Source organism: Pan paniscus, chromosome 1 (genome assembly GCF_029289425.2).
Source record: "Pan paniscus chromosome 1, NHGRI_mPanPan1-v2.0_pri, whole genome shotgun sequence".
NCBI classification, from domain to species: domain Eukaryota; kingdom Metazoa; phylum Chordata; class Mammalia; order Primates; family Hominidae; genus Pan; species Pan paniscus.
The window spans coordinates 66,756,698-67,043,362 of NC_073249.2; the positions used below are offsets into that span (position 1 = coordinate 66,756,698).

General features: G+C 40.1%; 5 protein-coding genes, 2 long non-coding RNA genes and 1 pseudogene across 25 annotated transcripts; 6 read left to right on the plus strand and 2 right to left on the minus strand.

Moving 5' to 3' along the window:
• Positions 1–14,114: 14,114 nt before the first annotated feature.
• Positions 14,115–15,940, plus strand: LOC106633981 (keratin, type I cytoskeletal 18-like). The gene is given in 2 exon segments (XM_034952453.3): positions 14,115–15,009; positions 15,012–15,940. Coding segments are annotated over 2 exon segments (1,287 nt in total). The 5' UTR covers positions 14,115–14,651.
• Positions 15,941–18,874: 2,934 nt separating this feature from the next.
• LOC112441386 (natural cytotoxicity triggering receptor 1-like) lies at positions 18,875–19,663 on the plus strand (annotated as a pseudogene).
• Positions 19,664–21,162: 1,499 nt separating this feature from the next.
• Positions 21,163–74,900, plus strand: SHCBP1L (SHC binding and spindle associated 1 like). Its single transcript, XM_014341688.5, has 10 exons — positions 21,163–22,018; positions 23,215–23,364; positions 34,172–34,386; positions 35,167–35,253; positions 35,326–35,544; positions 44,923–45,028; positions 69,125–69,278; positions 70,319–70,569; positions 71,588–71,710; positions 74,527–74,900. The coding sequence occupies exons 1-10, from the start codon at positions 21,614–21,616 to the stop codon at positions 74,776–74,778; spliced, it is 1,962 nt and encodes a 653-aa protein (XP_014197174.4). The 5' UTR covers positions 21,163–21,613; the 3' UTR covers positions 74,779–74,900.
• On the plus strand, positions 29,068–33,864 carry LOC100973056 (non-histone chromosomal protein HMG-14). Its single transcript, XM_034950818.2, has 2 exons — positions 29,068–29,158; positions 32,175–33,864. Exons 1-2 carry the CDS (start codon positions 29,068–29,070, stop codon positions 32,588–32,590), a joined length of 507 nt encoding a protein of 168 aa, XP_034806709.1. The 3' UTR covers positions 32,591–33,864.
• Positions 74,901–87,117: 12,217 nt separating the features above from the next.
• Positions 87,118–135,846, minus strand: DHX9 (DExH-box helicase 9). 3 transcript variants are annotated; one of them, XM_003824743.5, is made up of 28 exons: positions 135,678–135,846; positions 132,448–132,580; positions 131,684–131,824; positions 122,782–122,893; positions 121,272–121,384; positions 120,510–120,658; positions 118,111–118,157; positions 116,438–116,574; positions 116,038–116,127; positions 115,787–115,948; positions 115,564–115,641; positions 114,497–114,688; positions 108,281–108,422; positions 107,821–107,903; positions 102,358–102,514; positions 99,895–99,995; positions 98,586–98,799; positions 98,308–98,402; positions 97,949–98,022; positions 96,678–96,830; positions 95,435–95,595; positions 94,242–94,353; positions 93,426–93,587; positions 93,204–93,331; positions 91,487–91,716; positions 91,220–91,335; positions 90,047–90,247; positions 87,118–87,784 (listed from the first exon to the last, which is right to left on the minus strand). In XM_003824743.5, exons 2-28 carry the CDS (start codon positions 132,556–132,558, stop codon positions 87,433–87,435), a joined length of 3,813 nt encoding a protein of 1,270 aa, XP_003824791.1. In that variant the 5' UTR covers positions 132,559–132,580; positions 135,678–135,846; the 3' UTR covers positions 87,118–87,432. The 3 variants fall into 3 exon arrangements, with proteins under 3 accessions (XP_003824791.1, XP_054966694.1, XP_054966696.1); XM_055110719.2 differs by lacking the exon at positions 135,678–135,846 and adding an exon at positions 135,194–135,589; XM_055110721.2 differs by lacking the exons at positions 120,510–120,658; positions 121,272–121,384; positions 122,782–122,893; ... (1 more) ...; positions 132,448–132,580; positions 135,678–135,846 and adding an exon at positions 118,976–119,216.
• Positions 135,847–135,869: 23 nt separating this feature from the next.
• LOC129397483 (uncharacterized) lies at positions 135,870–141,472 on the plus strand. Of its 2 annotated transcripts, XR_008624955.2 has the most exons (3): positions 135,880–136,754; positions 137,201–137,918; positions 139,973–141,472. It is a non-coding gene; the product is annotated as an uncharacterized LOC129397483 (long non-coding RNA). The 2 variants fall into 2 exon arrangements; XR_008624953.3 differs by having other exon boundaries at positions 135,870–136,754; positions 137,201–141,472.
• Positions 141,473–144,760: 3,288 nt separating this feature from the next.
• NPL (N-acetylneuraminate pyruvate lyase) lies at positions 144,761–188,007 on the minus strand. Of its 16 annotated transcripts, none has more exons than XM_055110739.2 (14): positions 185,387–188,007; positions 183,854–183,958; positions 182,913–182,967; positions 180,759–180,842; positions 171,438–171,511; positions 168,983–169,070; positions 162,999–163,056; positions 160,342–160,417; positions 158,392–158,484; positions 156,529–156,677; positions 156,359–156,405; positions 153,024–153,108; positions 149,333–149,372; positions 144,761–145,545 (listed from the first exon to the last, which is right to left on the minus strand). In XM_055110739.2, exons 4-14 carry the CDS (start codon positions 180,824–180,826, stop codon positions 145,433–145,435), a joined length of 891 nt encoding a protein of 296 aa, XP_054966714.1. In that variant the 5' UTR covers positions 180,827–180,842; positions 182,913–182,967; positions 183,854–183,958; positions 185,387–188,007; the 3' UTR covers positions 144,761–145,432. The 16 variants fall into 16 exon arrangements, with proteins under 16 accessions (XP_054966714.1, XP_008976641.1, XP_008976643.1 ...); XM_008978393.4 differs by having other exon boundaries at positions 144,761–146,431; XM_008978395.4 differs by having other exon boundaries at positions 185,289–188,007.
• An 8,104-nt stretch (positions 188,008–196,111) lies between these two features.
• Positions 196,112–220,280, plus strand: LOC117976507 (uncharacterized). Its single transcript, XR_010109555.1, has 4 exons — positions 196,112–196,307; positions 197,166–197,227; positions 216,360–216,444; positions 219,714–220,280. It is a non-coding gene; the product is annotated as an uncharacterized LOC117976507 (long non-coding RNA).
• The last annotated feature ends 66,385 nt before the right edge of the window (positions 220,281–286,665 follow it).

Below are 286,665 nucleotides of genomic sequence, written 5' to 3' on the forward strand. Positions count from 1 at the left end.
AGCTCTCTTAATCCTCTCTATCCTACCTCTTAAAATCAGAGCTCCTTGAAAGTACTTAGTGAGTGCTTTCTTTTCCCAACTTTATCCACACTTTCTCTAGGAGAACGCATCATTACCACGACTTCAAATACCATTTGTTTGTTTCAGACCCTAATTCTATTGACCCTCAGCTTTCTTCTCTGAACTCTATTTGTGTAATTAACTGCTCAGATGACTCAGAGTCATCTCAAACTTAACATGTTTAAAATGGAATTTTAAATTTTTCACCATACATCCAGTGCCAACTCTAGTCTCCTAATAAACAGCACTATCATACTCTCAGCTACTGAAGCCAGTAGCCTGGCACTAACTCTTAATGCCTTCCTTTCCTTCACCACTACCCAGTCAATTCCTCACTGTGTCCTGTTGGCTTTACCTCTAAAATATATCCTGAATCTGAATGTCTCTCCACTTCGATTGCCACCAACATAGCTGGAGCTATTGTCTTTCACCTGAGCTTTGGCAATGATACCGTAACAGATCCTTCCACTTTTATTTTTGTTATCCTTAAATCCAATCTTTCTATAGTGACTAAAATGAAGTTTCCATTTATCAATCAAGCTCTCCCTTCCTTAAAGATTTCTGGCTGGGCGCAGTGGCTCACGCCTGTAATCCTAGCACTTTGGGAGGCCAAGGCAGGTAGATCACCTGAGGTGAGGAGTTCGAGACCAGCGTGGCCAACATGGAGAAACCCTGCCTCTACTAAAAACAAAAAAATTAGCCAGGCATGGTGGCGGGCACCTGTAATCCAGCTACTGGGAAGGCTGAGGCAGTAGAATTGCCTGAACCCGGGGGATGGAGGTTGCATTGAGCCGAGATCGCACCACTTCACTCCAGCCTCAGCGAAAGAAGGAGACTCCGTCTCAAAATAAATAAATAAATAAAAATTTAAAAAAATAAAAATAAAAATAAAAAAAGACTTCCAAAAGTTTCCCAGACTCTTATCGATGCTTTTGCAAAAGTCCATTCATTGGTGAAGAAATGAATTTAGTGGATATTGATTAGTATTTTAAAATGAATAGAAAATATCATAGGCATTACATATTGTAAGGGTAGGTTTTTCTATGTAAACATTTTGTTTTATTTGAGTAGTGGGTGAGACATAAAATATATTTCCTACTATGAGTCATGGTCAAACATGTTTGAGAAAAGCTGCTCTACGTGATCTGTCCCCATCTGCCTCTCTAACCTCACTTTGTGCCACCTTTCCCAGGGTCTGACGCCGTGGCTGTACAGGGCTACTGTCAGTCCTTCCATAATATGGCAAGCCCTTTGCCTTGCAGGGCCTTTGTACTTGCACTGCCTCTGCCTACAATGCTCCTCCTGCCAGGGTTCCCATGGATGGCCTCTTTTCATCTTTCAGGTCTTAATTAAAAGTCCCCAACCCAGAGAGAACTTCTCGGACCACCCTATTTATTTAGTTCCCCTGAGTTATTTTCTGTCTCAGCAACTTTTGTATTCCCTTCAAAACAGTAATCACATTTGTAAAAATATATTTGAAAAAGTTGTTTACAGTCTGCCTCCTCCATTAGAACATAAACCCCATTGGAGCAGAAGCCTTGTCAGTCTTTTCGCTACATTTACCCAGCATTTTGAAAACTTAATCCCATTTTGGTTACTAAAACGTCACACTTGTAAGTAAGACCCACATCACATTCAGAGATGTGCCAGAGTCAATAATTGATTATTATCTGTGAAATATTCATTGGACTTGGCAGGAGATGTGTTTTGTGGTAATAGAGGTGAATTTCCTTAATAAATTCCTGTCTGGTTCAATTTACCTTGTTACGTTGCTTCCTTAATTGGAGGATGTTTGATGGTGGCTTCCGAAATGCCATTAATGCCTTGTTTAAAATTCCATCTAAGTTCTTAGCCTGACCGCACAGCGTTGATCAAAAGTTTAGTCTTGAGGAAATGAAGCAATTCCTTTTTCTTGGCTTAGAGTCCACCTGAACAGCCACCAAGGGTCTCTTTGTTCGGTTGGGTGGGTCCAGCTTTATGAATGAATAGCCCCTTCACTAACAAACAATAGCAGAGATCTGGGCCACTAACTAGTTGAGCAATGTTAATCTCCTTTCAGGTAATTATTTCCAGAAGTGTAGCAACTATTAGAATGTTTAGATTCCTACTGTTTGATAGAAATTTAACAAACAAATTTAAAATGTTTTATAAACCTTTTAAAGGTTATACTTTCTGATGCAAACTTTTTAATGTCAAAAAAGCATGGTTTCATACTGAAATTCTGAAAGTTATAAACATTTTAATGAAATTATTATGAATTTATAGTTTAGAATCTAAGAGCCTGATTTTATTCATAAGTTTAATTCACTTTCAAGCCTTAAATCAAACATGGGAGACTGGTTCATTGATCAAATGTGTAGTTAACTGTTTTAATGCCTTTACCTCTCCAACTGAAGTAATGCATAAAACTTACAAGGAGGGACTGCTGTGACCTCAAATGTTTACTTCAAGAAGTTAAACATCAGACTTTGAGCAGTGGTTGATTAACAGTCTATTTCTAATAGCGTTCTGACAAAGGCAACCCTATTCCATGTCTTCTTAAAAACCACCAGCTAGTTACTGTAATTGTAAGCTATCCTGTAACTTCATGGCAAAAAATAAAAAATAAAAAAATAAGCATGCCTTGCCCCAATGTCCTTAGAAACCACGGAGTCCTTAAAAACCAAAAATAAACTTTAGAATGAGAAAAATCACTTTTAAACTTTATCTTTTTTCCAAAACTACAGTTGCGAGTTAAGTAAACTGAGACTCCTCCTCACACCTTCTTGTGAACTGAAACATTTCATACTGAGTAAGAGCGGACTGGAAATGAACCATGATGAATTTAGCCTATATCTGAAAAATACCACAGCCCTTCTCCACTGTTTGACCATATTTACTTTCTTGTTAGAAGGAACTTCCAAGGGGCATTGATCCTCCCTATTTGTCTTAGACTCTGCACCTTTGTTTATAGGGTACTGCTGTGTATGGGAGGACTTCGGTTGAATTCTGAATGCTGAAAAGATAAGTGATAGGTTTATCTAAAATATGCCATTTGAAGATACTGTTCATGTCTTATAGTGTCTTGAATTCATCCCAGCCCATTTTACGGCAAGATTTATAAGCAGACTGATTTAATGTTTAAAACCCCTAAGACCTCAGATTAAAAAAAGAAGAAGAACAAACCCCCCCAACAGCTTGTCATTTTTAACTTAATCTTGCTATCATTTAGATACCAAACTCTTGTATGGGATGGGACTCTTCATTCCTCTGCTGTAACTGTCAGTTTTCAATTAAAGGCCTGAACTGCTTTGGGTTCCTCAGTTCATCTTCAGTTTCTCTGGTGATAAGCAAAACATATTTGTTGAGCTAACCTGGCTTTCAACACTGACGTAGGACAGCCTTCACTCTCTCATGAGTTATGCAGTGTTTCATATTATATCACAGTGACATTAGGCAGAAGTAGCCTCCAAGAATAGATTTCCTAATTGGTAATATTTCAGTTTGACATTTCCATTTGCATTATCTAATTACAAAATTTAATTTTTAAAATTATATAAGCAAATAAAATATAAGTGAAAAGAAAGAAAAGTGTTTCTATGAGAACTAAGTTGAATGCCTTGGAACCACTTGATTGATTAAATCACTTAAACTTTTTTAGTTTTCAAATTAGATGTGGGTGACACAATATTAAAAATAACTGATATAAAAAAGTCTCAGAACAAATGCCTCAAGCATAATGGAGTAGCCACCTCCTGGCTACAAGAGTTAGTGCTATAGGCATCAGGTAGCTCAGATAGGTGGATGTTGTTAAGAAAGTACATTTTAGTGTTGACTTAAGCCGTTTTTATGATATTCCTATTGAAAAGTATATCATAGGCCGGGTGCAGTGTCTCATGCCTGTAATCTCAGCACTTTGGGAGGCCCAGGAGGGCGGATCACCTGAAGTCAGGAGTTCGAGACCAGCCTGGCCAACTTGGTGAAACCCCGTCTCTACTAAAAATACAAGAATTAGCCAGGTATGGTGGCACGCACCTGTAGTTCCAGCTACTCAGGAGGCTGAGGCACAAGAATCGCTTGAGCCTGAGAGGTGGAGGTTGCAGTGAGCCGATATTGTGCCACTGCACTCCATCCAGTGCGACAGAGCGAGACTCCGTCTCAAACAAAAAAAAAGTATAAAGTGTATCATGAATGTGAAAAAGTGTGCCAAAGAAATGCAGTTGAACAATGAAGAGAGATTGATAAATAACTTAACAATAATAATAAAAGCAGCAACAAAACATTCCAAAGAAAATGCCTTTTCATTTATGATTATAAACAACTCAATTTGCATTTTTAGTTACAAGCAAGAGAAACTGACTCTGGATATTTAAGCAGTTTATTAACCTAAGTTTATTTAAAAGATATTGGGTTAAAGCAGGTGAATTTTAGGGTATGTAAACTACTTCTCAATAAAGCTGTTAAAGAAAAAAAGGATACTGGGTAGCTAACAGAAGAGTGGGAGGACTGGCTTAAGGCTACGTTTCCAGGAATAACACTGAAGACCATGGTACAGAACTGGCTGATGAGGAACCTGCTGCTGCTGCTTCTGTCCTTCCCACTACTGAGGGGCACACCATTGGCCCTGCTGCCTAGGACTGACTTTACAATGCCCCGTACTGCGGCCCAGCACCAAAGCTATCTCCTGGGTGAGAACTTTTCTGAAATAAAATTTCACATGCTTATGTTCTAGCTACAAAGGACCCCAGGGAACTGAGTTTTCTGGGTTTGTATCTTGGGAAGCAGAATTCCTAAGGCCAGAGATTTCCTAAAAATAGCAAGAATGATCAAAAGATGCTGGACAGACTAAAAACATAAGAAATATCTATATCAACAGCTTACAATTTTCAGTGGATGTATGTATGTTCAGTCAAATTCTCCTAATCCAGGACTTATGATACCAGAGCTCTAGAATTCCACATCCAGTGTGTGGCTTATCAAATCTCTGATTTCTCCAAAAGAATACAAGAAAATCTGTGGTGACTGTATATACAGTCAGCCCTCTGTATCTGCAAAGGATTCAACCAACCAGATGGAAACCTGCCAATAGAGTATGGAGTATGCCAGGACTGTACTACACAATTTTATATAAGGGGCTTGAGCATCCACAGTTTTTGGTACCTGCAGGAGTCCTAGAACAAATCCCCCCACAGATATGGAGGGCCGACTGTGTTTCTCCTAGTGGTTAAGGGCATGATCTCTGGAAGCAGATCTTCCGGATTCAAATCCCAGTTTTGCTCCTTATTATCTGTGTAACCTTGGGCATATTTACGTAATCTGTTTCTTGAACTGTAAACTGGGGATAATAATGGTAACCTGCATTGCATGTTTTAAATGAGTCAATGTATGCAGAGCTTTTAAAACAGCGCTTGACTGAATCAGAGTGAGCTATTATAATGGGTAATGAATAAGTACTACAACCAAATGGGAACATACTGAACCTATGAACTATAGAATATGTGCAAAGCACATAGATGGAGGCTCAGAGATGAACGAGATGTGACCCTTGCACTCAATGCATTGGAAAGAAAATGTGGAAGATAAACACATAAACTGTGATACAGGACAGATAGTGATGGTGATAAGTGTACAATATTGGTACACACAAAATATTATGTAACTGTTAAGGATGGTGAGAGTCTTTTCTGCAAGAACCTTGTGAGACATTTTGGAGTCTGTCAGGTTTTAACTATGTCTTAAATAAATAGTGCAAATTTGATGGGCAGATATTGCAGGGGGGAAGGGAAAGACAGCATTCCAAACAGGAATAGAGCAGTTTGAAAAAAGCCCAGAGGTAAGAAATGATATGAAAGGAATCAGGTGTTTGCATGAGATAAGGAAAGGTTAGTAGGATACAAGGCTAGAAAAGGCAGCATGGACCAGATTGTGGAGTGCTTTAAATGCTACTTGGGGGAGAGGCACCTGATGATGAATGTAATGAAATCTTAATTGTTTTGTGCCTGGGGAGCTTCAACCCATCCCAAATCATTCTATCCCAGACTGTTCCATTTTTTTCTAGTCCATAGTTACCCTCCATTTCTAAGCTCTTTGGAAAAATATCTTTTCAAGTTGGCAAGATGAAATACATTACATTTATAAGACAAATTGGAACCTACTTTGAACTGACCTTGACTGGAGTTTTAAAATTCCCCATAACTATATTCTTCCCTGAGCTGCCTAAAGGTGATTGTTATTATCTCAACAGGCAAAAGCCAGTTAAAACTATTCAGTGATTCAAGTTTTTCAGCATTTATGAGGCAAAGATATGACCACTTTTCTCACTCACCTCTCTACAAGCACATTTTTTCCCTCTTACTCACCCTAAGATCAAAGAGAATGGTATGGAGAAATAAAGTTTAAGTCGTGCAGTTCCTTATCTAAAATGAAGATAGTTTCCCCTTTCCTTCGTGTTTGGTATGTTCCTAGCAGGAACGAATCCACAGAAAAAGATGGGTGAGTGGCTCCCTTGAACAGCACTTGTTCACTTATGTTCCCTTGGGTCTTAAGTCCCTGGGCCAGCCTAGGTCTGGCCAGAGTCCCTGGTCAGTCCAAAGCTCCAGCATCTCTCATCCAGCAGTAATTCCTTCATGTGGCGAGCCTTCCAAACCTGCAACCAATGAATTGACCTATGAAACATGTTACCAGCAAAACACATTTATGGCTTAGACTTTTAAAACATAAAATGAATCTAAGTTAAAGAGTACTCCAAAAGAAACAGGATTTGGAATTCTTAGTGATAGAGAACATACTCTTGTTAAAAACTCAGTGTGACTGTGCATGAAAGTCCATGCTCTGTAAATTTGGGTCTATGACTCAAAAGCAAATAGGGGTCAGGCACCATGGCTCACACCTGTAATCCCAGAACTTTGGGAGGCTGAGGTGGGCAGATCGCTTAAGGCCAAGAGTTCGAGACCAGTCTGGCCAACATGGTGAAACCCCATCTCTACTAAAAATACAAAAATTAGCCAGGTGTTGTGGCGTGAGCCTGTAATCCCAGCTACTTGGGAGTCTGAGGCATTAGAATTGCTTGAACCCGGAAGGTGGAGGTTGCAGTGAGCCGAGATTGCACCACTGCCCTCCAGCCTAGACAACAGTGAGACTCTTTCTCAAAAAAACAAAACAAAACAAAAAAACCCACCAAAATGGGAAGCTCACTTGTTCTACCAAATACCTGATTGCTTTACTAGTACATACAACACAAACTATTAGTTTTTGTTTGTTTGTTTGTTTGTTTGAGATGGAGTCTTGGTCTGTCTCCCAAGCTGGATTGTAGTAGTGCAATCTCGGCTCACTGCAACATCTGCGTCCTGAGTTCAAGTGATTCTCCTGCCTCAGCCACCTGAGTAGCTGGGATTATGGGAGCTGGCCACCATGCCCAGCTAATTTTTTATAGATAATTTTATAATATTTTTAAAATAAATATAATAATTTTTATAGATAATTTTTTGTATTTTTAATAGAGATGGGGTTTGAACATGTTGGCCAAACTGGTCTCAAACTCCTGACCTCAAGTGATCCACCTGCCTTGTCCTCCCAAAGTGCTGGGATTACAGACGTGAGCCACCATGCCTGGCCAAAAACTTTTTAAAAAATAACTGGCCAGGCGTGGTGTCTCATGCCTGTAATCCCAACTACGTGGGAGTCTGAGGCATGAGAATTGCTTGAACCCAGAAGGCGGAGGTTGCAGTGAGCTGAGACTGCACCACTGCCCTCCAGCCTGGACAACAGAGTGAGACTCTTTCTTAAACAAAAGAACAAAACAACAAAAACACCAAAATGGGAAACTCACTTGTTCTACCAAATACCTGATTGCTTCATTACAACATAAACTATTAGTTTTTGTTTTGTTTTGTTTTTTGGGTCAGAATCTTTCTCTGTCACCCAGGCTGGAGGGCAGTGGCGCAATCTTGGCTCACTGTAACATCTGCCTCTCAGGTTCAAGCGATTCTCCTGCCTCAGCCTCCTGAGTAGCTGGGATTGCAGGCGTGCACCACCACGCCTGGCTAATTTTTGTATTTTTTAACTAAAAAAAAAATAACTGTCTGGGCACAGTGGCTCAGACCTGTAATCCCAGCACTTTAGAAGGACAAGATGGGCGGATCACTTGAGGTCAGGAGTTCGAGGCCAGCCTGGCCAACATGGTCAAACCCCGTCTCTACTAAAAATACAAAAATTAGCCGGGCATGGTTGCCAGTGCCTGTAATCTCAGCTACTCAGAAGACTGAGGCAGGAGAATCACTTGAACCCCACAAGTGGATGTTGCAGTGAGCCGAGATTGGGCCACTGCACTCCAGCCTGGGTGACAGAGTGAGACTTTGTCTCAAAAAAAAAAAAAAAAAAAAAAGCTTGGGTATTTATTGGCCCACATAACTGAGGAGTCCAGAGGTTGTTCCAAGCTTCAGGCATAGTTGGATCAGAAGTATGGCTTTTCTTCTTTCTGCCATTATTTATGCCATCTGCTGTCTTTGTACCCAGGCTGGCTTCCATCATGGTTACAAGAGGGCTGTCAGCAATAGGGCTACCTCTTGGAAAATAATCTTATTATTTCATTGTAGGTTTAATAAATTGTTTTACTTTCCTTCAAAATCTAGTACACACTGCATTACACAAAAGCAGGGTCTTTGACAATGGTTCTTCAAAGTATCAAAGTGCTGACGCATCAACCCTCTGATAATGGGCAAGGGGTAAGGGTTAAGGTATCATGGGTGCTGTGGATGTCCTCATTGTCCAATCCTATAAGGTCTCTTCAAGCTGGATAGCTCTGCTTGTCATATGTCAGGGCAGCGCCTAGACCTTAGCTTAATTGGGAGCTCTGGCACACAGGGCTAAGCCTTCTTTTGTTGCCAGAGTTCCTCCATTATTAGTTACTTTTAAGGGATTTGGAAAATAAAGCAAAGGATATAATAAAATATTGAGACTGATTTCTGTGGACATTGAGGAAGCCCAAAACACATTGTGAAAAGAAAAACATTTCAGTGTATCATTTTCTATTTATTATATTTTAATATGCAGGATTGTTCTATTTTTAGTCCAATTGTTAGGTAGATGAGTTAATTTGTGTAATTGCTGAAACAGTACTGAAGACATTTTCTCTAAGGTATAGCCTATATTTCTTTGGTGTGTGGGTGCATATGAATGTGCAGACTGTATGTGTGGTGGGGAGGTGGGTAGTCAGGGAAGTGAGAATTTGATTCCGCTTCTGAGCTAAGTGGCAGGTAACATAAACTAAACACAATTATGTGCCAACCACAGTTTTAAGCTCTTTATATACATTATCTCACTTAATTCTCCTAACTACCAAATGATGTATGTTCCATTTTTATTCCCATTCACAGATGGAGAAACCGAAGTTCAAAAAGGCAAACAAATTTCTTGAGGTTGCATAGCTAGAAAGGGGTTGAGCTGGGATCTGCGTCCATACAGTCTGTCTCCAAAGCCTGAAGACTAAACCACTAGCCTGGACTGGCTTCCATAGCTCTTTCCCCCAAAGTGTACTGTCTGATGTTCCTTAGCAATATGACAAAAGATGTCTCACAGCTCCAGAAGTGCCCTCTGAAAAGCCTTTTCCCTGGGAATTCCATAGACTTATGGTTCAGCAACAAGAACAGAAGAGCTTGTCTAAGCCTTTCCTTTTCAGGGAACCATTTGCTTTCTCCTGGTATAATGACCCTTTTCTCTTTCCATATAGTTCAACAGGTTTCAAAACTTACACAAAGAGCTACTGTTTGATTCTTTAAAATATATTTTTCTCATTATGAAGGAAATACATGCCAGTTGAAAACTTCCTAAAGAAAGAAAACATAGAAATACATAAAGAACCACATAAAAATCTCCTAAAACTCCAGAGATAACTGTTAACATTTTTGTGCATTTTCATTTAGGACGTACAGCTTCATAATGTGTTTTTTCCTATGTGGTTAGGTGGTGAACATTTTCCCATAATTCTTGAGGGCGACAACTGTGTATATCTTGAGCAATGTTATATTTCCAGGGCCTAGAACAGTACCTGGCATATAACAATTAGCACCTAATTAGTAATATCTAATTATTTTATTTAATAAATATTTGTTGAATGAATGAGTGACATATGTTCCTCCAAAACGTTTTAAAAGGCCACATAACTATGAATCTATGAAATAAAATGTAACTGTCAAATCACATTAAGATAGTGCATAACTCACTTTTAGAGGTTTCTCCAGGTGAAAGCAAAGTAGTAACACAAAAAGAGCTCTGGGGCAGGAGTCAGGCAGGCAGCCTCTAGCTTAGAGCAGCCATTATAGGTGTAACAATACAGGCTCCATTTTACTTCCTAACACTGCGGTTTCTTCACTAGTACTATGAAGGAGTTGACTGAACTCTTTGCTAAGATTCCCTTCGATGTTTACACTATGTCTTTATTTTATTTTATTTTATTTTGAGACAGAGTCTCACTCTGTTGCCCAGGCTGGAGTGCAGTGGTGCAGTCATGGCTCACTGCTGCCTTGACCTCCAGGGCTCAAACTATCCTCCGGCTTTAGCCTTCCGAGCAGCTGGGACTACAAGCACTCGCTGCCACACCTGGCTAATTTCTTTTGCATTTGTAGAGATGGAGTTTCACCATGTTGCCCAGGCTGGTCTCAAACTCTTGGCTCACCCACCTCGGCCTCCCAAAGTGCTGGGACTATGGGTGTGAGCCACTGTACCCAGCCCAAGTGTGTCCTTTTTTAGTCTTTGAAAGAGTGTTCCGGTTTTTTAAAAGATGCAGAAGTAGTATGTAAGTATATTTTATTTTAAAACTTTCAAGTAATACAGAATTACATAGGGTAAAACATGAAATTGAAATTCCTCTTTTACAACCACCCCCTTCCCAATACCACTCTCCTCAAAGACTACAACAGGTACAGTTTGGTGTCTGTATGTTCTTCCATCCTTTTTCTATGCTTGAATATATGTCCAAATACAAACATGTAATTGAAAAGAAACACAAATGGAATCATATGATATGTATTATTCTGAGAATTGCTTCTCTCGCTCCCCTTCTCTACAGTATACCTTTGGGGCCTTTTCTGAGTCAGGGCACCTAGATTGACTTCATTTTGACAATATGAATACATCATTGGTTATTTAACGATTCCACTAGTGCTAGACATGGGCTGTTTCCAGTTTTACACCACTATAAACAATGCTACAACAAATATCCTCGTATTGCATAGCATAGCATAGTGGTTAAGAGCAGGGGCGTTGGGATCAGACTCCATGCATTCAAATCCTGGCTCCACCTCTTCACAGCTGTTACTTAACCTGTCCCTGCCTCAGCTTCCTCATCAATAAAATGGGGATCGCCAGGCTGTTTTTAGAGATAAATTAGTCAACGTATGTAAAGTTCTTGAACTGCACCTACCACAGTAGGTGCTAAATGCTATTATCATTATTATTACAACTACTATAAATAAATTTTTTGTGTGCATGTGCAGCATTTCGGGGGAACTTATATCTAGAGATGGAATTGCTGGGTTGAAATTATGCACACTTAAAATTTTGAAAGTTTTTTTTTTTTTAACAAGATGCCTTCCAATAAGATTTTAACTATTTCTATTTCCATCCACAGTGGTTGAGAGTGTCTGTTGTCTTCTGCCGTTGATACCCCAGTTATTATACATTTTAAGTGTCTGCTCCATTATTAGATATTTATACACTGTTCAAATTGTAGGATAATTAGCTGATGTTATTCTTAGTGTCTTTTCCTAACAAAATTGAAACCTAAGACTTCTGATAGTTAAGACAAGTTTGGGCCATTGGCTTTTCACCAGGGTAGCTTTAGTCGGAAGTTTTAGGTTGTGTCTTGTCCATACCCAGTACTGCCTCTCCTTAGTGGAGTTCATGTGCCCTTAAACATGTATGGTGATTCTTTCTTTTTTGTGTGGTTTATGTAAAATGAAATTAAAATCATTGTTTACCTCCCAAAGAGCTGAAAACAAAAGCAGAACACAAAACAAGTATCAAGGGGTTAGTACACATTATGAAATGTTGAAGATTTAGCAGAACATCACGTCTGAGGTGAAAGAAGTGTTATATGTTACGGAAATGTGTCCGAGCTTGCCCTTTAGCAAAGTGCTGTGCTGTTGTCTTCTGAGTCAGGACTTAAAGCTACGCCTGGCTGAAGGAATGCTTCAGGCTCCACCCAGCCCTTTGGGACTGGGGGGGCCCTTCAATAGCCCGAAAGCTCTCTAGTGCTCTCCTCTGGTCAAAATAAAGAGGTACAGGCTTCAAAGAACTGTTGTGTTTCTTATTGCCATTGAGTATTTGTCTACAAAGTGTTTTGTTTGTTTGTTTAGTTTTTTTGTGGTTTACAAAGTTAATGTCAAAGAGTTGAGGAGGAAAAAAATTAGTGTTCTAAGAGAGAAAAATTATTTGTGAATAAATGGCCGAATGAAGTGTTCATTAATACTTATTTTTTCAATTGAGGAAAACAAAAGGAAAAAGAAATACAATTACATTTCACAGCATCCTGGTGTGCACCTCCAAAATAATATAAACCAAATCTCCACCATACAAAACTTCCAAAATACCTAAATCCCCAGTGTACTTATTTAGTGTTTTCTGACTGATGTGAGCCTTATTTATTCTTACATAGGGAAATATGAAAATAATGTGTTAGTATTAAAGACTTCCTAAAACTGTGTTACTACTAATTTATCTATGTTCTTTATAACTGAACTGTACCCTGGGAATGACTTGGTGATGGAAAAAACTTTCCTTATTTTGCAGCTGTCAAAGTCCAAGATTTTCCTTTTGACCTCCTTCAGATCTTTACTCAAACATCATCTTACGGGTGAGACCTTCCCTCTGTGCTCTGTACAAAAATTATATCCCGGGCCTACTCTCCAAAATGTCCTCATCCCTGCTCTGCCCTATCCATCTCCATATTTTTATCATTCTCCATAGCACCTAACTGTCACATAATGTGCCATAAATTTTACTTCTAAAAATTGAGATATAATTCACATACCATACGGTTCACCCATTTAAGCATACAATTCAATGGTTTCAGTTCTCAGAGTTGGGCAGTCATAATCACAATCAATTATAGTACATTCTCATCACCCCAGAAAGAAATCCTGGGCCCATTAGCAGTCAGCTCCCATTCCTTTTCAAACTCTGCCCCTCTTCCCTGGCACCCCCCCACCCCCAGCCCTAGGCAACCACTAAGGTACTTTCTGTCTCTAATAGATACAACACATTTAGAAAAATGCCTAGCAAACAGGTATGCTATTATGATGATTTGCCTATTCTGGACATTTTATATAAATGAGATCATATGTTATATGGGTTTCTGTGACCTCATTTTCTGTCATTTAACATGTTTTCAAGGTTCATCCATGTTGTAGTATGTATCAGCAGTACTTTATTCCTTTTTAAATAGCCAAATAGTATTCTACTGTATGGCTATACCACATTTTATTTATCTGTTTATCAGTTGATTGACATTTAAGTTCTTTCCACTTTATAGCTATTATAAATAATTCTGCTATGGACGTGAATGTACAAGTTTTGGGGTAGATATGTGTTTTTATTTTCTTGACAATTTTACATAAAAAATCATGTTTATTGTCTGTCTTCAGCAGCAGCACCAAATACCATGCCAGCACAGAATAGGTGCTCAATACATATCTGTAAAATAAATGAGCTATTCTCTCTCCTCTGCAGAATCTCAAGCGTGTTGCCAACGAGATTCTTCAGTTCGTTTTAATTTTGGTCCTAACTTTTTACCTAAAGCCAGTTTAGGTGACTCTTTGTAACATGTCTTATGCATATCTCTACAGCCTGAGTTTTTGTCCCAAATTGTCCTCTACTCCTGTTATATTCAGCTACCTAGACCAAGTTCTTCTACCCCTGGATAAAGCCACTAACTACTCTCTCTGCTTAGAATATTTACCTTACTCCATCCCCGCATTCTGTCCCTGCTTTAGGTGCCTATAGTTTCCTTCTCTTTCATAACTCAGCCAACCTGGGAATTTTATCTGCTAACAGAAGTAGAAATTAATTACATTCTTTTTGGGAAACGGCTTGGCAATACTGAGAGCGTTAAAATGTTTCTACATCTTGACTCAGTAATCCCACCTTCCCCTAGAGGAATATCTGAAATATAAGCAAAAGCTTATGCATAAAGATATTCAAAATGGCATAGTTGATGCTATAGAAATTAGTGTAGCCCAAATGCTTGAAAATATAAGGTTATACAAATTATATTTATACCAAGAAATTACATGCCACTCTTGAAAATTATGTGTTTAAGTAATTTTTAATGATATGAAAATGCTTATCTAAATAGAAAAACAAACTATAAAATTTAATATGATCTAAACTTTGTAATAGTGTGATAGAAAAAAAAAATACTAAAAGAAAATATACCAAAATCTAGTAGTAGTTATTGCTGAGCATTGGAATTACAGTTCATTTAAGTTTTCTTCTTTCTTATGCTTTTCTGTATTGTCCAAATTGGCTCAGGGTAGAGGCATTGCTTTCATAATTAGTAAAAAGTAGGTCGTCGGCAAAGCCGGAGTCCTGTCTTCTTACTCTCCTCTGCAGACAGCATGAACTTCACCACTCGCTCCACCTCCACCAACTACCAGTCCCTGGGCTCTGTCCAGGCGCCCAGCTATGGCCCTCCGCCAGTCAGCAGCACAGCCAGCGTCTATGCAGGCGTTGGGGGCTCTGGTTCCCAAATCTCCATGTCCCGCTCCACCAGCTTCCAGGGCGGCATGGGGTCTGGGGGCCTGGCCGTGGGGATGGCTGGGGGTCTGGCAGAAATGGGAGGCATCCAGAATGAAAAGGAGCCCATGCAAAGCCTGAACCACCACCTGGCCTTCTACCTGGACAGAGTGCGGAGCCTGGAGACCGAGAACCGGAAGCTGGAGAGCAAAATCCGGGAGCACCTGGAGAAGAAGGGACCCAGGTCAGAGACTGGAGCCATTACTTCAAGACCATCAAGGATTTGAGGGCTCAGATCTTCGCAAATACTGTGGACAATGCCTGCACTGTTCTGCAGATCAACAATGCCCATCTTGCTGCTGATGACTTTAGAGTCAAGTATGAGACAGAGCTGGCCATGCGCCAGTCTGTGGAGAGTGACATCCAGGGGCTCCGCAAGGCCATTGATGACACTAGTGTCACTCGGCTGCAGCTGGAGACAGAGATAGAGGCTCTCAAGGAGGAGCTGCTCTTCATGAAGAAGAACCACGAAGAGGAAGTAAAAGGCCGACAAGCCCAGATTGTCAGCTCTGGGTTGACCTTGGAGGTAGATGCCCTCAAATCTCAGGACCTTGCCAAGATCATGGCAGACATCTGGGCCCAATATGACGAGCTGGCTTGGAAGAACCAAGAAGAGCTGGGCAAGTACTGGTCTCAGCAGATTAAGGAGAGGACCACAGTGGTCACCATGCAGTCCACTGAGGTTGGAGTTGCTGAGATGACGCTCACGGAGCTGAGACATACAGTCCAGTCCTTGGAGATCAACCTGGACTTCATAAGAAATCTGAAGCCTAGCTTGGAGAACAGCCTGAGGGAGGCGGAGGCCCACTGCACCCTGCAGATGGAGCAGCTCAATGGGATCCTGCTGCACCTGGAGTCAGAGCTAGCACAGACCTGGGCAGAGGGACAGCACCAGGCCCAGGAGTATGAGGCCCTGCTGAACATCAAAGTCAAGCTGGAGGCTGAGATCACCACCTACTGCGGCCTGCTGGAAGATGGCAAGGACTTCAATCTTGGTGATACCCTGGACAGGAGCAAGTCCGTGCAAACCATCCAAAAGACCACCACCCGCTGGATAGCGGATGGCAAAGTGGTGTCTGAGACCAATGACACCAAAGTTCTGAGACATTAAACCGGCAGAAGCAGGATACTCTTTGGGGAGCAGGAGGCTAATAAAAAGATCAGAGGTTTAAAAAAAAGCAATAAAAGTTATTTTAGCTCTCTTGCTTCTGCTCCAGCCATGTAAGATGTGCCTGCTTCCTCTTTTCCTTCCGCCATGATTGAAAGTTTCCTGAGGCTTCCCCAGAAGCTGAGCAGGTGCCAGCATTGTGCCTCCTGTACAGCCTGTAAAACCGATGGCTCTAGGCAAGATGTTATAGACAAATGAGAATGATGCCATCCCTCGAAATGTTATAAGGACATTTGGGTAGGGACTATCTAGACAAGTAGAATGGACGGATACTGGCTAGATGGAGGAATGACATTCTGGAATTTGGGGCTAAGAGTTGAAGGCACTGAAAAAAGAGACTTGGTATTTGAACCCTCGTCCTGCCTGGCATCTTATCCTGCAATCTTCAAGAAGTTGACTACACCATGAGAGTCAAGCCAAATTTGGGAAGTGAGAAAGAGACAAGGCTTTTCTGTCAAGAAGAGGGACAGTGGCTGTGCATGCTTCACTTTTCAGGACCACTTGGAACAGTGCGAAAAACTCTTCCACCCCTTTCTTCTCATACAGCACAGAGTAGTTTGATGGTGAAGAAAGAGAGGGATCAGGCTGAGCACAGTGGCTCACTCCTGTAATCTCAGCACTTTGGGAGGCCGAGGCGGGCAGATCACTTGAGCTCAGGAGTTGGAGACCTGCCTGGGCAACATGGTGAAACCCTGTATCTACTAAAAATACAATAATTACCCAGACATGGTGGTGCATGCCTATCGTCCCAGTTACTCGGGAGGCTGAGGCACGAGAATCGCTTGAACCAGGGAGGTGGAGGTTGCAGTGAGCCGAGATTGCGCCCCTGTACTCCAGCCTGGGTGACACAGCAAGATTCTGTCTTGGAAAAAAAAAAGAGAGAGAGAGAGGAATCCCTTTCTGCTGTTGCGCTTTTATCACTCTAATCATTGCTATTGTTATTCATCTCCCAAGAGTAAATAGGAAATCTACTTCTCACTCAGTCCATCCTCTTGTACCTGCAGGGAGATTCTCCAATGTTGCTCACTGTTTTGAATTAGCACATTTCTTTGCAGTCCCCCATATCCACCAGGATACATTCCAAGGCCCCAGTGGATGCCGGAAACCGTGCATGGTACCATACCCTACATATGCACCAATTACTTTTTTCTCCTTCACAATTTCACAGATAGAACATTTGTTCTTACCGTAGATCTTCGCAACTTCAGTAGAGAGTTTTTTCTTTTTTCTTTTTTTTATTAAGTGGAGAGTCAGTTACTTACTTAGAAATGTTTCTTTTCTTATTAGGTTTTTTTTGTTTTGTTTTGTTTGTTTGTTTGTTTGTTTTGAGACAGAGTCTCGTTCTGTCTCCCAGGCTGGAGTACAGTGGTGTGATCTCGGCTCACTGCAACCTCTGTCTCCTGGGTTCAAGCGATTCTCCTGCCTTAGCCTCCTGAGTAGCTGGGACTACAGGTGCCTGCCACCACGCCTGGCTAATTTTTGTATTTTTAGTAGAGACGGCGTTTTACATATTGGCCAGGCTGGTCTTGAACTCCTGACCTTGTGATCAGCCCACCTCGGCCTCCCAAAGTGTTGGGATGACAGGTGAGAGCCACTGTGCCCAGCCCTTATTAAGTCTTTAAGTGGGAAGCTTTTCTTTTCACTTTTATTTTATTTTATTGAAATATTATAACAAATCATTGAAGAAGATAGTGTTATCATTCCATTCTGATAAAACCAATTAACTTATCCAAGCATGTGCATGCTGTACACAGAAGAACCACCATTAAAAGTCCCTATTTTTACTTACTTTTCTTAGATTCAGCGGATACATGTGCAGGTTTTTTATATGAGTATATTATGTAATGCTGAGGCTTGCACTTTTAATGATCCAGTCACCCAACTAGTGAGCATAGTACCAAATACACAGTTTTTCAAGTCTTGCCCCCTCCTTCTCTCCTCCTTTTTGGAGTCCCCAGTGACTGTTGTTCCCTTCTTTGTGTTCACATGTACCCAGTGTTTAGCTCCCACTTATAAGTGAGAATATGTGGTAATTGGTTTTCTGCTTCTGTGTTAATTTGCTTAGGATAAAGGCTTCCACCTGCATCCATGTTACTGCAAAAAACTTGTGCCTTTTCACAGCTGTATAGTATTCCATGGTGTATATGTACTACATTTTCTTAATCCAATCCACTACTGTTGGGCACCTGGGTTGATTCCATATCTTTGCTATTGTGAAGTGCTCCAATGGACATACAAGTGCATGTGTCTTTTTGGTAGAATTATTTATTTTCCTTTGGATATATACCCAGGAATGGGATTGCCGGGCTGAATGGTAATTCTATTTGTAGTTCTTTGAAAAATCTCCAAACTGCTTTCCACAGTGGCTGAACTAATTTACACTCCCACCAACAGTGTGTAAACCTTCCTCTTTGCTCCACAATCTCACCAGCGTCTGTGAATTTCTGACTTTTTAGTAATAGCCATTCTGACTGGTGTGAGATGGTAATGGTATCTCATTGTGAAATTCCCTATATTTTTATATGATTCTCAGGGGGTATCATGGGTCTGAATACTGACTCATGCCCTGGGCGTGACTTCCACATTGCAGAATTGAGAAGTTGACCCAGAAATGCATTTCAGGCTGAGCAGACAATTATCAGAGGAGCTGGCTAGACCACAGCTGTGGTCAGATGTGTCATAGGGACCATGGCCTTTCTGTAGACTCATGGTCAGAGGTGGAGAGGAGCTGTGAACCTTCCTGTGAAAAAAGTCAAGGTGAAAGTTGCCCCATGGTGATGGGCGCTGGGCCTCACCTACCACATACTGTGCATCTCCTGGCCTGCTGGGCTCAGTCCCCACCCCACTGCTTGGCACTCGCCTGGCAGAATCTGAGTGATGCCTTCTGCACTCCCTGCCCTGCTCTGCCACTGGCTGTGTCTGAGCCAGAGGATCAGTGCTCAGCAGCAGACTCTCCCAAAACCCATCATCTGGGCTGAACCCAGTTCATGATTCCAAATGAAAAGCCGGTGACCATCTGTCACTGGGGAGATTCTGAGGCTGTTGAATACCAGCTGTACTTTGAAGGAAGCCTTTCTGCCATGGAGAGACCAAAACCCCCTGAATGGATTAACAAAGTTGAATTCCACATCCTACTCATGACCTCCCACACAGCAGGGCTATACAGCTGCTTCTATCTGGCTGGGGAGCTCTGGTCGGAGCCCAGTGACTCTGGATCTGGTGGTAACAGGAGGGAAGATCCAGCCGCATACAGTGCAGATATGGGAATGTCCAGGCGGAGTTCCCCATTGGCCCTGTGACCACAACCCACAGAGGGACATACCGATGTTTTGGCTCCTATAACAACCATGTGTGGTCTTTCCCCAGTGAACCGGCAAAGCTCCTGATCATAGGTGACATTGAGAACACCAGCAGACCCCACCTCTTCTGGCTCTTGGGACACCTACCTTTTAACCAGAGATGGGACTCCAGAAAGACTGTGCCCTCTGAGACCACACTGCCCAGAATCTCCTTCAGATGGGCCTAGCTTTCCTTGTCCTGGTGACTCTGGTGTGATTCCTAGTTGAAGACTGGCTCAGCAGGAAGAGGACTAGAGGGCGAGCCAACAGAGCTTCCACTTGGGAATGCGGCAGAAGGTTGAGAACACAAAGACCCCTTGAAGAATGACCAAGAAACGCAGTGGCCATGGGTGGAACTGAAAGCCGATCTTGAGCCTGGGCGTTGGGAGCTCTGTGTTGGGAGAAGGGAGTCATTGTAGGAAAAAGGGACAGTGGTATTCCATTTGTCAAAGCATCCTGGAGGAGACAGGAGGTGGGAGAAACAAGCTAAATTTCTTTGGGAGGCAAAAAAAAGAAAAAAGGTGTTTTAAAAACTCAGCTTAAGTATCCCTTCTTTGGAGAAGAAAGGTCCTTTTCTCCTACAATGTGGAATATATGTGTATATATACACACACACACACACACACACGCATATATATACACACATAAATAAATACAAATTATTTGTGTGTATATAAATATATATATGTATGTATTTATGTGTATATACATAAATAAAAGCATGGTCCTTACCAAACACAATCATCTACTGACCCATCTGTATCTTTCACTAGGATTACGAGGGCAGGGATTTGGTCTTTTACCTCTATAACTGTGGCATCTACGCATTGTGTGGCATGTAACAGATTTCTAACAAGTATTTGCCTTTTGGAGGAAAAGGGAGCTGTTGCTGTTTTTAAACTTTGGCCCAGGACAGGTGGTCTTTATTATTCAGAACCTAAGAATTAAAAAACCCATAATTTATCAAAAACAAACTTTTGAAGAAACACTAGAGTAAAACATTTGTGTGTGTGTGTGTGTGAGTGAAATATGCAGTTAGTATTGTTATAAACAAAGTCCAGGACTCAACGAAAGGAATAAAGTAAGAATAGAATTGAAACATGATGCATGTTGTAATTATTCCCTAAACTACAGTAACATGATGTTAATATTTTCCTCAAAATAAACTCAGAATTTAACATAGTGTTCTTCCAGACGAGTGTGAAGGAAGGCAGGTGTTTTCCCAATGCTGTTCTCCTTGGGAGCTGTCAGCTTCAGTGCAGTATTTCACAGCTAGACTGTAAACAAACGTTAATTCCAATTGGCTCAATATACATTCAACAGTAAAATACCAGAAGTGAGTGGTCTCTGTTGTTCTCCAAGATGTATGATCTGGAACAGACTTTTATCGTGAAAGTGTTCATAGTTTGCACACATCACTCCCAGCTGGAAGTTGTTGTCCAGTTTAACAGTTATATAATATAATCTTTTATGTGAGAATTTTGAATAGCACAACAGAGACAAGAAAACAGACTAACTTCTCCTTGGTATGACCACATCTTGGCAAAAAGTGAAAGTCCTATTTAAAATGTAAAGGAAATCCTATTTGGTGAACCCTGTAATAGGTGGGGGCTAAAAGGGAAATCTAGGTTGCTGGATTTGTCACTAGGGTTTCCTCTAGTAATAGCCAGAGGGTTCCAGTTAGTGTCACCTCCCAGTATGAAAATAAATTTTCTTTCAGGCTTTGTTTGTGGAGTGGTAGGTGGAGCATTTTTTTAGGTCCTGATGACCTGGAAGGTGACTCATAATCACCCTGAAACGTATGAGGACCCTAAGGAAACCTCTCCTGGGGGAGACAGAGGGCTGGGGTTAGAGCCAGTGCGTTGGGCTCGTCCGGCACCTTCTGGTGTGTGCGGCACCTGGTGGGGGTTCGGCACGGAGCCGCACCCAACACTGCCCCGGGCCCCCCCACCCCTGTCCTGAGCCCAGGCGCTTCGCCCTGTCCCACCTAGCTCTGAGCAGCGCCCCCCAGCACCCTGAATGCGTCCGCAGGACCCCGCGCTCTACCCGCAGGCCCCCGCGCTCTACCCGCAGGCCCCCGCGCTCTACCCGCAGGCCCCGCACCCCCTAGCTCTGGGCCGCGCCTCACATCCCTCCCAGAGCCGCAACACCCCACCCGGCGGGACGCCCTCGAGCAGCCGCTCGTTGCGGGCCTGAAGCGCAGCGCGCCTATTGGCCAGAGCGGCCGAGGGCGGGAAAAGCGGCCAACGGCTGCCTGGGCCCTCGGGCTGCTGAGGAGATGGCGTCAGGCTCCAAGGCCTCGGTGCCCGCGGACTCATTCCGCACCATCAGCCCGGACAGGCGAGGCGAGAAGGCTGCCTCCGCTGTCTCCGGGGACACGGCGGCCGCGACCACCCTGAAGGGCACCGCGATCCCAGTGCGGTCGGTGGTGGCCTCCCCTCGCCCGGTGAAGGGGAAAGCGGGCCGGGAGACGGCCAGGCTGCGGCTCCAGCGCCTGCCCGCGGCTCAGGCCGAGGACCCGGGAGAGGCGGCGGCGGCGGAGGAGGAGGAGCCCCTGCTGCCAGTGCCTGAGGATGAAGAGGAGGCGCAGCCCCTGCCCCCAGTCTGCGTGTCCCGTATGAGGGGGATGTGGCGGGACGAGAAGGTGTCGCTATATTGCGACGAAGTGCTGCAGGACTGTAAGGTGAGCGGATCCGGGACAGGAAGACGACGGTCGGAAGCTCGCCGGAACCTGGGGACAGGCATCTGGGGCTTCCCTCTTAGGCGGATGGGGGTCCACAGGGCACAACGAAAACTTGCGTTTCAAAAAAGTAAATGGAGTCAACATGTATAGAGCGTTCACCTTGTTAGAGGTGCCCGCGTCCTGCCCTAGAGGAGTTAAGGTTCGAGTTTCCGACAAAATTCGTCAGTTAACGGGACAGCCCTGAGAGAGAATTTTCTGAGAGCTCCTACAAAATGAAGATATATTGGCCTTATCATTGCACAGGCATGAATCTTGGTACCTTTATTTAACAGTTTATGTCCAAACATGAGTAAGATCACTTAGCCTTGACTTTTACACTAGAATGCTAGAAATTACTTTAAGGGTACTTCCCACTCAGCAGTCCACAATGCGGCATGATATATATGTGTGTGTATATATATACATATAAATGTGTGTGTGTGTATATATATATATATATATATATTTTTTTTTTGGAGACGGAGTTTCATTCTTGTTGCCCATGCCGGAATGCAGTGGGGCAATCTCGGCTCACACAACCTCCGCCTCCCGGTGCAAGCAATTCTCCTGCCTCAGCCTCCCGAGTAGCTGGGATTACAGGCATGAGCCACCACGCCTGGCTAATTTTGTATTTTTTTTTAGTACAGACGGGGTTTCTCCAGTTGGTCAGGCTGGACTCGAACTCCCGACCTCAGGTGATCTGCCCGCCTCGGCCTCCCAAAGTGTTGGGATTACAGGCATGAGCCACCGTGCCTGGTGGCATGACTTTCTTTTATAGAAAATACATATCTGATAAAACGGAATAGAGCAAATATTTCATGTTTCTAACCTATTTTTTTTAAGTTGTAGCAGAAGAATTTGTGTACCTGCATATTCACTGCAGTGATATTTATAAAAAGTTGAAAATTAAGACATAAACAATAACTAGCTGTCTTATCTATGAATTATTCGAGTGAATAGTAAGTTTAATTTTTTGTTGGTGATGTTTTCCACTAGATGCGGTTTCAGTTAAAATCTTTAATTTTCCAGGTCATTCATTATTTAAGGCTATATTGGTTCCATTTTAAAATAGAAATCAGTAAAAAAAAAAAAAACCACTTAGTTTAAAATCTATAATTTCATATATTTATATGTAGATCCATTTTTTCTCTTGTTAGGCAGAAGATGCTGATGAAGTTATGGGTAAATACCTATCAGAAAAATTAAAGTTGAAAGACAAATGGCTTGGAGTCTGGAAGACTAATCCCAGTGTATTCTTTGTGAAATATGAAGAAGCTTCTATCCCTTTTGTTGGTATATTGGTTGAGGTAAATAAATTTTATTTGATCTTTGTTCTTTTTGAATCAGTTCTTTTAAAGACTAAAATATGACTTTATTATTTGGAGATTGATACACAAGAGTTGACACATTTTACTTCTGTTTTAAGTTTCCGAGAAAATTAATAGTGTAAAAAGAAGGTTAGGGGAATATTAGTGCCTGTAAACCATTATCATTAAATGGAATCTAGTAGTATCAGACAATATTTATTAGCCTAATTTTTGCTCAACTAATGTAAAAATAACAAAAATGCATTTCTTATAAAATTAGTGATTCAGTCTTTAACAAACTTGGGCCTTCTTTTTCTGTCTTTTCCCTTTAATCTTCATTTATCTGAATTATGAAGTTTAGTTCAGATGAGGAAAAAAAAAGAAATGGATCAGAAAACTACTGGCAAAATTTGAAATTTTTTTCCTTTGAAAAGTACCCTTTTTAGGGAGGCTGAGGCGGGAGAATGGTGTGAACCCAGGAGGCGGAGCTTGCAGTGAGCTGAGATCATGCCACTGCACTCCAGCCTGGGCAACAGAGTGAGACTCCGTCTCAAAAAAAAAAAAAGTACCCTTCTAGTATAATATCTTCCAAGCCTTTATCTGATAAGATTTTTCTTTTTTTTTTCTTTTGAAACAGAGTTTCGTCCTGTCGCCCAGGCTGGAGTGCAGTGGTGTGATCTCGGCTACTGCAACCTCTGCCTCCCCGGTTCAAGCGATTCTCCTGCCCCAGCCTCCCGAGTAGCTGGGATTACAGGCGCATGCCACCATGCCCAGCTAATTTTTTGTATCTTTGGTAGAGACGGGGTTTCACCCTGTTGGCCAGGCTGGTCTTGAACTCCTAACCTTGTGATCTTTAGCAGAGAAGGGGTTTCACCATGTTGGCCAGACTGGTCTCGAACTCCTGGCCTCGTGATCTGCCTGACTCAGCCTCCCAAAGTGCTGGGATTACAGGCATGAGTCACTGCACCTGGCCCTAATAAGATTTTTCTTTGTTAGGCCTGTAGGCTAAACATTGTGGCATGTTTGATTCTGTTAAAGGTCAATTATCCTTATATAGAAATTAATATTTATAACCACAAATGATACCCTTACCCCAGATAGTTAGTTTAAATCTGTATTTTTGGATACAAGAAAAACTTATGTATGTAACTTGTTGTATTATATACTACTTGAAAACAATTTAAAAATATGTGTTCTGTGGAAAAGTCAGTGTCAGTTTTACAGATAAAGAATGGCGGCTGGGCGTGGTGGCTCACGCCTGTAGTCCCAACACTTTGGGAGGCCAAGGTAGGTGAATCACTTGAGCTCAGGAGTTAGAGACCAGCCTGAGCACCATGGTGAAACCCCATCTCTACCAGAAAAACAGGCACACACCTGTGGTCCCAGCTACTCAGGAGGCTGAGGTGGGAGGATCGCTTGAGCCTGGGAGGCAGAGGTTGCAGTGAGCCTGGGTGACATAGTGAGGCCCCATCTCAAAAAAAAAAAAAAAAAAAAAAGAATACCATAGTTTCAGTTGTAGAGATTACAAAGGAATGTAAAAGATTATTGGGATTAGTTAATTTTTCAATAAGACTCTATTAGTTAATATTTCAGTAATACTGTTTCTTTTCCTTTTTCTTTTTTTTTCAAGATAAGGTCTAACTCTGTTGCCCAGGCTGGAGTGCAGTGGTGCAATCTCAGCTCACTGCAACCTCTTCCTCTTGGTTTCAAGCAGTCCTCCCACCTCAGCCTCCTGAGTAGCTGTGACTGCAGGCGTGTACCACCACACCTGGCTAATTTTTGTGTTTTTAGTAAAAACGGGATTTCACTATGTTGGCCAGGCTGGTCTCGAACCCCCGACCTCAAGTGATCCACCCACCTCAGTCTCCCAAAGTGCTGGGATTACAGGCGGAGCCACCATGCCCAGCCAGTAGTACTCTGTTTTGTAGAGGTTTGCTCATCTTCAGACTTTGAGTAGCTTTGCCGAGATCTTTCACAACTTCTCTGAATTTTTTTCATCTGGATAAAAATGGTTTTCATCTGGCTTTATGACTTTTTTTTTTTTAGTATAAGTTTGTGGGTTTTTTTTCAATCAGGTTTTATGTGGAAGCTTAACATTAAAGCAGAACATTTCTGATTGAAATGGATGATGGTGTCTTAGCATCTCTCTCAATACCTCATGATAGCCCCTATACTCCATAAAACTTTTCAAGATCTCTAAAGTTCCATGGAAACTCAGTGGATTAGGTAACCTTAAAGTTCTATCAATTTCTAAGGTTTTACCTGCAATACATTGATTATTTAATCTGTCCCTGCCTTGCTTTAGAATTTGTGAGGGTCTAGTAATGTCCTCTAAATGTTAGAAAGACAGGATGAAACATAAGAACAGAGGAAAAAGCAGAGCAGTATATTGGCAGATTCTAATTCTTTTGTGGCAGAAAAACAAGTGAGAATGGCTCTTGGGACCTCTTAAGATAGTGCTGCACAATTCATATTGTTGTTTTATCTGACTCTGCTTCTTTAGTCTTACTTCAGTTGAAGTATTAATAATGCTATATAATACTCTTTGTTCTGATGTCACAATAATTTATTCCTATGGGCCCCTGATCGCTTTTTCTTTAGATGCTGTATTAGTTTTCTATTGCTGCCACAACAAATTACCACACTCAGTGGCTCAAAGAATACAAATTTATTATCTTACAACTCTGTAGGTCAGAAGTCTGACATGGGCCTAACTAAGCTAAAATCAAGGTGTATGCAAGGCTGCATACCTTTATGGAGGCTGTGTGGGAGAATCTGTTTCCTGGCCTTTTTTAACCTCTAGAAGCAGCCTGCATTCTGTGGCTTGTGGCCCTCTTCCTTCATCTTCAATGTGCTTCTCACACTGCATCTTTCTGGTTCACTGCAGGCTAAAAAGGCAGTCCCCTTTTAATAGACTCGTGATTAGAATGGGCCCAACTGGGTAATCCAAGATGACCTTCACATCTCAATGTCTTTAGTTGTAATCACATCTGTGAAGTCCATTTTGCCATGTAAGGTAACATATTCACAGATTAGGATTAGGGAATGGACGTCTTTGGGGGCCATTATTATGCCTATCATGAATTCATACAATAACCAACCAACAAACAAAAAACTTAGAAACATAGTGTTGACTCCTGAACAGTGCAGGGCCCTGCACAGTCAAAAATCCGTGTATAACTTTTGACTTCCCAAATACTTAACTAATAGCCTACTGTTGACTGGAAGCCTTGCTGATATCGTATACAGTTGATTAACATATTTTGTATGTCATAAATATGATAAACACTATATTCTTACAATAAAGTAAGCTAGAGAAAAGAAAATGTTATTAAGAAAATTGTAAAGGCAGGGCACAGAGGTCTGTGCTTGTAGTCCTAGCATTTTGGGAGCCCAAGGCAGGAGGATCGCTTAAAGTCAGAACTTTGAGACTAACCTGGGCAACATAGCAAGACCTCATCTCTACTGAAAATTTTAAAATGAACTGGGTGGTGGTGCACACCTATAGTCCTCTCTACATGGGAGGCTGAGGTGAGAGGATCACTTGAGCCCAGAAATTTGAGAGCAAGACCCTGTCTCATAAAAGAAAAATCATAAGGAAGAGAAAAATATATTTACCATTCATTATATAGAAATAGATCATCATAAAGATCTTCATTTCTGTTGTCTTCATGCTGAATAGGCTGAGGAGAAGGAGGAAGAGGAAGAAGAGGAGTTGGTCCTGCTGTCGCTAGGGTAGCAGAGGCAGAAGAAAATACGCATATAAGTGGACCCATCCAGTTGGAACATGTGTTGTTCAAGGGTCAACTGTATTTGATGGGAAGGAAATCTAGCATATCCTTAATTTTGGTTATAAAATGGTCCAGAAATTAAGAAAACTTTTTTATAACTTCTGTACAAAGCAGTTTAGCAAAATATATCAAGAACTTTAAACTAGCACTTTATTTCTGGAAATGTCTTCTATGAAAATCGGAAATGTGGAAAAACATTGCTTCTTGGCCTTTTGCCTAAGATCCAAGTGTAGAAATGCAGAAAAAGATTTAGGTGTTAAGGTGATCATGGTGATTTTTTTTTTTTTTTTTTTTTGAGACAGAGTCTCACTCTGTCACCCAGGCTGGAGTACCGTGGCGCGATCTCGGCTCACTGCAATCTCCAGCTCCCAGGTTCAAGTGATTTTCCTGCCTCAGCCTCCTGAGTAGCTGGGATTATAGGCGCGAGCCACCATGCCCGGCTAATTTTTGTATTTTTAGTAGAGATGAGGTTTCACCATGTTGCCTAGGCTGGTCTCGAACTCTTGACCTCAGGTGATCCACCCGCCTCAGCCTCCCAAAGTGCTGAGATTACAGGCGTGAGCCACCGTGCCCAGCCACCTGGGCTTTTCTTTGCACCATATATTCTAGATGGGGTACTAGAAGAGCTAACAACCTGGAAACATCAACGTGTAAAACAGCAACAACAAAAAGCAGAATGAAGACAGGACAATTATTGTGCTTGAAGATAGAAAAATAGAAATTATCAAATCCTAACACCATAAAGAAAATAGACTTAAAAGGACAGAACCTCAGGAACATGTTGGACTATAACAAAAGACCTAGCATTCATGTCTTCAGAGTTCCAGAAGGAGAGAAGAAAGAGGGAGGGCTAAAAAATATTCAAAGAATGGCAGAAAATTTACCAAATTTGGCAAAAGATATAAACCTACAAATTTAAGAAGCCAAATTGAGGAGCATGGTTAAGGGTGGGAGTACTCCCATTGGGAAGAAGGGAATTACATGAAAATTTGCTGGTACTGAATGTTGGGATCCTCTATCTTCTACCCTCCAACTCTGCTTCTAGAACACAGGCAGCTAAGGCATATCACTCCAGGAATGAGATTTGAAATATTTTTGTATGATCATATGCTAAAAAAAAAAAAAGACTTAATGATACTGATTTACCACAGAAAGAGCCTGGGTGGATCAACCAGTGAAGAGGAGATGAGGAGGAGAAGAAAGGAAGAGAGAAGAGAGTTGGGGGAAGAGGTTGGTGGCAAGAACAGAAGAAAGCCAATTGTCAAATTGTAAAGGTTTCTCAGAACCAAAGGTCATAAATTTCTAGACTGAAAGGGCCCACTTAGTGTCCAGCACATAATGAAATTTGGGAATACTGGGACCAAAGAGAAGGTCCAATAAGATTCCAGAGAGGAAAAAGATAGGTTTATATAAAGAATCAAGACATAGAATGGCATCAGACATCAGACCTTTCCTTTTTTTTTTTTTTTTAAGACGGAGTCTTGCTCTGTTGCCCAGACTGGAGTGCAGTGGTGCAGTCTTGGCTCACTGCAACCTCCACTTCCCAGGCTCAAGCAATTCTCATGCCTCAGCCTCCCGAGTAGCTGAGACTGCAGGCATGCGCCACCATACCCAGCTAATTTTTGTATTTTTAGTAGAGATGGGGTTTCACTATGTTTACCAGGCTGGTCTGGAACTCCCGGCCTCAAGACATCCTCCCACCTCGGCCTCCCAAAGTGCTGGGATTACAGATGTAAGCCACCACACCCAGTCCAGACTTTTCAAAAGTAATTCTTAGTTTTAAAAAGCTATGAAAATATATTTTCAAAAATTTTAGGGAAAGTGATATCCCACTGTATAATTTTATACCTAGGCACACTATAAGTCAAGTGTAGAAAAAATACATTTTCAAATATGTGAGGTCTCAAAAGTTATGTCCAATGCACCCTTTCTTAGGAAGTTAATGGATGTCATCTACAGTCAAGGGAGTAAATCAAGAAATATGAAGACATCAGATTCAAAATGTAGAGAAGCCACAACCTAAGAGAAAAACAAAGGGAATTCCTGGGATGATGGCAAAGTTATAACAGCTATGTACATAGCAGGCCTAGAGAGCCACTTCAGAATAGAACTGGTCAGAGAACTCTGGAAGAGTGCTTTAAATAAAATGAAACCAGTATTTTATTTCAAACACAATCTATTGGCTTTGAACATATTGAAAGGAGATTTTTACAACTTAAGGAATTTGGGGCTAAATTAATGAAAGCCACGTAGAAAATGAGCAAATGGCTGGGCGCAGTGGCTCACGCCTGTAATACCAGCACTTTGGGAGGCCAAGACGGACGGATTGCCTGAGGTCAGGAGTTCAAGACCAGCCTGGCTAACATGGTGAAACCCCATCTCTACTAAAAATACAAAAAATAGCCGGATGTGGTGGTGCACGCCTGTAGTCCCAGATACGTGGGAGGCTGAGGCAGGAGAATTGCTTGAACCCGGGAGGCAGAGGAGTTGCAGTGAGCCCGAGATCACACCACTGCACTCTAGCCTGGGTGACAAAGAAAGGCTCCGTCTCAAAAAAAAAAAAAAGAAAGAAAAAAGAAAATGAGCAAATGAAAAGCAATACAATTATTGACTGCTGGGAAAACAACATTTTTTGCAGGAATGAAAAATCAGCTCACACCATATGGCTCACCTGTGAATCACATTTTTCAAACATATTAAGATAAATGCTGAATACTTAAGATATAACCATATTGGTGAATGAAAGGCCAGGAAAGAGTGGTTGTATATTAAGGAAATGAGGCAAAATGAAAGAGATAACTAAATTCTTATCTTTCAGAGTTGGAAGTCAATATCCAATGCCAAAACTGGAAACAAAACTTTAAGTAGCAATATAAGCATATTATTTAAAGATGAAGATATAAATGTCAAAAAATAATCAGCTAAAAGAGTTAAAAATTGTTGCCTCTGAGGAGCAAGAATTAGAGGGTGATAGAAGACCATCAAGGAATTCTATTTTTCTTTCTTTTTTTTTTTTGAGACTGAGTATCATCTACGGCCATACCACTCTGAACACGCCCCATCTCATCTGATCTCGGAAGCTAAGCAGGGTCGGGCCTGGTTAGTGCTTGGATGGGAGATGGAGTCTCGCTCTGTCACTCAGGCTGGAGTGCAGTAGCATGATCTTGGCTCACTGCAACCTCTGCCTCCTGGGTTCCAGCGATTCTCCTGCCCTAGCCTTCCACGTAGCTGGGACTATGCACGCCACCATGCCTGGCTAATTTTGTATTTTTAGTAGAGACAGGGTTTCACCACGTTGGCCAGGCTGGTCTCAAACTCCTGACCTCAGGTGATCCGCCTGCCTCGGCCTCCCGGCCTCTTTTATTTATTTATTTATTTATTTATTTATTTATTTATTTATTTATTTTGAGAAGTAGTCTTGCTCTGTTGCCCAGGCTGGAGTGCAGTGGTGCGATCTCGGCTCACTGCAACCTCCACCTCCCAGGTTCAAGCTATTCTCCTGCCTCAGCCTCCTGAGTAGCTGGCATTACAGGCACGCACCACCATTCCAGGCTAATTTTTGTATTTTTTAGTAGAGATGGGGTTTCACCACGTTGGCCAGGCTTGTCTTGAACTCCTGACATCAGGTGATCCACCCGCCTCGGCTTCCCCAAGTGCTGGGATTACAGGCGTGAGCCACCGCACCCAGCCTGAACTCTATTTTTCATAACAAACCTGGTACAGCTATTTGATTCTAAACTATATGCATGTATAATACTGAAAAAAATCAAAACTAGGCCAGGCCAGGTGCAGTGGCTCACGCCTGTAATCCCAGTACTTTGGGAGGCTGAGGCGGGTGGATCATCTGAGGTCGAGAGTTTGAGACCAGCCTGGCCAATATGGTGAAACCCTATCTCTACTAAAAATACAATAATTAGCCAGGCTGTGGTGGTGCATGCCTGTAATCCCAGCTACTTGGGAGGCTGAGGCTGGAGAATCGCTTGAACCTGGGAGGCAGAGGTTGCAGTGAGCTGAGATTGCACCGCTGCACTCCAGCTGGGGCAACAGAGTGAGACCCTGTCTCAAAAAAAAAAACAGAAACAAACACAAACAAACAAAAAAAACTAGGCCAGGCATGGTGGCTCATTCCTGTAATCCCAGCACTTTGAGAGGCTGAGGCAGCAGGATCACTGGAGGCCAGGAGTTCAAGACCAGCCTAGGCAACATAGTGAGACCCTGTCTGTACCAAAAAAAAAAAAAAAAAAAAAAAAAAAAAAAAATCAAGCATGGTGGCACAGGTAGTCCTAGCTAATTGGGAGGCTGAGCAGGGAGGATTGTTTGAGCCCAGGAGTTCGAGGCTGCAGTGAGCTATGATCGTGCCACTGCACTTTAGCCTGGGCAACAGAGTGAAACCCTGTTTCTTAAAAAAAAGAGAGAGAACTAAAATATTAAAATATAAAGCTCAGTATCATATTTCGTAATGACTCTTTGGAAATATATTTTTGTCCTGTCACAAATATGGATTGCAGATCATTTATTATCTTCAAACACCCAGTTTTAAGTTGTTATTCTATTTTCTAAGTTTTCTTCTGTCCCATAACTGCTTTGAAGAACATAATTTATATTAAATTAGTTATAAACTTTGTATTTCAAAGTTTGGTTAGTGATTTGAAGATATTTCCTGTATTTAAGTGATTATTGTTTTATCACTTACTGATGATATAACACTTACTGATATTTAAAATATTTTTTGTGACATAACTCTACTGAAAAATAAAGAATTTCATTGGCTGTACTTGAAAATTTTTAGAACAGATTTTGGAAGTGTTTGTGTTAATACTAATTTTGTGCCAACATTTTAAAATTTGTATTAATATGTAATTTATTAAATTTTTAAAAAACTATCAACTTTGGTTCTGAAGCACTGATTTTCAGACAAGTGCAGGGAAGTATCACTATACTATGGTGAAATAAGATGAATAAACAATATAGCATGTTGTTCATGAAGCTAAATCAACTTAAGAATTTTACTCTTGGTAGGTCTCAGTAGCTCGGGCGGCGGGAGGGGTGGCAGCGGCCAGGCAGCCCAGTTTCGCGGAGGCTCTCGGCGCGCCACGGCCCGCAGGCACCCGGCACGCGCCCTGCCTGCCGCCAGGATACCCAAGAGGAAGGTCAGCTCCGCCGAAGGGGCCGCCAAGGAAGAGCCCAACAGGAGATCGGGGCGGTTGTCAGCTAAGCCTCCTGCAACAGTGGAAGCGAAGCCGAAAAAGGCAGCAGCGAAGGATAAATCTTCAGACAAAAAAGTGCAAACAAAAGGGAAAAGGGGAGCAAAGGGAAAACAGGCTGAAGTGGCTAACCAAGAAACTAAAGATTTACCTGCAGAAAATGGGGAAACGAAAACTGAGGAGAGTCCAGCTTCTGATGAAGCAGGAGAGAAAGAAGCCAAGTCTGATTAATACCATATACCACGTCTTATCAGTGGTCCCTGTCTCCCTTCTTGTACAATCCAGAGGAATATTTTTATCAACTATTTTGTAAATGCAAGTTTTTTAGTAGCTCTAGAAACATTTTTAAGAAGGAGGGAATCCCACCTCATCCCATTTTTTAAGTGTAAATGCTTTTTTTAAAGAGGTGAAATCATTTGCTGGTTGTTTATTTTTTGGTACAACCAGAAAATAGTGTGGGATATTGAATTACGGGAGGCTTTGACTGTCTCAGGTATCAGCTTAACATTCCATAGGTGGGGGGTTAGTTTTTATATCCTATAATACAAAGCATATTAAATGGCAGTATGGAGTCAGTACTGCATTTAATGTCTTGAACATTTTAAATTACTTCCATTCCCATGTTTTTTAGAAGAATTGTTTCCTAAAGAAAACCACTCTTTGATCACGGCTCTCCCTGTCAGAATTGTGTGCACTCTGTAACATCTTTGGTTGTGGTAGTCCTGTTTTCCTAATAACTTTGTTATTGTGCTGTGAAAGGTTACAAATTTGAATATGTAGTGTAGGTGCTATTCAGTTGTGAACTGGTGGGCTGTATGTAACAGCTGACTAACATGTGAAGGTACTGGTACTTGATAGCCTCTTAAAGAAAATTTGCTTCCAAATTTTAAGCTGGAAAGTCACTGGAATAACTTTAAAAAAGAATTACAGTAAATGGCTTTTTAGATTTTCGTTACATATGTCAAGAATTGTGTACAAATTGAAATGTCTGAACTGATCCTTAACCAATAAAATCTCAATTTTGAAAAAAAAAAGAATTTTACTCTTTATGTCCTTTCTCCTTTTTTTTTTTTTTTTGGTGTTTGAATAGCCATTCTTCTACCAATGGTGTAATACAGATAGCAGGGCTTTTTTTTTTTTTAACATGCTTTTGTTTGTTTTTGTTTTTTTGTTATTATCATTGTCATTTTTATTATTTTGCTACTTTATTCAGTGCTTACTGTGTGCTAGATGCCCACTGGAAGCTTATAATTATGATTTATTATATTTAACATGCTTTTATGGCAAAATTTGTTCAAAAATTTTTCGATAATATTAGCTGGGCACAGTGGCATGTTCCTGTAGTCCCAGGTCCTGAGGAGGCTGAGGTAAGAGGATGGCTTGAGCCCAGGAATTCAAGGATTAGTGTGCAATGATTACACCTGTGAATAGCCACTGCACACTAGCCTGAGCAACCACAGTAAGACCCTGCCATATGTGTGTGTGTATATACACACACACACACACACACACACACACACACACACTGTTTTATGAAATCTCAAAGTCTGGCAACTCAATCTTAGAAACAAATAATGTAGGAGATACAGAATTCCTTTCATGAAACTGAAAAAAAATGTATTTAAGAAGTAGGGTTTGTAAAACTATTGGTAGTATATTTAATATTGATCCATAATTATTCTGTATGTTGATTGTTGAAGAAGTCATAAATTTAAAAGAAGAAACTTTATAATGAGCTCATATATGAGAAAGAAATCCTGCGGTTTACTGATATTTGTAACTATCTCTTATCTCTTATGATATTTATCTTAGGTAACTTGTGAACCATACCAAGACTCATCATCTCGTTTCAAAGTTACTGTTTCTGTTGCTGAGCCCTTTTCTTCCAACATTGCAAATATTCCAAGAGATTTGGTTGATGAGATTTTGGAGGAACTGGAACACAGTGTGCCTCTTTTGGAAGTGTATCCTGTTGAGGGACAAGATACTGATATACATGTTATTGCTTTGGCCTTGGAAGTTGTCAGGTATTAGGGCCTTTACTTTTGAAAATTAAATTTATTATATCCAAAAGTTAATGTGAAGGTTTTGCTCATATAATCGCTTTACAAGCACTTACTGATTTAATTTTCACTCACTACTGCTGGATTAAATTTGTCCATTTTAAATTAACATATTGTATTTGTAACTTTTAGTAAAAACATTTCCTTGCAGAAACATTATATATGGGTAATGAAAAGTTTGCAATTTTTTGATCTTGCATTTTATAAAAATAAAATTTAAAGGAATTCTTGAAATAAGTAACATTAACTTCTATTCATATTTAAGCATCTTAAATTTATTAGCATTCATTTCTCAAATTTAAAGGCATTACAAATACTAGATATCATCATTCACATTATGATTGCTTCTTATAAGTTGATGCAATTTGAGGGAAGCTATCCACAAACAAAATACAGAATATTTTTTGGCATGTTTTTGTTTTTCTAATGTTTTCCTCCCATACAAATTTGGTAGTATCTTACATATTATTTATTTTTTGAGCAAATAATAGCCAAAATCTATAAAATTTAGAAACAATTTTACAGTCCCACTCATTATCTCATTTACTGTAACCTAAAATAGAATGCAAATCATCTAATTTTTGAAGTTTTACCTTTTATTTTAGTTCACTCAAAGGTCATTTTAAAATATTTTGCTTAAGAATTAAGATTGAGGTAGAGAATTCTGACATCAGAATATCTGTTTAGCTCTAAATCAGTAGTGGCTGTTTTTGATTACTGTCATCTTAATTTGGTTTATCGTAGGTTTTTTTATGACTTTCTTTGGAGAGACTGGGATGATGAAGAAAGTTGTGAGAATTATACTGCACTTATTGAAGAAAGAATTAATTTGTAAGTATAGTTTATAAACTTATACCGCACATTAGAAAAAATAAACATTGTAATTATGTTGATAATTTTCAGGTGGTGTGATATACAGGATGGAACAATACCTGGTCCTATCGCACAACGTTTTAAAAAAACTTTGGAGAAATATAAAAACAAACGTGTCGAGCTCATTGAGTATCAGAGCAATATTAAAGAAGATCCATCTGCAGCAGAGGCTGTTGAATGCTGGAAAAAATACTATGAGATAGTCATGCTCTGTGGATTACTGAAAATGTGGGAAGATTTACGCCTCCGGTAATAATTTGCTCTATTTCAAATAGAAGCAAAAGTTTACATGGTTATTATTTTATCATAGCACTTAATTTGTGGTATATGTTCTGATTAAAGTGAAGTATAAAATTAGATGTCTAATTTATGAGGTAAGCACAAGGTACAACTATCAGTATTAGAAAATTGTATTAGCTGAATTCACTGAAATCATTGTTTTTTTTTTTGACCAAAAGAACTCATTAATCCATTTCTTTCCTTATCTTTCATTTTAACTCTTTTGATTTTGGCCAAAGCATAAGAAAGGAAGAGGTGGACCTCCTCTATATATAATATGTGAAGCAAATAAGATAACTGGATTATAGCTAAAAGAGTAGCAAGACATAGACAGAGTCTGTCTACATAACAGTTTTTAAAAGAAGCACAAAGACAGGCTGGACATGGTGGCCCACACCTGTAATCCCAATACTTTGGGAGGACAAGGTAGGAGGATCACTTGAGGCCAAGAGTTTGAGACCAGCCTTGGGCAGCATATTGAGGCCCCATCTCTACAATAAACAAACAGATTTTTAAAATTTAGCTAGGAATGTAGTGGGGTATGTCTGTAGTCTCAGCTACTTGGGAGGCTGAGGCAGGAGGATCACTTGAGCTGAAGAGTTTGATGCTGCAGTGAGCTGAAGAGTTTGATGCTGCAGTAAGCATCGATCATGCTACTGCACTCCAGCCTGGGCAACAGAGCAAGACCCTGTCCCTTTGTTGTTGTTGTTGTTTGTTTGTTTGTTTTTTTGACCCTGTCTTTTAAAAGAAAAAAATAAAAGAAGAAGCACAAGCTGGGCGCAGTGGCTCACGCCTGTCATCCCAGCACTTTGGGAGGCCGAGGTGGGCGGATCACCTGAGGTCAGGAGTTTTGAGACCAGCCTCAACATGGAGAAACCCCATCTCTACTAAAAACACAAAATTAGCCGGGCGTGGTGGTGCATGCCTGTAATCCCAGCTACTCGGGAGGCTGAGGCAGGAGAATTGCTTGAACCTGGGAGGCGGAGGTTGCGGTGAGCCGAGATCACGCCATTGCACTCCAGCCTGGGCAACAAGAGCGAAACTCCGTCTCAGAAAGAAAAAATAAGAAGCACAAAGACAAGACGGGGGACAAAAACAAGGAAACTAGAGGAATTTGAAGCTTCTGACACCTACAGCTATAGTACCCATTAAAGACAACCTGGCCAGATTAATATAAAACCTCACACTAAAGGCCTTTTAACCTGTTCTGTTACCTGATTTGTAATGTTGGGCTTTGAACAATAAATTATAAGGCATGCTAAAAGGCAAGAAAAAAAAAAACACTTCAGAGAAACAAAGCAAATATCACAGAGACTCAGGTATGATTTTGGAATTCATCAGTCAGAGAATTTAAAATTCATCAATAGCTGGGATACATGATCTATTGTGGGAAGAAAGAATTAATAATGAGTTTAAAGATTTGTCAATAGAAACTTCCCAAACAGAAATGCAAAGAGAAAGGAATGAAAGAAACTGAAGAGAACATTCAAGAACTGTGGGACAGTTTCAAAAGGTGTTAACATATGTGTAATTGTAATACCAGAAGAAGAAGGAAGAGCAAATGGATCAGAAGAAATACTTGAATTAATAATGATGAGAATTTTCCAAAATTAAATACAGACACAAAACCACAGATCCATAAAGCTCAGAGAACACCAAACAGGATAAATATCAAAGAATCAACACCTAGGCATATCATATTTAAACTGCATAAAACGACAAATAAAGAAAAAATATCCTGAAGGAAGCCAAAGGAAAAAACCCACATTACCTACTATAGTGAACAAGAATTTCTCAGAAGGAACTATGAAAATAAGATGAGAGTGGAGAGAAATATTCAAAATGTTGAAAGAACCACCAAACTAGAATTCTGTATCTAGTGAAATTATTCTTCAAATGTGAGCAAGAAATACTTGCTCAGACAAAACAAAACAAACAAACAAAACTGAGAGTTTATCATTAGTAGGCCTGTTCTGCAAGAAAGGTTAAAGGAAGTTCTTCAGGGAAAAGAAAAATGAGAAAAACTCATGTCTACATATAGTAAGGAACAATGTGGGAGAAGGAATAAAGGTAAAATAAATTATTTTATTATCATTATTATCTTGCCCTGTCACCCAGGCTGGAGTGCAGTGACGTGATCATGGCTCACTGCAGCCTCGACTTCCCAGGCTCAAGTGATCCTCTCACTTCAGTCTTCTGAGTAGCTGGGACCACAGGTGTGTGCCAGCATGCCTGGCTAATTTTTTTATTTTTATTTTTGTGGAGGCAGGATCTCACTATATTGCCCTTGCTGATCTCAAACTCCTGGGCTCAAGTGATCCTCCCACCTCGACCTCCAAAGTGCTGAGATTACAGGTGTGACCCACTGTGTCCAGCCTCTATTTTTCTTATTGTTGATTGATCTAAAAGATAGCTATTTAACATAATAGTGGTAATGATTCATTAGGTAATTAAAGCTCATGGATTACTGAAATAAATGAAACAATATCATAAAAGATGGGAGGATAGAATTGGAATACTCTGTTATATGGTATCTGCATGACATGTGAAGTAGTATAGTGTTATTTGAAAGTGGACTTAAATTAGTTAAAAATATATGTTGCAATCTCTAGGGCAAATATTAATTTTTTAAAAAAAGAAGTATAATTGATTTAAGAGAGTAGATACAATGGAACAAAATAAAATGCTAAATTAAAACTAGAAGAGGCAGGTCTGGGTGTGGTGGCTCATACCTGTAATCCCAGCATTTTGGGAGGCCAAGGTGGGTGGATCACCTGAGGTCAGGAGTCCAGACCAGCCTGGCCAACATGGTGAAACCCCATCTCTACTAAAAATAAAAAAATTAGCCAGTTGTGGCAGTGCATGCCTGTAATCCCAGCTACTCAGGAGGCTGAGACACGAGAATCACTTGAACCTGTGAGGTGGAGGTTGCAGTAAGCTGAGATCATGCCACTGCACTCCAGCCTGGGTGACAGAATAAGACTCTGTCTCAAAAAAAAAAAAAAAAAAACAACAAAAAACAAAAAAGCAACCAAAACACTAGAAGAGGCAGAAAAGAAAGGGAAAAAGGAAACAAAGGACAAGTGCAACCTCTGTATTAATAGAAACCAGCTACAATATGGTAAATGTTAATTATGTCAAAATAACTGTAAATGTAAATGGTCTAAATAAAAAAGCAGAGATTATGAAAATGGATTTAAGAAAACAATATCCAACTATATGTGATCTGTAAGAAACCCACTTTATAAAGGTTCAGATATGTTCAAAGTAAAGGGATGGAGAAAGATATTTCATGCTCATGCTAATTAATAAAAATCTGGTGTGGCTATATTAATTTCAGATGAAGCAGCCTTTAAGAACTAGGACAATTATCAGGGACAAAAAGGGACATTTCATGATGATAAAGGGTTTGGTTCTCCAGGAAGATGTAACAATTCCTTACCATTCCTATTCACCTTCATACTAGAAGTTCTAAATAATGCAATAAGACAAGAAAAAGAAACAAAAGGCCTACAAACTGGAAAAGAAGAAATAAAACTATCTTTATTTGCAGATGACATAATTGTCTATGTGGAAAATCCCAAAGAATCAAAAAGGAACAAAACTCCTGAAACCGATAAATGAGTATAGCAAGTTTACAGGAAGCAAGGTTAATATTCAAAAATCAACTGCTTTTTTATATACCAGCAGTGAGCAATTTATTTTAAATTTTAAAAATTATTGACAATAGAACCAAAAATGTGAAATACTTAGGTATATACCTAACAAAATATAGGACCTATAATGCAGAAAACTACAATACACTGATGACAATAAATGGAGAGATATCTTATGTTCTTGGATTGGAAGACCCAATATTTTAAAAATGTCAGTTCTTCCCAACTTGATCTGTAGATCCAGTGCAATCCCAGTGAAATTCATAGCAAAATATTTTGTAGAGATTGGCAAACTGTTTCTAAAACTCATGTGGAAAGGCAGGAAACCTAGAATAGCCAAAAAGTAGAAGGACTCATACTACTCGATTTTAAGACTTACTATGAAGCTGTAGTAATCAAGACAGTATGGTATAAGTGAAAGAATAGATTAATGGAAGAGACAGATAGATCAGTGGAAGGAAATAGAGTCCATAAATAGAGTCCTTATATAGTCCAGATTAGAGAGTCCATAAGATCCACACATAGAGTAGACTGACTTGACAAAGGGCGAAAGAAATGTAATAGAAAAAGGATATTCTCTTCAACAAATGGTGCTGGAATAATTGAATATCTATATCCAAAAACGTGAACCTAGATACAGACCTTTCACAAAAATTAACTCAAAGTGGTCCATAAACCTAAACATAAAACTCAAAACTATAAGACTCATAGGAAATTATAGATAATCTTGTGTTTGGCAGTGGGTTTTTAGGTACCACAACAATACTGTATGTTATGTGAGAGAAAAAAGTCATAAGTTGGACTTTGTTAAAATTGAAAACTGCTCTGAAAAATACACTATTAAGAGAATGAAGAAACTAGCCACAGATTAGGAGAAAATATTTGCATAATGCATATCTGATAGACTTGTATCTAAAATATACAAAGAGCTCATAAAACTCAAACATAACAAACAACCCAATTAAAAATGGGCAAAGATCTGAATAGACACCTTACCGAAGAAGACACACAGACAGAAAAAAGCATATAAAGAGATGCTCAACCTCATTTGTCATTAGTAAGTTGCAAATTAAAACAGCAGTGAGATGCCATTACATACCTATTAGAAATGGCTAAAATCCAAAAAGCTGATAATATTAATTGCTACTGAGAATGTTGAGCAAAGGAACTCTCATTCTTTGTTGGTTAGAATGCAAAATGGTACTGCCTCTTTAGAGCACTGTTCGGCAGTTTCTTACAAAGTGAAACATAGTTTAACCATAGGACTCAGCAGTTGCAATCCTACTTGGTATTTACCCAATTAATTTGAAAACTTAGGTCCACATTAAAAACCTACACTGAAATAAAAAGGATTACAAAGGAATAGTATAAATAAGCCAACAAATTAGATAACCAAGAATAAATGAACAGATGCCTAGTAAGACACAATCTACCAAAAATGATTCAAGCAGAAACATAAATTCTGACTGGCTCTATAACAAGTTAAGTAGATTGAATTAGCAAATGAAAAACTACTCACAAAGGAAAGTCAAGGACTAGATGTCTTCACTGGTGAATTGTGACACACGTTTAAAGAAGAATCAACACTAATTCTTCAAAAACTCTTCCAGAAAATAAAAGGTAACAATTTCCCAACTCATTCTGTGAGACCAATATACTACTCTGAATCCAAAAGCAAAGACATCACAAGAAAAGAAAACCTACACGAATATCACTAATGAATATAGATACAAAATCCTCAACAAAATACTAACAAATGGAGTCCAGCAACATATAAAAAGATCAGTCCCTATGACTAAGGTGAGATTTATCCCAGGAATCCAATGTTGTTTTAAAATACGAAAATCAATCAGTATAATATATAATATTAATAGAATAAAAAAACAAGACACACAGTCATCTCAATAGACACAGAAAAATCATATGACAAATTAACACCCTTTCATGATAAACACTCTAAAAAAAACTTGGAATAGAAGGCATTTTCCTCAACCTGTTTAAGGCTATCTATGAAAAACTCACAGCTAGAGTCATCATTTTTTGTGGTGAAAGAAGAGATGTTTTTCCCCCTACAATCAGGAGCATGATAAGGATATTTACTCTTGCCACTTTTATTCAAATTGTACTGGAGGTTCTAGCCAGAGCAATTAGACAAGAAAAAGAAATAAAAAGCATACAGATTTGAAAGGAAGAAGTAAAGTTATCTCTATTCACAGATGACATGGTCTTGTATATAGAAAATCCTATAATGAAATACTGCTCAGCAATATAAAGAAGTAAATTGCTGGCCAGGTGAGGTGGCTCATGCCTGTAATCCCAGCACTTTGGGAGGCTGAGGCAGGCAGATCACAAGGTCAGGAGTTTGAGACCAGCCTGACCAACATGGTGAAACCCCGTCTCTACTAAAAATACAGAAATTAGCCAGGTGTGGTGGTGTGTGCCTGCAATCCCAACTACTCAGGAGGCTGAGGCAGGAGAATTGCTCGAACCTGGGAGGCAGAGGTTGCAGTGAGCTGAGATCGCACCACTGCACTCCAGCCTGGGTGACAGAGTGAGACTCTTTCCAAAAAAAAAAAAAAAAAAAAGAAGTAAATTGCTAACACACACAATAACAATAACCTGGATGGATCTCAAAAATAGGCTGAGTGAAAAAAGCAGACACAAAAGAATGCATAGTATATTATTCCACTTTAAAATTCCATTGAGAGACTGAGCAGGATGGCTCACGCCTGTAATCCCAGCACTTTGGGAGGCTGAAGTGGGCAGATCACCTGAGGTCAAGAGTTCCAGACAAGCCTGGCCAATATGGCAAAACCCCATCTCTAATAAAAGTACAAAAATTAGCAAGGCAAGGTGGTGCAGGCCAGTTGTCCCAGATACTTGGGAGGCTGAGGCAGGAGAATCGCTTGAACCCGGGAGGCAGAGGTTGCAGTGAGCTGAGATCGTGCTGCTGAGATTGTGCCACTGCATTCCAGCCTTGGCAACAGAGCGAGACTCTGACTCAAATAAATAAATAAATAAATAATAAAATTCCATAAAAAATTCCTAGAAAGGTGTGGAACAACAGGAATTCTCACTTATTGCTGGTAGGAAAAACAGTATAGTCACTTTGGAAGACAGTTTAGAAGTTCCTTACAAAACTAAAGATGCTCTTATCATATGATCCAGCAATCATGTTCCTTGATAATTACCCACATGAGTTGGAAACTTATGTTCACACAAAAACCTGCACATGGTTGTTTATAGCAGTTTTATTCATAATTGCTGAAACTTGGAAGCAACCAAAATGTCCTTCAGCAGGTGAATATATAAATTGTGGGACACCCAGACAAGGAATGTTATTCAGCACGAAAAAGAAAAAGACCTGTCAAGCCATGACAAGACATGGAAGAAACTTAAATGCATATTACTAAGTGAAAGAAGCCAATCTGAAAAGGCTACATACTGTATGACTCCAACTATATGACATTCTGGAAAGATAAAATTGTGGAGGCGGTAAAAAAAAAAAAAAAAAAAATCAGTGGTTCCCAAGTATTAAGGGAGAGGCAGAGCATAGAGAATTCTTAGGGCAGTGAAACTCTTCTGTATTATACTATGATGGTGGCTACATGTCATTATACATTTGTCCAAACTCCTATAATGGACAACACCAAGAGTCAACTCTGATGTAAACTATGGACTTTGGGTGATAATGATGTATCAATATAGGTTCATCGGTTGTAACGAGTGTACCACTCTGGTGCCAGATATTGATAGTGGGGCAGGTTGTGTGTGCGGGGGGAACAAGGGATACACAGGAACTCTCTTCTTTTTGATCAACTTTGCTGAAAATCTGAAACTGCTCTGAAAAATAAAGCCTATTAAGAAAAATTTGAAGGAAGGGAAATACGTAACGACAGAAAGCAGACCAATGTTTGTTCAGGACTGCAAAGATGCATGAGGAAACTTATCAGTATGATGGAAATTTTTTATATCTTTATTATTGTGATTGAGTTAAAAACATATATACATTTGTGAAATCTCATGGAATAGTTCACTTAAAATGAATACCTTGTATGTAAATTATACCTTAATAAACCTGATTAAAAAACACCTATATATACCTTTGATTTTAAAACTAGGATAGCATGATAAACTACTGTGGTTTCCTGAATGTTTAGGATGTCTTACTTTTGGAGCAGCTAATTAACTGGTATATAGCAAAAAAAAAAATGTATGAATGGTTCCCTGTTTCTCAAGATCAAGACCACTTGCTTAAATAGATATAAAAATGCTGAGTGGGTTTGATTTTGAAATGTTTAATGAAACTTTTGGAGGATACTGCTATATGTTTAAATTCAGTTTTTAATAACTTGCATAGAAAATTATTAGAAAGTTTCCTGAAATCATAAGTTTTACAAAAATATATAATAATTGAGATACAGCTCAAAAATATTGGTACTGGCCAGGCTCATGCCTGTAATCCTAGCACTTGGGGAGGCCAAGGTGGAAGGACTGCTTGAGGCCAGGAGTTCAAGACCAGCTTGGGCAATGTAATGAGACCCTGCCTCTTAAAAAAAAAAAAAAAGCCAGGCAAGGTGGCACATGCCTGTAGTCCTAGCTACTGGGGAGGCTGAGGTGGGAGGATTGCTTGAGCCCAGGAGGTCAAGGCTGCAGTAAGCCATAATTGTACCACTGCACTCCAGGGTAAGACCCTGTCTTTAATTAAAAAAAAAAAAAAAATATATATATATATATATATATATATACACACACATATATACTCCAGGGCAAGACCCTGTCTTTAATTATATATATATATATATATATATATATATATATATATATATATACACACACACATATATACTCCAGGGCAAGACCCTGTCTTTAATAAAAAAAAATATATATATATACACACACTAAAGCCACATCCTCTTAGCATAAAGCAATAATCAAAGTGCAGCAGAGAATGCAAAAGATTATACTAAAGAGATTACTGGTAAATCCATATCTATTGGAAAAAGAGTGTCCCTTTTGGCTGACAGTAATGATAAAAGCCAACAGCTATACTGAAACTTTTTATCTGACTTTCTGTTGGAGACACTTAAATGATAGAGATACGAACAGGAAACATAAAGAAAAGCAGGAAGAAGAGAAAGAACTAATTAGAAGTGCTGAGTAGCAAACAATATAAAAACAACTAAGAGAGAAGCTGAAACAGTTCTGCTGGGAGACCAACAGCCAACTATTTTATGGAGATAATATCCTTTGAAACAAAACGATATATTAATTGAGCATAGTATCTAAAATTACGTATATTCGAAAATATTCTGATGCCTCCGTGTCACAGGCATAACCCATCTTTGTGTGAGTCTACAACTCAATGGATTATGAAAGTACACCCCGGAAATTTTTCTACTGTATTGGAAGGTTGAGGTAGCTGAGGCAATGGTTGCAGAGGGTTGCATGCAGATTTCCAGGTACTATCAATTAAAATGAAAATATTTTAGAGTTTAAGGATTTAAATATGCAGTGATCTAAAAGATCTGAATCATTACATTGCTCTCAAGTTGCTCATTGCTCTCAAGGAACTTATAATTGATGAAAACATTTCTCAAAGATGCTTAGTACCAAGTTTTTATTTACAAGTAAGGACAAGGTCAGTCTTTTTCATGTTAATTTAATTATAACTAAATATTTTCAACTATAGAGTTCATGGACCTTTCTTTCCAAGAATTCTGAGGCGTAGGAAAGGAAAAAGAGAATTTGGAAAGACTATAACACATATTGTAGCAAAAATGATGACTACTGAAATGGTAAGAAATAAACTATTCTTATTTGTTATTTAAGTATTAGCTGTGTATAATTGGAAAAGAAGCTCCCTGAGGGTGGAGTCCTTGTCTAATCATTAATGCCTTATTTTCTCAACTACCTCCAGCTCAGTTATTGCCATATAATAGATACTAAATAAATAAATGGTGACAACTATTTACTGAGTACTAACCTTGTAGCCAGGTACTATGTTAGTTGCTTGGTGAAGATGAGACATAAACGTGAGAAAGACTGCATTTAGGGGAGACAAAATGTTGATCCAGACCCACAGTCTTCCTTCTTCACACATTTGAAAATTTCAAGCATGGTGGAAATATGGACACAAGTATATAGGCAGTTACAATTATGACACAGAATGATAAATGCTATGATAATGATATGTACAGGGTACATGTAGGATGGGTACATAAGACAGAATTAGGAGTCTGGAAATGCTGAATAGAAGAAATAACTCAGCTGAATCCTGAAGGATGAATATAAATTTATCCAGCTCAAGAACAAACAAATGTTCTGAGCCAAAGAGCAAATATTTTCATTTCACTTGACCTCTCAGTAGCATTTCAAATCTCTCTCATTGAAATAATCTCTTTCCTTGTTTTATGTTAGTATACTTTCCTGGTTTTCATTCTTTCTAGTTACTTTTTTTCTCATGTCCTCTAAATGCTTGGTACTTGTCTTTTTTATGCACTATATTATCCCGAAGTGATTTAGCTGATCTTCTCCCATAACTTCACTTATATATACAGGTACTTTTCCAGAGTGTATTTGCATAGCCCAAACTTTTGCTCTAAGCCCTAAACCTATGTGTCCAACTGCCTATTGCTTATGACCACTTAATTGTCTCACCAGTACATCAATTAATTGTCTGCAATTAATTTCATAATCTTATCCCATTGACTTGCTTTCATTCTGGAGTTCTCTGTTTCAATAAATGGTACCATCATCTACTTGGTTGCTAATAACAATTTTCTGGGAGTTATCTTGTTCATATTTCTCATCACTTTCATACACACTCACTTTTTTCCTTCACTCACCCCACATCCTGGGATAAGCTGTGTTGTTTCCTCTGCCTGCTGAGCCACTGTTCATCCTTTAGGTCTTGATTTAAATATTTCCACAGGAAAAGGCCTTCTCAACCTTTCATAATACATTAGACTGCTGTATACAATTATAGTACCTTGTACTTTTCCCTATTGGCACTTTCCTTTATCATGACTACATTTAACACTTTTGTGGCTATTTAATGTCTGTCTCTTTCACTAGTATGTGAGCTTCTTGAGAGCAAAGAGTATTTACCACTCATCCAGTCACCTAGCATGATGCTTGGTACATGGTAGGTGCCCAGCAATTTTTGGTGAATGAATAAATTAGTGTATGTAACAAGAGAGGTTAGTATATATGAGGAACTGAAAGAAGGCCACCAAGGCTGGTGGTTAACATCTAAGAGAGTGATGAAAGATAAAGCTGGCATATTAGACAGTCTTGTCTGCTATTCTACCAATTTTTATTCTTTTCAACAAAATTTAATTTTCCTTTTAATTACTTATTGGAGCATATTATTCAATCATGTTGATTATTCCGCTAACATCTTTATAAATACCTTTTAAAACATCTTTTTAAAAAGGTATAAATCTTGCTTTTATCCTCAGCTTTATTTTGTCATTTTTATTTTTACTTCTCCTTTTCACTTTTAAATAGGTCCTGTCTTTATTCACTTTCTTATATGAGAGAAATTTCTATGATTTTTTTTGTTCAGTGCTTTGCAATTCTGTTTTCATTTGTGTAATTATACCTGAACTTTGGAGGCCAGAATAATTAGAGGGAGACTACTGTGAAGAGAAAGTATCATCAGCTTCCACTTTACTTAGACCTTGGATTTTAGATTTACTTTTGAGGTTCATGAAATATAGTTTGATAGTAGTATAGCTGTGCATATAAGCTTTTTTTTTTTTTTTTTTTTTTTTTTTTTTGAGACGGAGTCTTGCTCTGTCGCCCAGGCTGGAGTGCAGTGGCGTGATCTCGCCTCACTGCAAGCTCCGCCTCCCGGGTTCACGCCATTCTCCTGCCTCAGCCTCCCGAGTAGCTGGGACTACAGGCGCCCGCCACTACGCCCGGCTAATTTTTTGTATTTTTAGTAGAGACGGGGTTTCACCCCGTTAGCCAGGATGGTCTCGATCTGACCTCGTGATCCGCCCTCCTCAGCCTCCCAAAGTGCTGGGATTACAGGCGTGAGCCACCGCGCCCGGCTGCTGTGCATGTTAGCTTTAACAATTTCCTCATCTTTGAAGATTCTTGACTGAGAATTCTTGCTCTATACCCACCCCTTGGACGCAGTTTATTCATGCCCATCATCTTATGTTGGTGATCTTTACAAGCAGTGCAGTGGAAAGGCATGGACTTTGTAGTTAGTTACCCAATGTTCAAATACCCTGAGACCACTTAATAAACAATCTTAGGCAAAGCGCATAACCTCTAAGCCTCAATTTCCTTACTTGCAGAATGCTTTAAAAGGAGAGAGAGAATATATATATATGTATATATATATGTATATATGTATATATATGTGTATATATATGTATATATATATGTATATATATGTATATATATGTATATATATATATATACACATATATATATAGTGCTAGTTAAGAGCATGGGCTCTAAAGACAAATTGCCTGGATTCTTGGTTTTGCTACTTACTAGTTAGGTGATTTTCAACCAATTATTTAACCCATCTGTAGTTTAGTTTCTCATATGTAAAATTGGGATAATAATCCTATGTTTCATATTTATAGAGTTGCTGTAAAGATTAAATGAGTTTATATTTGTAATATGCTTAGAATAATGCCCAGCACATAGTAAATGCTCAATAAATGTTTACCACTTGTTTCAGTTTCTGAACTAAAGTTAAACATTAGTCATTCTCCCAGATCTAGGAGAAACAGTGGTATTCCCATTGTGTATCATAGGCCTTTATCCTCTTGCTGATCACAGGCTTTTCCTTCTTTCAATCTGGAGACGGTATAGTGTGATGTTGGAGAACATAGACTTTAAGATCATAAAAACCTGGATTTGATTCACAGTTTTGCTTCTTAATATTTCTATGAGATTAAACAAATTACATGGTTTCTCTTATTTCCTCATCTGTAAAAGAGAATAATGAAGTCTGTTCCATAGAGTGTTAGGCTTAAGTGAAATAATTTATATAAATCTTTTAGCAAAATGCCTAGCACATAAATAAATGTCAACTGATATTATTATTACTATTTTGCAGTTTATATCCCAATAATATAGCCATCATTTTTGCCAGATTTTTCCTGAAGTGCTACAGAAGGTGATAACCATGTCTGAAAATATACGAAGTACAAAAAAGAATTTAATCAGTTTTCTTCCATCTGTACTACTGATTCTGTTGCCATCTGCCTCCTCAGAGACAGTGTGCTCTCAGTTATTCCTTCTTTTTTTTGGTATCTTTTTTCCTTTCTTAAAAAACTTGAGGTGAAATTTACATAGCAAAATTAACTGTTTTAAAGTGATATTCAGTGACATTTAGTAGGGTCACAATGCTGTGTACATCTGTCTGGTTCCTAACCATTTTCATTACCCAAAACCAGAACCCCATACCTCCATTTCCCCTTTCCCCCACCTCCTGACAACCAACAATCTGCTATCTCTGTAGATTTATGATTCTGGATATTTCATGTAAATGGAATCATAAAATATCTGACCTTTATGTCTGGCTTCTTTCATCTAGCATGATGTTTATAAGGTTCATCCACATTGTAGCATTTATCAGTACTTCATTCATTTTTCTGGCTGAATAATATCCTTTTGTATGTATATACAATGATCTGCTTATACATTCATCAGTTGGTGGATATCTGAGTTGTTTCTGCCTTTTGACTATTGGGGAAAGTGGGGCTGTGAACATCTGTGTGCAAGAGTTTGTCTGACTACTTGTTTTCGATTCTTTGGGGTATATACCAAAGACTAGAATTACTGGGTCATATGTGCCACTTTATGAGGAATTGCCAAACTGTTTTTCACCGGGGCTGAAACATTTCACATTGTCATCTGCAAAGTATTAGAGTTCCAATTTCTCCAGTCCTCACCAAAACTTTTATCTTTTTTTATTATTTATTTTTTCTCTTTCTTTTATTTTTAAAATTACTGTGATCCTAGCGAGTGTGAAGTGGTATTTCATTGTAGTTTTGATTTTCATTTAACTAATGACTAATGATGTTGAAGATGTTGAACATCTTTCCATGGACTTGTTGGCCATTTGTGTATCTTCCTTGGAGTAACGTCTATTAAATTCATATCCCATTTTGTAATTGGGTTGTTTGTCTTCTTGTTATTGACTATAAGAGTTATTTATATATTCTGAATACTAGACCCTTATTAGATATATGCTCTGCAAATTTTTACCCCCCATTCCTTAGGCTTTTTCACTTCCTTTTGTGCTCTTTATTGCCACTTAGGGGATGCTAGGAGCATCGCCTGTCCGTGATCACTGTCATTGCTGTTAACCTTATTCACTATTTCATACGTGATCCCTCTTCCTCCCCCTCCTTCTTTCTTTCTTCACTTCTTTCCTTCCTTTCCTTCCCTTCCTTCCCTTCCTCCCCTTCCTCCCCTTCCTTCCTTTCTTCCTTCCTTTCCTTCTTCCTTTCTTTTTCTTTCTTTCTTTCTTTTTTCTTTCTTTCTTTCTTCCTTCCTTCCTTCCTTCCTTTCCTTTCTTTCTCTCTCTCTCTTTGTCTTTCCCTTCCTTCCTTCTTTCCTTCCTTCCTTCCTCCCTCCCTTCCTCCCTCCTTCCCCCACCCCCCTCTTCCCTCCTTCCTTCCTTCCTTTCTTTCTCTTTCTTTCTTTCTTTCTTTCTTTCTTTCTTTCTTTCTTTCTTTCTTTCTTTCTTTTCTTTCCTTTATTTTGTAGTTGGATCAGAATAGCACTGCATCTGTACATTGCTTTGGGCAGCATGGTCATTTTAACAACCTTGATTCTTTTGGCGGGGCGCGGTGGCTCACACCTGTAATCCCAGCACTTTGGAAGGCCAAGGCGGGAGGATCACGAGGTCAGGAGATCAAGACCATCCTGGCTAACACGGTGAAACCCCGTCTCTACTAAAAATACAAAAAATTAGCCGGGCATTGTAGTGGGCGCCTGTAGTCCCAGCTACTCAGGAGGCTGAGGCAGGAGAATGGCATGAACCCAGGAGGCAGAGCTTGCAGTGAGCTGAGATCAGCCACTGCACTCCAGCCTGGGTGGCAGAGTGAGACTCCGTCTCAAAAAAAAAAAAAAAAAAAAATTGATTCTTCTTATTCTTGAGCATGGAATGTTTTTCCATTTGTTTGTGTTGTCTCTTATTTCTTTCAACAGCATTTTGTAGTTTTGCAATTCTTGTTGTAGAGCTTTTTCACTTCCCTCGTTAGCTGTATTCCTAGGTATTTTATTTTCTGTGTGTGGCTATTGTGAATGGGATTGTGTTCTTGATTTAGTTCTTCAGCTTGGACATTGTTGGTGTATAGAAATGCTATGGATTTTTGTACATTGATTTTTGTATCCTGAAACTTTGCTAAAGTTGTTTATCAGATCTAGAAGCTTTTGGGTAGAGGCTATGAGGTTTTCTAGGTATAAAATCATATAGTCTCTAAAGAGATAATTTGACTTCCCCTCTTCCTATTTGGATGCCTTTTATTTCTGTCTTTTGCCTGATTGCTCTGGCTAGGACTTCCAGTACTGTGTTGAATCGAAGTGGTAAGAGTGGGTATCGTTGTCTTGTTGTTTTTCAAGGGGAACGCTTCCAGCTTTTGCCCATTCAGTATGATGTTGGCTGTGGGTTTGTCATAGATGGCTCTTGTTATCTTGAGGTATATTCCTTAAGTGCCTAGCTTGTTGAGAGTTTTTAAGATGAATAGATGTTGAATTTATAGAAAACCTTTTCAGCATCTGTTGAGATGATCATGTGGTTTTTGTTTTTAGTTCTGTTTGTGTGCTGAATCACATTTATTGATTTTTGTATGTTGAACCAACCTTGCATCCCAGGAATAAAGCTAATGTTATCATGGTGGATTAGCTTTTTGACTAATGGCCACTTAGGTCATTGATGTGCTACTAGATTCAGTTTGTTAATATTTTGTTGAGGATGTTTGCATCTGTGTTCATTAGGAATATTGGCTTGAAGTTTACTTTTTTTGATGCTTCTGCCAGGTTTTGGTATCAGAATCATGCTGGCCTCAAAGAATGAGTTAGGGAGGAATGTTTTGGAATAGTTTCAGTAGGATTGGTAGCAACTCTTATACGTCTGGTAGAATTCAGCTGTAAATTTGTCTCGTTCAGGGCTTTTTCTGATTGGTAGGTAGGCTCTTTATTACTGATTCAGTTTTGGAACTCATTATTAGTCTGTTTAGGGTTTCAGTTTCTTCGTGGTTCAATCTTGGGAGATTGTGTGTTTGCAGGAATTCATCCAGTTCCTTTAGATTTTCTAGTTTTTGTGCATAGAGGTGTTTGTAATAGCCTCTGAGGGTTTTTTTGTATTTCTGTGGTGTCAGTAGTAATGTCCTTTTTGTTGTTTCTGGTTATGTTTATTTGGATATTCTCTCTTAGTCTAGCTAGCAGTCTATGTTATTTATTCTTTCAAAAAACAAAGGTTTTGTTGATCTTTTGTGTGTTTTTTCACATCTCAGATTCATTCAGTTCCACTCTAATTTTGGTTATTTTTCTTCTTCTAGCTTTGGGATTGGTTTACTCTTATTTTTCTAGTTCCTCCAGGTGTGATGTCAGGTTGTCAATTTGAGATCTTTCTAACCTTTTGATGTGAGCGATTAGCAGAATAAACTTTCCTCTTAACACTAATTTAGCTGTGTCTCAGAGTTTCTGGTATGTTATATCCTTGTTCTCATTAGTTTCAAATAATTTTTTGATTTTTTTGATTTCTGTGTTAATTTCAGTGTTTACCCAAAAGTCATTCAGGAGCAGATTGCTTAATTTCCAAGTAATTGTATGATTTTGAAAGGTCTTCTTAGTATTGATTTCTTTTTTTTTTTTTTTTTTAGATGGAATCTCGCTCTGTCACCCAGGCTGGAGTGCAGTGGCATGATCTTGGCTCACTGCAACCTCCACCTTCCAGATTCAAGTGATTCTCCCGCCTTGGCCTCCCAAGTAGCTAGGATTACAGGCATGCACCACCATGCCTGGCTAATTTTTTGTATTTTTGGTAGAGATGGGGTTTCACCATGTTGGCCAGGCTGGTCTCAAACTCCTGACCTCAAGTGATCTGACCTCAGGCGATCTGTAGATGTCTGTTAGGTCCATTTGGTCGTGTAGAGTTCAGGTCTCAAACATCTTTCTTAATTTTCTGCCTCAATTATCTGTCTAATACTGTCAGTGGGGTGTTGAAGTCTTGCACCACTATTGTGTGGTTATCTAAGTCTCCTGATAGGTTTCTAAGAACTTATTTTATGAATGTGAGTGCTCCAGTGTTGGGATTATATATATTTAAGATAGTTAATTCTTCTTGTTGAATCAAACCCTTTATCATTATGTAATGCCATTCTTTGTCTTTTTAAAATCATTCTTGGTTTAGAGTCTATTTTGTCTGAAATTAAAATAGTAACCCCTGCTTTTTTTGGTTTTCCATTTGCTTGGTAGATTTTTCTCCATCTTTTTGCTTTGAGCCTATGGGTGTCATTGTATGTGAAATGGATTTCTTTTTTTTGGAACTGAGTCTTGCTCTGTCGCCTAGGCTGGAGTGCAGTGGCGTGATCTCAGCTCACTGCAATCTCTGCCTCTTGCCTCAGCCTCCCAAGTAGCTGGGATCACAGGCACATTGCCACCGCGCCTGGTTAATTATTGTATTTTTAGTAGAGATGGGGTTTTGCCATGTTGGCCAAGCTGGTCTCGAATTCCTGACCTCAGGTGATCCACCTTCCTTGGCCTCTCAAAGTGCTGGGATTATAGGTGTGAGCCACCACGCCCTGCCTGAGATGGATTTCTTGAAGACAGCATAGAGTTGAGTCTTCCTTCTTTATCTAACTTGCCACTTTGTGCCTTTTAAGTATGGCATATAACCCATTTACTTTCAAGGTTAATATTAATATGTGCAGATTTGATCCTGTCAAAACAAACCTAACAAACCTATTAGCTCGTTGTTATGCAGACTTGATAGTGCAGTTACTTTATAGTGTGAATGGTCTATGTCCTTAAGTGTGTTTTTGTGGTGGTAAATAACAGTCTGTCATTTCCACGTTTAGCACTCCCTTAAGGACCTCTTGTAAGGTCTGGTGGCAATGAATTTTCTTAGCATTTTCTTACCTTCACTTATGAAGCTTAGTTTGGGTGGATATGAAATTCTTGGTTGGAGTTTCTTTTCTTTAAGATTGCTGAATGTAGGCCCCCAATCTCTTCTGACTTACAGGATTTCTGCTGAAAGGTCCACTGTTAGCTTGATAGGGTTCCCTTTGTAGGTGACCTGCCTCTCCTCTCTAGCTGCCTTTAATATTTTTTCTTTCACGTTGACCTTGAAGAATCTGATGACTATGTCTTGGGGATGGTCATTTTGTATAGTATCTCATAGGGGTACTCTGCTTTTTCTGGATTTGAATGTCAACCTCTCTGGAGAGGTTGGGAAATTTTTAGTGTACAGTATCCTGAAATATGCTTGCTTGCTTTCTCTCCCTCTGTTTTAGGGATGCCAATGAGTCGTAGGTTTGGTCTCTTTACATAATCCCATATTTGTCAGAGGTTTTGTTCATTCTTTTTTATTCTTTTTTTTTATTTTTGTTGGACTAGTCTTCAAGCTCTGAGATTCTTTCCTCGGCCTGGTCTATTCTGCTATTAATACTTCCAATTCTTGGAGTGAGTTTTTCAGCTCCATCAGTTCAGTTTGATTCTTTCATAAAGTGACTGTTTCATCTTCCAGCTCTTGTATTGTTTATTGGATTCATTAGATTCTTTGGATTGGGTTTCAACTTTCTCCTAAATCTTGATGATCTTAGTTCATATCCAGATTCCGTATTCTGTCTGTCATTTTAGCCTGGTTAAGAACCATTGATGGGGAATTAGTGTGGTTGTTTGGTGGTAAGAAGACACTCTGGCTTTTTAAGTTGCCAGAGTTCTTGCACTGCTTTTTTCGCATCTGCTTGGGCCGATGTTCCTTTGAAGTTGATGTCCTTTGGATGGGGTTTTTTTGCTTTTATATTCTTTGATGCGTGTGAGGGTTTTACTGTGGTATAAGGTGGGTTCAGTCAACTGGCTTCATTTCTGGAAGACGTCAGGGGTCCAATTCTTACCTCAGTACTACTGGGCTGCATGCGCAACCCTGGGGGGCTGGTACCAGGCCCACAGCACAGGTTTGTTCTCTGGCCTCTCAAGGTTAATCACCTCCTGCACTGGAGGGGCTGAGGTGTTCACAGTCTGCTGGTAACAACACTTCGATGGTGAGTGCTGACCAAAGCCCTTTGTTGGGGCAGTGGCAGCAGGTCTGCACTCCTGCATATGTGCCAACAGTGGCAGCGGTGCAGCAGGGTGTGCATGTATCAGCAGGGGCAGGGTGCCAGCGAGGGTGGGACAGTGGTGTTTGTATGTATGCATTAGTGCTAGTGGTGGCAGGACAACAAAGTGTGCATGCATGTGTGCTGGTAGGGGAGGGGTGGTGACATCTGCCTGTATGTGTGCACTTCCAAAGCAGTGGGGGATGATGTGGTAGGGGGAGGCTGTGTGGATCCCTCTTTCTTGATTTAATATGTTACAACAAGCAAGTCATGGCCTCCAACTTTCAGATCTTTATCAAGTTTGGTAACAATAAGAAACAGGGATCCATAGTTAGAAAATTCAACAAATGTTAAAACAAACACCCAGTTTGATCTTCCTCAGTGAATGACCATTCCAGTCTTATGCTTATAATTGAAATTAGCTTTGACCCATTGACCTGCCCAAAATTACCTTATCCCTCACCCAGTGGTCTATGCATGGTGCCTAGGCTTTTTTACATTCTTGATAATGTCCCTTGATGCCTTACAGTTTTTAACTTTGAGGAAATTCAGCTGCTTTGGTTTGGATGTTTTTGCCCCACTCCAAAACTCAAGTTTTGGAAACTTAATCCTCAACACAACAGAGTTGGGAGATGAAGCCTAATGGGAGGTATTTCAAGAGGATAGGGCCCTCACAAATGGATCAATGCCCCTATAAAAAGGAATTATGGGAGCTGGTTCTGCCTCTGTTGTTCTTCTGCCATGTGAAGACAGAGTTCCTCTCCAGAGTTCTTGCCTTTTGCCATGTGAGGATCCAAGTGGCAGGCAAGGTGCCATCTTGGAAGAGAATGGCCTCACCAGGCACCAAACCTGCCAGTGCCTTGACCTTAGACTCCCTAGCCTCCAGAACTGTGAGCTAATAAATTTATTTTATAAATTACACAGTCTGTAGCATTCTGTTATACAGCAGCACAGATAGACTAAGGCAGAAATTTATTTTTTCTTTTGTTACTCATGCTTTTGTGTCATACCTTAGAATCCGCTGCCAAGTTCAAGATCATGAAGATTTACCCTTATGGTTTTTCCTAAGAGTTTTATGGTTTTAGCTCTTATATATAGGTTGTTAATCAATTTTGAGTTAATTTTTGTATATGGTGTTGGGTTTGGGTTCAGCTTTATCCTTTTGCATGTAGATACTTATTTGTCCCAACACCATATGTTGAAGAGACTATTCTTTCCCCATTGAATGATCTTGTAACCCTTGTTGAAAATCACTTGCCCATAATTGGGTTTATTTCTGGATTTTCAGTTCTATCCCACTGGTCTATATGCCTATCTTTATGCCAGTACCACACTATTTTATTACTGTGGCTTTGTAGTAAGTTTTGGAATCAGAAGAGTGAGTCCTCCACTTTGTTCTTTTTCAGTATTGTTTGGCTGTTCAGAGTCCCTTGCAATTCATTATTAATTTGAAGATGAGCATGTTCATTTCTTCAAAAAAAAGGCTATTGAAATTCTGATAGGGATTACATTGAATCTGTAGATCAATGTAAGTAGTATTGCTATTTTAGCAATATTAAAATCTTCCAATCCATGAACATGGGATGGCTTTTCATCTATTTGACCTTCTTTAATTTCTTTGAGCAGTGGTTTGTAGTTTCAGTATACAAGTCCTTCACCTCCTTGGTTTACATTATTTCTAGGCATTTTATTATTTTGTGTGCTATTGTAAATGGAATTTTCTTAATTTTCTTTTCAGATTGTTCATTAGTGATATATAAAAACAAAACTGATTTTGTGTTCTGATTTTGCATCCTTCAACTTTGCTGAATTTGTTTATTAGCTATCATATGTTTTTGGTGCATTCCTTGGAGATATATATGTGTGTATATATATGTATATATATGTGTATATATAGTGTATATATATGTATATATATGTGTGTATATATGTATATATGTGTGTATATATGTATATATGTGTATATATGTATATATATGTGTATATATATACACACACATATATACGTGTGTGTATATATATGTGTATATATATACACACACATATATACGTGTGTGTATATATATACACACACGTATATATGTGTGTGTATATATACATATATGTGTATATATACATATATATAGAGAGAGAGAGAGGAGACTATATATAGGGTCATGTCATCTGCAAACAGTAAGTTTTACTTCCTCCTTTACAATTTGGATACATTTTATTTCTTTTTGCATAGTTGCTCTGGCTAGGACGTCTGGTTCAATGTTGAACAGCAGTGGCAAAAGTGGGCATCATTGTCTTTTCTGATACTTTGGGGTGTTATTGGCAGAATTGTGTCCCTCCAAAATTCATATATTGAAGTCCTTACCCCAGTACCCTAAAATGTAAGCATATTTGGAGAGCAAGTGTTTAAAGAGATGATTAAATTAAAATGAAGCCATTAGGGTTGGCCCTCCTCCAGTCTGACTGATATCCTTAAAAGAAAGGAAATTTGGACACAGAAAAAGACATCAGGGGTGCATGTGCACAGAAGGATGACCATGTGAAGAGGGAGCAAAACCACAACCACCTGCAAGCTGAGAGAGGCTCAGAAGAAACCAAATCTGTTGACACATTGATCTTGGGCTTCCATCCTCCAGAACTGTAAGAAAATAAATTTCTGGCCGGGTGCAGTGACTCACGCCTGTAATCCCAGCACTCTGGGAGGCCGAGATGGGTGGATCACTTGAAGTCAGCAGTTCAAGATCAGCCTGGCCAACATGATGAAACCCCACCTCTACTAAAAATACAGAAATTAGCTGGGCATAGCTTTTTCTGCATCAATTGAGATTATTGTGTAATTTATTTTTCCCCTTCATTCTATTAATGTGGTGTGTTATGATTGATTTTTGTATATTAAATCACTCTTGCATTCTTGGAATAAATCTCACTTCATCATCATGTATAACCTTTTAAATATGTTGTTGAGTTCAGTTTGCTAGGATTTATTGAGGATTTTTGCATTTATATTCAAAAGGAATATTGCTGTATAGTTTTCTTTTCTTCTGGTATTTTTGTCTAGCTTTGTTATCAGATAATGCTTGCCTGAGAATTAGGAAGTGTTCTCACAGATTTTGGAGGAATTTGGGAAAGATTGGTGTTAATTCTTTTTTTTTAACTTTTATTTTAGGTTTGGGGGTACACGTGAAGATTTGTTACATAGGTAAACTCATGTCATGGGGGTTTGTTATACATATTATTTCATCACCCAGGTATTAAGACCAGTACCCAATAGTTATCTTTTCTGCTCCTGTCTTTCCTCCCACCCTCTACCTTCAAGTAGACACCAGTGTCTGTTGTTTTCCTCTTTGCATTCATAAGTTATTATTTAGTGTTCATGGTGTTAATTTTTGAAATGTTTGGTAGATTTATCAATGAAGCTATCTGATCTTGGACTTTTCTTTGTTGGGAGATTTTTGCTTACTGATTTTTTAATCTCTTTACTGTTATAGGTCTGTTCAGATTTTATATTTCTTCTAGAGCCAGTTTTGGTAAACTGTGTGTTTCTAGGAATTTGTATACTTAATTTTTGTTGGTATGAAATCAGTGCATTTGTTGGTGTACAATTGTTCATAGGTGTACATATAATGATAGTATAATCATAGAATATCATTATAAATAATTTTTATTTCTTTAAGGTCAGTAGTAATGTATCTACCTTCATATCTGATTTTAGTTGTTTGTGCCTCCTCTTTCTCTTAGTCTAGCTAAACTTTTGTCAATTTTGTTGATCTTTTCAAATAATTAATTTTTGATTTTGTTTTTATTTTTCCTATTCTCTATTTCATTGAACTCTAATCTGTATCGTTTCCTTTTACTGTTGGCTGTGGGTTTAATTTGCTTTTTCTAGTTTCTTAAGTTGTAAAATTAGATTGCTGATTTGAGATCTTTCTTTTTTAATGTAGGCATTTACTGCTATAAATTTCTCTCTGAGCTCTGCTTTTCCTGCATCCTATAAATTTTGGTATGTTGTGTTTTCATTTTCATTTATCTCAAAGTATCTTCAGATTTTCCTTTTGTTTCATTTTTGAGCCATTTGTTATTTAAGAATATGTTGTCAGGCCGGGCGCAGTGGCTCACGCCTGTAATCCCAGCACTTTGGGAGGCCGAGAGGGGCGGATCACAAGGTCAGGAGATAGAGACCATCCTGGCTAACACGGTGAAACCCCGTCTCTACTAAAAATACAAAAAATTAGCCGGGCGTGATGGCGGGCGCCTGTGGTCCCAGCTACTCGAGAGGCTGAGGCAGGAGAATGGCGTGAACCCGGGGGGTGGAGCTTGCAGTGAGCCGAGATCGCGCCACTGCACTCCAGCCTGGGCGACAGAGTGAGACTCCGTCTCAAAAAAAAAAAAAAAAAAAAAAAAAAAAAAAAAAAAAAAAAAAGAATACGTTGTTTAATTTTCACATATGTCTAAAATTTTCAGTTTTCTTTCCATAATTGACTTCTACTTTAATTCCATTGTGGTCAGAGAAGATGTATTTATTGAGACTTGTTTTGTGGCCTAATAGATGGTATATCTTGGAGAATGTTCCATATGCATTCCAGAAGAATGCATATCCTTTTGTGTTGGACTTGGGGGGCAGTGTATATATGTATGTTAGGTCTAGTTGGATTATACTGTTGTTCAAGTCCTCTATTTCCTTATTGTTCTTCTGTCTAGATGTTCTAGTTATTTTTGAAAGTGGTATAGAAATCTTCAACTATTATTATAAAACGATTTCTTCCTTCAATTCTGTGAATGTTTTACTTCATACATTTTGAGACCTTGTTTGGTTTGCATATGCTTATTGGTACATCTTCTTGATGAATTAACTCTTTTGTTAATATATAATACCTTTCTTTGTCTCTAGCAACAATTGTGTTATTAAAGTCTATTTTATCTAATGTTAGTATAGCCACCCCAGCTCTTTTTCAATTACTGTTTGTACAGAATATCTTTTTATTCTTTCACTGTTAACCTACTTGTGTCTTTGAATCTAAAGTGAGATTCTTTTTTTTTTTTTTTTTTTTTTTGAGACAGAGTCTGCCTCTGTTGCCCAGAATGGAGTGCAACGGTGCAATCTCAGCTCACTGCAACTTCCGCCTCCCAGGTTCAAGTGATTCTCCTGCCTCAGCCTCCTGAGTAGCTGGGATTATGCACCACCATGCCTGGCTAATTTTTGTATTTTTAGTAAAGATGGGGTTTCACCATGTTGGCCAGGCTGGTCTCAAATTCCTGACCTCATGATCCACCCACCTCGCCCTCCCAAAGGGTTGGGATTACAGGCATGAGCCACCACACCTGGCCTGAAATGAGATTCTTGTAACATTATATAGTTGGATTATTTTTCTTTATCCTTTCTACCTGTCTTTTTTAATTGGTGATCTTAATCCATTTACATTTAAAATGATTACTGATAAGGAAGGACTTACTTCTGTCATTGGCTACTGTTTTTCCTACAAGTAATATCTTTTTTTTGTTATGCAGTGCTTTCAGTACCATCTTCTTTTGTGTTTTATGATTTTTTTTTTTAGTGTACCATTTTGATTTACTCCACATTTCCTTTTGTATGTATTTTTTAGTTGTATTCTTGGTGATTATCAAGGGAATTGTAATTCACATCCTACATTTATAACGATTGAGTTTGAATTGATACCAACTTTGCTTTAATAGCATACAGCTCCATCGTCCCTTTATGTTGTTATTGTTACAAATTACATCTTTATACATTGTTTCCCCATTAGCATGGATTTACGAGGATTATTTTAGGCATCGGTATCTTAAATTATATAGGAAACAAAAAAAGGAGTCACAAACCAAAAATACAGTAATACTGCCTTTATATTTACCCTTGATTTTACCTTTACTGGAATTTTTTTATTTCTTTATATGGCTTTGAGTTACTTCTGTTGTCTATTTCATTTCAGTCTGAAGGACTCCTTTAGCATTTTTTTTAGGATAAGCCTAACTTTTTTTATCTAGAAATGTCAATTTCTTCTTCATTTTGAAAAGGTATTTTTTCTAGATATAGAATTTTTGGTTGTTTATCTTTCAGCACTTTTAAATCCCACTGCTTTCTGGCTTCCATGGTTTCTGATGAGAAAGCAGCCTTAATCTTATTAAAGATCTCTTATACTTAATGCATTGCTTCTCTCATGCTGCTTGTAAGATTCTCTCTTTATCTTTGGATTGTTTTTTATCATTATTATTTTTTGAGATGGAGTTTTGCTCTTGTTGCCCAGGCTGGAGTGCAATGGCATGATCTTGGCTCACTGCAACCTCTGCATCCCGGGTTCAAGCAATTCTCCTACCTCAGCCTCCCCAGTAGCTGGTATCACAGGCATGTGGCACCACATCTGGTTAATTTTTGTATTTTTAGTAGAGATGGGGTTTCACCATGTTGGCCAAGCTGGTCTGGAACTCCTGACCTCAGGTGGTCAGCTGCCTTGGCCTCACAAAGTGCTGGTATTACAGGTGTGAGCCACTGTGCCCTGCCTATCTTTGGATTTTAATTGTTTGATTATAATATATGTTAATGTGTGTTTCTTTGTGTTTATCTTACTTAAAGTCCATTACACTTCTTGGATATGTAGATTCATGTCTTTAATGAAATTTGGGATGTTTTCGGCCATTACGTTTTCAAGTATTTTTTCTGCCTTTGTTAGGAAAACACTCAAACCATATTTTCCCTCTGTTTTCACAACAAAACAAGAATTATCAACACAGAAAACTTCTGTGACCCCAAAATATGTGGGGCTTTCTCCCCGCCAGCAAGTAATCAATCAGTTCTCCAGCAGACCCCAACTGGGTGTCCTACAATTCTATTTCAGCATACAGTAGATAGTGTCACATTCTACAGTTTGGAGACTCAGCCTCCAAAACTGCTCCTCTCCCTCAGACACCAGTCACAAGTCTAGGCCTCCAGAACTTCTGACTGACTGGCTTCAAGTTGGGGTTCTCACAACTCCTTTTTTGGGTTTAATTAATTTACTAGAGCAGCTCACAGGACTCAGAGAAACATTTATGTTTACCAGTTAATTTAATTAATTAATTAATTTTTTGAGATGGAGTCTTGCTATGTCACCCAGGCTGAAGTGCAGTGGTGCGATCTCGGCTCACTGTAACCTCCACCTCCTGGGTTCAAGCGATTCTCCTGCCTCAGCCTCCTGAGTAGCTGGGATTACAGGCGCACACCACCACACCCAGCTAATTTTTGTATTTTTAGTAGAGAAGGGGTTTCACCATATTGGTCAGTCTGGTCTTGAACTCCTGACCTTGTGATCCACCCACCTCAGCCTCCCAAAGTGCTGGGATTACAGGCATGAGCCACAGTGCCTGGCCTATGTTTACCAGTTTATTATAAAGGATATTACAGTCAAGCACAGTGGCTCATGCCTGTAATCCCAGCACTTTGGGAGGCCGAGGCAGGTGGATCACTTGAGATCAGGAGTTTGAGACCAGCCTGGCCAACATGGCAAAAACCCGTCTCTACTAAAAATACAAAAATTTGCTGGGTGTGGTGGTGCACACCTGTAATCTCAGCTACTTGGGAGGCTGAGGCAGGAGAATCACTTGAACCCAGGAGGCAGAGGTTGCAATGAACCGAGATTGCGCCACTGCACTGCAGTCTGGGTGACAGAGTGAGACTGTGTCTCAAAAAAAAAAAAAATCGATATTACAAAGGATACAGATGAAAAGATGTGTAGGGGAAGGTATCAGGGAAAGTACACAGAGCTCCCATGCCCTCCTCCAGGTATATCATCCTCCAGGAAATGTTATGAGGTCAGCTTTCTGAAGGCTCTCTGAACCTAGTCCTCTTAGGTTTCTTTGGACAACTGTGTTAAAACATGATTGGCCTCAAGTTATGGGGTGGAACCCAGTTTATTTATTTATGTTTTGTCTCTTTTTTTCTTTTTTGTGGATAACAGGGTCTTGCTATATTGCCCAGGCAGGTCTCAAACTCCTGGGCTCAAGCTATGCTCCCACCTCTGCCTCCCTAAGAGCTGGGAGTACAGGCATGAGCCACCGTGCCTGGCGGAATCTGGTTTGGAATGAGGGTCTTATGACCCACAATCAGAAAAGCACAGGAATATTAGGGTCCTGCCCTGGGGCAGGTGAAAGGAGAGCAAGAGAAGGTTAGGGAGATTCTGTTTCATGAGGCCTAAAGCACCCAACATTATAACAAAAAGCTGTAATAAGGACTGTGGAAGTTATGAGTCAGGAGGTGTGAATGAAAACCCATATATACATACAAAGTAACAACACACCCTTTTCTCTCTTTCCTCTTCTTCTGACACTTCCTAATAAGTATATTTATATGCTTCATAATATCCCACTGGTCCCTTTGATGCTGTTCATTTTTTTCTATAGTTCTTTTCTTTCTGATCTCAGGCTGGATAATTTCTATTGTGCTTTCATCAAGATTGCTGATTATTTTTTCTGCTTGCTCAAATCTGCTGTTGAACCCTTCTAGTGAATTTTTCACTTCAGCTATCACACTTTTCAACTACAGAATTTCTATTTTGTTTATATTTTTATTGATATTCTTTATTTGTTCAGACATTGTTCTCCTGGTTGCTTCTAGTTCTCTATTGTTTCCTTTAGCTCTTTGTGCACATTTAAAACAGTAGAGTTAAAGTCTTTGTCTGGTAAGTCCAAAGTCTTATCTGGGCTTCCTCAGGGATAGTTTCTGTCAATTTATTTTTCCTGTGAATGGGTCATGGTATCTTATTTTTTTTGTATGCCTTGCAATTTTTTTGTTGAAAGCTGGACATTTTAGATATTATAATATGGTAACTCTGGAAATTGGATTCTACTCCTCCCCAGGGTTTGTTTCGGTTGTTTATGACTGCAGCTATATGTTTGTTTAATGACTTTTCTAAACTAATTTGCAAAGGCTGTATTCCTTTTCTTTGTGGCACTTGAAGTCTTTGTTGTGTTATCTCAGTAGATAGTGAGTGATCTAACAGAGATTTCCTTAAATGGCTCAGCTAAAAAGAAAAAACAAGGCCAGGTGCAGTGGCTTACACCTGTAATCCCAGCACTTCGGGAGGCTGAGGCAGGCAGATCACTTGAGGCCAAGAGTTTGAGACCAGCCTGGCCAACATGGTGAAACCCCACCTCTACTAAAAATACAGAAATTAGCTGGGCATAGTGGTGCACACCTGTAATCCCAGCTAGTTGGGAGGCTGAGGCAGGATAATCACTTGAACCCAGGAGGAAGAGGCTGCAGTGAGCCAAGATTGTCCCACTGCACTTCAGCCTGGGCGACAGAGCCTGGATCCATCTCAAAAAAAAAACACAACAACAAAAAAATAGATAAATAACTAGAGAAAAACAAAAACAAAAACTCTCCCAGTGTTTGCAGATTGTCTCTGAGCTGAGGCACTCCTTCAAAGCTAAGCCAGGCTGCCTAAAACTTTGTATTAGCTTTTGCTTCCTGTTTGCACAAGGCCCAAAGAGCAGCCAAAGGTGCAAGCCTAGGTTCTTCTTGGGTATCTTCTGAGCATACGTCTAACCCTGCAGTGCATGTGCATTTCACTATTGATTTCCTGGTATATGGGAAGCCCTGATTCCTTTCAAGCCCTTATTCCTCCAAAAATCTTTCTCCTCAGCCCCTCGTCTAAGGAATCTTGCTTGTCTCTTTCTGTGTTCTTTGCGCTAGGCATCTATGGGGCAAAGGGAAAGCCACTCCAACCTGAGGGGTGAAAAAAAAATCATCTTTCTTTGCCAGTCTGTCAGAGAACTACCAGATAGGTCAGAATTTACAACCATAGTATTTTGAGAACAAAGCCTATATTGCACCCTACCACCTGGTGGCCTGCTGGCACCAGCAAGCTACACCAGGAATGTGGGCTGCCATTTCCATTGCTGCTGCAGAGCAGGGGATTGGGGGATGGTAGGTGGGTAAGCAAAAAAATGCCACACTTGTTTACTGAATTTTAGCAGCCACTTCATTAAGCATTTCCTTTGTTGCTGTGTTTGATTTAGGTTCTAGAGCTCCCAAAAGTTGATTCCATAGTTTTTGCCAACTTAATGTTTGCTTCAGTGGAAGAGCCATTACTTCACCATTTCTGTGCTGTCATCTCTTCCTTGTGTCTTTAACCTCTCCTCTCTACTCTCTCCTTCCTGAATGCAGTGAGATATGTTCAATTCTGTTCTATTTTAAATAGCAAAACAATATCTACCCTAAACACCACATCTCTTTTCTTACCTTGCAGAGAAAAACTACTTGAAATATTTATCTGCATTTATTTCCACTTCTTCGTATTTATTCCTCTACTCACTGTGATCCGGCTTCTGTCTCCAGAATATCACTGAAAATGCTGTTGTGGTCATGTAGAATCTCCCTCTGGCCAATTGCAGTAGGTACAACTCAGAGATTACCATCTTGTTAATCTTTGAGCAGCATTTGACACTACCAACTACATTTGTCCCTCAGTATACACAGAGATTAGTCCAAAGACACTTGGCATGTATCCAAATCCGTGTGTACTCAAGTCCTGCTGTCAACCCTGCAGAACCCATATATACAAAATTCAAAGTCTGCTCTCCATATACTCAGATTTTCATCCTGCAAATACTGTATTTTGATCTGTGTTTGGTTGAAAAAAATCTGTGTATAAGTGGGTCTATGCAGTTCAAACCCATGTTGTTCAAGGGTCAACTGTACTTCCTCCTTCCATGACATCCTAGTCTCCTGATTTTTTTCTACCCCCTCTTTGCCTACTTTTCAATATTCTTTGTGAGATCTTGTGTTTCTGCCAGTTTGTTAAATATTCCTCAGTGTTCTGTTCTAGGTTGCTATCTTTCCCTCTTTACGCATTCTTGTAGCCAATTTCATCCATTCCTGTGCTCAAATTATCATATAAGTAAATAATTCTATGACCTTATGTCTAGTCAGGTCCTATATTCTACACCCTTATATCCATAGTCTGCTGGATACCTCTATCTAGTGACTCCACTGGCACTTCAAATTTATTGGCACCAAAATTAAACTCATCGTCTTCCTCTATCACACTTTTTTCTCTCTCCTGTGTTTCTTATTTCAGTGAATAAAAAAAATATAAGTGAGGAGGGTTTCAGAGTTCTTACAAATTATTTATTTACAGAAGTAGTCTTGTGCTATCTGCTTCCAATGTATGTAATACCTGCACAAATGAGTTTGTAGGTTGCTGATTTAGTAAGGTTTATAGGAATTTTACATATATCTGGAAAAAGTGTTCACTCTCACTTATCAAATAAATGGAAATGAAAATGAGGTGAGGAGGACTTTTGTCCGTTAAAATGGCAAATATTGTACAAATTTTTTAAAAATCCCATGTTGTTTTGTTTATGACAAAACGAGCATTCTTAACCCAAGTTTTAATTGATTAAGCTTTTCTGGAGAGGAATTTGGCAAAGTATATCCAAGAGTCTTAAAATGTTTATACCTTTTGATTCAGCAATTTCCTGTCTAGTAATGTTTCCTAAAGAAATAACTAGAGATATACATAAGGATCTGTTATAGTATTTTCATAATGTTGAAAACTCATAAACCATCCAAATAAGAGTGAGAAATTCATAACATGAGTTGTAATATATCTGTTTGATACATTAGTATGTAATTGTTAAAAGTTAGGCTTTGATGTGCTATTCATAATAGCAAAGACAGAGAATCAACCGAGGTGCCCATTGATGGTGGATTGAATAATGTAAATGTGGTACATGTACACCATGGAATACTATGCAGCCATAAAAAGAATGAAATCATGTCCTTTGCCATGGCGTGGATGCACCTGAAGGCCGTTATCCTAAGTGAATTAATGCAGGAACAGAAAACCAAATACTGCATGTTCTCACTTACAAGCAGGAGCTAAACACTAAGCACACATGGACACAAACATGAGAACAATAGACACTGCTAACTACTGGTGCAGGAGGAAGAAGGGAGGGGATGTTTGTTGAAAAACTACCTATCGGGTACTATGCTCAATACCTGGATGCAATAAACGAACATAGTAAACCCTGCACATGCACCCCCGTATCTAAAATAAGTTGAAACTTTAATCATTAAAAAAATAGGCTTTGAAAAATTATTTAAAGACATGGGGAAGGTGATATAATGACAAAATCACAATTCAAAAGTATATACAATATATGGTATGATTGATTGGCATATGAATAAATGAATATATGCATGGGAAATATACTAGAAGGAAATATCTATATAAATGAAGGTTTTCTTTAAGAATTTACATGTTAATTTTTCAATTTTTGTTATGCTTTCTTTTCCATGTTTTTATAACAAGTATCACTTTTATAATAAAAAAAGGCTGGGTGCAGTGGCTCACGCCTGTAATCCCAGCACTTTGGGAGACCAAGGCGGGTGGATCACTTGAGGTCAGGAGTTCGAGACCAGCCTGGCCAACATGGTGAAACCCCGTCTCCACTAAAAATACAAAAATTAGCCGGGTGCAGTGGCACACACCTATAGTCCCAGCTACTTGGGAGGCTGAGGCAGGAGAATCACTTGAACCCGGGAGGTTGCAGTGAGCCAAGACTGTGCCACTGCACTCCAGCCTGGGCGACAGAGCAAGACTCCATCTCAAAATAGTAATAATAATAATAATAATAAGAAGAAGAAGAAGAAGAAGAAGAAGAAAGATATATGCATGATAATGCCATTCTCATTGGGATCAAAGAATGATAGGCATTTTTTCAGAATATATTTCCAAATTTTATATTTGGATTTATTATTTATTTACTTTTTTTTTTTTTTGAGACAGTTTCGCTCTTGTTGCCCAGGCTGGAGTGCAATGGCACCATCTCCGCTTACTGCAAACTCTGCCTCCCGGGTTCAAGCGATTCTCCTGCCTCCACCTCCCTAGTAGCTGGGATTACAGGCATGTACCACCATGCCTGGCTAATTTTTATATTTTTAGTAGAGACGGGGTTTCACCATGTTGGTCAGGCTGGTCTCGAACTCCTGACCTCAAGTGATCCACCCACCTTGGCCTCCCAAAGTGCTGGGATTACAGGTGTGAGTCACTGTGCCCGGCCAGGATTTATATTTTATATTAAAAGTCCTTCACACTGCTGGGCATGATGGCTCCTACCTGTAATCCCAGCACTCTGGGAGGCTGAGGTGGGTGATCACTTGAGCTGAGGAGTTTGAGACCAGCCTGGGCAATATAGAGAAACCCCACCTCTACAAAAAATACAAAAATTACCCAGGCATGGCAATGTGTGCCTCTAGTCCCAGCTACTCAGGAGGCTGAGGTGGGAGGATCACTTGAGCCTGGGAGGTTTAGGCTGCAGTGAGCCATGATCGTGCCACTGCACTCCAGCCTGGGCGAGAGAATGAGACCCTGTCTCAAAATAAATAAATAAAGCCCTCCAGTCTTTACGACACTAATAACAAATTTATCTCCTCTTTTCTACTCCCAATGCATATTTTAGAATCTTTGATAAGTATAATTTTGTTTATTTGGGGGCCGGGCATGGTGGCTCATGCACTTTGGGAGGCCGAGGCAGGTGGATCACCTGAGGTCAGGAGTTCGAGACCAACCTGGCTAACATGGCGAAACCCTGTCTCTACTAAAAATACAAAAGTTAGTTGGGTGTGGTGGCAGACGCCTGTAATCCCAACTACTCGGGAGGCTGAGGTGGGAGAATTGGTTGAACCTGGGAGGCAGAGGTTGCAGTGAGCTGAGATCGTGCCATTGCACACCAACCTGGGTGACAAGCGTGAAATTCGATCTCGGAAAAAAAAAAAAGGAATTTTGTTCATTTACTAAAACTGGAGGGTCATTTTGAGTTAAAGAAAACAAAATGATACATAGGGAAGAGCATGAGATCTGGTGTCATATTGAACTGTATCTAAAGCTTGGCTTCACTACTAATTTTGACAATTCATTTAATCTTGCCAAGGTTCAATTTCCTTAACCTTATAGCGGGGGTAATAATACTTACGTTGCCGGGCGCGGTGGCTTATGCCTGTAATCCCAGCAGTTTGGGAGGTCGAGGTGGGCGGATTACCTGAGGTCAGGAGTTTAAGAGCAGCCTGGCCAACATGGAGAAACCCCGTCTCTACTAAAAATACAAAAAATTAGCCAGACGTGGTGGTGTGCGCCTGTAATCCCAGCTACTCAGGAGGCTGAGGCAGGAGAATCGCTTGAATCCGGGAGGCAGGGGTTGCAGTGAGCCGAGATCGCAGCATTGCCCTCCAGCCTGTGCGACAGAGCTGAGATCGCAGCATTGCCCTCCAGCCTGGGCGACAGAGCGAAACTCCGTCTCAAAATAATAATAATAATACGTCAAGGAACTGTTGCAAGGCTTAAGGAGGTAATATGTAAAGTTCAAAATATGGCACATAGCTAATACCCAGTATTTAATAGTTATAAAATGATGAACGATTGTAAAGAAAAATTTTATTTCAACATTAATCGATGAACTGATACTTTGAGCATTTAATAAATGCTAGTCTTTAATAAATGATAAGTCTTTTGGGAAAAGTACTTGTCCAGTAAGTAACTGATTAAAATGACATGTTTCAGTTTAACCTATTATTGAAAGCGCAAGTGTTTTATTTCTTTTTAGATAAAAGATTTATCTTCAGACACACTTCTCCAACAGCATGATGATTTGGATTTGGCTTTGGATAATTGTTATAGTGGAGATACAGTAATAATTTTTCCAGGAGAATATCAAGCTGCAAATCTTGCTTTGTTGACAGATGACATCATTATAAAGGGTTAGCAGGGCATCCTTTGTAGTTTTTTTTACAGCAATGTATACTGGACAAATTGTGTATTCTAAACATGCTTAATGGAATTATTGGAAATTACAATAGAATTTATGTTTTACAAAAATCCTTTATGTTCATTTTATAATTAAGACATGTTCTTCATATTTTCTATAGCTCCATTTATATTTTTTACCCAAAGCACTTTTTTCTTATCTATCTTTACTGCTTTTCACATCACTTTACTAAGGAAAACCCAGATGTAAAGCTATGTTAAAATATGCTCATCATTTTCTCAAAAAAGCTAATATCACATGCTAACTCACCAAAACAGAAGTAGAAAAGCAGAATTTACTAAATTTATTTTAGGTCCTGAACATATTTAGAAACTTTCTCTCTTTTTGACGTTGAAGTAAGAGTATTCTCATTGTCTAACCAACAACAACAACAACAACAAAAGCTGGATATGGTGCCTCACGCCTGTAATCCCAGCACTTTGGAAGGCTGAGGCAGGTGGATTGCTAGAGTCCTGGAGTTTGAGAGCAGTCTGGGCAACATAGTGAAACCCCATCTCTACAAAAAATTCAAAAGTTAGCTGGATGTGGTGGCACACACCTGTAGTCCCAGTTACTTGGGAGCCTGAGGTGGGAAAATCACTTGAGCCCAGGTTGCAGTGAGCCATAATCAAGCCACTGCACTCCAGCCTGGGTGAAAGAGCAAGACTGTCTCAAAAAAAAGAAAAAGATTACACTATAGTTATGTATGTACTATATATTATTGGTGTTAAAAATATGTGAAGCTGGGCACTGTGCTATGCACCTGTAGTCCCAACTTACTCAGGAGGTGAGGCAGGAGGATCACTTGAGCCCAGGAGTTCGAGACTAGCCTGGGCAACATAGCGAGAACCAGCTCTAAAAATGCGCACGCGCACACACACACACACACGCACACAGGGAAAAACTTTAGTAACAGCAGTATTGTTGAATGACAATAAAGGGCCTTAAAATGGGAGATTACTGATTTAATGTATTTTTATCCCTATGAATCAGGAGTTGGAAAGAGAGAGGAAATTATGATTACTTCTGAACCTTCTCGTGACAGTTTTGTGGTGTCCAAAGCTGACAATGTGAAACTAATGCATCTATCTTTGATACAACAAGGGACGGTTGATGGTATCGTGGTGGTGGAGTCTGGTCACATGACTCTAGAAAACTGCATATTAAAATGTGAAGGAACAGGAGTGTGTGTTCTTACAGGGGCTGCTTTGACAATTACAGACAGTGAAATAACTGGCGCCCAGGTATTTCATTCTTTAAAAAGTATGGCCTTATATGACTATAGATAACAGCTTTGAGTGATCTTAATATACAAATAAAGGGTAGCAATTTCTTCATCTTTTAGTGGAATTCTAATTAAACTTAGTAACTGGTAGACATCAACAAAATGAGTACTGGAGTGTCATAGTACATTTAGGAAAAATGAAATGCTAGGTCCAAAGTAAAGAATATTTAGCTTTGTTTTATAAGGGTGACTTTTTAAAATCTGGAAAAGAGTGGCTATAACATAAATCATGAGTCAGTCATTTGATAGTTTAAAGAAATAAGACATGTAAGTTATCAGATGTTGCTGTTAGGTGTTGTGATTAGTTCTAACAGCTTCTGAATAATCGGGACATAAAAAACTTGAGGCCAAGCACAGTGGTTCACTCCTGTAATCCCAGCACTTTAGGAGCTGAGACGGGAGGATCACTTGAGCTGAAGTTTGAGACCAGCCTGGGCAACACAGAAAGACCTTGTCTTTAACAATAAATAAATAAATAATTAAACATTAAGAGCTTGAGTCTTTAGATAACAATCACAAAGATCATTGAAGGACTGGAGAATTGAATGGGAAAAAGGATTAAAGGAAGTAGAAAAATAAGAGCATCTTTTTAAAGAATTTTTAAAATTTCCACTAAAATGAGGAAATATACTTTAGTGGCATTAAGTGGGATTTACAGTAGATATAAATTTTTATAACTATTGAAACAATTGCTTAAAGAGTGGACTCCTTTCTAGAGAATCATTTGGGTAGAAGAGTAAGATAATGGATTATATGACCTCAACCTTCTAAGTCTAATGATTCTCTAACAGATATTTAAATTTTCAATATTTTTAAATATTATCTTTACAATTAACAGTTGCATGCATGATCACGTATTTGCACGTAACTCAATGTTTATAGTGGTAATACAGAATTACGATTTTCAAGTCTAAAGATTTTGGAGAGAGGTTTGTGTATATATTTTGTAGATAGTTTTATTTGCTTTTAATTTACAGGGTGCTGGTGTTGAACTGTATCCTGGAAGCATAGCTATTTTGGAAAGAAATGAAATTCATCACTGTAATAACCTCAGAACAAGTGACAGTTCAAAAAGCACCTTAGGTGGAGTTAATATGAAGGTATTCTCTTATTTCTTGATGTAGCATTGTTATAAGAATTGTAAGTAATTATAAGTACTAAAATATTAGTTTTAGTCTTAAAAGGCAGTCTAAATATTATCATTGATTTGGAAAAGAATAGTACAAGTAATAAAATATGGTTAAATGATGGCTGCTGGGAAATAAGTTTAGCCTTATAATTTAATAATTTGTACTTAAACTCTTTGCAAATAACCTTGAATATGAGAAATGGGATAGATTTTTCTCTTAAAGACATTTTAGAGTTTTCTTTGATCAGATCTGTAATACATTTTGGTATTTCAAATTACAAAGTAAAGCAAATTAAGAATAATAATATATTAAGAAGCATTTGAAGTCTTACTTTCAAAGTTGTGTTAAATGATTTAAGCTAACCAATTAAAACATTAATAGCAATAATTTCTAGGTGAAATGTCTTCCATCCTTTCTGCTTCTATAAATCTTGTCTTTCTAAGTCCCTCTCTAGGCTTGTGTAGTTAATGAACTTTTATGTTAGTGAAGTTTTTTCTAGAACATTCTAACTCTTTGTTTTATGAATGTACATTTTGTCTCCTCAAATAGATTACAAATTATCTAAGGGAAGGAATTGTATTATATATTACTAGTAGCCTCCCACTCTCTGTATGATTCTGGACACTAAGTCAGATAATTGGTTGAAAATAAGGTACAAGGCCAGGCACAGTGGCTCACACCTGTAATCCCAGCACTTTGGGAGGCCGAGGTGAGCAGATCACGAGGTCAAGAGATTGAGACCATCCTGGCTAACATGGTGAAACCCCATCTCTACTAAAAATACAAAAAAAATTAGCCAACCGTGGTGGCACATGCCTGTAGTCCCAGCTATTCAGTAGGCTGAGGCAGGAGAATCACTTGAACTCGAGAGGTGGACGTTGCAGTGCACCACTGCACTCCAGCCTGGGTGACAGATTGAGACTCTGTCTCAAAAAAAAAAAAAAAAAAAAAAAGAAAGAAAAAAGAAAAGAAAAGAAAAGAAGGTACAAATGGTAAATAGGAGCAGTTTTAAAATCTTTGATTTATCTTAAAACGTTTTTTCTGTTCTTAAATATTTTTCAATTTTTCAGTGGTCCTTGAATGTTAGCATGCATCAGAATCATTCTTGCAGAGGCCCACTCTGCTTTCTGATTCAGTAGGCCTAGCGTAAATCCTGAGAATTTGTTTTAGTAATTTCCTAGGTGATGCTGATACTGCTGGTTTAACTCACACTTTAAGAATCATATTCCTGATACTCAAAGTGTGAGCCATGGACCAGCAGCACTGGCATCACCTGGTAGTTTGTTAGAAGTGGAGAATTTTGAGCCTCACGCCAGACCTATTAAACAAAATGTGGTCTTTAACAAGCTCCCCAGATGATATATACATACGTTAAAATTTGATAAACATGGTTTATAAAATCTGACAAGATCTGGCCCCTGCTTTCTCCAACGTAATCTCCTTCCAATCTTCTTCTTATACATTATATTCGAGCCACACTGGCTTTGTTTGTGTTCCCAGAAATTATTAACCTTGTTCTGGCTGTTACCTTCACCTGAAGCACTCTTTTTTTTCTTTTTTGAGATGGAGTTTTGCTCTTGTTGCCCAGGCTGGAGTGTAATGGCACGATCTCAGCTCACCGCAATGTCTGCCTCCCAGGTTCAAGCGATTTTCCTGCCTCAGCCTTCTAGGTAGCTGGGATTACAGGCATGCGCCACCACGCCCAGCTAATTTTGTATTTTTAGTAGAGACGGGGTTTCTCCATGTTGGTCAGGCTGGTCTCGAACTACTGACCTCAGGTGATCCGCCCGCCTCTGCCTCCCAAAGTGCTGGGATTACAGGTGTGAGCCACCATGCCTGACCTGAAACACTCTTTCTATAGATCTTATTACTATCTGAATGTGGTTGTCCCTCTTCAAAGAAGCCTTTAATGTAAAGAACACTCAAGTGGTAACCTCTCCCCACCCAGTCATGCTATCACATTACCTTATTTTCTCCAAATCACATATTATTTGAAATTACTTATTTTCATGTTTATTATGTTATAAGAGATCGGCTTCATGGGTTGTATTGCCATACAGAATTAGTTGTTTTTATCAATAACTGATAAAAGTAAATTGAAAACTTCATTAAATATTTTCTTACACTTATTTTTTTTTCTTTTTCTTTTTGTGGAGAATAGGGTCTTGCTATATTGCCCAGGCAGGTCTCGAACTCCTGGGCTCAAGCTATCCTTCTGCCTCTGCCTTCTTAAGAGCTGGGATTACAGGGCATGAGCCACCGCACCTGGCTCATTTAATATTTTGTTATTGGCTGGGCACGGTGGCTCACGCGTGTAATTCCAGCGCTTTGGGAAGCCAAGGCGGGTGGATCACGAGGTCAGGAGCTCGAGACCAGCCTGGCCAAATTATTGAAACCCCGTCTCTACTAAAAATACAAAAATTAGCCGGGTGTGGTGGCACGCGCCTTGTAGTCCCAGCGACTTGAGTGGCTGAGGCAGGAGAATCACTTGAACCGGGAGGCGGACATTGCAGTGAGCCAAGACTGTGTCATTGCACTCCAGCCTGGGCAACAAAGCAAGACTCCATCTCAAAAAAAAAAATTCTTATTAAATATTTTTTGTAGTTAATATTATGTTAGTTGGTGTCATGAAAACAGTACTTAACACTTGTTCAAAATTGAGAGTCTTGGTTGTTTTAAAAAATCTGTTAATCCAAGAATAAAGTCTAAGCTAATTTTTATATGTTCATTACTTCATTTTTTAAATAAAATCATTGAAAAACTAATTTCCTCAAATAATTTAATAGGTTCTTCCAGCACCCAAATTGAAGATGACTAATAATCATATTTATAGCAACAAAGGCTATGGAGTAAGCATTCTTCAACCAACGGAACAGTTTTTTATCATAGCAGAAGAAGCTCTCAACAAAAGGGCTTCTTCAGGAGATAAAAAAGATGATAAAATGCTCTTCAAAGTAATGCAAAATCTGAATCTGGAAATGAATAATAATAAGATAGAAGCAAACGTCAAGGGGGATATCAGAATAGTCACAAGTTAAAGCGTCTGAATTGATGTTAAAGTTTTATATTTCACAAATTTGTTTAATACATGATTCTCATATCCCACTGAAATGGTAGTTTCAATTCAAAGCTTAATTAAAAAATATTTAAATATCATGCTTTCACTGAATGATTCATTTTACATATTTTTAAAATAACAGCTTTATTAAGATATAATTCACATGCCATAAAATTCACACATTACAAAGTGTACAATTCAATGATATTAGTATATTTTTAGTATATAGTACAGTCATCACTATTTAATCCAGAAACAAATATGGTTTTAAATATTGTTTTCTAATACTCCTCCAATAAAAAGCATTAGGTGTTCCATATAGACGAGACAAAATTTAATTTATCACTAATTCACAGTAACCAGGATAAGATAATATGTCATATATTAAGATAGGTTCTTTAAGCTCATTCTTGTAGGTATACATTTTAGAAGAGAAAAGTGAAAAAAAGAAAAAAATAGGATAGATTCAACAGCAAGAAACAAGGAAATCCAAAATAAGAGAGGTAAACAATACAGAAATGTATTTCTCCCTCATAGTCAAGACTTGCAGAGAATAGGGCTAATAGATGTTCCTTGTGGGAACTCAGCGTAGGGCTGGTAGGTAGGTATGTAGGTAGGTAGGTGTTTTGCGTTGTCAGAAATTCAGGTTTCTTCTATATTGTTTCACGATTGTAAGATTTCCATGAAAAATCACCATACGATCCAAGACAGCAATTGGTAATCAAGCTTTCATGCCTGGTTTTCAGCCAAGCAGAAGGGAAAGAACCTTTCTTCAAAGTTGCACACATTATTTTGACTTTCATGCTTCTACCTAGAATGTTATTATGTGGCTACGCTTAGCTGCAAATGAGAAATATAATCTTTACATTGGATGGTCATGTGGCCTCTAAAATAGAGAGTTGATTTTCTAAGAAACAACGAATGGTCTTTTCCCAAAGCAGAGCTTATGTTGACTTAAGAATATAAAAAGAAATTTAAGCATTCAGGCTTAAATACTTAAACTTTTGACTTTTACTTCATATTATCTGTAACCTAACAAAGGTTACGCTGAATTGCCATAAACAATCTCTTGAGGCTGAGAGTTGATTTTTTTTTTTTTTTTTTTTTTTTTTTTTGTGAGATGGAGTCTGGCTCTATCGCTCAGCCTGGAGTGCAGTGGCGCGACCTCAGCTCACTGCAAGCTCCGCCTCCCGGGTTCACGCCATTCTCCTGCCTCAGCCTCCCGAGTAGTTGGGACTACAGGCGCCTGCCACCACGCCCGGCTAATTGTTTTGTTTTTTTTGTTTGTTTGTTTGTTTTTTTTTTGTATTTTTAGTAGAGACTGGGTTTCACCGTGTTAGCCAGGATGGTCTCGGTCTCCTGACCTCGTGATCCGCCAGTCTCGGCCTCCCAAAGTGCTGGGATTACAGGTGTGAGCCACAGCGCCCGGCCCAACAGCACTTTTTTAAAAGAAGAAAACCTATAGGCAGTTCCATAGATTTTGATTATACATAGTCTGTGTACACAAAGACTTGTTAAAATAATTCCAGGATTGTCCTTGGGGGCCTTAACAAGAAACATCTTTCTATAATGAACGTAGTGAGTGTTAAGGGTGGGGATTTTCCTTTTCCATCCTCTTCCCCTACCTTTCTCAGTTTTTGGCTTCAGAAAGAATAGGTAATGGGCAAAGTAATATCTTTGAAGGTATACAATAAAAGCAGTAGCCTTGTGTAAACAAACTTCTTACTCTGGCCATCTACCTCCCTTCTGTTGCTGCCACTGGTTTCTAACCTATTTGTCTTTTCCCAGGCCAACTACAGAATATAGTGATGCTGTTTTTTCGTTTCATGATTCTAAAACGTGCATAAAGCATTTTTAAGATTTTCTAAGAATTTTGATATTTCATAAAATTAATTTTTTTCCTCTTCTACCTTTCCACCCCTACTTTTCCCCCTATACCTTATAAATGAAAGACTGAATTTATATATTGTATATATTGTGTTAGTTTTCCATTGCAGTCATAATAAGTCACCACAAACTTAGTGGCTTAACACAGATTTATAATCTTACAGTTCTGTAGGTCAAAAATCTGACATGGGTCTCACTGGGCCAAAATCAAAGTGTTGACAGGCCTGCATTCCTTTTTGGATGCTCTAGGGAAGGATCTGTTTCCTTGTTCATTTGGATGTTGACAGAATTCAGTTCCTTGTAGTTGTAGGATTCAGTTCCCTGTTTCCTTGACGGTTGACAGCTGAGTTTCTGGTGGCTGATTGCATTCCTTGGCTCATGGCCTCCATCCATTTTCAAAGCCAGCAACAGTGGATCAAGTGTCTCTCCTCTGAGTCTCTTGTCTATTCTTTTGTCTCATCTCCCTGACTCCTTCTACCTCCCTCTTCCACTTTTAAGGACTCATATGATTAGATTGACCCTGCCTGGATGATCCAGGGTAATCTCACATCTCAAGATTCTTAACTTTATATATATAATTATATATATATGATTCTTAACTTTTAAAATATATATTTTACATGTTAAAAGTTAATAATCATATATAAGAACTATGTATGATTATATACTAGATAATATAATCTATAAACTATATAGTTAAATATATAAATAATATATAGTGTAATATATATACTTATTCTTAAATATTTAAATATGTACATATTCTTAAATATTTAAATATGTATATATTCTTATATATTATATATATTTAAATACATATATTTAAAAAAATAAGATTCTTGGCCTGGCGCGGTGGCTCACGCCTGTAATCCCAGCACTTTTGGAGGCTGAGGTGGGCAGATCACCAGGTCAAGAGATCGAGACCATCCTGGCCAACATGGTGAAACCCCGTCTCTATTAAAAATACAAAAATTAGCTGGGTATGGTGGCGTGTGCCTACAATCCCAGCTACTTGGGAGGCTGAGGCAGGAGAATTGCTTGAACCTGGGAGAGATGGAGATTGCAGTGAGCCGAGATGGCGCCATTGCACTCCAGCCTGGTGACAGAGTGAGACTCTATCTCAAAAAAAAACAAAAACAAAACTTGAGATGTGAGATTATTTATTATATAATAGATATATATTATAATGTACATATAATGTATTATATTAACACAAAAATGTAAAACTAAAATAATGTATTTATTGGTTATTTTTTACATGTTAGCATGAAAAATGTTTTACAGTTATGCCTGTTAAGATGAGAAACATTTAACATTTGATTATATAGCCAACTGCTTTGTTACCTTTATCTTAAATTTATTTCTAGGTATGAAAGAAATATGGAATTTCAAAGTTTGAAAATTCCTAAAAGTGCTTCCATTTAAGATAAATCCTAGGATGACCAATTCATCCCAGTTTGCCCAGGTCTTTCCCAGTTTTAGCACTTCTTCTGTCTTAGGAAAACAGATAGTCCTGGGCCAATTGAGGCATTTGGCAACTCTAGTCAGTTCCCAGGAAGTAAAGATTCTTTTTACATCTTTTTTCTATGTCTTAAAATTTATTTTTTTAATCTTTAATTTTGTGTATACATAGTGGTGTATATAGTTATGAGGTACATGAGATAATTTGATACAGGCATGCAATGAGTAATAACCACACACAATAAATGGGGCACCCATCACCTCAAGCATTTATTCTTTCTTTTTGTTACAAACAATACAATTATACACTTTTAGTTATCTTTTTTAAAAATTTTATTTCAATCGTTTTTGGGGAGCAGGTGGTGTTTGGTTACATGAATAAGTTCTTTAGTTGTGGTTTCTGAGATTTTGGTGCACCCAACACCTGAGCAGTGTACATTGTATCCAATGTGTAGTCTTTTATCCCTCACTCCCTCTTACCCTTTTCCCAAGTCCCCAAAGTCCACTATATCACTCTTATGCCTTTGCGTCCTCATAGCTTAGCTCCCACTTATAAGTGAGAACATACAATATTTGGTTTTTCCATCCCTGAGTTACTTTACATAGAATAATGTTCTCCAATTCCACCCAGGTTGCTGCAAATGCAATTATTTCATTCCTTTTTATGGCTGAGTAGTATTCCATAGTATGTATATACTACATTTTCTTTATCCACTTGGTTGATGGGCATTTAGGCTGGTCCTGTATTTCTGTAGTTGTGAATTGTGCTGCAATAAACATACGTGTGCAAGTGTCTTTTACATATAATGATTTATTTTCCTCTGGGGAACTACCCAGTAGTGGGATTGCTAGATCAAATGGTAGATCTACTTTTAGTTAAGGAATCTCTATACTGTTTTCCATAGTAGTTGTACTAGTTTACATTCCCACCAGCAGTGTAAAAGTGTTCCCTTTTCACCACATCCATACAAATATCCATTGTTCTTTTGATTTTTAAATTATGGCCATTTATGTAGGAGTAAGGTGGTGTCTCACTGTGGTCTTAATTTGCATTTCCCTGATAATTAGTGATGTTGAGCATTTTTCATATGTTTCTTGGCCATTTGTATATCTTTTTAATTTTAAATTTTTTATTATTTTATTATTTTTTATTTTTGAGATGGAGTCTCACTCTATTGCCCAGGCTGGAGTGCAGTGGTGCGATCTCGGCTCACTGCAACCTCCGCCTCCCATGTTCAAGCCATTCTCCTGCCTCAGTCCCCCGAGTAGCTGGGATAATAGGTGTGCAACAACCACACCTAGCTAGTTTTTGTATTTTTAGTAGAGATGGGGTTTCACCATGTTGGCCAGGCTGGTCTTGAACTCCTGACCTCAGGCGATCCACCCACCTCACCCTCCCAAAGTGCTGGGATTACAGGCATGAGCCACTGTACCCGGCCTGTATAACTTCTTTTGAGAATTGTCTATTCATGTCCTTAGCCCACTTTTTGATTTTTTTTCTTGCTGATTTGAGTTCTGGATATTAGACCTTTGTTGGATGCATAGTTTGCAAATATTTTCTCCCACTCTGTGGACTGTCTGTTTACTAAGCTGATTATTTCTTCTGCTGTGCAGAAGTTTTTAATTAGGTCCCATCTATTTTTGTTTTTGTTGCATTTGTTTTTGGGTTCTTGGTCATGAACTCTGCCTAAGCCAATATCTAGAAGAGTTTTTCCGATGTTATCTTTTATAATTTTTATGGTCTCAGGTCTTAGATTTAAGTCTTTGATCCATCTTGAGTTGATTTTTATATAAGGTGAGAGATGAGGATCCAGTTTCATTCTTCTACGTGTGGCTTGCCAATTATCTCAGCACCATTTGTTGAATGCAGTATCCTTTCCCCACTTTATGTTTTTGTTTGCTTTGTCAAAGATCAGTTGGCTGTAAATATTTGGCCTTATTTCTGGGTATTCTGTTCCATTGGTCTACATGCCTTTTTTTAATACCAGTACCATGCTGTTTTGGTAACTATAGCCTTGTAGTATAGTTTGAGTCAGGTAATATGATGCCTCTAGATTTGTTCTTTCCACTTAGTCTTGCTTTGGCTGTGCCGGCCTTTTTTGGGTCCATACGAATTTTAGGATTGTTTTTTCTAGTTCTGTGAAGAATGATGATAGTATTTTGATGGGAATTGCACTAAATCTATAGATTGCTTTTGGCAGTATGGTCATTTTCACAATATTAATTCTACCCATCCATGAGCATGGGATATGTTTCCATTTGTTTCTGTCATCGATGATTTCTTTCAGCAGTGTTTGGTAGTCTTCCTTGAAGAGATCTTTCACCTCCTTGGTTGGGTATATTCCTAAGTATTTTATTTTTGCAGCTGTTGCAAAAGTGATTGAGTTCTTGATTTGAGTCTCAGCTGAGTTGTTGTTGGTTTATAGCAGTGCTACTGATTTGCGTACATTGATTTTCTATCTTGAAACTTTACTGAGTTCATTTTTCAGATCTAGGAGCTTTTAGGATGAGTCTTACTGCATACCTAGGGTTTTCTAGGTATGCAATCACATCACTGACAGTGACAGTTTGACTTCCTCTCTACCAACTCTGATGCCCTTTCTCTTGTCTGATGCTCTGGCTAGGAAACTTTTAGTTTTCTTTAAATGTAGAGTAAATTATTGTTGCCTGTAGTTGCCCTGTTGTGCTACCAAATTCTAAATCTTATTCATTCAATCTAACAATATTTGTGTACCCATTAACCATCCCCACTTTTCTACCACCACCACTACCCTTGCCAGCCTTTGGTAACCATTACTTTATCTCCATGAGTTCAACTGTTTTAATTTCTCTATTCTGTTCCATGAGTCTATGTGCCTGTTTTCATGCAAGTAATGTTACAGTGGGTAGCTAGTTGGGTATGAGTGGGGCAGAAGAGAGCTCCGCCCCTCCCCCCATCCCCCACAATACACCAGGAGTGTCAGGCAACCATCAGGTGATGGTCAGGTGGTCAACTGTCTCTCTAAACTAATAACTGGTCACAGCCAGTGCCAAGGAAAGGCAGTCTCTCCTAATAAATAGAAAACACCTGAAACTGGTGATCAGCAGCTTCCTGATAAGAGCTCAGGAGTTTGGCAACTGAGGAGAAGTAACATAAAACCCCAGAAGTATGCCAGTGTATAAAACCCCAAGTCAAAAGGTCAAGCCGCACACTTGCGTCTTGAGTCACCTATTTGGCCCTCTTCCAAGTGTACTTTCCTTCCTTTTATTCCTGTTATAAAACTTTTATTTATTTATTTATTTATTTATTTTTTGGGAGATGGAGTCTCACTCTGTCACCCAGGCTGGAGTGCAATGGCATGATCTTGGCTGTCTGCAACCTCTGCCTCCTGGGTTCAAGCAATTCTCCTGCCTCAGCCTCCTGAGTAGCTGGGACTACAAGTGACCTCCACCACGTCTGGCTAATTTTTGTATTTTTTTTTTGAGACGGAGTTTTGCTCATTGCCCAGGCTGGAGTGCAATGACGCGATCTCAGCTCACTGCAACCTCTGCCTCCCGGGTTCAAGCGATTCTCCTGCCTTAGCTTTTCTGAGTAGCTGCGATTATGGGCGTGCACCACCACGCCCGGCTAATTTTGTATTTTTAGTAGAGACGGAGTTTCTCCACGCTGGTCAGGCTGGTCTCGAACTCCCGACCTCAGGTGATCTGCCCACCTCGGCCTCTTAGTGTTGGGATTACAGGCATGAGCCACCACACCTGGCCTTAATTGTTGTATTTTTAGTAGAGATGGGGTTTCATCATGTTGGCCAGGCTGGTCTCAAATTCCTGACCTCAGGTGATCCACCTGCCTGAGCCTCCTAAAGTGTTGGGATTACAGGCGTGAGCCACTGGGCCTGGCCCTTGTTATAAGACTTCTTAAGAAAACTTTCACTCTTGCTCTAAAATTTGCCTCAGTCTCTCCTTCTGCCTTATGCCCCTCAAATTCTTTCCTCTGAGGAGGCAAGAAATGAGGTCGTTGCAGACTCATATGAATTCACCGCCAGTAACATACTTTGGTGCTGTGTGACTCAGGTATGTTCTGCTGCTAACAGTACCATGTTGTTTTGGTTCCTATAGTTCTACAGTATAATCTGAAGTCAGGTAATGTGATTTCTCCAGTTTTGTTCTTTATGCTCAGGATGACTTTGGCTATTCTGGGTCTTTTGTGGTTCCATTTAAATTTTAGAATTATCTTTGCTATTTCTGTGAAGAATGTCATTGGTATTTTGATAGAGAATGCATTGAATCTGTAGATTGCTTTGGGTAGTATGACCATTTTAACAATATCGATTCTTGCAGTCAAAGAACAGGAATATTTTTCCATTTTTTGGTGTCCTCTTCAATTTCTTGCATCAGTGTTTTATAGTTTTTATTGTAGACATCATTCATGTCTTCAGTGAAGTTTATTCTTAGATATTTTATTTTATTTGTAGCTATTGTAAATTGACTTACTTTCTTGATTTCTTTTTCAGATTGTTTGTTGCTGGCATAGAAATGCTATTGATTTTTGTATGTCTGTTTGTATCCTACAACTTTACCAAATTTATCAGTTCCAGTAGTTTTTTTGCTGGAGTCTTGAGGTTTTTCCAAATATAAGATTATATCATCTGCAAACAAGGATAATTTGACTTTTTCCTTTCCAATTTGGTTGCCCTTTATTTCTTTCTCTTGTCTCATTGCTCTAGCTAGGACTTCCAGTTATGTTGAATAACAATGGTGAAAGTGGCATCCTTGTCTTGTTCTAGATCTTAGAGGAAAGTCCTTTCCCATTCAGTATGATACTAGCTGTGGGTCTGTCATATATGGATTTTATTGTATTGAGGTATGTCCTTCTATACCCAGTTTTTTTGAGGGTTTTATTTAAATCATGAAGGGATGGTTGTTTTTTTTTTAATTATACTTTAAGTTCTAGGGTACATTTGCACAACGTGCAGGTTTGTTACATATGTATACATGTGCCATGTTGGTGTGCTGAACCCACTAACTAGTCATTTACATTAGGTATATCTCCTAATGCTATCCCTCCCCCCTCCCCCCACCCCACGGGATGGTTGAATTTTAACAAATGCTTTTTCGGCATTAATGGAAATTATCATGTTTTTTGTCCTTCATCCCGTTGATATGATTTATCACATTGGTTGATTTGCGTATGTTGAACCATTCTTCAGCTGAAGGAAGGAGTCTTTCTAGAAGCCACAAGCTGTGCTTTCTGTTTTGGGGGAGGGGTGACGTAAACACTCCATTGGCTGCCCCAGCTGGTGTCTCACTAGGTTGTGTGTACCTGAAGTGAACTGGCTCAGAGCCCAGCACAGCACCAGGACTTGTCCAGGAATTGCAGTCCTTGTGGCCTAGACTGCCTTTCATTTAGGACCTCAGAGCACTTTGGTCTGCAGTGGCAGGGCTTGCCAGAAGTGAGGTTCCAACCACTGGGAAGGACAATTCATCTCTGGCTATAAATATCTAGGTGTCTAGGTATCAATATACCTAGCTATCTCTGGCTAGGTATAAATGTTTCCTCCATGGGCATGGGCTAAATTCTTCTTTGCACTGTGATAGAGTAGCACTGAGTTCCAACGCAGTCTCGCAATCTGTTCCCCCACTGCCAGGCACACAGATTCTATCTGCGCCATGTGGCCGCTGCCAGGGCATAGAGAAGGGGTGATGTAGGCCAGTCAAGACTGTCTTTCCTACCTTCTTCCATGCCTCTTTCCTCAATATACCTCTTTCCAGGTACTGTGATCGCTCACCTGATTTTTGGTTCTTACAAAGGTTTTTGTGTGCATAGTTTTCAGTTTGGTGTTCTTGCGGGGAGATGATCACTGGAGGCTTTTATTCAGCCATCTTGCTCCACCTCTCCTCAACATCTTTTCTTAGAAGCTAAATTATCACTAAAATAGTCTCAGAAATTCAGGTAACCTCAGTTAACTTTGAGATTCAATATTAAATTTTCCCCACATGGTCCAGAAATATTTTATACTACATGTAATAGAACAGTCTGCAAATATGAAAGTTACACAAATACAACTTTAAAAAACTTCCCTTTTTGTCTTCTGGACAGTAATTCAAGTCTAAGTCTTTCTGGTAAATACAGTAGAATTCAGGAGCCGTTTTCACAGTCAAAACCAAAATTCACATCAGTTCCAAATTAGAAATTCCATTTTTGGTTTTCTTTACTATCCTCCTGTCCCAATTCTGTTTCCAGATTCAGAAAGAGGGAAATTGGTATTCAAATACATGCTTGGCTAAAGTTAATGTCTTCTTTCTTGTTGTCTGGGCTGATCCCTAAGTTGGCACAACTATTCATATTCTGATCTGTTCCTGTGGCATCGGTGACATTCAGAGGGTCTGGAGTGTAGCTTCACAGCACAGAAGATCCCACCAAATTGTAGCTGCTTACTTGAGGACACTGTACCTACACATTCTGTTAACACAGGGAGGTCTGCAGCATGGCTTCCAGAAATTGGCACATCAGCTTTTTCTTCCAGTTAACTTTCAAACTGTCAACCACGGACCAAACACGTGCACATCAGGCCACTCTTTCCTGTCTGAACTTCTAGAAGGGCTGACTCAATTGTCACTGCCAACTCTTATTACCCCCAAACCCCGGCAGATATGTGCTGTGAGAGAAGGGGTGGTAAGCAGAAACCTTCCTACATTATTTTTTCCTCGAATTCTCTCCCATTTCCTGAATGGGAACGGTGTGTATTCAAGCTCTCATTTTGGAAGAACTTTCAGTCATTGCACACTTGCTGTGACATTAACTATTGTCTTTGTTCTAAGCAAAATGTAGAGATGGCTAAGAAAGGAAATGAAGGCGGGCTGTGGTGGCTCATGCCTGTAATCCCAGCACTTTGGGAGGCCGAGGCAGGTGAATTGCCTGAGGTCAAGAGTTCAAGATCAGCCTGGGCAGGTGAAAACCCATTTCTACAAAAAATACAAAAATTAGCTGGGTGTGGTGGTGGCAGGGGCCTGTGGTCCCAGCTATCCACTGCTTAGGAGACTGTGGGAAGATTGTTTGAGCCTGGGAGGTAGAGGTTGCAAGTGAGCTGAGATTGTGCCACTACACTCCAGCCTGGGTGACCCTGCCTCAAAAAAGAAATTAAACAGTGGTTGATGTCTCAAGGTATTAATGTCACAAAATACTCTATGTATGTAGCCTTCTGCTCTTTTAAGTCTCATCTAAGAAAAGGAATGATTTCTGGACCTTATAATGGATACTTTGGTAACTGGATTCCCACTTACAGCTATGACAAGTACAAATGGCACTGAACTTTTCCTCCCATGTAAGCAACTAGTGAAACAGCTGCTTTCAGACATTAGGTAACAGGCAATGCAGAACTGTGATCCCCAATAAGGAAAACAAATGAGACAAGTCCATGGCTATGTGGAAGCACTTTCTGGGTCATGGCAGAGGGAGAAAGTACCAAGCAGAGCACTGCAGTTAAGAGACAAATGAGTTTAGGGAGGACAGCTGGAATATGTGGGGCACAAGACAGGGGGGAGCTACATGTGGAGCTCCTCAGGTCTTTAGCTGAACATGGTAACGTTAGAACTGTGCCTTAGTGCTTCTTTCAACCTTCAGAGAATGCACTTTGACAACTTTTGGCCATTTATCAATTTACATTTCTAATTGAATTTGTTGGAGGGATGAGTACCATTCAAATGAACCATTACTGATTTTATACCTTTTATGGGAGTTTTCACAACTTGCAAAGGGAGAGAAAGCTCATGATCCATCGATGGTGCTAGTTCAGTTTGGCTAGCTACAGCTGTACAGCAATGAAGGTAGAGCCGGAGTGAGTGGCTAAGGGAGTTCAGCCTCTACCCTGACGGCAGTTAAGAACCATTAGTTTAAGTCAGGAGAGGGGGTATGAAACTAGATTTGTTTGGGAATGTTTACTGTAGCTGTAGTGGAGATCAGATTGAGGCAGGCCTGTAGGCAGGATCAGTTAAGTTGCTGTGGCACAGTATGTCCAAACTAAGACTGAATAGAACAGAGGCAACAGAACTATAAAAGTATATTGAAAGATATTTTGAGCTGACTAGAGATGGTGGCTTAAGCAATTAAGCAGCTGAAACTCCAAAGAGCAGAGCAGAGAACATAGTACTGTCAGGACATAGGGTAGGTGGGGAGGGGAAGGTCAGTTTGGAAGGCACTGAGATTTTTTTCTGTGGGATATTTAAGCAGAGACGCATGTTCAGTGTGCAGTTGTTTACATGGCTCAGAAAGGAAATTTCGGTTGGAGACAGACTTGAGTCTGCAGATAGGTGCCATCAGCTTAACAATAATTGCTGAAGGTGATCTAAAACATGTATGCAGGATAAAGGACTTTGAAAAGGAAACCAAAACAAAAATATGCCCAAGATCATCCACATGGTTGAGAACAGAATTAAGACAAACCCAGTTCTGTGTAATCCAGTACCTTTGCCCTCTCCACTGTATCTTGCTCAAATGAGAAATGTGAAAATTCACTGGAAACTGTAATGTGCTATAAATGTATGAATATCTCTATTACAACAAAAGTAGCTTACCAAAAACCTTTTGCAACACAGTAAGGTAGGTAAATGTGTCACATCAGTGAAGCTTCATTTACCTTTTATTCAAGAGTTCTATGGATTGATTTTATTGCTTTTAATTGTCATCGTGGAAACTAACTTAGAAAAGAAAATGCTGGCCTTGGTCTTATTCAAAGACAGAATATGGGAGGAAGCCAAATGTTCAACCCTAGGTCAAAAGTTTTATTCAGGTTTATGTGGCTTGTGCACTTGCCAGTATTTACTTCAAAAGGTAACAATTCAATTCCAAGATGATTTATTCTATTACAAGTAGTATCACTTAGTATACTTTTGAAACAGGGTACAACTTCTCTGACATTTAAAATGAACACATGTAACTGGCATTGTAAAATTTTCTAACATATGAGGTCACAACAAACAAACTACACGACAAGTATTCGGTGTAATACTTTATTTTCTATTGTATTAAACGAAAGCCAGGAAAATACCAAGTTATTTAAAGGCAAATCTTTACTCCTTAAAGAAAAAATACAAACTGTGGTATTTTTAAGAGATCGTTATATTTTACATAATATAAACAAAATCACTAATGCATCTATTTGCTTGGTTTCCTTAAACTACAATGAACCACAGAATGGGTGAAAATGCATTTACTTTTTGGTGGCAAATAAACATACTGGAAAAAACACGTAACACATAGCATGCCTTTTTTTCCTTACTGTCTACACACAGGAACTGACATAACCAAGTTTTAATAGCCGCCACCTCCTCTTCCCTGTCCAAAGTAGCCAGTTCCATAGGCCCCCCTACCACCTCCTCGCTGGAATCCCCCAGATCCTCTGTAGCCTCCACTAGGCCCTCTGTAGTCTCCTCCAGAGTTGCCTCTAAAGCCACCTCGGGAAACTCCTCTATAGCCTCCACCAACACCTGCACCATATCCTGCCCGAAAGGAGTTGGCGCTGCCACCATAGCCTCCGCTACCATAGCCTCCACTGCTATAGCCACCGCCATAGCCTCCACCACTGTAACTAGAACCTCCCCTTCTATATCCACTTCCATTGTCGTATCGGGCCATCTTGGGAGGACGTGGACCATCTCCATACCTAGGAAAAGCACAAAACCATCACTTTAGCAAAACATTCTTATTATTTCCCAACGACTCACCAAATGTACACATTTAGTTATATTTGAAAATTTAATACATAAAGGGAATGAAGCCAAATGCACAAATAGAAATTGAAATAAAATTGATCTGCTATTCTAAAACAGTCATCAATTGTATCCATCTGTTTTTCTGAAGTTCTTTCTGGTTCAATCTCAAAGGTTTTGAATTTTGGCAGTATGTCATTAGAACTTTAAGACAGCCCTCTTACTCAGTTCAATAACATAAGTGTTCCAAGAAGGCAAGCATTAGGAGAGGGTTCCTGGAGCTGCCAATAAACTATTTGGTTTTTATCACCAGATGTTTTCCTGCAATAATTCTGAAATATGATTTTGAAAAATGTCCTTGGTAATAATGCCTAAATCTGTTTCATGTGGCAAATAAGGAAAATAAAGCGAATAAAAAATTGCAGAAATCAAGATGGACTGTCAACAACTTCAATTGAACATATCCCCAATCTGCTTATTACTCCTGTGCAGCTTTTCTTCGAGAATAACACCACCAATTCAGCAGCTAAGTCAGAAATATGGCTGTGTGGCTGGGTGCAGTGGTTCAGGTTTGTAATCCCAGCACTTTGGGAGGCTGAGGTGGGTGGATCACCTGACGTCAGGAGTTAGAGACTAGCCTGGGCAACATGGCAAAACCCTGTTTCTACTAAAAATACAAAAATTAGCTGGGCGTGGCAGTGTGTGCCTGTAATCCCAGCTGCTCGGGGGGTTGAGGCAGGAGGATCGCTTGAACCCAGAAGGCAGAGGTTGCAGTGAGCCAAGATGGCACCACTGCACTCCAGCCTGGGCAACAGAGCAAAACTGCCTCAAAAAAATAAATAAATAAATAAATAAAATAAAATAAAAAATAAATGACTGTAATCTGTCTTCCTTCTTTCATTGCACTATTCCATTTTAGTCAATCACCAATTCCTATTGATTCTACCACAAATCTGTCTAATCCAGTCACATCTCCCCATTGCAATTCTACTACTGTAATTTAAGCCACCACATATTCATACATCCTAAACTCTCTTGCATATATCCCTTTCTTTCTAGTGTCCGGACTGTTATCCTTCATAGAAACAGATTATATACACAGAGGCTCCTTGCTTACCAGCCCTCCTGCCAAAAATAATCTCTCTTCTCCTAAACACCCATGAATACTTCATTTGTTATCTGCCTATGACGGTTATTGAATTATTCTATGCATTTAACCACCTAGGAGGGCCACAGAATAGCATAGTAAGAGCACTGTTTCAGGAGCCATGTTGCCTGGGTTTGAACCTGGTTCTATCAGTTATTAGCTGTATGACCTTGGGTCTTATCTGTGCCTGGTTTCCTTGTTTACATTAAAGAGGACGAGGATAACAATCTACCCATCTTACAGACAGATCAAATGCCAATACATCATTTTTGATGAGGAATTAGAGGTCATTTTTGGATAACTGGAAGAATTTTAGTACATTAGTATATTATAGTATTACTAAAACACTTAAGGTTTTGGGGTGTGATTGTGGTATTGTGGCCATGTTCTTAAAAGACATGAAGTGTATTGATGTAAAATGTGGTAATGCCTGCTACTTCATCACAAATATTAAGCAAATACAAAATGCTGAAAATTAGTGAACCTAAATAAAGACTATATGGCTATACATCGTATCACTCTTCTGCCTTTTTGGTAATATCAAGTATATGTAAATAAAAATTAGTGGGCAAAGAAAAAATTTTAAAACCTGAAGCAAATAAAAATTTTAAGAATTAAGATAAATTTCTCATTTCTTTAAGATATCCATGCTCTAGTTGTTTAAGATAAACAAAAACACATATACATTTGATAAAGAAGCAATTTAACATCTCATCAATATTTTTCTTTAGAGATGCCAAAACAGTACCATGGAAAAAGGGCTATCTGGGCTGTGTCACTTCCCTGTCATGTGACCCACTCTGAACTATGTATGTGTATTTGTAAGATCCTTCTAACACTACCAACATGCACTGATGCAGCAGACCAATTACTAACAAAAAAGTAAATGACATTCTTTGTTCTGAGTATGTTAGAACTCAGAACATCAAACTCTCTATCTATATAGCTCTATCTGTATCTAGAATTTTACTTAAGTAATAGGGCTTCTATCACTAACTTTAGGAATTCTAGGCCTACATAAGATCTCTCCCCTCTACTTGGTTCAGTAGGAAGTTAATATGGTACTCACCGTGTACTGCCAATCATAAGGTTGATACCAGCAGCTGAGGGTCTAGAGATCTGACGGATCATGTTCAGCATACGTTCATTTACGGGGTCCAACTGGCTGATGATAGCAGGTTGTTTGGTTACTTCAACAACCAAAGCCTCCATGGCTGCCCGGAGACCAGTGATACAGGCAGCAGCTTCATGAGATATTTGCAGTTTAATCCTAAAGTGGCGAAATACATTAAAAATAAGAGAGGGAGTATATGTAGAAAAAGACCATTATCTCTCAACTTCACACATGGCACATTATAGAATAAATTTAACTTCTTAAGCATTAATATTAAAAAAAAAAAACTACTTATAATGGCCCCAAACTTAGGCAAACACAGATATGAAGAGTAGTTATAATCAGCACTAGCTTCTTAAAATTCACTGCTAGCTATGAGCAGGAGTCTTAAGCCAAAAAGTCTATCAAGCCAAATAAAATATAATAAAAATATATGCAATATATAATAAACAAAAAACAAAGTCCAGCAATATGGATCATTCAGACTTTTTTTTTTGAGATAGAGTCTTGCTCTGTTGCCCTGGCTGGAGTGCAGTGGTGTGATAGCTCATTGCACCTCCAACTCCCAGGTTCAAGTGATTCTCCTGCCTCAGCCTCCAGAATAGCTGGGACTACAGGTGTGCGCTACCACACGGGGCTAATTTTTTTGGATTTTTCGTAGAGACAGGTTTCACCATGTTGTCCAGGCTGATCTTGAACTTCCTGAACCCAAGTGATGTGCCACACCCAGCCAGATCATTCAGACTTTAAAATAATGAATTTAAGAGACCCAGAATACTGGCATTTTCTAGGTTTTCAAGAATATGATGGCTGAGCCTACTGGCTGTCCATTAAGCTCTATTCCATTTTTGCCCAGTGCTTACCACTAGTTTTGAATCAATATACAGAGTATGTGAAAGGGTACTCAAGCTTCACTTAATCTGATTCCATAGTGGTGGTGTGCCTAGTGGTAGACATGGCTCAAATTCCTAATGCATTTGCTTCTACTGGTATCAATTTAAGATTAAGTATATAGTATATAATTAAGTTAGATATAATTAGTATATAATTAAGTTAGATTAGCAGCTGAATTCCATCATATTGTAATTCTAAGAATTCAGTTTGGAGTTCACATCTGAAAATCCATACCAGTCATCTACAAGCACAATCTGCCCATCAGATTGGACTTTCTTGGAGGCAAAGAGAAGCAACTGCAGGGGGGTGACTAAAGTCATGCCTTTAGCAGAGATGGCTCGAGTTCGAATCTGCAAATGGAGAAAGAGACAATACAAAATGGTTGACATTCCAACTTCCAAATACCGCTACATACTGTGCTTTGAAAATCAAAATTCATGTTCCTAATGATTGTAAAGACAATTTCAACTTTCAATGTAAACTTTTCTAGTCTTTTCTTACCTTTTCACCAAATACAAAGAAGGGAGATGGGTACTTCATGTCTTGGCTACTAAAAGGACAATTAACAGATGATTTGTGGATAAGTGCATTACGCCCTTCAGTGGTGAGAATCTTCCTCTTTTCCTTATGATAGCATACATTGGGGTACACACCAAAGGCCAGGAGGGAGATAACAACATCCAAATTATTATCTGGTCCAGTGTTAGTAAACACTTGTGTCAACAAACAATCTGTTAAGAGGAGCACAGTGAAAACAAAAATCAGATAACTGGCTGATCTTCACATTACATGCAAACTATTTAAGATAATTAAGAGAACTGACTCTTCCTCACTCTTTTCACATAACCTGTCTGTAAAACTTTCTCTTCTCAGAATCCTTACACCCAGATTAAGTTCAAGGAGTAATGTTACTGAGTTTCCACAATAAGAAAACGAAAACGTCTCTATTCTCTTATAGACTCAACCATAAATAAGCTTGGGGTGATTACTTTTTTTTTTTTTTGAGACGAGTCTCGCTCTGTCGCCCAGGCTGGAGTGCAGTGGCGCCATCTCTGCTCACTGCAAGCTCTGCCTCCTGGGTTCATGCCATTCTCCTGCCTCAGCCTCCCGAGTAGCTGGGACTACAGGCACCCGCCACCACGCCCGGCTAATTTTTTGTAGTTTTAGTAGAGATGGGTTTCACCGTGTTAGCCAGGATGGTCTCGATCTCCTGACCTTGTGATCCACCTGACTCAGCCTCCCAAAGCGCTGGGATTACAGGTGTGAGCCACTGCGCCCGGCCGGGGTGATTACTTTTTAAAGTCCCCCAATCAACCATCTACTCTGAGAATAAGGGCTTGACTGATAGGACCACAAAGTATTTATCTGCTACTCTTAAATAGCTGTTAGTTGTAGAGAAGATGGAGATAATCTAAGAGGACACCTACTGGAATGAAGGCTGACATTTTTACCCAGTCTACACTTTGAGTACTTAGCTACTGACTGGAAAGCATGACAGTCAACCGCTGAAAGCACAGACATATTTTGTTCTAGACAAACGAGTTCTAGTCTTTAGCCTCCTAATTGGATGAATTAAAGACAATTTATACCTTGGTGCCTGTTTCATTACCTGTAAAATTCATCTCAAGATTCTAGCACATGAAGTTTTCCCTTTCTTATAATTTTGAGGAAAAACTAAAATTTCGGCTGGCTTATGACAGAAGAGAACCACTCACTACTTTGTTTAGTTACTCCAATCACAGCCTTTAAAAATTTACCATCTTGCCCAACTACCTTCTGTCTCTCAACAGTCTTATTTCTGGTTATGCATTCCAGTTCTCAATGTTTTAGGAAGTAATTCTATATTTTAACCTAGTTGGAAAAGAAAAGTACTACGGCTCATCAAGAAACATGGGTTGGTTTTTTTCTATGTTAGATGTCATAAAGTCCTTTAATCATCTGTACACCGAAAGTATAAATTAAAGTCATTTAAAATTTAATGTGGTAGAATTTACTTCAAGTCTAAATGCTAATAAATTACTTTGCAAACCACTATAAGGTTATCAGCAAAGTACTCATTCTGGGAACTAGACCAGTGTTCACGAGAACTAAGAAATAGTCGGGAATATATAAAAATCATAGGGTCTAAAATTTGAAACTAAAATACACTTTGCTGTCAATTTGCATGTACTATATAAATGTCACTTTAAAGATATCTTAAGAATGGAAGAAGTCTTACCTTCTGGAAACCCAGAATTAATCAAAATCTCTTTGAGCTGAACTTTGGCTTCCCAGGTCATTCTTAGTGTAGCCATATTAAGTCTTTTGTGCTCACAAAAACGTATCTCTGCTTCTTCTCCACCCATTCTAAAATAAATTGGCATGAGAAATCATTCTCTAAGACCAGAGAACTAAGTACAAATGAGAAACTACAGACAGCTCACCCAAATCTTACTCATACCTAGCATCATCCCAGGCTTGGAATACTGACAAAAGGGCTACGTGATCAGAAAATCTGTTTCCAGCAAAATTTCGATGGATATAGCCCAGCCGCTTTCCTTCATTGATGAAAGGCTCTGGAAAGCAGGTAGCAGCAGCAATGGTACAGATAGCATCTCCCACGCTGAAATACACAAAGACAGTTAAATCCAGACTAGATCACAATGTTGTTGCCAGCAGCTCAGGTAGGACTGTCGACTGTGGGTTGCAGTCTTTATGGCTATGATTCTACTTTTATTTGCAATGAAACTGGCTTAACAAAGAACTTTATAGCTGCTCTCTTCAGAATCAGAAAGAAAAAAATGCTCTGATGCTCTAATGGCCACATATTTATCATAAATTATGACCAAGTATATTTTTCCTTTTATATTCTCTCTTCCCCATCATACCAAATCTCTTAATCTTCAACATTTTCTGATAAAATAAACCTCTTTTCCTGACACTGCTCTTTCAAGACCAACTATTAATAACAAGGGACCCTCCCACCCTGGCCTCCCAAAGTGCTAGGATTCAAGGTGTGAGCCACATTGCCTGGCCTGCTTGCTTTTAACTTTTGAGAAATCAGTGCCCTTTTCCCCATATTGGGCCCAGATATCCATCTACTGGAATTGTTCATTTTTTTAGTGTTACACTGCTCTCAATATCTAGGTATGTTACTTCCCTGAAGAACATTTAGGATTTTTTTTCGTCTATCTGAGCCAATACTGCTTTTACAGGGAGGAGAAGATTCTGAAATTATTCTGCCACTTAACGAAGAGAAATAAAACAAAGTACTTACTAGAAAATACACCCCATTATCATCATTTTGCCAAAACGAGGCTCAATGGGGAGTTTAGCCAGGATTCGTCCCAAAGGAGTCAACTCATCATTGGCATCTAATGCATCAAGCTCTGTGGGGAGATAGTTCTTTGTGAGCAGAAACAAATGAACACTAATTTTAAGCAGACAAAACATTACTCTAAATTAAGGTTAAGACAGTTTAGAGTTCCTCTTTTGTCAAGCCAATCGCTAATACCATGTCTACGGCCAACAATTCTCTGTACTCAAAAATAGAACAAAATCAAAATCTGGAGCACCCAACATAAAGGTACTACAACTAAATCCTGTAGGTTATAAAAACAAATACAATTCATATGAAGTCTATAAATACAGTATTAACTATAATAGCAGCGTAAGTTTCTACATGCCATAAGAAGTCTGACACCCAGCTGTTAATGTTTTTAAAAAAATAAAATCTAGAGAAAATTCTGAAGTTACATAGTAGATAAATGCTAGATTCAAAATTCAAATTCAGATCTAGCTCCAATGCCCTTAATTTTCACTGTACCTCTAACAAGTTTAGCAAGAAAAAATAAATGTTCCAGGCTGGACACAGTGGCTCCTGCCTGTAATCCCAGCACTTTGGGAGGCTGAGGTGAGTGGATCACTTGAGGTTGGGAGTTTCAGAAGAGCCTGGCCAACATGGTGAAACCCTGTCTTAGTAAAATATAAAAATTAGCCGGGTGTGGTGGTGTATGCCTGTAGTCTCAGCTACTCAGGAGGCTGAGGCAGAAGAATGGCTTGAACCTGGGAGGTGGAGGTTGCAGTGAGCTGAGATCACGCCACTGCACTCCAGCCTGGGCAATGGAGCGAGATTCCGTCTCAAAAAAACAAAAAAGTTCTAAGAGATTCATATGAAATACTGTGGGTATCATGAGTAAGTTATGTTCTGATCTTTAGTACATAGTTAAGAGATGCCTTTTAAAGTTTTCTTTTCTTTTTTAAAGACTCACATTGTCCCTTTCTTCCTTCTCATTGCTCATTAGAACAGTGACTATACTAACTAAGGTAAGACTGGAGGCCTTACTATTATTATCACAGCCCTGTTGACTACATCTTCATCATCTTGATTCATTTGTAAGTGTTATCTGCCAGAACAAGACAGATGGTACGATTAATATCTGCGTCAAGTAGGTTTGTATTTGTAAGTACCTCTAAGAGTGTGTTCTGCTTCAATCACAGCATCCAAAGGGGGAGGTTCAATTGCTTTGGCCAGAAATTGGCCAATTCCTCCTAGACGCAGAAGTTTTATGCTAAGAGCAATTTCGTGCAATGGTGTTCGGAACATCTCTGGTGTCATGTGGGTTTCAAGTCTAAGAGAAAATAAGCATAAAATAACCATCCTCCTTGTGTATACACAGATGTTAATAAACTTTTTGCAGCAAGGTAATCAGGGATACAGAGCTGCCTTTTCCTCATCCTTTTATTTTACAATTACCATCGGACCTTTTATCATTCACTATACACACTGTTGACAAAATTTAATCTGGTTGCATGGTGGTTTCTGACTTATCCTCACAGCTCGATAGCCTTTTAGGCTGAGAAGAAAAATGAAAAAATTATCCAAAATCACAAATGTTATTAGCTCCACCCATGGTCTCTTCAGGCCTTGCCTGTTGACAAACATGGGTTAAAAACGACAACAAGACTTTTTGTAGGATGATAACTCATACTAACATTTCTCTACAACCTCCCCACCTTCCTAGTTCATGTAATTTTAGTGCCACTAGAAAGGCTCTTATAGATGTAACTTTAAAATCCAAAACTTTTTGACTTCTGACATGACACTTAAAGGAAATGCTCATAAGAGCGTTTTGGATTTCATATTTTCAGATTAGGGATGCCCAACTGGTAAATACAATGCAAATATTACCAAGAAAAAAAATCCAAAACCACTTCTGGTCCCAAGCATTTCAGTTTTAAAAGAGATATCTGACCTGTATAAATTAACAGCAGCAAACACTTATTGGGAGATCATGATGTGCCATACACTGTTCAAAGTATTTTACATTATTAAATCATTTAATACTTATACCAACCCTATGGGTTAGGCATTATTTATCATATTCTTTTTACAACTGAGGAAACAAGAGAGGTTAAGTAACTTAATATTTTATAGAATGAGGGAAATGCAGGCCTAAGGAGTAACCTCTTAGTGTTATACAATGTATTAGGCACAAATAATATAAAAATCTAGGTCTCTATATTTCTAAATCTGGCTTATTCTCTGTAAATGATTTGTGATGAAGATTCTTATGAAACATTTACACCTGATTCCAACATGGCTGGCAAGACTTAGATCAGCTTATATTGGCAGGTTTACATAACTGCACACATCTGTCCCTACAGAGAACAGAACAAAAATCCCTTACTAAAGGTCAAGAATGGGTCTTACCTCTCAAAACGAGCTCGGCTGCACAGGTGAAAGCAGAATCCAGGCCGTACTCGGCCAGCTCGCCCTTTCCGTTGCTCAAGGTTTGTTTTTGATGCCCATACGGTAGCATAATTGGTCATATTGTTGTGAGCAGTGAAGAGTTTCACTTTCTGCCTACATAGGAAAAAGTGGTTAATTCTAAGACTCATGTGTATTATCAATAACTATTATATATCCACTAAGTAGTGAATGCTTTCCACTATGTAGTTAAAGCCATACCTACTTGTGATGTCTATTCATGAATGGCACAAGTAAGAATCAGCAATCTGACTGCAATCTCCTAGTTGTCAACCTACTAAAAGGCAATGTAACATCCACCTGCCACTTATCAGCTGAACTGCCTTGGCCAAACTTTGCATGCCATTATCTACCTTATAGTTTTTTTGGTAAACATTAAATAAATTAACAAATGCAAAGCATTTAAATGGAATATGGCACATACACAAAAGAAAGTAATTATTTAAGTCATCTCTATTCCAAAGTTTAGTGTAACTTTTAGGATATCTGTATCTAGTGATGCCTGTGTGGTCCATTTGAACCCCCAAGTAACCTCAGATTCCTTCAATGTTACATACAGAGACAGCTGCCACTAAATGACTGGGATTGGCACAGAATGCTATTCATCATTTCCTAAAATGGATGTTGGCAGCAAATTGTTTTCATTGTCAGGACAGACTAAGGAATTATAAAGAGAAGTCATGGGGTACAAGTTGGCCAGATATAACCAAGTTTCAACTTTTTTGTCCTTTCAATTTATCAATTACCATGTAATTCCTGTATCTACACAGAATGTCTCCTGGTATATTTTTCCAGGCTCATCTCATACCAAAATGAAGACCTTTAATCCTTAAAGGAGTGTCCTTCAAGGTAGGATATTTGTCATGTGCTAAACACTGGTCATCTTTATTCATCAAACAGCATGCTATAGTATGGCAGTGATCAATGGAAACACCCAATGGGAAATAAGTGAGACACCAGCAGCCAAGAGCAATGAGAAGTAATCATCAGTTACAGTTTCAAGCTTTGTCACTTTCTACCGTAACTGATTTGCAGTAATCAACAAATAATTGCTCTTAATTATCAATTACCTATAATGCTATATAGATGCACAATAATTTTGGAGATTTAAGAACCCAGGAGTTTAAAAATAAGGTGTTTTTGATTCTGTTAACTGGTAAGAAGTTTCCAGTTAGTAACACTGGAGCAGACAAATAGGTTTCCCAGTAACTTACTTGCAGGAGTCAATGACATAAACAACATCGTTTATGGTAATGCTTGTTTCAGCAATATTTGTGGACAAAATAACCTGTGAAGAAAGAAAAATTACACTCCAGAAAATATTCTTATTAGTTACTTAAAAGGACTGATTTGCTTATGTATGTAACAAATGACAAGAAAATTACAGAAGTCCTAAAAAGATCACCCAATAACTGATTAATGAACAATCTACTAAGCTCAGAAAGAGAAGACTCCTTTTTTCTTCCTCAATTTAGATGGGTTACAATTTTTTGGGTAGCTCTTTGAAAGCCTGTAACATTTGTTTAGTATCTACGTCACTTCCAATCCCATCACTCTAATGTTTAATATTTACCTTGGTTACTCCAACTGGTACTGGATCAAACACTTTGCGCTGTTCCTCTCGAGGAATCTGAGAATGCAGGGGTAGAATCTGATACCGATGGCTTCCTATATGACAATAAAGAACAATCAGGGACTAAAAACAGGAGCTGGTTTCAAACAGCTCTCCATTATACATATTTTTATTCTAAAGTAGAAACAACACAAAATTTTGTTTTCACATACTGGCTAAGGCACTAGCAAAAACATTCATTTTCACTCTCAAATATGTGAGAATTCAAAGACTCATACCAAAATGTGGATTCATTTCCAAATGCTTCTGCATAGTATAAATCAGATTCCAGCCAGGCAAAAAAACCAACACAGCTCCAGGAACATTAAGGGTTTCAATGTACTTAAGTAGAGCCTCGATGAGTTCAAAAGGAGTTTCCTTTTCGTTCAATTGAGACATGCTCAACCTTGTTTCTGGACCATATTCATCACCACAGATCAAGTTGCAATTTGCCTGTAAAAAACAGGGAGACATATTTTTGGATTGTCTCAGTTACTCATGAGGTAAGTCTTCTAGATTTCTTCTAGTGACTCTAATTACTTGTAATGTCATTATTTATTCTAGTTGACTAGTCACACACTATAGAATACAGAAGAAATTTAACTTCCAAAAATGTAGAGCTTACATCAATATACTGAACTTTTCCACTAATTAGTATTTCTCACAGGATAGGACTAAAATTCAAACACAAACTTAAATTTGACTCAAAACTCTCATGGAGGCTTCTGAGTATATTTCTTTGTATTATTGAAATAATGTATTTTCCAAAAAGTTTACATTTGAATCAATGATAAAGCAAGTTGAGAAACAGTTGTTGCAATTGGTCTTTTTCTAAATTTTCTAATCTGCTGTTCATTTACATCTTCAGATCTTTTGATTAAAAAGATATAATCTTAGGTTTTCTAGCAAATTCTGCATTGCTGGCTGTCTCAGTCTGTATTTCCAGATAATCCATTTCTATACTATCGTCGTCCAACTCTCAAGCACTACAAAGTCTTTTCTTTCTTGTTTCTCCTAGGAAATCCCTCATTGCTCCCTGATTTAATACTCTGTCCACCTGATAATGTCATCGCCAGTCTCCTGTAGCTAAAGCTATAGCTGCTGTTTCTTAAACTTTATTGTATATACAGATCACCTGAGGATCTTGTTAAACTGTAGATTCTGACTCAGTAGATCTAGGGTGGGGCACAGCATTCTGCCTTTCTACCAGTTTCCCAGATGCTGCAGCCTACTGAAAAACTTTGAGTAGCAAAACCTTATACAACAGCATTGTCCCTAACCATGCCTGGCCTTTAAACATCGCATTCTTTCTCCTTTTTCCTTTGATCTTTACGCCAGAGATAATTTAACTTGTGATAGAAAACAGCTTGTCACTGAACCTGGAATTTTTTTGCAGTAAAATACATCAATTAATCCAAAGGCAGACATTACAGTCAGTTTTTAAGAAAGTTTGCTGTAATGCTAATACATTGCATGTTACATTAACTCAGTTTTTTCTCTGCATTGACAATTTGCCCATAATGGAAATTCTTCATGAAATTCACTTACATCATCATCCTCACCACCATCATCATCCTTATCCTTCTTCTTCTTGTCTTTTGGTGGAGGAACAAAGTGGGTCATCTGAATGCAGTCTTCCAGAAAATATTCTGCCGGGGACAATCCAGTCAGGTTAAGTACTATCAACTTTCACAATGGAGCAGACCCAAATTCATTTGCTAATTCATAGTTCAAAACTACTTTAATACCCCTCTAGTCTGATTCTTCACAAATGCCAAAAAGTTCCAGTAGCAATAACCTTATTTTCCTAATCAAACTCAGTGTTTCCCTCTCTTAGACCTTGAAGGAGGGTGAGGTGTCTTTTATACATGTTCCCAGAGCCAGTTGGGGTATCCTCTGTGTATAACATTCAATCAAACATTTATCTATACACTTCCATTGTGTGGGAGTTATACATGGAAAGAAGTAACGTCAATACAATATACCACAGTCCATCCTTCCTCTATCAGTATGCACACACAAAATGGCTTCTGGTTAATCTGAAGAAGGATCTCAATGCAAGGACTGGAAGATCTGTTGATCAATTATGCCCGAGATTCTCAGATGGCCCCAGAATGTCTTTATAATCAAAACACCCTCTATATCCAAAAACTCCCAAAGTGCCAGTCTCATCACATCATATTAAGGGCATATCCTATCAATATGACTTACTCCTCATGATGTTAAAACTTGATCACCTGTGGTAGTGCCTGCCAAATTTCTCCACTGTAAAGTTACTCATTTTCCCTTCTTCCCACACTGTAGTCTTCAGAAGTTATTAAACACAGCCCACTCAGGGGTTAGGTAGTGTAGGCCCACTTGTTTGAAAAATGGGGAGACCATTTACATAAATTATTTGAAATTCTTTTGTAAGAGGCACTTGTCACTATTCTTTTTATTAAACCACTTATTTACATATCAGTATAGACACACAAATATTTTATATTTTGGTAATCTAATACCATGTTATTTTTTTTCCTCAAACTGTTCCAGCTTTGGCCATTGGGAACTCTTTCAGGTTGGCTCCTGTGTCCCTTTATCCCCATCGTTATGGGCTTCTTTTAGGCACCTCCTTACTTTAAGGGACAAGATGTTCCAGGCTCATTTTTGTATATTGTTTCATCCTAGAAGCAGCCATTTCTCCAGGAATATCTGGCTCCTTTAGTTGGAGAATGGCATTAAAAACAAAATCTGAATGTGGGGCATATCCCTATCTACTGGGTGTCACTGCTTCTACTCCCACTCAGCACAGAGCTAGAAAAAAATGTGTATGTATACTAACACATGTATCCACACCTATCTATAATTATTTCTATACCTATCCATTTGTACCTCCATTTAGCTAAACACAAGTTCGTACTGATCTCTTTGAGTATAATCCAGTACCATATGGTTTGTTCTAGCAATCCCACTTATCCTTAACTTCTCTTTCTAGTAGTAAGAAACTGAGCTCCCACCACTTGCCATCCATTTACTTGTATGGCATTTCCAGTACACATGTACAGCAGTTTCAGAATTAACCTGTACCCCAGTGAATTATACTGGCTTAGCATGCTGGCATAGCCATAACATCACTTCGTATCTATCTACACTGTTTCTCTCTTATTTTCATGCCCTCAATTAGAATGTGCCATAATTCTTTTTTTTCCCCCACAGCTACCAGATGACTATCCTAGAAAACTGTGGTAACAACTCCTAAAGACAGTAAAGAAGGCTGGGCGCAGTGGCTCTAGACTGTAATCCCAGCACTTTGGGAGGCTGAGGCAGGCTGACTGCTTGAGTCCATGAGTTTGAGAGCAGCTTGGGCAACAGGGTGAGACCTTGTCTCTACAAAATATACAAAAATTAGCCAGGCGCGGTGTTGTGCGCCTGTAGTCCCAGGTACTCAGGAAGCTGAGATGGGAGGATTGGTTGAGCCTGGGAGCCAGAGGTTGCAGTGAGCCAAGACTGCACCACTACACTCCAGTCTGGGTGACAGAGTGAGACCTTGTCTTAGAAAAACAAAAAGATACTAAAGAACTCTCACTTATCAGAAATACATAACCTTGATACACTTCCTTTAATCTTAATTCAAAATCTAGTTGCTCAGGCTCTAAAAAGGATTCTTAATTTGATCCTGGCTGCTTAAACTTTTAATAGTAATTCCCATAATTACCTATACACCACAGTGATTTCCCTTTGACTATACTTTATAATTTTTAAAAGTTTGGCTTTATAAGTAAAGGCCTGGAAACTTACTGGATATGCAAACTACTCAAGTAGTAAATGAAACCTGGTCTCACTTCTCAGACTGTACTCACTACTGTATAAAATAACAGACAAGAAACTCCTCAAAAATGCTATGATACATTTGATACTATAATTTGTCCTGTATTTTAAGTATTCTTTAAATTGTAACTCCAATCTCCAGGATTAAGAAAATACAAACCCTATTGCACAAAAGATGTTCCTATACCACCCCCACAATATTACCTTGAACTGGGTAAGTCCTCCCATAAACTTCAATGATGGGGCAATTGAAGAAATATTCACAAAACATGCTGGTATCAATAGTAGCAGACATAAGAACAATGCGAACTTCAGGATAAGCCTGAACAACATCACGCAGTACTACCAAAAGGAAGTCAGTCTATTAAAAAACAAACACAAAATTTTTGAAATTACATTAAGTTTATATAACAAGCTATGCCTAAAAGAGTTATACAGCCACAAGACATCAATTAAATTCAGTTTCTTAGATGACTCACAGAAGTGCCAAGATAAAGGACCACAATGGATCTTTTATCAATTTTTAAGATAACAATAACAATTTTTAAGAACAGTTGTAGCCTAATAGTTGTGATTAGAAATGAGTGCTATTGGCCAGGCCCAGTGGCCCACACCTGTAATCCCAGTATTTTTGGAGGTCAAGGCGGGCAGATAATCTGAGGTCGGGAGTTCGAGACCAGCCTGACCAAAACATGGAGCAATCCTGTCTCTACTAAAAATACAAAATTAGCCCAGTGTGGTGGCACATGCCTGTAATCCCAGGTACTCAGGAGACTGAGGCAGGATAATCACTTGAACCCAGGAGGGAGAGGCTGCAGTGAGCCGAGCCATGTTGGCCAGGCTGGTCTCAAACTCCTGGCCTCAAGTGATCCACCCGCCTCGGCCGACTATATCTTTAAATTTTACTTACTTTATGGGAATGCATATTTTATGTTGTCTTGGGATTTCCTTTTTTATATACAATAGCATTGCTAAGATTCATCCACACATTACTATACTCATCCTTTCTGATGACAGTTTACTGTCCCAGTGTATGAATATATCAGTTAATTCACTTACTCTTACACATATCTGGCTTCTTTTCAAGATTTACTAATGTGAACATTTGCTACTATGAGCATTCTTGTTCAAGTCTAAACAGGAGTGCTAAACATATCCAAGTTTCTTTAAGCGTGGGTATGGAATTGCCAAGCTATAGGGTATGTAACTGCTGAACTTCGGGAGATAATGCTTAACTATTTTTCTAAGTGGTACCATTATTTATATATCCCCATAAGCAGTGGATAAGCGATCCTGCTGATCCACATACTCTCCAACATTTTTAGTGTCACTTTTTATTAAATAAACGGATATAAAGCAGTGTCTTGTGATCTAGATCTATACTTTCCTATTAGTCCCAATGAGATTGAGTATCTCCATGTTTATTAGCCAAATGTTTCCTCTTCTATAAAATGCCTGTATTTTTGATCATTTTTCTACTAAGTTGTTTACTTATCTTACTGATTTGTAGAAGTTGCTTATATATTCCTATACTAACATATTGGTATCTTCGAGCTTGTGGTTTTCCTTAAGTAAGGAAATAACCTTTTGATTAAACAAATAACCTTAATTTTAATATAGAATAATATATTGATCTTTTATTTCAAGGTTAGTGCATTTCATGTTTTCAGCAATCCTTTCAGAAGGTCTAAGACTATGCTGCCCAATACAGTAGCATTAATCTGAATTGAGATGTACTCTGTATGTAAAACACACACCAAATTTTGAACACACCATAAGAAAAATAATGCAAAATATCTCAAATGTAACTTAAAATTAACTGCGTGTTGTAAATATTTTAGATATTCTGGGTTAAATATGTTTAATTTCACCTTTTCACCTTTTTAAATGTGTTATTAGAAAAATTTAAATTATCTATGTGGCTTACATATTTCTTTTGGACAGCACTGTCTAGAAGATGCTTATTTATATTTTTATATTTTCTACTTCAGTGTTTGAAAAACTCTTTCATGTGTCAACACATTTAAAGTTCTCAATCTATATGGAATTGATTTTTGTACTTAGTTATGAGGTAGGGAACCGATTTCAACTACTTTGAAATAACCATTAGTTTCCAGTTCCATTTACTTAATTGCTCATTCCCTTTCTCACCAATCTGACATGCCACCACTGTCTCCTAACAATGGTGCATGTAACATATAACATACAATGTGCTTTTGTGCCCTGTCTTATCCCATCTGTCAACTCATGTACCTCACTGTCTCGATTATTTTAGCTTCAAAGCAAGTCTTGTTATCTGTAAACCAAGATTCTCTATTCTGCTCTTCTTTAGAAATACTGGCTATTTGGGGCCATAAATCTATCTTTTTAAGTATTTATAATCACCTCATCAAGTTATATGGAAAACCTTGCTGGGATTTTAATTAGAATTGCATTCAAAATGTGGACCAACTTGAAAATAATTGATATGCTATTAAATCCTTCTATATATAAACGTGGTCTTTTTTCAGTGTTTTGTGATAAAACTTATTTTTCTTGGAGAGATCTTGCATGTTTTTGTTTATTCTTAGGTACTGAATACTTTGACTACTGCAATGGTATCTTTTTTTGTTTTTCTAGTTATTTGTGTAAGTATAAAAAATGCAACTGCCTTCGGTATATTACCTTTTATCCAGCCATACTGTTAAATTCTATTATTTGTAGTAATTGGTCTGTAAGTGCACTTGGGTTTTCTATGTAAGGTGACAGAACTAGGTAAGATTTACCTTGAAAGAGAACAAGAAAAGTTTCTGCAGGCTGGGCACAGTGGCTCATGCCTGTAAATCCCAGCACTTTGGGAGGCTGAGGCAGGCAGATCACCTGAGGTCAGGAGTTTGAGACCAGTTTGGCCAACATGGTGAAACCCTGTCTCTACTAAAAATACAAAAATTACCCAGGTGTGGTGGCAGGCGCCTACAATCCCAGCTACTCGTAGGAGAATCGCCTGAACTCGGGGGCAGAGGTTGCAGTGAGCTGAGATGCAGAAACTTCACTCTAGCCTGGGCGGAAGAGTGAAACTCCAAGACAAGACAAGACTGGACTGGACAAGACCAAACCAAACTGCACCAGACCAAACTAGACAACACTGGTCAGGACCAGATAAGACCGGTCAGGACTGGGCAAGACTGGACCAAACCAGACAAGACCTGTCAGGACCAGACAAGACCAGACCAAACCGCAGCAAACTGGGTAAGACTGGTAAGCATCAGATAAGACAGGACCAGACCAGGCCAAACCGGATAAGACTGGTCAGGACTGGCCCAAACCAGATAGGACAAGACCTATCTGGACTAGATTAGGCCAGACAGGACTGGTCAAGACCGGGCTGAACCAGGTAAGACTGGTCAGGACCGGACCAGACTGGGCCGAACCGGATAAGACCGGTCAGGACTGGAGAAGACTGGACCAAACAATACCGGACAAGGTTTCACTGTGAATAGAACACAGACCTCAAGAGACCCATCCACCTCAGCCTCCCGAAGTGCTAGGATTACAGGCGTGAGCCACTGTGCCTGGCCCAGACTTACATCTTAAGTTGCTTAAGCTGACCAATTACTGTTTTAGAAAAATACCAACGATAATCCATGACATTATTCCAGTGTTTGGAATAATTTAAACCCTAAGAACATTGCTATATTAACAAGCAAAGATAATATCAAAACATTTGTCAATTAAGTTAATTAGGAAAAACCTATAAAGTTTCCAAGAGATTATAAAGGACAAAAGAGCAAAAATTTTGCCCTACTGAAAAGTTACGATTTATAGTCATCATAAACCATCCAAACCAGTCTTATTTGTTTTAGCTTAGTTTTGACAAAACTGAAGATGTTTAACAAAAACAGATATAAAAGTAAGAGGAGAAAATCTTTAAGAAATGCTTTGAGGCCAGGAAGGTGGATCACCTGAAGTTAGGAGTTTGAGACCAGCCTGGCCAACACGGTGAAATCCTATCTCTACTAAAAATACAAAAAATTAGCCAGGACTGGTGGCAGGCACCTGTAATCCCAGCTACTTGGGAGGCTGAGGCAAGGAGAATGGCTTAAACCCGGGAGGCAGAAGTTGCAGTGAGCCGAGATCGCGCCATTGCACGCTAGCCTAGGTAACAAGGGCAAGACTCCTCAAAAAAAAAAAAAAAAAAAAAAAAAAGAAGGAATTAAAATAAGTGTTAGATTATCATGAGATCTAAAATCCAAATTCTTTTATTAACCTTATTTTAAATTTTATTAAATAGCAAGTACATCAAATAATGTCACATTTCAAGCGTAGCAGTTAAATTTTTTTTGACTGTTATGCTTGAAATTTGGAAATTCCCAATCCCTGGACACTACTGATTTTTGTCACCACAGATCAGATTTGCTTTTTTCTAAAATTTCATATGCATAAAATTATATGGTAGGTATGTCTCCTCTAGCTTATTTCTTTTAGAATAATGTTTTAAAGTTTATCCATACTGATGGATGAATCAGTACTTTCTTTTTGTTGCTGAGTACTATTCAATTTTATGACTTATGATATTATGAAATATATATTTTGGTCTTTGACCCCCTTTCCTAGCATACAACTCCTAAAATACTTAGAAACTCTGAAGTGATGTCTTGTGTTTGCTAATGATTGACTGAACTTATGGCTGGTAACCCCTGGGTAACTTCAGGATGAGGGATGGGAGAAGAAAAAAGAAAAAGAAATAAAAAATAGAAATGCTTTGAGTTATGGTTGACAGTTTAAATAAGCATGCTGCCCATGCACTGAAACCTTTGAAAGTCACTATACTACTTAGCTTGGATATCATTTCGTATCATTTAATTGCATAGCAAGTTGATTTTACACAGTTTTTTTGTCAAGGACCAAAAGAGGGAGGGGTTGGAAATAAATTCTAGTTTCTTCCTAATTTTTGGCATGATTCTCATTAACATCTGAAAAGATCAGAGCTGAAAACATCTAAAAGGACTCTTAATTATAAACATTATAGGTTGGGCACAATGGCTCATGCCTGTAATCCCAGCATTTTGGGAGGCTAAGGCAGGTGGATCACCTGAGGTCAGGAGTTCGACACCAGCCTGACCATCATGATGAAACCCCGTCTTTACTGAAAATACAAAAATCAGTTGGGCATGGTGGTGGGCACCTGCAGTCCCAGCTACTCAGGAGGCTGAGGCAGGAGAATTGCTCGAACGCGGGAGGTGGAGGTTGCTGTGAGCTGAGATCACGCCACTGCACTCCAGCCTGGGTGACAGAGCAAGACTCTGTCTCAAAAAAACAAAACAAAAAACGATTATAAAATCTATCATAAACTTCCAAATCAAAGAAAAACGAATCATAAAAATTCCATCAGCTATTTAGTCATAAACCATTAGTTCAATTGCTGAATTATGCCAGCTAATACTGATTACTGCAGTTATACTTTACAACATAGGTCTTCACCTCCAAAAGGCTTTCTGTAAAGTTTAACAATAAAGAAAAAAAAAGATTGAATAATCTCACTAAAAAAAGATTTTCAACATCTTAGTGACTGAAGTTCATGGTTTTGATAATGATAAAAACGGGGGAAAGGGAAAACAAAGACATTCTACTGATTTCTCTTAGAAATAGCAGAATTAAGTACCTTACTGTACCTCTCAAGTTACTTACATTAATATCTCTTTCATGTATTTCATCTACAATTACATGACTGATTCCTCGAATGCCTGCTTCTAATTTTCTTAGGAGCACACCTTGAAAAGAAAAACAATCAATAAACTATAGAAAAGTTCAAAGTAGTAAATCTATGGACAATTATCTATATTTCAACTAAGAGACCCCAGCATCATTTTAGAAAATAATCGCATGTACATTTAAACTATTAAAAAGTGATAGTGTACTATGAAATATAGTTTTTTTTCACTGATTTTATGATTTCATTTTCTCTAAGCTACAAGATCTAATGGGTATATCATACTTTCCATGAAGGAAAAAACTGCCAAAAGTTTTATTTAAACAAGAAATCTGAGACTGGCTCATTATTTCTTTCCAGTCATTCTGTTCTGCTATCAAGTTTTCTTCACAACCACAATATAAAACCCCAAATGAAAAATCAAAATACATTACTGACCTACAGTACAAAACATTATACTGGCATGAGGACGAGGAAGTATAGACTCAAATCGAACGCTGTAGCCACAGCTTTTTCCAGGCTCTTCTCCTCTTTCAAATGCAACTCGCTCTGCCACAGAAACTGCACTGATTCTTCTGGGCTGAGACAGAAAAAAAGAAAAGTGACTTAACAACTACAAAGTTAGATACACTTGTTTATTAGCATTTTTGGATTATTGTAGTAAATCTGTCCTACTGCTAGTTGAATAATTAACAGAAACAATAAATGTACAAAAAATACTATTTGGTTCTACGGCAGACACTTAAAAAGTGTTTTTCATTTTGCATATAAAATGATTCTATAATTTGTCATTGCCGCCAACTCTTAAAATAGTATTCAAAGTGATTTTCCAGTAGGAAACAGGGCACAGCATACGTAGGGGGGTTTGTTTTTGTAACCAATCACCACACTAAAAACAGTTTTAGAAAATTATTTAACTGAGACCTATGGGAATCAGGAAGGTGAACAACTGCCTTCTTTGCCATATGTACTGTGACCACCTTCTGCTCACTTATTAATTCAGTAATCAAACATTCAATGCACTTTTGCATCAGGTGCCAGAGAAAGGAAACTGAAATCACTGTTTTTGATGAGCTCACATAGCAGGAAAAACTGTGTGTATTGCTATTTCCAACAATCAATCTGCAAAACTCTAAGGGGAATGCTATAGATTAATGTTTAAGTGTTGGATCTTTTTATGAAAACTCTTCTGAAGTGTTCCATGTCTTCTAAGTACAAAAACGATCTTTACTTGGTGGATACTATGAGGACATGCCTAATGTATAGCTACAGAGGTACACGAAGATTTATATACTGCATGCTTTTAAGGTGCCTTGGATTTGATTCTGTCTATAAGTTCCTGATGACGGGCTAGATTTCAGTTCCTTCCTTGTGTATACTATCACCTGGCTCATATTTATCCTGCCCATAAAGATAAAAGATTGAAAGCTACTTTGTTAAACACACTGTGTAGAATTTTGGTAGCTCTTACTGATCACTATCTTCTTTTTACTAAACAATCCTTTTAACAATCTTATTTAGCAATGGATAAGGATTTTTCCACCTATGTCACCATTTTCTTGAATTTCTCTGTATTTCATAGAAATTACCAAAGTTCTGAAGGTTCAACTCCTGTAAGTCAGATCAGCTGTTTAAATATCAACACATTATATATACACGCACTTTCATCCAGAGATTTAATTAGTGAGAATAAAATGAGATACAGACACAGTGCTCTGCACCTCAGTTACCCTGAAAAATAGCGTTACATGAAAGTATGAGCTCTGTATCTGTCCATCAAAAGAGTTCTACATACTTGAGTCAAGGAATGTGAAAATGTTATTTCACTAAAGGTACAAAATGTAACCACCAAGTTTTCTGCGTCCTTTCCAAAAGTTGCTTGTATTCTACAACCTATCGTCCCCCTTTTCTACTACTGTCTTCCCTATAGTTTTTCTTTTTTTGTTTTCTAACACTTCTACTAACAGCTGGCTTCTAGAAAGACTTAAAATATTAGGATATTTGACTCTTCTGAGGTGTGTTCACATGCTACTGGTACTCAGAGATTGCTTTGTCACCTGGGGGTTATTTTCAAGTCTACGATCCTTGTGGTTTCCAGATTACTCCTAAACTGAATATGCGCAGGAGATGGTCAGTTTCCCAAGCAGTTATCTATTTTAGTTCTTAACTACCCATAAAACACAAACGTCTTAAATCCCAAGGAAGACATGATAGAGGTTTTAAATACTAACACAGGAGGTGCTAAGAAACCATGATCAGAAGCACTTTTTTGCTGAATTTCTCTAAGTACGACTAGAACATTAATATCATGACAACTATTTCAACAGCAAAGAAATAAATGACCCCGCAATCTCTTTCCCATATTTTATATGCTTCTCTGATTTACCAACTTCCAGTTTCCTCAATAGCCCTTGACTTAAACAAAAAACATTTAAAATACAAGTGTTTTTCATCCCTAGTTGATTTGACTAGAAATCTGTCATTTTTCTTGAGGGGAGTGTGGCAAAATGCATGAAAGTTAAAATATGCATACCCTCTGACCCAACAATTCTATGTCTAGGAATTTAATCCAATTAATCAAAGGCGTATACAAGTATGTTCATCCCAGCACACATATCAAAATATCAGAAAAAATCTTTAAGCCCGGCGTGGTAGCTAGTCAGTGAATTCCAACATTTTGGGAGGCCAAGGCAGGAGGAATGCTGGAGGCAACGAGTTCAAGACCAGCCTGGGCAACACAGTGAGACACCATCTCTACAAAAATAAACATCAGTTAGGTCAGGTGATAGAGGCCTCTAGTCCCAGCTACTCAGGAGTCTGAGGCTGGCGGGTTGCTCGGCCCAGGAGTTTGAGGTTGCAGTGAGCAATGATGGTGTGTCCCTGTAATCCCAACAGAGTAAGACCCTGTCTCTCAAGAAACAAGAAATTCCTCTCAGGTTCAAGCGATCCTCCCACCTCAGCCTCCAAAGTACCTGGGACTACCCTGGGGTGCCATCACGCCTAATTAATTTTTGTAGAGATGGAGTTTCGCCATGTTGCCCAGGCTGGTCTTTAACTCCTGCACTCAAATAATCCACCTGTCTTGAACTCTCAAAGTGCTGTAATTACAGGCGTGAGCCACCAAGCCTGGCCTGGGTTTTGGATTTTTAAAAAATTATTCTATTCTTAAAATTTCCCCAAGGTGTATGTATTACTCTTGTAGTACACCAAAAGCAGTAAAAAAAAAAAAATCTTCTAATTCTTAATTCTTAGCTCATTAGAAATATTCACAGGACAGGCATTTTGTGTGGGAAAACAATGCCTAACGTGAGCGTTATCAATGACTATTTAAACCTTTCTCAGACTGCACGCCACTGTACAGCGTATGAAGATGCTCTACTTATCCCTTAAATAATCTATCACTTTTCCCTTGATCTTCTGTGCTTCAATAATTATTTTATATATTCTGCCACAGTGAATAAATACAAGGCAAGGCTCATAGGTAAAACAAGTTCTATCTATACCTGCACGGCCACTTCTATTATAAGGAATATATACATATTCTATATTCCTCAAATATAAATAAGAATCAAGAACACAGAGACATCTAGAAATCGTATTTGTGTAATATAACAGTAAAAACCATGGCAGCAAATATGCCTTATTTATGCTTCAGAATACTAGTAAAATCTTTTCCTGCTGCATTCTAGTAGATTAAAAACACAAGTTCAAAAAGGTTATTTTGCCTAAGGACACATAAATGACTTAAGACTTCAAATTTCCTTTACTCCCAATATAATCCTTTCTCCAATTATTTTACTTTTTATTATTTTAACTATGTTACACTTGGATTACTAAATATGTTAAAAATAAAACAATAACCAACAAAAGTGAGACTAGTTAGAAAGTACCAGTGATGAAAGCAAAGGATAATATTTTTCCAACAGAAAGCTGGAAGAATAGTTCCAACTGTCCTCCAGATATGTGCTTTTAATTTTCATTGCATACATCTGCTTATCTCATTTTCTCTTTAGAATTTTACTACTCTTGCCTGGAGTCCAGCCATAGTAGTAGGTAATTTCAAGTGCTAACCTCTTCCCCACACTTCTGTCTGCTTTAACTGACGTAGCTCTAATAATATGTACTAAGCAGTCACTGAAATTACTACGTACCAGGTACTGGGTAACTAACACTTTCTATACCATAAGAGGTTGGAGATCTCTCCCAAACTGTTATTTTGTAGTATTCTAGAATCCATACCTTTAATGTACACCTCTTGCCATTTACTCAGAACTACAGCAATTTCTTCCATCTTTCAAAACTGAAGTTCTAAAAGGTCCCAACTTTGCTTTTTCACATCTGAGCGTTATATACACAGTAACATGACTAAGCTGCCACAAAATGTCAAGATTCCTAATGCACTAGATACTCCAAAATGTATCAGGCTCCACTATCTCTATCTTCTAAGGTTCTGAATTTATTTTATATAAAGAACCGTTCTTACCCTGAAATGATGGTACTATGGGGTAAGTACAGGATTGATAAAATTACATTAATATGCTTGATTTACATCCTACAATTACAATTCATCTCTTTCAAATAACTTGTGCTCTGTGAACTGAGATAATACACTTAAAATCAGGAACATAAAAAAACTTTCTAATACTTAACTGATGACTTCATGTGGTTTCCTATAGATGGCTACAAGTGCAAGATAATGGAAAAATGATTCAACAGTGGTAGTACTACAAAAATAACTAATGCTATCTCAGACTGTGCCAAAAGAAGTACAGTATATTAAAAACAAAAATAATAAAAAACTGTATTCTATAATAACCAATCAGCATGCTCAGGCCTACTTTTCATATTACAGGTAGGTGCTGATGAATTTGAGGGTGTTTAAATCTTAGACTTACTGTACCTTCATGGCTGAACTATAAATGTTTAGTTGAGACTTTCAAACTAAGTACATACTAGGACACAATATAGGTTTTTAAAATTTTGAAGACTTGTTACAGGTAAGAGGTATGAGACTGATTTGGGGACAAACGCTAGGACAAAAACATGCAAGCCACAGAATGTAGATGCAATATGAGTTATAAGTAATTCACCCCAAATCAGAAGACACAGGTTTGCTAATACATTTCCATGCCACTGAACATTTTAAAAGACAGTGAGACAAAGCACTTCTCACTTGGGCAGGAATTTTTACTCTATTTATGACATGCAGACAACTTGAGACTCCTGTCTTCACAGCTCGCTTGTTAAATTCTGCTTCTTTCTGCTACATGCCACAACTGCTTTTGAGATTAGAAATGGATAGTGGTAGAAGGGAGAGGAAGGGAAGAGAAGAGCAGAGCAGAGCTGAGCTCAAGGCTTCTCTTCTGTAAAATTGCACTCTTGAACAATGTTCTTCCTGAAAGATGAGGTAAGAATTAAGAGTAAGAATATTTTATTGGAGTATGATGACATCTGGGGCTGCAGCCTTCACTGTAAGTCAAAAAATCCATAGCCAGTTTTAGGGGTGAGTTGGAAAATCAAAGAAAATTTTGTGAACAAGCTAGGAATCCTTTCCCAGAAAAATGTCAATTTATCATATTTTTTCAAGCCTAAGGTATCATCAGCCTTAGGATGCAACATGATTCCTTCACAGCAATTTTTTTTTTTCAGGAGAAAACCCAATTCTCACATAAAATATACAATTATACTAATTATACAATTATACAAATATACTAATTATAAAAATGTATCTCAATTTCAGAAATGTTAAAAAGTTTCAGATATATGCTTTATACATGCAAATGTAAATGAACATGCACACATTTCAAAGTTTGTAACTCTCCTCTGAAAACTGATTATGTTTCCCAGGTTAAGCAACATTAACCCATCGGGGAAAAAAATAATTTCTAAGTAAAGATGTAAGCCTACCTCAGAGGTAGTACCTGGCTATTTGCAATGCTCTCCCACAAAGTGCCAGAAGTACAGGGTAGAGCCAACGGAACTGTTTTAACTTGAGAGCACTTAGAAGAGCTAATCAGTTCTTCCCTAAGTACTGGGACAAACATGCAGGCGCTGCTCATTGCTGGTAAGGTAATACAGTGTTAGTTAAAAGGAAGAATCCTAAAAGGCAGATTGCTTGGTTTTTTAATCCTAGTTCTACCACTTTCTGTGTTAACCTTGGGCATTTTACCTTCTTTGTGCCTTAATTTACTGAAAGAGAAATACTATGTGAAATAGTACTTACATCTTAGGGTCATTATGAACTTCGATTGAGTTTTTTCTAAAAAGCTACTGCTTAGAATAGAACATGGCATACAGTGAAAGTTAACCATTACCTGTCTGACTGGTTTTTACTCAATATCAAGGTGGTTAGATAGAGATGACCAAGATTTGGATGAACTTTAGGACAAAGAATTCTTAATCTCGACAGTCTGATTCTAGGCCCAGAGACTCTTTAGCCCAGATAAAAAGAATCCCTCACATAGTCCAGTTTAGCTTATTAGTGTAGCATACTAGAGATTAGAAAAAGACTACGTTCTTTTTATGTTTTTTTAAAATTTAATTTCAAGGGCACAATGCTCTCTCAATCTTAAATAATTACAAAAATTAGTTAATCAAAGAAAGAATCAGAAATAGTCTGCTCTCTAGGTATTTCATGGTTGGTTTACCACTTACCTGAGTTACTACGATGTTACACTCTGCTGCTCGGTCATTCTGGATAAAGTCATCTAGAATGAACTGGGGAACCTGTGTGGTTTTCCCACATCCAGTAGCCCCTCTAATAATGACAACTGAATTTTGGCTGATTGCTTCCAGAATCTCACTTTCAAATTTCTTCACAGGCAGTAACTCTCTCTCCTGCAAGATCTGCATTAGAAAAGTCACACTTCAGTCAAATGTCTACCAACACATTAGAAGCAACTGTCCTGATCCTTTAAAAAACTTCCATCTCTATAGACTGGGCACGGTGGCTCACGCCTGTAATCCCAGCACTTTGGGAGGCTGAGGATCATGAGGTCAGGAGTTCGAGACCAGCCTAGCCAACATGGTGAAACCCCGTCTCTACTAAAAATACAAAAATTAGCCAGGTGTGGTGGGGTGTGCCTGTAATCCCACCTACTCGGGACGCTGAGGCAGGAGAATTGCTTGAACCAAGGAGGCGGAGGGTGCAGTGAGCCGAGACTGAGCCACTGTACTCCAGCCTGGGCAACTAAGCGAGACTTTGTCTCGAGAAAAAAACAAACAAAAAAACCAAACTTCCATCTCTATAAAAACTTACTCATTTCCATTGGCTTAGTGATGAAAATGTTTTTTTCAAAAAAGAATGTGTATATTTATATCTCTAATAGAACTACTTCTTTTCACTACACTTCTGAAGAATGTATCTTTTGATGTTGTCCAAAAACTAAATTCTCATTGTCCCTGAACGTCGCACATGCATTCTTTTTAACATTTTAATTTTTTATTTGGAAAACACTAAAACAAACAAAAAAACCAACAACAAAAGGAGTCACTGCCTTAAATCTCTCCACTTTTATTAAATTACATTAAGAAGTGAAATTCTCTCACAGGCCCTCAACTCATAGCAACTAACTTCAGGGGTAACTAGGATTAGCAGTTTGGTACATATCTTTTGATATGCCCTCCTTAAAAGGGCAAAATGTACTGCTCATTGACTTTTTACCCATACCTAGAACATTCTGAAGCTCTGAGCACTACTTGTCTAAATAATTCAGACTTACTGCTTGCAAATCATGATCCTGTTCCAACTGGTACATCAATTCATTCTTGAGGTCCATGCTTATTTGCTCTGGAGTAGCCTGTAAAACAAAAAGCCAACATAGTCAAACAAAAGCACATAATTCAGCTTCAAAATAAATCCATTTTTTACCTAGACATACTAATCAAATATAGTCTCAAGAGTAAAACACAAGACTCTGATCTCAAAAACAATATTGCACTCACAAAAGCCAGAGGCCCCTCATCAATGTTGCTACTAGTCCAAGGATTCCAGTTGGATTGTGGAGGTGACCAAGGAACCACACCCACTTGGTTTTGTCGCTGAGATGGTTCAAACTGAGCCAATTTGCCAATGTTGAGTGCAACTGGCACAGAAGGATCTTCAGGCTATTAAAAAATAAGAAAAACAAAAAAATATGATTTGCTTGTCTACGGAGAGTTCTACGTAAATGTGAACTAAACAGCTTTATGCTTACCGGGGGCAAAATCTCAAGATTTAGCTCTTGAATGATGTTTTGCAGCTGATGCTCTAAATCTTGAGAGAGGTTTACTTTGTAAGGCTCCACCTATGGAAAAAGGATCACACATTAACAACACTACTCAAATCTACTATAATGGGGCTAAGACTATACAGTCAACACTAGGTCTACAATATTCTTAAACCAATAGTCAGTTCCCTTTTGTGAGAGAATTACTTCAATGATTATTTACTCACTGCCTATTATGAACATCATGCCAGACACAGAGATGATTAGCAGGGCCATTTTCATTTCCTGAGGTAAGATTCTTAAAATTAAACTTCTTCAGCCAAACACTAAACAAGAGCTAAATTGAATCTCACACTATCTCACAAGTCTATTAAATCTAAAGACTCACTGTCTCTCCTTCCTTCTTCTTTGTAAGTCCGGAGTAAGCTTCAACCACTCCAAGATGGTACAGTTGTCTGACAAGTGACAGGGCACAGGACTGTGCTGCCAATTTCTTATTTGATCCATGTTCTCGTGCAAAAATCCCTATAATGTAAGGTCAGGATTATCAGACAGAAAGAAATCATCTGAGTAAAGAAACATCTTATCACAAGAAACTATGGGCTTACGTACACAAGAAGCCCTAAAATACAGGGTATGCCATGGCTTCTAGTTCCTTTTTATTCTATTAATATCTGCTCAACAAAAGAAATTGCCAAACAGCTTATCAACTAAATAACCAACAGTTTTGATTACTGGCTGATACTAGGACTCATACAAATCAATATTATGAAAGCAAATAACCTATTTCAACAAAGTTGTCACTGTTAATATCAGACATTAAAATGGGGAAGAAAACATAGTTTGAAAAGACAAAGAGTAAAAAATAAACCAGTAAAAGTAATTGGGTCCAGAGTGGTTACCTAGACCAGGATTTGGGAAACTTTTTCTATAAACGGTCAATTAATAAATATTTTAGGCTTTGCAGGCCATATAGTATCTTGTCACAACTACTCAACTCTGCCTTTAATGTGTGAAAGCAGTCACTGACAACAGAGTTTGATAAACCACAGGACTGGGAATGGCTTTACGTTTTTCAAGAGTTGTAAAAATAAAATGAGAATAACAATGCGTGACCTGTAAAGTCTAAAATATGAGTGTAGCTATGTTACAATAAAACAGTTCTTATAAAAACAGGCAGTATGCTGGATCTGGCCAGAGGGCTGTAGTTTGCTGACCTTAGCATTAAACTAAAGCTAAGTTACTCATATCCTTATAGAAAATATTAACAGAAAGTTTCCTCTCCTCCCGTATCATTCATCTTTAGGAGAGATGAATATAAAGCAAAGGGGTACAAAGGTATCTTTCTGCCTAACTAGCTAATCAAATTAACCTCGATAAGGTAAGTGAGCTGACAGAAGTTAGCCTGCCTTTATCCTCTCTCCCTTAGTATTATCCGTCCACTCAAAATAACTCATTGTATATATAAAAATGAAAAAATGTTTAAGACCAGGCACAGTGGCTCACGCCTGTAATCCCAGCACTTTGGGAGGCTGAGCCAGGCAGATCACTAGGTCAGGAGATAGAGACCATCTGGCTAACATGGTGAAACCCCGTCTCCACTAAAAACAAAAAATAATCAGCCGGGCGTGGTGGCAGGCACCTGTAGTCCCAGCTACGCTACTGGGGAGGCTGAGGCAGGAGAATGGCGTGAACCTGGGAGGCGGAGCTTGCAGTGAGCCGAGATCACGCTACTGCACTCCAGCCTGGGTGACAGAGCAAGACTCCGTCTCAAAAAACAAAAAAGGTTTAAAATTATTTGACACTGGCAGACTCCTAATCATCCCACTGTGTCTTACCTTTGAAAGATTACACTAACATGGTCTGTTTTCACATGCAAACTGGGAGACTTTGCCTCTAATTTATATAATTACTAATATTCTAAAATATACCCTAGATGCTATCTTACATTATGTGCTCTTTCAAATAATACAGCTTCTGTATACGTGACTCAAGACTTAAAATGTGAAGATTCCTTCTCTATACAAAGACTTGGAATACTGGGGAAACAGTAACACTTACTTCTGCCCAGCTGCTTGATATAAATGGTCATTTCTGCAATAAAGCTCCTGTAACAACATATACAAGCAAGGTTAGAAATTTCACTGTTAGAAACCAGCAAATCCAGGTCTCCCAAGTCAGGCAGGCTTTCCAACTGCTTAGGCAAATCACAGAAAAAAAAAATTACCAACATTTATTTCTGCCCAACCCTAGAACAAATGAAGTATATAAACTTCAAATAATATACAACATGGCATAAGACAACTATAATCAAAGTTGATCAGCCAATTGTTCATGAAAGGAAAACGTTAGGGTATTAGATTTTATATTTACTTACTCTTATTCCAAAGGCTGGAGTCTCAAGAGCTAGAACACATTCAATGAAAAGGAATTTTCCACTTAGCTTGGAGCCAAGAAATAAAGTAGGCCCCAAATGTTTTACATTATGGTTATAATTATTTTAAGATTCCTTTGCATAGGCCACCCATTAATGACTGCGATCTATTAAGCTAATATACGCAAACTCACACATGCACATACACTTTGTGCATATCAATGGCTCCTGAGGCAGAGTTCTCACATCTGCCTGCAGTTGGAAGCAGCCCTGGATGACAAAAAACTTAGCCTATTTTTATCACATTTATTTAAATCAGGTCCTGGAGAACAAAACACATGTTGTAACATTATATCTAAAACTGCTAGCAGAGTCTAAAAAATGAATTTAGGTTTTAGCAAGGGAAAAACTGCCCTTTGATAACTATGCATTCTGGTCCTTTCACTGCTCAGATACATTCTAACCTAGACTTGGTGGTGTGAATAAAATGCTAGGTGAGGCTTAAGAAAAAAATAAATGTTAGACTCCTTCCTATACCTCGTGTGAACTGACCTTCAGGCACAGCGGCTTCAGGGGTCAAAGGCCACTGGCTTTCAGGGGAACAACATCCACCCTTTCATTAATGACATCGATGCCAGTATGTTTCTCAGCCAGGCTTAAAGTCAGCACTCAATCTCATTCTCCTCCACCTAGGGGGAACAGCGACACCAGAAATCAGTTTACAATAGTTTCCCATGTGATTGCTTAGTTCAGCCTAAGCAGCAGCACATGTGTGTATGAACACAGACCTCTGGTGTTGCTGTCTGTTATGCCTTTAAATAAAAGGACATACAAAGAGCAATGCTGTCCTGGCTCCCCCAACTGTCTGTGCCTCCCACATTGTCTTTTCCTGAATTCTTCACTGCTTTGTATCAGAAATCTATGATAAGATACTGATAACAAAAAATGTCTGCAACGATGAGCTTCAGGCACACTTCGGTATCTCATTGTTCTTAAAGTCACCAAGTGCTACCAAGCCCAATGCGTTCAGAAAGACAAAATATGAAAGAAAACAAATCATCAACAAATGTATCACTCCTTTGCAACCTGACGGTTTTAAAAAGGCTGACACCAGAAATATCTGAGAATTCAGGATTGAACAAAACAGTGGGAGGAAGGGGGAACCATGCTCTAAATATCATTTTGATCAGTGACAAAATTTTGTATTAATATTAATTATTTCAGGGTCGCTAGATGCAGCCAATGGAGAACACTTTGATTTTCGAGAAAAATATTTTTAATGTATTTGGATAATTTATTTCATAAGTACGGACAGCAAACGGAATCATTCAAAAAGGTTTCCATTACAACCTCCCCTCCGTTCTAATAAAAATACATCGCTCCCCAGAAAAGTCTAATCCATATGAGCCTTCCTGGGAGTAATAATTACTACACCCTGGAATGCTCTCAGGAAGAACAGCAAGCAGGCTGAGAAACATACTGTTAAAATGACCTCCCTTTATATTGTTTTATACATTTAACAGGAAAAAAGTACACCCCACATACAAAGACCAAGGCTGTTCCTTTTCGACCTTACGATAAGCCCTTAAATTTCACTAGGACTCCTAGGAAAGCTGGCAGTTTTCAAGGCTTAAGTGAAATGTGGATGTAGATGCAATACAATCTAATTCTGGGACTCAAAACTTAAGTATCTAACCTGACCCATTAAAGAAATAGTAACTGCCTCTAACAATACCAAGGTGAAAAAAAAAATCACCACCTTTGGCTGGCTTTTAAATAAACTAGGGACAAACCAGCAATTGTGGTCATGACTTTTGCCTTTCAGATTCAAATGAGCATCTTAAATGTCTAGCATGTCAAAAAGATTTACACTGAACTTCTTACACAGCTAAAATTCACTCATGTGAAAACCATGGAAACTGCACAAATCAATAATTATTCTTGTGCAAATTAACGTTATCTTTTAACAATTCACTTCTAATCCACACAATTAACCAGACAACGTACAAAAATAGATTATATTCAACAGTGAATATCCAAAACCACCTTAACTTACTACAGAAGGAAAAGAATGAAACAAGCAAACCTGTTGTGATCAGGACCCACTTGGGTGTACTTATATTCTCCTTGGATCTTTTCTTTCTGAAAATATTGGTTTAGACGAGCTTTAGCATTTTCCAAGGTCCAGTTTCCATGAAGCCCAGCATTTAAATCCACTTCTTCTGATTCTAGAGTCTGTAGAATCAATGATAATTAAATTTGGCTGTGTTAAGTTTAGGTATACAAACTTAAGGCACAGAAATTTTTAATACTGTCTTTGTACTATCCTTTATAATGCAAAAGCTGTTTTTGATAGTTTATAATCCTAGTCAAAAACTGAACCAGAATTACTTTTTATTGCATCTAAAGGCCCTATTATATAAACACGCTATTAGTTAATACATTGCATTTAAATTCTTCCAAAAAAAAAATGACAACTTCTTTGTGCTTGTTTTAACACTCTGAATACATGAAGTGGAAAAATAAGCTATACTAAAGACATTTTTTTACTCTAAGTGCTCATAAAATAAGGTTCCCTGAGATAATTACATTTCCTATAAAGCTGAAGAGGAGATCTTTTTATTACTACCAAGAAAAAAATACTGTTTTTTTCCTCCATAGGCAATGTGAACAACAAGAGTAAATGGGTAGTTTAGCTTTACGATGACTTGTGCTAATAAGTAGTCTCAAATAACCTCTTAAAAGATGCACCCAATTATTAACTTGTGAATATCCTAATCCTAAGCTTTGCTGTTAACTAAGTCCCAAATCACATTCTCAGAGATGTAACCTACGGTGCTGGCCTTACCGCTTGCACTTCTTGTTCTTCCTTTCTTGAGTAGTAATCCTTCAAGTTGGCTCCTCGGTCCCAGGTGGGCCCAGGAACACCATAGCCAGAGGCCCCTACCTCAGAATTATTTTCTGTTAAAAGAAAAAAAATTCTCTTAATGAGTCATAACTGTAGAAAAATCCTAAATACATTAAAGAATTATCCGAATTTATGGCCGGGCATGGAGGCTCACATCTGTAATCCCAGCACTTCCGGACGCTGAAGTGGGTATCACGTGTGGTCAGGAGTTTGAGACCAGCCTGGTCAACATAGTGAAACCCCGTCTCTACTAAAAATACAAAAATTAGCCGGGCATGGTGGCGTATGCCTGTAATCCCAGCCACTAGAGAGGCTGAGGTGAGAGAATCACTTGAACCTGGGAGGTGGAGGTTGCAGTGAGCCAAGATTGCACCACTGCACTCCAGTCTGGGTGACAGAGCAAGACTCTGCCTCAAAAAAAAAAAAAAAAAAAAGAACTAAATATTTTGGCCCTCCATGTTTAGAAATTCATGGTTTCAATCTGGAAAGAAGCCTGAAAAGTCCATGGCTTACTTGAAAAGTGTTACATCACTGAAGTATAGGTTCCAACTACAAATTCTGAGGCTAATATGCAGGGGGGAAGCTATCTTAGTGTTGAATTACAGGAAGTGGCTGATAATTTAGCCTATATTATCAATATAGCTTTGTTTTAAACTTGTTACATATGTAACAACAGATTAAATGATAAAACCATTTCTTTGATAAATATGACTCTGAAGAGATAGCTACCTGCTAGGACTAGTGATGGAAATAAGGTAACTATTGATGAAAACGCCAAATAAGTAAAAATAGCAGCTAGCACTGACTATTAACTCTAAGTTTATTACATGCATTTAAAAAAGTTTATCCCTCAAAGCAATCATATGAAGTAGATACTACTGCTATTCAATAAACAGTAGATATGAGACTTAAGCAATATGACCCAAATCCTAATCTACCATATGGTAGACATCCCAATAAAAGCTGTGACTATACAGTAAGTCCTCAATTAATGTCGCTGCTAGGTTCTTGGAAACGAAGACTATAAGCAGTGTTGTAAGATAATAACATTGAAGGAAACAAAGTTATTCAAGGACCTACTGTAAGTCATTCTGCAATGGCCTGGATCCACAGGGTAAACAAACAAGTCAACAATATATTTAGTAAGAATAAGGAACAAGAAAAGGCAATTCATAAGATTCTTTCACCAAATATTCTAGCCTGTGGAAAACCTATTTATTCAGAGAAAAATTTAGTAAAAGCCAATGACAGCAAAGAACTATGCTGTACCACATGTTCTAAGAAAAAAATAAATGATCTGGTAATATGTGCAAATTTATGAAGGCCTTGGGTTGTCTCTTAACATCAAGAGTTTACTGCAGTTCTTTCTACCCAAAACGAGAAACAGAGATGGTGATCAAGATTGTGTATATCTTATTCTCCACCACGTGCATGGATTCAAGTCCCTTACCTGCTTTGAGAGCCAGATGTGGAGGAAGAGGTCCTCCCATGGTTGTTGGTAAATCTCCTTCAGCATTTGCTGTAGTGTCAGGAGTATCAGTAAGTGGGGGTGGAGATGCTACCTGCAACAGAAAAAGTCAAGGCAGCTGTCAGTTCTTTTGCCTTCACGGGGACTAGTAAATTCTTTTAATACTTAAAAGGACCCATGTGTCATACCTCCTTTCTTTGTAATATTACCATCTTTGTTTAGAGGTTAAGTCTCTAGAGCAGTGCATCTCAAAATGTCTGCAATGAAGAACTGGTTGTTTCCCCTAATCCACTGGGAACAACCTGTCACAATACTGTATTTCTAAATGTTTACTCATTTCTGTACTTACCTCCTCACAAACTGTAACATTTTGAGTAACACTGCTCTGGGGCTCATTTTTAGTAGTGTTTACTACCTTAACACCTTTTAAAGCAGTCAAGAAAGTATCTTTCTACTCCATTTCTTAAGTATTTTATTGGTCATTAGTGTTTAATTTTATCAAATACCTTTTCAAAAGCCTTTATTAAGATGATCACAGAGTAGATATTTTTCTCTTATAAGATCATTAATACTACGTATTAAGAAAGTTTAATTACAGGGTTTTGCCTCAGATGTGCTGTTACATAAAATATATTGGTTTTCTAAACTAAGGAAAATTCTGAATTCTTAAACCCATCTAACCACATGGGTTTTAGGATGAAGAACTGAGATCTATACAACCTTTTCCTTAACTAGATGGGATGAACTATTTCTGTTTGCAAAGAACATTTAAAAATTTGACTTATTTTTACTTTCTAATTCAGCAATTTCTGATTTTATCGCTATTAATTTCTCCTGTTTCATTCTGAGATGAAAGCTAATTCATTCAAAAAGCTGTTTTTTGTGCAACAGTATAACTAATATTATTTTGAATAAATGATTGTTCCTCTGACCACTCCAGAGTTTTGCCAGACACTGTTATCTAAATAGTCTATGATCATAATTTAAAATTTTCACTTAGATCTAAATTCAAATTTCCAATTGTCTCTTAGGGTTTTTTGGGCGCTTTGTTACTTTTTCACATTACCACTTTGCTTCTGCCAATATATATAGCAACATGTCTAATGTTGTGTTATTAGTACATTGTGAATTTTTTTCTTTTCTGCTTTCTTCTAGAGAGCTTATACCTTGAAGGATAGTGTTCCTCCAAGGTTGGGGTTATGGAGACAAAGTAGAACCTATTCAAGGGTCAGCCCTAATAACCAAGGCACAGGAAAAATTCATTGGGCAGTCCTGGCACCACAATGCTAACTTGTCCTCCTCCTTCTACCACCTTGCCACTCCAGGACCTCAAATTCCTCTCCACCTCACTCTCTATCTACACCAACCTAAAAGAAAATTCCTAACCTATGAGAATTGAGGTGTCTGATGTAACTTCTATTTTCCAGTGATGGGGAGGATTTCCTTTTTTAACATTTCAAAATCAATTAAAATAGGTGAGGTATAAGAGTACTGAAAGTGTCACAGTGCATAATCTTGGCTCTGCCTAAGGAAGAGTCAGCAATATGAGAAAATACTTTTTCAAGTAGGTTATAAAATAGTATACACAATATATATTTTATCACATTAAAATACACATGTAACTATCTAAACAAAAATACACAGATTTTAGCAATATTGGCAATGCTATAGTCCATTTATTTCTTTTTCTATTCTCACAATCTGTTCCCATTTAAAGACTTTTTTTTTTTTTTGAGACAGGGTCTCACTGCATCACCCAGGCTGGAGTGCAATGGTGCAATGACAGATCACTGCAGCCCCAACCTGTTGGGCTCAAGTGATCCTCCCACTTCAGCCTCTCGAGTAGATGGGACTACGGGCAGCCACCACCATTCCCACCTAATATTTCTATTTTATTTTTGTAGAGATGGGGTCTATGTTGCTGAGGCTGGTCTTGAACTTCTGGACTCAAGAGATCCTCCTGCCTCTATCTCCCGAAGTGTTGGTATTACAGGTGTGAGCCACCACGCCATTTTTCTTTTTTTTGAGACAGGGTCTGGCTCTGTCACCAAGGCTGGATGATTTAGCCTAGGTAATAGTCAAGTACTGATGCATTCATTACAAAAAGACACAAGTATCTGACAGAATACCCAAGCTTGGAGTAGTATTATGTATGAATACTTAATACTTAAGGATATGGTTCCACACTCTACCAAGAGGAAGATTAAAAAAAATTAAGGAGCAGTCAGAGACAGAAAGATAATTAGAGAATCCAGTGCCAGAGAAGACAGAAAAATTTTGATGGGTTGGAGGATGTGATCAATAAAGCTGAACGCTGATGAAATTTAAAAAAAAGGGGGGGGGGTACGTGTGTACACTTTACAATGAACCAGTTTTTTTGATATGGCAAAAAACACAAGTAAAAATAAAGTTATAATGGGCAAACTGAGAAAAAATATTTGTGACACATCACAGGTAAGGAGTTAATATTGCTAATATATTAACAAACACAGAGGAAAAGACCAAGAATCCAATAAAAAAAAAAAAAGGGAAGATATATGTAGAGGCAGTACACAGAAATATATATGTAAATGATCCTTAAAGCCTAAAAGATGTTTGACTTCACTCATAATTTTAAAAAGCAAATTAAAAGAATACTAAGGTATCTAAAACTAGTGGTGAGGTTACAGACCAACGTTTCTCAACATTAGCACCACTGACATTTCAACCAGGTAATTATTTGTTGCAGAAAGCTGTTCTGAATACCATAGTTTTTAACATCCTTGGCTTCTACCCACTAGACGCCATCAACACACCTCCTTCAAGTTCAAACATCTCCAGACATTACCAAATCAGGAAAATGTAAACATTAATTGGATATCTCATTATATTGACACTATTCTTAAATTTTTCTTTTAGGTTTGATTATAATACTTTTTTTAAAAAAAGAATTATGTTTTAGTTAAAAACTGAAATATTAACAGATGAATAAGATGTCTGGGATGCTCCAAAATAATCTAAGAAAGGGGAGTAGTTAGAAATGAGTAAAATTGAAAGTGTTGCAGCCAGATGACGGAAACATGGAGTTTCACTATATTATTCTTTTATACACATCTACAATTGTCCACAGCAAAAAAATTTTAAAATATCCTCTACATGCTCACTTTTGGCAAATGCAATTTATGGCATGAAAGGGTAAGTTCCAGATGAAATAAGTGATTATGAAAAAGGATTTCCCTAGAATGAGGAGGTAAGATAAAGATGGTAGCTGGTAACAGTTTGGTTACGTATCCCTGCCCAAATGTCATGTCAAATTTTAATCCTCAATGTTGGAGGTAGGGCCTGGTGAGAAGTAACTGGATCATGAGGTGGGTTTCTCATGCATGGTTTAGTACCACTTTCCTTGGTACTGCTATCCTAGCAACAGCGAGTGAGTTCTCATGAGATCTGGTCATTTAAAAGTGTGTGGCATCTTCCCCTTTACTTTCTCTTGCTCCTGCTATGTAGGACATCCCTGCTTCCCCTTCACCTTCTGCCATCATTCTAAGTTTCCTGAGGCCTCTTCAGAAGTCAAGCAGATTCCAGTACCACACTTCCTGTAAAGCCTACATAATTGTGAGCCAATTAAATCTCTTTTCTTTATAAATTATGCAGTCTCAGGTATTTTATAGCAATGCAAGAATGGACTAATAATACAGTGGGGTTAAAAGTAGAAATGGGTTGTTATAATTTTTTTTTTCCAAATTCATCCATTCATTTATTCAGTCAACCAAAAAACATTTAAGTATCTGCTATAGACCAGGAACCATTCTAAATGTTGGGGACACAGCAACGAACTAAAAACAAAAAAATCCCTGCCCTCACGAACTTACATTCTAATACAATGAAACAAAAATAAATTACGTTGGAACAAGGTTTCTCATCTTGGTGACATTTTAGGCTGGTTAATTCGTTGTTGTAGGAGGTTGTCAAGTGCATTGTAGGTCATTAGCAGCATCCCTGGCCTTCACCTTCTAGATGTCAGTGGCCGCCTCGAGTTACAACAACAAAAATATCTCCATACATCCCCAAACGTCCCTTGGGGGGACAAAATGTTCTCCAGTTGAGAAACACTGAGTTAAAAAGTAAGTGTTACGGAGAAAAATAAAGCATTGAAGGAGTTTAGGAAGTAACCTGGGGGTGACAATGTTTATAATGTTAAATAGGACAGCTGGGGAAGAGTCCTTCAGGTATAGAAGTTTTGAGGCAGAAAGATAAGGGCTTATTTGAAGACCTATGAAGAAGTACAGCTACTGTAGCTGGAACAGAGGAAATAAGGAAGAAAGTAGGAAATCCATGGAGCATTTAATAGGAAACACCTGAGCCATGTTAAAATAATAATAATACAAAAATCACCTAGGGGATTACTTCTGGTTGTAGCCAAGTAAGTTCCTGTAAGACTGACCCTCCTGCAGGTAAAATAAACTTTAGGGGGAAAAAATACAAACACACACACAATACACCAGAACTATATGCAGGCAATAAAAAATGAATGAAAAAAGCAGGTAGATTCTTGAGAGAAGTTAAAATGGGGAAGCACGGAGTATCAAGGGTCTAATTCCAGTTTACTGTAGCTTTTAGCCTGAGAGAAGCCACCCCAGGCAGCTAAACCTCCAATGAAACCATCTTTTTGGCCTGAAGAATCAGAATTAGAGTTCAGGGAAAGCAAAGCTGCTAGAAAGTGAGGGAATGCTGGAAAGGAAACAGCCAGAGAGGAGGAGCCCCGAATTCTGTATATTGAAATCTCTGGCTAACCCTTGAAAACCACTCATGTACAGGGCAGATTCCAAGCTGCCCAGCAAAGGAGACCTGAAGGACTCTTCCATGGCTGTCCTAAATGATCAGAAAACTGAGGTGAGATCTGAGTTAACATCCAAAAGACAGCATTTGCAGTTTGAGTCCAGTCAAATTAAATGCCTGATTAAAAACAAAACAAAACAAACCAAATCAATGCTCTTTGGAGGAGTATAACATTATTCAGAGTCTCCACAGCATAATATTCCAATGCCCAGAATGCAATAAAAAATTATTTGATACACAAAGAGGAAAATGTGATCCAACCTCAAGAAAATATACCTATCAAGAGAATCCAACCCTGAGATGACTCAGATGTTAGTAGTAGTAGGCAAGGATTTTAAAGCAGCTATTAGAATTAAGCTTCATGACATAAAAGAAATCCATATTTATATTACAAACATACACTTATAACGAATGAAAAGAAATGCCAGCAGAGAAAACATACAGAAAAGAATAAGCTGGAGATTTTAAAAGTGAAAAAGGTAGTGTCTGAAATACACTGGGTGGGCTTAGCAAAATGGAAGGGACAGAAAAAACTATCAAAGAATCTGAAGATAATCAATAAAAATTATTCAATTTGAGAAACAGTGGAAAAAACGATAGGGAAAAAAAAAGAAAGAGAGCCTCAGGGACCTGTGGGATATCAAGTCTTAAATATAAACACCAAGAGGAAAGAAGAAAAAATAAAACAAAAAATATCTTAAATAATAGCAAAGTCTCTCAAAGTTGGTGAAATACATAAATCTATGGATTCAAGAATCTCAGCAAACCTTGAACAAGTTAGAACGCACACATACAAAAAAACCCATGCCCGGTCACAACACAAAATACTAAAAACCAAAAATAACAGGAAAAGATCTTAAAAACAGAGACTACCACATTACATATAGGAGGGAGTGATTTGATTATAGCTGACTTCTTACAGAAAACAAGAAGTAGACAGTGTCATATTATCTTTAAAGCCTATCTGGTCTCTGGCTGGACTCAGTGGCTCACGCCTGTAATCCCAGCACTTTGGGAGGCCAAGGCGGGCAGATAACCTGAGGTTGGGAGTTGGAGACCAGCCTGACCAACATGGAGAAACCCCGTCTCTACTAAAAATACAAAATTAGCCGGGCATGGTGGCACATGCCAGTAATCCCAGATACTCCTGCCTGAGGCAGGAGAATCGCTTGAACCCGGAGGCAAAGGTGGCGGTGAGCCGAGATCATGCCACTGCACTCCAGCCTGGGTAACAAGAGCGAAACTCCATCTCAAAAAAAAAAAAAAAAAATACATCTGGTCTTCAATCCCATTTCCCTGGCATAGAAATCCTAAATCCTTATAATCTCCTAAGTGGAGACTTTCTGTATGCTAACGAGTTGACTGCTGGCTGGCAGGCCCTAGGTAGCTTCAGTGTGGGGGGATGGTCACCAGAACCACCAAAGAAAGGTTAGAGGGCTGAAACTTTCGGTCCCACCTCCCAGCCTCTGGGGAGGTGAGAAGGGCTGAAGGTCAAGTCACCAATGGCCAACGATTTAATCAATACTGAATAATGAAGTTTCCATAAAAACCAAAGGACAGGGTTTGGAGGGCTTCCAAATGGCCGAACAGGTGGAGGTTCCTGAAGAATGGTGTTCGAGGCAGGGCATGGGAGCTCCCTGCTGCCTCCGCCATATCTTGCCCTACTTATTTCACCAACTGTATTTTGTATTATTCTTTATAATAAACTGGTAAATGTAGGTTTTCCTGAGTTCTGTGAGCCACACTAGCAAATTAACTGACCCCAAAGAGGCAGTCATGAAAACCATAACTTGAAGCTAGTTAGTCAGAAGTTCTAGAGGCCCAGACTTGCAAGTGGTGTCTGAAGGGGCTGGGGAGTCTTGTGGGACTGAGTCCTCACCCTGTGGGGTCTGACGCTATCTCCAGGTAGTGTCAGAGTTGAACTGGAGGATACCCTGCTAGTGTCTGCTGCAGAACTGATTGCTTGCTTGGGGTGTGTGGAAAAAGTCCCCCACCTCCACCCCACATTTAGTCACAGAAATCTTCTTTGTTGATTATTGTGGTATGAGAGAAGAGGAAAACTGTTTTTTTTTTTTTCCACTTACATACCAAAAGAGGGAAAAAAATATCTGGTACCCCAGAATTCTACATCCAGTGAAAATATTCTTAAAGAAGGTAAAATAAAAATATTTTCAGAAAGAGAATAAGAGAATTTGTCACTAGCAGATCTACAAGACCATAGAGAAGAGCCTAAAAGATAAAGAATAGAGGGAGACTTCAAACATGTAAAAGACATTTGCAAAACTGTTTTCTCTACCAGAAGGCATTTTTAAGATGATCTTGCCCAATCCCTTCATTTTACAGATAGGCAAACCAATGAAATTAAAGACTGTAAGATACTATAATTACCCAGCAGTTAATCTACCGGAAAGTAAGTCTATCAAGTTCTTAGTCAAAGGAATGGAAGGAAATAAGATTTCTTTCCTAACGAGTCAGAATACTGTCATAAACAAGGCAGAATACAAAAATTCAGTAACAGGACCCTGTTAAAACTGGCATAGACAGGCTGGGCACAGTGGCTCACACCTGTAATCCCAGCACTTTGGGAGGCTGAAGGGGGCGGATCACTTGAGGTCAGGAGTTCAAGACAAGCCTGGCCAACATGGTGAAAATCTGTCTCTACTAAAAACACAAAAATTAGCTGGGCGTGGGCCAGGCGCCGTAGCTCCCGCCTGTAATCCCAGCACTTTGGGAGGCCGAGGTCAGGAGTTCGAGACCAGCCTGGCAAAAAATGGTAAAACCCCGTCTCTACTAAAAATACAAAATTTAGCTGGGCATGTTGGCAGGTGCCTGTAATCCCAGCTACTTAGGAGACTGAGGCAGGAGAACTGCTTGAACCCAGGAGGCGGAGGTTGCAGTGAGCACTGCACTCCACCCTAGGTAACAGAGCAAGACTCGTCTTAAAAAACAAAACAAACAAACAAAAAAACCCTTATTTCTTAAAAACTACTAGAGCCTAGTGTAGCGGCACACACCCACAGTCCCAGCTACTGGGGAAGAGCTGAAGTGGGAGGATGGCTTGAGGCCAAGAGTTTGATTGAGCCCCCAAAAGAAAAAAGGCAGAAAAACAAAACAAAAACCCCCCAAAACAACCTACTAGACAGAGGTATTTGTTGCATACTTACATAATATAATTAAGATAATCATGATATTAAAAACACAAAAATACTCCATTGCATAAAATACTATTTTGTTATATAAGGACATGTCAGCCAGGTGCAGTGGCCCATGCCAGTGATCCCAGCACTTTGGAAGACGGAAGTGGGTGGATGGATCACTTGAGGTCAGGAGTTCAAGACCAGCCTGGCCAACACGGTGAAACCCTATCTCTACTAAAAACACAAAAAATAGCTGGGCATCATGGAGCGTGCCTGTAATCCCAGCTACTCGGAGACTGAGGCAGGAGAATCGCTTGAACCCAGGAGGCGGAGGCTGCAGTGAGCCGAGATCACTACAGCCTGGGCGACAGTGCAAGACTCTGCCTCAAAACACAAACAACTTGCCAGAAGTGGTGGCATGCACCTGTAGTCCAGCTACTAAGGGGGTTAAGGATGAAGGACTGCTTGAGCCCAAGAGTTTGAGGCTGCAGTGAGCTATGGTTGTGTCACTGCATTCTAGCTTGGGTAACAGAGCAAGACCTCATTGCTTACGGGGCAGGGGGAGTGTCAATGGGAGCAAACATGTCTAAAATATTACTGATTTTTCTATTTTATTTAAAGTATTATCATTGGTAATGAATGGAACATAACAGACTCTGAAATTTCTGGTGTATAAATACATGAAATAAAGCCATAAGACACAAAGATTAATGGAATTTCTCAAGCCCCTAAGACAGGTATATAATAAGGATGCAATCCACATCTTCAGAAATTTTGTCCAGTGCTGAGACAAAACAAGATGCCAAATTTCATTACGAAACACGATATATCTGAAAACAGTGAAAAATTACTATCTTGAGTCTCTTACGCATATTGAGTTTGTACAACTTTACAACATACATCTCAAGTGCTTCGCCATAGGTACTTACCCCAAAAGCTGGAACTTCTTCACTCTTTATTTCATTTATTCGAACCAAATAGTTAACAAAGTCTCTGGCAGCATTGCTTTGTGCATCTTTTTTATTGGTGGAATTTCCCATGCCAGTGTAATTATACCCTTCCACCTGAACCTTTAAAAAAAAAAAAAAAAGTACTAAGAGACTGACCTGGGTAATTCTGAGATTTTAAAAAGTCATAATTCAGTAGTCCATTAAGAGACAACAAACAGCTAACTTTAGGAAATATACTCTATAAATACACTGAAAATAATACACCTAAGAGAATGCATGAGCTACTGAAAAAGCTTAAATTGTGTTGTATCCAAAAATAATGTAAGTGGCTCAGATTTTTTTTCTCATATAACAGAAGGTTCACATTAAAATCTGATTCTGTAATATTCATGAACAAGCTCTCCATTTGTATTTAAGCACTTTGATTTGAAGCAATCAAGAATTGCTCTGCTTTCTAAACGTGCTTATAAAACTGCAAACAGTTGATCCAACTTTTCCCATCCCCACTACCGGTACTGAGGAAGCTGAGGAAGATATAGGCTCTAATTAGAATAATTTACCTGTCAGATTGTTTTAAAAGTAATGCTGACTTGAAAATGATTTACAATAGCAGTCAAGTCACAATAAAGAACTGTCGTTTCCTAATGTGCAACACATTAACATCTCCAAACAGAAAACATTTTTCTTTTAACCCCAAAATGAACCTCATAAATCACATAAATGCAAACTGTATTCTTCAGTACCTCACACATGAATTTCTGCCTGTTTTTGTTCCCCACCGCTCTAATTTCATAGGATGGGGTCATCTTCCTTTTGCCACACCAGGCATACAGAAAATTTTTAACGTCACCCATGATTCAAGTGTCTTCTTCAGATCTAAGAAAACAAAAGTCAGTTAAAAACAGCATTTTATAATAGCAAAAACTGGGAGGAACCAATTATCTAGATTACTGAATCTGGGTTAAACATAGGATATTCTATCATGTTGCTATTAAGACTCCCCATAAATTTTAACGACATAATTGGAACGTTTATATGTTGTAAGAAAAAGGATACAAAACGGTATGATTTGAACTTCATGAAAAGTACATATACATGATCAAGACTGGAAAGAAATACCCCCTAAAAGGGTTATCTTTGGGGACTAAGAGTGATTTTTATCTTTTCTTACAAAGTATTTTATATAAGGCCCTATATTCTACAACGGGCACCTTATATATTTAACTCAGTTCATCCTCACAACAATGGCACACAGATACGGTGGGTACTATCATTGTCTTTTCAGGAAGAAACTAAGATTTAAAAAAGTAACTTCCAAGTCACCCACCGTGGAGGCCTAAATTCAAATCCAAACTACTATATATTAAGAAACAGTTATCATTTGCATATAAATTCAATGTTTTATTCTCATTCTGATTATGACCACTAGCACATTGTCCCCAAAGTTGTAGGCCATGTATTAATAATATAATAAAGTTCAAATACATTAAGCACTCAGTACTGAAGACGGTAACCTATTAACTTAAATGTTCTATACCAAATCTCTCCTTTTAGGCCTTTTTATTAAAATTTGAGGATATTAAAGTTTTCTTGAAGTGCAACAAGTCTATAAAATACCACAAGATATGGAGCCTATCAGTCTAAATGCTGAGTCTAAACTGTGAGCAAGATATGAGACATTTATAACCAGAGAAAATAAAATATGCTATGAATTTAGTTTGCTGTGAGAAGAAATCCCATTACCAGCATTAAACCGTCTGCTTCACGTTTCACGTTTGATGCATTTTGTTAGCACCTAAGTCTAACGTCATCAAACTGCACCCCTAGCATAAATTTGTTACGTCTGAGTGGCCACAGTCTAACTCTGGTCATCCATGTGGCGAAGGGAATGTCCTATTAACAAAAAAGCCGTGGAAAGCTGAAAATGTTTATCTGGAAATTCCACCTCGTTAATAATTAAACAACAAGCCCTCATGGTGAATGAATAATATGAAATACGAAGGACTATACTATCAAACTCCTGTCTCCCTAGTCTCTTACAACCCCATAATGTTCAATACACCAACTACATGCTATCGATGCCCAAATACATATATTTAAAGTTTAGTCTTTTCTCTCTTTTTTTTTTTGAGACGGAGTCTCGTTCTGTCACTCAGGCTGGAGTGCAGGGGCGAGATCTTGGCTCACTGCAACCTCCGCCTCCCAGGTTCAAGCGATTCTCCTGCCTCAGCCTCCCGAGTAGCTGGGACAACAGGCGCCCGCCACCACGCCCAGCTAATTTTTTGTAGTTTTAGTAGACACGGGGTTTCACCGTGTTGGCCAGGATGGTCTTGATCTCCTGCCCTCTTGATCGGCCCGCCTCAACCTCCCAAAGTGCTGGATTACAGGCGTCAGCCACCGCGCCCGCCCGTCGTTTCCCTTTAAAGTCCAAAATTAAGTTCATCCAACTGTGGCACTAACTCACCCATTTGCATGCTAACTTGGCATCTCAGTCAAAACAGAATTTTAAATTTCCCCTCAAATCTGTTCCAACACCCTACCCCTACATTTCGGTTTCCATAAACGGTACGACATCCACCAAGTTACTCCTGGCACAAGTTGAGAGTCGTCCACTCCCTGAAGATTCTCCATAGCTATCCCTTGTAGAACCCTTAATGTGTGTCAAACAATATCCATAATAGATCATCTAAATGGAACTATTTTACTTAATCCTTAGTAATCTTGTACAGGTAAGATCACTATCCCTTTAGAGAAGGGGAAACTGAGACAAAGAATATCTTGCTTCAGGAAGACAGAGCTCCTAATTATAAGAGCAAGAATTCGGGCGGGCGCGGAGGCTCACGCCTGTAATCCCAGCACTTTGGTAGGCCAAGGCGGGCGGATCACGAGGTCAAGAAATCGAGACCATCCTGGCCAACATGATGAAACCCCGTCTCTACTAAAAATACAAAAATTAGCCGGGCGTGGTGGCGCGCGCCTGTAGTCCCAGCTACTCCGGAGGCTGAGGCAGGAGAATCACTTGAACCAGAGAGACGGACGTTGCTGTGAGCCGCCATCGCGCCACTGCACTCCAGTCTGGCGACAGAGCGAGACTCTTGCAAAAAAAAAAAAAAAAAAAAGGGGGGGGGGCAAGAATTCAAGAAAACGTAGCCTGACTCCAGATCTACTACCTTCCACCACTACGCATTTCTGCTTCAAAATACGTCCCCTATCCATTCGTTTCTCCCCATCTCTCCTGCCACCACTACTGCACACCCGGGCTAGTGAAATATTGTCCTACACGGTTTTTGTTTCCACTCTTGCCACCCTAAAACCCATTCTCCTTTGAAGGCCTTCTCGCCACACTCCAGTCACATGGCCTGCTTTCAGCTCCCGCCCAGTTTCTGCCCTTAAGCGATAACTAATCCCTTCCGCATCTGCAGGCTCTGCTTTTCCTTCGCGTTGGCCGAGGTTATCAACTCAAAGCCTCCCTCCTTCGAGACGCCTTACCTCGCTATACTAGCCAAAGGCGCTCTCCCTTTACATTCTTCAATTTCTTTTTGCTCTACCCACAAGGCCTGCACGACGGCGCCAGTTATTCGTGGCTTGAATGAATGACTGAAGGGCCCTAGGCCAGTGGCGCCCCGGCGGCAACCACCACAGGCGAAGCACCCCCTTCCCTCAGCCGCCGCGGTGCCCCGGCGTACGCAGGCCAGAGGAGGAAGCGGGCTTTGCCTGCTAGAGGCAGCAGCGGGAAACGCTGGGCGGAGGGGAGGGGAGGGGGCCACAGGCTGCCCGGACGGCGCAAGCGCATCGCGGCGAGGCGCGCACGCAACCCGCAATCCGGGGACCCGCGGGCGGCTCGTCCCTTCCCCCACCCCCAGCCGCCGCCGCCGCCCGCGCTTCGCAACAAAGCCGGCTGCGGAGCCATGGTCCACGCCGCCCGCCCGCGACCCCGCCGCCCCGCACGGTAGCCGGAACGTCTCTCCCTTACCAGCCTTCGCTTCCTGGTGCCCAGCTCTTAGGACCGTGTGTGACTCTGGCCTTCTACCGAGACAACAGAGAAACGCACAGCAACTCGCATGGAGGAATCGGCGAAATGGCTCCGACCGCGGCGCTAGGGGGCGGGGCCAGCGAGCGTACGCATGCGCAGAGCGCGTGCCAGGGCGGGGGATGGCGAGGGCGCGCCAATGGAGGGGGCGGGGCTCAGCCACCTCGCGGCGCGGAAGGGTTTCGTTGCTAGGGAGATGGGCTGAGCCGGGCGGGCATCGCGCCAGACCTGCTCCTCTGGATAATCCACTCTCCTGGATAATCCACTACCCTGGATAATCGGCTGCCCGCTTTTGCGCATGTTAGGGAGTTGACGGCCTGTAGCATTCTGATGCAGCAAAATATTTCGCAGGGTCTGTCATAGGGATCTCCGGTGAGAGGAGGTTCCCTTCGAAGGCAGAACTGGAAACCTTGCTGCTAACTTGGTAGGGTTGTTGAGATAATTACATGAGATGGCATATGAAGGGCGGCTTAGTTCAATACCTGGCACGTAGTAGGTGTTCAGTGGGCGTAGTTACCGGATTGATTCAGATAGTCTGAACGCCAGTGTCTCTTGAAAGAAAGAAACTGGCCGGGCGCGGTGCCTGTAATCCCAGCACTTTGGGAGGCCGAGGCGGGCGAATCACTTGGGGTCAGGAGTTTGAGACCAGCCTGGCCAGCGTGGTGAAACCCCGTTTCTACTAAAAAAAAAAAAAAAAAATACAAAAATTAGCCGGGCAGGGGGGCGGGCGCCTGCAATCCCAGCTGCTTGGGTGGCTGGGCGGGCTCCTGCAATCCCAGCTACTCGGGAGGCTGAGGCAGGAGAATCGCTTGAACCCCGGGGTCGGGGGCGGCGGCGGAGGTTGCAGTGGGCCGAGATCACGCCATTTTCTGGGCGAGAGAGCGAGACTCCGTCTCAAAAACAAACAAAAAACCATGAAAGAAATAAGCTCAGTGAAGGCGGGCATTCTGCCTGGCTAACGCAGGTCGCTCCTTGCCGTGCCTGGAACATTACTGTAAGTGCTCAGCAAACTACTTTAAGGTAGGAATAAAATCTGCAAGGTTGCTTTTGTTTAAATTGGATAACCTTTTGTGTTCCAAGTCTTTGGAGTAATTTTGTGTTCCAAGTCTTTGGAATAATTGTGTCCTTAATTATTATACTAGTCAGTGTTAAATTTTGAAACTCCAGTGCTTCCCATGAAGGTAATGATACAAAACATTTCCAGCTGGGATTGTTCCAGGGAATCCAGACTAATCAATTATCTGGGCTCATTATATCTATGGATCTTTATTTTTCACCTCTTTCCTTATGTTTTTCTTAATCCTTCTAGCTGATAGTGATCACTCCCTTTAAAACTGTCATTCTTAAAATCAGAACAACATAGTTTAGCATTTACTTATTATTTTCTTCATGTGATTGTTCTCCTTAATTAAGAATAAAATCATTGAAAGAAAGACCTTAATTTTTTTTTTTTTTGTACCCTTCAGGGTGTTGAAAGCAGCAGGGGCCTAGAAGACATTAAACCAATACCACAGAAATACCAAGGATCATTAGAGACTATTATGAACAACTATATGCCAACAAATTGGAAACCAAATGGAAATGGATAAATTCCTGAACAGATACAACTTACCAAAATTGGACCAAGAAGAAATAGAAAACCTGAAAAGACCAACTATGAGTAATGAGATTAAATCAGTAATACAGAGTCTCCCATCAAAGAAAAGTCCAGGCCCTGATGGCTTCACTGCTGAATTCTACTGAACAGTTAAAGAAGAACTCATACCAGTTCTCAAACTCATCCTGTGAGGGCAGCATTACCCTGATACCAAAACTAGATGTGGACACAAGAAAAAAAATCTATAGGCCAGTATCCCTGATGAACATAGATGCAAGAATCCTCAACAAGACCAGGTGTGGTGGTTCATGCCTGTAATCCCAGCACTTTGGGAGGCCAAGGCAGGTGGATCACCTGAGGTCAGGAATTTGAGACCAGCCTGGCCAACATGGCAAAACGCTGTCTGTACTAAAAATACAAAAATTAGCCGGGCAAGGTGGCGTGTGCCTGTAATCCTAGCTACTTGGGAGGCTGAGGCAGGAGAATTGCTTGAACCTGGAGGGAGGAGGGGCAGAAGTTGCAGCGAGCTCAGATCGTCCCACTGCACTCCAGCCTGGGTGACAGAGTGAGACTCCATCTCAAAATAAGTAAATAAATAAAGAGACTCAACTAGCATAAATGAATTGCAAGTGTTTTATAGTATATAATGAGCACAACAAAAGTATCAATATATTACATGGAAATACATTTTTCAAAGCTGGATCTTTAGCTTCCAAGGATTAAGGAGAATTTTGTTACTGAGTTGGTTCTTAATTTAGGCTCTGCACCTGAGACCTAGAGTCCCCTAGGATTTGGGTCCAAGGACTGGCATTACCTTTGTAGGTGGCTCTTGGCAACTAGCACTGTCTAAGATCTTAACATTTGCAAATGAAGCCTTAAAACATGTCCCAAAAGTATGGAAAGTGGGCCGATTTCAACACAACCATTACCTGTTCCTGGTAGCTGACCAACTAGGAGATTTCAGAGGTCAAGTGGGACAGAGCAGGGTAGGGAATTTTTTTTAAGCTTTATTATAAAACAGGTAACTTTGTCCCTATCTTAAGAATTTGGAACTGAGGCTATAGGTCACTCAGTGATCAAATAATGAAAGGTCTGCTTCAACTGGACTACTTAATATTTCACATTTACCTTTTTGACTAGAAATAACTGGTGAAAGTTCACTTAGTTTGGTGGGAAATAAGAGACACAAAGATATCTTCTCCTCCAGGATGAGACTCCCAAAGGCAAATGTTCTCTGAGTACCACTGTTGCTCAAATTTAAGCCCTTTGGAGTTCCTTTGAGCATGGTTCTGCCCTCATATTTCTGATCACTCCCTCTAGACTCCTACTCAACTTCTCTTCCTCTGTGTGCACTCCAATTGCAAGTCACGCCCAGGTTCTGTTCTTAGCACTCTATATACCCTCTACCTGGAGAGTCTTATTCTTCTATATTCCAACCACCATCCATATGCTGATATGGACTGAATATTTGTATCTCCCCCAAATTTTTATGCTGAAGCCCTAATCCTCAATGTGATGGTATTTGGAGATGGCGCTTTTAGGATATAAGTGGGTTTAGATGAGGTCATGACAGTAGAGCCCCCATGGTGGGATTAGTGCCCTTATAAGAGGACAAGACCAGAGCCTTCTCTCCTCTGATATAATTACCCACATAAATCTTGACATATTGAAGAGTTGGTTGATCTCTTAACGAAGGGGTCTCCAACTCCTGGGCTACAGGCCGGTACAGGTCCATGGCCTGTCAGGAACAGGGCTGCACAGCAGGAAGTGAGCGAAGGGCGAGCAAGCATTACCGCCTGAGCTCCGCTTCCTGTCACAGCAGCAGCAGCATTAGATTCTTTTAGGAGTGTGAACCTTATTGTGAACTGCAGATGCAAGGGATCTAGGTTGCGTGCTCCTTATGAGAAAATGCCTGATGATCTGAGGTGGAACGGTTTCATCCTGACACCATCCCTCCCAGGCCCCTGGTCCGTGGAAAAATTGTCTTCCACAAAACCTGTCCCTGGTGCCAAATAGGTTGGGGACCGCTGGTTTAAGGACTGATGACTCTTTTAATGCAATGAGTGACACAGATGAAGTATATAATCTGGATTCCAGCAGAAATGGTAGTCTAGATTTTGAGAATGAAGAATAGAACCTATCTGATACTTTTAAAATTATTTTCTTGTTAATAATTACGGTCATTCAAAAGCCAATTTCTATTAGACTTCTTCCTTTTTTATTGCTTGTTGTACATATGTATAAGTGAATATTTGTCTTTTCTATAAGCAGTTGTAACATTGGAAGTCATTTTTCTGTCTCCATTGTACCAGTTCTTCTTGAACCATTTGTTAATCTACAAGTTCTATGGCTATATAGAAATCTATTCACATTCACAGGATTTTGCAACATGTTTTGCTCCATTTTTACAGTTACATTTGCTTTCTCTGTATTTATTCTACAGGAATTAATTTATTTTATAGTTTGGCTTGCTTCTCAGTTATGTAGTCTTGAAATGCCATATTCACATTTGCTTTTACGGTTCCCATATTAAGGTTCAGGGCTTTATTTACCCATGCATTTGTATATTTGAGCATTTTTGTTGCTTGCTTTATACAAGCTTTAACGGAGACTAATACATGTCTTTCTTTTCTTTTTGTAGAGACAGGGTCTTGTTATGTTGCCCAGGCTAGTCTCAAACACCTGGCCTCAACTGATCCTCCCACCTCAGCTTCTGAAAGTGCTGGGATTACAGGCATGAGCCACCACAAGAACAACACATTTCTATAAGGTTATGGGGTTTTACTTTTTTCCAGTGTTAATTAGTCTCACATATCTAGAATTTGTAATTTCTTATTGGATACTAGAATTACTGTATTTATTTACCTGAACAAATTAATGTTTCCCTCTACAAACTACTTTAGAAAGATTTTCAATAAAGGTAAATGGGATGTAATAATCTATTAAGAAAAAATGACTCAGAGTGGAACCTGTAGCAAAATATAAATTTGCTGTATTTAAGAGTAATTGAAAGCAAAAGATTCCAAAAGCTTGAAAAAAATGGAGATGCCCTAAATAAACTTACCATTGAAAAATAACAGAAAATGTTGAATACAAAAAAAAAAATGTATTGCTGTGCTGCCAAGAAAGAAAATGCTTTAGAGGTAAACATAAATGAAGTGAATGAATGAATCCAGAGAGGCAAGAGAACCCTGACGTAAGCACCTACCCTGAAAGGGTCTGCTGATTTTTAATGAACTTGAGCTTCCTTTTAATAAAAGCTGCATTGGGGCTTACGAGAAAGGAGACAAAAGAGACTGCCCAACATGCAGAGGCTGAGAGGAGACCTACACATAAACCAGAAAGCCTTATATCTTCAGTGAAAAGTGAACAACAATAGCAACAATGAGAAACCAAACCAACCAGAAGAGGGGTATAATAAGGAAACTTGTCTATCAAAAACTAGATGCTAGGTAGAATAAAAAGACTCACTTCCTCTGATATCCAAAAAAACCTCAAGCCAATTATTTAAAGTGGTTATTAGTCAACAGAGATAAATCACTTAGAAGGATTAAAATTATATTCTCTTTGGTGGAATATTCTTCTATCCAGACCTCAAATAATTCCTATAAAATTCCACTGAACATAAGCTCGAGTTCAAAAAATCATAAAACAGGTGAGGATCTTAAGTACCTCTGATGAGTGGCAGGGTATAAGTGGCTCATGTGGGTGATCCCAACACTTTGGGAGGTTGAAGTGTGGGATCACTTGAAGCCAGGAGTTCAAAACCAGCCTGGCCAACATAGTGAGACCCTGTCTCTGTTTCTAAAAAACAAATAAAGTCCAATGAGTTGAGTGCCAGCAGAAAAAGAAAACTGACAGAATTATATATAAATGTTTTAGATACTAGAATTATCTGCTACTGAATAGAAATATACCTTTTCCTCGTTATTATGTTTAATTCACTCCTGAAAACCCTACTGCTAAGTGAAAAGCCACTAAATGAAAATAATATTTTAACTGGAAAATCATGATGCATTCTCTGTAAACCCAAGAAAACTAAACAATTTCAGACCAAAAAAATCAATTTTTCCAGAGACAAGGTTATATCAACAAGTTGAAATAATAAAGACAGTTTATTTACAAACTGTAATGTAATGAAGGCTTGTTGTAAACTTTCTTCTTTCTGTACCAATTTTTCAGTCTTTAGGGGGGCCTATAGTTATTTTACACTCTAAATTTATAGCACTTAAAGTTACAGCACAGAAAAACACTGTGAGTTTAATGTTCCTATGACTTACAACACCTTACAAGAGCTGGCTCCTTTGCAGTCCCTTTAAATTAATCACTTCCTACTCTTTCTCCCTGGTGTCTGAGCTCTGATTCATTGGCTTCTGTTCAGTTTTTCACACTCCAGACTCTCCCATGGCTCAGAACTGTCAAATATGTGGGTCCTACCACCTGGAATGCACCCTCTGCTACTCTTCACCTGACTGGTTTCTTTCCAACATTCTAACTTCAGATTAAGTCTAATGGACCCAGAGAAGCCCCCTCTCACTACCTTGTGGAAATTGGTCCCTCTTCTGCACCTCCATCTCCCACCACTTTCCCCTGGCCATATTGAAGGATCTTGAAAGACATACAGATAGGTACAGTTCTATATAGACAAATGAAAGAGCAAAAGGCAGAATATACTTAGTGTTTTAACTGAATGATTCTGAAGTTCTACTCAAATTGGGAAGTCAAACCTGATTGAGGTTATTACCTTAGGAAAAGGACAGTACTAATTGGCCAATATTCAGGGGAGTTCAGATAGTAACTGCAACCTGAAGACCAGCTAGGCCTGTGATATGGTTTGGCTGTGTCCTTACCCAAATCTCATCTTGAATTGTAGTTTCCATAATCCCCATGTGCCATGGGAGGGACCTGATGGGAGTTAACTGAATCATGAGGGTGGTTACTCCCATGCTGCTGTTTTCGTGAGAGTGAGTTCTCACGAGAGCCGCTGGTTTTACAAGGGTGCCTTTTGCTCAGCACTTCTCCTTGCTGCCACCATGTGAAGAAGGATGTGTTTGCTTCCCCTTCTTCCATGATTGTAAAGTTTCCTGAGGCCTCCCCAGCCATGCTGAATGGTAAACCTCTTTCCTTTATAAATTACCCAGTCTCAGATACATCTTTATTAGCAGCATGAGAATGAACTAATACAGGCTGTGAATATTATTTGCCACTCTAACATGCTTTAAATGTGTCCACTCATTCAAGCTGAGGGTGGATCACTTTGTTTCACCCTAGTCTGAGGATTCTCAAGAATGTAGTATGTGGTCATTATCCCACCTCCTTCTACCTGAGGTAGGATAACCTTAAAATGGTGCAAACTGGTCTTGGACTGTAGACCATACTGAGATGCTGATGCACTTGCCCGCTTGTGGGAACCCACTTCCCCATGACCTCAAAGATAACCTTGTTATGTATGCTTGCTGATAGATGAGAAGGCTTGTCTCTCACACCAAAGGCTGGCATTTGTGACAATTTCTGTGCCTATAGGGCCTAACCCAACATCTGGCTCAAACGTGGGATGCTGATATTCATGAAGGGCATTCTAGCAGAATATATCAGAGAAAATATATCAGAAGTGAATGTGTGATTGATGTATAATCTCCTTAGGTGGTCCCTCTGGAATAGAACTTGAACACTGTCTGTAACTTGTCTCCAGATAAAGGTAACACATCCTGCTGGATATAGTTCTCTATGTATTTTGTTGAATCCATTCCTTTATATTTATTAATTGTGTGATTAAGACTTAAGAAAATGCTTTAGGGTTTTCCTTCTAGTTGTGTAACTTAACATGCTAAAATGTATTATGTATCAAACAATTTCCTAAGAGTCACCAAGGGGAGACTCTTAGGAGAAACTACGATTTGGGTTTTTTTGTCCACCCAGATAGCCATTTCTCAGCCCCAGAAACAAAGTGTGAGGTAGTGCTCTGCCTCTACCTGGGGCTTAGCTCTGCTATTTGCATAATTTTGGTTCCAAGTTTCCCTCTTACTTCCACTGGAGGAAACTGAGGGTTGAGTCAGCATGTGATACAGAAATGGTTAAATGGCTTGGATGTGTTGTTTCCTCTACTTGATTTGATGGGTTTGTAGATCCCACTCCATTTCCTCTGTATGAAAAAGCCTTGGTGAGCCCAGGTGGGTACCTAAACTTGGGTTGCAGTCACTCTGCAAAGCCCCTCAACCCAGCCTTAGACATCAGCCTCCTAAGAGTTTGGATTTTCCGTGCCCTTCAGGTGATCAGAAAGAAGAAATTTCTCTCAAGTTGTGGCAAATACCCTTTCTAGGAAAGAATATACATTACTCCCACTGCCCCCGAACCCTACTTCCACCTCACCCCCATGGCATTTTCCTACATCTTTCAATAAACCCAAGAGAGATGTTCTATTTTTTCTTTGAGATGGAGTCTTGCTCTGTTGCCCAGGCTGGAGTGCAGTGGTGCGATCTCGGCTCACTGCAAGCTCCACTTCCTGGGTTCACGCCATTCTCCTGCCTCAGCCTCCCGAGTAGCTGGGACTACAGGCGCCCGCCACCACGCCTGGCTAATTTTTTGTATTTTTAGTAGAGTCGGGGTTTCACTGTGTTAGCCAGGATGGTCTTGATCTCCTGACCTCATGATCCACCCGCCTAGGCCTCCCAAAGTGCTGGGATTACAGGCGTGAGCCACCGCACCTGGCAAGAGAGATCTTAAGTAAAACCAATTCCTAAAATCACTCCTGTCCCTCCAACCATCCCCAGTGGACTGATCTCAGATTTCTATCTTGAAACAAAGAGGTTGGAAATCAGCTTTTACTACTGTGTTGAATGAAATATTTCACATGCCATTACTGTAGTTTTAATGTTAAAAACAATTTAGGAATAGATTATAAACAAAACGGTAAGTTCATAGTATTCCAAAATTTTACTTCTTAAGTGCACTATTAATAGCCTACTGCTATATGATATTCATTTCTTTTCTCTTCTTCTTTTTTTTTTTTTGAGACAGAGTCTCGCTCCGTCACCAGGCTGGAGTGCAGTGGCGCGATCTTGGCTCACTGCAACCTCCGCTTCCCGGGCTCAAGCGATTCTCCTGCCTCAGCCTCCTGAGTAGCTGGGACTACAGGCGTGCGCCACTACACCCAGCTAATTTTTGTATTTTTAGTAGAGATGGGTTTCACCATGTTGGTCAGGCTGGTCTCGATCTCGTGACCTCGTGATCTGCCCGCCTCGGCCTCCCAAAGTGCTGGGATTACAGGCATGAGCCACGGCACCCGGCCATGATATTCATTTCTAAGCTACTGGATGTTAACAGAGCTAAACTCAGACCTGGTCATTTTAAAATCATATTTCTCTTTATGTTCACAAAAGCTCACTCACCATCTTAAAAATCCTCTAAGCATTGACTTCACAAAAGCAAAAATAGAAAAATAGTTCTTTGTTTATTGGATACCCAAGAATTAATTTTAAAATTTAAATTTGGCTTTAGTATCAGTAAGTAAGGATATCACATCCTCAGAACCAAAAACTAACAACTCATTTTCTTCTTTCAGGAAATTAAAAGCTACAAAGGCAAAAAGAGGGTTGAGGATATATGAATATAACCAACTTTTAACTAGCTGACTAATTAAAGAGAGGATTAGCAAAGATACTTGAAGTCTACTTATAATTTCAAATTTGCATTTTGAAAAAGTTTTATTTTTAATTCAAAGTGATTAAAATAAGGAGCAAAACTGATATGAATTTCAAATACTCTTTCTCTGCCAATGATCAAAACAATTAGAGATGAAATGAAAACAAAATCTTAGGTAATTAACAGACTGGATAGTCAAGTTTAAAATCAGTAAGGGTTAACTGTCAATATACTTTGATATCAGAAAACTTATATCAAGGTTTGTTAGAAGGGAGATTAAACAGTTGTTGATACATTACACAGAAAGAAAAGAGTAAAAGGAGGTATGGAGAGAAAGTTGTGAGTCCTTTCGGTCCTCCCCAAATCTTCTATCACTAAACAAAAGTAACTAGTTGCAAGTGTGACAGGATAATAACATTAGCGCCTGGGCTCACTGCAGAAAGGAAGTCAGCCTTCGATTTCAATAATTCAGGGTCCTGCGGGAGAGACAGTCTTCTCGGTGGAGGAAGGGGAAGTTTGTGGTGCCCAGAGGAAGAGTCCTTTGGTTCTTTGAAACTTTGAGTTTTGAGTTTTCTGTATAGAAAAAAGTGGAGACTTAAATTCATCTTTGGGGAAGACTTTTTCCTTTGTTATGAGAAAGCCGCCCTTTACTTAGTTATAGGAACTGAAACAAGTCCTCACCTGACCCAGTGTTTTTGAAGAGCGAAAAGTGGTGACATCGAAATGAATTCAAAAGCATCCATTCTAGAGTTAGACTGAGCAGCCAAATGAGCTGGTGTATTTTGAGTTGTATACAGTTGAGACATGTTACAGTTTGGTATTAAAGTGCCTGCCTAAATGCAGTAGCTCAGAGTTTTCCTAGATTCCAAATGAATATTTATTAAAATGAAGACATATTATAGTGGTTTAAAATTAGACAACTTTAAAATAGGATTAGGAACCAGAGACCGAGATAATGAGAGCTCCTAAAGACAGATGGAATTAATCAATTACAATTTTCCTCTTGATTCCATTTCATCCATATAAACAGAAATTTCTCCACAAAAAAATCTGTGAAATGAATGACTGAGAGTTGTGACTCCTAGAGTTTTTGCCCCTTCACAAAATAAGACTTTTTAAGGCTCACAAAAGGTACCTCAATGCTTGTTGATTGATGTGAGATTTCATTTGCTAGGAGAGTTTATTCAAGTTCATCTAAAATTCCCTGAGAAAAAAATGCACTATTTAAGGTAGATTATGTCTCAAGGTGCAAACCCTGATTTGATAGAGAGGCACTAGCTACCAACTTCCAAGTTTCCATCCTTTAAATCAGTGAAAGAAAGGAAATCCAGGCTCTTCAGTTTAGCTTCAGCACTATCAGTAAACTCCCTGGAGGCTTTCTGCAGTGGAAGCCGGGGTGGGCCCATTGGAATCCCAGAGACCAGAGTCATGATGGCTTTGGTCTGTGACACTCCAAAACCTAGACGGGAAAAATAAATGAGGAAACATGACTGGTACCGTCTATCTCTCCACAAAAATCCCAAAGAAGGAGATCATATGCTAACAGCAACTACTACAACAGGGTAAGATTAAAACAAAAGATGGGAACATTTCTAGTCAATATGACAGATGAGCAATCATTTGAAATCCCTCTTCCTGCTTCAAACACAGAAACGCTGGAAAATTTTAAAAGTTGATCACAGTAAAAGAAAACGAAGACTCAAGGTTAATCTTAAACCCAAGAAGGAGAAGCCAAAGGTGTCAGGAATAAAGAGGTCAGAAGGGTGAGGAGAAGCTGATGCCAAACAGCCCTTGAGGATAATCTGATTTAGGAATATACTATTGTTGATCAAAGAAGGTAGGACTTTGTTGCCAGGATGAAATTTAGTTTAAGCTTATTTAGGAAGTCCCTGAGAAATGCAGTACTTAAGGTGGCTTATGACTCAACGCTGCTGTTTTCATGCTGGTGTTATACGGCTGGGATGGGAATGGAAAATGAAGCCTTAGATCTATGCATGGTGAGAAGCTGGAATTAAACTACCTATGTAAAACTGGTAGTCAGCCTTCTGTAAAAAGCAATAGAAAAAAACCCAGCCCACTGGTCTGGGGATAAAGAAGAAAGCTTGACTTCTACTAGGCTTGTGGATGGAAACAGATCTCATGAAAGAAATCTCAAGCCTGAGCCAAAGGTGAATGGTGGATCTCAATGTACGTCACACACTTAGTATAGGTACTATACTAAGCAATTAACCCAAAGACTGGTTAGAACTGGTGGAACTACAGTGTCCTCGCAGAGGCAAATGTAAACTCACTTGATAGGGCACCTTACAGCCTAATGTTCAATGGGTTACCCAGAAAACAACAGTCTCTGAACATGAGCTCAAAGCTAAAAATTACAAAACCCATGAGGAAAAGCAGCAGCATGAGAACTAGCACATTCAAAAATGACAAAACTCACATCCTGAGAGTAGATGACAGAAAATTCTGAAAGAGACTTCTCAGAGATAAAAGAAGGAATAGAAGCCGTAGGCTAAGAGAAGTAAAGAACAGTAGAGTATAAAACAACAAGAAATACTGAAAAAAAAATATATATTTAGGGAAATCAAACAGTAAAAACATAGCTAAAGAAAGAATTAGTGATTTTCAAGGTAGATCTAAGGAAATAATCCAGAATACAGCATAGAAAGATATGTTAAATGTTTTTTAAAATTGAGATACAGATTGAGAAAATCCAAAATACAACTAATAGACTTTCAGAATGAGAGATTTGAGTAAATGTAGTCAAAACATTCTTTACAGAAAACAGAGAATTTTTTCAGAACTAAAGAAAGACAAAGCCTTCAGATTGGAGAGGCAGATGGAAGATCAGGTACACTGTTAATATGTAAAAAGCATAACTAATAATTATCCATCATAATCCCCAATCCCCATCTTCTAAAATGTCTGTAATTTGTTTTCTTAGCTGGCTATTGCTTTCAGATTCAAGATAGAAGAACTAACTTTCTTTTGCTAAGTTAACTTAGTTGCAGTAAAAACTGAGCATTGGGAGGGAAAATATTAGCATGATTGAATATACAGTAGGTCTCCCTTGTCTGCAGTTTCACTTTCCATGGTTTCAGTTACCTGTGGTCAACTGCAGTCCAAAAATAATAAGGTATTTTGAGAGACAGACAGAGACTGACCATAGTCATATAACTTTTATTGCAGTATATTGTTATAATTGTTCTATTTTATTATTAGTTACTGTTTATCTCTTACTATGCCTAATTTATAAATTAAACTTTACCATAGGTATGCATGTACAGGAAAAAACATAGTATATATAGGGTTTCGTATTATCTGCAATTTCAGGCATCCACTGGTCATCTTGGAACATATCCCCCTGAGATAAGGGGGGACTACTACACACATCAAGCTTTTAGTTTGTCTAAAATTTTAACAGTTCAATACCTATTTTAATGTACTTTAGGAACATAATAATTATCACACCGAACCCACAATTTTGTGAAAACATTGCTTAGAAAAATGGAACAATAATAGGTAGTTTATAGCACTGGCAGCACACAAATGTGCAAAAATCACAAAAGTGGAAAAACAAACAGAAACGTCCTTGAAGGAGTAAGAGAGTGGGTTGAGAACCCTGCAAGAATGAGGGGCATAACACAGAAGAGGTGCTTGGGGGAGAGGGAGGAGTTGTCAGAATTATGCAGGACTCTGACAGGGAGCAGAGAGGTCTGCCAAAAATAAACTTAAAAATTTTCCTGCATTAACGCAGATTCAATTGGCCCAAGGGCCAATCTCTTGCAGAAGAGTGGATAGTGGCATGTCATTTGTTATAGAAGATTTAAGACACTCTGGAGCGGTTTCTCTACTCAAAATTCACTGTATTTCTCCCCACGACTGCTCCCCAATTTTACTTTGTCATATTATCCAAACCTCCATCCATTTAGGCTTACTTGTGTTAATAAACTCTGTTTAAATTGTAAATACTCTTGGGAGAGCTGTCAGTCATTCACAATTTAGTAAAATCTGTATTTAGACTGCCTTCCTCCAAGCACTTAGGCTGAAATCAACTTCAATGCAGTAGTAGAATTTTAATGAGCTGAAGCAAGTAAAGGGAGGGAGTGCTGATGGTTTAGGAGAGAAAGAATGGAAAATGGGGTAGGCATGTGCTAAAATGGAGAAGGTTGCCAAAGATTTTCCAACTAGGTTTACTTCACAGTTTTATATGGTTGGCCCTGAGGGTTAATAAGGGAAACAGAACTCTGCTTGCAACAGACCATTAAAAGGTGTTCTTGTTGAACCCTCAGATAAAGTGATGGTATTCCATTTTCTTTACAGTCTCCAGCAGCAGACAAAGCAGAAGATGGGTGGCACTTACCTAGTTTGACAACAAAGTTGATAAATCTCTGGATACAAAACTAGAAAAGAACAAACATATCTATAGTTAGTATTATTGAACTGTGTAAACAATGTAAATAATGTAGAAGTCAAATTACAGAAACCCTAAAAAGTCTGCACACCTTCATTTACTGAAGGTCTGTCAGAGTGGAGAAAAATAGCCAAGTGAAGATGGCTGGGATCCATCCAGGCTAAGGTAAGATCTTTTCATACATGTAGGCTTTACAAAATGGGCCCGTGCAGAAAAGAAGCTTCAATGATGGAATTCTACAAGAGAGTAAAGATGGGAATCACACCCCTTATCCATCTGGCTTACATAGGTAAACTTATCAGCTAGTGCAGTGGTTTTCAAACTCAGGTGCATATAAGCTCTGGGGCACCTTCCAGGATGCCTAAGGAGCACATGGCTAAGGCTAAGATTTATGGGAATCAATTTCTAGATCCTCAACTTCCATAAGTGCTGTTTTCTAAAACTGATCAGCATAAGAATCTGCATGAAATGGAGGTGCAGGTTGTTCTTTTCTGTTTCCCCTTTCACAGTCTTTTCTACTTTTGAAAAAAAATAAAGACAGCCTTCTATATCATTGCCTTGGGATACAAATCAAAATATCAGTATTGGTATTGATAAAGAGAGGGACAGTGATTCCTCTAATTAATAGGTAATAAGTCCTCTCAAAAATCAGAGGTTTTTCAATGATTTCCTTTCTACACTGCTACTCAGGTTTCAGCTGAAAATCATTAAAGCATTCTGTGATTTTGGCATATGACTCAAAAAATGTTCAAAGAACTGGGTGACACTGCTATAACAAAATTCCTTCCATTATTATCTAACTTACATGAACACAGTTTTGTAGCACTTATTTCTCTAAAAACAAAAATTGTATTGATGCTGAACCTCAACTTATCCTAGCATTAAATAATATTCATCCACGGATTCCAGACAAACTGATTTTTTAAAAAAGAGCCTCATGCATCTTTTAATTTTTATTTTATTATTATGTTTTTGAGATGGAGTCTCGCTCTGTCACGGAGGCTGGAGTGCGGTGGCATGATCTCGCCTCACTGCAAGCTCTGCCTCCCAGGTTCATGCCATTCTCCTGCCTCACCCTCCCAAGTAGCTGGGACTACAGGCGCCCGCCACCACGCCCGGCTAATTTTTTGTATTTTTAGTAGAGACGGGGTTTTGCCATGTTAGCCATGATGGTCTCGATCTCCTGACCTCATGATCCGCCCACCTCAGCCTCCCAAAGTGCTGGGATTACAGGCGTCAGCCACCGTGCCTGGCCTTAGAGCCTCATGCATCTTATTAAGAGATGCATTTTCAATAACATTTTACTTTATATTTAAAAGTATTTTTCAAAATGCTTAACATATTTGTTTTAATTGACTGTATACTAGAAATACAATGTAGAATAAAATTTTAATACCCAGAGACTTACAAACATATATGTTCTACCCCATGAACAATATAGCACATTACATTTACTATCTTATATTTGGCTGCTTTTTTCCATTTAACATAGCATGTAGATCTTTCCAGGTCAGAATACATAAAGCTATCTCATTTTAAGAGCTATATATAATTCGACTGCATAATAAAATGTATTTAACCATTGCCTTATGGATGAATATTTGGGCTGTTTTTATCTTTTGCTGTTACAAACAAAGCTGCAAGGAATATCTTTGTACATGTGTAATTTCACTCATGTAAATATAACAGATGGCACTTAAGTACATTGAAGTGAATGAGATAAATTTAGCCCTAACTTTTTGTCTGCTTCTTCACTTGACTAAAAGCTCTTTAAGAGCAGAAACCACCTTTACTGAAATTATGTACTGAGTAAATAAGACTCACTCACACATGCTTTCTTAAGAAGAAACAGAGAATGTGGTAAAATAAGTTCCTTACCAACATTGTTTTCAATGGGATGATTTATTTGAAACAGAGAGTGGTAAACTAAGTTCCTTACCAACATTGTTTTCAATGGGATGATTTATTTGAAACAGAGAGTGGTAAACTAAGTTCCTTACCAACATTGTTTTCAATGGGATGATTTATTTAGAGTGGGACTAAGAGGGGAAAAAAGACAGAGACTAGATTAACCAGTAAGAGAAGTCATTGAATGGAAGGGTCAGCATTATAGCTGCTTCAGTCTACTCCATCTATGATTTCCCTGTTCTGCTCAGAACAGGTTAGAATTTTCAGAAATAACCTTTTCTAGGAAACTGGGCAGGGTGGGGAGAACCATCAATGCAAGGAGATGGCAGAGTCTGCACAATTCATTCTTCTCACCCTTATCTAAACCAAAGTCTTGTCGATGTTTAGTTTATTTGGCACAGCTTCCTAGATCCCTACCCTGTTCCTGTTCTTAGCTTCACTTGGTCTGAGGACAAAGGCGAATATTACATATGGTATTTAAACTTTAAGGAGGAAGTAGATTTATGATGGCTCAACTTTGAGGCCTACGGGTAGGGAATAATTAACCACTCTGGATTCTGCTTCTTCATGTTGCCTTTGGGTTGGGGCTGCAGGTCACTTCCTTTAACCCCCAGGATACTTTGTACTTCTGATCTGTAATCTCTGATTACCCTGATGGCAGCCTGTCCTGTTCAGAAAGATCCCACAGCCAAGCTTTATTAGGACCAACCACTTGCTCCAATCTTGCTTCTGTCTTTCCATTCCCACTTACTTTCTTGGGATACTCCTCTCAACCACTTATACTATCCTGAAAATCCTCACGCCTCTCAGACCCCAAAATTCTTGCTCTCATGTCCACCCTACTTTCTTCCAATTCATTCCATTTACACTTTAGAACCATGGGTTAGAACCAGATGTTAGCTGGGCATGGTGGCACATGCCTGTAGTCCCAGCTACTCAGGAGGCTGAGGCGGGAGGACTGCTTGAGCCCAGGAGGATTCAAGGCTGCAGTGAGCTATGATCACATCGCTGCACTCCAGCCTGGGCAACAGAGCAAGACCCTATCTCTAAATAAAAGAGAACCAGTTGTTGAGACTGTTCCACCCTTCACTGAGGCTCTTCTTTCCCTGATGGCTAGGCTGTCCTCCATGGAACATTCACAGCAGCCACTGTGTCCTCTGGGGTCTTCCCTGCAACCTATCAGCTTCTGCTGGTTTTTCCTTCCTGTCTCAAATCCTGTATCTACTTTGGATCACCCACTAGGCTCTTATTTCCTTCCTGGTGGATGTTCCTAGTTCTCAGCACATTTCCAGGGTGGACAAGACTGACCTGCCCTGACTTTGAATGAAGCCTTCCCCATTTTAGGTTACCATCTTCATAGCTTCCTCATATTCTGTGATAACTCTGGTGTGATGTCCTCAAGGGGACAGCCTGTGGTCATTTTCCCAGAAATCTATGACCATTTTATTATAGTCACAAAAGTACTTTGAAGATAGAGTAAAAATAAGATCCTTTCTAGGAGGAAGAGAGGAGCCATCCCCGTATGGGTCCTGTCCTGATTAGACATGTCGGGAACACAGACAATGGGGACAGCTTTGGTTTTAAACAAGAAAAAGTACAAAACAGAAGAAAGGTAAAGAAAGAAGTGGCTGGGCAATTTTAATGAGGGCAGGCATGGTAGAGAGAAGAAAAAGAATCCTCAAGTGGGGAAGAAAAAAGGCTGTGATTTATGGGAAGGGAAGAAAACGTTTACCTGGTAGTTCAGGGCTAAAGAGAAGTCCTTTTGTTCAAAAGCCTCCAACATCTGGTTTGTCTTTTTTCCCAGGTAGTTATAGGTACTGGCAAGACAATAACAAATACTGCAGGTTCAATAACTCAACAGGAAAGGTCCAGATCTTCAAATCCCTCTGCTGTTTAAAAGGGAGAAAATACACCTAGTCCTCCTAAAGTCTGTTTTTGGATCCTAATCTATTAGGGGACAAGACTGTCTTCAGTTCTGAGTTTTCCAGCAATACTGAGCAGTACTGCAGAGAAGGAAGACAGGCAAAAGGGGATAAAGGAAGAAAATCAGAAAAAAGATAAAAAAGATGGAGATGTATTTGTTAGGAAGCGACTGAGGCCAGCTCTTGCCCTAGGGTACACACAGGTGCAATGCTAGACAAGAACTGTGGATAAAAGGTAGCATCTGAGGTGAGTCCTAAAAGCCTTATGCTGAAAAACTGGGTGGATGGAACACCATGAAAATAGGGGCAAATCCCAACAAATTACCTATATTCCTTGCTAATGTGTATATTACTTAAAGACTAGTTTCTAGATAGTAATATTAATAATGATGATAATAAAATGAGGGATCATTTACTAAGTGCCTATTATATTATAGGTGCTTGACATAAATCATGTCTAATCCTTGTAAAACCCTGCAAGGTAGGCCTGGTTTTTATTTTGATTAAAGAAGGGCTTCAGAGTTTCCATGAAAGCTTTCCATTGCTTCATGTTGTCTTCTATAACAATTCAACAATAATGAAGGTGAGAATTTGATCTGACAAAATATTTTTGTGGACTTAAAAAACTCTCCAACTCTACCTATAAAGATAAATATCTTAAATAAGTCACTGAATTCTTAGAGAAACCAGCAAGGTAGAAGGTTATAGAAACTCATAATAAGGATATTTCCCCAAGTTCTTTAAATTCAAATGGCTTCTCTCATAGTAAGTCGGTATCAGAAAATGTATTTATCTTGATGTACCACTAACAGAAATGTTGTTGGACTTGTATATATAGAACTGGGGTCAACAGCAAGGGATTCCAGGAATGTGAAGCTCATGTTATCTTGTGGCAATAGAGCAAGGAAGAACAATGTCTGAGGAGTTTCAGAATACTAACATTTGAATCCCAATGGTCTTAGGTGTATCCCTGGTTAGACAGAAAGGTGATTATAACTAGGGAGAAACGAAGTCTAACCAAATGTACTTTTCTTATAGATTATGTTGACAGAATTAAAATGCCTAGTATGGAGGACAAAAAGCAGGAGCCAAAAAAGTAAGAATTTCCAGGCGGAAAAAGGTTTAATGGTGATATGGTTTGGATCTATGTCCCTGCCCAAATCTCAGGTTGAAATGTAATCCCCAGTGCTGGAGGTGGGGCTGGTGGGAGGTGATTGGATTACAGGGGCAGTTTCTCATGGTTTAACACATCCTCCTTTGTGCTGTTGTCGCGATAGAGAGTTCTCGTGAGATCCAATTATTTAACAGCGTGTGGCACCTCACCTCCTCTCCCTCCTGCTCTGGCCATGTAAGATGTGCCTGCTTAGCCTTCCGCCATGATTGAAAGTTTCCTTCAGAAGCCAAGCACATGCTGCCATGCTTCCTGTACAGCCTGCAGAACTGTGAGCCAATTAAACTTCTTTTCTTATAAATTTCTCAGATATTTCTTTATAGCGATGTGAGAATGAATTAATACATATGGTCAACAAATACACATTCAAATTTCCTCAATAGAAATACCCCTGTAGTTACAATGGCTGTCATAGGCCATCTTGGCTTGGTGAACAAGCCATTTATATTATTCAACTCAGTCACTCTTCCTCACAGCCAGGCTCACCAAGACATGTTATAAATGTTATTTTGCTCCCCTGGTACCTTTCAGTTAATGCAAACATTTCATTCAATCTGCTTGGAAGCATATTCTTATGAATCAGGTTAACATGTGCAGTGGACATGCTAATTGAATTGCCTGTCTTTTGCTAAGTAGGCATTGGGCCACATGCTTCTGGTTGGACCTGACATGGACACTTGCCTAGGTAGTGCTATCTAATGATGTCCCGAGATGCCACGCTTGGGCAGCCATGACTGGCCATGTGCATGCTGAAGCAGAGAAAGCCCATCTGGATACAGAGAGAGAGAAGAGAAATAAAGAGATGTGCAGAAAGATGTGGAGGTGAGTCTCTCCAAAAAACCACATATGGAAGATAATCTGCCTTGGCTATTGAGATTCTGCAGTTCTTGGCTTTCATCTTCTCTGAGGCCTGGTTGTACATCCTCCTCTTAGGTTCTATGTGATTTCCCAGTATTTTATAATAACATATCTTCTTGTACATAAGCTAGTTCAAATGGGTTTCTGTTACTTGTAACCAAATAAGTTCTGACAAAGATAGAACTCATAAAGTGTGAGTCCATCCTTGAGACACTGGTCACCAGGGTCTATAGCACTAAGGGTCAGCTCCTGCTAAGGTGTAGGCCCTGTGCATGTGCTCAGTTCATGTGGTCATGTGTCTCACCTGTAACTGCAACAGATGCTTCTAAACAATGACTGAATTTTTCTTTTTCTTTTTTTTTTTGAGATGGAGTCTCACTCTGTCACCCAGGCTGGAGTACAGTGGCTTGATCTTGGCTCACTGCCACCTCTGTCTCCTGGGTTCAGGTGATTCTCATGCCTCAGCCTCCTGAGTAGCTGGGATTACAGGTGCCTGCCACCACGCCTGGCTAATTTTTTTTTATTTTTTGAGATGGAGTTTCACTCTTGTTGCCTGGGCTAGAGTGCAGTGGTGCGATCTCAGCTCACTGCAACCTCCGCCTTCCGGTTTCAAGCGATTCTCCTGCCTCAGCCTCCCAAGTAGCTGGGATTACAGGCGCCCGCCACCATGCCCGGCTAATTTTTGTATTTTTAGTAGAGACAGGGTTTCACCAAGCTGGTCTCGAACTGCTGATCTCGTGATCCACCCGCCTTGGCCTCCCAAAGTGTTGGGATTACAGGCGTGAGCCACTGTGCCCGGCCCATTTCTTTAAATTTTTAGTAGAGATGGGGTTTCACCATGTTGGCCAGGCTGGTTTTGAACTCCTGACCTCAAGTGATCTGCCCACCTTGGCCTCCCAAAGTGCTGGGATTACAGGCTGAGCCACCATGCCCAGTCCAATGACTGAATTTCTAACAAACAGCTAAGCAGTATTTAATTCCCTTTCACTGGAAGAATGTAGAAAAGAAAGGAAACTTCTATTAGAAAGGATACACATGCAAGAAATACAGCTACTTTGGTGATGAATGCCTTTATGGGGGACTTTATAACCACTGGGAAAAATGAGTCATGCTTACCTGCCCACTGCTCCAGTTGCTCCCATCACCAGAGCACTCAACAGTTGCTAATCAGAAACAAAAAATATTCACTTTTATAAAAAAGAGAAAGAGAAGAGATGCCACTATATAGCTACACAAATTGTTTTGGAGGGAACTAACCTGCTGCAACATGCTAGGGGGTGACTTACCTCATCCACCCCAAAAAGGAAAGCAAACTGTTGCTGGCGATTCTGATCAACACATTGCCCGAAGTCTAAGAGATCTGTATCACTGAATTTCAGCCCTTGGAAGGTGGGGATCTTATCCAGAATCCCATCCAACAACTCCTCAGCACGAACTGCTCAAAATAATAAGTGCCTCATTAATCTGCACATCTCTAGGAAATAACATCTCATATAGTGTCATGCATCTGCAGTGAGCTGCCACATGCTGCTGTCAGCCAGAACTGACTGCAGACTAGGCATAATCACTGGTTCCTGACTAGCAGCTCCTATGTGCTTGTCCAATTATAATGCGAAACTTCCCATTCCTTGGAGGCAGTAGATGGATATTTGTGAAGTGTAAATATATATTTGGTCTCAGTCCCTGGTTCCTGAGACAAAGTACCCAAAACCTTGTAGATAGGGGTGCTAGGAGAATATTTTATTCTAATACTTGGTCTTTGACCCTGATTCCTGACACAGAGCTCCCAAGACCTTTGTAATTTCCTGAGAGATAGAAGCATCTGACACAAATCTCCTAAATCCCTTGGAATCTCCAAAGTGATATGTATATTTCTGTATGCTATGAAGTTTAATGATGGCTAGATCGCCTAGATTGCCTCAGGATGAGGGCTGGTTGCCAGGGGAACCAACCATGTACTTAGAGGGGTGGAACTTTCAGTCACACCCTTGGCCTCTGGGGAGGAAAGCCGGGCTAAAGATTGAGCTGATCACCCATGGCCAATGAGGTACTCAATCATGCCTATATAATGAAGCCTCTATAAAAACTTAAAAGGACAGGGCTTCTGGGTTGCTGAATACATGAAGGTGCCTGGAGGATGGCTTGTTCAGAGAGGGCATGAAACTCCATGCCCCTTCTCACATCTTACCCTATGCATCTCTTCTTCTCTGGTTGTTTATCTGTTTCCTTTGTAATAAATGGGCAATAGTAAGTAAAGTGTTTGAGTTCTGTGAACTGCTGTAGCACATTAATTGAACCCAAGGAGGAGGTAATTGGAACCCTGATTTATAGCCAGCTGGTGGGAAGTACAGGCCACAACCTGGGACTTGAGACTGGCACTGAAGTGGGGGCAGTCCTGTGGGACTAAGCCCTTAACCTGTGGGATCCAATGCTAACTCCAGTAGACAGTGTCAGAACTGAATCCAATTAGAGGACACCCAGTTCGTCTCTGATGAAGAATTGGTTGTTGGTGGGGAGAAATGCCCACACACATTTTGGTGGCCAGAGGTAAAATGTTTTGCGTTGAGTTTGCTAAGTATGAGAGTAGAGAATAGGAAAAGCAGTTTTGTTTTGTTTTTTTCCTCAGAATGTTTATAAAGTACAGCCTCCATTTTTCCTCTTATGGAATTTAGAAAAGAGTGGGATTTAAAAAATAATCTAAGAAATTTCAGCTAATTGTAAAACTCTTCTCTTGGAGAAATACAGTAATAATAAAAGAAAAGCTAGAAGAGAAGTCAGAAGAGATCAGAGGACTTTCCTATGTGCAACAGGTTCAAGGTAGACACACTCCTGTCCTAGTGAGGCTTACAGACTCATGTCTTCTCAATAAGAAGAAGGGGTGTGTGTGTGATAGAGATGAAAGGTATGTGCTACAAGTGCCCAGAGATCAAATTTCCTTTCATACCTGACAACTTCCATTATACGGCAGTGTGAATGATTGATAAGGGCTGGGACTTTAGAGTGACATTTAGAAACAACTGGAACTGCCCAGTCAGTGGTGGTGTGCTTTTGGGGCATGGGGTAGGGTGGGATGGAGTGGAGTTTCTTAGCATAATAGGGTAAGATGTGAGAGTTGGAAGGAAAGAAACATCGACAGAAGCAGTACTTACTCTTTACCCCTGTCAAGGCAGGAATGTGATAGTAATAAAATGGCAGGGCAGGGGCGGCAGCAGCCACTTCCTTTAGGAAATTAATCAGGATATCTGAAAGAACAGTAGGAACAGTCATGGTGTGAACAGGTGTAAAATAGTGGCTTTCCTGGTAAAAAAGAGAATCATCTGATGAAACACAACCATGTTTCTCAGAAGCCTCAAATTCTCAACCACTTTTACTATCCCTGCTACTGCTACTGCAATGTTTTTGCAACTCACTTCCTTCAAGTTTTATTTTCCTTTCTGTAGAAAGCCCAAAATAAGACGATTATTCTCCTACCATACTAAACTCTATTAAAAAATTGATGAAAATCTTCCCATATATTAAGAGATGATCATGAAAAACATAAGTCCATCATGTGAGACTCTTGTCGTCTTACCCCAAAAAGGCTAAGTGTGAACAGTAAACAACAGAGACTACTATAGGATAATAATAAGATTTTAATTGAGAAAATCCTGTAACAAAAAGATAAACAATATCTGCTTCAAGAGGGAAATTATAGCAGTAGTGGCACATTTTGCAAGAATTCCAGCAAAATTTGGTACTTTTCCCTTTGGGGAGAAATCCAGATACATCAAAAGAGAGCACACTCTGGTTTGCTGAGGAAGTGGGGTTTCCTGCATCATCTCATGTGAGCTTCGCCTGCAACACTACTGCAGATGATAGGTCCAGCAGCACTCCTCCTGCTTTGGATGCCACTGGGTAATAGGAGAATTTTATGTACTTAATACTGTTACGATGTGTATTCAAGTCTATGATAATATTTCTGACAAATTATTATGCATATATTCATTATTTTTCCTTTTAGGAAACATATTCACGTAAAAATTTGTAAAGCCATGTGAAAAAATTTTTAAATGTTGGGCTGGACACAGTGGCTCATGCCTGTAATCCCAGTACTTTGGGAGGCTGAGGCAGGAGGATCAAGGCCAAGAATTCAAGATCATCCTGGGCAACATACCAACATCTTGTCCCTATAAAATTTTTTTAAAAATTAGCTTGGCATGGTGGCATGCGCCTGTAAGTCCCAGCTACTTGGGAGGCCAATGGAGGAGGGTTGTTTGAGCCCAGGAGTTTGAGGCTGCAGTGAGCTATGATCATGCCACTGTACTCCAGCCTGGGCAACAGAGCAAGACCTCATCTCTAAAAAATAATTTAAAAAAATTTTAAAACTTTAAAAATGTTCATTTTAAACTCACAATTTATAAATATTAAATTGCTTACCTAAATGAACTATTTTCTATGTATCAATAATAGCTGATATTTCATGATGATTTAGACCTATTCTGCATTTAATTACGGATTTATTTAATCATGTAGGCAAATAATGTCTGTTTTTATCCTTCTAAAATTTATACTTCTTTTTTTGCTAATCAAAAAGGATTAAAAAGACTTGGTATACTTAGACACCATAAATAGTTTCTGCAGAGAAGACAGTAGAGAAAGAGAAAGCAATACTTTGGTATTCTAGAAGGCAATGAATATTTCTGTGAAATCTCTTAAAATTCATCATTCACTCAACCTTGAATAGGATGTGTAGTCTCAAAATGCCCATCACTTATATACTTCTAAGAAAAATGGTCCCATGCTTTGCCATGTGACTGACACCCTATGCAACTCACTGGTCTAGGAGCAGACACTTGACCCAAACAGGCATCTACAGATCAACCAGGCTCAGTGGATGACCCAATCAGATCAATTACTGGGCAAAAGAACTGAAGTACTTTAATGCAGTCTCTTTTATGGATCCAGGGAGAGCAAATATTTCAGAGAACCACTGTACCATTGCGACTTCAAGCCTCCAATCTATAGTGCTTTACTTTCACAAATTAAATATAACCATTTTGAATGGAGGCAAGAAGAAGTGGACCATGTGAGGTGCCATGCCTTCAGACCTATCTACTTACCTTTGGTCCATGGCTTGAGGAAGAACGGTGCAATGACAGCGATGCCATCAGCTCCTATTTCTGCTGCATGTTGGGCCTTTAAAGGAAGAAAGAAGATCATATTGGAGCAAGTGATTTACTATAGTCACCTATAGCTTAGATACTAAGATCAGTAACAAGCTCTTCAAATTTGCTAACTGATGTACCACTGGAAAGTGGGAAAATTAACCAAATTTAATGAATGTCATTGCCAGGAAAATCCCAGGTCGCAAAGTAGAGCTCCCCGATGAAGGTGAGCTGTGCACTTAATCTTATACCTCATATTTTGTCAGTACAAAAAACCTTGCTAAGGAGACGTAAGTGGTTCATTTTGATAAGTTATAACAGTTAATCGAGATATCTGCTCATGTAATTTCTGTTCTGTTCAGCCCATTGATGATACTGTCTTTTCTGTCCAATGACAAGACAGTCATATTGTAAAATTTATATTAGATTGGGAATGCAGTTGAGACATGCTGAAAAGGAAAAGATTATATACATCACAGAAGATACTCTGCACCATGTTTCTGATATTTTCTCAAATTCCTCCAGAAAAAAGTAACATTTCCTCTTGCTGGACCCTTATAACACTATGTATCTATTTCAAATAAAGTACCTAAACCTACCAGGTTCTAAGGCAGTTGTGTATGGTGACTGTCCTCCAACTAGAGTGTAAGTCCCTCAGGGCAGGGCTCAGATCTTGCTTACCCTTGAGTCCAGGTCAATCATGGTGCTGGGCACATAGCAAGGAACCAGTAGATACTTGTTGTTTCAGAACGTGCCCCACTATCTAAAAAGGGAAAAGGGCCTTCCTTCTGAGACTTTGACTTGTAATATCTATATCTAATAGATGTGATTATCTTTCTGCAGAAGTAAACTAGAATAGTTAAAAGGAGAAGACTGGGATATAGCCCAATTAAGGCACTGGGAATAATTTCATTAACACAGGATCAGAATGTGACATATTTAAATCATTTGCTTACTACTCTGTTTAGAAAAAGAGTAGATTAACCTTAGCTGAAAGCAAGGAAAGAGGAAACACCTAAGAGAGTTGATGGCAGTGTCCATTCAAGCATCATCCAATAAAGAGTTATGGCTAAGCAGATGCCAATGTTATTATCTCTTTGGCAAGACTACCCCTATACCAGGAGATTATCCCTATTCCAGAGGATTATTCATTCCAAGATTACCTCTATACTATTCGGGTGTTCAGTCCAATGGATGATACTGTCATTCATGTCATTACATGATAATATTTTAAAATTTAACGTATCATACATTGGAAAAGCAGCAATTGAAAAGAGAGAAAAAAGAAAAATATACCCTACACCACACTGCCTTAGTTGAAAAACCTTTTGTAAGAGAAGCAAATCAAATGTAAGAGGAATAAATCAAGTCTCTAAATTCTGATTCCACACTTATTATGGCTAATAATAGATATTCCTTTGCATCTTGCCTAAAGCACTAAGTTGCAATTTTTTGCAAATATATTATACATCCCGTTTCTAAATCTAAATAGCCAAAACAATCAAACAAAACCCATTAAGAAGAAGCGGGGCCAGAAAAAGTCATTGTAATCTTTAGAGGTAGAATATCTAAGTTCTGGAAATTTGGTTAATTTATAGCAGTCCAGGTACAGGGCCTTCTGATAAACAATTTTAAACATCTTTGTGCTTTTCTTTTTCTTTTTTTTTTTTTGAGATGGAGTGTCGCTCTGTTGCCCAGACTGGAGTGCAGTGGCACGATCTTGGCTCATTGTAACCTCCGCCTCCTGAGTTCAAGCAATTCTCCTGCCTCAGCCTCCTGAGTAGCTGGGATTACAGGCGCCCACCACCATGCCTGGCTAATTTTTCTATTTTTAGTAGAGACAAGGTTTCACCATATTGGTCAGGCTGGTCTCAAACTCCTGAACTCGTGATCTGCCTGCCTCGGCCTCCCAAAGTGTGTGCCTTCTTTTCTTAACCAATTCACCCAGGCCTCAGAATCACCACACCACCTGCTTTTCTGCCAGGAACTTTAACCCCTTCCTCTCTTGCCTCTGCTCCACTTAACCTGCTAATCTCTAAAGTGAGAGCAATCCAATTGTTTCTGTTCTTGTTCCTATATTCTGGCTAAAGAGTGTACCCAAAAAAAAAAAAAATTCCACAACTGTGCTGAAGGGTGGTATGACAAATTTATAACTTACAACTTAAGTTGGTCTTCAGCACCACCAAGCAATCCTTTTGTGTTTTAGCTCCCTCCTTTCTCCAATGCAGAATTCACATTTGCCATTCTTCAAGCCTTTACTCTATCCTTTGTCCCTCTGTGCCCTGCAGATGGCACTGCCTTCTACTTCCCAGAGAAAACTGAAATTGGCTCAGTTCTGCTCCTTACCTGCAAACTCAGCTACAGCTGCATCCATCCTTACTCTCCTTGGAGGAAGGCGCTTCCACCTCCTATCCTACAGTCATCATCACCTGGAGCTACAACCTTTTCTTTATGGCTCAATGCCTGCTTCTATGCAGTGAGCCCCTGAGATCCCACACCTTATTTTTTCAGGCACACCATCTACTACATAGCAAATATAGTACTGATTTTAACTGCAGCATAAAAATGGAGGCCCCTTGAATGGTCTCTCCCAGATGGAACTGCATACATACCAGTTCCTGTGACTCCTTCAAGCTCAGTGCTCCTACGTGAATTATCACCTGATCCAGCCTGCAAAAGAAAAAACACTGCTGCATCGCTTAGAGTTTAGAGGCATGCAGAAGGGCTGCACTATCCTGGTTTGTGCTGGTTTTAGCAGTTAACTGATGCCTTATTAATCTCACTTATTAAGTTCTATAGCAATATATTTAATCTACCTAAAGGGGCTTATGGTGATCTTTTTAACCTAGGTCATTGATATCAAAGTCTTGTCATGTTACTGAGAGGTTGGTTGTGATTTGACTGTGCCTAGGATGATTCTGATTTCACAGCAGAGAATATTCAGCCCCCAAAGGAGGTATTTAAAGGCAAGGTTAAAATGGTATTCATTTCTTCCTTTCTGTAGGAATACAGCCATTTTTGCAATGACTTCATTTAGAGCCAGTGGGAAGGTGGTATGTTTATACAGTATCATGGAGGTTTCATGTTACCAACAGCAGAAATATATGCTGAAAATCGTTAAATGTGTACAGAAATGGGATTCATCTCTCATTAAGTTAGAGGCAGAGGATCACAAAGATAATTTAGTCCAAGCCCATTATCTTAAATTGGAGTCTGTAGAAATTCGTCTTATATACATGCTTACAAAAAACACTTCTAAGTTGTGATAAAACACACAAAATTTAAAAATCAATAATAGTTTAGGTGCAGTGGCTCATATCTATAATCCCAGCAGTTTGGGAGGCTGAGGTGGGCAGATTGCGTGAGCTCAGGAGTTCAAGACCAGCCTGGGCAACATGGCAAAACCCCGTCTCTACCCAAAATACAAAAAATTAGCCAAGTGCGGTGGTGTGTGCCTGTAGTCCCAGCTACTTGGGGGCTGAGATGGGAGAATAGCTTGAACCCAGGAGGCGGAAGCTGCAGTGAGCCAAGATCACACCACTGCACCCCAGGCTGGGCAACAGAGCAAGACCATGTCTCAAAAAATAATTAAAAATAAAAATAAATAATAAATTCTAATGGAAAGAAATGACCTAGTTTAATCATGTTTAGAATCAATTTATGTGTCAGATATTACATATGATTTTTGTAAGTAAATGATATTGCATATATTTATGTAAAAGTGCTTTGCATATATCTGGCACTGGCTAATATTTGTTGACTTACATCAAATGTAAATTTAAAAAAAATCAAGATGCCAATGGTGAATCAAGCACTAGGGAAGAAATCTAATTGAGAGGTGGTACAACATAGCTGTTAAGAACTTATATCCCAGAGTTAGAGTCTTGAGCTTGAATCCTGACTGTTATGAACCAGCTGTGAACGCCTCAGAAAGGCACTTAACACCTTTACACCTCAATTTCCTGGAATAATTCAGATAATAACATTACCTATCTCATAGGGCTATTGTAAGGATTATGTGAGTTCATGCAGGTAAAACACAGCATGGTACATGGCACAGTAAATGCTTAATAAATATTAGCAGTTATTACTGTTAAGCCTTAAGAATAGAGACTTAAAGAAAAAAAAAACAAGTTTGGGAGAAAAAAAAGACAAAAAAGAATAGAGCCTTTTAATGCTGCAAAAATACAGAAAACAGTAAAGATAAAGAATCATTAGGGATTTTAAAAAATGTCTAGGGAATAGAATTTAAGGTTCAACCAAGCAGAACTTGAAAAGCAATAATTGATTAATCAATACATGAGTACTTATTTTGGTTAAGCATTGTTTTAGATGCTGTATTTGGTGGTATCACATAAATGAAGATAGGTATGATACTGGGATATTTTTGGTTGGAGAGAAAAATAAAGAGTTTCCTCAAAGAGTAAAACCAGGAACTAGTCCTGTGAGAAGTGAATTCACTATAAAAAGCAATTTCCTATTTTGCAAATCTCCTCAGAATTTGGCCAAAAGGGGATATTTGTTCTGATACCCCGATGTTCATTTTTGGGGGTATACCATGTTCCCATCTGGGGAGAGAGAGGCCACAGTGAGACTGGTCATCTCAAAGTGGGATTAATAATGTTCAGCTGTGAATGCAGTCATCCCAGTGAATCTTCTGAAGGACCTTGAATAACACATGCCCTCATGAGACAGAGACACCACATTCCTGTTTAGACCCAATCACAGAGTCCTCCAGGGGTTCTTGGCTAGCTATGTCTTAGGTAAAACAGGACCTAGCTGAGAAGTGACATGATCAGGTTTGTATTTTTAAAGGATAATAGAAGACTTCTGAATGGAGAAAGGAGGGCTGACTGACCTGTTGAACTCTCACCAGCAGTTTTATTGCACAACCCCTCCCTTCACTACCCCTTTCTCTTGGTTTAGGTGAAGCCAATCATCCATTTGCTCTTCCTCTTTCTCCTGGGCTGCTAGGCACAGCTACCACTGTTGGAAATTTAAAATACACATTTCCTAGTAATCTCCCAATCCAGGAGGAGGCTCCAACATGCCTTCTGGCTGTCATGACTCATTTCTCTGGAGTGGCTACTCCAAATCTTGACTATTCCTGTCAAGTTCTAAATTCTACCCAACTCCTTGTTCTGGGCAGATGTCCTAGAGTCCCAGAGACCAAAGATGAAGAAGCTTTCACACACAGACTCCCTTATCCTTCCTTCTCTCCACCTGTGTGTGGGGCTATATCACCATTTGCTTTCCTCCTAGCTTCTCAGCTTTTTTTTTTTTTTTTTTTTTTTTTTTAAGATGGAGTCTCACTCTGTCGCCCAGGCTAGAGTGCAGTGGTGCAATCTCAGCTCACTGCAACCTCCACCTCCAGGGTACAAGTGATTCTCCTGCCTCAGCCTCCTGATTAGCTGGGATTACAGGTACCTGCCACCATGTCCAGCTATTTTTTTGTATTTTTAGTAGAGACGGGGTTTTGTCAGGTTGGCCAGGTTGGTCTCTAACTTCTGACCTCAGGTGATCTGCCTACCTTGGCCTCCCAAAGTGCTGGGATTACAGGTGTGAGCCACTGTGCCAGGCCTTCAGCTGTCTTCTAAAGCTACTCTGTCTACTTTGGGTTGTGCGGATGGTCCCCAACTTATGATGGTTTGACCTTACAATGGGGTGAAAGCATCATTACACTCCCTGACTTATGACAGGGTTATGTCTTTAAAACCCAATGTAAATTGTAAGTTGAATGAATTTCTGATCAATCCATCAGGATGTAATGCTGTCATCAGTGGAGGAGCATCTGTATGTCAAACCCCTAGCCGAATCCCCCTATCCAAGACCTTCCATCAAAGGTATCAATTCACCACTTTTTTTTTTTTTTTAAGACAGGGTTTTGCTCTGTCACCCAGGCTGGACTACAGTAGTGTGATTTTGGCTCACTGCAACCTCTGTCACCCCGGGCTCAAGTGATCCTCCTGCCTCAGCCTCCCAAGTGGCTGGGACCACAGGGGCATACCACTATGCCCGGCTAATTATTATTTTCATTTTTTATAGAGACAGGGTCTCTGTATGTTGTCCAGGCTGGTCCTGATCTCCTGGGCTTAAGCAATCTGCCTGCCTTGGTCTCCCAAAGTGCTGGGATTACAGGCATGAGCCACTGCACCCAGCCAAGGTTTACCAGTCTTTTCTGTATCTTTAATCTCTTCTTCCATGGCAGTGTCCTTTCAGCATAGAAACACGCTCAACATTTTTCCACTTAACAAAACTACCCTTCTTTCAATCTTGCCTATTCCTTCCTTCCTAATGTATGACTCCATCTCTCCTTCCCTTTGCCAGAAAACTTTTTGTGAGGATCAGCTGCACTCACCGCTCCCACTTGCAGATGTCTGCTGCATTCTATAACTCAACTGCAGTCTGACTTCTCTACAATAACCTGACTGGCCCTGCTCTTTCAGAGGTCATCAGTGACTTCCTATGACGTGTCAAACCTAGTGGTCTTCTCAGTCTTTCGTGTGCTGACTTTCATGGCATCTAATAGTTATTATAACAAACGTTATAATGAACATAGCATCTACTGCATCTAAATAGTTACAATGAATTCTTACATTAGTGTGAATGTGTTATGTGAACTGTGCCTGCCAGGCACTGTTCTAATCCTCACTACAACCTCATAAGTGAGGTATGATTATTACTTCTATTTTAGGGATGAAGCACACAGAAGTTAGGTGATGTGCCTGAGTTCCCAGAGCTAATAAGCAGAGCTGGGCCTCTAACTCAGGCAGTTGGGCTCTATGGCCCCTGCTACACTGACAGTCTCTGAAATCATTCTCTTCCCTGGCTGCAGTGACAGGACTCACTCCCAACTGGCCTCCTACCCTCTGAGGGCTTTCTGTCTCTGCCTACTTCCCTGTCCCTCATTTTTGGTACTGTTCTTTTTTTTTTTTTTTGAGATGGAGTCTCACTCTGTCACTCAGGCTGGAGTGCAGTGGCACGATCTCGGCTCATTGCAAACTCCACCTCCCAGGTTCACGCCATTCTCCTGCCTCAGCCTCCTGAGTAGCTGGGACTACAGGTGCTTGCCACCACGCCCGGCTAATTTTTTTTTTTTTTTTTTTTGTATTTTTAGTAGAGACGGGGTTTCATCCTGTTAGCCAGGATGGTCTCGATCTCCTGACCTCATGATCCGCCCGCCTTGGCCTCCCAAAGTGCTGGGATTACAGGCGTGAGCCACCATGCCCGGCCAGTACTGTTCTTAATGTGTGCCCTTAGCCCTCCTGTTTTCACACTCTGCCCATGGTCCTTAATATTTTTGGACCCTAGATCTCACGAAATTAACTGAAAGCTGATGACTCACCAGAAAATGCTTCTGTGGATATGCACTCAAATTTGGCACATAATTTCAGAGTACTGGAGCTGCCCTGAAGCCATTAAGGATTCCCAAGGTCATCATGGGCTTCACACTGACAACCTCTGCTCACTTGGAACTTACCTCCAATCTTTTACCTCCACCTGAGACAACATCAATTACTCCCTTTTTGTTTATACATTCATCAGAAGGGTTGGGGTGTTAGTTTTCATGATCTAACACCCCTACTGGATGGTCAGCAACCTGAAGGCAGAGCCCTTACTTTATACTGCTGGTGCCTAGCACAGTACATAACATATAACAATGTAACAGACAAATCAATAAAACTTAGTTGGCCGGGTGTGGTGGCTTACACCTGTAATCCCAACACTTTGGGAGGCCAAGACAGGTGGATCACGAAATCAGGAGATCAAGACCATCCTGACTAACACAGTGAAACCCCATCTCTATTAAAAATACAAAAAATTAGCCAGGTGTGGTGGCATGCGCCTGTAGTCCCAGCTACTTGGGAGGCTGAGGCAGGAGAATTGCTTGAACCCCGGAGGCAGAGGTTGCAGCGAGCTGAGATCGCACTGCACTCCAGCCTGGGTGACAGAGCAAGTCTCCGTCTCAAGAAAAACAAAAACAAAAACAAAAAAACAAACTTAGTTAAACTGGAAGTGCTTATGGAACTGATACTATCCTGTTTGTTCAACCATGGCATGAATTGGGTGTTACAAAAATATATCACTGCATGGAAGTTTATGGGCTACAGAAAGTCCTCCAACAGCACAAGAGGAAGCACCATAAAAGAGCACATTGAATTGGATGCACAGAGACCTGTCAGGAGAAGTGGGCCAATACAAGCATCAGGCGCTCATCCCAAGAAGGGAAGGGGTGTGAGTTGCTCAGTGGAAGAGCCAAGTGACCAGCAGAGTCCGTCACCACCCTCCCCTCTTACCTTTCAGCCCAAAGACGGGTAACTGTGAGGGGACTGGCCTTGTAGACAGGTAAGAAGCAGTTTCCCAGCGGAACCTCTGGGTGGCAGGTGTGTCTAGCAGTTTGGCTGCCCTTCTGCACAGAAAGGGAGGGGGCTCTTCTCCAAGAAGCCAGGATCCTGGGGGCCCTGCTCATCTTCCCACCAGCTGACCTCAAGCCCCGGCTCTGACCAGAAAGCAGGGAGGGCGTATCCTCTGGGGAAGAGGCTCACTGAATACAGCTGTTGCCAAAGGGCATTTTTATCCTCATGCAGCCACTCACTTGTCCTTCCCTTTTGTCACCCACTCCTCTGCAACCTGGCGACGCTCTGAGACGCTCAGGGACAGGCCTTCTCCTGTTGTGCCATTCACTGTTCAAACAAAGAGTAAGTCAGCAGGACCAAGGAGCACCTCTGCTTCTCCAACCCCGAGTCTGAAAGTGCAGGGTCAGAAACCGCTGCACTGAGGATGGTCAGGAGGGGAAAATGCCATGTTTCCATTTTCACTTCAGACTCCATCTTTTTTCCACTTTCACCTTGTCAAAGGCAGTGGGAAGGTTAATTGTGACTTGTAATTATAAATCTGACCTTGATATTAGGGACAGTCAGCAAATATTTTAAATAAAGACAGAGATGACTGCCCACATTTTACGTCAATCTCCAAACACACTACCCAGTTTTATATCTGGGCTTGAATGGCAGGGAAATCAACACTATCTAGTACCAGGATGTCAAATAAGTGGGAGTTACGGGTGCTTTTGTATACTACAGATCTCAAACTATCTCCATTTACAGTTTGACTTGATGGTAGTGCTCTAGGACAACTTGTTTTTTAGATAAATATTTCATAAATAAGCACAAAGGATATTAATATTTCTTATACCAAGTGCTCTTACATATCCACTTACTCTCACAACAACCCAGCAAAGTAGAAATTATTTTTCTCATTTACAGATGAAAAGATAAAGTCTGAAACAGTAAATAATTTAAGTTTGAATCCAGAGTTGTGTGATTCCAAAACTCATCATCTTTCCTCTTTTCCTTCTACTACAATCATTTATTTTTTATTTCATTTTTTTGAGACAGAATTTTGCTCTTGTCACCCAGGCTGGAGGGCAGTGGCGCCATCTTGGCTCACTGCAACCTCTGCCTCCCAGGTTCAAGTGATTCTCCTGCCTTAGCCTCCTGAGTAACTGGGATTACAGGGACCCACCACCATGCCCAGCTAAGTTTTTGTATTTTTAGTAGAGATGGGGTTTTGCCATGTTGGGCAGGCTGGTCTTGAACTCCTGACCTCAGGTGATCTGCCCGCCTCAGCCTCCCAAAGTGCTGGGATTACTGGTGTGAGCCACCACACCCGGCCTACTACAATCATTTCTTAATGGATCACAGAAAGATGCCTATGGCAGTAGGATACATTACTGAGGTCTCATGCATATGGTGGCACTCTGAATCTCTAAGCACTCAGCACTGGGTTGGAAGAAGGGAGGTTGGGGAGGCAGGGGAGGGAAGTCGGAAAGTATTTTTAATCACTTCTTTGAGGTCTTGACTTCAAGTATACTCTGGTCATAGGGATATTCCTGCTTTTTCCTCATACCCAGGGGAGATCTGCTGCCCTTTGTTGAGTAAGAATCTGCCTTCTCCACTATGGCTTAGCGCTGTAGAGGGACATTGAGTGGTTTTGTAATCAGGTCTCAGTTTTGACCTGTGGCCCAGGACACTTTTTCCACACAAGTTTTAATCTGCTCTGATTATTATTACCAGGTACCTCTGGCTCTGGAGGGGCTCCTGTTGGTAGAGCAGTAGGTCAGGACCAAGGTGTAGTGTTCTCAGAATAAAAATGCATCCAAGGGTCTGAGAGCCCAGAACACTAAGCAAGGGACAGCTCAATCGCAGGTAAGTATAGCTGTCAGGCTTAAAATGTTCAAGATCTAATTTTTTAAACTTTCACTTCTATGAAATAAAAGGGGATAACTACTAGTCCTGTGATTTCTTTGTGTGCTACACTTAGAGTCTTTCTTCCATTCACAATTTGAAAGGCCAGGGGAAGACAGAATAAAGCCCATTCTTAAGAGAGAGAAGAGGCTGGGCGCGGTGGCTCACGCCTGTAATCCCAGAATTTTGGGAGGCTGGGGCAGGCAGATCACCTGAGGTCAGGAGTTCGAGACCAGCCTGTCCAATATGGCAAGACCCTGTCTCTACTAAAAATACAAAAATTAGCCAGGTGTGGTGGTGTGCGCCTATAGTCCGGCTACCCAGGAGGCTGAGGCAGGAGAATTGCTTGAACCCGGGAGGTAGAGGTTGCAGTGATCTGATGGTGCCACTGCATTCCAGCCCAGGGGGAGACAGAGCAAGACTCCATCTCAATAAATAAATAAACAAAAGAGAGAAGAGGGTTTAGTTGTTACTTAAGAGGGTTTAGTTGTTACTCTCCCACTTCTTGGCTGAATGGCCTGGGGCAACCTAGAGTATATCTGAGTCATATATTTTCATCTCCAAATGGGGATAAAAAATAATACCTTAAGTGTTGGCACACTATCAAATGAGGTAATCTCTTGAGGTGCTTTGTAGGTCTAAGATTGGTGGGCCTACAAATTCACAAATTTTAGTTAGCTTAGCCAGGCTCCATCATAACCTGTGACACCATGACTGTGTGACCTCTTGGCTGGTAACCAGGTAAGATATACCTTCTAAAGACTGAGCTGGAGACATGCAGAGACATCCCCAAAGTTGACTTACCAAAAATGTTCTTCACTCCCTGTTCTTTCACAAGATAATCCACATACTGACCAATTACTGAAAAGTTGATTTCTCTAGAAGACATGTGGAAAAAAAGGCATATTTAGTCTTTTTCAGATTATTATTCAACAAATCCTCAGGTATATAAATTGCTCCCTCTTGCTAATAGTTATTAAAAATCCACTCAATTTGTGAAATTCTTAGCCTGCTGTAAATAATGCCTGGGTTTTTTTCCCCCCCTGAATCTGGTGATTTCTTCACTCAGCCATGTATGCCTCACTTCTATGAGCAAAACACTGTTAGTTATCAACAGAGGCTTTATATTTACACCTCATGACAAGCAGTATTACCGAACTATCTTTTGCCCAACGCTCTCTCTTTAAAGTCCATATGGCCACACATCTTTTGCCCTTTTGGGGGAAGACTGATGGTTGCAGACATGGTTAAATGAGAACTTAACATTTGCCATTTGATCCCAAGTACTGGGATTACAAGTATGAGCCATCATGCCTGGCCTGTCCCTTCTTGCATTTTCCCACCCTACTCTTAGGGTACTTAGGTCTATTTTCATCGCTGGAGGCCATTATCCATGATCAGTTATTAGGAAGTCATTACAGAGGATGGAAACATTCATTTCTTAGGCTCACAGGATAGGAAAAGTCAATCTTAATATTATAAGAATTTTAGCACTTAATATTTGGGACAAACATGGAGTCTTAAACCCATCTGTATTTGCTGGTTTTATATTGAACAAGGTTAGCAGTTAGAAAGGAACTTTGTCATCACTTTGCCTCTCAAAGGCGGAACAGCAGCATCAGCATCTGGGGGACTTTATTAGACACATGGAATCCCAAGCCCCACACAGTCCGGCCCAGTTAGAATCTGAATTTTAACAAGATCGCCGTGTGATCTGCATGCACTTGGCAATTTGAGGCACACTAACCTTGTAAGGATCTGATGCTTAAGGTTAAGATCTCTTAAAATCATATTGATTTCAAAATCTAGAAACTGACTCCTCACAAGTTGTATTAGGCAACCTGTCCTCAATCAAAATGCAGGAGGGGAATGATGGGCAATGAAGAGTGAAATTCAAAGGAAAATGGTGCAGCAAGCCTGCGTTAAATGGTTACACTGTGCCCATGGTTACCCTGCCAAGAACACAGAGTGCTAGCTGGCTGCCACTGCACTTTTGTCTGTAGGGCCAGAGAATCCTAATTGAAGTTTGGCCTTATTAACATTCTTTTCACCTTTACCTATGGTAATTCCTTAAACAACAAAAACAAAAACAAAAAAATCTGATGCATCTAGGAAACAAAGGCATCAAAATGTATATGTCAAAAGGAATAAGAACAAAATGAGGAAAGATAGAGAACAGCTGACTCTGAGTTTAAAAGGAAAGCTATTAAATGCAAAGAATGCACAGGCAATCATGCCTATAACAAGCTCAGAGAAAAGATAGCAGGCCTGAGCCTGCCACTTGGGAAAAGGTGTGTTAATGCAATTATAAAGCCTATAAGGGGAGTGAACTCCCTCATTATGGCACATGCCTCCATATCCTAACACTGCTCCCTCCTGACCTCAGTCTGCACCTGGAACAGCCCAGGTGTTCAGCAAAGGCTGGGCAAAGGAGTGGTGATGTGGGAACTTACAATGACGAAATCACCACAAGCTCTGCCTTTACAAGCAGGTTAGCACCACGCTTGCATAATATTTTGAAATTTCACTATTACGTTAATTAAAGAAGACAGTATACGTGATTAAAATAGCAAAATATAATGAAGGTTATGACTGAGGCAAAAAGTAATTGTATGGGGGCTCAGAAGAGGACTGATAAATGACAGCTAGGGAGGCTGGAAAGAAGACATTGGATAAATAGGACAAAACCCTATGTCCTCCTTCCCTCCAACATTTCTTTTTTTGGAGACAAGGTCTCACTCTGTCGCCCAGGCTGGAGTGCAGTGGTGTAATCATGGCTTACTGCAAGCCTTGACCTCCTGGGCTCAAGTGATTCTCTTGCCTCAGCCTCCCAAGTAGCTGGGACCACAGGTGCAGCTAACTTGAAAATTTTGGGTAGAGATGAGACCTCACTATGTTGCCCAGACTGGTCTCGAACTCCTGGGGTCAAGCGATCCTCCTGCCTTAGCCTCCCAAAGTGTTGGGATTACAAGTGTGAGCCACTGAGCCCGACCCCTCCAACATTCTTGAGAGATACTGTTTGCTTGGTCCTATTCTAGTATCATCCTCTTTTTAGGGAGTTGGCTGCACCCTTAGGCAGGTCTAGGCCAGTATGTGAAACTGGAAGCTCCTTTTTTCTCCATGAACTTCACAGTTTTGATGGCCTCAGTGGATAGTGCTTCGACCTACCCTCACCTCTCTCCCTCAGGCCTTGCTGGGAGGCAGGCTATTCAGCTGACAATTTCACTCAGGGTTAGAGGTCTAATGGGTTTTGCATTATCTGTCCCTTCAAGAAAGGAGAAAGTAGGTTGCTGCTTCTTATAAAATGCCCCTAACCTACAAGAATGACACTAATGGCAGAATTTTGGGGGCAGTGGTCATCATCTAGAAAATGTTCTTGGACTTAAGTCCTTTTGGAACTACCAGACCTCTTTAGAGAGATCTAGGTTGAAAAGGGGCTAACTCTAAATATGTTTGACTTTGACGATATTGTATTTTTTCTTTAAAAAAATGAGTATTTGAAAAGCCAGAAAAATCTAACAATGTCAGGGCTGCTGGGCATGGTGGCTCATGCCTGTAATCTCAGCACTTTGGGAGGCTGAGGTGGGTGGGTCACTTGAGGTCAAGAGTTTGAGACCAGGCTGGCCAACATGGTGAAATCCTGTCTCTACTAAAAATGCAAAAATGAGCCAAGCGTATTGGTGGGCACTTGTAATCTCAGCCTGTAATAGGGATGCTGAGGCAGGATTGCTTGAACCCGGGAGGTGGAGGTTGCAGTGAGCCAAGATAGCACCACTGCACTCCAGCCTGGGTGACAGAGTGAGACTCGGTCTCAAAAAAAAAAAAAAAAAAAAAAAAAAAGCCAGGGCTACATTTCCATACAGGTGGAAATTAGAAAAAGCAGCAGTAGGCCCTACTTTAGATGACTGGATGCCCCCAGGTCCCTCAGGCATTTCAGATCCCTGCCTGACTCTGCAGGTGCAAGTTTGCAGCCTTGGGCTGGGATGCTCAGCAGCTCCAGGCACAAGTGGGGGTGAAATCATCCAGGGCTGCTACCACATTTGTTACATAGGTACCCAAAAGGCAGGATTAGGGTGAAAATATTCTCCTTGAGGATTCTGTCCATTTTTTTTTTTTTTTTTTTGAGACAGGGTCTTGCTCTGTCACCCAGGCTGGAATACAGTGGCATAATCATGGCTCACTCACTATAGCCTCAATCTCCCAGGCTCAAGTGATCCTCTGGCCTCTGCCTCCCCAGTAGCTAGGACTACAGGTGTGTGCCACAACGCCCAGCTAATTTTTGTATTTTTTGTAGAGACAGGGTTTTACCAGGTTGCCCAGGCTGGTCTCGAACTCCTGGGCTCAAGCAATCTGCCTGCCTCGGCCTCCCAAAGTGCTGGAATTACAGGTGTGAGCCATCATGCCCAGCCTGTCCCTTCACTTGTTTTCCCACCCTACTCTGATGGTACCTAGGTCTATTTTCATCACCAGAGGCCATTAACCATGATCGGTTACCAGGAAGTCACTAGAGAGAATGGAAACAATGAGATTGGATTATTCTTCTGCCCACCCACTGGGCATTTGGAGCTCAGTGCTCACAGAAGTGAGTTGACAGAAGTCAATTCACTTGAATAGGCTGCATGGCACCTTCTCTTCTTTCATGAGCCCCAAGAACACATCTAACAACTGGGCACATCAGGGGAGAGTGACCCAGAACCAAATTCCATGCTCGCTGTAGTCATTTTTATATTTAAACCCAGTTTAATGTCTTAATTTCAATTCCTGGGGATTCAGATTCTTTGCGTTGGGTTTAGATTCATGCCTTGGGGCCTTTTTTTTTTTTTTTTTTTGGAGACAGGGTCTTGCTATGTTGTCTAGGCTGGCCTCAAACTCCTGAATTCAAGTAATCCTCCCACTTCAGCCTCCCAAGTAGCTGGGACTACAGATGTGTGCCACTGTGCCCCATTGATTTTATTTAACTTTTTTTTTTTTTAATTACAGGAGCTATATAGTTTACTTTAGAAAGTACATACAATAAAAAAAGAAAACCCACTCAGGATATCTCTGGAGATGATTCCTCTTAGTTTGATATTTTTCTATTCACAAATATACATTATATTTTCTTGTATAAATATGGCCGTATTAGACACAGTTTTATACTTTTCATTCAGCATTCTAGTTTTAACATCTTCCCACATTTTTAGATGGTCCATTACTATACCGGCTAAACAACATTCTATTTTATGGATGAGTATAATTACTTTTTCTAATTGTCTGTTCTAATGCCTTTTTCTAATTGTCTGTTTTTAGAGATTTAGTTTGCCCAAACTACATAAGCGGAAGAAAGTCTTCTGTTCTTTTTGCCACAAATTGAGGTCCAGAGTGGGTGGATTGTGAAACTGCAGGTAGACTCTACAACTCTTCTCTTAGGGTAAAAGGGTAATAGAATTTTTCTGAAGTGGCTTTTCAGGGAGAAATCCCTATTGCTGTTTGTTTCCTCTCCTGGTGCACGAACCACCATGAAAGACTTTCACTTCATCTGAGCAGACAGAATCCACAGGACAGGCTATTTTCATACCTGACATGATGTGGCATGCATACCAGAAAATCTGATTTTCCATTTTCTTTTGCCTTTTATACATATCTCTCAGCATTCAATCAGATAGCAGTTATATGTACTCTTGGCAAAACAGCCACTGGTTATTTTAAAATTCTTTCAGCAGGGAGGCAGGCAGGGACTAACCTACCCACCCTGTTGGAGGTGGAAAATGTTCTGTTCTGGGAGTCTGGGTCCCTTCGTCTCCCAAAGACTGTTAAAAAGACAATAATCTATGCCAGTCTGACTCTAGCAGGCCAGGACTTTTCTCACTGGGGTAACAGATTTGTTTTTACCAGAGGGTATTATGAAGATTCCCCAGGGTGATGCCAAGAACATTTGAAGGAAAAAACACAACTTTTTTCTTGACATTTTAGATCTGAAATGGACTTTCTGGTCTAATGACTGTGAGCCTGCCCAAAGAAAAAGTGAGTTCTTAGAACAAATAAGGAAAGCAAGTCTTGGCTGGCGCAGCGGCTCACGCCTGTAATCCCAGCACCTTGGGAGGCCGAGAGGGGCGGATCACTTGAGGTCAGGAGTTTGAGACCAGCCTGGCCAACATGATGAAACCCCGTCTCTACTAAAAACACAAAAATTAGCCGGGCAGGGTGGTGCATGCCTCTAATCCCAGCTACCCAGGAGGCTGAGGCAGGAGAATCACTTGAGCTTGGGAGGGGGATGTTGCAGTGAGTCGAGATTGTGCCACTGCACTCCCGCCTGCTGCGAGACTTTGTCTCAAAAAAAAAAAAAAAAAAAAAAAGCAAGTCTTTCATTAGACTTACTAGTGTATAAAAAGGCAAGGGTTGGATAGGTAGAGAAATCCTACCTTTCTAGCTGTGTGGCTTGGGGCAGCTGGGCTAGCCTTTAGGATCTCCGTTTCTTCAACTGCCAGGACAGAGATACCTATGGCTCCCTCACATAGCTGTTGTCAAGATTAAGTGGGAACATGTAAATGAAAATGCCTGCATGATGACTGACAGCATCAATCAGTGTTCGCTTCCTTCCCTTTTTCTCGACTATCAGCACTAGTAATTCCTGCAGTATATTCACTCATAAAATAACAAAAGCTACTGCAACTATGCCACATGCTTAAGATATAAGATAAATAAGATAATTTCTCAGTTCTTGTATATTATCGGCATTCAATATCTATTGAACAGGGCTAAGCAGCTCAAAGCCTGCTGGAAGACATAGACAAGTAACAAAAAGTTATTGTAATAATAAACAAATAATTCTGATGCAATACAAAAAGGGTGCTATGGGATCACAGGGGAAGAGTATGGACAGGGTGCTATAGAAGGGTCATCTAACTCCTTTTAAGAGAATTGGGGAAGAATTTCTAAGGATGGTTTTGATAGATGAGTAGAAGTGTTCAAGTGGAGCAAGAAAGAAGAGGATGGTGGTAGAAAATGGCAGAGGAAAGAGAATGAGTAAAGGTATGAAAGGCAGAAGAGGTATGGTGACAAAGAAATGAAGCAGGAAAGGTAAACTGTGAAGGACTTCCTATGCCATCCCAGGGAGTCTGGGCTTTAATCTTTAGACCGGCTCATCTCAGACTTTAATGTGCTAAAGAATCATCTGGGACACTGTTAAAATGCAGGACTGATCTGTAGTATGATACGGCCTGAGATTGTGCATTTCTACCAAGTTCCCATGGTGGTGGAGCAACTGGTCCATGGGCCATATGATGGGTAGCAAGGCTTAGACAAAAGAGACTCAAAAGATTCCTAAAGAGGAGAGTGACATGATCAGATTTATTTACTAGGAAGCTCACTGAGCTACAGTGTGGACAATGGACTGGAATTATAGGTACTTTATACATTCTTATTTAATGGTGATCCCCACAATATCCCCAATGACATGAGAGAACTGCAGACTCTTAAGAGTTGGAAAGGGTCATAGAGATAATGTGGTTGAACTTTCTTTGGAGAATATGAAAGAGCTTTTTTTTTTTTTTTTGAGACATATTCTCACTCTGTTGCCCAGGCTGGAGTGCAGTGGAATGATCTTGGCTCACTGCAACCTCTGCAACCCAGGTTCAAGCGATTCTCCTGCCTCAGCCTCCCGAGTAGCTGGAACTACAGGTGCGTGCCACCACGCCAGGCTAATTTTTGTATTTTTAGTAGAGAGGCGGTTTCACCATGTTGACCAGGATAGTCTCGATATCTTGACCTCGTGATCCGCCCACCTCGGCCTCCCAAAGTGCTAGGATCACAGGCATGAGCCACCGTGCCCGGCCAAGAGAGCTCTTAAAAGGTGACAAGATCTCCCCAGGGTCGGAGAGCTAACTAGTGGCAAAGCTTGGGATCCAGGACTCACATCATTTCACTAAGACCTACTTACCCATGTTCTTTCTGCCAGCTACCCTACTCCAGGACATCAACTTATATGCAGAAAGCTGAATTGTTACTGAGCTTTCATTGGAATTGAGAAGAAAAAAGGATATAGGGAAATAGTCCTTGTTCAGCCACTCAGAATTATGGAGGATATGTATATGTACATGCCAGGTTAGGAGAACTCCCACAGTGGCAGGTCACCTGGCAGTATTTCCACGTATTAGATTCCATGTGCCCCTTCCTTCCATCTCATGTCTTAGAAACATGCCAGAAGTGCAGATTCCCTGTGGGTAAGTACATTAAAGCCTACGTGTTCTTGGTGGGTGTTCCAAAGCTACTTTATATCTACAGGAATGTTTGATGAAGCAGGTGGTGGGAGAAAAGGGAACTAACATGGCTCACATGCCTACTCTGTGCTATACACTGACCTACACTATTTATTTCTTAAAGAGCCTACACATAATGCATTCTTCTTTTTTTTTTTTTTTTTTGATTTCACACCTTAGGAAAGTAAGGTTCCTAGAAGAAAAACGCAGAATTGATGAGAAAATAGTAAAATGGATGCAGCAGGACCACAGATTTTTGGGAAACGGAAAAAGATCCAGAAAAAGTCATTTTAGTTATCTCTATCATGGGATCTGGCCTTCCAGGAAAACGGCAAAACAGGGAGGAAGAACACACTGACATTGTCCGTGGGTCCCTGATGAACAAACAAGACTGTTTTAAGAAGCCACTTCCAGGATAAGACGGGTCTTATTAAAAGGTTAAAGTAGTATGGACCAGATGCAGTGTTAGGAGATTACAGGAAGGATCTCACTCTGTAACAGGAAGTAAATCCTGCCGATTCATGCAATCACATGTCTTCTGTTTGATCTGCGAACAAGTGACTGATGCATTGAGAAACAGCTGATGCCAGTCTTTCTTAAAACTTGTGGAAAGGGGAAGTAACAGAAAAAAAATTATTATTAACCAGCTGAGTAATCTAAATGCCGTATCAGCAAGAATCTTATTTAGACCTAGTAAGGACGTGATTTTTCATGGATCTTAGAAGCCAGAAGTCTTGGACTCATTGGAGAGTCTCTAAGGTAGAACTGCAAAATGGCCAACTTTGAAGGAGAATACTAAAAGACATAAGAAATTTCATCTCCTTTAAAAGGGTAAGATGAATGTTTATAAATTCAGCAACAGAAGACCAAAAAGAAAGTCCCTTGTAAAAGGTGTACTAAATACATCTTCCTTTTGCCTCTGCCTTATGACATAAAGGCAGTTCAAACTTTTTGACCTAAGTGCGTATTGACCCTGTGCTAAGCACTGTTGTATGATCTCATTTAATGCTTATAATTCATTATGTAGGTATGATTATTATTATAATATTACACAGAAAGAAAGGAGAAGCTTAAATAAGCCAGCATTCTAACTTTTTGGCAGCCTGACTCCTCTGACAGGTCAAAAACATATAGATCCAGGAGGTGGATGAACTCTCTTTTGTCAGGGGTGATGTTCAAGGAGGAGTTATACACAGTGCATGGTTCCCTATGTCACAGGGCCTTTTTGTTATCTGATTTTTTAGCAGAAGGACTGCCACTGTATTCATCTGGAGGTCAAAATACTTGCTTGGGGTAATGATTAGTCAACAATGGACTGTTGTTACTTCCCTTCCCCCGCTGCCCAACATCTAGTCAATGTTGAAATGAGGCTATAAACAGGAAAAAAGAGTCCATCTTGCAGATAACCTCCCACTTTCCTCAGGGTAGGACATTTTTATCAAGTCTATGAACAGCCTGAAGTGGAATCATGCTGACGTCCAGAGACAGCATCCTGAGAGGGCCTAGGTCAGTGCTTGATATCCAATTATGCTAAAATGGGATTCTCATCCAATGCTACTGGCCCTGTTTAGAAAGGCCAAGGCTGTGGTGAAATCCAAGGAGAATTTGCTCTGTGGCGCTACAGACACTGGGAGAAAGGCAAGCTGCCATTTCTTACCTTCTCCCTTTCTGCAAGGTGATATAGTGCTTCTCTGACTTTGGGGTCAGAGATATAATGCCTCCTCAGACTTGGGGATCAGAGACAGTGCAGAGGGATGACAGACAGAAGCTGCCTTTTGGCAACAGTTCTACAGAGGTGCAGGGTCTTAAGTGACTGTTGTTACAAAGAACTTCTCTCCTTTTTGGTTGAATGAGAACTGATCCCCTCAAGGTCCCAAATGATAGTTACCCATTCTCAGTCATTGGCGTGATGGTTGCAGCCACAAGACCCTGAAGTTTCTTCTTTGGGAAGGCCATTGAGCTGCTGGTAGGTCTGGAAAACATACAATGTAATTTCTCTCTTTCTTCAAGGAATGTCAATGATAAAACTCCCAGGCAAAGTCCATTTCTAGTTTAGAACTGTAAAATGTGCTTACAAGTACACAAACACACACAGCAAGTACAAGATGGTAAAATTTTAGAGCTTAATTCTATTGAGGAGGAAACTTTTAAGACAGGAGAGGGTAGACTTGAGAAAATACTACGTGGACAGTCTCCCATTTTATCTACACAGATGATGGAAGCAATCTAAAACCTCAAAGGATAGAGGTTAACAGCAGCAGACCCAAGAAAGAGCTTGAACCTAACTCAAGTAAGTAAAACATACAGTGAATTATAGTCATGCCTCAGTATACACAGAAGATCAGTTCCAGGACCTTCGTGTATACCAAAATCCATGCCTACTCAAGTCACACAGTCAGCCCCAGCCTGGCATATGAGAATTCTGCATCCTGCAAATACTGATTTTCTATCCGTATTTGGTTGAAAAAAATCTGTGTAAATGGACCTGCACACTTCAAACCCACGTAATTCAAGGGTCAACTGTACTATTACTTAAACTGAAATATGGTCATAAAAGGGGATATTTTCTCTTCCCATTGTCTTCATTCTTAGAATCTCACCTAAAACAAGCCTGTCTTAAGGTTTCATCATGATTTACATAACTACCTTCAGATTTACCTATCTTTTCATATCCTAATTTTGCCCAGTTTTGTCCAGTTTTCCTAGTTCTAGTTAACCATGTAGACTGCATATTCACCTCCCTCTTCCCCACTATAGCAGGCTCCCAGGACAGGGATGTTTCATTTGCCTTTGCTCTCTGCAGTGAGCCCTCTGCTTGACACCAGGTGTTCAATTCAAGAGCGAAGAATATGTGGGTGACTGAACGAGGTGTTCAGACTGTGACTGGATGATGGCTTCCACAGATGGGTAGCGCACTGCTGGAAGAGTCCAACTCACACCACTCATTTGGGGCCAAAGGATCTCTCACCATCTGGCAGAGAGTGTACCTGCCCATAATCAGTGTAAAAGACTCTGGATGGGCCACAAGAAGCAACAGAGCAGACTGGTTAACAGCCTCAGTTCCACAGGCAGACCAACTGGTTCAACTCGCAGCTCTGACATTTGCTAGTTCTAGAAGCATTATTGTTTTTTGAGCTATAAGACATAAAAAGCCACAAATGCAATTTCAGACCACAAATTTAATGTCTAACAATTGAAAATGAAAATAAAATATAATCAGATAGTATTTGATGACAATTCTACAAAAGATAGTGGTCTTGTAGCAAATAAACTGATGTCTGTAGGTGACCAACAAGAAGGGTTATGCTATAGTTCTGACATTACTGGCACATTCAAAAACGCAGTGCCCACTATACTTAAATCTAACCCACATAATGTGGTACTTAGTTATGAGCTATCTTGTTTTGTTTGCTCTTCTAATTGTTCATCTTATCTTCCCAAATAGGAGAATAAACTTCTGAAGTACAGAGACCATATCTTCTATTTTTCTTCCCAAAGAGTCTTGGCTCAGGTAAGCCCCTGAGAAACACTGACTGTTTTCAGTAGAAAGACAACACGATACTTTCCTTGCAAACAGACATGTTCTCAGCAAGAGTTGCTCCTAAAATCAAGACCAAGTCCTGCATGTAGCTTTGCTCTGTATTTCCTAGTTCAAACATGAGACTAAAAGCAGATTGGAAGTTTAGAAAGATGAATCCAATAACCTGGCCCATGGGAAAACACAAGATAAGAAATCATAAGATGTGGCTCTAATCACTCTTTGAGCTTCATGTGACCACCCTCAGTACAATAAGCAGGCCACTTAGCCTCTGAGCCTTAAAGGCCCATAACCTAAGCCATCTCCCCACTGGAGGGATGTTTAAGCATCAAAGGAGATTGATGCTATGCCTGCTGTATATCTTCACCTAGCACTCCCACAAGCATCGCAACTTAACATGCCCAAAGGGAACCTGCCATCTCCTTTGTTCCTTACTGTAGAGGGGTGAGAGGGCCAGCTCTGGAGTCAGACCTCATGGATCTGCATCCTGGCTCCACCACTTACCAGGTAGGTGACCTTGAGCCCATTAAGTAACCTCTTTCTGCTTCAGTTTCCCCTTCTGTAAATGAGGATAATAGTAATTATATTTCATAGGGTTGAGAGAATTAAATGAACTAATTCATGTAAAGTGATTAACAACAATGCTAGGCACATAGTGAGTACGTGTTCAGTGCTCTCCATGAAGTCTTGCCTGATGTGTATAGGACAGTAGAAAATGCTATCATGCCCTTACCAGCATCATCTTCCCAGTCATCTTTGCTCTGCTGGTGCCTCCTTTCCAACACTCACTACTCTTGTCTATTTAGGGACTAAGTCATTTCAATTCTGTTATCTTCTTCCCCTGCTATTCCTCCTTTCCTCCTTTCGCCTTTATAATTTTTCCCTTCATTACCTCTTATCTAGACAAATAGGCAAAACCCCAGGTCCACAGGGCCCAAGAAGGTTCAAGTGATAAGAGTCCTGAGAGCTTGAGTCAGCATTAAACATCTCCTAAATCCAACACTACTAGGCTGTTCAGGCTAAATAAAACTCCGTAGTCTTGTGCTTTTGCCTGCATTTATTTGATACTAAGGACGGTAACACTGATGTTCTTAGAATCATCAGAAGCTCAAATTGGCAGTTTTATATGTCTTTGATGGAAAGAAATAAAACTAATTACCACAAATGTAGTTTGATTAGTCAAAAATTCAAAACAAGGGGCCGTTGGGAGTGTAGGATAGGGGTTAGGAATCACTGTCCTAATCCCTCTTCTCTTCTTCAATCCACATCAGCTGTCAGATTAATCTTCCAGTAACACCAGCATTTCTGGTCTTGTCTTTGTCCTGTTTAGAAAATGCCAGTAGGCTAAAGACCCAGCTCCCTGGGGTCTGGGTCTCTATTGAAATCTTCGTGCCTGCACTGTACTTGCCCAGCTGAACAAACTGTTTGCTGTTCCTCCTACCTACCTTTCACTGTTTGTCTGCTTGCCTTTGTTCCTGTGGTTCTCTCACTTCAATCTCTTCGGTCTGATCAACTTTTAAAGCTCACTTTATCCATTCCAGCAGGTATAGCTTAAAAACAAAAACAAAAACAAAAAAACCTCTCATTTTAAAAACCAGGGGATTTCCTGATACCCCAGCCGAAAATAATTTCTTAAGCCTCAGAATTCCCCCAAAGAGTGGCTTTTCATTAAAAACCTTACATCAGAGTTATTAAGCAGGGTGGTTTTGGCTCCTCTCCTAGACTGTCTGCCATCTGGGGGCAATGGCAGCTTGGAAAATTTCTTTGCACAGATAACTACACTACGTAAAATTTGCTGCCTTTGCAAACTTTGAAACGCCTACAGGAAGAAATGGGATAAAAACGACTTTGGCCGGGCGCGGTGGCTCAAGCCTGTAATCCCAGCACTTTGGGAGGCCGAGGCGGGCGGATCACCTGAGGTCAGGAGTTCGAGACCAGCCTGAACAACATGGCCAAACCCCGTCTCTACTAAAAATACAAAATTAGCCGGGCGTGGTGGCGGGCGCCTGTAGTCCCAGCTACTCGGGAGGCTGAGGCAGGAGCATGGCGTGAACCTGGGAGGCGGAGCTTGCAGTGAGCCGAGATAGCGCCACTGCAGTCCGTCCTGGGCGACAAGAGCGAGACTCCGTCTCAAAAACAACAACAACAACAACAACAACAACAACAACAAAAAGACTTTAACAGAGAATGATCAGTATTTTTAAGATTCAAGTTTTTAATAAACTTGGGAATGTTATGCTTTGAAGCATAACAGATAATTATCAATATTTTTAAGATTCAAGTTTTAGATAAACTTGGGAATGTTATGCTTTGAAGTTTTCAGAGCTAGTAGCTAAAGCGAATGGCTCTAATGTTCTCCAGCCTAAGGCTTAACGTGAATTTAGATTATTACTGAAACATTGGGAGGGGGTATTACTCTTGAAATCTTATACCTCCATCCACAGATAAGAACACTTAGTGCAAAGAATTAAAGCTGCCTAAGTCAAATTCTTTTTAAAATGGCAAAGTTGTTTTTTTAAGAGACAGAAAGTGGGGGCAGAATGTACCTCTGGGCAGAGAATATCTTGAGGGACAGGTACTCGGAGAAGAGGAGATACAAATAGGGATTTTTAAAAAAGCAGAAAACCACCAATTTCTCCTCAAGTGAAGGGGGGATGTATCAGGTTTAACTTTAAGCTCTCTTCTGCTCAACTGCTAACTCTATTTTGAGGAAAGGACCTTTGGAGACCCGGCAGATATGCTGTCGGCAAACAATCCGGGGGAGTAAGTTCTTCTGCCCCCGTCTGTCCCTACACTTTTCGCATTCACACCTTCCCCAGATCCGTTTCCCAGCGTATCTGCCTTCCCTCTTTCCTCCGGGTCCGTCAACGTCTCACCCACCCGCGAGTCAGGCCCAGCGCCCCTCCGCCCGAACGCCCAGGTCGTCGGGCCGTCTGCGTCCGTCTGTCCTAGCCCGTGCCGTCGCGGGCCGCGCTCACCCAGGCCTCCGCTATTGTCCGTGCGGCCGCTCCGCCCGGCAGCCGCCGCCGCGCTTTATATCCGCGGCCGCCCGGCTCGGGCCCACGTGCCGCCACGCCAGGGAGCCTGGGGGTTGTAGTTTTGCGCCGCCGCTCGCGAGGCGCGCCCGGAACCGCTGGCCCGGAAACCCCGAAACGTTTTGCACACTGGAGTCTGCTCTTCCTCGGGTGTCACCTGAACAACACGGGCTGAAGTGACTCCGGCGCAGCGCCCCGGCTCCCCGAGGATCGGAAGCATCCGAACGGGCGGCTGGGTGCCCGAGAGCACGCGGCTCACCCGCGCCACGCCGAGTGCAAACCTCCCCCTGCCTCGTCTGCACGCCAGTCCTTCCCGCGTGCAGGCACCTCCTGGGCTCCGCTGCGTCTTAATTTTCCTTCTCTTGCGCAGGGCTCTGCAATCCCCGCTATCTCGTGGTTCTGCGTTGTGAGGTTTGGGCTGCTGTTTCCGAGGCGTACGGAGAATCCCAACTGCCCATCGGCGTTCAGGTCTCTTCGGGTTGACGCCGCTGCACCAGCCCTGCAGACTCTCGTGTTAAAGAGAGATGAGCGAATTTTAAAGTGAATTATCTACTCATACGGGAGCTTTCCTGGCTTCTTTTGGAGAACATTTGAAAGAGTTTTGAAAGGGAAAATTATTTTTAACCCAACCGCCTCTACTTTCAGGAGTATCAGGAGTCTTATTCTAGGATCATGTACTGTGTGAATAAATCAGGAACAGAGCCAGAGACAAGTCCTCAGTTTTCTCTTGCTGATGTGATTCCACCTCAATTTTCCATAAAAGGCGATGGCTGATGCTTATTATTACATTTAGAGAAACTAAATTGTTCAAAGGGCTTTCCAGTTTGCAAAGTGCTTTTAAATGTATTCTAATAGTTCTTTCGTTGCACAGAGCACCAGAGATAATAGCTAATAAGTACTGTGTTCAGTGCTTACTCAGCCTGCACCGTTCTAGCCGTTTTAACATTTAATTCATAAAATAACTCCATTGGTGGGTCCTGTTTTATAAATGTATATATTACAGATGAGCAAGGATCATTCCATTTTACAGATCAGAAACAGGTTTAAAGAGTTGAAGTAATTTGCCAAAAGCCATAGAGCTGGTTAAGCTGTGGTTTGATTTCAAGTAGTCCAGAAGCTTGTGCTTTTAACACTATGTTATCCTACAGGAAAAAAAAAAAAAAAATACAAAAAGAAAAGAAAAAAGAAAAACCCTTAGTTACATGAAGCAAGTTCTCCTAAGGCTGCAGCATGGCTTTTTGTTTTGGTTTGGTTTTTGTAATATTAACAAGAATATTATATCCTAATGGTACAATGAAAGTTTTTTTTTTTTTGGAAAGTCACAGTTTAATAAGTGCAAAATTAAGTATGTCAATACCCAAAAGGTATAGGTCATTAGGCTTAACATTGTCAGCCAACAAACCAATATTCTAAATGCATGAACTAACTACTTTTTGTATAAATATGGTAGTGCAAAGTAATTCCTTATAATAATTTGTTAGTGTCTACCAAGAAGCAGATGCTAAGATGGGATTAGATGTGCAAGAAACTTATTGGGGCAGGGATTTGGAGCAGACAGGAGCAGCCTGCAGACTGATGTAGGGCTGACATCTGTGGAACAAAAGATGGAAGAAAGGAGCATGGAGTAGGGAGAGTCTCACTGCATTCTTACAGTATCCACTCTGTGCCGTTATGAAACTCAGAGCCTATACTGTGAAGTGTTGGGGAGACATTGTTGTTTTAAAATATGGTAAATGCAGTGATAGACTGTACAGAGATATTACAGGAACACTGAGCTCTAATCTGGGCTGAAGGGGGTGGTGTGTGTGTGTGTGTGTGTGTGTGTGTGTGTGTGAAGAGGCAGGAGGGTGTTCCAGAAACGTCTTACTGGGGAAGGTCACAGCCAAGCTAAATATCAGACAATGAGTAGGGCTTAGAAGAAGAGAGGCAGCAAAAGGCTCAGTGCTGAACTGCAGGCCTCTAACCCCCTTCTGATAAGCGGCAGCCTCTGTGAGATTTCTTCTATTATTATGTAGTATTATTTAATCATTAATTTTCTTGCTTTTGTTTCTTGCCCCCAACTCCACTGCAAGGTGTTCAAGGCAGGCATCATGTCCTATTCCTTTGTTTTTCCCACAGTGCGGGACATAGTGTCTATCCAAGTGCAGGCCAAGAGGGTGAGATTTGGAAATATTACTACCATCAACTCTCCTTTGTCTAAAACAAATGTATGTCAGGGTTTTGTATCAGATTTTGTTTGCTACAATTCAAATTTGAAACCCCCTGGTGCAGGGGAAAGAGCTTGGGAGATATGGTGCAATGAACTTGGTCAGAACAGTCATATATTCTATCCTTGGAGCTGGTGGTGATGCCCCCATCACAGGCTCCTGAACTGACTGTGGGTGAGGGGTGGTCCCCCAGAAAGTTTCCCCTTATCTTCTGGTAAGGCTATACTAACCTGAAAAGAGAAAATGGATTTTCAACAACTGAAACACTGCTAAATTGCGGAACACTTATGAAGGAAGGAGACCTAAGTTGGATCTTGAAGTGTTACCCATTGTGTTCCAGTAAAAGGTCTGTCCACAGGTGGACAAGAGTCTGTTCCATTCACTGTGAAGAACGCGTAACCGGGTATGAGAGTCACTTCTGGAAATTCTGGCTTGTAAGGGTGTGTCAATGGGGCTGATGGAAAAGGTAGGGTTTATTTTTTCATCAGAGTCCAGAGGTCTTCAGAGAAGGGAACAGGCCACGAATAGAAGTTGAACTGATTGCTGGCCCTGAGACAAAAACCCTTGTCCTTTAGGGTTTATCTTCTGAGCGTGAGTGCTAACTAGGAGAGGGACATCTCTTGAGAAGGGAAAAGTCCTGTGCATAAGCTTGGTTTCAGAAGACCCTTTGGGATCCCAGGAGGGGGCAGCATAGTGCGGCCATGCTCAGCTGTCTTTTGGCTTAGCCCTTTAGTGAATGCTTACTGGGTTCTTAAGGAGAGAGAGCTAGAAGGAAAAAAATGAGTTGAACACAAGAGATATACTTCTATATTCGGCATTCTTAAACCTAAGATCTGTGACTCCAGATTTTTAAGTAACAACTTTATTGACATATATTTCACTATGATACAATTCATTTAAGTGTATAATAGTTCAGTAGTTTAGTCTATTCACAGAATTGTGCAACTTGTGTCACCATTTTAGAACATTTTCATCACTCCCTCCAAGAAAACCCTAGCCATTAGTAGTCACTCATTTTTCTATTTCCGCCTCCCCACCCCCAGCCGTAAGCAGCCACCAATCTATTTCTTTCTTCTTACTTTTTTTTTTGGTTGCCCAGGCTGGAGTGCAATGATGCAATCTTGGCTCACCACAACCTCTGGCTCCCAGGTTCAAGTGATTCTCCTGCCTCAGCCTCTGGAGTAGCTGGGATTACAGGCATGCGCCACCATGCCAGGCTAATTTTGTATTTTTAGTAGAGGCGGGGTATCTCCATGTTGGTCAGGCTGGTCTCAAACTCCCAACCTCAGGTGATCCGCCCGCCTCAGCCTCCCAAAGTGTTAGGATTACAGGCGTGAGCCACTGTGCCTGGCCGCCACTAATCTATTTCTATAGATTTGCCTGTTCTGGACATTTCATATAAATGGAATTATATGGTGTGTGTGTGTGTGTGTGTGTGTGTGTGTGTGTGTGTGTGTGTGTTTTGAGACAGGCTCTCGCTCTGTTACCTAGGCTAGAGTGCAGTGACATGACCACAGCTCACTGTACCTTTGACCTCCCAGGCTCAAGCTATCCTCCCACCTCAACCTCCTAAGTAGCTGGGACTATAATCGTGTGCTGCATCTGGCTAATTTTCTGTTTATTTTTTGTAGATACAAGGTCTCACTATGTTACCCAGGCTGGTCTCAGACCCCTGAGCCCAAGAAATTGCCGCCTTGACCTCCCAAAGTATGGGATTACAGGCATGAGCCACTTCACCCAGCCATGCTATGTGGTCTTTTGTGTCTGGCTTCTTTCATTTAGCATACATAACGTTTTCAAGATTTATTCATATTGTGGATTGAGTTAGTATCTCATTCCTTTTTATGTCCATTGTGTGGCTATACCACATTTTATTTATCTTTTCCATTGTGACAAGGATGCTTTTCATCTGGCTGACTTCTACTCAGATGCAACCTTCCTAAAAGGGACCTCACTCAGCTCTTCCCAATGTAGGTGACAACCTCTCCTCATAACACCCAGTGCTTTCCTTTCTGATCACAACTTCTTGGTGTGGATGTGGTCTATCTGTTCTGTTTCATGTGACACATATAGTGCCAATACTGCATAAATGGTTGAAATAGTATGGCATGCAGAATGGATGTTGATAACAGAGAGCTATGTGCTGGCTCTGTGGCCTGAACATAGACTTTATCACTGATGGGAGCAGGGTGCCTCCCTGTTGACTAGGGTTAAGGCAACAGTAGGAACCCTCCTGGCCAAGAGGGCTGGTATCACACAGAGAGTAAGGACTGGACAAAGAGGACTGTAATGCCTCTTTGTGACCAAGCAGGATGGATTCCTGGCATAGATTAAATCTAGGGAACATTGTCTTGTTGCTGAGTTTGTGACTTCCTTGTCCTGAATCGTATCTCTAGGCCAATGTGGCCAGTGGGTTACATACACTCTTTTGTCACCACCTAAAAATGGAGAAAACTTTAGAAAATATGGGCCTAGTTTGACCATTAGCAAGGAGAACACTGAGGGTGCTATGAGTTGTAAACAGAAGAGAAAGTTACGAATATTAATTTTGCCTACAGGGCTTCTTTGACAATATTCAAATAATTACAGAGGCAAAACTTCCCTTTGAAGGATGTGCGACCTGTTTTAGCTATTGCCGACAAGGACATTAGACCTTTGGGAAGCACAAAAGTGAGTTACATTCTGCTTGTGACAGTATTGTAAAAGGTCCCCTGGAGATCTTAAGGAGTAATGAGCATGTTTTCTAAAAACATTCCAAAGCTCAGCAGCCACTTATATTATGAATAAGGTAAAAACTCACCGCTAGGTGACAGTCTATCAGCAGAAATTGCTCCTTTATGACTCTTTCTAGAATGAAAATTTCTGGGGACATCAGGGAAGAACAAAAGTATTAGATAATAGTTTTCTGCTCCCATTCTGTGTACTCCTCCTGTGCAGTTTACTCCCTCAGTTTTAAATGTTCTTCTTCAATCTCTGCCTCTCTCTCATTTATATTAAAATAATGAAAATATGTTGTATAGAAACAGAAATGAGACATGGAAAATTAACACTTGCCTCCTGTCCCATACTGGTTTTGTTTTTGTTTTTGTTTTTTTTGTTTTTGACATAATCTTGCTGAGTGCAGTGGTGTGATCTCCGCTCACTGCAACCTCCACCTCCTGGGTTCAAGCGATTTCCCTGCCTCAGCCTCCCAAGTAGCTGGGACTACAGGAGGGCACCACCACCATGCCCGGCTAATTCTTTTTGTATTTTAGTAGAGATGGGATTTCACCATGTTGGCCAAGATGGTCTCAATCTCCTGACCTCGTCGTGATCCTCCCACCTCGGCCTCCCAAGGTGCTGGGATTATAGGCGTGAGCCACCATGCCCGGTTGGTTCTTTGGGTTTTTAAAATAAACATACCTGTAAGAAGAGTACACCTAGTGCTCTTGACTTTTCAATGTGTAGAATATACTGTAAAATACAGTTCAAGTTTAGTTTATAAGTATTTTCTCTCTCATGAATAAAACTCTATGTTTCCTTCAGCATTTGAGGTAAAAGTGGGACAATTAGGAGAAATAAATTTTAGGTCTTTTATGAAGAACTTCACTTTATATCTCTTTTGAATGAAGGAAAAACTCCCTGGAAAAAGTTCAGAGTGTGAAATTTGAAATTTAACTTGGTGCCACCTGAGGCTGGTTTGATTCTCGGTAACTGCTGTATTTAGGCACTAAGAGTCAGGGCTCTAGGAAGCTTAGATCCCTCCTGGGCAAATGTGACTGATCTTGTCCCTCCTTTTCCCTTTTGCCCAAGCCTGCAGGGCGCTGTTAGCCTGGACTAGCACACTCAGATTCCATCTTTCAGAGTGGTTTCCCTAGTCGCCATTGGCCTGGTTCACTGGTGCCTAATGAAAAGCTCCAAGAGGTTATTCCAAAGTCTCTCGTGTTACTCCTGTGCTCCATATCTCAGTTTTAGGTATTCTGTTATCTCTGTAACCTAAATTCTGTTATTTCTGAAAGAAAAACATACAATGTATATTCATGCATTTAAAGATAGACCAAGTAGGCACAAAAAAAGGCAAAATGTGGAATGCTTTTTATTCAGTTCTTCCATTTGTATGAAAAGGAAAAAAGAGGTGTGTGTAGGGATATACTTGTATATGTGCACATATTTCTAGAAGGATACCAGTGATGTTCAAAATATTTAACAACTGGTTCAGCACTGACACACAGGGATGGATGCTGGTTTTAGAGTTCTAGGGATCCTGGAGTTCCCCTAACATTTATGCTTTCACCCTGTAATGACGGTCAAGACTCTGGGCGGCAGCACTCCAAGACCATGCCAGGCAGCCACCAACTGCTTCTCTGAGGGGGCTGAGGCAGAAGGGACTTATTTTTCAATGTGCCCTTTAGTGCTGTTTGAAAGGTTATTTTTTGTTTGAATTCTATTTATGTGCACATAGGTAGATTTTCATTTTGTTTAGCTTAGGAGATAAGTCTTATTTTTAGAATTTGTTTGCAGACATTTCTGTCTAGTTATTTGCCTCCGGCCTGTCTCCAGCCTCAGGGCCATTTCCTTTAGTTCCGTTTTGCTGACTCCTCCACTGAGAGCTCTCCTTAAGCTTCTTAAGCCCCTCTGTTTGAGGGGAAGGGAAGGCCTGGCTGAACTCCCTCTCATCATCTCTCAGTTGCCCCCAACCCCAACACTGGTGTCTGAGTCTCCTTTTATTACTTATCTTGGGCCTCTTGTCTTTCCATCTACCAGACCTCAATTCCATTATTAACCAGTATAGGCATCACTCTGCTTAATCTTGTGATCAGAAAATAAGTGCTTTTTTTTTGGTGTTCCCACAACTTTTGTGCATATGGAGAATTAGGTTTCCTATACACACCAGCCCTAATGAGAATAGTTATTATATTAGTGGTAATACTCACGTGGCATTGGCTTGAGCCTCCACCTGCCTAATGCAGACACACTGCTCCCTTCCAACTTCCCATTATTACTGGGAGGCATGATATAGTGATCCCTGCAATGTGCTTCCTCTCTTGCCTGTTCTTCCACTTTAAGCTTCTTGTTGACCCCCTGCCACGAGGCCACTGGGGGGCAGTGTCTCGTCTCAGTCAAAGTTGCTTTCTCCCTGTGCCCCACGGCCATCAACCACACTGTTCCTAAGTTGTGGAGAGAAGCCTCTTCTCTTCCACTTTGCCTCACATTTTTTCACGTGGGCCCCAAAAGAGCATGACAAGTGTTCATTGTCTCACTTGAGCCCCTTCCCTCGCTACCTGCAGATTCTGTCCCTGTAGAGGTCAAGCATGAGTCTATGGAGCAAGTACAGGGAACCAAAGTCACCCCATACTCATCCCAAGGCTGTCCTTTCCCACTCTCCTTTCTCCACCCTAAGATACCACGAGACCATTTTCCAGCAGTCCTCTTCCCTTCAGGCTAATCAGCACCTACAGCCAGGTCAACTGCTCCCTTAGATTTACCAGACCAAGTTGACTCTTTGTGGTGGTCACTACTGGGCTCAAGCTGATAGCCTGGCCATGCATATTCTGTTAATGCTTATCTCACTGTGTGGCAATTGTCTGCAGACATGTCTGCTTCCCCTGTTAGACTGTGGCTTCCTTGAATGCGAGCTCCTAACTGTGTGGTGTTCATTTTTATATCTCCAGCATGCAGTCCCCTGTCTGTTACACAGCTGACCTTGATAAATATTTTTGAAAGAATAAATGAACACAGCCCAATTAGCATAGATATGCAGAAAGAAACAGCCCATCTTTGCCAAAAGGATATTCAGGCAACACATGCAGAGGGAGAGAAGCTCTTCTTAAAGAGGACCCACTTTCTTATAGAGCAGCCACTCATAGCTCTCTAGACTCCTTGGACCCTCAGGGTTAGAGAAGACCCAGGGTTAGAACAGCACTTTTGGGGGAGGTTTCATTGACCTTGTTTTGAAACAATAACATGTTGAACGGCCAGGTGACTAGTTAACATTTTATTGTGTACCTGCCAGTTGAAAAAAACAAGGTCAAAAACACAAAAGGATAGAACATGGCAAAACATACTGATTAGACAGGGGAAAGCAGATGACACACAGGGACAGGACATTTTATTTGTATCATTCCAAATTCAGAGAAATATAATTAACTCAATGCTCGATTCACCTAAGTTTTTATAGCAGAAGTGAATGTGACAGATTGAGGCACAAATTTGTTGATGCTGAATATTGGGCATTTCTTCTCTTATTATTTACTAGACATAATCTGATGTCATGTGATAGACCACAATATGTAAATGACTTCAATCAGGAAAAAAGATGACTTATGTAAGTCTATCTGACTTTATTCTCTACACATACTGAGAAGCAAACCCATTAATTAGAGCCTAGGCAGAAACTCTTCAAGTAGTGTGTGAAACAAACAGAGGTATTAATTATGGTAATAATAATACTTAATGCTTCCTTAAAGGCATGATAGTTACAGAAATTGGGAAAAATAAGAATACTCCAGCAGGCTTACAGACACTCAGTGGCAATATCACAAATAATCATAATCACAATAATTTCAGAAATGAGGAAGCAGAGAGAGGGGGAGAGGTGTTAAACAATTTGTTGAACATCACACAGCTGGTAAGGAGTCTCTCTAATTCCAAAGCATGACTTCTTTCCTGTACCTCCCCAATTAGAGAATGCCTCCCCAATTAGAGAATGTTATAGTGTAAAATCATCAGAGGAAAAATGTGGTTTCCGGTGATTTTTAAAACGGTATTGTCTGGTCACTTGTTCTTGTTTCCCTGTTCTGCATAACAGTTATGCACCCCATAAGGACGTTTTGGTCAATAATGGGCCATATATATGGTAGTGGTCCTGTAAGATTATAATGGACTTGGAAAATCCCCATTGCCTAGTAACGTAGCTGTTGTCACATAGCACACTCCCATGGGTGTGGTGATGCTGGTGTAAACAAACCTACCACACTGCCAGCCTTATGAAAGTATAGTACATACAATTATGTACAGTATATAATACTTCATAATGATAATAAACAAGTGTTCCTTATGTGTTTACTATACTTTTAATTGTTATTTTAGAGGGTACTGCTTCTACTTATATTTTTAAAACTTAACTGTAAAAGCACCTCAGGCAGGTCCTTTCACAGGTATTCCAGAAGAAGCATTGTCATCATAGGAGATGACAGCTGCATGTGTGTTATTGCCGCTGAAGACCTTCCAGTGGGACAAGATGTGGAAGAGGAAGACAGTGATATTGATGATCCTAACCTGTGCAGGCCTAGGCCAAGGTGTGTATTTGTGACTTAGTTTTTAACAAAAATGTTTAAAAAGTAAAATAAATAAATAAATAAATAAACTACAAAAATGCTTATAGAATAAGGATATAAAGAAAGAAAATATTTTTGTATGACTATACAATGTTTGTAAGTGAAGTGCTATTTCAAAGGAGTCAAAAAGTTTTTAAAGATTTAAAAGTTCATAAAGGAAAAAAGTTACAGTTAGCTAAGTTTATCATTGTTGAAATATTTTCTAAAATTATGAAGTACAGCCTACGTGTACAATGTTTATAAGGTCTGCAGTGGTGTACAGTATTGTTATAGGCCTTCACATTCACTCACCACTCACTCACTGACTCACCCAGAGCAACTTTCAGTCCTGCAATCTCCAGTCATTGTAAGTATTCTATGCAAGTGTACTATTTTAAATCTTTTGTATTGTATTTTTACTATACCTTTTCTATGTTTAGATAAACAAATACCATTGTGTTATAATCACCCACAGTATTCAGTATGGTAGCATGCTATACAGGTTTGTAGCCTAGGAGCAACAGGCTATATACCATATAGCCCAGATGTGCAGTAGGCTACAGTGTCTACATTTGTGTAGGCACACTCTATGATGGTCACACAACAATGAAACTGCCTAATGACGTGTTTTTCAGAATGTATCCCTGTTGTAAGTTATGTGTGACTATATACAGAAAAATTTAAGTGGAGAGAACCAAATGGCTTACTAGGCAACAAAGCAGGTTGGACAGATGGACAGTGGGTGGAATGACCATGGTGCCTGAATCTTCTGTTACCCAGTACCTTATCAATTAATATTTCCTACTCTGCCTTCCAGATAACTCAGCCTACTTAAAGCCCACCAGAAAGTCAGTGAACAAATCTCCGAACCCACTCACCCACCATCAACCCATAAACTCACCAGCATGTATTGAAGGCCTACCTTGTTGTGCCTGGCACAGTGTTTGGTGCCATGTGGAATGGCAAAGCAGGACCAGAAAGCGTCCCTGACACCCTGGTGCTTGTAATCTAGTTGGAGAGATATGATAAAAATAAATGACACAATTACAGAATCTGACAGAATGTAATAAAGTGCTAAATTGTGTGGTACAGACAATTAGAGAACAAGACAGTATATAATAAAGTGCTAATTGTGTGGTACAGACAATAAGTATAATAGGAGTTCAGTGAAGGGATAGATGAGTGTGGGCTGCAGTCTTCAGGGAAGGCTTCTCATCATGTCAGTGCTGCCGTGTTTATCCAGTGCATGACGGGAAATGGAATATGAAATAGAAGATGGATTATGAGCAGAATAATGGTGCTGAACTGTGGTATCTCTTCTCAGGCTGGATGAACACAGAAAGAGAAAGAGTCCTTTGAAAGGTAGCATTCTCCATTAAAAAAATCAAATAGAGAAATATTTTATTTTCTTTATTAGTTGTGTTATAGAAAATTTCTACAGAAACTTAAAATCATATTTTAAATTGAATAATGTTTTAAATGTACCAGGAAGCTCACTGTTTAAAGGAGCCATGTTGTAAATCCTTTTCATAAATGAAAAATACTTTTGCATTATTGATGATCACTTAGTTTATACAAAATTCCTCAAAGCTGATAGTAAATAGGTACTCCGATACACTACTGGTGGGATTGATGAACCTTTTACAAGGTAACTTGGCAATGTGTGCCTAAAATTTTGACAATGTGCATATTGTTCAACCAATCAGTTTCACTTCTGGGAATTTATCCTAAGGACATAATAATCATAGCCAACTGCAAGAATAACTTTACTACAATGATAATTATCACAGAGTTAGGAGAAACTGGGAACAATCTAAATGCCCCCAAACAGAGGACTGATGAAATAAACACATATTTATAAAATGGAATGTATAGTCACTAAAGTGGTACTGTAGAAAAATATGTAATGTTGTGGGAAATGTTCACAATATATAGATAAGTGAAAAAAGCAAATTTGAAAACTTGAAGAGTATGATTACATTTTGTTAAAATGTGTTTTATGCATAAAACATGTTTTATTCACAGAAACATATTTGAGTGGTGAGGTGATACGTGATTTCCATTTCTTTATGCTTTTGCGAAATTTCCAAATGTTTTCCAAGTTACATGGTTTATTTTGTAATAAGACATATATTAAAATTCTACGGTTCTCTGATTTAATTTGCTTTGAAAGTTGGGATAGTCATAATTTAGACTGCCATCTCGTGATTTTTCTTTCAGTGGCGTAGACCTAGAGGGAGTAATCCTAGGAGGTGATTAGAGCCAAACGTCTTGTGGGACAAGTAAGTTCTGGGACCAGAGACAAACACGAGAAGTATTCCTTTTTCTTTTGAATTATAAATGATTTCTATTAGCAAAATGTATACCTTCTTTTCTTAAACCCATATTCATGTGGGAGCTGTTTGGGAGGGACACACTCTCTTTAAGGCTTATACAACGTGAATTTTTAGCAGCAGAGCCTGCCAGAGTGGGTGGAAAGCCCAGGGCATGGATTAATTTTTAAGACGTCTAGAATACTAAAAATAAAAATAAGAAAAATGTAGAAGTAAGTGTAGATGTGCTGAAACAGAGTTTCAAAAACTGTGATGATTTTAAATGTTTACCTTGAACAAACTGATACCTTAATACACAGTATATAAGAACAGAAAGTAAAACTTCATTGTGACATTATGTCAAAGGCTTGAATTTGAGATCTTTGGTGCATGCAGGGTCAAGGCCAAATTAGGCTCTGCCTGGAAACCATGTAGAGGATGTGGAATTATTGAAAAAAATCAGAAAATATGCAGAGAGGATTTTGGAATTTCTGATCCAGGGGATTTTCCATGTCTAAAGTGAAAACAAAATAGTTTTCTTCTGTTCCAAGAACTTTATTTAGAACTGTTTTAAAAGGGGCCTTTCTCTGAAACATTTCAATACAAAACCACATTATTTTCTCATCCTATGACTCTATGTCTTCCATTCCCTAGGTTTTGACTAATTTAAGGTCTTAAAATAGACGTTTCAACCCTTTTTAGTTAATAATTTTCTATTTTAACCTCATCATCTAGCCTTTCATCTATGACTTGGCCCGGTAAAACGTAGAAAGTCAGAATTTTACTTCCTTCCTGTGCCCAAAAAATATAAAGAAAATCCTTGAATACCCAGGTTTTTGGGAAGTCCAACCTTAGCCAAAACTGGGACCTGTTTGCCTTTCTTTGGAGAACCCGTCCTGTAGAAAGAATGAGCTGGGCGGCATCCCTGAAGTACAAGTCAGGAGGACTTGTTCCTGGACATTCCCTTGTCTCCAACTAACTTGGGTGAATTCACCACTCTGTGCTTCATTTTTTTTTTTTCATGGCGTAGTACAATGCTCACGTGGAGGATGAGGGCAGATGTGAAGTAATTAAAATATTTCTGACAACATGGCAGACTAGCTGACATGGAGAAACCTTCCCTCCACCACTGTCACATAGAAAATCTAGATAATATGTGGCAGCAATTTAAAATATACAACCATGTTTGTTTGTTTGTTTGTTTGTTTTTTATTTTTTTTTATTTAAGATGAAGTCTCACTGTGTCACTCAGGCTGGAGTGCAGTGGTGCAATCTCAGCTCACCGCAACCTCTGCCTCCTAGGCTCAAGCAATCTTCCCACCTCAGCCTCCCAAATAGGTGGGGCCACAGGTGCATGCCACCATGCCTGGCTAATTTTTTGTATTTTTGGTAGAGATGGGGTTTCACCATGTTGCCCAGGCTGGTCTCAAACTCCTGAGGTCAAGAGATCTGCCCACCTTGCTTCCCAAATTGCAGGGATTACAGGCGTGAGCCACCACACCCGTCCATTACAATCAGTATTGAAAAAAGTAAGGGAAATCTTCTAGTTCTCAATGTGAAAAGAAAACTCAGAGCCAGAGTAACAACTGTGGCTGATGTTTCTAGAACAGCACATAGGTCCCAGGGTCTGGGGTCTTGGGCGTGGAAGCCCATCTGGAGATAGGACATGGGACCTCAGGCCAAGTTTAGGCAGGACACTATGACTAGAATTGTCGGATTTAGCAAATTAAAATACAAGATGGCTGGTTAAATTTGAATTTCAGATAAACAATGAATCATTTTTTAGGGTAAGTATGTTCTATAAGTTGAAAGGAACATATTTATGGTAAAAAAAAAAAAAGTTGTTTATCTGGAATTCAAATTTAACTGGGCTTCCTGTATTTTATGTGGTAATCCTGTGACAGAGTCTTGTCAATAATCTCTGGAGCCTAGGAGAAGGGGTGCCTCATCTGTGAGGAAGGGACTATGGAAAATACTGACAATTGTTATGAAGAGGAAGAAGGAAACTTGTAGTTGGTCTATGGCTGTGGGTGGGAAAAATGTGCTTCCCAGGCATTTACCATGAGTAGATGTAGGATTTGGGAGATACAGAAATCTCATTCTAAGAAATTACCATGAAATCTGGTCCAGGACAATTGAATCCTTAGAATTTCACCAGAAACAAAGTGCCATGTTGGGCTGTTTCTACGATTTAGGTACACAGGTGTATGGTCAGATAACAAGCTCTGCTAAAAATGAACTCTTAATACAAAATTAAGAACAAAATGAATCACCCTGAAGGGAAACCTGAAGATAAAATAAATAGAGAAATCACAATCCAAGAACTGGGTTAATTTAAAAACTCTGAATGAGACTATGAAATAAGTATTGTCTTGGTGTGTTTGGGCTGCTATGACACAATACCGCAGACTGGGTGGCTTACAAACAACAGGCATTTATTTCTCACAGTTCTGGAGGCTGGAAGTCCAAGATCAAGTGGCCCACAGATTTGGTTTCTGATGAGGGCACTCTTCCTGGTTCATAGAGGACAGTCTTCTTGCTATGTACTCTCATGGCCAAAAGGGTGAGGGAGCGTGCTGGGCTCTCTTTTATAAAGATACAAATCTACCAAAGGCTCCACCTCCAATGCCATCATGTTGGGGATTAGGATTTCAACATATGATTTTTTTTTTTTCTGGGGGGAATATAAACATTTGGCCTAATGCGAGTATCTCTTAAATGTCAGAGACATAAAGAAAGGAATAAAACAGAAGACTATTTTGTCATTAAAAAAGACCAGGTTTATTTGTAAAAGAACCAAATAGAAAGTGTAGAGATTAAGAATATATTTGTTGACATTAACAACTCAAAGGGACATGTTAAATAGCAGATTAGACTTCTGAAGAAAACAAGTAAACTGAAAGAAAGAACTAAGGCAATCACCCAAAATGCAGCACAGAGAAATAATGAGATAAAAAATATGACATAAAGAGGAGAAATTGAAGTAAGAAGGAGGTCACGTGCATTTATGTATTCACACATGTATTGTTTTGTTCTACCCAACGGGTGGCTGGAGTCACCCCAAAAGCAGTGCCGGGGAGTTCTCACAAGAGAGTGCCCCAAACCATCCTGAGATAGGGCTCACTGGGATTCCAAAGAAAGGAGCACTAAATGCTAAGGTGACCAGTCCAAAGCATTTATCAGGGGGAACTTGTGTACAGAGTGGGCTGCAGCAATCCTTCCCATAAACAGCGAGAGGAAAGGGATGTTCTACTTAGGTATGTCAGCAGCAAGGGGGTCAGGGTATGGAGTTTATATGAAGGTTTAAGGAATTTGGCTCAGGTTCAGGACCAGTTTCTTTCTAGTAAGCCTAGATACCTTTAACAATACCTGGGAATGTTCAAGGCCCTGCTTAGGGTTAAAATCCGCTGGGAAAAAACTGCAACTGGCCAGCTCACATAGCAGTCAAGGCACTCTGTGGATTTTGGTTAGAACCCAGAAATAAAAGTGAAGATAGGGGTTGGGAGTGTGTACCAGGGGACCGTACACATCTATATTGAGGAAGGCATAAGGAAAGGAGAGAGCAAAGCAAGCAGGGATACAACTGCTAAGACATAGTAGACATTGTTTTTTTTGAAAAGGATAGACCCCAAAATATAGAGCCTTAAAAGAGATAGAAATTTATTTCTTTCCCATGTAACAGTCCAGATGTCAAAGGCTGACAGAGTGGCTCTGTTACTCTCAATTTGCAGCTTCTATTTTAGGATCCCACATGGCTACTTTAGCTGTGTCCCTCAGGTCTGCATCCCAGGCAGGTGCAGGAGCAGGGTAGTTTGCAAGGAAGGCAGAAGGGACATACATGCCCATCTTTTAAAGATACTATCCAGAAAACACACATCATTCAAGAATGAGGCAAAAATAAAGGCATTTTCTGATAAATAATTCAAAATAGACCCTGGCTGAAAGAATTATTAAAAGATGTACTTCAGTAAGATGAAAATTGAATACAGAGAGGTGCGACATGCAAGAAATAATGGTAATCTCTTCTCTGTATAATATTCTTGAACACAAATGCACTTAAAAATTAGTTTCAAAATACATAAAGCAAAGTGTGATAGGATTATGATGATGAAAGGTGTCATAGAAAGCACATTAGATTACATAGCAAAAGATTTGGGTTGTGGACTCCACTTGATACTTTATTATTCAGAGCTTTAGGTTAGACTAGATCTTTCTATAATTTATACAAACTTTAAAACAACTCAAGCACAACTCATTAGTTTTATGACCTTATGGTATACTCTTTTTGCATCAGAATATGGGCTTGAGATTATGACAGTCCAGGTACAAATCTTTGCTCTGTCATTGACTGACTTTGTCGTCTTGAGCAATTTAACCTTAAAGACATAAGTTTCCACATTTATAGGAAATATAACTGGATTAATCAAAGTTCTTGGCTCCAAACAACAGACGCTGATTCTTGTTGAATCAGTAGAAAAGCGTTTTATTTAAAAATATTGGGTGGATCATGGGACTGTTGAGTGAACTGGAAAACTGGGCTTGAGAATAAGCCTTGAGGAATAATATCCCAAACTAAACAACAGATTTAATGGAAAAATGCTGCTGTTCCACAGCTATTGCTTTTATGTCCAAAATACCCTATTGTAAACCCTGGGAAACAGCCACCACAAAAAAATACCAGATACCTCTGCGTCCCCTTCACCAGCAAATTTGCAAAGATACAAGGTCCTTTTTCTGTAGAGCCTTTTTCTTCTTATTGCTTCTTTCTGAATCAAAAACATTTTAAAAAATAAATTGGTGTCATTTTATTTTTTATTTATTTTATTTTTTATTTTTATTCTTGAGTCTCACTCTGTCACCCACGCTGGACTGCAGTGGCACAATCTCAGCTCACTGCAACCTCTGCCTCCCAGATTCAAGCAATTCTCCTGCCTCAGCCTCCCGAGTAGCTGGGATTACAGGTGCCCGCCACCATCCCTGGCTACTTTTGGTATTTTTAGTGGAGACAGGTTTTCACCATGTTGGCCAGGCTGGCCTCAAACTCCTGAACTCAAGTTTTCTGCCTGCCTCGGCCTCCCAAAGTGCTGGGATTACAGGCATGAGCCACTGCAGCTGGCCTTGAATCAAAATCTTATAATGATATGGTGTCCTTGATTGACACCAAGTAATTCATGTCCCTGAATCCTAGCTGCAAGGGCAGCTGGAAATTTGCATTGTGAATTCTATATAACAACTCATAATTTGGATATGTCTCCAAATATAGAGAAAAGACTCAAAAGATGATAGGCTCCCATGGGTAGAATAGATGCTTACTATAATAGTAATAATAATATCTACTCTTCTGAATTTAAACTTCCTCCTGTGTTTGGAGAATGTACCATTTTTTGTCTTGTTAGATGAAGGATTTTCATTTCACAGCAGAAGCCCAAAAAATACAAGCTGCTGGTTCACTTGAAATCTCGCCAGTTAGTGCATGTACAGGAGACCTAAGCCCGGTTAAGCAGATGTTCTTGTTTTGAGTTTTATGACTGTAAGAGTGATGCAAAGAAGTAGAGACAATTCGACCTTCATTCTAGTGGCAGCATTATCGATGGCTATAACAGTCAACATCTAATGTCCAGGAACAATAATGACAGCAGGGTCCAGATTCCAGTAGCTCTTTTTATCATGTGAGTGTCTTCTTCGTTGTCTGAAAATGGGTATGACTTGCTTTGGGGTTGTGTATAACGATTAAGTGAGGATTGCATATAAGAAAGGCCTCTGAGAAACATCAAGCACCTTACACACACAGGCATTATTCTCTTCCCCTATCACAAGCACCAGCCTTGAAAACCTAGCATAATGTTGGGAGTTCCAGAAGAAAAGGAACAATCCATTTAAACGATAAAAAGAACAAATAAAATATGCATGAGGAAACAATATGACCATAATGTATTGAAAAGTTATAAGTGCAGTATTACTTTAACTTATTGGGATAGAAGACAACCAAGAATGCATTTTTATTCCATCCCGATCACCTATTTGACAAGCTAGTTGTTCCACCATTATATTATCCTCAATATGCAATCAAGATATTTGAATTTCTGCTATAATATGACTTTTGAATATATTCCTTTGAGACTACAGATAAGGCTGATTCAAAATTCTCTGGCATATTACAGTTATTCTTAGTTTAAAAAACAAAAAAAAAACCCCAAAAACCCTCAAGATACTTCTTTGTCAGATCTCCATGTGGTAGGAATGTGCAGTTGATATACTAAGATTTTTTGGCTTTTTGTTTTTTCTCCCTCCTCATGGTGTATCTTTTCAGTGTTTCCCATCTAGTACTTATGTGTATGGTCAAACTTTCATTTTTGTGGCATTTGTAGCGGAGAGTGATGGCTGGAGGAATCTTGAGTCCTGTGGACCTCAGTCAGAGGTATGCTCATAAGCAAGCTCCTGGAGACAGAGAAGAAAAGACACCCTGATTTGTAGCATTTGTCAATTACCATGAGGTAAACACTTCTACCAGGGCCAATTTCAAGGAGTTAGGAAGAGACGTGTGCAGTCAGCTCTTGCTAGGTGGGGATAGCAGCTCCAGCAGTGCACCACAGGCGGTTTGCATTTTTAACACTTGAGCCTAACATAAGAAAGTTCCTCATAGGCTGTAAGTCACACTGTGTGGGTTTACATAGTGCCTCCCAAAAGCAGATTCCTAAGCAAATTCCTAGTAAGTTTTGTCTCATGAAAGCCTCCAATCCTGTTGCCCACCCTCACTTCTTAAGAACCTGCTAATTTAAATCAAAAGGAGGCAGAGACATCCCTTTCAGCCCTCAAGTGGAGGAGATGGAAAGACCTTGTTCAGAGTGGGAACCCTTTCTGTGAATTACTGTGTGAAGGGGCCTTTCTAACAACACAGGATAAATTTTTACATTCATAGTGTGCTTCACAGTTTTCTTTGTTTCAGTCTCCATTTTATTTTATTTTATTTTATTATTTTTTTTTGAGATGGAGTTTCGCTCTTGTTGCCCACACTGGAGTGCAATGGCGTGATCTTGGCTCACTGCAACCTCTGCCTCCCGGGTTCAAGTGATTCTCCTGCCTCAGCCTCCAGAGTAGCTGGGATTACAGGCATGTGCCACCACACCTGGCTAATTTTGTATTTTTAGTAGAGACGGGTTTTCTCCATGTTGGTCAGGCTGGTCTTGAACTCCCGACCCCAGGTGATCCGCCTGACTCAGCCTCCCAAAGTGCTGGGATTACAGGCATGAGCCACCACATCAGGCTGGGTCTCCATTTTAAAGAGGAGAAAGTGCGCTCATCAAATGGAAGAACTGAGACTTGATTGTTCAGATTCCAAATCTGGTGGCTTCCCTGCTGCTCCATGCTGCCTTTCCAAGGTGGCTGGAGCCTTCCCTGACTCCCTCTCCTGCAATTCAACTCAGACAGGATGTTTTCTTTTCACTGCCAGTAAGCTTCTTATTTCATCATCCTTTCTTACTTTCACAAGGGGAAGTTCCCTTGGCCTTCAATGAACTTGCTATTTTCAGTGTCTCCTTGGATCACTTTCTTGCCAAAACCCTTCTCTGATTGCAGATTGACCGTGACTAGCCACTGGGAGATCTCTTCTGGGAGCTGCGACATGTCCCATATCCCAGCAATGCTGGAGGGATGCACTGCTGGAGAGCTGCCTAAGGAAACTCTAAGAGTCCACTCTATAGATGACACATGCTGGGCCAAGACACTGCTGTCCCAGCAAGGATATTTATCCACTCTATTAACAGGGCTAATAATGAATTTTTATGATACCAATGATTATTGTACAGTCTCTGAGATAACTCAAAACCTTACCTCGTTTGGCTTTAGAAGCAGCCACAGAAATAGCCATTGCTCGACAGTTTCATACAAGGAGGGGAAAATACTGACTTCATGAGAAGCTTGAAAAGCTTAAATGACATTTAATTAATGATTTCATACATTAACCAAATATTTGTTGTGCATCTGCTATGTTCACAAGCTCTGTTTTAAGGCTTGAAAACTCTAAAGGTAAGATGGGCTGGGTGTGGTGGCTCATGCCTGTAATCCCAGCACTGTGGGAGGCCGAGGCGGGCAGGTCATCTGAGGTCAGGAGTTCCAGACCAGCTTGGCCAACATGGTGAAACCCCATCTCTACTAAAAATACAAAAATTAGCCAGGCGTGGTGGCATGCGCCTGTAGTCTCAGCTACTCAGGAGGCTGAGGCAGGAGAATCGCTTGAACCTAGGAGGTGGAGGTTGCAGTGAGCCAAGATCACACAACTGCACTCCAGCCTGGGTGACAGAGTGAGACCCTACCTGAAAAAAAAAAAAAAAAAGGTAAAATGACTGCCTTTGTATTTCCTATAGTTCTGAGTAGTGGCAAGGGAGACATACACACTAACCTTTATAACTGAATGTGATACATATTACAGTAGAGACGAGTACAAGCATGGAGAAGGAGGTGCATAACCCTGCCCAGGGGAATGAACAAACCTTCAGGTTTCTGTGAAACTGGTGCTAGGACTTGAAAGACAATAATGACACAACTTACGTAATGCTCACTATGTGCCAGAAGTGCCCTATTCTATGCATTTTCCGAATATTAAGCTATTTATTTTTTTCCGAAGCCCCACAAGGTTGGTGTAACCATCATCCCTATAGGAAACTGATTAACAGGGAAGTTAAATAACTTTGCCCATTGTCACTCAGTCTGGGAAATATGGAGCTGGGATGTGAATTCAAATACTAATCTCTGCACTATACAACTATGACTCACTGGGATTAAGGGGCTGGGTGAAATGGGAGGTGTGGAGGACGTTCCATGCTCAGGGAACTGTATAAAGATCTGAGAAAATATGGCATGTCTGTGGCTTTTGTTCTGAATTTCAGTGGGAAGGCAACATAGAGGGACTGATGATAACTACATGCTTCATTTTTCTTTCATCATAGGAGTTTTTCTGGAGAATATTTGGAAAATGATTTATCAACACAATTTCTTGAAATTGGAGCGTTTTCAAATGGCTGCTGTCCAGCTGGTCATCCTGTTGAGTTGTTGGCTGAGGGTTATTTTATTTGTTTGTTTGTTTGTTTGTTTGTTTTTGACATGGAGTCTTGCACTTTGGCCAAGGCTGGAGTGCAGTGGCGCGATCCTGGCTCACTGCAACCTCCGCCTCCCGGGTTCAAGCAATTCTCCTGCCTCAGCCTCCTGAGTAGCTGGGATTACAGGCGTCTGCCACCATGCCCAGCTTATTTTTTATATTTTTATTAGAGACAGGGTTTCACTATGTTGGCCAGGCTGGTCTTGAACTCGTGACCTTGTGATCCACCCACCTCAGCCTCCCAAAGGCTGAGGGTTATTTTAAATATATCCCCAGAAGAAAGACAACAAATTTATTGATTTTCCATGATTCCCAGAATTGACTTATTCTAATGCTACCTGAGGCCAAAAGTGAAAGATTGAGTGCCACAGAAAACAGCATTTCCAGAATAATTTTTTTGGGGTATAACCATAACCTATATTCTTCATCATGGTCAAAGTTTTTGCTAATGTTGACTATTGGTCACCAAGTGGGACAGTAGACATGACTCTATGTAGCACCTTGCTAATGCCTCAGGGTATGTGAGAAGTACCTGAATGTATGTGTCTTTTTTTTTTTTTTTGAGATGGAGTCTCACTCTGTTGCCCAGGCTGGAGTACAGTGGCATGCAATCTTGGCTCACTGCAACCTGCACTTCCCAGGTTCAAGTGATTCTCCTGCCTCAACCTTCTGAGTAGCTGGGATTACAGACGTGCATCACCACACCCAGATAATTTTTGTATTTTTTAGTAGAGATGGGGTTTTGCCATGTTGGCCAGGCTGGTCTCGAACTCCTGACCTCAGGTGATCTGCCCGCCTTGGCCTCCCAAAGTGTTGGGATTACAGGTGTGAGCCACTGTGCTTGGCCTGAATATATGTGTCTTAATAGCAAAAACAAGGTGTGGCAAAATTTGGTCTGGAACAGCACCTAAATAGAGAATAATCTGGTCATTTTCTTGTGTAATCTTCTGCTCTTGATGGACCAGAGGGTAAGACAATCATTCATTCATTCATTCATTCAGCATTTTCTAAGTGCTTACTATAATAAAATCTAGTAATAACAGTTAACGTTTAATAGAAAGCCTACAATGTGACAGGCCCTGTGCTAAACACCTTAAAATGAACGCAACTACTCCTCACTAACCCCCTGAAGTAAGAGTAACATTATCCCCAGATGAGAAAACAGGGGGATTAGGAAACTTGCTCCATGTCACATAACTGGCAGAGCTTAGTTTCCATCCCAGACAGTCTTAGCTAAGAACCTGTGCTCTCAACCACTGTGCCATGTCATTTCCCTATGTCCAAGGTTCTGAAGTAGGCCTGGTTAGGAATGCAAATAACAAACTGTAATTACAAACTGTAATTAAGTCAGAATGGAACAGACATAGAGAACTGGTTCTTAGGTGTTTGCCCACTGAAACATGTACCAGCTGATATGCTTGCATGAGATGCATTCTCTGTGGCAACACTAGCACTGTCATTGATCCACCCTTTCCCCTCCACTTTTTGCCCTAGGAAAGCATACTGAAATGCATGTAATACATGTGAGTAAGAGTGACAATATTGTAGGAATGACATTGAATCAGTACTCATTTATGAAAGTGATGTATCCTTTGCACATTTTTGTGTAAGATGATAGTGGGTATAAGTCTCAGTACACAAACGAAGGCATTCAAGAAATATAACTTTTTTTTGCTTTTATAAATCAACTTCATTTTGGCTCTGGACAACCAGCCTTTTGAGCTGGCAGGAAATTTAGTCTCTGCCATTCTGGGCTGATCTCCCTCATGCCCTGTGAACGTGTGCCAAGATCTGGGTCTTACGCAGGCCCAACATATTGTATTGGACAATTATCTACATTGGTTCCACTGAGACTGCTGTGGTCTTTCACTTTCCCTTTGGCTCTTGGAACCCTGAAACCTATAAAACTGGGAGCCCTGGGCCCAGAATCCAGGTGCCCAGCTTCCCAAGGCTGCACATGGCCTTTCTTCCAAGGCACCTTAGATCTCTCTTCCCCATAACCTAAGACTTTTCTTTTTCTAGAAGGAAATCCCTTGCTCACCTTCCATCTGAGGCACTTTCCTGTCAGCAGGCCCTATTCTCCTCAATGGGTTTTGCTCTTTGAAAAAAAGAAAGCCATGAGGTAAAAAGTATCTTTTTTGTTCTCTTTCTTGCTGCAAACCTTTTGCAAGACAAGTAAGTAAAAATCTGCTTGAATTAGGAGAGGAAAATAGTAACAAAAAAAATAATAACTGGTCTTTAGAGTAGAGTTTACCTGGAAACAGATGTCCTTTTCTTATTAGCCTTCTCTCCCTCTCCTTCTTTACAAAATATAAGTAACTTTTTTCTTAATTATAAAAGTTGCCATTGAACGATTTAACAGTAAACATAACCGCAGTTTGGTAATTATTTTTTCAGACATTTCCCCCTGTGTGTATATATTTAACAATATTCAAGAAACATTTGTAGAATGTTTACTGTGCCTTGTAAGCTTCAATAAGGAGGCTGATTGTATTTGAGGTATCAGCCCATTGGAGAGTTTGCAGGGCAATAACCTGATCACCTTTATATATTTGAAAGATCACAATGGCGGTCCCATGAAGAATGGATTGTAAGGACAAGAGGCTCGTACAGTGTCCAGAGAAAAGATGCTGGTGCTGGGGGTAGGGTGAGAGTCATGAAGGTGGAGCGATAAGCAGGGATTCTGGATCTGGTTGGGAAGGCAAGCAGGCAGGACTGGCTGGAAACTGGATATGGAGGTAATGGGCAGTGAGGAACTGAAGATGATTTACAGATTTGGGGCTTGAGCAGCTTTGTGGACCTGGGTGCCATCTACAAGAAGAGGGGAAAGGCTAGCAGGAGGGCAGTATCTTTTACTTCTTAAAATGCTTCTCTAGAAGGGCACTTCCTAATTTCCAGGACCTCTTGGAGTCTAGAGTAGTGAATCTAGGGGGTGAATCCTGACCATGGGAGGCACAGATGATCCAATGGGCTGCAGGAAAAACAAAACTTCTATTTAATCTTGTTTTTCTCATCCTTTATAATTTATATTTCTGTATAGGCCTTACAATATGCGTATTATTACAGTTTTGTATATATATATACACACACGTACACCATTTATAAATAAATAAGAATGACTGAATAAAGGAATGAATAAACTGAGAATGTGGCAGACAAATAGCTGTTCACCAAAATCTGTTCTTCATTTCAGAATATACAGTTTTAGCTGGCAAGCTGCTGCCCAGCCCAAGGCAACTTTTTCCAGATTGCTTGCATGTGGGTGTGACCAGTTCTCTAGTTATTCCCAATGGGAGGTGAGTGGAAGTTATAAATGTCAGTTTTGGACCAAGGCTTTTGAGAAGCGGGCATGCTTCTTTTACACTCTTTCCCCTTCTGCTGGCTTACATGCAGAAAACGAACAGGCCCTGGGAATGTCGGAGGCCTGAGATAGACGGAGACTTCATCCCTGAAACATTGCTGGGAGGGGACTGCCAACTTACCAGGAGCATTCACTTCATGCAATTTTATCAGCAAGAGATAAACTTCTGGGTATTTCAGTCATTATACATATTTGGGTCTCTTCGTTACCACAGCCTAGCATATAGGGGGCATGCTTAACATTTTTCTATTGGCTTGGAGCATGTGCAAAATATATGGAGGCCACTGGTCTAAGCACTTGCCAAATGCAAATGAAATAGGATTGCTTGTTTTGTCAGATCCAGGGGACAGAAGCTCATCATTTCAAAGCCATCCCCTCATGTAATCAAAAGCTATAAGGATCATAGATGGTGTTTAAGACAGCTGAGTTTTATGTTTGCAAAACTGAAAAATAGTGAAATTTTTAGGAAGATTCACAAACTTAGATTACCATTAATTAGAAAAACTGACAAGCCTTAGTGGTAACCCAAGGGTTGTCTTAGAAAATGTGGAAATATTTGATGAATGTTATTAAAGAGCAGTGAAATCCAGCAATTGTTTGGCACAGAGTTTGCTCAAATTTGCAACTACATTAATGTCCCCAGACTTTAGCTTAAATTGTCTTTTTTCAAGGCTCAAGGACTTTCAAGATCCAATTGTTTTCCAGTTATCTTTGCAAATGAAATAAGAGTTCACTGCATTCCTCTGACCCTCCTCCCTGGGGTTTAGATGGTGAAACTCAGAAAGCCTTCCTTCATGCATTCAGCTTAGAGAAAGAATAGAATGATACATCAAGGCAATATTTCTGAAAGCTGAGATCAACAGACTGTGATTAAAGTTAGCTTGCAGTTATATTGGCTGAGAATGTCATGCCAGCTGCTCGTAAACCCCACAAGATGATGGATGTCTTACTGTTATCCTTATTGCTCTCCAGAATTTATTAGCAGAAAGAAAAATGGGGAAAGGTTATAACTCTCAGAGGTCCAAGATTTTCTTTGCAACAGTGAATAGTGAAGGCTTGGGTGTCAGTTATAAATGAATCACTGGGCATTTGTGTGGCACAGGGAGGAGTGTCAGAACCTCAGCACTCTGATCAAGAGAGGCAGGAGCACCTGCACAGAGGGTCAAGTGAGGTGTTAAGAGGGCTCGTGTTGCAGGTGCATTCATCATTCTACCCTGAGAAATTTAGCTAGTTGGTGTTGAGAAAAAACTCTGTTAACAATAGGGAAACAAAATTCCATGGCCCTCATTCACTGTTGGGGAATTAATGGTTATAGGGAAGGGAAATCCTGCTTGGGTTCAGGAGTGAGGTATGGGAGTTCTAGCATCATGGAACTGGTGAAGGACTATGTGACTGGGGATCTGGGAGCAGCTGCTTTGGGAGGCAGAAAGATAGATTTGGATCCCTCATCTTGGGACTTGATGCTAATTTCCTTCCTTTCTCCTGCCCTCTCCTTTCTCCTACTGAGCTAAGAATAAAAACTCTGGAACCTGCTGTTTTATTTTTTTCACTCAAGAAACTGATTAATGAAAGCTGCTGGGTTTAATAAATGGCTGTCTATTTCAGCTTAGAAAACACTATTTTGGGGAGTGGAAAAATAATGGCAATCATTCACCTTGTGGAGAGCTGCACTAGTTTGCAAGTTGTTAAAGGAATAGACTTTGGTATTAAAGAAGCTTTGGTTAGGATACGTGTTCCTCCACCTGGGATATGACATTTAATAGCTGTGTGACCTTGAGTGGTTACTTCACATTGTATGAGCCTTAGTCCTCTCACCCAGGAAATGGTGATTAATGGTACATGCCTCTGAAGTTTGCTGTGGAAATTGAGGAAGAGACTTGTAATAGTAAATGTTGGATAAATGTGAACACTCTACATGACCTATTTATTTTCTACTTTCATATTTTCAAAAGGAAGATAGAGAATGTATTTGCTTATGGGTACATTGCTTTTGAGCTCTTGCTCATGGTTAAATTTCCTGCTGAGTATTTTCTGAACTCCAACTCATCATTATTGAATCTGGACAGTTAACATCACCCCTATTCATTTCTGTCTGGAGCACTCCCCTCTCTTTCTTGTCTTAGGAAGTTAAAAATGAACTGATGTGGCTAGAAAGATTCCAAAGGGGGAAAAATGAACTGATAATGTGGGGAAGTTTGCTTTAATTTCCTGAAGAGAAGCTTTGGAATAATACTCTGAATACTTATTATTTGTTGAACCTGGTCAATGTTAGGCATCCCATGCAGATTTTCTAAAGGTGCCATCTTTGTCTTAGGACTATGTAATCAAAATGAGCAAGGTAATCCCAGATGCACAAGTCAGCTTTGTGTTCATTGATGAGGTGCACTATTAGCCTAGATATTGTATTCGATTGCATGAGCACCTCATTCAAGCACTGTCCCACTTTAACCTCTTGCAGCCTGACTACTCTCTGTATCTAGAAAATGGAAAAACCAGCCAGAGTTTAATCCAGAAAACAAACTACTCTAGGTATTTTAGATACAAGGGAGAATTATCTGGAGATTAGGTTCTTAGGAAATTGTTGGAAGGGTTAAAAGGAATGGGCTCTAGGCTGGCTAGAGCTAAGAATGGCTCCTGGAATATGATAGAACTGAATTACAAGGGAAATGACTACCCAAACCCCAATTAGGAAGGGCAAAGACTGGAACCATTGACTTTAAGGACACAAAGGCATAGCTGTAATCGAGAGATCAGAAAAACAGCATCTGATCTGTTTGGGGGACCAAACCGTGTGGACAGTGGAATGTGGAGTCTGGTGATCTTCATAGCCCAACTACCCTCAACACTCACAAAGGCAGAGACTAAATACTGATACACAAAAATCTTCCCTGCCAGCAGAAAACAGCAAACAGCAGAAAGACAGCTTCTGCCCACTTCCACGTTTTACATTTCTGATGAGTGCATCTAATTGACAGAACCTAAGTCATATCCAGTCTCCTAACTAGATTCCAGAAAATGTTGTGTTTATTTATTTATTTATTTTACTTCCAGCCTCTGCAGCATTGGAAAGCACCCTGGAAATGTAACCATGGGACCAGCTCAAACTGATTAACCATTGCTTTAGTTTTTACAGGTGACAAAGGACCAAAATTGCCTGGGTATGCACAATAGAAAGGGCTTTGACCTTCTAATTTAACACCACCAGCCTGGCAGACCAGCTGTATTGGCATCATCTGGAACTAGTTAGAAAGGCCATAAAAGCTGGAGCTACTCCCAGACTGGAGAGACAGTTATGAGTGTTGCCTCCTATCTCCTTGCCAGTTGACTGGAAATAAAGTGTTTTCTTTTCTCCAAAGCTGGCACCATAGTATTGTTATCTATGTGCATTGGGCAGTGAGCCCATTGCTCGGTAACAATAGGTGAGAATGGATGTTGAGCCACAGTCAACCAATTCCGGCACACTGTCCTGCCTGAGTCCCATTATTGTGTGTTCATCTGTCTCTAATTCAACCACATGAATTCAGCAGAACCAAACCAGTTCACTAAGGTAGAGAGAGAGAGAGATTTAAATATGGGAGCAATTTTGTTGAACATTCAACTCAAGGAATGAGCATCAGATCTGAAGTGAGTATGAGCCAGAAGACATGAACTTCTTATTTCCTCAGGTGACGTCAGTACTGAGGTACCTCTCACAATATGAGTCTATATACTCTGAATAAGTGAATAGAGTGATTAAAAAGCCATATCTAGGGTCTCCAGTCCTGAGGGGGGTAATGAGAGAGGAGAAAGGAAGAAACCAGACAGGCAGGCAGTTAGGGTGGGTCCTTGGTTGAATTATTTCAAAGAAAAGAACAGCCTGCAGGCATAGATAAGGGAACTTGCACAGGGGGACTTGCCTAAGACATGCTCCCAGCCACACAAATAAGAAAGGCTACACAGGGGACTTGCCCAGACATGCCCACAATGGAAAATTACATCCCCTAACACATGTACAGTAAGGGGAACAAAGCAATATGGAGTAGCTCAAGCTAAGGGCCTGCATATGCATTAGGAGGACAGGGTGGAGCTACCAGAAATTCACACCTTATGCAAATGAGATGTTCAGTCCTCGGTTTCTTATAAAAGCCTTTGCATTCAACTCTGAAAATGGCAACCCTCTTTCTGGTCTTCTCTCTGCAGCAGAGAGCTTTCTTCCTTCACTTATTAAACTTTTGCTCCAACCTCAAAAAAAAAAAAAAAAAAAGAAACAGCCATATCTTAGTCAAAATCTGGCCCCTAACAGAAAGCCAAATCCCTTTGTGTTTATAAGATAAAATGATAAACACAAAGAATACTCTAGGGAAGTAATTTTTTTAAAAACCTGTTTATAGATTTTTGCCGTCCTGGCTGAAATTTGAGGCCCTTCCTCCTCACCCTTCCATGAGACCTAGCTTCATTGTATTTCACTGAGAATTCAGTGATAATTGATTCAAATGAGCAGTCATGTGAAAGGATGTTGTCAAATGTAAAGTCCTACATATGTCAGGTGTTATTATCACACATAGTGCTTTACATGTAATGGGTACTTTCAACGTTTTGCCAAATTTTCTTTGTTAATTTCCCCCTCTCTTCAGGCAATATAGACATATGTATTATATATATATATTTTTTTTTTTCTGAACTATTTGACAAGTTTTAGAAATCATGTCCCTTTGTCCTTAAATACTTCTGTATAAATTTTCTAAGAAGAATATTAACTCAGAATATTGACCATTGATATACTACTATTTAATCTACAGACCTTATTCACATTTTGCTAATTTTCTCCATAAGTTTTTTTTATACCAGTGCTTTTTTTCCATCCAGGATTCAATACAGAATTATGCATATCATTGGGTTTTCTGCACTTTCTTTGATTTTCAGGACCTTGACATTTTTGAAGAAATCAGGCCAATTCTTTATAAAAAAGAATTGACTCTATACAAGAGACACTGAAATTGGATTTTGTCTGATGTTTCCTCATCATTACATAATTAGAGTCAGGTTATGTGATTTTGGCAGGAATAGTAAATAAACAGTTAACATTTCTTGAGCTAAATAAGAAGCAACCCAAGGTGGATTCACTAAGCAGTAGTTTGAAGGTCACTGGACAGAGTCAGCCAGTGTGGAAGCCGAAAGACTAGACCAACTTCTGCTGTTAACCAGGTAATATTGAGTAACAATAATAAAAAGGATGGTGATGATCATCGTAATAATAATGACTTTATTTAGCAGCATGGAAAGTGCTTTTATATGCATTATCTTATATAAATCTTTCAATTGTCTCATGAGGTAGAAATGATTCTTACTTTATGGATGATAAAATTGAGGCTCGGAGAGATCACATAGGTGGAAAGTGGCAGAGCCAGAGGCCAAATCCAGGTCTCAAAATCAGACTCTGAAGCTCTTCTTTCTAAACCAATATGCTGGAACAGAAGTCACAGCACCTTCTCGGGAATTCATCTCTAAAAGGAGAGGAGTGAATAAAACAAACATGTAAGACAGCACTTCTCAGTATTTTGGACTTCACAAAGCAATAAAAATAATTTTTAAAATTGGAAAACAGACACAGGACTTGTAATACTTTACATTGCCAAGTAAGGATATTAAAATACAAAAATAAAATTTTTATCTAGCATCAGTACTGTTTCATAAAAGAAAGGACATTTTAATATAAAAATATAGGAAAGTAATAATCTCAAAAAAAGAACATTCTTTGAAATTGGATGTATTAGTTTTGTAACATACTCGGTACCTTGTCATTAATTTTCCCACTGCACTGGGGCCTCGTTAAAGATCTGATCTGAGCAGCCCTGATCTGTGGCCTGGCATCAGGAGAACACTGTTTTATGGTGTCTTCCTGCTCTAGTGTCCAGCGGGTTTATTCTAAATGACAAAAGTACGTGAGCAGGGAGAGGAGCAGTGAACAATGATACCTTCCCAGGGTCTCTTTTCTTGCTTCTCTGCTTCTTAGCCCTCACTTTCAAGGGATAAGAAAGAGTTGGCAGGAGAGCAAATACAACATAATGATTTGGGTATAGTAGGAATGGAATAGCACCTGTTCGTGGCTGAGGGCCTAGGGTAGAAAGTTCCAGAAAGCAGCTTCTGTCAGTTAAGTTAGGCACCCATTCTGACACAGTGGTTTTTTTTTTGGTGACTATTTCTTTTTATTTATTTATTTATTTATTTATTTATTTATTTATTTGAGACAGAGTCTGGCTCTGTTGCCCAAGGTGGAGTGCAGTGGTGTGATCTCAGCTCACTGCAACCTCCGCCTCCTGGGTTCAAGTGATTCTCCTGCCTCAGCCTCCCCAGTAGCTGGGACTACAGGTGCACGCCACCATGCCCAGCTGATTTTTGTACTTTTAGTAAAGATGGGGTTTCACTGTGTTGGCCAGGCTGGTCTCAAACTCCTGACCTCAAGCGATCCACCTGCCTTGGCCTCCCAAACTGCTGAGACTGCAGGTGTGAGCGACGGCACCCAGCCAGGTGATTTCTATTAATGCGTTAAGTAACCAGGTCTTGAAGTGGTTCTAATAACTCCCATAATGTCAAAGTAGTAATAATTATAAACAATATTTTGCAATATTATCTGTATTGTGATGTTAAAATACTTGTGATTATTATAGGTAACAAAGTCACAGGTACTGTTACCACTACTGAAGTGTGAAGCCTACAGTCATAATTGAAGAAAAGGCACAATTTCAGTTAGAGGTCAGTGAAATCAAGATGTAATTTTTTTCCCATCTGAGTTCATAGATTCCCTGACTTCTTTTTGTTTTTTTTGAGATAGCATCTCACTCTGTCGCCCACGCTGGAGTGCACTGGGGTGATCTCGGCTCACTGCAACCTCCGACTCCCTGGTTCAAGTGATTCTCCTGCCTCAACCTCCTGAGTAGCTGGGATTACAGGCATGTGCCACCACACCCAGCTAATTTTTGTATTTTTAGTAGAGATGGGGTTTCACCATATTGGCCAGGATGGTCTCGATCTCCTGGCCTTGTGATCTGCCCACCTCGGCCTCCCAAAGTGCTGGGATTACAGGTGTGAGCCACCACGCCTGGCCGATTCCCTGACTTCTATCCATGGGTCCCTTGGAGGGGAATGGAGGGTGGGGTATAGGACGAATCTGAGGATCCCAGATTAAAACCCCTATTTTACAAAATGTATTTTTATAAATTTAGAGGGTACAAGTGCAACTTTGTTACATGGTATATTGCATAGTGGTAAAATCTGGCCTTTTAGTGTACCCATCCCCTGAATAGTTTACATTGTATACAATAAGTAATTTTTTACTCCTCGCCCTCCTCCCAGCCTTCTCATCTTTTGGAGTCTCCATGTCTGTTATTCCACTCTGTGTGTCCACATGTACCCCTGTTTAAGTCTATATTCCCTGTCTATTTTTTAATCTTCCATTCGTGTCTTAATTTTATGATCCCTCAAATATCTAACTGTGTATAAGAGTAAGCAATCTTTGTAGTATGGTTTTTACCCTCATGACCCAGGGTGACTATTCTCACCAAAGTCACCAATGTTCCCCCAGGTTCGAAGGACCTTTTCCCATTTTTATATTACTCCATCTCTCTGCAGCCTCAGACACCAAACCGTTCCCTCCTTGGAACTTTCTCCATCCTGAGGTTCTGCAATATTCTTCTCCATGCCATGACACAGTGGTTTTAAGCCCTCATAATGGTGGGAGTTTTTTCAAAACACAGGGCTGGAGCTCTGTTCTCTGAGTATTCTGAGAGGGAAGGTTTGGGGTAGGGCCTAGGCATCTGTTTAATGCTACATAAGGAGTTCCAGTTTGTACCAATTGAGAATCACTGCCTTTGTTATTTATGAGTGCTGGATGTATGTTTTCCACTGATAACTATAATAATAATAATAATCATAGCCATAGACTTAGTAATGTTTTTCTCTCACACTGAGTTTTTTTTTTTTTTTTTTTTGAGGTGAAGTCTCACTCTGTCGCTTAGGCTGGAGTGCAGTGGTGCCATCTCAGCTCACTGCAACCTCTGCCTCCCAGGTTCAAGTGACTCTCCTGCGTCAGCCTCCAAAGTAGCTGGGATTACAGGTGACTGCCACCATGCTCGGCTAATTTTTATATTTTTAGTAGAGACGGGGTTTCACCATGTTGGCCAGGCTGGTCTTGAACTCCTGACCTTAGGCAATCTGCCCACCTCGGCCTCCCAAAGTGCTGGGATTACAGGCGTGAGCCACTGTGCCCAGCCTCTCCCACTGAGTTTTAAAGCACAGCTCTCATTTAATCTTTTCTTGGCTTTATTTCCAACCTTAAAAATAAGAATAAAACAAAAACTCCACTTCCTTCAACAAGGAGATGTATATATTAATGAGGAAATGTCTGCAAAATTTTCGCAATATCTGGAATCAAATGTATTTTTTAGAAATAAAAACAATAGTTTCTTTTCTTTTCTTTTTTTCTTTCTTTCCTTCTTTTTTTTTTTAATGAGGCAGGGTCTCACTCTGTCACTCAGGCTGGAGTGCAGTGGTATGATCACAGCTCACTGCAGCCTCGACCTCCCAGGCTCAAGCAATCCTCCTACCTCAGTCTCCTAGGACTACAGGTGCATGCAACCACATCTGGCTAATTTTTGTACTTTTTGTACAAAAATTTTCACAATGTTGCCCGGGCTGGTCCTGAACTCCTGGACTGAAGCAATCCACTGTCCTTGGCCTCCCAAAGTGCTGGGACTACAGGCATGAGCCACTGTGCCCAGCCAATAATAACTTCTTTATTTTGGAAGCAAACAGGGAGAAGGCAGAGGTAGATTCTAGGGGTGGTTTGTAAACTGCTGATTTATGGCCAATGATAAGCAATGTTAGTCTATGTGTGAGGATGTGAGACAAGCAGAAAGTGAGTGTTTGCAGGTGTGACTTTATAGCTAGGGGATATAGATAGCAGAGCATTGTCATAGAATCTTAAAGAAACATTGACTCAAAGCTGCAAGGAATCTTAGAGTTTTCCATCTTCATTCTTTATCCCCATGATCACATCCAGTCAGGGCCACATTATGACTTTCTTGGAACCCCAGCACTTCTGCTTTTGCTCCGTGGGCTGAGATGGGTGGATCACGAGGTCAGGAGATCGAGACCATTCTGGCTAACACAGTGAAACCTGGTCTCTACTAAAAATACAAAAAAGTAGCTGGCATGGTGGCACATGCCTGTAGTTCCAGCTACTCAGGAGGCTGAGGCAGAACAATTGCTTGAACCTGGGAGGCGGAGCTTGCAGTGAGCTGAGATTGCGCCACTGCACTCCAGCTTGGGTTACAGAGCGAGACTCCATCTCAAAAAAAAAAAAAGTATCTAAAATTATATTTTATGACTGCATTGGCATAAAATCACCTGTAATCCAGGCTGGATTTATTATTACATATTCATTATTATATTTATGTTTCCTTTGGCTTAAAAAAATTAAAAGTAAAACATTTTTATGGGCCCCTAAAAGCATCATGGGCCCCAGACACTTGCCTCCTATGTCTAATGGAGGAGTCAGCCCTGCCTGAGAGAGGGAATGCACTATCTTTTGAAACAGCCCATATATTTCCATTTAAAAACCATTTGAATTGATAGAAAGTTTATAATATGTATATGCACTTCTGTCATGTTTTTCTATTTCTTTTCCCTAGAGACAGTCTCTTCCCTCTGTCTCATGTCCTATATACTAGATCCTGGCTATTCAAATTGTGGGTTGCAGACCAGAAACATTGGTATCACTTGGAGGCTTGTTAGACATGCAGAATCTCATGTCTCATCCTATACCTACAGAATCAGAATCTGCATTTTAACAAACTCCCTAAGTAATTCATATTCACACAAAATTTGAAGAAGCACTGTATTGGAGAGAATAATAATAGCCAACGTTTATTGAATACTACTCTGCCGGACATCATTTTAAGTGCTTTATGTGGATTGTCTAATTAATCCTTTCAACAACTTTATTTATTTTTCCCATCTTACAGATGAGTAAACTGAAACACAGAGAAGCCAAGTGACTGTCTTTATCCAGCGAAGAAGTGGTGTGCAGGAATTCGGACCAGACAGTGTGACTCCAGGATCTATGCTGTTTATCTCCATGCCAGTCTGCCCATTCTCCTGTGCCCTTCTCATTTGAGAAGTTGCTGCTTGCTGCCCAGCTTACAGTTCAGGTTGCCAGGGTGGGAGCAATATTTTTCATAGCACTTAGTCCAACCCTCTTGTTACAGCTGATGGGGTGACAGGTAGATAGATCCCTGATCAATGGTAGTCTATGGCTATTCTGCAATCTGTCACTCAGGTGGGCTCTCACTCTGTGGTATTTAAATGAAGCAACTTGGAAATAATTTGCTAGCTGTTAAGGAACAGGAAAAAGTGGATGGGTGGCCTGTAGATGAGTCATGTTTACAGTGACTTATCAGTAATAAAGGTATTAGTGCTTCGCTACTTGAGTGTCTAGAGTACCTTCAATTCAGATCCACTCTCCCACTCATTTATCTGGGTTTCCCAAGCCTATTATGGCTCCATCTTTTGAATTTCCCTGGGAGTCCTTTTATTGTACCACAAGAAGCCCTACAACAATCTTGCTTTACTTGAGCTAGCTCAAGTGGGTTTCTGTTTGTTATCCTAAAAGCCAAACTACAAGAACACACATTCACATATTTAAAAGCACTTGTGCATCTCCCTGAGCTACCCCTTCTCCAAGGGAAGCATCCCCAGTTCTTTCCATCAATCCTCATGCCACGTGTTCACTCCCTGTCTTGCTTCTTTCCCTCTGGACCGTGCAGTTGTAGCCTTTGGAAACAGACTAATACGGAGGCTGGAATTGGAAGCCACTTTTATGGAACAATTTTATGGGTAAAGAGTGAGCCTGCCAGCCTCAAAATTTCTTTCTTAGCACCTGGCAAGACTCTTCCCTGGAGCCTTAAAATTGGTTCTGCTTACAAGAGGGCACGCTGTAACTGGAGTTATGACTAACAGCTGAGCGCAAGCCCCCTCCCAACTGCCCTCCACCGGCAAATGGGTAAGAGTAGGCCCCCTGAAGAAAAGCATCAGAAATTGGAGTGGGGAGTTTTTCCCAAGCCTGTTCTAGCTTGAAGGCATTTCAAAGGAGAAACTCTGACAGACTGTGTCTCCCCAACTCTGGGGAAGAAACTGCAAACTGGCAGGCAACCAGCTTGCAGCAACGGAGAGGAACTCCGGCCCATTCCCCCTTGTGGTTGTCGTGTTCAGGTCAGTACTAACTTTAGCCCTGCAGTCCTCAAATGGGGACAGTCCACTAGTGGATTAAATCCTCCTTAAATGATTAGAAGCTTTTAGCCAGAGATCAGAGGAAAGGAAATTATTTCATTTATTCTCTGCTGGTACACGATGACTTCCGGGGAAGCCATTCTCCAGTGTTTTGCAGAATAATAACACTTTCTATTCATATATCATTGATCTCCCAGGAGCTCAAAGTTCTCCACAAGCATCTTATCAGCTAATTTCACCTGAGGTGCTTGGGAAGGAGGGAGGAGGCAAGGACAACATTTGCTTTCTTTTTTTTTTTTAACCTTGAAGTGCAGGGGTACATGTGCAGGTTTGTTACATAGGTAAACTTGTGTCATGGGGGTGTGTTGTAGATTATTTCATCACCCAGGTATTAAGCCTAGTACTCATTAGTTATTTTTCCTGATCCTGTCCTTCCTCCCACCCTCCACCCTCTGATAGGCCCCAGTGTGTATTGTTTCCCTCTATGTTTCCACGTGTTCTCATCATTTAGCTCCCACTTACAGGTGACAACATGCACCCAAAGGAATATAAGTCATTCTATTATAAAGACACATGCACACATATGTTCACTGTAGCGCTATTCACAATAGCAAAGACACAGAATCAACCTCAATGTCCATCAACAACAGACTAAATAAAGAAAATGTGGTACATTAATACTATAGAATATATGCAGCCATAAAAAAGAATGAGATCAGGTTCTTTGCAGGGACTTGGATGGAGCTGGAGGCCATTATCCTTAGCAAACTAACATGGGAACAGAAAACCAAATACTGCATGTTCTCACTTCTAAGTGTTTGCTTTATTTTCTTCCTTGCGGTCATTCTTTTAGCTGAGACATCTGCCCCTCAGAAAGAGAGGTGGGGGTAAGCAATGCTGAGGACTTTTTCATTATATAAATTGCCTTACAGTATTGTCCCTCTACCGGCTTCTGCTGGGTGTCCAACTACCCACCACTAGGTCATTATCCTCTTTTTGTAATTTACTTGCCTCGTTTCAATGTGGGGTAAATACCCCTCTTGTTGAGTTGGAGAAACTGGGGGCTCAGAGAAGCTGTGCAGGATGACTGAGTTCTCATGCCAGGCTATGGGTGAGTCTAAAGCCAGTGTTATCACATGTTCAGCTACTGACATGTCCTTCTAAATTCTTCCTGCCTGCAGTGCGCAGGGAGTGGTTACAGAGCTGAGGTTGGCCATAACTCTCTGAATCTGAAAAGATGCGTTCTGAAGCACATTTGAGGATAAAAGAGGGACGCACATTGAGCCTGAAGGCCTGACCTCAAGTTGGCTGGCCGGCACTCTGAAGCGGCTCTTTTCAGACCTACATCCTGTGCAGTGCTCTGCAGATCAGGCTGCCTCTCTGGGACTTGAATGTTTCAAAAGGGATCTAAAGGGCCTTTCAAATGGTGCCGGGACATAAATAGCTTTCACAGAAGAATGTTGCCTCAGTGATGCGATGACTGAATCAGCACCACATTGAATTAGCAGCAATCTGGTGCTCTGGGTAATGGAGTGATGGTAAATGAACATTATTACGTTTTTACCCCATGAATGAGTCCTTAATAAAAAAGACAAATGGCTTCCAGGTGTCTTGCCACAAAATTTCAACAACTGAGTCACTCAAGCTGGAGGGAAGAACAAAAGACAGTATAGAATCTCCTCGTGATTCAGTGGCCGCCAACTTGGATTGTCCCCAGTTCCAACTTTAGCATCTTTCTTTAGTCATTCTACTGCACAGTCAGTTCCCCTTGTGTAGATGCACAACAGGAGGAATTTCTAATGAAAAGACAAAGCTGCCACTGTCCCATCTGACCAAGCATTCCCAGAGAGAACAGGCTTCCCATACCAGGAAATACTGTTCCTGACAGGAACCACCTGTGTCTCGTCTGTGGCCGGGTCTTGAATTACTGGCCATTCCGGAGCAGGACCGGTTGATGTGCCGACTCCTGTGGCTGCTAGGATGTAAGGTAATCCCTCAGGAATGTTCTGTCAGCTGGCTCAGCCCAGCCTCTGCTCTCATGTCAGGAGGTGGGATGGCTTGGAAGTCTTGTCTCTGTCATAAACTAACACTGTGAAATGAGGTGGCTTGGGGTCTCTCTGGCTCTTATGTTTCTCAACTGTGGGGTTCATGGCCAAGAAAGGAGTTGGGAAAGTATCAGGTGACAAACACAAATGCCTCTGGGGGTCAGATGGGTGACAGAAGTGAATGGATTGTCTGGGTGTAAGACAATAGGAACCGAGGCGTCTATGAGGAACTGGAGAATAAATGCCTTGCCTGAAGATGTTCAAATTCAAATAAAACAAAAACAACCAGAACCCAATATTGTAGGCCAAATAAAATGCCAAGGGGTTAAGTTTATCTGATGATTAGAGTTTCCAATGTATTCTGGAAGGTTGCTTCTAGTTTTAATGATCCAGCCTTTATCTGCAAGTATGTATTCTTGTATATCAGAATTCCTAATTCAATTATGTATATGGTATATCTTTTTGAATGTGAGAAAGTATATTATGTACCTAATGCTCGGAATAAAATTCAGACCAATCTAGGCTTTTACAGGCTAAATCATAGCAAAAATCATTGATCTTAAGTTGTTGGTTAGAAAAAAATATTAAATGTATGTGGTAGGATGTGACTCAGAGGTCATTTAAACTCCTCTGAGCCACAGCTCTGGGAAGACAGGGAAAATGAACCCCTTTTTAATCACACACTCCTCCTGTTCAGAGCCCAATTATTTTTCATCTGATTTGTACGTAGGCACGCGTGCAGGGACTGTGTCTGTCTTATTAAACACTGTACGTGACCCTGGTACCTGACACCTAATAGGGTTCTCAATACATATATGACAAATAAATGAATGAGTTAATGAAAATAGTATGCCTAGGTCTTAGCCTTTTCTCTTTTAAACTATCTAATAAGCTATTGATTGCATAATTTATTTTAAAAGTGTAGATGTAATCATGCCAATTCTTGGCTCAAAGCCTTCTAAACATGCCACATTGCCTACACAACAAATCTCAAACTTCTTGGCATGATCTTTATTTCCATGTTCTGATTTCTTCTTTCTGTTTAGTTCTATCTTCAAATGATGTTGCTTCCCCCACCCCCATATCATAGCCCAGCTTAACTACTTGTTCCCCAAACAAGTTCTTTCATTTTCATGACATTCCGTCTGTAATGCCCAGCTCTTCTTTTTCTCCATCAAAATGTTATCCATTCTTCAAGATGCAAATGTCCCCTCTCCAGGAAACTTTGCTTTATTTTAAAGCCAAATCAGAAATAACTTCTTTCATCTGTGCTCTTTCTGCATATCTCATATAAAGTGAGTATTACATTCTGCCTTAAGTTGTAGCTATTTATTTATATACCTACATCCTCTAGAATCTAGAGTCTAGATAGTATGTAGTCTAGTATCTAGAGTCTAGATAGTAAACTTCTTAAAAGCATGGGCTATAAATTGTTCTTCTTTGCCTACTTCATAAACATGAAGGTATTCAATGCATTTATGTTGCATGATAAAACTTAAAAGTCTACATTTATTGGTTGTTTTTAATTGATGGAGAAATTTTGGTGGCTATCAGTTTGCAGTTAGAGGAACCCTCAACAAACAAGTTTAGTGAGAGGACAAGATAATCCAAGAATCCAAGAAAAAACTGTCACCTTTTGTGACAGAATTGTATAAAAATATATAGAAAAATGTCAGAAGCAATTCAACCTAAGACATAGGGTATTTTTTGCCAATGGGTTTAGGTATATTCCTGTTGATTATAAAGAAAGAAAAATCATCTGTAAAGTCAAGGATCTGAACTATTGTTGATGTAAAGATGGGTAGTATTACAAAGACAAGTTCCAAAAAAGGGTGTTGGTCTGCACAGAGCCTGGAACTAAAAAATGTGGACATGGGAACTCTCACCACATCTTTATTGTTGTTCAGAAAAGAGGGTAGGCCATTTTCACTGACCAGTTCTGGTTTTGCACAGTAAAAAGGAAAAATTTATTAGGCTTCCATAGCCCAAAAGAAAGAGCTGTTAAACATATCTCATACTATGTGTTCTAATTCTGCATTCACTAAATAATTTTCTGATCTATAATTTGTTTACTAGTTTCATTAATGAGCACCTATGTGCTTGGTCCTATTGAGAACTTTTATGTATATTATCTTACTTAACTTTCATAACAACCTTCTGAGGTAGGTATTAAAAGCCCCATTTTTAGATGAAGAAACAGACTAAGAGAGGTTAAGTACAATGAGAACACATGGACACGGGCAGGGAAACAACACACACTAGGGCCTGTTGGGGGATCAGGGAAGGGAGAGCATCAGGACAAATAACTAATGCATGTAGGGCTTAATACCTAGGTGATGGGGTGATAGGTGCAGCAAACCACCATGGCACACATTTACCTGTGTAACAAACCTGCATGTTCTGCACACGTATCCTGGAACTTAAAGTAAAATAAAATTTAGAAAAAGAGAGAGGTTAAGTAATTTCCTCAGTCACTCATCAGAAAATGGTAGAGCTGAAGATTTAATGCAATCTCTTTGAAAATACCAGTGATATGCTTAACAGAAATAGAAAAAAAATCCTAAAATTCATATGGAATCACAAAAGACCTCAAATAGCAAAAGTAATCTTGAGTAAAAAGAGCAAAGCTGGAGGTGTCACACTACCTGATTTCAAAGTATACTACAAAGCCATAGTAATCAAAACAACATGGTACAGTGTGTGGTATAAAAACAGACACATAGACCAAAGGAACAGAAAAGAGAGCCCAGAACTAAATCCATGCATTTAAAGCCAACTCATTATTGAAACACCAAGTACATAATGGGGAAAGAAAGGCCTCTTCAATAAATGGTATTGGGAAGACTGGATATCCACATGGAGAATTAAAAAAATTAGACCTTCCTCTCTTGCCATATACAAAATTAACTCAAAATAGATTAAAGACTTAAGTGTAAGACCTGAAGCTATGAAACGACTAGAAGACAACACAGGAGAAACATTTCATAACACTGGTCTGGGCCAGGATTTTTTGGATAAGACCTCAAAAGTACAGACAACAAATGTAAAAGTAGACAAATGGGATTACATCAAACTAAAAAGCTTCTGCACAGCAAAAGAAATAACAGATAGAAGAGACAACCTGCAGAGTGGGAGAAAATATTTGCAAACTATACATTTCAGAGTTAACATTCAAAATATATAAGGAGTGCAAACAACAGCAAAAGACCAAATAACCTGATTTAAAAAAATAGGCAAAATACCTGAATAAGCATTTCCCAAAAGAAGACATACAATGGCCAGCAGGTATATGAAAATATGCTCAACATCACTAATTGTCAGGGAAATGCAAAATAAAATCCCAATGAGATACCATTTCACCCAGTTAGAATGAACAGTATAAAAAAGACAAAACAGAACAAGTGCTGGGGAGGATGTGGAGAAAAGGCAACCCTTATATACTATTGGCAAGAATGTAAATTAATGCAGCCCTTATGAAAAACAGTATGAAGTTTCCTCGAAAAATTTTAAATAGAACTACCATATGATCCAGTAACTCCACTACTGGGTATATATCCAAAGAAATTGAAATCAATATGTCAGAGATATCTGCACTCCTGTGTTAATCGCAGCACTGTTCACAATAGCCAAGACATGGAATCAACCTAAGTGTCCATCAACGGATGAATGGATAAGAAAATGTGGTGTATATACACAATGGGATATTATTCAGCCATAAAAAGAATGAAATCCTGCCATTTGCAACAATTAACCTGGAGGATATTATGTTAAGTGCAATAAGCTGGGCACAGAAAGACAAATACTGCATGATCTCACTCACATGTGAAATCTTTACAAAGTTATCACATAGAAGTTGGGAATAGAATGGTGGTTGCCATAGGCAGAGATGGTTAGGAGAGGGGGAAATGGGAAGATGTTGGTCAAAGGATACATAATTATGGTTAGACAAGAGGAATAAATTTCAAGAGATCTATTGTACAGCAAGACAACTACAGTTGGTGAAATACTGTATTCTTGATAAACTTAAAGAGAGTGAATGTTATTTGGTCTCATCACAAAAATGATAACTAGGTGAGGTAACGTATGTGTTAATTACCTAAATTTAACCATTCTACAATGTGTATGTACTTCAAAACAGCATGTTGGACACAATGCTACCTGTCAATTTAAAAAAAGTAAACTTTTAAAAATAAAAAAAGCATAAAACATACTCAAAAATAAAGAGCCAGGAAAAGATGTAAGAAACAGACAAAGCAAAAAAGAAAATGATGGAGCTCTGATTTAAACACTGCCTGGACTACCTTTTTTTTTTTTTTCGTATTTTTAGTAGAGATGGGGTTCCGCCACATTGGCCAGGCAGGTCTTAAACTCAGGTCATCCTCCCACCTCAGCCTCCCAAAGTTCTGGGATTACAGGCATGAGCCAATGCGCCTGGCCAAGCCTGGACTAACTTTCAATGTTGCTTTCTTTTCTGCATGGTGTTGCCTGTTGGAAGGGAACCGCTTGATGCCTCTTGCTTGTTCTACTCTTGGGTCAGAGATATCTCCCTGGCTGGAAATTAAGTAGTGGCCACAGTTGGTAGGGTCCAATCTCCCATAGCTGGCTCATTTCTGAGTGAAGTGGTTATTGTGTTTGCAAGTACAGATCAGACCTTGAATAGCAATATACCCATTAAGATAGTGTCTCTGACAGAAATAGGCTATCAGTTCTACCCCTTATGTTGCAGCACTCCTTAACCACTGGAAAGACTTGCGAAAACACAAAACATTCTCCGCATGGCATCTTTAAATGGGAAGCACACTGAAATTTACTTTTTCTCCTTGAAAAAGCTCCAAATTAAATGGATGAAAGAAGCTTAGTATTACTGCTTTTGTTTTCACAGCTGCCAAAATAACTCTGGACCTCCTGGTTCAATTCATAATAACCTTAGCTGAAATTACATGTGTCTAAAGATAGAAGATGCAGGGCCAGGAATGGTGGCTCAGGCCTGTAATCCCAGTGCTTTGTGAAGCTGAGGGAGGAAGATTGCTTGAGCCCAGGAGTTTGAACTAGCCTGGGCAATATAACGAGATCTCCATCTCTACAAAAAAAAAAAAAAAAAAAAAAAAAAAAAAAAAAGACCAGCAGTGTTGACACGTGCCTGTAGTCCCAGCTACTTGGGAGGTTGAAACAGGAGGATCCAGTAAGCTGTGATCATGCCATTGCACTCCAGCCTGGGCAACACAGCAAGAATCTGTCTCAAAAACAATAACAAAAGCAAAAGATAGGAGATGCAGGTCAGAGCATCTGATGCATTTCCTATCTTTAAAGAAGACATTGTCTTTTGTTTAAATGGGATCTGTTCGTTTTAACTCGAAGCAGTCCTTGATGACAAATTAATGTGAAAAGCCTACAGATGTCCTAAGTTGGGAAATTTCCTTCCTTCCTCCCTCCCTCCCTTTCTCTCTCTCTCTGTCCCTCTCTTTCTTTCCTTCCTTCCTTCTTTCTTTCTTTCCTCCTTCTTTCTTTCTTTCTTTCTTTTGACAGAGTCTTACTCTATTGCCCAGGCTGGAGTGCAGTGGCGCGATCTCCACTCACTGCAACCTCTGCCTTCTGAGTTCAAGTGATTCTTATGTAGTTGGGATTACAGGCATGAGCCACCATGCCCAGCTAATTTTTGTATTTTTAGTAGAGACAGGGTTTCATCATGTTGGCCAGGGTGGTCTTGAACTCCTGGACTTAAGTGATCTGTCTGCCTTGGCCTCCCAAAGTGTTGGGATTACAGGAGTGAGCCACTGCACCCCACCTGGAAGTTTTCATTTATATACTCTTGACATCATCATATATATTGTGTTTGCATCTAAGAAGTTATTTTAACAATTAATTCTAGCCATATATGGTCTCTTTTTTATTGGAAACACATTAGAAAAGTTCTTAGTTAAATGCCCATTTTGTAGATTTGTACTGAAGGATAGCAGCGGATTGGTGGATGATCAGAAAGGTGGTACCTGGGGTGGCAGTATTTTGGAGAGGGGGTCTGAAAACCAAGTTGTAAGATGGCCTGGGGGGCTTTTTAGCCCAGGGAAGAATTTCTAGGCAGGCAAGAGGTCTTCAGATATTTGAGGGACTCACTTGCCCCAAACAGGAATAAACAGGTATCCTCTTCTTTACCCTAGAGGGCAGAACTTGGACTAAAAGAAGGTCAGGATAGGGAGAAAGTGATGTACATGTGGGAAAAATCTTTAGGATACTTGAGGAATTTATTAGAAGGATGAATATTTGAACATCAAAGTTGTTGGGAATGATGGTGGAGGCTGTCTCAAGTAAAGATGGTCAGGATAGGGAGAAAGTGATGTACATGTGGGAAAAATCACTGGGATATTTCAAGCTAGGAAGCTATGGCAGGGATTTCAGTTTGGGTAAGAGATTATGCTCAATGCCCTAAAGTTCCATTCCAATTCTAAGAACTTAGTTCGTGGTTTAACTTATACACTTAATATCATTTGGCTTTATGTGAATCAAATATGACAAATGGTTTAACAATGATTGTTGGAGAAGAGTGTATTTATGCAGTAGAATCTCACTGATTTAAAATAATTGAAAGGGAGAGCCAGTCTGGTTGGTGAAGTCAATTATGAAATGATTGTAAATAATAAAAGTCCATTTTATTACTTTCAAGTCCTTGGATGCGTGGAATTACATCTACCAAAGTTGCCCGATCAAGGTTCTGCTTTAAAGAATAGAGAATGATTTGTAATCAACATATCAGAGTACCACGCTTGCTGGCCTTTGCTTAGATTAGAATTAAATCATTTCCAATTCAGAATGTTTGAAAACAGTTGGTTCTCATGAGTAAATAAATAGGCCCTTCAGAATTTCATTTTATGTATTTATTCTGTCAACTCTTTCTCTTTTTTTCCTGTTTCTAGGGCAAAGGGTAGCTTATGTTCAACTTCTGTCAAAATGTCACAATTAAAAAATAAACAAAACACAACATAAATAAGTGAGATTTTTGTTGTATTTTGGTCAGACCAATTCTCTGTCTTGCAGATTGAATGTTAGATTGCTCAAAACTCATGAAAGGAAACTTTCTGAAGAACTATTTATATCTAGAGGGTGTGGCAAAGAATTGGATTTAGTAATTTGTTCATTAGTCAAAATTTAATTTCAAAAAGACCATATATGTATAATTTCATGTATGTGAAGTGTCCAGAATAGACAAATCTATAGAGACAGAAAGTAGACTCATAATTGCCTAAGGCAAGGGTCGGGGGTGGTAGGGTGGCTTAAGGGGATAATAGAGAGTGGCACTCACAGGTATGGGTTTCTTTCTGGGGTGATGAAAGTGTTCTAAAATTGTGATCATGTTTGGACAACCCTGTAAATACAGACATGCATAGTTTAATGACAGCAATATATTCTGAGAAATGCATCAGTAGGTGATTTCGTTCTTGTGTGAAACAACAAAAAGTTGTGTACTTACCCAAATTTAGTATAGCCAACTACACACCTAGGCAGCAAATCTGTATAGCACGTTACTGTACTGAATAATGAAGGCAATTGTAACACAGTGGTATTTTTGTCTCTACACACAACTAAACATAGAAAAGGTAATACGTTACTACAATGTTACAATGGCTATGTCACTAGGCAATAGGGATTTTTCTGCTCCATTATAAACTTATGGGACCACCATCTTATATGCAGTCTAATGTTGACTGAAACTTTATTATGTGGCACATGACTGTGTCTTAAAAAACAATGAATTGGGCTGGGTATGGTGGCTTGCACCTGTAATCCCAACACTTTGGGAGGTGGAGGCACTGGGAGGATTGCTTGAGCCAAGGAGTTCAACACCAGCCTGGGCAACATAGTGGGACCCCATCTCCACAATTTTTTTTTTTTTAGTTAGCCAGATGTGGTGATGTGCACCTGTGTCCCAGATACTCTTGAGCCCAGGAAGTTAAAGTAGCAGTGACTGCAGGGATGTCAGCTTGGATGAGAGAGTAAGACCCTGTCTCAAAAAACAAACAAACAACATTGGATTTTATACTTCAAATAGGTGAATTGTATGGTATATGAATTATATTTCAATAATTATTGAGTGTACATTAGGAGGCAGGAGTTGTTCTGGGACTGGAAATACGATGTTGAACAAGCCAAAGTCTCTGCCCTCACAGTACTTACAGTGGAGAGTCAGATAACAAACATGTGAACAAGCATATAAAAACATAGTTTCAAGAAGAGGTAGTACTCTGAAGAAAAATAAAGCAGGATAAGGAACTAGAGAGTATGTGCATACATATATGCACATGTGTCTTGTGTGTATATGTGTGTATATGTGTGTGGGTATGTGTATGTAGCATGTCTATATGCATGTGTGTTGTATGCATGTGTATGTGTGTGCATTGTGTGTGTATACACATGTTTTCTATTTTAGATATGGTGAACAGAGAGGCCCTCCATGGGGAATATAACTTTTGAGTAAAAGTGTGAATAAAATGAAACAATTAACTGTGCAGATAACTGGGGTAAATGCATTTCAGGCAATGCAAAGACCCTGAGACAGGAATATTTTGGTCTGTTCAACCAAGAAGAAGGACAGAGAGCTAGTGGGAAATGATGCTGGAGGGGTCAGAAGGGATCATATCATGTAGGTGATGACCATGATAATATCTATGAGTTATTATGAGTTCAGTCTTAGCATTAATAATTACCACTAACTTTGCGTGACATATAGTCCCCAAGTCCTTTTCACAACCTCTATCTTGTTTGATGCTCACAACTCTAAGAAGTTGCTGTTAGTTTGCTCGGTCTATATATAAGGAAAATGTGAGGAAATTGTCTACAATTCTCGGTGCTCCATGAGTCAATGACCCACTTCAGGACATGTCCCAAGTCTGGTGATCTTATTTCCTCAAATCCTAAGTCAGTACTTGCTGCAAGACATAGGCTCAATACATGTTCATTCAACTTCTTTGAGGTCACAAAGTGACTGGACAGTCAAGCCAGGACTGAAGTTCAGGTCTTCTCATTCCAAATCCCATGCTCTTTGTACTGACTCATATGGCCATATTGCTTTTCCCTTTGAATCACAGAATGATGAGGATTACAGAGTCTTCAGGGGTCATCTTCCCAGTAGATTGATACTAACATCCTCCAAGGCCTGTGGGTGTTTACATAGTTTTCCAGGATTCTGCTGAAAGAGGTTGATCAGTCTCTGTTATTGCACAATGCCACTTTAATTGAGGAATAAGTTTTCCTTAGCATATTCCATTAAGCGACTTTATGTAATTAATTGTGTCCCCTGATTGTTACAGTTTGATAATTTTCATCTCTGCCTTACTATCCAGGTTCCTTCTTAGCAAATCCTACCATCTTTCAGCTTTTAACTACATAAAAAAGTAGTTAAAAACATGAGTTCAAATCCTGAAATGAGTTCAAATTCTGGCCCTGCTCTTAATAGATGTACGACCTTTGATGCCTCAGTTTTGCTCATTGGTAAAATGGAGATAGTAATATTATTTATCTCATATGGCTGTTTTGAAAGTTAGATGTGTCTGTATAGTGCTCAGCACAGAGCCTAGAACAGAATAAGTATCAGTAAATATTAGCTATTACTAACTGGTATGCTTATGCCCCACTCTCTGGTAGCACTTACTGTAGAATTGTGGCCAGGGAGGCAAGAAGTAAGATAATAGCTTGTCAATGTTTCTGAGTACACAGCACTTAGGTCTCTATTACAGCAGGCCAGTTGGGTGGTCAAGTACATCCTTGGACTGCAGCACAACATGTGCACAGATGGAAACTAGGATTGATTAACTCCTGAGCATTCTGCATTGGAATTAAGGGGGATGATTATTGGGTCTCCCCAAGTACACAATTCCATATGAATCTCTGTGGCTGTTATTAAACTCTGGATTGGAGGCTAGTTTCACCCAGGCGATGATAGAAATTGGGGGTTGGGGGTTGGGGGTTGGGAGCTGGAGCGTGGAATGTGTGAGACAGGAAAACAGTATGGGTAGGGACGAAAAGCCATTGATAAAAATAGCCGTTTGCCCCCCTTCCCTTCCCTGCTTAGATTCTGGAAGAGTCAGAGCTCTCTGGTCTCTGCTGCGGTGTTGCTGCCTGTTAGCGTGATTGTCGCTGTTGCCAGGTAACTGCTGGCGCAAGGGCTTCTGGGTGGGCTGCCCGCTGGCTGGGTGACTGGGAGGAGGTGTGAAGAGGCAGAGGTCAAGGCCAAGAGGAATGGAAACAGCAGTGTCTACATACACAAATCAGGGCCATGGAGATTCCCCCTAGGCTATGGGACAGGGGGAGGCCTGAAAACATGAAGATAACAAGGCAGTCCTCAAATACAAAGCCAATATACAATACTTTAGAAAAGGAATGAACAATTTGGTTTATTCTTTTTTTTTCCTCTTAAAAGAAACCCCAATTCTTCATAAATGCCAGAAACTGTGTGTATGTCTGTGACTGCTGGTGTGCCTTTAAAAACCCCATTGAAAGAACATCAGTTCCCCCACGTCAGTACTCAAGGTCAGGGGCCCCAGTGACACTGTTGGGGATGACAGCGTTTCCCCAGATGACAGCGTTGGGGAGAAAATACATTGTCTTATCAGGCTGTGCAAAGCCCCTCAGAAAGCCATCTTTTGGGTTCTTTTTCTCTCACATTAAGCACTGATTCTCTTCCTAGATGAGGAGTAAGTACTGACACCAGAGAAAGAGCAGAAGGCGAAGCCAAGTAGCAGCTGACTGTATCCAGCATATTTCATTGTTCATCTGAAAGCCGAGACTCTCCCAGCACACTTGTGGGGGAATAGTCCACTTTTAAATGGAAAGAAGCCATAAATGTCAGCTAGAAGATACCTGGGAGAGGATCCAATAAGATTCTTTATTTCAGGGGTGAGGAGAGATCAGAAGTTAAGTGCTTATCAAGTTCAGAGATACAACTACAGATCTAACCTTGTATGAAAGAGAGATTGTCTCTTTAGTCCTCTAGCTTCCACATCTTTCAATGTCCTTACCATCGACCTTCATCCTCTTGCCCTGCAAGATGTTTCTGAAACTGCCTCCCCAGCTCTCCACATGATTCAGCCTCTTCACCCTGCCCTAACCCCTAAATGGACCTGCAGTCAATCTCTGGACTGCTTCCCAGATGCATACTTGGTTTCAAGGTCTTTATTGGTTTGCTCTTATTCAGTGATTGTATCCCCTCTCTCTGTCAATAGATGTTTCACTGACTGTAGCTAAAATAATTTTGTTTTGCCTTTTTTATTCCGTCATGTTCTGACTCCATACTTCATATTAATTACAGGATTGGCCATAAAGGGTACCCAGAGTATAACTGGCATGGCCCATAAAGATGAAAGAGTCCATTGTTAGATCATTTTCATTTGTTTAAAATAACACCAAATAATTGACCTCTCAAAGGTCAACTATAATTTCATTTAAAAATCTAAAATGATGAGCCTAAAATATATTTAATGCTATTTTAAAATATATATTTTCTTGAGGTACATGAAAATTATATAGGCTACTATTTATTGGTCATTTGATGCCAGATACTGAACTAGATGCTTCACATATGTCATAAAGTATTATCCATAATACACCTGGAAAAGTATCGTTATCTTCATCTAACACAAATGGAAGCAAAGGCTCAGAGAAGTTAAACAACTGTTCAAGGTTGCTTTTTCTAATGAATAGCTTGTGCTCTTGTTATAATATCAAGTGGCCTCCGTCCATTAATGCAACAGTTTTAGCTCTACTTTTTATCTTAGATGTGAATACAACATAATGAATACACAATGAATTAGCATTTTATGAGTCTTGAGCAAAGCAACTGTTAGTTATTTGTTACTGTGTAACAAATTATCACAACATTTAGTTGCTTTAAAAAGCAATTTTTAAAAATAGTTTCTGTGGGCCAATAATCTGGGAATGGCTTTACTGGATTCTCTGGGTCAAGGTTTCTCACAAGGCTACAATCAGGGCTTCAGCTGGGTTGCAGTCATCTCAAGCCTGCTTCCAAGTTCAACTGCTTCCAAGTTCACTCATGTGGTTGTTGGTAGGCCTCAGTTTCTCACATGCTGGTGAACTGAGGTCCTCAGATTCTCCCTAGTTGTTGGCTGGTAGCTGCCTGTAGGGGGTTGAATGGTCGCCCCCAAAGATAAGAGGGCCTATTCTCTGGATCTGTGAATGTTATCTTGTATGGTTTATTAGTCTGTTCTCATGCTGCTAATAAAGACATACCTGAGACTGGATAATTTATAAATAAAAGAGAGATTTGATGGACTCACAGTTCTACATGTCCGGGGAGGCCTCACAATCATGGTGGAAGGTAAAGGAGGAGCAAACGCACGTCTTACATGCAGCAGGCAAGAGAGTGTGTGGAGGGGAACTGCCCTTTATAAAACCATCAGATCTCGTGAGACTTATTTGCTATCATGAGAACAACCTGGGAAAAACCTGCCCCCATGATTCAACTACCTCCCATTGGGTCCCTCCCACGACACATGGGGTTATGGGAGCTACAGTTCGAGATGAGATTTCCGTGGGGACACAGCCAAACCACATCATATGGCAAAGTTAAAAAAATTTATTTCATTATGGTCAAATACACATAAAATTTACTATATAGTAATTTTTTTTTTTTACCTATGAGATTAAATTAAGACTTTGGAGATGAGATTATTCTGGATTATCTGGGTGGTCCCTTTAATGCCATCAGAAGTGTTCTTATAAGAAAGAGGCAGAGGGAGATTAGACACCAAAGAGGAATGCAATGCCACCAACAGAGGCAGAGCCTGGAGTGAAGCAGCCACAAGCCAAAGGATGCTGGTAGCCACCTAAAGCTGGAAGAGGCAAGAATAGATTCTTCCTAGAGCTACCAAGGGAAGCAAAGCCCTGCCAATGCCTTGATTTTGGGCCCGGTGAAATTGATTTCTGACTTCTGGCCTCCAGGACTGAGAAAACAGATTTCTGTTGTTTTAAGCCACCAACTTTGTGGTAATTTGTGATAGCAGCTGCAGGAAATAATATACTGCCCTTAGTCCCTTGCCACATGGGCCTCTCTATATGGACATGTCACAGCATGGCAGCTGGCTCATCCAAGTGAGCAAGCAAGAAGAGCAGAGCGGGAGAGAGTGAGCAAGGTGGAGGTCAGTTTTAGAACCTATTCTCTGATGCAGCATCCCATCACTTCTGTGTTCTGTATGTTTGAAGCAAGTTGCTAGGTCCAGCGCACACTGCATGGTAGGGGATTACTCAAGGGCATGCCCTTCCCTCTCCTCTATGTTGGACTCCTACTGCTATCCCAGGGCTAATATCCATGACATAGGTTTCCATATCTCATACTGGCTTGTGGTTTTATGTCCCAGGGTTTCTTGAAGTGGGCTTTGCTAACCCACTAAATCCTAATCACCCAAAAAGTTTGGTAAAAATGCAGATATCCAGGCCTAACCCAATTCTACTAAATCTAATGTGGGACCCAGAAACCTATATTTTAAATAAGCCTCCCACGTGATTCCTATGCACAATAAAGATTAAAAAAATCTGACCTAAACGCTATTCCCCACTCAAGAAAAGTTTATAGCTAACTAGTATTTGTGAATGCTACACATCTGCTCTCTGACAGTCATGTTTTAGCAATTGCTTTTTGGGGACAGTTCCTTAATCCAGTATTTCCTAATTAGTGGTAATTGTACCACTGGTGGAGGCAAAATAGTTTAAGGTGGTACAAGAATGACCATTTAATATTTTAATAGTGGTTTTATCTTCAGGGTAACTTTCTATTTATGGCAAGTCACATTGGTTTTACTGCCTGGTGATGATATAGAGTTTCTTTAATCAATGTATTGTTATAAAAAAGAAAAAGGAGTTAATTTGAAAAATGATATTAAGTAAGCAATGGTATAGGTGGTACACAGACATGGCAAAAACAATGACAGACATAATCAAATGGTTGAAGTTTGAGAAACATTGTCCTAACCCAGAGGAAGGCACTCTGTGGCCTTCAGGTGTCATGATAGAAAGTGGAGGAGATATTTGGGGGCAGAAAGGCCCTGACCAGGTTAGTAAGGTTATTGCCTGTGTCTCTGTGAGGGGAAGACCCTACTGATCAGGATCAATCATGAAGTTGGTCAGACGGAGAAAATGAGCCATGCCTTCAGATACATCTCTTGTGAATATAGAAAAGAAAGGGCCAGAGCAAAATATAATCACAAACTGGTGCAATCAGGCTGTGTAGAGGCACAGACTTATTCAATAACAGGACTGGTTCTTGGCAAAAATGAAATGAAGGTGAAGCCCTGCGTTGTCCCTGCTTCCACCAGGGCCCTCTCTTTGTTACTGCCATAGCGCCCTGCTTATCTTCCCTTCTATCTCCAACTCTTTCCTGCTTCCTTCTGTCCCACCCTGATCCCATCAGATCTAGCTCTCAGGGCTTTCATTTTTTTCGGAGCTGTAAGTGACCTATGCTATTCAAAGCATTGGTCTTCAAATTCTGTTGGACAGAGCATTCTACCACAAAAGTTAACTAATGGATATCTTTAACCCCTTTTATCTTTATTTTTAGTTTTCAGTTTTCCTAATGTTAAATTTTCTTTAAAAAAAATGGCAGTGACTTTTCCTTAGTTATAGTTGATTATAATACTCTATAACCAATTTAATAAGATATATTAAAATGTTTGATGTTCTTGAAAATTTTATTCAGCAGACAATACATTAAATAAGTGCTTTTAAAAAAAATTCACTATTCATTTGAGCTCTTAGGACTGCACTGCCCAGTATAGTAGCCATTCACCTCAAGGCACTACTGAGCACTTAAAATGGGGTTAGCCTGAAGAGAGATGTGTTGTCAGTGTAAATTACACATTGAATTTCAAAAACGTAGTATTAAAAAAAGAGAATGTAAAATATATTATTAATACTTTCAAGTACTGGTTGTATGTTGGAATAATAATATCTTGGTTATATTGTGTTAAAATATATGATGAAAATTAATTTCACCTGTCTCTTTTTACCTGTTTTAATGCGGATACTGGAAAATTAAAATTATGTATGTGGCCCACATTATATTTCTATGATCAGCATCACCTTAGAAAATACTGAGTTCAACTTGCAGCAATTGCTGACCTTCTATTGACTGGACACTAAGTGATTATAGGCTCTGAACCTCCCAACATCCTCCCAGTGCTAAAACACAAAATTATAACTCCTTGGTTCCTAACTTGGGTATTTAGGTCAATTCCCTCACCTCCTTTGTTAATATTAGTAGATTCTATTACAGGAAGATTGTCTTGGTCAAGCCTTATTTTTACAAAACCATACCTTATAATGAGACAACATAAAAAATGCATGAAAAAGTATTGGGATCAACTACAAAGTCAAAGAAGGACATAGAAGTATCAAGATCTTGAAAAGAAATTTACAACCGTCTTGATTCTTTCGGTTATTTTTTCTGTAGCTTATTGATGAGAATCTTCTAATCTTTTTAACTTGGCAAGTATGACCATCTTTTCTGGTGGGATGTTTTCTTGTAAAGCTACTTTCTGCTGCTACTATGCACTATGCATTCAAAATCATAACTCTTATCATTATAATTGAGTTCTTTAGCTTCCAGTCAATTAAAACCCACATGAACATAGAGAATCAGATCACATTGTGACTGACCTGCTTTTTGTTTATCCAAATCTGATATCAAAATAAATAACTTGGGGCCAGGCGCAGTGGCTCATGCCTGTAATCCCAGCACTTTGGGAGGCTGAGGCGGGCGGATTGCCTGAGGCCAGGAGTTCGAGACCAGCCTGGTCAACATGGTGAAACCCTGTCTCTACTAAAAATACAAAAATTAGCCGGGCATGGTGGCAGGCGCCTGTAATCCCAGCTACTCGGGAGGCTGAGGCAGGAGAATTGCTTGACCGTGGGAGGCGGAGGTTGCAGTGAGCCGAGATCGTGCCACTGCGCCCCAGCCTGAGCAACTAAGCGAGACTCCATCTCAAAAAATTATAATCATAATAAAAATAAATAAATAAATAAATAACTTGGTATCTAGGGCTGTGTGTTTTCTTTTGACTATGCCATTAAACAGAATACTATTGGCTTCAGGGACCTCTGTTAGTCTGTCAGTGTTGTGCCTGCTTCTATTCCTAATTTTATTGGACAGTGTAGATGAACACTGGATGGAATTGGGTCTGCCTGTGTCTCCTTTCATTACTCTTCTCCTTTCCTTGGACCTTGGCTGGTCCTTGACATCACTCTTAGCTCTATCTGCTTTGCTTCCTCAATCCTCAGGCTATCCCCACCCCCTGGTGTTCCAGTGTGGCAGCAGATTTGAGATATGAGTGAGAGTCACTGCAAGGCATTGTTCCAGCCCTATCCTGGCCTAAGCTTGTGACTGGTCCCAAATTCCAGCCCTAGCTTAGCTCCTACCTGCAGGCTTTATTTGTCCCACTCTGTCAAAATTTCTTAAGTCACTTGATACCCGATGCTCCTTGTCAGCTACATTCTAGCAGTCAACCAGTAAACATATAGCAAATGGATATTTAAAATGTAGCATCATAATCTCTACAATCCTTCATGAATTCTCCCAGATAATTAACTTCCTGGGATATTGAGCATGGCATATCATTTCTTATTTAACACACTTGAATATTGAAAACACAGGACAAATAATCTTGCTGCAAAATTGTGTTAAGATTTAATTAACAGAAAAAACTATAACACATGTACCAGACACTATGAGTTACTGCCTATGAACACAGCATCTGAATATCTGAATATCCTCTGTTGTGAAATCCATTCGCTTCACTCACAGTCTTTGCCTTTTAAATCCTTTTTCAGAGCAGACTGCGAAACCATAAGATGCACTTGCTTCTCTATTCAGGTTTCTTCTATGTTCCTTACATTAGGAACAATATATGGTCTTTTAAGTTCCTACAGTGACCATTTAACTTGGTTGCATTAAGCTGTGATGGCTTTGCTTTGTGATTTCTGGAAAGCCATAATACCATTTGGCTGGCTAGCCTGGACTCTACCTGAGGCATGTGCCACAAGAAATCATCTTCAAAGTTGCCAGGGTGAAGGACTCTTGATTCTTTTTCACTGTGGCTGTCATCTTGCTTTTATCTTCAAAGAATCCTCCAGGAGCTTCTACTCAATTAGCTTTTCTTTGTCCTTCTATAGCATGCCCTAATTTGTCAATCAGTACCAACATAATATATTACATTCAGTTTCTGATAATAAAATTATTTCTGGCTCAGATGCTTCATAATGGTCACTATTACACTTCAGTTTTCTGCCCCTCAAGTCGGTCTGAGAACCCCTTTGTTGAAGCCATATCCTCTCCTGAGACATTGTGGCCAAAGGATTTAAATTCTGTTGATGAAATGTTAACATTGGCCAGCAGGAGAAAGAATTTGGAATGAATGATATGAGTCTTTTTCAAGCTCCTAAAATTCTACCATCTAGTTGTTTCCTTATTTGCTCCTTGCTCATTTATTCATTCAACAAATATTTATTTAGACTTACTGTTGGACAAGTTCTGTTTGAGGAACTGGAAATGTAGCAGACTAGAAAAGGATTCAGAGCATTAAGGGCAACCTAGTACTGCTACAGTGTGTGTGTGTGTGTGTGTGTGTGTGTGTGTGTATGAGAGAGAGAGTGAGAGAGAGGGAATGAGAGAGAGACAGAGAGAGAGCGCTTGCTCTGCTGACATTATAGCAAAATTCCCCAAATTTTTTTGAAGATGAAATTAATAGTTTTCACAGAACACCAGTTAACATCCTGGAAGTGTAGTCTGGGAAAACACCCAGTCAGTCACCAATGTTGGTTCTTTCTAAAGTCGTCAGTATCTATCCCTTTTTACTCCTACTGCTAATAACCTAGTCCTAGTCCCAACAATTCCTGGCTCATACCCAGGTCATTGCAGTAATTTTCCCACAGGTCTTCCAGCCTCAGTCTCTCCTACTGTGATCTATCCTTCATACTGTACTAATACTGGCAGCCTTTTGTTCAGCAATCTGCTTTAGTTGGAACCAAGGCTTGGAGAGATTAGCTGCCACTAACAAGGTCACCTAAGTAATAAGTGGCAGTGATGAGAATTCTATTACACTGCTGTTTTTCAAACTGTGATCTGTAGAACCCTGAAGTCCAAGCACATTCTCAAGTACTCTGAGGATTTCTAAATTTTGTGTTTTCATTTAAATCATAGTCCATTAATGGAGAGAATATTCTAAACAACCTAAATGGCCTCTCATTGTTGAGAATTGGGATGCAGTTTCTGTGTGTGTGTTTGTGCTTTTTGTAATGTTGAGACCAAGTAATGTGATATTAGTTGGGATGGGCTTTTGAGAAAAAAGTAGATTGAGGATTTTTTCAGCAGTGATTTCAAGAATCTTGAACTAGAAGAAGACTTTTTCATCTTTTCTAGCTCTAAGGAAATGTTTTCGTTATAATTGGTGGGCTTACTCTATTTCCTTGGGGTAGGATGGGCATAGATGGGTGACAAAAGTCTTGGGAACAGGTAAAGGAGAATTATTTTACTGTATCAGGTAAGCAAGAAATAGGATATAATCCAACTGCCAATTGCAGTCAACCAACAAGCAGCACACTGGAGAAATTAGAAGTAACAGCGTGAAGCCAAGTCACTTTTCATAGCTAAGTTTGTGAGGGCTAAAGGTGCAGGATTATTGGGCTACATTTCTATCTAGATTCTCCAGCGACTGCAGATGCTTTGCTGAACGTTGGAAAGTGTTGCCAGGTGGGGATCCAATTAGTGCCTATGCTTGGGAATAAAACGGCTATTAAAGATCCTGAGAGTTTTTAGGGGCAAGTTATAGATGAGAACAGGAGGATAGAATGCAGGTCAGATAAACTCTTTTCTTTAGAAATCTGCCACTGGTGGATCTCTCTGCAGCAGGGAGAAGTGAAGATTTCTCTAACCCTTTAGTCTTTCAGTGCGATGCAGTGATTTTCAAATGTGGGCCAGGAGATGGGTTATATCAGAATTGTTTACAGTGCCAGTTAAAAATACAGTTTTCTGGAGCTGAATCAGAATCTCAGAATTTCCGGGAATGAGACTGGTCAGTTGTAGTGTTCCACAAAATTCTTAAGCATATACAAAATTGAGATCTACTAGTCTAGGGACTTTTTCTGCAAGGTACGGTGCAAATTGCTGGAAGGACTCTAAATTTTTTTTTTTTTTCTGAGATGCAGTCTCGCTCTTGTCACCCAGGCTGGGGTACAGTGGCGGGATCTTGGCTCACTGCAACCCCCGTCTCCCGGGTTCAAGCAATTCTCCCGCCTCTGGCTTCCAAGTAGTTGGGATTACAGGCACCTGCCACGGTGCCCGGCCATTTTTTGTATTTTTAGTAGAGACGTGGTTTTGCCATGTTAGCCAGGCTGGTCTCGAACTCCGGAGCTCAGGCAATCTGCCCACCTCGGCCTCCCAAAGTACTGGGATTACAGGCATGAGCCACTGACCCCGGCCAAATTTTTTTTTTTTTTAAACCCAGCCAAACTCTGCTAGAAAAGGTGATTGCCTCCTAGTGCGATAGGGTGTGCATGTTTTAAAATTTACTACTGCATTGCATGGGCTAAAGTGTTGTTTTACTCAACTGATCCTTCTTGGAAGTATAAATCTCCCTAGGAGAGATAATGTACTAAGTCCCTACAAGTTAGAGTGAATGAGTTTCTTATGGATAGCAGAAGGGAGTCAGGGCTCCTTGGTGGAGTCAGGGTTGAAGATATTGGAAGACTGCTCAAATTAAGAAAAAGATATTAAAAGGAAGGTTAGGGAAGTGAATTTCAAACTTCTTGGACTTGCCATTTGCTCCTACCTCTAAGGCCCTTTGCTTATTATCCCCATCATCTTTTCTAAACCTGACCCTTATATGCCTGAAGTTAGGGAAACTTTTTTCTTCACCAGCCTTTTTTAGATGTGTTTGGAATTTTGCCTAAACATGGTCTGCCAAGCGTGGCCTATGTTATTTTTAGTATCTCCTTTGCATATGTGCCCTGAGGAAGTGGGATCCTCCGTTCGTTCTTTCTTCTGAGGAATATTTGATTGGCAACCTTAAAATTTTTCTTTGTGTTTAAATTATAAACTCACTGCAAGCACAAGGCACCTTTCAGAGTCTTTTAAACTACATGTCAATATGTGTTCTTGTAGAGCTATAATTACCTATTATTTCGTAGCTTTCTGAATTAAATATTCATTAAACAAAAGCTGAAAATGGTATTAAATCTATATAAGATTTTTAATGTGCAAAAATTACTAATCAGTATATTAATATACCTTCATCAGGGTTCACTTAGGTAGCAAGGAAGGACCCTATATTTTTTAATAATGCTTTGTTTTTTAAAGTCATTCACATTTACAGAACAACGCACATTTTCATAGAATTCTGACTTATTATGTGACTAAGGGAGTTACTAAATGTAAATGAGAAATGATTTCACTGTACTGTCTTTGGAGAAAGGATGATTTTTAAATAAAAATGGAAGTTTCCCACTTTTGCCAATAATCAGTGTTAACATCACTAGTGAAAGAGATATCTATATTGGATAAATATGGGCAGAAGAGCTGCCCTCTGATTCTAGGAGCGTGGAAGACGCCCGTTAGAATTCACCAGTCCAGACCATCCCCACTCATCCCAAGGTGTTCTGGGTTGAAGAGAGTTGAAGTTACTCACAAGCCAGCATTTTTACCATCCATTCAGACATACATATCCTAAGAAAAGAATATCTCTAATACAATCAACCATTTCATTAAAATTTTTTAATCCAGCTAATTCACGAAACTTGAATTTTAAAAAGGATTATGCAGAAAGCCTTGTAAAAGAAGCAGGTTGTCCTGCCTTACCCCATTTCCACTTGCCAGAGGCAACCATCTTTTTATTTTATTGTATTGTTTACATGTACAGGATGGGGTACATGTACAGGATGTGCAGGTTTGTGACACAGGTAAATGTGTGTCATGGTGGTTTGCTGCACCTGTCAACCCATTACCTAGGTATTAAGCCCAGCATGCATTAGCAGAGACAACCATCTTTAAGTGACAATGCTTTTAGGGTTTTGATAGTTACCTTTCTATTTCTAAATAGTACACTTGTCCTGCTAATTTTTGACTGATTACTTTAGGTTATTATCTGTTGATTCTCTCCTATCAAATATGAGTATTGCACTATTCTTGTCCACTTCCCCTTCTAATTCTTAATGCAATTATTGTTAGTTCTTCTGTTGATTTCCTTTGTTGAATCTTTAAAGAATATTATTAAATTTTCTCTTTTTTTGGGTCCATCAAATTTGGACCTTGCCTGTTAATCCCATCATTCAGGTGAGGATTTTAGCACACTTACTCTTCCTCTACTTTTTCTTCCTCCTTTTCAGCTCCATGAAGTTTCTGCTCTTGGATTTCATTGACATTATCCATATTGCTCAATGTTTATCATTATGCTAAACTTCTGTTTACTTGTGCTAGCTAGAGTGGGTCTTTAGAATCTAAAGGTTCATATTGAAATGATTTGAATCATATTTATATAATTAAATATCTTGTCTTCTTATGTACTCTGATGCTACCAGGAGCGTTTTTTGGTATCTTTATTTTTTAGACCACATCCTTCATGGTTGCATATTGTTCTATTTTCTTAGGAATGCACTGAAGCTTGGCTTTGCTTTTATGTTTAGCCAGAATATGCTATTCAGCTTTGGTTCAGGTTTAGTCTTTGGAAGCCCAGATAGATTAATGCCTGCTTCAATGTCATTTCTGACATTTTGAATGTTGGCGTGAGCAGTGATTTTGTAATTATTTAGTTTACCACCACCAAATATCAGTGTAACAATTTCTGTAAAATGAACATATTGTGCTATTTGGATTTGTTGTAGATATTAGAGTATCAGAATATTAGGCTATTCAAATATAGGTAAGTTTTATTCTAGATGTAACTTGGAATTAAAAAATCCCTTTGTGTGTTTTATTCAGTTAAATGTCTCAGTCAAATGAAGTGTAAATGTACATTTGTTATTGAAGAGTAAAATCCTGCAATAATTAACATGATTGTGAAACTATTCATTTTATATATAAAATTACTATGAACTTTTGAATAATAAATAGGGAAAGAATGCAGATTAATATGCATAATGAGAGAATACATTGGGTAGATTACTTTAGAAAAAACTCTATACTTTAGAGCCTAAAATATTTATAACATTAAATTAATTATAATAAAAAGTAGAAAAATACAGAATAGATGACATAATTCTAATCTTTATAGAATTATTTAGTGTTCAAAAATGCACAATATTAAGCAAATAACCTTTCGGAACGGCTTTTAGTTATCTAATTCTATTTAGGTTATGAGTTGTTCAAGAAAAGGTTCTATTTTTCCAAATTCTTCACATTTTATGCAAATGATTAAAGAGCAGAATGTCAATTTTACTCCCTTGAAATGTCACGAAGAGAAAAACTCCAAATCATAAAAAACAAAATTCATCATAAATTGTCTTCATTCCAGACATATTATTAGCCAATACTTAAATTATACTTATTATGAGCCAGGCACTGTTCTACATGTTCTTTCTAGATTAACTCATTTAATTCTCCCAACAGTCCCATGAGGTCTGGCTATTATTAGCTCATTCTACAGATGAAGAGCTAAGGTACAGAGAAGTTAAGTTATTTGTCCAAGGTCACATGGCTAGTAAGTGGTAGTGCAGGATTTGAAGCCAGGTGGTCTGACTTGAGTCCATGATCTTAACCATGGTATGATTTCTTATATGAGATATACCTAGAAAATGCTTAGGTGGAGTTCCTGACTTGTGGGAAGCAACCACTAAAAGTTCTTATCATCAGTTACTGGAATGGGATGGGGAATGTTGGAATGAGAGAGGGAGGAGCTGAAAAGTTATTCATCTCTCACTGTTCCAACCTCTGGAGGGTGTACATGGCCCCAGAAGGTGAAGAAGCCTGCTGCAGCCAGGAAGGTCCATGATAAAAAAAAGTCTATATCAAACACCTCATGCCTGTAATGGCTACAGGGCCCTTTGAGACAAGGGACCTGCTGCAATGCACAGGCTGTTGTGGCTAGCTTCCATCATGGGTTTTCCTTCTCACTTTGTAAGGCTATTCATGAAGATGGCTGCAACATTCTAGTTTCATTAAGTAGTGCATTACTTTCTAGTTTCCTTGGGAGAACTGTGGTGGCACAGAAATTACAGTAGAGTGGCATCTTTTTTTTTTTTTTTTTTTTTGAGACAGAGTCTGGCTTTTGTTACCCAGGCTGGAGTGCAATGGTGTGATCTTGGCTCACCACAACCTCTGCCTCTCGGGTTCAAGCGATTCTCCTGCCTCTGACTTCTGAGCAGCTGGGATTATAGGCATGCACCACCATGCTCGGCTAATTTTGTATTTTCAGTAAAGATAGAGTTTCTTCATGTTGGTCAGGCTGGTCTCCAACTCCCGACATCAGATGATTTGCCTACCTCGGCCTCCCAAAGTACTGGGATTACAGGCGTGAGCCACCGCACCTGGCCGTGGCATGGCATCTTATCAGAGCATGGAGATTGAGACTGGGGGGCACTGCATAGACCTATCTCTACTCCTAGAGGAAAGAGGGTTAACTAGGGCCCCTTAGAGGATACTTGAAAACATTCTACAGAGTAAAGCTTAGTAAATATCAAAGCAGTTTTCTTTAAAACATGGAAGTTTTGGAAACCTGAAGTTTTTTTTTTTTTTTTTGAGATTAGCATCACATAGGCACAAATGAAATTCTTTCCCAAAAGCAATCAGTGCCAGTTTACTGCAATTAACTAAGAACTGCAAACTGCAAGCCGCTGAGAAGCCACTGAGTAGAAGTACTGGGCCCAGATGTTAAAGATCCAGAGGCAATTTAAGCAGTGCTAATAGCAGTTGTGGAAGCTGAGACAGCTGCTTTACTTGTGCCTAAGTGTTCATCATTTATTAACTATCTTCTCTATACTGCACCCTTTAAAATGTGTGCAAATGTTACTCATAAATTGTTTAACATTAACATTTTGTGACTTTAATGGGGTGATGCTTTGTTTATTTAGGCCCAATTAATACATCTTTCTTTTGCCTGTAACTAGGGGAAGCCTGGCTGATTGAATCACATGCCGTGACGTCAGACACTGCTGTGTGGCTGAGCCCACCAGAATTCCAGACAGAATCTAGCAGGAAACACATCACTTCTTGAATACCAAAAATACCAGCCTTACAAACTAAGACTTATGAAATGGTGGCTTGTAGCACCAAGTTTCATTTGTAAGTCCTTGTCCCCACTCCTAGGATTCAGGGACTACCCAGCACCTCTTATGGCTCCTCATAGGAAGTGACTCTTGGATTTCTGGCCCATCACTCATCCTCATTCCTGTCCCCATGTCCTCGTCTCGTGTGTTCTTTCTCAGGATCCTGCTGGATGGCCAGCTGGCTTTGCTAATTTTGAAAGTGTGGGAAAGGTTCAGATGCTCTTGTTGGTCTAAGAAGTGTACGCAGAAACATTAAGACACATCCAGTCTGAGTCCACAGGAAGTTGGCAGCAGTCCCGCAGGGAGTATTGTGAGCATCTGTTGTATTTAGGGGTCTGTTTTAACAAGTAACTTCATGGCAACTTCTATAATATTAAAATTATCAAGGTTGGGGGGCATTGTTTTGGACTAAACTTGTGTACTAGGCTCTAACAGATCAGAAAAACCAAAATGGAGTCCCTCTTGCTACATGGCATGTGGTAATCAAACTGAAACTTTAAGGAAGCCAGTAGATCCCAAAACAGACCATTTTCTTTCTCCTCAAAACAGGAGATTCCAGCATAACAAGGAAACCCCCTCAGCTTTAACCTTTACAAAAAGGTAACCTGAAGTAACCTGATGTTAACCCATCAGCCTTTTTCTCTATTTTTCATTTTCCTTATTCCCACCTTATAAAACTCACTGTTAGGCTATTTTCCAGTGGGATTTGAGACCAGATATGTCCACTTACAACAGTGACAGAATGATATCAATGCCTAAAGCTTTGGTCAACGTCTCAAAATTGTTAAATTAAGTTTAGCCTAGGCCGGGCGCGGTGGCTCATGCCTGTAATCCCAGCACTTTGGGAGGCCGAGGCGGGTTGATCACCTGAGGTCAGGAGTTCGAGACCAGTCTGACCAACATGGTGAAACCCCGTCTCTTCTAAAAATACAAAAATTAGCCAGGTGTGGTGGCAGGCGCCTGTAATCCCAGCTACTCGGGAGGCTGAGGCAGGAGAATCTCTTGAACCCAGGAGGCAGAGGTTGCAGTGGGCCGAGATGGCACCACTGCACTCCAGCCTGGGTGACAGAGCAATACTCCGTCTCAAAAAATATAAAATAAAATAAACAAAAAATAAAAAATTTAGTCTAAAGCCTCCTCCTTACATATTTTCAAGTTTGACCTAAAAGCTTTTCTGCGCATAGTGAACTGTAACCTAACTGGATGTGTAAACAGGCTGTAACCTACTCGTATAACAAGTAGCTGAGTCAGCCAATCACAGATGGTCAATTGTCCCACCCATGTTCAAATAAGGCAAAGGCCCAGTTGTTTCTATACCTCACTGTGTCTTCTTTTTTCTGTCCTTTTTCCTTTTTCTGTCCTTGAATGTTATCTGTATTAGTCAGAGTTCTCTAGAGGGACAGAAATAATAGGATATATATATATATGTATATGTGTATATATATATATCTCTCCAGTCTAGCCTTTTCAGGTTTTTCTGCCTGCTTTATATTTATATTCTGGCCACGCTGGCAGCTGATTCTATGGTGCCCACCCAGATTGAGGGTGGGTCTGCTTTTCCCAGCCCACTGACTCAAATGTTAATCTCCTTTGCCGACACCCTCACAGACACACCCAAGATCAATATTTTGCATACTTCAATCCAATCAAGTTGACACTCAGTATTAACTATCACATTATCCAACCACGTGGCAGTCTTGGAGCTGCTCTGAACCTATTCTGGTTTTGGGGGCTGCCCGATTTTCAAATTACTCCTTGCTCAATTAAACTCTGTTAACTTATTTAAAGTTTTTCTTTTAACAATACTTTTAAAATTAAAGTCATCACTGATTCTAAGTAAAATACAGTTTAATCTGGAATTAAGGCACACAAAGGAACAATTTAGATACACTTAAAAAATTGCTGCCATGATGTATTGAGCTGCATTATTTTTGCAGTAGGCAGCCTCCAAGATGACCCCCAAGGACCTGGGCTTCCTGGTTTTAGACCCTTGCATAGTCTCCTCCTATGTTGTTCTTGAGTTGGTCTGTGGGACCAACAGCAGCATACAGCACAAGTAACACATCATTTTTCAGATTAGATTTAATAAGATTGCAGTTTCTGTCTTAAGCACTCTCTTCCATTTTTGCTAGTTTGTTCTCTCTCTCTTTCTGTTTCTCTCTCTTAAATCCCTGCTCTGGGAGAAGCCAGCTTCTGTGTCATAGAGAAACTTCCCAGCCTGTGGAGCCAGGCCCATGTAGTAAGGAGCTGAGGCCTCGCGCCAACAGCCAGAGAGGATCCCAGCCAGCCAGCAACTTCATGTGTGAGCTTGGAAGCCGATTCTCCAGCCCTAGTTGAGCCTTGAGATGACTGCAGCCCTCACTGATGGCTGGACTGTAATTTTGGGAGACTCTGAGCCAGAACCATCCTGCTAAGCCATTCCTGGATTCCTCAGAAATTGTGATATGAAATAACACTTTTTTATTTTAAGATGCCAAGTTTGGGGGTGTGTAATTGGTTGAATAATGTCCCCCCCAACCCAGAACATCAAAATGTGACCTTATTTGGAAACAGAATCTTTGAAGATGTAATTAGTTAAGATGAGGCCATATTGGAGTAGGCTGAATTCTTAATCCAGTGACTGGCATCTTTATTTATTTATTTATTTATTTATTTTTATTTTTATTTATTTATTTATTTTTGAGATGGAATCTCACTCTGTCACCCAGGCTGGAGTGCAGTGGCGCGATCTGGGCTCACTGCAAGCTCTGCCTCCCGGGTTCACATCATTCTCCTGCCTCAGCCTCCCAAGTAGCTGGGACTACAGGCGCCCGCAAACAAGCCCGGCTAATTTTTTTCTATTTTTTAGTAGAGACGGGGTTTCACCGTGTTAGCCAGGGTGGTCCCAATCTCCTGACCTCGTGATCCACCCGTCTCAGACTCCCAAAGTGCTGGGATTACAGGTGTGAGCCACCAAGCCCAGCCTGACTGGCATCTTTATAAACAGAGAGGACACATAGAGATGCAGGCAAGAAGGCCACAGGATGACAGAGGTGGAGATGGGAGGGATGCAGCTGCAAGCCAAGTAACCCCGAGGACTGCTGGGAGCCACCAGACGCATAGAAAGAGCCAAGAGGTGCATAGAAAGAGCCACCAGGCACAGGGAAAGAGCCAAGGAGAGATTTTTCTCCAGAGTCCTCAGGAGGGAGCATGGCAGGCTGACACCTTGGTTGCAGGCTTCTGGTCTCCAGAATTGAGAGATAATAATTTTCTGTTATTCTGAGTCACCCAGTTTTTTTTTTTTTTTGTAATTTGCTATGGCAGCCCCGAGAAACTCATGCAGAGCAATCTGTGAGGCAGCAATGAATAACAAATACAATTAGGTGACCAAATTACTCTTTTACAACATTCATTGACTTCTCAATGACTACATATGTGGAAAAAAAAACCCACTTGTTTCTTCAGGACACTTATTATTTTTCCTTTTTTTTTTGGCAACTTTGCAAAATTTCCTCTGGAACTACCTTCTTCATCAGGACAAGAGGAATCAGATATGCTAAGATATAATACGTCCCAAGTTATGTAAAGCACACAGCTTCATACACAGAACCTGTGGTGCTACAGCTCTATGTCCTAAAACACAGCAATTCTGATACGTTTGATTTTGCCGATCTCCATCATAGAAGGGGAAGGAAGTACTGTGCTACTTTTATAATTGTGTGCACTGTGATAGGGAGTGTACATTTTGACTAGAAATTAATGATACCAAATTATCTGCTAGGAATTGTATATACATGTGATTGGAAGAATTTTCCATAGACTAGCTTCTGACTCTGTAGGCTTCAAAATTCATTTCTCCTCTGCTACACACATGCTGCCAGTGCTGCTCATTTTCATGTCATGATATGAACTCTGACCTTTCATCTTTGTGTTGTAAAGCTGAACGAGTCAGCACAGTGGGTGACAGCAGTGTTCCTGGAAGCCATCCCTACACCAGGATGGCAGAAATGACTTAATATACATAAAAGTGACCAATAGATACATAGAAAAGCTCAAAGTCAATATCCCTGGCTCCACTTACCCTTAGCAGATCCCTGAGATGCCCTTTCCCTGGGAAAGAAGCACTCTCTTTTCTTAGGCGTTATTGGCTCTAGGATGATGGAAGCACACTGCTGCCAGTGGCCATTTCTGTCACGCTGTGAAGAAATTTTGCCGAGAACAAAGCATACCCAAGAAAAGCAGAATTAAGATAAATATTTTGAGAGAGTGAGATTAATTTCTAATGACATCCCTAGATCTTTGTGACTGACCAAGTTTAGTTTTCCAGTGACATGAGCCAATACATTTCCCCTCTCCTGTTTTTGCTTAATTCAACTTGAATGGTCTGTCTGTTCTGCGTTTTTCACTGTGGCATCCCAATTTCTAGAACCTGGGACATGATAGGCACTAAATAAATATTTATCGAGTAAATGAATAAATTGGGGGTTCTATCATGTTAAAGTGAAGAAGATCTTTATCAGACTAAAGAAGACTAAATCAGGGAGATTAAAATCATATATATGTATATATATACACACACATATATATGTGTATCTATATATACACACATATATATGTGTATATATATACACACACATATATATGTGTATCTATATATACACACATATATATGTGTATATATATATACACACACATATATATGTATAATTATACACACACATATGCACGCACTCACACACGCACACACACACACATATAATTATAATCAAGAATTGAAGTGCTGCAGACCAAGTGCTGGAGGAAGGATATTGATGAGCACACATGGGTAAATAGAGAGGGTGGGCATGCTGAGCACATTATAAGCAAAGCCCTAGAGGAAGGAATGTACTGGGCATGCTCAGAACATGGGCCTGCAGTGAACAGTGGTAGTGCATTTCTGAAGGAGGTTAATGGGACGATGCTGAGAAGGCAGAGTTGGCACATCTCTGAGAGCTTTGAATGACAAATTGAAGAACTTGGAATTTATTTGGTAGCCAGTGGGGAATGAATGGATGATTTTGAGCAGAGAAGTGAGATATTATCCCTTCCATAGATGGTTTCATTTTAACAGAAAATCCAAAGCTTCTACTTAAAAGGCTATACTCTTACATAGTAGGCATTTGGGGTCATAAAGCAGGGTTGGTGAAGATTTTTGCGAGAGAACTTTCAAATGACACCATGTAGTCCACTGCTATCTTATGACTAGTCATTTTCTTATGAAAATCTGCAGTTAAATCCAATCATTTCTCAAAAACCTATTTGCAACTTTTGCTACTCAAAAATAGAACTGTAAGCTCTGAAGGAGGTAGAGGAAAGAAAAACAAAACAAACAAACAAGAAAAGACTTTTTAAAATCTTCAGGTCAATTTTATCTTTTGGAAAAATTCAAAATAATGAATAAAATATTTAAGATAAGTTTTCAGCAATTACAAAGTGATCAGATGCTTTAGAAGAGAATCATCTAAACATATTTCTGAAGAAGCAGAAATTATGTGGATAGCTCAGAAACAAAGGTCAATTAGGCAAACTGGCTGGAGGTTAGTGTAAGTAAAACTGATTAGACTAGAAGAAATAGGGTATGGGCAAATTAGAGAGATTGGAGGAAAAAAATGATAATTTCATAAGGAATCCAAGTTACAGTGTGTAACATATTTTACCCTTAACTAACAAAAGTGACTATAAATGGTATAAACATACTGCATTTATTTTGGTTGCTCTGCAACAGTGTTTTTTTTTTTCCTTTCTCCCCAGTCTATGTAAATGAAAAATAGCCGGGTGTGGTGGCTCATGCCTATAATCATAGCAGTTTGGGAGGCCAAGGCAGGAGGATCATTGAGCCCAGGAGTTTGAGAACAGCCTGGGCAATATAGTGAGACCTCATCTTTACGGGAAGGTAGGGGGAAGCAGGGTGCAGTGGTATGCGCCTGTAGTCGCAGCTACTCAGGAGGCTGAGGTGGGAGGATCGCTTGAACCTGGGAAGTCAAGATTGCGCCACTGGGTGACAGAGAGAGACTCTGTCTTAAAAAAAAAAAAAAAATTAAGAAAGAAAAAGAAAAATAGAGTTTACTTTTGATTTTGAAAATTTTCAAACAATTCATGTTTCTACTCTTTAGGCATCCTATTTTTCCTACATTTACATGAATTTTCTTCTTTTCTTGTGGTATCATTTGTAAAGGATACTTATACATTTTTGGAAAGAGTCTAACTTTTTTTCTCCTCTCACTTAAAACTGCTTTTCTGATTTTGATTTCTGTGATAGAGGAAGAATGAGCGTGAGCGTTAACACTCCCTTCCCAGGAGGAAGGCTACTCTGTGCTGCGCAACTCCTGGCCTTTGTGCATAGAGAAGGCATGGGACTAAGAAGGCCTAATAATGGGATACCTGGGACAGATGGAGAATGAGCTGTTGGGACAAGAAAGAAACCGGGGAAACATGGGAAGATTTCAGTCATTGTGGAGGTAGTTGGGTGGGTAAGCATGCTTTTCAAAAGCAATTTTTAGAAACTGTTTGGGAAAAAGGTGTCACATCAACCTCTGAATCCCTTCGACATTTCCATTAAAATGTCCCATTTCCATCCGACGCTATTACAGTGAGATTTGTGAATGTACATATGTTTGCCTAACTTGTCAATGTGTTGAGATTGGATTCAAGGTGGGAGGAGAGAGGCTCTTAAGATGACCCAGTTTTATTTATTTATTTATTTTTTTGGTAAAGCACGCCATATCACAGCAATTAAAACTATAAAAAGAAGAGGGTTAAGACAACAGCCAGAAAACAGTGTTCTGTTCTCTAGTCCCTTTTCCATTTTTCTCATATTGTTCTAGGGCTCTAGATTCCATGTTGCTTAATGTGTGCTCATTAACCCGTCCTCTCAGCTGTCATGTGGAATCTGCCAATTTTCTCTATTCTAGTCAGCTTAGATGATGTCTCTGAGTTCACTGCAGTATCATGGCTCCCACCATGCCAGAGATGTCCACTTGAGGCTCCACTGCTGGCATCTGCCTGGCTGCTTCAGGAAGTGCGATGCCAGGTGGAGGTCTTGCCGCCACTGCCTTGTGGAGTGTTTCTAATGCCTCTGAAAATACCATGGTGCCTTCCAAATTTGACAACATCTTTGGGATTTCCCCTTCCAGATGCAGATGTTGGTTGTCTACTGCTCCAACTGCTGAATCAATTCTGTTTCTTTTTGGGTTCTGCTTTAGTTCTGTCTCTCTAGGACTCAGATGTAAGTCTGCGGTTGCAGGACCTGCTGGGACACAGAGCCTGGCTTGCCTCAAAATATTCCTTCACGCTGGCTTGTCTGGGATCTTTCCTAGATATTCCAACTCTCTCTTACCTTTGGATATGCTCTGTCCCAGGACAGAGGTGCTTTGGCCCCCACCATGTGAGATCAACACACCCTTAGTCATGCTTAAACTTGTCTACATCTCAGCACAGACTTAGGTCCTCAAGGTAAGATTCCAGCTACATGGACAAGAGTTTTCATAGTCCTTTCATTTGTATTCTCTCCTTTGATGAAATATTAATGAGTATGCCATTAGGATAATTGGGTTACTGTCTTATACTCAGTAAAATTTCAGCTTGGAAAAAGAGATGAACTTGTCTCTGCTATTTAAATATCCATTTATTTATTTCTTCATTCATTCAACATATTTAATTAGTAACTACTGTAAGCCAAAGATGGTTCTAGGGATTGAGGACATACCAGTGACCAGGACAGATAAAATTCCTCTCTTTTTAGAGTTTACTTCTTATGGGGGAGGCAGATCATTAGCAAGTAAACTGACATTGTAATTTTAGAAGGTGTTAGGTTCCCTGAAGAAAACACAATAGGGGAGGGAACCAAGGGTGACAGTGGGCACAGGATGGGGGCACTCTTTCAGATAGGGACACCCACTAGGGCAGGCCTTGCTGAGACTCTGAAACACCAGAATTTTAGTTCCTTTAATTGCAGGTAAGTCCTTTCCAGGGTTTCACTGATGAAATGAGCTGAAATGATGACATAATGAAACCGTCTGTGTGCTAAGGTTAGCTGTGTCATCTTATCTCAACAATTTCAGGTGAAAATCATTGGCATGTAAAATGAAGGAGATACTCTGTTAGTTTCAGGAAGAAAAATGAGTCTGACTCTTTTCCATAGGAAAGTAATTGATGGTTCCAGGAGCCTCTTCTTTCCCTCTTGCTCCTCCAGCCTCAGCCTTAGTTTTCTCCTTCTGTTGAGGTTGAAGATAAGGATGGTTTTCACTTCCTTATAACAGGAAGTAGTGTGGCTTTCATTTAACTGCATACAATTATAATGCAGCAGGTCATTTGCATAAAAATGTACCAGGCATTTTCTCAGAGCTTGTTTAGACTTCCTAAGTATTCTGTAAAGCTCTAGTTTTACAGATGAACGTCCAAGGTCACAGAGCTGGTAATTAATAGTAATGAGAGCCACTCATATTGACTGGCTACTATGTGCCAGGGATAGGGTAAAGTATTTTACCACACACTTCCTCCAAATTTCCTGTGAGACAAGAATTAGTATGTTCATTATACCTTGGGGGAAGATGAGATTGGACAGATGAAAAGACTTAGCCAAGTCACACAGCAGGAAGCCTGATTTTCTGCCTGATCCCAAAGTGCACTCACTTTTCACTAAATTGTGATCATTCTCAAGGTGAATCTAGGTGGTGGCATTTGTATTTGACCTTGGATGATGATCCGAGGCACTGAAAAGCGGCAGGGCCGGAATTCAAACTCAGGTCCCCAAATTGCATCATAGCTAAGAGTTTGGGCTGTGAAAGTTACACAGATCGTGGTTTAAACTCAGGCTACAGAACTTACTAGCAGTATGACTATGGGCGATTTCTGTAGCTTTCTGTTTCTCAATTTTCTGATCTGTAAATGGGCATAATAGATACCTACCTCAAAGAATCATTTGAGAGATTTAAAAATATATACACTTGGCCTTCCATGTCTGGGGGTTCCCATATTTGCAGATTCAACCAGTTGTGGATGAAAAATATTCAGAAAAAAAAATAAAAAATAGCAATACAATAATGAAAATAATATAAATAAAAATACAGGCCAGGTGTGGTGGCTCACGCCTGTAATCCTAGTACTTTGGGAGGCCAAGGCGGGCAGATTGGCTGAGCTCAGGAGTTCAAGACCAGCCTGGGCAACACAGTGAAACCCCGTCTTTACTAAAATACAAAAAATTAGCCAGGCATAGTGGCGTACACCTGTAGTCCCAGCTACTCAGGAGGCTGAGGCAGGAGAATTGCTTGAACCCGGGAGGTGGAAGTTGCAATGAACTATGATCAAGCCACTGCACTCCAACCTGGGCGACAAAGTGAGACTCTGTCTCTAGGAAAAAAAAAACCAAAAAACAGTGTAACTACTATTTTCATTCCATTTATATTGTATTAGGTATTATAAGCAATCTAGAGATGATTTGAAGTACAGGGGAGGATGTGTGTACGTTATATGCAAATACGATGCCATTTTATATGAGGGACTTGAATATCCATGGATTTTGGTACTATGGGAACCTATGTCCCTTGGATATGAAAGAACCTATCCTCCTTGGATATCAAGGGTGACTATATTGTGTTTTTAGAGCAATTTTTGGTACATACAAAGCTCTCAATACATTCCAGTATTATTATTCTGTTTCACTGTGGCAGACCCTAATATTACTAGCCACACTGCTGTTCCTTGCTGAGAAAAGCCACAATTCTGTATAGCTCTCAGGCAACCAAGACACCTGGCAGGCTTGGCTCCCTCCCCATTGCTGGCAGGTGGGTCATGATTGGTCTAAGTCAGATGTTCCAAAAATGTGGTCTCAAGACGAGCAGCATCAATATTATCTGGGAACTTATTCTAAATGCAAAATTTCAGGCCCCACTTGAATAAAAGACTCTGGGGATAGAGCCCCACAATCTGGGTGATGCTGGGTCACTTCTAGGTGATTCTGATATGGGCTAAAGTTAGGAAACTGCTAATCTAAAGCAATACTGTTAATCTTATTCCCCTTTCCAATAACTGGGTGAAGCATAGACACAGGGCCCAATCATGGCCTATAGGACCTGAGAAGAAGCCAGATGGGGAGCGGGGAGCGTGCTCAGGTTTTTTGTGCCAATTTAAAGGGGTATGTGAGAGTAACTGCCTGCTTTGCAGGATGCTATTTGTTGTGTATGTGACACCTGGACTACTTCCATCACTTTGAAACTGGGAGAAAGATGTTTTCTAGGAAAGACAGGGTATAAAGTTAGAAAATACCCAGGTCTTTGTTGATGCTGCTGAGCTGCTGAATAAGCCAAACTCCAGACTTCCTCTTATACGTTACAATAAATATTATTGATGGGTAAGCCACTTTCAGTGGGTTTTCTTCTTTGTAGCTGAAAGCAAACTCACTGATGTTCCCATACAACAGTTGTCTCTTATGTAAATCAGTGCTCTTTGGAATGTATTATAGAAAGATTATGGCGCATTGAAAATGTGGGCTTTAATCATACTAATTATTTATTTTCATTTTCTCTCTGTATTGATGGCGGAGGGGTAACGCATCCATTTCTTTCTTCCTTTGGCCTCTGAATAAGCCAAGAAAATGCCAAACATTTGGATGAAGAGATGCACAGTTTTTCATATGGGTCCAAATGATCTGGATGTTTGGCTTCTGAAAATGAAACATCTGGAGCACAAAGCAATGTTTTTACTTTTCAGTTATACTTTGGTGTTATATGGAAACTATTATTAAAACCAGGAAGAAAAGATTTATTTAAGAAAAAGGATCACTTGAGAGCATCACTGGCAAGCTGCTCTGCCCATATAGCAATTCGTTCATTCATTCCATTTTTCTCATTCCGAATAATTGAATATCTACCATATGCAGGACATTGTGTTATGGGGATGTAATTATGATTTCACATATAAATATGACTTTATAGACTTAAAAACAGTCTTTTTCTTCCAGGACCATATGGTTTAATGATGAGCAATTGTTATAATAAAATAAGTTGACGTGGTAGAGAGTGGTAAGGTGTTAGTGGGAGCTTGAAGAACGGTGTTTTCATTCATTTAGTTATTCAACATATATTCATCATGTGTTTAATGAACCAGATGCTATTTCAGGCTTTGGGTCCACAGTGATAAGCACGGCCAGCAATTGTCTCTACTCTCGTGGATCTTACAGCCTAATGGAAAGAAAGACATGAATGCATAAATACACAAATATATTTATAATGATAAATTCAGATAGTTTTATGAAAGAAAGAACAGTGTGCTATCAAAGAGTAACTGGGGTGATGTCATTTACTATGCGGGTCAGGAAAAAACTGTCTGAGGATATGACATTTAAGCTGAAACCTGTAGGGTGAGTGGGAGTGAGTGAGATTAAGTTTGGGGGCATGAGGGGGAGGAAAGGTTAGAAAAGTCTTCTTATAGGAAGTGGCATTTGAGATGAGTCTCAAAAGTCAAATTGGCGTGGTAGAAAATGTCTATAAATGTGCACACGAAGAGGATTGTGAGGAATATATCAAAATGCAAACAATTTTATCTTTGGTATCATGATAATGTGTACTTCTACTTTTCTTGTTTCTGTTTTATGTACTGTATTTTCTGTGTACTTCTTTTGCAATAAAAAATTACTTTAAAAAGTGACCATAAAAGAAAAGAGAGATAAATTGGTGTTTTTTAAACAGGCAATGATGGGGTCAGGGCTGGCGTGTATGTGTACCATGGGAGATGTAGTATTTCCAGGCACAGTAAATGGCTTTGGCAACAGCTTGAGCATTTAAACAATTGCTAGTTACTAATAGCATCTCACAACTATAGCATGGCAGTGGGGACAGGGGAGAGAGGTGAAACAGGAAAGTGGTCCAGGGGTCAGTTAAGGCCCTTGTGTCATCAGGACGGACCTTAGGTTCATCCTGTGGACAGTGGGGATAAGGTGATTAGATTTGTATTTTAGAGGTATCCCCCGGTGCCAGTGCAATCTATGGGACAACTGCAGTCATTAAAGAGAGGCCGGGCGTGGTGGCTCACATCTGTAATCCCAGCATTTTGGGAGGCTGAGGCAGGCAGATCACTTGAGGTCAGGAGATCTAGAAGAGCCTGGCTAACATGGTGAAACCCCATCTCTACTAAAAATACAAAAATTAGCCAGGTGTGGTGGCATGCACCTGTAATCCCAGCTACTTGGGAGGCTGAGGCAGGAGAATCACTTGAACCTGGGAGCCGGAGGTTGCAGTAAGCCGAGATCACACCACTGCACTCCAGCCTAGGTGACAGAGCAAGACTCTGTCTCAAAGAAAAAGAAAAAAGAAAATAAAATAAAGAGAGCAATGTTGTTAACAGCAGGGAAATATTTCTTTTTTAAAATTATATGTATCTTCAAGTGAGCCACCCAAGATTTATTCTTAGTTGGTCGCCATGGCTCAATTTGGGACAATGGCAACTTGGCCAATTCTTATCTTATACCACTTTGGCTGACTTGACCAATTAAAATATTAAATTCAAATGATTAATTTGACCGGTCTGATGGCAAACAACTGGGTAGGTGAAATACTTTAGTTTCAGCCATATATTTCAGGGTGCCCAGTCTCCCCTTTACCTGGTCGTCACCATGAGTCCTTTGTGGATCTTAAGAGGAAGGCAGGACTGCCCTTTTCCTACCTGAGAGATCAGAATGAGGTCATGTCTGTAGAATGGTTGATTTCCTCAGACAAAAATACTCCTGAAATATAAACTGTCAATATTGTTTGCTCTGATACCAACTTTTTGTGCAGGTTTTAATTTTGTCTGTTTATTTCAACCAAATCTGAGGTCTCCATGACTACAATAGAAGAACAGAAGGAATAGAATACTTCTGTGTTAGAACATCCTAAAGGGTATTGTTTATAATAAAGTGTGGGTATTTTGAAGGATGCCCATATTTTTAAAAGGTGTAAATACTGTTCATATGGTGTTCCAAGCCAGAGACATTTTTATGTTCTGGCCGTGGGTGACATGTGAGCACATTGGAAGGATATATCAATAAAGGCTCTAGAAACAGACTAAAAAGATAGCTGGATTTTATGGTCAAATTCAGATGGAACAAGATATGTTTATTAGCCTGTAGGGCAGGGTCTGGGCTCTGTATGACCTGAGTAATCAGGTCAAATGTGGCCATGGATTGACATCCAAGTAGGTGTATGAGTTTACATTCTGAATGCCTGAGAAGCTTTACTTCAGGAAAAACTCACATTTTCATGGGTACTTCATGGATGTGTGGCTAACCTGTTTGGCAGGATTGGCACATGATGATAAGTCCAGCATCCTTTTTCAAGAGGCAATGAGTGTATTTGAGGCTTTAGAGTTAGATCTGAATTCCAGCTCTTCCCCCTACTATGTGTGACTTAGATTTCTTCACTTGTTAAATGGGAGTAACAAAGTTCACTTTGCAGGGTTATTGTAGGGGAGTAAATAAGTTACTTATAGGGTTCCTGACATTTAATAAGCTTTAAAAAATTGTTGCACCTACTGTTGTTATCATTCATACTCTGAAACAGGACAGAGCTATGCAAGCAACTGCTCAAGAATTTTGATTTCTAAATTCTGCAAATTAGAAGCTCTAGGATGGTGGAAAGCAAAGGAAGAAAACAGAGATTAATATGATGGGAAGATCAGGTTAGAGTTTGCTGCTGTTCAAGGTGGTGAGATCTCAGGCCCTGTGTAGCATCTGGAGATTTTTGGAACTTAGCCAGTATCTGGGGCCAAGATATTCCTGGCTGTTAATGCAGATGCCAAGGCCTTGAGCTCCTGGTAGACAAAAGTTGGGGTGATGCCAGGGTGCAGCCACATCACTTAGCTGAATGGTTCCACAGTTCAAGTCAGGGATAATACTGGCTGACCCCAGCCCACTGAGTATCTGTCTCAATATTTGTTGCTGGTATGTGTTCCCAGCCACTTATCAGTCCTCCTTTCCTCCCTCCTGGGTCTTGTCCTAGTCAGGTGCTCTGCTTCCAGTCAGGTATCCAGCCTGTGTCCTATTTTGCTTCCCAGCTTAAGGAGATCAAACGTTGCAGGTAAAGTATTTGCTGACGAGGTGGGACCTGTGTCATTTTGAAAAGGACTCTTGGAAATCAGAAGAATGACATTTTAATGGCAGAATGATAGACAATGGATTAGTATTTGGGGTCAGGGGGCTCTGTCTGGCACTTGTGATTGGGATACATCATGGTGCAGTGGCCACACTGTCTACTCTGAAGGCCAAGCCTTGCCAGAAGTAGTGTTTTCAAGTGTTCCCTGAAAAAGGCAAATGAGCAGGGGAGTGGTTCAGTACAGAGGTACTGGCTCATCACCTGTTCACTTCCGGCCTGATGCATTTTTGGCTGACAGTGACTTCATTTGCAAAGCAAGGTCCTTGTGTGATCTCCTTCTTGGGCCTCATTCACCTGCCAACTCAGGAATCCCATGCAAAGGGGTGTCCTCTTCTGGCATCTTTGTGCCTCTTGCATTGGGACTCACACCTGTGGTTGCCTTAAAGATGCCTTTGGTTTCTTGATGCTTGTTGCCCTGCACTGTTGTGTAGGTGCTGGGGAAAGGTTGCAGGGGGCAGGGACAAAAAGTACTCCGTGAACATGAAAAATGCTGCAACGAGAGGTTTCTTTTTGGAGAGTTTGTTGAATTCCATAATAATATGAAAATAATATTACTACTACCTACATTTTCAGGTCCTTTTCTGTTTCTCAGGTACTGTGTTAAGCACTTTTCATGGTGTTTGAATGCCTGTTGTTTTTGCTTGTCCTGCATCCCTCCTCCTGTTGTGGTAACAGCAGATTTAAAGCGGAAAATCAGCTCCTGATTTTCCTTTTGGAGCCCACCTATTCCCCATTACATGCAATCTTTGGGGGCCTTTTGTTTTGTTTGCCTTCTCTTCTCCCCATTGGTGGGAGAGGGATCTTTGCTGTAGGGTTATGGGGATGGCTGAACACACAGGACACCTGACCCTGGACAGATGAGGTTGCCAGCATTTTATTAGTCACTTATACACACAGCCTGGGGGAGGAGGACACCACCGGCCACACAGAGCCATAGGGGGTTATGCTCAGGAATAGAGTGAACAAGCAGAGGCTGTGGGAGACAGACTTTGTAGTATCAAGAGGGTAGGGGTGTCCCTGCTACCTTATAAAGATGTGATTGGGTCATTTGAGTAATTCCACAGGCCAGCAGGGAACTGAAACCCACTACTCAGGGAAAAGCAGGAATTGTACTTTGTTCATTTGATAAGGAGAGACGTTTGGCTAGGGGACCTTATTTGTAGGAGGAGAGGGAGAAAGAAGTTTGCAGTTAGGTCATTTGAGGCCTTCCTCATTTTGGGCCATAACTTTAGGTTTCATACCACACCTGTGAGTCAAATTCCTGTGTCCTTCGCTGGTAAAAAGGATGGGTATGTGGCCTATGCTAGACCAATCAGGCCCTCTCTCTCTCTTAGAAATGTGAAACCTTAGTGAAACAAGGATGGAAAAATGATTGGAGTTGACTAATTCTGACAGGGCTGTCCCAGAGAAATTATTTACTCCTGTAACCCAGAATCTAGAGTTGGATTCTGTTGCTTGTAGCCAAGAACTATAACTATTTCACATTTATTTGACATAATGACCCTAAGGGATAGGTAATTTTTATTATCCCCATTTTACAGATGAAGAAACTGATGCAAAGAGTTGCTAAGATGGTTCGCATTCATAAAACAAGTAAGTGACAGTGGGGGGAGTTGAAAAAATAAGATTAGGTTGGCAGTAGTTTGCAACTCTGCACCTTTTTCTTAAAGTCAGGGAATAGAAATAGTGTGTCAGAACTTTACTTGCCACCTAGGCAGGGGAGTGCCGATGAGATATAGTATCACCCAGTGGCAATACCTGGTACACTCCTTGGTATGTGGTTATCCAGTCTTTGGCTTTATGGGGTCACTTACATTTCACCAAGAGCTAAATAAACTCAGTCCCTGAGTTCCAAAGATGGTTGGATATGAGGTGTCACATTGATGTGGAGACCATAACCAGAGAAAGATCATTATCTTTAACTGGCTCTGATGAGGTTGAGTCAAGAGTATTCTGGTTTGAGTGGGTATGGAAAGGATGTGTGTGTGTGTGTGTGTGTGTGAGAGAGAGAGAGAGCAAGAGAGAGAATACATGTGTGTGTGCACTTCTTAGTTCAGATTCTTGAATCTTTTCTGTCAATAAGCACATATACCTGGACTTTGGTGAGCAAAGACAGGAGGGCTGAAAAGTGTAAAACTTTTCAGTAAGAGTAGAAACCATGAGGCCCAGTGTTTTCCCACTAAGGACCCACAACATTGGGAAAGTTAGAAAAAGGTGGACAGTGCTCTAATGGGGATAAAACAAAAACAAAAACCCACACATACATAAAAGCACATCTACAGAAGTAGAAAGAAAGTCAGGAAAAGGAAGGAAGAACCACTAAAACCAAAGAGAGAAACAGAGAGAAGATGGTGTGTGGGAAATGGGAAAAGGCGCTTTCATCAGGCTGCTGTTCCTAGATGGAAGGATTTTCACCATCTCGGCAGGCCGCACAGGTCATCCTTTCCCTGCCCCAAGCTTCCGTCTGCCCAGAGCTGCTTGGGGAGCAGTGCATCAGTGACCAGATGTTAGGAGCACCAGCGTCTCCTTGGACATTCAGAAGTCTCGCCACCTCATGGCTGTGTTCAAAGAGAAAGTGGCTTCCTGCTGACACAACAGTTCCCAAGTATGGGGCAGGAGCCTTGAGCTCTGATCCCCCATGCGGCCCAAACTTACTCCGCAAACTTTGAAGTCTGTTGTTCTTGGCCAGGTTTAAGGGCCTCAATGCAGAAAGACACAAGTGGTCTCTGTCTGGAAGCCAGCCTGGTGGCAGGAGAGATGGAGCCGTGCTAAGGCACACAGAGCTAAAATTATCCTGCCCTTATTTCTTCCGCTTAAAGACACGTTCTGTGAAAGTCATGGGTATTATGCTATCAGTCCATTGATGGCTTCAAACCCCTTGTCTGAGCCATTATATCATCTCAGGGGTGTGGGGAGCCCAGGTGTGCCTCTGTAGAGAGGCTGCTTCCCAGCACAGGGACCTGCAGCGGCTGTGAGTCAGGTCTGCCTCACCTTCATCCATCTCCTTCAAGGACACTGCAGGGGCCAGTGGGGGCTTCCTTTCCATGGCTTCCTGGGAGGCAGTATGGGGGAAAACTCCTTTCCAGGTCACATTGTGAAGGGATGAGGCTTGAGTGGAAGACAAACAGAGGGAAGCAGACTTTTTCTGGTGGACTCCTTGAGTGACTAGTACTTCTTCCCAAGGGGTGCTGCTGCTCAGCCTATTGATTAGGAGTTTGGGGTCAGACGGCCTTGGCTGAATTCCATCTGCACTACTGACGAGCCCTGTGACTGTGGCCTATTACTTAACCTTTCTAAGCTTTAGTTTTATCATCTATGCAATGACAGACTTATCTCGTGGAGTTTTGTGATGATTGAAAGAAATAATCCCCATAAAAAGCTTAGCATCTCATGCCTGTAATCCCAGCACTTTGGGAGGCCGAGGCGGGTGGATCACGAGGTCAGGAGATCGAGACCATCCTGGCTAACACGGTGAAACCCCGTCTCTACCAAAAATACAAAAAATTAGCCAGACATGGTGGTGGGCGCCTGTAGTCCCCGCCACTTGGGAGACTGAGGCAGGAGAATGGTGTGAACCAGGGAGGCGGAGCTTGCAGTGAGCCAAGATCACGCCACTGCACTCCAGCCTGGGCGACAGAGCGACTCCATCTCAAAAACAAAACAAAACAAAACAAAACAAACAAACAAAAATTTAGCAACTTGCTGGCATGTAGAAAATGCCTAATGTTATTTATTGATTATGATGATGACTACACAGTTGCCTTAGGTGCCTCTGCCCTTGGATTTTTCCTGGCCAAACCATAGAGATCATCTGGCCCCAAGTTAGCGGGTTATTGGAATGATTCTTCTAGTGGCGGTGATAGTAGAGGTGGGGGCAGGAAAAAGAGCAGAATGGTTTGACAAATATTAAAATAAAATCTTGATGCCTTTGCCACACCTTCCCCTGCTTCATACTTGAACTTGGACTTCTAGGTTCAAAGCCAAATTCAAATGGCCAATGTTCTTAGAAAGCTGGCTCAAACCACTGTTGGCTGCAGTGTTCTTAGTGGGCAGAAGGCCATGTTCCTCAGCTGGACCAGCTCCCAGCACAGCAAAGTACAAAAGGTTGTTTTTGCCTCTCCAGCCTCCTTCCTTTAGGCTACTATTACAGCAGTAGTGTCCTCTCAGGCACAATCTTGTTTTTGTTCCTATCGATACCTAGTTTTTGTTTGTTTGTTTGTTTTTTGAGATGGAGTCCCACTCTTGTTGCCCAGGCTGGAGTGCAGTGGTGCGATCTCGGCTCAATGCAACCTCCACCTCCCAGTTCAAGCTATTCTCCTGCCTCAGCCTCCCGAGTAGCTGGGATTATAGGCACCCCCCACCACGCCTGGCTAATTTTTTGTATTTTTAGTAGAGACGGGATTTCGCCATGTTGGGCAGGCTGGTCTTGAACTCCTGACCTCAGGTGATCTGCCTGCCTTGGCCTCCTAAGATACTTAGTTTTAGAAAAAAAATCTGAAATGAATTCATACTGAGATATAAATGACTGACAGTCTAAAGTGTTACCACTTCAGGGGAATTTAGAGTTTGATATGAAATAATGTACTCCCACATTGATTTTAAGAGTTAGCCCATGGATGGCCGGGCATGGTGGCTCATGCCTGTAATCCCAGCACCTTGGGAGGCTGAGGTGGGTGGATATCTGAGGTCAGGAGTTTGAGACCAGCTTGGCCAACATGGTGAAACCCCATCTCTAATAGAAATACAAAAATTAGCCAGGCGTGGTGGCACACGCCTGTAGTCCCAGCTACTTGGGAGGCTAAGGCACGAGAATCGCTTGAACCCAGGAGGCAGAGGTTGCAGTGAGCTGAGATGGTGCCACTGTACTCCAGCCTGGGCAGCAAGAGTGAGACTCTGTCTCAAAAAAGGAAAAACAAAAATGAGTTAGCCCATGGATGAGGAAGGCATTCTGGGAGCATTAGGTCTTCCTACTTAGGTGGTTAATTTCCTGGTCTTCAAATCTCTTTTTAGCTCAGTTCTAGCAGGTGGCATGATCAGCAGCACTAGTTGAACAGGGGAGCCAGATTGCTGTCCTGACATATAAGACATATCTCCAGGCCAGGTGTGGTGGTGCACACCTATAATCCAAGCACTGTGGGAGGCTGAAGTGAGCAGACAGATCACTTGAGCCCAGGAGTTTGAGACCAGCCTGGGCAACATGGTGAAAACCCATCTCTACAAAAAAAATACAAAAATGAGCTGGGCGTAGTAGTGCATACCTATAGTCCCAGCTACTTGGGAGGCTGAGGTGGGAGGATTACTTGAGCCCAGGAGGCAGAGGTTGCAGGGACCCGAGATGGTGACAGTGCACTTCAGCCTGAGTGACAGAATGAGACCCTGTCTCCAAAAATAAAAAACAAACAAAAAAAAATTTGCATCTCCAAAACGTTTCTCAGGGATAGTGGGGGACAGAATCTGACACTGAGGAGAGGGCCTGTTGCTCCAATGTCCTCTGCCCCATACCCACTTGCTCCTAAAATTCTTCATTTATAGAAGAAGCTGTTGAACGGGGCTGCTACTGATTCCCTTGCTGAGTCAGGGGCACAAACGCCATTTCTGGAGATGTAAAATCCATGAGAAGAATTGGAAGGAACTGGCAACTCTCTATACACAGTCTTGTTTAAAATGGAACTTCACCCTACACATTCCCCGTCTTTTTATCTATGTTGCCATTTGCTTGTAGATGATGCAGATATTTACTTTATCTGAGTACTGATTCAATAAGTATTATGCGATCATTCCTGAGGCCTTCTCCTTCATACTCACCCACATCAATGCTGCATGTTCTAGATAAAGTAGCTATAAAAAAAAATCTTGGGATTCTTTTTATGCTTCAACTTGACAGGACTAAGAGATGCCCAGATAGCTGGTAACACATTACTTCTGGGTGTGACTGTGGGGCATATTCTGGACGAGATTAGCATGAATCTGTAGACGGAATAAAGATTTCTCTCACCCATGTTGGTGGACAGCATCCACTGCATTGAGGACCTGAATAGAATAAAAAGACAGAGGAAGGGTAAATTTGCTCTGTCTGCTTGAGCTGAGGCATCTGTCTTCTGCTGTCAGGCATGGGTACTCTTTGTTCTCAGGCCTTCATACTTGAACTGGGGTTTTTACCATGCGTCATGGGCTTTTTTGCACCTCCTGCTTCCAGACAGCAGACTCTGGGACTTCTCAGCCTTCATAATCACGTAAGCCAATCTCTCATAATGAATTTATTTTTATATATCTATATGTATGGTGTTGCTTCGGTTTCTCTGGAGAATCCTAATAAAACTGTGATACAGAGTAAAAATATACATAATGATATGTTGTTTCACATAACAGTACTTACCCTTACTATATATCAAAAACATTGTTTGACCTCTGAAAATGATTTCACAGGTCACAACCTGCAGTAGGAGGCTGGGACCCATGTTCACACCTGGCTTGCCTGTGCACAGATGGGCACGTGTGGTGTGAGTGCCTCTGATGATGGTGCTGATAGTGACAATGTTGGCCCTGGGTAAGCCTGGCTGGAGGTGTCTTGTGCGAATTCTTCACTCATCCCTAGCATAAGGCCACCTCCCTGCAATATATCAAGGACAGCTTGGGTCCAACATGGTCTTGCCAGGAGTGGGGGCAGTGAGGGTGGGTCTGCAATTCACACCCAGCAAGTGACACATACATAATCCGCATCCCCGATTCCTCTTTCCACCATGGAAATGGCAGCAGGGGAGTGGAAAGGGACCAGTTTTAGAGGGAGAGGCTAGGGGAAGGGTTAGTACTGTGGAGCCACACCTTTGTCCCATTCTGCATATGGGTCCAAGATGCCCCCCCTTACCTGCTTTTTTCCAAACTGACACACTTTTCTTCTGTGGAGGACTGAAATTGGGAGGGCTCCTGGCCTTCTAGGGGTAGTGTAATGCAGATTCCGGGAATAGAGATAAACCAAAAGAAGGGCTCATGACAAGGCCTGCCTGAGAATGGTTTAACTGAGGACAGTGAGAGACACTGAGTATTTGCTTCTTCAGTGGTGAACTCTTCAACACCTGCAGATGTGCAGGTTCAAGAAAAAACCTCTCCAGCCCATTGTCCTGAGAGTTCTAGTACCCAGGGAAGTGATTCTGTGGCTATTTTATGCAAGCTGAGAAAATTGTATTTTATACAGGTGGAGAAGCACAGAAAATTACAGTTATGGTTATTGGAGGAATCACTATTCGTCTGAATTCCATTCAATCAAAAGCCCCCTGGGCCCCGTAGATATCTGAAGTAAAAACAGTCCTATTTAGGCTTATAGTTAAAGCTATAGTGAAATCTTTATTGCATAAATGTAAAGTCTTTATATATTGCCTCTCTAAGAAGTCAAACTTCTTCAGGTCAGAAACTATTTCATTTCAACTTTATATTTCCTGCAAAACCAAGTGCTGTGCTGTACCATTTGTTAATGTTCAATAAATATTTGTTAAACAAATAATAAAATTTGTGGTTTAACTCCTACAAATTTTTATCTTTAATCAGTTTTTCTCAACACTCAGCCTACTCGGCATCACCCCTCCCTGACTTCCCAGTCAATGTGTGCTGAGGGAATGCAAACAAAATGTAATTAGGAAGGCGAATCTGCTTTGAAATGCACTTGTGTAAACAAATGTAGGCCAAAGGCAAATTTAAATGACTTTCAAAATCATCTGTGGTTATTATCCATGACCCTGTGCTGGCCCAATTTTTACAGATAATCAGGTTATAGCTGATATTGGTTCTGTATTTTCACTTTAGAACAGAGGTAGAAGGTAGAAGGATGCTGTGAGCATGGATTAGGACAAAATAAAGTCACAAAACCCCTGAAGTTGTGGTGAATCGAAGACACAAAAACAAAAGGATATTATTTTATTATTTTTCTTAGCCGAGGTCTATGCAAATGTACCTTTTGGCCACCCCTCCACAAGCTCCAATTCTATTTGCTATCTCATCAGGTTAGTTCAGGATTTGGGGGTGGTAGGTAGGATTTGTGGGTCAGAGCAGTTTGTTATTCAGATTAGTGTAATCTCCTCTTGAGATAACACAATTTTCCCAGCCTCCAGGGAAGGTTCTGGTTTGCAGCTTTTGCTGCCACACAAGCATCTCTCTCAGAAATTTGGGTTGCAGGAGAAAATGCCCCTTTCCCTTCAGAAGGCATAGGCAGGGAATTTGTAGAGGGTAAGGAATCTTTGCAAAACTTAGGTCAAAGCACTGGCTTGGGATTATTTACTCAGATAGGACTGTCTAGAACTCTATCTTGTCCAGCATTGCAAAGTGCATGGTACATAATAAGTACTCAAAAAGGATAACTTCCTGGGTAAATAAATGGGAGGGTGAGTACTCAAATGAACTTACTGGAAACAATCCAAGTGTTCCTTTTCTGCCCCTTTATCATTGCCTATACATTGTAATGACCCACTGTACTCTCCTTTAGAGAGGTGACTTACTCTCCATATGTTTACAGTTAGATGGGCTGTGAATGTACATATGGTAGGTGAACACCTATTTGGTCTAAATAAAGAACAAAACTTTTTACCTCTTTCAAAATATTGAGTCATCTCTCAGTGATCTGTGCATTTGACCTGGCCTGAAATTCCCATTATTATTATCACTTAGGGGTTAGATAGCAATATTGAATAATTGAATTTCTTTAGGAAGTCATGGATACAGGTAATATCTAATTAGGAAATCACTGATGATATAACTATTTTACTTAGGATTGGATCTTTAGCCTTATTAGTTTATTATTTAACCAACTGATCCCTTTGCCAACAAGTGTATGACACAACAAGTTTTTTTTAAAAAGTTATAATTTCAAGTTTTATTTTAGATTCAGGGGTACATGTGCAGATTTGTTACCTGGGTATATTGCATGATGCTGGGTTTTGGGGTATGACTGATCCTGTCACCCAGGTACTGAGCATAGTATCCAATAGTTTTTCAACCGTTGCCCCCCTCACTTCCTCCCTACTCTAGTCATCTTTTCGATTGTTGCCATCTTTATTTCCGTGAGTACCCAATGTTTAGTGGTATTTGGTTGCCTGTTCCTGGGTTAATTCGCTTAGGATTATGGCCTCCACCTGCATCCATGTTGCTGCAAAGGACATGATTTTGTTCTTTTTGTGGCTACACAGTATTCCATGGTGTATATGTGCCACATTTTCTTTATCCAACCCAACATTGATGGGCACCTGGGTTGAGTCCTTGTCTTTGCTACTGTGAATAGCACAATGCCTTTTTAGCAGAATGATTTATTTTCCTTTAGGTATATACCCAGTAATGGGATTGCTGGGTCAGATGGCAGCTCTAAGTTCTTTGAGAAACCTCCAAACTGCTTTCCACAGTGGCTGAACTAATTTACATTCCCACCAATAGTGTGTAAGTGTTACTTTTTCCTCTGCAGCCTCACCAGCGTCTGTTGTTTTTTAACTTTTTAATAGTAGCTGTTCTGACTTGTGTGAGATGGTATTTCATTTGGTTTTTATTTACATTTCTCTGATGATTAGTGATGGGGAGCATTTTTTCATAAAAAACAAATAGTTTAAAAGTAGAGAACCCCAGCAGTGAAGAAGGGAAGATCCAAGGGTAGATGACAGCTTAAGAATTTCAGCTCAAAGATTGACTGGGCCACTAAGAAGGATTCCTTTGCCTCCACCTACTTAGCTGGGGGTCCTGCTTCCTGAATAGCATTCAGTTTTCCAGGCGGCTGGATACAGGGCTGCATCTAAAGAGTAACTTTGAGACCAACCCTATAATCTTAACTTCTCCCAGTAGTGCCTACCTCTGATCTAAGTGGTGTAAGAACCTCCTTTATGGTACTCCTTAAGGGACAAAAAGTTGCATTTAAGGGACAAAAAGTTACATTTGTCTCAAAGGAAAGCTGGACGTGGATATGACTCAAGGGAGCTGATAACTCCACCCTGCCTTTCCTTGGAGTCATCTCTCAGTGATCTGTGCCTTTGACCTGGCCTGAAATTCCCATTGCTATTATCACTTAGGGGTTGGATAACAATATTGAAGAACTGAATTTCTTTAGGAAGTCATGGATACATGTAATATCTACTTAGGAAGTCACAGAAGTCATCTGATGCCTGCTGCCCAATGAGGTTTCCTAAAATGCTGATTTATGATGTCACAATTCTGCTCAAAGAAATGCAATGGTTGCCTATTGTCCATCAACTCAAAACCCTGCTATTCCGCCCCATGCCATTAATTTCACTTATTTGGCTCATTTGGGATGGAGCTACAAGTAGGTGAAGAAGAGGACCTAAATGTCACATTTGGCACATTTAAAACCTTCTCAAGAAAACATGACAAACATGTTGGGTAAATTTATATGATGAATTTGTTACAATGATTCATAATATATGTAACTCATTCATTACAATGGGGAAGCTTAGAATATTGGACTGGGATTTGGAAAACTTGCACTTGAATCCCAGTTCTGCTGTGTTACACATGATGAATCCTCAAATAATTACTTTTTTCCGGTGTCTTAATTTCCTCCAATGTAAGTAGTCCACTGGACTATCATGATGATCAAATTAGATGATTGTAAGAGTCCTTTTGAATACAAAGCTTCAAATTCAAAGCACTTTGAAATATGAAATTTCATCAGTTAACAAAAATCAGACATTGCATTAATTTTTAAATGCTGTTCGGTTTTGTGTACTTAGTAGAATGAGAACTCTAACAAAAAGCATTCAGTCTTTCTAAGACACTCATGACTTCCAGCAATTCTGCTATCTCCTGAAAGCTATGGGAATTAGAAGACGGAAGATGCACCCTGTGTCTTCTGCCGCCAGAGGCAGCCCGAGGCTGAACCTGGGGTGTCTCTTGGAATACCACCCTGGACTGGCACCTCCTTTCTCTTGAAAGAGAAACCAGGAAAAACAATGCTCATGGTTACGTTTTCGTGGAGGAATGCTGAGGTGTCAGATTGGTGCGCTTATTGAAATATACAGGGACAAAGTAACACACTGTAGACTAGCGTGTGTGTCGCGGGGAATGTTTTGGGGGTCATGTTGGGGTGAGTGGTTACACCTGCTTCCATCCATTTTCTAGGGCAAATGGCTTCAGCTGCTGCCCGGCAACAGCATTTTCATAAAAGCCTTTGAGAGTAGCTTTGAAAATGTGTCAGCCAATAACCGTGCAGGACCCGGCCTAACCGCCGAGGGATCCCCCTCCCCCTCGCCGGAGCCGAGAATTGGGAAGGAGCAGATGGAGCTAGTCCTCCCCTCGGCGGGCTCTGGGGCGCATTGTTATGCACTCAAGACTCAGAACCTGAGACCCAAGCGGGCTCTTCACAGGCTTCGCCCTGGATCCCGAGCTGGGGAAGGAGTTCTGTGAGCCCCTCTGCAGTCTCCTGTAGGGTGTGAGGTGCCGGATCTTATCCAGGGCAGGCACCGTGTGAGGGTGCGCCCTCCTGTTAAATTTGCCGTGAGCCCTCTCATATGTCATTAATCAAGCAGCTGAACCGAGCTGGCACTGCTGGAACACGGCATTCATTATAGTCCCCGAGGGATCCCTTTCTGCAGATCCCAGAACTTTTGGCTCCAGGAATAGAGATATCCATCCTGCCAGGAAGGCCCCAGGCCTGCAGCACATTGCAGGCCTCTCAGGGGATTTTGCCTGTATCCCTCCCCGGTAATCCCGTTGCAATCCCCAGGGCTCTGTGAATCCCCTCGGATTCTTAAGGTCCCTGCAGCAACGAAGCAGGCTTTGGGGAGCCACAGCACAGGGAGAAGAGCCTCCAACAGGGATCTGTGTGGAAGTTTCTAAGGACACAGCTATGTGGCACGTGTCTAGCCTGTTTCGTAAAATGTTTTTCACTTTCCCCGTGGCATGTGCCAATCCCTGGGGGCTAAGAGTTAGGAAAGGCCTTGGGCCTGCTTTCCTTGCCCCCCTGCCACTGAAGCCTGGGCCCTGGGAACTAATCTTTGCTCCTGGGAAGATGGGAAGAGCTGCCTGTCTGCAGAAACCACCTCCTCCTCTCTACACTCCATCCCCTTCCACATACACCATGAAGCTCCTTCTTTGATTTCTAAGTACCGAGCCAGGCGAGAAACACCCATTTAGCCATGGCCCCCTTTCAACGTGTTTAATCCCAAATGGAATAAATAAAATGAAGGAAGGCCTGCCTCTGTGGTGATGTGGAAACCCCTCTGGCCCAGGGATGGAGGCATGCAGGGTGATGAAAGTACAGCAGCTGGAGAGGCGGCTTTTAATAAGAAAAGATGAATCAAAATGCGCAAGTCATAACTCCCTCTACGCAGCCACCTATCTTCTGCCTTAACCTTTTCAGAATCATAAAAAACAGTCTAATTTCTTCCAAATAAATAGCTTTATGCCTCTCTGGGCTCTATTTTTCAGGCATACATAAGTCTCTGGGCGCTTACACAGACGTGCTGAATATATGTAACTCCACATTCATTACGGAGACATGTGTGCACACAGTTACACACACATTGTTCTAATTCCCCTTGGTCTAATTTATGCAGTGAATTCTGTGCTTACGAAGTAAGAATTATTTCAAGGTTAAACAAAATGATGATAAGCACCTGACTCTAGCTGGGGCAACTCTGCCCTTTTCTTAGGACTGGTGGAATTTCGAACACCAAAAGAGGAATATGCTCAATAGCAAATTCACTCTCATCATGATAATATTGCTGATTTTTTTCACCCACAAAAAAGCAAACATCTTGGGGAAAGGGCTATGTGGCTTTAATCTTAGGGGGAAAATAAGCATCAGAGAGGGACTTAAGGTTGCTTCTAGGATTTTAAAGAATTATATTTGGCTTTCCAGAGAAAGGAGATTCTTCTTCTCCAAGGGAATTTCAAGTAGGAGGCAATAATAACAAATTATTTCATGTTTCTATGTGGCAGATATTATTGTAAGTGTACAAATATCAACTAATTTTTGACTCCTGTTTTACAGATGCAGAAACTGAGGCATGGCAGGGTTATTACTTGCCTAAAGTCACAGCACTTTAAAATAGTAGAGCTGGGATTTAAACCAAGGCGGTCTGGCTCTAGAGCCTGCCTGCTTAACTACTATGATGGACACAATAAAAGAAACCAACCAAATGAAACAAATCAAGCAATGACCAGATGATGCCAGCTCCTTACAGAAAGACCACCAACCGGTTTGTGGCTTTGGCTCCTTTCTTCTCCTTGATTTTACCTTTCTCTCCATTCTAGTGGCCAGCAGCCACTGTGCCAGAGGGTAGCAGGGGAGGGAAACAGGGGAAACTCACATCTGTTCCCTTTCAATAATCATCGTTCTAGAAAAAGTCAAGGGAGGACAGCAATTGCCTGTTTGTGTCATCCTGCCTGGTATTGCTAGTATTCCCTCTAAGTCCCTGAATTGGAAACATTAACACGCTGAAGCTTTTGGAAACCCTACCGGTTCTCATGGCTTTACTTTTCTCCTGCTTCAGTTTAAATCATTCTAGTAAGCACTCAATTGGCATTTGCAATGAAGAGTGGTGGCCCACCACAGTTACAATATTCTATCAATTGAAAGATGAATTATGTTTTTAATTCAGCTTTATTTTTTCAGGAGGATTGGCTGGGGTGAGGGATAGTCACCGTCCTTACCACATTATAGATACACACTGATTATAAGACATCTCAGCTTTAGAAATGTGAAAATGTGGAAAAAAAGTGTTTTAGAATTGAGAAAATACACTATTTTATTTCTGTCTTTCAATAAGGATTCAGCCTTGTTACGGTAGCATCTTGTAAGGGTTCTTCTTATGTGGTCTGCCCTCTCTGGGTATCAGAATTTTGATTACAGTTGTCAGCCGGAGTTCAGCCTGGTTCAGATATCTATTTTTAACAATAGCTGAAGGGGTTCTTTTATTCAAGACAAGAGAAAGATTACTTAAGAATAAGGGAACTGCTTCATGGATGGGGTCTGAATTTCCTTCTTGTTAGCAAGGGGCTGTCTTCAGAGGGTGCCCCCTAAGGGGCGAAAATTGAGTGGAGATTCTTACTTGAGGTAGCAGGGTTGGAAAAGTCAGAGACATGAGCCAGGTCTGCTATCAACAGGAAGAGTCAAGTATTTCAAACTCTAGAAATAAATTCAAGTACCAAGATTGTGGTAGATTCAGCATTAAAATGGCCCCAGTTCTCTACCTCTCCCCATATCCATGCCTTTATAACATGACTGCAACTTTTTTCATCAAGATGTGGAGTTTCTCTGCCTCTTGAATCTGGGCTGGCTTTATGGCTTGGGTTGGCCAGTAAAATGTGGCAGAGTGAGGTTGCAGTAGATCCAAACCTGGGCTTGAAAATGTCTTTGCACTTCTGCTGTTTCTCTTGGGACTCCTACTTCTGCCATAAAAATAGAAAAGCTTGCTTAGCCAGACAGATGATAGGAAACATGTGGCCCAGCCACCCCTAGCACCCTAGCCAGCAGACAGCCCAATGTCAGGTATATGAGTGAGAGCATTCTAGACCAACCAGTCTCAGCTGATCCACCAACTCCCTTCAGGTTCATAAGCCAGCCCAGCAAAGATCAACCAAGCCTGCCCCAGATAAGCCAAATCAGCTAAATGACTCAGAGATTCATGATCAATAACAAATGGTAATTATTTGAAGCCACAAAGCTTTTGAGTGGTTACACAGCAATAGCTACAAGGCACAAAGACAGGATTGAAATCAGGGCACCAGATCCAAGGTTTAAAGTTAAACAGAGGCTGGGCACAGTGGCTCACGCCTATAATCCCAGCACTTTGAGAGGCTGGGGCAGGATAGATCACTTGAGGTCAGGAGTTTGAGAACAGCCTAGTGAAATCCCATCTCTACTAAAAATAAAAAAATTAGCCAGGTGTGGTGGTGGGTGCCTGTAATCCCAGCTACTCGGGGGGCTGGGGCATGAGAATCACTTGAACCCAAGAGGCAGAGGTTGCAGTGAGCCAACATCATGACACTACATTCCAGCCTGGGTGACACAGCCAGACATACAGTAAGTCTCTGAGCAGTTATTGAGCCAGACTCCACCTCAAAAATAAAATAAAATGAAATAAAATAAAAAATAAAAAAGCTAGACAGAGACTAGGTTTGGAGCAATAGCAGTTCAGAAACAAAAGACAGGCTTGGAAGGCGATTGTTGAGAATGGCTTTGGGATGTCTAAAAGTTGAGTAGTTGGTGAATTCCTAAATTGGATGGGTTCTTACAGAGGGATAGAGGCAGGGTAAGGAGAATGAGAACTAGAGAAGAAACCAAGATTGTTTCTTTTGTGGGAGTAGCCCTAGCAAATGTATCCTTAGTACAATGTCTGGCCTATAAAAGGTACAAAATAAATATGTTAATTAAATTAATAAATCCTCTCCCCAGCAGAAGGTTTAGATGTTCATTCATCCTTTAATCAAAATTTATATTGAGCTCTATATATGGGTACAGAAGCTTGTAAATGGGCAGGTGTAGGTGCACAATTCTGTGGAAGTTTTGAAATTCCACATCTACCAGATACAGAATGTATATAACCCAATATTTATCTTAAGCATATGCACATGTACATTAAGCTGTAGTGTATTTACCTCCAATCTCTCCTCTCTAAAGACTGAGTAAATGATGCAGTTGGTATGCACTAAGAAATGGCTGTTCTGTTTTGTCTTGCTTCTGCATTGTCTATCAACCACTTCTGTATCCCTTGCTGTTCGTATCAGGTATTAGCCTGGGTTGGAGGAAATACTTTCTTAAATGGCTAAGAGCAATTGTAGAGCCAGGTGCATCAGCATGTGCCTGTAGTCCCAGCTACTCAGAAGGCTGAGGTGGGAGATTTGCTTGAGCCCAGGGGTTTGAATCCAGCCTGGGCAACATAGCAAGACCCTATCTCTTAATTTTTTTTTAAGTGATTGCGATAGTTTTACAGTGGCTCAAAATTTAGATTTGGCCTGCAGAGTCCCCTTCAATAGGATTCCTGAGCTCCAATAGCTCTGAGTGTGCTAAAATGGAGGAAGGTTTTTTTTCTTCAAAGTGTTCTGCAAAATGTGAGTTGTGGCTATTTATTACGTGTCCATTTTTTGTGGCGCCGAAAACTTGTCTTACTTGGATCTGCTACAGTGGTATGAGGGGCCAAAGCCTTTTCCAGTGTAGGTTTCCAGAGTCAATATGAAAAAAGACTAACCGCTTTAGCAGAAGTTATGAATGCTAAGATATTTCTTAGGTGTTCTTGCCAAATACCTTTTTCTGATTGTGGTCTTCTGGTATTCTCAGTTATTGTTTCATGTATGCAATGATGTAGGCCAGTGATTCCCAAATACAGTCTATCAATAGGTAGCAGTCAAAGAAAAAGTCATCACTGAACACAGAAAAATGAGAGAAAAAAACGACAACCCAATGCAGTGTAGTGTGTATATGTTTCTTCATATCAATTTCTGTGTACCTATATGTGGGTGCAAGTTCGCCAGCTGTGCTTTTGTGTGAAGACTTATCCTTCATTCTGCAATTATGTGTTTCATACTTTTCTGACATTAAAATTTTCTTTATTTTATAAAGTGATGGCAATAGTAGATAACTTTTTTTTTTTTTTTTTTTTTGAGTAGGAGTCTTGCTCTATCACCCAGGCTGGAGTGCAGTGGCTCTATCTTGGTTCACTGCAACCTCTGTCTCCTGGGTTCAAGTGATTCTCATGCCTCAGCCTCCCAAGTAGCTGGGATTACAGGTGTGTGCCACCACATCTAGCTAATTTTTTGTATTTTTAGTAGAGACAGGGTTTCACCATGTTGGCCAGGCTGGTCCCGAGCTCCTGACTTCAAGTGATCTTCCCACCTCGGCCTCCCAAAGTGCTGGGATTACAGGCGTAAGCCACTGTGCCCAGCCACAGATAAGCATTTTTTAATGTTCTTACTTGGAAAAATAAACAATTGATGATCCTGTGGATGCTGCATCGGAATTTTTAAAAAGTTGACTAGGCCAAGCTTTACAAGTCTGGAAATCACAGAAAGCAAGGCCACAGTGGACACTGTGAAGGACAAACAAGGACGGCTCCTTCTCTCCAAGACTAAGCACTTCCTTTGGGAAGATTAGACATTTGGGCAAAATAGCTAGCAGAGAGTTAGCTTGCAAAGCTGTATTAGATAAGTGGGAGATGTCATGATAGGTGTAATTTAATAAACATATTAAAAAAAATTTACCATCCTGAGGTAAAGAAAGGTTGACCAAAATTTCAGAAGAAACAAATACAAGTAAACTTTCTTTTTTTTTTTCTTTCCACATTTTATTTTAGGTTCAGGGGTACATGCGAAGGTTTATTATATAGGTAAACTGTGTGTCGTGGGGGTTTGGTGTACAGGTAATTTTGTCACCCATGTAATAAGCACAGTACCCAGTAGGGTACTGGATACTATCCTCACTCTCCTCCCACCTTCCACTCTCAAATACGGCCCTGTGTGTTTGTTCTTCTCTTTATGTCCATGTGTACTCAATGTTTAGCACCTACTTGTAATTGAGAACACGTGGCACTTGGTTTTTTTGTTCCTGCATTAATTTGCTTAGGATAATGACCTCCAGCACCATCCATGTTGCTGCAGAGGCCATGATCTCATTTTTTAATAGCTGTGTAGTATTCAATGGTGTACATGTACCACATTTTCTTTATCCAGTCCACCCATTGATGGGTGTCTAGGTTAATTCCATGTCTTTGCTATTGTGAATAGTGCTGCAATGAACACACATGTGCATGTGTCTTTATGGCAGAATGATTTCTATTCATTTGGGTATATACCAAACAATGAAAATGCTGGGTCAAATGGTAATTCTGTCTTAAGTTCTTTGAGAAATCTCCAGATGGCTTTCCACAGTGGCTGAACTAATTTACACTCCCACCAATTGTGTGTAAGTGTTCCCTTTTCTCCACAATGTTGCTAACATCTATTATTTTTTTGATGTCTTAATAATAGCCATTCTGACTGGTGTGAGATGGTATCTCATTGTGGTTTTGATTTGTATTTCTCTAATGATTAGTGATGTTGAGCATTTTCTCATATGCTTTTTAGCCATGTGTATGTCTTCTTTTGAAAAGTGTCTGTTCATGTCCTTTGCCCGTTTTTCAATAGGATTGTTTTTTCTTGTAAATTTGTTTATGTTCCTTATAGGTTCCGGATATTAAACCTTTGTTGGATGCATAGTTTGCAAATATTTTCTCCCATTCTTTATGTTGTCTGTTTATCCTGTTGATAGTTGCTTTTGCTCTGTAGAAGCTCTTTAATTAGGCCTCACTTGTCTATTTTTGTTTTTGTTGTAATTGCTTTTGGAGTCTTCCCCATAAAGTATTTGCCTTGGCCAATGCCCAGAATGATATTTCCTAGATTTTCTCCAAGGGTGGTTATAGTTTTAGGTTTTATATTTAAGTCTTTAATCCACATTGGTTGATTTGTGTATATGGTGTAAGAAAGGGGTCTGGTTTCAATCTTCTGTATGTGGTTAGTCAGTTATTCCAGCAGCATTTACTGAATAGGGAATCCTTTCCCCGTTGCTTGTTTTTGTGGGCTTTTTCAAAGATCAGAAGGTTGTGGGTGTGCAGCTTTATTTCTGGGTTCTCTAACCTGTTCTATTGGTCTATGTGTCTATTTTTGTACCAGGACCATGCTGTTTTATTTACTGTGGCCTTGTACAGTTTGAAGTTGGGTAGTGTGATACCTCCAGCTTTTTTTTTTTTTGCTTAGGATTGCTTTGACTATTTGGCTCTCTTTTGGTTCCAAATGAATTTTAGAATTTTTTTTAATTCTGTGAAAAATATCATTGGTAGTTTGATAGGTATAGCACTGAATCTGTAAATAGCTTTCATCAGTATGGTTATTTTAACAATATTGATTCTTCCTATCCATGAGCATGGAATGTTTTTCCATTTGTTTGTGTCATCTATGATTTCTTTCAGTAGTGTTTTGTAATTCCTATTGTAGAGCTCTTTCACCTCCCTGGTTAGTTAAATTCCGAGATATTTTATTCTTTTTGTGACTATTGTAAATGGGATTGCATTGTTGATTTGGTTCTCAGCTTGGACATTATTGGTGTATAGAAATGCTACTAACTGCTGGGTCTGATGGTTCATGCCTGTAATCCCAGCACTTTGGGAGGCTGAGGTGGGCAGATCATGAGGTCAGGGGTTCGAGACCAGCCTGACCAACATGCTGAAAGCCTGTCTCTACTAAAAATACAAAAATTAGCTGGTGTGGTGGCACGTGCCTGTAATCCCAGCTACTCAGGAGGCTGAGGCAGGAGAATCGCTTGAACCCAGGAGGCAGAGGTTGCAGTGAGTTGAGATTGTGCCACTGCACTCCAGCCTGGGCAACAGAGCAAGACTCTATCTCAAAAAAAAAAAAAAAAGCAATGCTAACTACTAATTTTCATACATTGATTTTGTATCCTGAAACTTTGCTGAAGTTGTTTATTAGATTTAGGAGCCTTTGGGTAAACACTGGAGTTTTCTAGGTATAGTATTATATTGTCTGTGAAGAGAGATATCCTCTATTTCTATTTGGATGCCTTTTATTTCTTTCTCTTGCCTGACTGCTCTGGCTAGGACTTCTAGTACGGTGTTGGATAGGAGTGGTGAGAGCGGGCATCATTGTCTTGTTCCAGCTTTCAAGGGGAAAGCTTCCAGCTTTTGCCCATCCAGTATGACATAGGCTGTGGGTTTGAAATAGATAGCTGTTATTATTTTGAGGTATGCACTTTTAATGCCTGGTTTGTTGAGGTTTTTTTTTTTTTTTTTTTTTAACATGAAGGGATGTTGAATTTTATTGAAAGCCTTTTCTGCATCTATTGAGATGATCATGTGGTTTTTGTTTTTAGTCCTCTTTATGTGATGGATCATATTTATTGACTTGCATATGTTACACCAAACTTGCATCCCAAGAATAAAGCCTACTTAATCATGGTGGATTAACTTTTTTGACATGCTGCTGGATTCAGATTTTCACAAGTAAACTTTCTAATAAAGCCCAGATTTCATTTAGTTGCCTTTGTCAGTTTTGCTCTTTGATACTAGAAATGAAGTTGGGAGGGGTAAATTAAAAATAGTTCATGTTCAAGGAAGAGAGCTAAAATTTGGGCTACTCCATGATGTATCAGTGAGCTTTTGCTGTGTAACAAAACATCCTAAAACTTAGTGGTTTAAAACAAAAACCATTTATTAGGTCATAATTCTGTGAGTCAGTTGGGCAATTCTTCTAGTTTGGAGCCAGTTTAGCTAATCTTGGCTGGGCTCACTCTTATATCAACAGTCAGCTTGTGGATTGGCTGGTGGCTAGATTATCTAATATGAACTCACTCACATGTCGGGCAGCAGACTGGCTGTGGGTTGGTACAATACACGGGACTGGATCAAATGTTTTCATTCATGAAGCAAGTTAGTGCAGGGTTCCTCATGAGGAAGCTACAGTATTCCAAGAGTGGCAAGAGAAAGCAAGCCCCAATTTGTAAGTGCTTTTCAAGTCTACTTGCATCCTGTTTGCTATTGTCCTGTAGGCCAAAACAAGTTACATAGCTAAACCTAGAGTCAGGGTGGGAGAGAGTACCGTGGAATGGATAGAGAGGTCATGGATAGAGAGAGCTGTGAACAAATGAAGGGCCATCACTTCAACAATCTGCCACAGCTGTTGATAATATCCTAGTAACGGTTTTATCAAATCACAAGGTGTTTTTTGTCCAAACTGCTTAACAATTTATTTCAGATGAGACCAGAAGTATAAATGAAGCACAGAATTGTAGAATTGTAGAGTTGGAAACAAATTTACAGATGACCTAGTCTAGCCCTGTCATTTAACGAAAAGAAAATGGGGACCCAAAGAATTTAAATGACTCGCCCAAAGGGACAGAGCTAGGTACTGATAAATATTTTAAACATCCATGCCTATATGCTAAGAATTTAATAACCTAGGGTGAGAGGTACAACTCCATCACTGATATTTGAATACCTGGGATAAGGTGAGGATAGCAGAGTGAAACAAGACAGATTCAGTCCCTGCCTTCATGGAGCTTATGGTCTAGCCAGATGACACAGACAAGAAAATGGGTAATCGAAAAGTAGTGTGCTATTGTTGTACCAGAGAAGTACAGGATGTTATGAGATGTCAGGGGGGCATGAATTATGAAGGAGCAGAGGGGCTATCCATTAGTTGTCAAGGCTTTTCACACATAAACTTATTAATTCTCTTTACAACCCTATGAGACAGGTATGATGAGTATCCCTCTTTTCCAGGAAAAGACCCTGTGGCATAGAGAGGTTAAGTGACTTGCTCAAGGTCACAGAACTGGTAAGTGGCTGAGCTGGGATTTGTCCTCAGAGTACCTCTCTGACCCTAGAGCCCACATTCTGCCTATGGAAATGGAATAAGAAAAATGAATGAAGTCCAAGGATTATTCAGACAGGTTGATCAGGCCAAGAACAGGATCATCTCCAGACAGATATTTTAAATTCTATTCCCTAGAAGTGACCTTGAGATATCACAAGATTTAAACTCTGTGAGTGATGAGTGTCATTGTGTATGTGCATGTGCTCACATGCTGGCCTGTGCCCATCTGCGCCCAAGTCTAGGGAGAGTTGAACTTTCATGGCTCTATATATAAATTGTTCCATATGGTGGAGTTCAGCAGCTTTCTTTGTTCCTTTGACCATTAACTATATCTATATCCATATCCATCCATTCATCCATCCTATTTTCTGTCTACCTGGAATCTTCTGACTCCTTCCTATCCCAGGACTGGGTGATTTTGATTGTGTTTCTGCTGTCTATTTACTTTCTTTCCTTCTGTTAGTGGGCTCTGCATTCTCATCACCAGAGGCTCTCTTCTCTTGCCAGGGGAGATGGCCCCTCTCTACTTTTCTACTCCTATACCTTAGGCATTTGTCGTGTTCCCTGTGACAGATAATACTGTATAGGAGAGCAAAGAAAGACTTCCTCAACAGTAGCTAATCAATCAGAGAGATAAAGCTATTTTTACTGGAAGTAAGATATACCAGGGAAGGAAAGGGATCCTAATAAATTATTTAAGATTGAGCTCAGATATTCACTTGTGGGGGGTGTGTGTGTGTGTGTCTGTGTGTGTGCGTGCGCATGCACGAGAGAGAGAGAGAGAGAGAGATGCTGTTAGGGAGAGATTTAGATCTTACATTTCACTAAAAGGCAAAGGCCATCTAGTTTCTGATTTTGGTTTTTCAACAGTCTTCTATATCTCTATAGTTTTTTGCTTTTTGCTCCTGTTGAAATGCAAAGACATGTCCTTACGACAACCAAGAACAGCCCCTCTATGTTAGTTTTCGGTTACTACCATAACAAATTACCACGGACACAGTGACTTAAACAGCATAGATTTGTTATCTTACAGCTCTGTAGGTTGAAATTCCCACAGCGGTCTCACTGGGCTAAAATCAGTGTTGCCGGGTCTGCATTCCCTTCTGGAGGCTGGAGGGGAGGTTCTGTTTCCCTACTCATTTGGGTTGTTGTGCTGCATTCAATTCCTTGTGATTACAGAACTGATGTCCTGTGTCCTTGATGAACTTCAGCTGGGTTGGTCTCCAGCTTCTAGTGGCAACTGTATTCCTGGGCTCCTGACCTTCTTTCTCCATTTCAAAGCTAGCAAACATGGGTTGAGTCCCTCTCATAGTTTGAATCTCTCCTTCTTTGGCTTTATCTCTGACTCACTCTTCTGTCTTCCTCTTTCACTTTTAAGGACTCATATGATTTGATTGAGTCTGCCTAGATAACCCAGGATAATATTTTCATCTCAAGGTCTTTAAGCTTAACCGTATCTGCAAAGTCCCTTTGCCAAGACAACATAGTCACAGGTTCCAAGGATTAGGGCGTGGACATTTTCTGGGGCCATTACATATAACACTTTGCCTCTTTTTCTTCTTTTCCCTCTTTTTCTTCCTCCTCATCTTTCTTCTCCCTTTCATTCTTTCCTTCTTTCTTAAAAATGAAGATGAGAGAGAGAGAGAGAGCGAGAGAGAGAGAGAGAAAGTGTGTGTGTGTACTATCTACTAAGTAACAGGCACTGCACAGGGCACTGGCTAAAAAAGATGAATTAGTTATAGCCTCTGCTCTCAGAGAGCTTACAATTTATTGGGAGAATTCATTTCAATAAAAGATAAAAATCAAGACAAGGTATTAGGTGGTATACCTTTCTTATACATTTAATCTCTTTAATCTCTTCCTCTGAATATTCAGATCTTCTTATCCTAAGAACACTCTAACTAAATACTGGCAAGTGAATTAATAAAGAGATTTGCACAATGGCAGAAGGTTTCTAAAGCCTTACCTCTACCAGACAATAGGACATACGCAGTTTAAAAGCTATGCAGTTTATCATAAGTCAGTGTAAATGTACCATAAACTCCATGTAGTCTGAGATGTCTTCCAATCCCTCTTCACTAAGGAAATGGTGGAGTTCCTTGGTCAGGGATAGGTAAAGAAGTGTTTCTGCCTTCTTAAACCTGGGTTTCTTTCTTCTTTATTTCTGTATTTTCTGTATTGGTTCAGTTGGTTCTGTATTTTTTGCAGGCAACAACGTCTCCCTTTTCCTTCTCAGCCAAGCTTCTTAATTCAATTTATTCTAACAAATACAGAGTCCCTATATATACTAGATACTTACTTGGTGCTGGAGGTACAACGATGAAAGAGAGTCCCTGTTCTTGAAAGCAAAATCCATTTCTGTTGTTTTGACAGCCTAGTGATCCACTCACATTTTGGTATTTGACCTTTTCCCCTTTTATCCCTCTCAGCCAAACCTCCCCAACCTGTTTGGTTAGTGTACACTGCCATGTGCTGAGATATTTCTTCCCTCAGCCCTTGGGCAGTCTGGCAGAGCCCTGGGTTCCATTTACTCTGGTATTCCATACAAAAATTATTTTCTGTGTGTGCCATAATTTGAAAATCTGAGAAGCAATACTCTAAGCCAATAGTTGTCAAGTGCAGTACCCAGACCAGCAACGTTGGCATCTTTGGAAAGTTGTTAGAAATCCAAATTCCTGGAGCCCTCAGGCTTATAGTCCCACCTTCTTCAGAGGCTGAGGCCCAAGGATCCCTTGAGGGGCCAGGAGTTTAAGTCCAGCCTGGGCAACATAGTGAGACCCCATCTTTGGGGGAAAAAAACAGAAAAAGAAATAAATGCGAATTCCCAGACCCCACCCTAGACCTGTTAAATTGGAAACTCTGGGAGTGGGGGCCAGAAATCCATATTTTAATAAGTACTCTGGAGGATTCTCATGCTCCTTAAAGTCTGAGACGCACTGCACTAAGCCACGTTCCCGGTGGTCACCTATGACGAAAATTCTTTTTGCCATTTTCATCTCAGTTCTCACCCACATTAACTTCTCTGCCGTATTTGACTCTTCTCAAAAGCTCATCTTTCCTGGCTCCTGTGACACTTCATTCCTCTGGTCCTCCTACTCTCTTTCTCTCAGATGATTTTTCTCAGTATCTTTGGTTGGCTCCTCTTTCTCTGCTCCTCCTGTAAATGTAGTCACTTCTCAAAGTCCTGCCCTCAGCCCCTCTTCTCTTGCTGTCCTTGGATGATTCCATTTACTCCCCTCATCTCTTTTCTTCAGGTGGAGAGCTCCCAACTCCTACCTCTCTGCTAAGATCCAATGCTGTATTTCCAACTCCTCTTCCACTTCTGCCCTGGCCTATCAGCAGAGCTCAGGCAAACACACAATTAGTTTTCATTTGCAGGTCAAAGTCTGCTTTTCCTCCTAGGTCCCTTAGCCTTAAAAACTAGTTCTCAAATGGATTGTAGAGTCATTCTCAGCTCCTTCCCATCCCCAAGCCCCACATTCTGAGCTCACCCTATCCTTCACAGAGGATTTCATCATGCTAATTCAGTCTCCCCAAATCTCTGTACTTTGTCCTTTCCTCTCAAGCCCATTGTCTTTTTTTGGCTCTCATCTTCTCTCACCTAGGAATTTGTAACAAGTTTTGATGGGCTTTACTTGACTCCAATCCCTCTCCACTTAGTATCTTCTCAAAACACAGATCTGATGATAAAAAAAAATATTTGATCAACACTTCTTTGTTTAAAGTTTTTACCGTGTGGTCCCAATGGACCCTTTACATTGCATTCACCACTGTGGCATCCTATCACACTCTACTTTTTTCTCCTGCCTCCCTAGAAAGAACACTCACTGTTTCCCAAACATACCAGGTACCTCTAGACTCCATGCCATTGCCCAGGCTGTTCCTCAGCCTTGCTTTCACTAGCCCAGTCG

Bases quoted from the DNA above. Each gene is read 5' to 3' on its own strand.
- SHCBP1L (XM_014341688.5), top strand. From the start codon at position 21,614: ATGGCGTCAGGCTCCAAGGCCTCGGTGCCCGCGGACTCATTCCGCACC. The intron at 22,019-23,214 runs GTGAGCGGATCC...TTCTCTTGTTAG, and splicing joins AAGTGCTGCAGGACTGTAAG to GCAGAAGATGCTGATGAAGT. The intron at 45,029-69,124 runs GTAAGAAATAAA...ATTTCTTTTTAG, and splicing joins AAATGATGACTACTGAAATG to ATAAAAGATTTATCTTCAGA.
- LOC100973056 (XM_034950818.2), top strand. From the start codon at position 29,068: ATGTCCAATGCACCCTTTCTTAGGAAGTTAATGGATGTCATCTACAGT. The intron at 29,159-32,174 runs GTAGAGAAGCCA...TACTCTTGGTAG, and splicing joins GAAGACATCAGATTCAAAAT to GTCTCAGTAGCTCGGGCGGC.
- DHX9 (XM_003824743.5), bottom strand. From the start codon at position 132,558: ATGGGTGACGTTAAAAATTTTCTGTATGCCTGGTGTGGCAAAAGGAAG. The intron at 131,825-132,447 runs GTACTGAAGAAT...TTTTTTTTAAAG, and splicing joins GGCAGAAATTCATGTGTGAG to GTTCAGGTGGAAGGGTATAA. The intron at 116,575-118,110 runs GTAAGTGTTACT...CTTACATTATAG, and splicing joins TATCAAGCAGCTGGGCAGAA to GGATTTTTGCACGAGAACAT.
- NPL (XM_055110733.3), bottom strand. From the start codon at position 180,826: ATGGCCTTCCCAAAGAAGAAACTTCAGGGTCTTGTGGCTGCAACCATC. The intron at 169,071-171,437 runs GTAAGTCAACTT...TTGTTTGAACAG, and splicing joins GGGAGTGAAGAACATTTTTG to TGAATGGCACAACAGGAGAA. The intron at 146,432-149,332 runs GTAAGTGCCACC...TTTCCCGTCTAG, and splicing joins CAACTTTGTTGTCAAACTAG to GTTTTGGAGTGTCACAGACC.